Source organism: Lissotriton vulgaris, chromosome 8, assembly GCF_964263255.1.
Source record: "Lissotriton vulgaris chromosome 8, aLisVul1.2, whole genome shotgun sequence".
Lineage (NCBI taxonomy): Eukaryota > Metazoa > Chordata > Amphibia > Caudata > Salamandridae > Lissotriton > Lissotriton vulgaris.
In genome coordinates, this window is record NC_141696.1 from 228333144 (window position 1) to 228621501 (window position 288358).

The 288358-nt window shown below is 44.3% G+C and overlaps 1 protein-coding gene and 1 long non-coding RNA gene across 2 annotated transcripts; both read right to left on the minus strand.

Moving 5' to 3' along the window:
• Positions 1-9609: 9609 nt before the first annotated feature.
• LOC147696912 (uncharacterized) lies at positions 9610-241851 on the minus strand. The gene is made up of 7 exons (XM_086936089.1): positions 241417-241851; positions 237461-237676; positions 35377-35814; positions 33389-33604; positions 12586-13023; positions 10448-10663; positions 9610-9630 (listed from the first exon to the last, which is right to left on the minus strand). Exons 1-7 carry the CDS (start codon positions 241849-241851, stop codon positions 9610-9612), a joined length of 1980 nt encoding a protein of 659 aa, XP_086792215.1.
• On the minus strand, positions 88518-89581 carry LOC147696913 (uncharacterized). Its single transcript, XR_015299125.1, has 3 exons — positions 89240-89581; positions 88825-88913; positions 88518-88721 (listed from the first exon to the last, which is right to left on the minus strand). It is a non-coding gene; the product is annotated as an uncharacterized LOC147696913 (long non-coding RNA).
• Positions 241852-288358: the final 46507 nt, after the last annotated feature.

Sequence of the window (288358 nt, forward strand, 5' to 3'; positions counted from 1 at the left end):
TGTGGCTGAGATGATCACACACATACGTGTAGGATTTAGTAGTCAATGTGAGTGATGGAAAATAGGGAATAATTGCTACAAAATGAGTGGGATTTACAGAAATTTAAAAGGGTTTAGGGAGGGAAGTGCTGATATAGAACACACAGCCATAAAAGAGTAAGCCATTCGCTAATTCACAAAATACACTTCAAATTCTACTACAGCCCCAAGAGTGACAAAATAGGGTTAAATGTCTGTAATGTTCTCCAACCCAGACATGGTGTAAGTCAAGCACCACACGTGGCCTGCCTCTGGAATGGAAACACTTCCACTGGAAGCATTAGAGGTAGGCTATAACACTATCACCCCATAAGGGCTAATTCTACATTTTATTATTTTGAATATATTAGTCATACATTTTGAATAAAGTCAATTACATTTTAACTTAGTTTAAAAAGTCTAATAAACAAAATCAAATTAATTAAAACCATAACTTATAACCAAGTGTTACAAATTAAATAAAAATGCAGGCGAGGGTAGGTAATACTTTTAAAATAATATTTTAAAAATGAATTAATATATTTAAATTAACTTACAATTGAATACCAAGGTAATTTTAGGAGGTAGTGGCTTATATCTTTTTCCATTAAGTAGTCATAGGTTAATAATATTTGTTTAAAAGTATGTTCTATTTTTGTTTTTCATTAATTTGATTTGCTTAAATTAAGATTAATAAACATCCCTGTGTTTTGCTATAGGGAGATCTCAATACAGGTGGAGGAGTTCTCCACAAACAGGACAAACGTTACTAACAGTAACTTTCATATATAAATTCAGTCGTAGGAGTCTTCCTCACCCCTTATAAGAGGTCGGAAGCTGTTAAGTCTAAGTCTACACCTGGGATAAATCTACACTTGGAAATGGTAAACATAAAAGGTGTAGAGATTTACACCCATATGTAATTGTAGAGCTACACATGAGTGGATCTACACATATAAACTTATTTTTGTGAATTTGGCCTACAGTGTGCATTTCGAGGTGTAAAAGAAAAATGAAATACCACCACTTTAAAGGGGTGCAGAATTTCTCTGTGGAGATATGGTTTTAAAAAGTACAATGCAGATTTTCATGATACATAATCATGGTAATTGTTCATCTGCGGTCAATCTCCCTGAGTAAGTATGATGCAGCAGGTGCACTTATAATAATAACATAATTTTAGGTCTCATCCAAGACAGCACATTTGTTGTCTCTTGTCTGACCTTTTGTCTTCTAATAGTGGGCTCAGAAACTTTATCTCTTACCATTTGTTGGCTTTATTGTCACTCTCGTGTGCTTCTTTTTCTTGGTCAACTGCCATAGGCTTTCTTCCTCTTTGTGTATTTTTCCCTCCCCTGAGGCATGATCGCGTTACTTGTGTCCTTTAAACGCTCATTTTTATAAGGTGCTACTTTTTTCCTTGTGGTTAAGCACTCTACATCGCCCGCCTGTACTATTCACCTTGGTGTTCCTCCAGCCAATTCTCTGCTGTACATCTGATTATCCCCAGCATCTTCCTGCCACCCTCTGTTGCCTGTCTGCTAGCCCTGAGCACCTCCCTTCTACCCTTCTTTGTCTGTGTGCTTGCTCCCAGTCCTTCTCTACAGCCCACCATTTGTCCGTCTGCTTGCCCCACCCCTCCCCATCATCCTCTGTTGTCCATGTTGATCCCCATCCACTCTCCTGCCATTGTCTGTGTTGCCCCCCACATGCCTCTTTCCGCTGTCTACGCTGCTGTACAACATGGTTAAATAAACATTAACGTCAATACCTCTTGTAGGAGACACCTATTGGCTTTGCTATTGCTTGTTTACTCTAGTGCTGCTTCTTAACACATTTCTGCCACTTGTAAGCACTGTAAATAAGAGGTTTTCTATCACTCAGTTTAACGGCACTCAATCTACCGACCTTCAAAAAAAATGAGGGCTGGGGTAACTACCTTCCGGCATAATTGAAATATACAGATTTCTTGCAATTCCATAACTACTCTATGGTGCATCCGTTGTCGCAAAACATATTGTACAACCAAATGTCTGTACTTATTGTGTCATCGCAATGCAGAGTGTGAGTAGCTACACAATAATAATCCATGCAGAAGAGTAGAGCACACAAAAGTACACCAAGCATCTTCTCACACTAAAGACCAATCGGGAAAAGCTTAGCAATAGGTTGCAAGGATGCTACATGTATTAAGTCTATTGAAAAACTGCTGTACACACACAAAGGCACATAGTCTTGAAAATACAATGGCAAATCGGATCCCACTTGGAAGTCCGAGACAGCCGCAGGAATCCATAGTTTTTTTCCATCTAAACCTACAAGTGAGATGCAGAGGTAACAATGAGTAGCTCACCTACAGGTTGTGGAGGCAGTTTGGGGAGTTACTGGAGAGGCTGTGTTCAGGAGTTCACTTTTGGCAGCTGCTTGATTCTGATGAATTTTGCACTCTCCGTAAAAGGGCACAGCAGGGTTACGCAGGGTGGCTGGCTGGATCTTGCTGCAGTGGTGACCTGAGACTCCTGTGAGCAGAGTCCTGCTGGTCACTACTGGTTCAAAAGCACTCATGTCCCAATGCCTGGTGTAGGGACGTTGTTGCTGCGTCATAGAAAAAAAGGGAAATCCAGAGAGAAAATGTCTCTCTTTAAAGGATTTCCCTTACAGGTACAACGATCACCTATGCGACCTCATGCTGTAACGTTTCCAGCAGTGAAAACATGCGCACATCTATTTTACAGCAGTGCGTATACTCAAACCTGACACTACAGAAAAATAAGCATTTGTAATGCAATAGGTCTCGCATTTGTGAAATTTTAAGCTATTGGTAATGTCAATGCCTTTTATTTATGTTTAAAAATAAAAACATAGATAAAAGGTTTGTCGTTTACAATGCCAGTAGCTCAAAATCTCGCAAATGTGAGACGTATTGCATTACAAATGCTGGTTTGCATAGCCTTGAACAAAATGAAATACAAAGTGTGTGGATTAGCTAGCTAGGTAGTTTGACCTGTAACTCTTGTAAATGTGTGTATACGCAAACACAATGTCTACATAGCCTTAGCAATTGCAGGACCTCCACCTTTTGCCCCTGTCCCCCTCCTCCCGACTCCGTCTCTCTAGTGGGAGCAGACAGCGACCTACTCCTGGGCATGACTGGTAGTACAAATAAATTATGGCAAACTTCAGAGGCGTCTGAAAGGTGAGCATATCCATAAATGCTGGCAGCCCTTTGAGAGGGGGTGGGGGGTGGCAGTACGAAGGGGGCTCCATGTCCGCGCATATCTTTGTGTTGTACAGTTTAACTAAAACCAGCTCTAATCTTACCTCATGCCCTGCCCACCCCTTTTCTTTTTCTCTCACGCCCCCTCGGAGGCATAGCCCATCACCTTAGAGGCCCCTGGACCCCAGGATCGGGTCTCAAGAGAACCCGGCTCCCCCCCCTGCCCCTCCCCCTTACACCCCGAGAGTCCCTACCTATCAGACACCTGGTGTTCCATCGGAGGTGGCGGGGCGGCATGCACGCCAAGGTTTCCAGCATTTCTAGAAATTCAAACTGGAGAGGGAAAGTAGGAAGGAGTACAGGCTGCAGATGAAGAGGGGGATACAGGCTGCGGAGAAAGGGTCGAGAGGGTTGCAGGGTGCAAAAAAGAGGGCGCGGGTGGCACAGGAAGTGTGTACAACCTGCAGAAACAGGAGTGGAGAGAGAGTGGTGCAGGCTGCTGAAAAAGGGGTGGGGAACAGTCAGCAGGGAAAGAAGGCACAGGCTGCAAACAGGGGTGAAGTGGAGCGCAGGACCCAGAAAGGGAAGAGAAGTGGGCAGGCTGGAGGCGTGTGGGACAGGTCACAGTAAAAATTGGAAATACGGGGTGCAGGGGAACTTAAAAGAATTAAGAAGGGTGCAGACTAGGAGGGAAGGAAAGGGGGCTTAAAACAACGAAGAGAGGACAGGAGAGAGGATCGGAGCGAGAGAAAACGGGCAGCGAAAAGGCGAGGGAGGAAGTACATGAAGCAACAGAGAAGAGAGTAGACAAGAGACGCTGGGATGGGTTTACCATTCCCAACAAACAGGGCGGTGGAGACCGACGGAGGAAGAATGATGTGGTAACAAGCATTTACAATGCAATGGTTTTGCCTTTGTTAAAGTTTGAGCTGTTGGCAAAGCTCTTTACCATTTTTTTTAACATAAATAAATGGCATTGTTATTTGCAATGACACCCACAAACACCTACAGAGAGTCCCCAACACACACCCACACAGAACCCCCCCCACACACTGCGAGCCCCCCCCACACACACTGTGAGCTCCCTCCACACATTGTGAGCCTCCCCTATACACTGCGAGCCACCCCCTACACCGAGAGCCTCCTCCACACACCGAGAGCCTCCTCCACACACTGAAAGCCCCTCCCCTACACACTGAAAGCCCCCCCCCCCACACAGAGCCCCCCGCCCACACACAGAGAGCCCTCCCCTTGTTTGGCAATGTACACTAAGCCCTTAAAGTTTTATAAAGCTTTGGAGAGAGTTATTTGCAACTGTTCATTATAAAGAATATATCCGTTTCCAACTATACAATGGTGGACAATATATCTTATTCAAGCCACTCTCAGATGGACGCAGGCAGCTGCTTAGAAACCTTTTTAAACAGCATACACAATGAGGTCAAAGTCTTAGAATGCGAGTGCACGTACTGTTGTAAAACATGAATAAGGCACATGAGGATGACACACAGAACCATGCATAGGCACAATATTGCACAGTGACTTTACTAGTTTAAATAACCATATAACTTCTGAAGAATATGAAGATTGATGTATAAAAGGTTGCATGGATGAATGGATGTGTGAAAATGTGGGTGGATGATTGATGGGTGGATGGATAGAAATGTGGATGTCTAAAGGATGGATGTATGGATGGAAGGATGAAAGGGTGGATGGATGCAGGATGGATTGTTGAAAGTGTGGATGAATGGATGGAAGGATGCGTGGAAGGATGAAAGGGTGGATGGAAGGACGGATGGAAGAAAAGGTGGATGTATGGATGGATAAAATGTTGCATGGATGAATGATGTATGGATGTGTGAAAATGTGGTAGGATGAATGCTGTATCTCATTCACATTGTTTAGCTTGTTGTGAGTATTATCACTGGAGTAGCAGTTCTAATGAACGTGGGATGTTTTTTTTTTTACCATTCTTTCTGAAGGTATGACAGATGAATTTGCTACAGAACATAGAATGAGTGCATGTGGTATAGCTTCTTTCAAATTTTTTTTGCACAGTAACATATTTTAGGCATTTTGCTCAATTTGCTATAGAACATAGAATGAGTGCATTTGTTGTAGTCTCTTTAAACTAAATTTGCACAGTAACATATCTTATGTAGTTTGTAAATAATAATGCAAAGACAAGATAAGGTTTCAAAATTTTATTTAAGTAAATATATTTACTATTATTGTATGAAAGCAAATTAAACTTTAATGAAAATACAGTTTTTTTTGCATTGTTTATGAAACACAATTTGAATATTTTCTCTTTTTACTTCCATTTACAGTAAAGTATTGTGTCCTTTTTTTCAACTCATGAATTTTTAGTATGTATCCGTTTTGAAAAATGACTAACATTTTTTGGCAAGTTATGCATTAGAGCTTCTTGAATGTTGTCAATGTCAGCTGGTATATTGAAGAAGTCCATTAGAATAGTGTTATTTATTTCCACAGATTGTACATTTTCGGCGTTCTCAATATGTACATTTAGTGTACAGTTTTCCTGATTTGCAGTTTCTAGCCCCTATATAGTAAGATTTATTTCTTGTGGTGGTTGTATTTTCTGTGAAGGAAAAAGAAAAGAGTTAGTTGATAAACATTTTTGAAGTTATTTTGTTTCTTTTTTTTGTTGTTGTGTTGACCTAAGGAAAAAATTATTGTTATATGCAGGCTTAAATCATGTTAATAAGTTGTGAAGATATTTGAAGAAAGGATAGACGTGAGTAAAGATAGTGCAAATGTATAATATAGTGTGTATAATAGAGGATTAGAGACTGTTTTGTAATGTTATAGCTATTTTAGTAAAAGTACGTATTAATAGTGAGTAGTAGGTACTAGTATTGTGTTTTAGGTAGTATTGTAAATAGTGATTATAGTTAATAGTGCAGTGTGAGTAGAGTTTGTGAGTTATTAGTATGTAGCATTTACAATGCAATCTTTTTGCCTTTGTTAAAGTTTGAGCTATTGGCAAAGCTCTTGACCTTTTTTTTTTTTAAACATAAATAAATGGCATTGTTATTTGCAACGCCACTAGCTTTATTTTTCGCAAATGACACTCACAAACACCTACAGAAAGCCCCCCAATACAAGCCCCCCAATACACACCCACACAGAGCCCCCACACACACTGCGAGCTCCCTCCACACACTGTGAGCCTCCCCCACACACAGAGCCCCCCGCCCACACACAGAGAGCTCTCCCCTTGTTTGGCAATGTACACTAAGCCCGTAGAGTTTTATAAAGGTTTGGAGAGAGTTATTCTGCTACTGTTCATTATAAAGAATATATTCGTTCCTAACTATACAATGGTGGACAATATATCTTATACAAGCTACTCTCAGATGGACACAGGCAGCAGCTTAGAAACTTCTATAAACAACATACACAATGAGGTCAAGGTCTTAGAATGCGAGTGCACGTATTGTTGTAAAACATTAAGGCACTTGAGGATGACACACAGAACCATGCATAGGCACAATATTGCACAGTTAAAGTTTGAGCTATTGGCAAAGCTCTTGACATTTTTTTTAACATAAATAAATGGCATTGTTATTTGCAATGCCACTAGCTTTATTTTTCGCAAATGACACTCACAAACACCTACAGAGAGCCCCCCACACACTGCGAGCACCCCCACACACACTGCAAGCTCCCCCCACACACTGTGAGCCTCCCCCACACACAGAGCCCCCCGCCCACACACAGAGCCCCCTGCCCACACACAGAGAGCCCTCCCCTTGTTTGGCAATGTACTCTAAGCCCTTAGAGTTTTATAAAGGTTTGGAGAGAGTTATTCTGCTACTGTTCATTATAAAGAATATATTCGTTCCTAACTATACAATGGTTGACAATATATCTTATACAAGCCACTCTCAGATGGACGCAGGCAGCTGCTTAGAAACTTCTTTAAACAACATACACAATGAGGTCAAGGTCTTAGAATGCGAGTGCACGTATTGTTGTAAAACATCAATAAGGCACTTGAGGATGACACACAGAACCATGCATAGGCACAATATTGCACAGTGACTTTACTAGTTTGAAAAACACCATAACTTCTGAAGAATCTGAAGATTGATGTATAAAATGTTGCATGGATTTATGATGGATGTGTGAAAAGGTGTGTGGATGTGTAAAGGATGGATGTATGGATGGAAGGATGAAAGTGTGGATGGATGCAGGATGGATTGTTGAAAGTGTGGATGAATGGATGAAAGGATGCGTGGAAGGATGAAAGCGTGGATGGAAGAAGGACGGATGGAAGAAAAGGTGGATGTATGGATGGATAAAACATTGCATGGATGAATGATGTATGGATGTGTGAAAAGGTGGTGGGATGAAAGGGTGGGCGTATGGATGTATAGATGATAGGGTGGATGGATGAAGGATGGATGTATGGATGGGAGGATGAAAAGATGGATGGATAGATAAAACGTTGCATGGATGGATGTGTGAACAGGTAAGTGGATGAATGATGGATGAAAGGGTGTGTGGATGGATGTATAGATGGGAGAATGAAATGTTAGATGGATGTATGGATGGAGAAAATGTTGCATGGATGAATGATGGATGGATGTATAGAAGGGTGGATGGGTGAAAGCTAGATGTATGGATGGAAAGATGAAAGGGTGGGTGGATGGATGTATAGATAGGAGAATGAAATGGTAGATCGATAGATAAAAGGTTGCATGGATGAATTATGGATGGATGTGTGAAAAGGTGGGTGGCTGTATGATGGGTGCATGGATAGAAGGGTGGATGTGTAAAGGATGGATGTATGGCTGGAAAGAAGAAAAGGTGGATGAAGGATAGATGGATGGAAGGAAGGATGAAAGAATGGATGGATGTGTGAAAGTTTGAGTGGATGAATGATGGTTGGATGTGATGAGGTCTAACAGGCGCATTTATTGTTGTCCAAAGTTGAGGAGTACCAGTTTCTAGAAACTTTTGTTGGAAGGGGTCCTTATGCCTAAAAATCTTTTACAAGTGTGTCTCGCTATCAAAAATTTTGAAGACCTCTGCCCTACACACACTTACACAGAGCTCCTCACACACCCACCCAGAGCTCTTTTCACACTGCAAGCTTTTTCCATACACTGTGAGGCACACACACTGCGAGCTCTTCTCACAAACGGGGAGTTTCCACACACATTGCGAGCTCTACAGACTGCAAGCCCTACACTCTGCAAGTATACACTGCAAGCTCAACACACTGTTTGGCATTGTACATGAGGCCCTCAGTCTATACTGCTTTGGAGAGTTATTTTGCAACTGTTTATTATAAAGAATAGATTCTTTCTTAATTTTCCAAAAAACTGATATTGAAAGACACTTGCAGGTGTAAGTCTTTTTGAAGTAACTTGTTTTTTGACTATTTTCTTTCGAAGCTCACAATGCTTATTGTTGACTTGAATTGCCCATATTACAAATGTAATGTGGGACAATATATTTTAGAGGAGTTCCAATGAACTTGTGATTTGTAAATTTTTTTACTATTCACTCAGAAGTTAGAAGACAGATGAACTTGCTATAGGATATACAATGAGTGCATTTGTTATAGCTTAAAAAAAATGTTTGCACAGTAACATATGTTATGCACTTTGTAAATAGATATGGACTGTAAGTGCCTATCTAATTCACATTGTTTAGCTTGTTGTAAGTAATATCAGTGGAGTAGCAGTTCTAATTAAGGTGGGATATGTTTTTTTAACCATTTTTTCTGAAGGTATAAGACAGATGAATTTGCTCCAAAACATAGAATGAGTGCATGTGGTATAGCTTCTGTAAACAAAAATTTTGCACAGTAACATATGTTAGGCATTTTGCTCAATTTGCTATGGAACATAGAATGAGTGCATTTGTTGTAGTCTCTTTAAACTAAATTTGCTCAGTAACATATCTTATGTACTTTGTAAATAATAATGCAAAGACAAGATAAGGTGTACAAATTTTATTTAAGTAAATATATTTACTATTATTGTATGAAAGCAAATTAAACTTTAATTAAAATACTGTTTTTTTTGCATTTTTTATGAAACATAATTTGAATATTTTCTTTTTTTACTTATATTTACAGTAAAGTATTGTCCTTTTTTACAACTCATGTATTTTTAGTATGTATCCGTTTTGAAAAATGACATTAACATTTTTTGGCAAGTTAGGCATTAGAGCTTCTTGAATGTCGTCAATGTCGGCTGGTATATTGAAGAAGTCCATTAGAATAGTGTTATTTATTTCCACAGATGTAAATTTTCGGCGTTCTCAATATGTACATTTAGTGTACAGTGTTCCTGATTTGCAGTTTCTAGCCCATATATAGTCAGATTTATTTCTTATTCTGGTGGTTGTATTTTCTGTGAAGGAAAAAGAAAAGAGTTAGTTGATTACATATGTTTGAACTTCTTTTCTTTTTTTTATTCTTTTTTCTTGTGTTGACCTAAGGAAAAATTTCTTGTTACATGCAGGCTTAAATCATGCTAATTAGTGAAGATATTTTAAGAAAGGATAGATGTGAGTAAAGATAGTGAAAAGGTATAATATAGTGTGTATAATAGAGGATTAGAGACTGTTTTGTAATGTTATAGCTACTTTAGTAAAAATACGTATTAATAAATAGTGACTAGTAGGTACTAGTTTTGTGTTTTAGAGTAGTATTGTAAATAGTGATTATAGTTAATAGTGCATTGTGAGTAGAGTTTTTGAGTTATTAGTAGAGTGTGTATGAGTTCTTTAGTGCATTGTCAAATTTTTTTGGGAGTATTTAAGTTATTGGCGTACTAGTATAAAGAGAATTAGAAAGGGACAAAGAATTGTGTACTAAAGTGTTAGTATTAAAGTCATATCTGTAAGTGATAGTTGGGCATTATTAGTAAGTTATTCTGAAATAGTGAATGTTATTTTTCCGTAATAATGTGTTTTTTTATGGTGTGGGTAATAAAGAGAGAGTAGTAAAGATTGAGTAGTAGATTTATTAGGGGAGAGTATTAGTGAGTTTTATATAGTGATTAGTAGAATATGTAGTATAGCTTAACCGATTTAGATAGTGAGTATTAGAAGAGAGTTCGAGGGAATTGTAATTAGTGAATATAGAGTTCGATAGTGTTTTAAAAAGTAAATAGCATAGATTGAGTAGTAGAGCAAGGTATTAATAGTTTAATAATTTGTACTTACTTGAAATTGTGTATTTCTTGTTGTGTTCAACATTTTATTGCTGTTAAATTCATGCACTGTAAGGTGCGTCATCTTTATGTAGGATCCAATTTCTATCGGGAAGTCTGTGGCATCTCTCCAAAGAGTTATTTTCACTGAGTCCGTTGTATCTTTCACAGTTATTGATTTAAGTTTTGTATCTTGGCCAGCGATAATAATTGTTTTTGTTTCTTCTTCCTGTAAGACAAAAAATTGGTAATAGAAATTTGTTTATTATGTTAGTGTTGGTGTGTAAGAGTGTGGGTGTTAAAGAGTGGGTGTGAGTGTGTTGTAGTAGAATGTGTGTGTTAAAGAGTGTGTGTGAAAGTGTGATTTTTTATGAAAGTGTGTGCGAAAGAGTGTGTGCGAAAGAGTGTGTGCGAAAGAGTGTGTGTGAAAGAGTGTGTGCGAAAGAGTGTGTGCGAAAGAGTGTGTGCGAAAGAGTGTGTGCGAAAGAGTGTGTGCGAAAGAGTGTGTGCGAAAGAGTGTGTGCGAAAGAGTGTGTGCGAAAGAGTGTGTGCGAAAGAGTGTGTGCGAAAGAGTGTGTGCGAAAGAGTGTGTGCGAAAGAGTGTGTGCGAAAGAGTGTGTGCGAAAGAGTGTGTGCGAAAGAGTGTGTGCGAAAGAGTGTGTGCGTCAAAGAGTGTGTGCGTCAAAGAGTGTGTGCGTCAAAGAGTGTGTGCGTCAAAGAGTGTGTGCGTCAAAGAGCGAGTCTGTCAAAGAGCGAGTTCGAAAGAGTGCATTTGCGGAAGAGTGCATTTGCGGAAGAGTGCATTTGCGGAAGAGTGCATTTGCGGAAGAGTGCATTTGCGGAAGAGTGCATTTGCGGAAGAGTGCATTTGCGGAAGAGTGCATTTGCGGAAGAGTGCATTTGCGGAAGAGTGCATTTGCGGAAGAGTGCATTTGCGGAAGAGTGCATTTGCGGAAGAGTGCATTTGCGGAAGAGTGCATTTGCGGAAGAGTGCTTTGATGAAGAGTGCTTTGATGAAGAGTGCTTTGATGAAGAGTGCTTTGATGAAGAGTGCTTTGATGAAGAGTGCTTTGATGAAGAGTGCTTTGATGAAGAGTGCTTTGATGAAGAGTGCTTTGATGAAGAGTGTTTTGATGAAGAGTGTTTTGATGAAGAGTGTTTTGATGAAGAGTGTTTTGATGAAGAGTGTTTTGATGAAGAGTGTTTTGATGAAGAGTGTTTTGATGAAGAGTGTTTTGATGAAGAGTGTTTTGATGAAGAGTGTTTTGATGAAGAGCGTTTTGATGAAGAGCGTTTTGATGAAGAGCGTTTTGATGAAGAGCGTTTTGATGAAGAGCGTTTTGATGAATAGCGTTTTGATGAATAGCGTTTTGATGAATAGCGTTTTGATGAATAGCGTTTTGATGAATAGCGTTTTGATGAATAGCGTTTTGATGAATAGCGTTTTGATGAATAGCGTTTTGATGAATAGCGTTTTGATGAATAGCGTTTTGATGAATAGCGTTTTGATGAATAGCGTTTTGAAAGTGTGTGTTTGTATTAGTGTGTTTGTGAAAGAGTATGGCTGTGAAGTGATGGAGATAGTAAATAGTGGTTGTGAAAGTGTGTTTGTGAATAGTTGTTGTGATAGTGTGTTTGTGAATAGTTGTTGTGATAGTGTGTTTGTGAACAGTTGTTGTGATAGTGTGTTTGTGAACAGTTGTTGTGATAGTGTGTTGGCGTGTAATAGTGTTTGGGTGTAAGAGTGTTGATGTGTAAGAGTGTTGTTGCGAAAGTGTTTGTGCGTATGATTTTTTGTAATAGTATTTGTTAAAGACTGTGTAAGTGTTTTGTAAAGGGTGTTGTATCTTGTGTGGGTGCAATAGTGTGCTAGTGGTAAAGAGTGTGTGTCTTTAATATTGTTCTAGTTAAAGACTGTGTTGTAGAAAGTAGTGTGTGTAAGAAGGGTGTATGTGTAATAGTGTGTGTGTGAAATAGTATGTAATAGAGTGTTGTTTTGGAACTGTGTGTATGTGAAACAATGTTTGCTAGTTTTTGTTTGAAAGATTGTGCGGTAAGTATTGTGTGCAAGAGTGTGTGTGAAAGAGTGTGTGGTATATAATGTGTGTGAAAGGGTGTGTGTGATAATTTTGTTTATTTTTATAAGCTTACCTCTGCAATTGTCCCAGAAATGCTCATTAATGAGCGTAGTGAAGCTGTTTTAACTGTTTTTATAGGTGATATTGGTGGAGCAGGGGGTTGTAGGATATATTCTGCCTCTTGTATAATTTCTTGAGGTATAGTTAAGGGGATCATGCGGGATATTTTCGTTTGTTTCGTGATGATAATCACATTGTTTTTGGATAAGAAATTTCGAATCATAATAGCTTGTCCTTCTTTAGTTTGCTGGTAAAATGGCTCATTGTAGCATGTTGCTTTAATGAAACTACTTTCATCAGCTAGAGCTAGATGATACATGACTTTGTTCTCTTGTTTAGCATTTGTATAGTTTGTTTTTGTTGAACATTTTACAATGTTGGCTCTGATTGTTTTTTGGTACGGTTTGTTGTCTTCATGTTTAGATTTTTTGAGGTCTTGTAAGGAAATCATCTGAAACGAGAGTAAATGTTAGTACACATTCTGAACATATATGTTTCCCCTTTTGCTATTACCTGTAATAAAATGTTATGTTATGTTATGTTAGCAGTTTTGTAAAGCGCAACAGCTGCCCTGGCAACGGGGCGTCCCGGCGCTAGAACCATCATAACCAACTGGGAGAAAAAAAGGAGAGAGAACCTACATGGGGGGGAAGAGAAGAGTTTTGATAGCTTTGCGGAAAGCCAGTAGGTTGTCAATGCAGCGGATGTGGAGGGGGAGGAAGTTCCATAGTTTGGACCCTAGCAATCTGAAGGAGCGTCCTCCTATGCGACAGTACTTCGTGTGGGGGACCAGTACTAGGTGTTGCCCTTTGGAGCGGAGGTTGCGTTGGGGATTGTAGGGCGTTAGCAACTGGCGAAGGAGCTCTGGTCCCTCAGCACTCAGAATTTTATTGGCAAAGATGAGGGCCTTGAATTGGATACGGGCTTCTACCGGTAGCCAGTGTAGTCTTTGGATGGTGGCTCTCGCGGAGCACCTTCTCGGCAGACCTACTATAGCCCTGGCGGCGGAATTCTGAATTCGTTGGAATCTCTTGATCTCCGCTTTGTTAGCTCCTAGTAGCAGGACACTCGCGTAGTCCAGCCTAGACAAGATGGTCGATTGTACGATGAGTTGTCTCGTTTTGGAATCGAAGAAGCCTAAGATGGGATGAAGGCTTCTCAGCAGTCCAATGCAGGTCACGGCAACTTTTTTAGTGTGAGCCTGGAAGCTGAGTGTCGAGTCCAGCCAGACTCCCAGGTTTTTTGCCAGATTTTTAGGCGGGGGGGCTGGGCCCAATGAGTGGGGCCACCAAAGGTTGCTCCAGCTGTTGGAATTTTTGCCCATGAGCAACACCTCAGTTTTACCTCCATTAAGTTGAAGGCAATTGGCTGTCATCCAGTTGGCGACGGCGGTCAGTCCATCCCTGAATCTAGTGGCATTGGGAGAGGGAGCCTCATTAAGGCTGATGACCAGCTGAGTGTCGTCGGCGTATGATACCATTATGAGGTCCCATTTTTTAGCAACTTCCGCCAGAGGTTGCATGTAAAGATTAAAAAGGGATGGGCTGAGGGCAGAGCCCTGCGGGACTCCTTGGCCTATATCTTGGGGTTGGGAAATGAAGGGGGGGGGGCGATACCTGGAAGGATCTGTTCGTGAGAAATAGCATGTTAATGAAGTGTTGGCATTTTAAATTGCCACCCATAATGCTTTGTGATCACTATAATATGATTCTAATGCACCTAATGATGTGATCTAGTGTTGAATTGTAGTCTGCTGTGTATTGTTGTATTTTTTGCTGGCATTGAAATTGCTGCAGCATATATTCTAATAGCAAAGTTCTGTTTGGTGACATTTGTGTTAAATCTATATTGAAGTCTCCCATGATGACATATTTCAAATTTGGATACAAGTTAATTATTCTACTTAAAACTTGTAATAATGTCTGCAAAGGTACATGTGGTGGTTTGTACAGTATAATAAATAAGTATTCAGAATCATTAAGCTGCTGAGTGAAAAATAAAAAGTCAATTTCGTGTTGTGTTTCATATATTGGCGATAAAAGCATGTTTTTCTTGTAATATATGGCAATACCATGCTTTGTTTGCTGGTTGTGAAATATATCAAATACTAGGTGATATTGTTCTATTAAGAACGTATTCTTATCTGTTTTTCTAGTTGTGTTTATTTCAGTGAGGCATATAATATCACTGTTCATGATATTTTTGTCTGATTTAATAGCAGTGTAATTTCTTTGCAAGGACCGTATGTTATGGACAATTATATTACACTGTTGTTTATAGCTATCTAATTGTGGTACTGATATTTGTAATTGCATGTGTGTTCTTAAACGTGTCATTTCTTCATGTACTTTTGGATGTACAGCTATTTTGTCTTGTTGAAAGTTTCTAATGTATATGTTGGCTAAAGATTTAGCTCTGCTTAAAGCTACATAATGCATATGATGGTGGCGGGGCGGTATGCACGCCCAGGTTTCCAGCATTTCTAGAAATTCAAACTGGAGAGGGAAAGTAGAAAGGAGTACAGGCTGCAGATGAAGAGGGGGATACAGGCTGCGGAGAAAGGGTCGAGACGGTTGCAGGGTGCAAAAAAGAGGGCGCGGGTGGCACAGGAAGGGTGTACAACCTGCAGAAACAGGAGTGGAGAGAGAGTGGTGCAGGCTGCTGAAAAGGGGGTGGTGAACAGTCAGCTGAGAAAGAAGGCACAGGCTGCAAACAGGGGTGAAGTGGAGCGCAGGACCCAGAAAGGGAAGAGAAGTGGGCAGGCTGGAGGCGTGTGGGACAGGTCACAGTAAAAATTGGAAATACGGGGTGCAGGTGAACTTAAAAGAATTGAGAAGGGTGCAGACTAGGAGGGAAGGAAAGGGGGCTTAAAACAATGAAGAGAGGACAGGAGAGAGGATCGGAGCGAGAGAAAACGGGCAGCGAAAAGGCGAGGGAGGAAGTACATGAAGCAACAGAGAAGAGAGTAGACAAGAGACGCTGGGATGGGTTTACCAATACCAACAAACAGGGCGGTGGAGACCAACGGAGGAAGAATGATGTGGTAAAAAGGAGATGAAAAGATAAAAACATATGGATTGGGAATTGGCGAGATAGGAGGAGCGGCAGTTTAAACAAAGTGGGAAAGGCAGAAGAGGCAAGGCCACTGCTGAGTGCCAGGGTGCTTTTTACGAGTGAGCTGAGTTTTCTCATATAGCGCTCCCTGTGACTTGTGGCACTAGGTAGAGGTGGGACTCTCAGCAGCCCAAATGTTTGCACAGGGTGATCCTCCGAGCTCAGTTTTGTCCTCGCGTCCTCTAGCCATGACCTACCAGCCCCACTCAAGGCGCTACAGGCACGGGTCAATGGGCATTGGGGAGATGCAGAAACATGGGACACGGATGCATGTTGGCATGACGGGCACAGAGACACACTCATGTGACTCTGTTATGCACCAGTGTTCGGACAGCCTGTACTCTTGTGTGACCCTGTTGTTCACTAGGTATCAACACATGGTGTGCTCTTGTACAAGGATTTAAGTGTGCCACGTCTCCGGCATACTTTTGAAAACCGACTTTGAGACGGTTCCACTCCAGGTTCTATTTCCACGTCCTCCACTTTACAGGCAAAAAACGATCGACTTCTGAATAGCACCATAACAAGCGCCCGCCATTGCCTCGATAAGACTCACTCACCTGAGGGCTGAGGCCTGGCCTGCCACCTGAAGCTTCTCAAGTCCGACATGCGCACTTTTAATTGGGCTTCACAATGCGCATGACAATAGACCAATCCCACCCTGAAGAGTGCGCAGACGCAGAGAGTGGAGGAAACAACTGCGCGCTGCGCACCTACCACCATTTCCTCTTTAATTAATGAAGGGCCTTAGACTGAGGGCCCGCCGGGGCCAGCTCTTGAGCAGTTAAACCTGTGCACTATTTAATAAATGAAGAGCTGCCTCTGAGGCCCGGCCGTGCATAGCATTTAATTTTTTAAGAGGCCAATCGTGCGGAGCAAAGGGGCCCCCTGGAGCGCGAGGCCCACCTTCAACGCGTGGGCTGCGGGGGCCTGTGTTACGCCCCTGCCCCGAAGATGTAGAGGTGAGACCAGGAGAGCGTTAAATAGGTTAGTGCGATGATCGTCTTCCGGGTGGGCGCGGTCGGGCTACGTGTGTAGACCAATCGGGGAGTCATGCCGTCATCTGACGATTATTGGCACGTGATCTCGTAGTTGTTGGACCAATGTAGACTGTTGTCATAGTGACAGCAGACTCAAAGATCAACGCCTTAAGTGAAGCAGTTTGACTTGCTCCTGATAGTGGTTGTCTACACCATTGGACACTCTTTTCTTGTTTATTTGAATTACTTTGGGGCCCTTTATGGAACTCCTTCTGTTTACCCTTGTCCCCCACCTCTCTTCTTGCGGACCCTGCCCACCTTTGGCGGAGTCTCCCACATGACACTTGTGGACCCGTGTGCTCATCCAGCGGTCCGCCTCTTCAGCAAGCTTTCTAGGGTTAGTCAGCCTACTATCAATCAGGTGCTGGTGCAGCTCTGGAAAACAATTACTGGACAAGTGCTCCCATGCAATCAAATCGAAGAGCTCCTAAAAATCATTAACTTTGCTGCCCTTCACCCACCCATTTAATGCTCTTCAAAAGAAAGTGACATATTCCACCCAGGTACTGTCCATACTCTCAGGGCCCACCATGCTAACTCATGGGGAACCCTTCTCCTCACTGACTACAAGAAGGGAACTGGTCTGTGTGGTGTGATAGATAGACCGACAGTGTAAGAGCAACTGCAGTTCACCAATAATACATAACTCACACAATCTCAGGCTTGAGTGTGGTTTCCATCAGCCCACCCATTTGGCGGAACTTTGTCATCTGGAAAACCATGAGAGCTGGGTCACCTACAGCCAAAGATGGTACGTGGGCGTAGATACTGGGCCTCCTGCTCTCAAAACAATCTCAGCCTTTTTATTTGTTCAAGGTACGTGAGGACTGATGGAGTGCAGTGCAAGTGAAAAGAACGTGTGTGTAATAAAAATGACTAAGGGCCATATGTATGAAGCCAAAAATCAGTCGCAAACGCTGCGATTCATTAAAATAGAGTTTGCGACAATAAAAATAGCTAATCCCAATGTATCAAGGCAAAAATAAGGAATCGCAAATTAGCGATTCCGAAACGTTGCGCTTGGTGAAATGGAGGCTTGGTCAGGTGCTCCAATCGAGAGCCCGTTGTTAAGGGGCCCGAGAGTTTGATGACACTAACAACCAGTTAAATTGGCAAAAAATCTGAAAGGGAGGGATATTGGATTATCCCTAAGTTATGAGGACGTAAGAACAACAGAGGGCCCCTGATAATCATTTTATCACAGAGTTCCAAGGGATGTCGTCATTTAATCCGAGGATGTGGGTTCCAAGTCTGTAGACCCAGCGCTGTTCTTTTTCGAAGAGGAGGTGGTTGATGTTGTTACCATTACTGATATGTTCAATGACTGTCCGTTGCATATCGTTTGTTGTGTGGTTGAGTTCTAAGAAGTGTTTGCTCATCTTGGTTGTCGATTTTGTACATCTGATATTTGATCGATGCTCACAGATTCTCTATTTGACCCTTCTGCTGGTCATGCCTACGTAGCGTAGTTCACAAGGACACGTAATGAGATATATTACGTTCTGCGTGTTGCAATTGGTATGGTCTCTCTGTATCCACGTCTTGCCAGGCTTGAGTTGTAATGTTTTTGAGTGCGTTGTCAAGTGGCAAACACTGCAGTTATAGCACGGGAAGTGGCCGACCACTCTCGGAAGGCCCCAGGTGTCAGTCACCGATCTTACTGTTTCTGCAGTCTTTGGTTTCGGTCGTGTATGGACCAATGCATCCTTTAGGCTGCAACCTTTCTTAAAGGAGAAGAGAGGTTTTTCCCAAGTTTTATGAGTACTCAAAAGTATTCTCCAGTTCTTGTTGATTTGATTTTTTTTTTATCAAGTTTGACAGTGAACTATGTGTCGTTACACATGTCAATGGGATTTCTTTTGTGTTATCGACCCTGTCCTCAAGTAGCGCTTCCCTTGGCTGGTTACGTGCTCGTTTGTAGCCTTTGTTCAGGATTGTTTTAGGGTAGCCTCTGGCTTTGAGTTTCGTTGTGAGATCAGTAGATTGAGTTTTGAAATAATGTAGTTCAGAGCAATTCCTCCTAAGCCGTAGGTACTGGCCGTAGGGCAGATTTTCTTTTAAAGGTCAAGGGTGAAAACTAGTATACTCCAGTAGGTTGTTTTTAGCCGTTGGCTTGCGATACGTCTTGGTGGTAAACCTTGTTCCCGAAACTCGGATTGTTACATCCAAGTAGGTAGCCTCAGTTTTGCTGGTGGTATATGTACATTTAAGATTGGAGTCAAGAGTGTTGACCCAAGTAAGGAAGGCCTGTAGCTGTTCATTGTCACTGGTCCATACAACCAGGACATCGTCTATGTAGCGCCGCCAGATTCTGATGGACGCAGAAAAGGGGCTATCTGGTTGCAAGATGTATTTTGCTTCAAAATCTGCTACATAGAGGCCTGCCACACTGGGGGCAAATGTGCTGCCCATAGAAGTTCCAGTGCATTGGAGGAAGAGGTTGCCTTTGTAGGAAAAGAAGTTCTCTTTAAGTGCCAAAGTAGCACAATCCAGGATGAATTTCTTAGAAGCTTGGTAGTTCCAAGTGACAGAGTCTAGTGCTGCTCCCAGGACCCTGATGGTATTGTCCTGGGGAATGCTCGTGTATAAGCTCTCAATGTCAAGCGTGACTAGTGTCACAGTATTTTCGATGAAACTCACGTCCTGGAGTAACTGGAGGAGGCTCTTAGTGTCCTTAAGATAGGTTGGGGTACTTTGGACTATCGGCTTCATATAATGGTCGCAGAAGCGCGATAATGGCCAATCCCTGAGACGATCGGGCGTCGGGGTGTTGGCATCCGATTTTTATGCGTCTTTGGAAGTGTATAGAAATAGGGGGTAATATTCTCATTGGTGCTGAGAAAATACGCCTCATTTTTTGAGATTTGTCCATCTTCTTCTACTCTTCTTACTAGTGCCGAGATCCGTGTTCTCAGGTCCTCTGTGGGATCTGTCATCAATGGTTTGTAGTTTTTCCTTTCGTCAAGAAGTAGTCGACATACCTTATCATAGTCAACAGCGTTCTGTATGACAAGGCCACCGCCCTTATCTGCTGGCTTAATTGTGATGCTTTGGTCGTTTTGCAGATCTTGTAGTGCACGGTATTTTGCAGTGGTAAAATTATTGAAAATGGTTGGATCTTGGCAAGTTTCAAGGTCCAGAAAAACTGCCTGTTCAAATGCAGTGATAGCTGCCGGCACTGTGTGTGGCGGGGGTTGAAAGTTGAACTCAGTCTGAGTCCAGTGTCACCATTCCGAAGGGCTTCATTAGGGTCTTCCTTGCCCTCAAAGAAAGCCTTGAGTTTTAGCTTCCTAAAGAAAGCGGCAAGCTCGCAATGGAGTCTGAACTTGTCCGGTCGGGATGTGGGGATGAAGCCTAGTCCTCTTTCTAAGACCTTGGTTTCAACCGGTGATAGGATTTTGTCGGAGAGGTTGGTTATCAAGCTCAGATGCTGCTCGTTCCCGGCTGTTGGTCCTTGTTGCGGGTGTGGTTGCTCACCGTGTCCTTGTCTTCCCAAGACACTTGGTTCGTCCCTCTTCTCTTCCCTCTTATTCTCTCCTGCCCAAGTCTAAAAAAGGCTGGCCATATTGGGGAGCGAAATTGGTTGGTGGCATGAAGCCTGGGTTCCATCCCATCATTGGATAAGGCGGTTGGTGGAAGGGGAATTGTTGTCCCATACCCACCATTTGTGGGGGTATCGGCCATCTCTGTGATTTGTTGTGATATGCAGGCTGCCCTCTGGTGTTGTGGTTTCCTTTTTTACCTCTCTATCTCCCTTGTTTATAGGAACCAGTACTTGAGCCACTGCTATTTGATGAATCATCATCCGATTGGTCAGTGTTACTTGGGTTCCTAGTGGGTGGTGTAAAAGAAGCCGCTGAGTAAGGGCAGACCTTCTCAAATTCGATTTTTGCTAAATCTTTTTGAAACTTGGTGACTTTGGCTTGCATTAAGTTTTCTTTGTACTCATTTAGATCTTTGTTGATTTCGTCCAGCTTTTTCTTGAAACCTGTAATTGTTGTTTTAAAACTGGCCTCAGTCTCTTGAATTTCAACCAGTAGGGTCTCGGAAAGTCTCAGAGCTGTTTTAATTATAAGGACGAGCCAGTTGCGGGTACAGTGCCACGCGATCATGGCCCATTCTTTCCTGAAGGTGGCATCATTAAGGAAAATCCTAGGGGCGTTGGTGACTAATAGCCCTCTAGGACTGTGTTCTTAAGGAGGTACTGTTTTAGTGTGGTACCATGGAGAATGGTACGTATTCTGTCGCGTTTGACTTCAGTGAGCTTTTCCCATTCAGAGGTATGGGCTATTGCCTGCGAGATTGCAGGGTCAGCAAATAGGTTCGAGTCAGACAAGATGTCAGCTATCTCTGACTCGGAGTACGTTAAACCCAGGTTCGACATAGTGACCACACGGTAATGAGAAATAGTTTTAAAATTGGGAAAAAAGCCAACCAAGGTAGGCTTGGGTAAGAACAGCTCTCACAGCTCTGCGCTGCTAAGTACGTCCAAACAAAAAGAGAGGCAGGGAGAGAAGTGTGACACTCTTATTCCCCGGTATTAATCAAATAAACAAGAAAAGAGTGCCCAATGGTGTAGACAACCACTATCAGGAGCAAGTCAAACGGCTTCACTTAAGGCGTTCAGGAAAGCCCTCACTCACCACCTAGTGATGACATGCTTTATCATCGGGCCCCACAAAAGAGACAGAGTGTCTCTTTTGTGTGCTACGACGCCAGATTTTACTGCGGAGCGGGTTGGTGAGTTCAGGCAGTGTTGTGTAAAGAGAAATAGTGAGTGATGGATGGTTAAAAGTAGTCCGTAGTGTATCAAAAATTAACTTTATTCTGGAGATCACTAGGGACAGGATAATTAAAAGTTATGTGTAGGAAATGCGTCCACACTTAATTAAGTGGTAGTTTCCTAGTAATCAGTCGACATGTTTCAGCCACGAAACTGTATGAATTTACCTGCCATTCATCAGGACTTCAGCGTGTACTAAACCCTGGTGGAATGGACTCTCTAAGGCCCACCCTAACCTAGGGACATGAAAGTGAAAATTAAACGAAAAAGGGGTGTAAAAGTGCAAAAAATTAAAAAAAAATGTTTTCTTCCTAATGACTCCTGGTTTAGGATTCGTCTTTTCGGTTTCTGCATCCGTGGAAAAAAAAGACAGGGACAGACATGTAGGACAAAACATACATAGAATATCGATGTTGATCGCTCATGTCAATCCAAAGTGCTCCAGTGTGTGGTTTACGAGACAAATTGTGGTAAAGTAACAATATAGTTATCACCACCTTGGTCTCAGACTTTGAACGCTAAAGGTGGGTAGTGCTGTGTTAAATACGTGCTATTAAAGGTAGTTAAAAAGGAAGGGTATTTCCTTGATCGCTATCAAAGTAAAATGCAGGCGCAATCGCGCTAACAGGTTAAAATTTCTCACTTATGTGGTGTTCAGGATTCACACCATGGGTCACAGGAGGGGGGTGGAAACGTAATTGGCACACCCTGCAATTTGTCGAAACAAAGGGAGTAAACGTACAGTCAGTCGTATAACATTGGGTAGGTACTTAGCTCAGTGGAGTAATCAGTAGACGTTTTTCGCTTCTACTCACGTTCTCGACGCTCGGCACCCGCTGTGTACCTGCATCTACCCTCGACTGGACCCCGAAGCAGTGGCGTAACGAAACTGACGGGGGCCCCCCTGAAAAGTGCATGGAAGGGGCCCCCAACACTTCTGACCCAGTCAAGAGCTCTCATGCCCACCTGTGTACAGTGCCAGAGGGGTCCCCATTGAGCTCGGGAGGCCCACCCGCACCGCGGGGGCTGTTTTTACGCCATTAGTGTGCACCACGCTTGACAGTGACCAGCACTATTTCATTGAGGCACTGATATACCCGCTGCTCTGCAAGCAGGTGCGGCCTGCTACCTGACAGCTAAAGTTGTAAGGATCTCCGTGGAAAAGGAGTTTAATCATTCTAAACACACTGCTTGTATATGCCCATCTCTTTGATTACTGCTTAACCTTTTTGCCTTGTAGGGTAATGTAAACGCACATTCACAAAAGACATTGTGGAATACGTAAAGCAGTACTCCAGTAGTACTACTTCACATACTACAAAATGCAATTCACAAACCCAAGGCCAGAGATTTCGAACCCTGCTTATCCAGTCTTTTCCGCACATATGTCTGCGCCCTGTGGCTGAGATGATCACACACATACGTGTAGGATTTAGTAGTCAATGTGAGTGATGGAAAATAGGGAATAATTGCTACAAAATGAGTGGGATTTACAGAAATTTAAAAGGGTTTAGGGAGGGAAGTGCTGATATAGAACACACAGCCATAAAAGAGTAAGCCATTCGCTAATTCACAAAATACACTTCAAATTCTACTACAGCCCCAAGAGTGACAAAATAGGGTTAAATGTCTGTAATGTTCTCGAACCCAGACATGGTGTAAGTCAAGCACCACACGTGGCCTGCCTCTGGAATGGAAACACTTCCACTGGAAGCATTAGAGGTAGGCTATAACACTATCACCCCATAAGGGCTAATTCTACATTTTATTATTTTGAATATATTAGTCATACATTTTGAATAAAGTCAATTACATTTTAACTTAGTTTAAAAAGTCTAATAAACAAAATCAAATTAATTAAAACCATAACTTATAACCAAGTGTTACAAATTGAATAAAAATGCAGGCGAGGGTAGGTAATACTTTTAAAATAATATTTTAAAAATGAATTAATATATTTAAATTAACTTACAATTGAATACCAGGGTAATTTTAGGAGGTAGTGGCTTATATCTTTTTCCATTAAGTAGTCATAGGTTAATATTATTTGTTTAAAAGTATGTTCTATTTTTGTTTTTCATTAATTTGATTTGCTTAAATTAAGATTAATAAACATCCCTGTGTTTTGCTATAGGGAGATCTCAATACAGGTGGAGGAGTTCTCCACAAACAGGACAAACGTTACTAACAGTAACTTTCATATATAAATTCAGTCGTAGGAGTCTTCCTCACCCCTTATAAGAGGTCGGAAGCTGTTAAGTCTAAGTCTACACCTGGGATAAATCTACACTTGGAAATGGTAAACATAAAAGGTGTAGAGATTTACACCCATATGTAATTGTAGAGCTACACATGAGTGGATCTACACATATAAACTTATTTTTGTGAATTTGGCCTATAGTGTGCATTTCGAGGTGTAAAAGAAAAATGAAATACCACCACTTTAAAGGGGTGCAGAATTTCTCTGTGGAGATATGGTTTTAAAAAGTACAATGCAGATTTTCATGATACATAATCATGGTAATTGTTCATCTGCGGTCAATCTCCCTGAGTAAGTATGATGCAGCAGGTGCACTTATAATAATAACATAATTTTAGGTCTCATCCAAGACAGCACATTTGTTGTCTCTTGTCTGACCTTTTGTCTTCTAATAGTGGGCTCAGAAACTTTATCTCTTACCATTTGTTGGCTTTATTGTCACTCTCGTGTGCTTCTTTTTCTTGGTCAACTGCCATAGGCTTTCTTCCTCTTTGTGTATTTTTCCCTCCCCTGAGGCATGATCGCGTTACTTGTGTCCTTTAAACACTCATTTTTATAAGGTGCTACTTTTTTCCTTGTGGTTAAGCACTCTACATCGCCCGCCTGTACTATTCACCTCGGTGTTCCTCCAGCCAATTCTCTGCTGTACATCTGATTATCCCCAGCATCTTCCTGCCACCCGCTGTTGCCTGTCTGCTAGCCCTGAGCACCTCCCTTCTACCCTTCTTTGTCTGTGTGCTTGCTCCCAGTCCTTCTCTACAGCCCACCATTTGTCCGTCTGCTTGCCCCACCCCTCCCCATCATCCTCTGTTGTCCATGTTGATCCCCATCCACTCTCCTGCCATTGTCTGTGTTGCCCCCCACATGCCTCTTTCCGCTGTCTACGCTGCTGTACAACATGGTTAAATAAACATTAACGTCAATACCTCTTGTAGGAGACACCTATTGGCTTTGCTATTGCTTGTTTACTCTAGTGCTGCTTCTTAACACATTTCTGCCACTTGTAAGCACTGTAAATAAGAGGTTTTCTATCACTCAGTTTAACGGCACTCAATCTACCGACCTTCAAAAAAAATGAGGGCTGGGGTAACTACCTTCCGGCATAATTGAAATATACAGATTTCTTGCAATTCCATAACTACTCTATGGTGCATCCGTTGTCGCAAAACATATTGTACAAACAAATGTCTGTACTTATTGTGTCATCGCAATGCAGAGTGTGAGTAGCTACACAATAATAATCCATGCAGAAGAGTAGAGCACACAAAAGTACACCAAGCATCTTCTCACACTAAAGACCAATCGGGAAAAGCTTAGCAATAGGTTGCAAGGATGCTACATGTATTAAGTCTATTGAAAAACTGCTGTACACACACAAAGGCACATAGTCTTGAAAATACAATGGCAAATCGGATCCCACTTGGAAGTCCGAGACAGCCGCAGGAATTCATAGTTTTTTTCCATCTAAACCTACAAGTGAGATGCAGAGGTAACAATAATGAGTAGCTCACCTACAGGTTGTGGAGGCAGTTTGGGGAGTTACTGGAGAGGCTGTGTTCAGGAGTTCACTTTTGGCAGCTGCTTGATTCTGATGAATTTTGCACTCTCCGTAAAAGGGCACAGCAGGGTTACGCAGGGTGGCTGGCTGGATCTTGCTGCAGTGGTGACCTGAGACTCCTGTGAGCAGAGTCCTGCTGGTCACTACTGGTTCAAAAGCGCTCATGTCCCAATGCCTGGTGTAGGGACGTTGTTGCTGCGTCATAGAAAAAAAGGGAAATCCAGAGAGAAAATGTCTCTCTTTAAAGGATTTCCCTTACAGGTACAACGATCACCTATGCGACCTCATGCTGTAACGTTTCCAGCAGTGAAAACATGCGCACATCTATTTTACACCAGTGCGTATACTCAAACCTGACACTACAGAAAAATAAGCATTTGTAATGCAATAGGTCTCGCATTTGTGAAATTTTAAGCTATTGGTAATGTCAATGCCTTTTATTTATGTTTAAAAAAAAAAACATAGATAAAAGGTTTGTCGTTTACAATGCCAGTAGCTCAAAATCTCGCAAATGTGAGACGTATTGCATTACAAATGCTGGTTTGCATAGCCTTGAACAAAAGGAAATACAAAGTGTGTGGATTAGCTAGCTAGGTAGTTTGACCTGTAACTCTTGTAAATGTGTGTATACGCAAACACAATGTCTACATAGCCTTAGCAATTGCAGGACCTCCACCTTTTGCCCCTGTCCCCCTCCTCCCGACTCCGTCTCTCTAGTGGGAGCAGACAGCGACCTACTCCTGGGCATGACTGGTAGTACAAATAAATTATGTCAAACTTCAGAGGCGTCTGAAAGGTGAGCATATCCATAAATGCTGGCAGCCCTTTGAGAGGGGGTGGGGGGTGGCAGTACGAAGGGGGCTCCATGTCCGCGCATATCTTTGTGTTGTACAGTTTAACTAAAACCAGCTCTAATCTTACCTCATGCCCTGCCCACCCCTTTTCTTTTTCTCTCACGCCCCCTCGGAGGCATAGCCCATCACCTTAGAGGCCCCTGGACCCCAGGAGCGGGTCTCAAGAGAACCCGGCTCCCCCCCCTGCCCCTCCCCCTTACACCCCGAGAGTCCCTACCTATCAGACACCTGGTGTTCCATCGGAGGTGGCGGGGCGGCATGCACGCCAAGGTTTCCAGCATTTCTAGAAATTCAAACTGGAGAGGGAAAGTAGGAAGGAGTACAGGCTGCAGATGAAGAGGGGGATACAGGCTGCGGAGAAAGGGTCGAGAGGGTTGCAGGGTGCAAAAAAGAGGGCGCGGGTGGCACAGGAAGTGTGTACAACCTGCAGAAACAGGAGTGGAGAGAGAGTGGTGCAGGCTGCTGAAAAAGGGGTGGGGAACAGTCAGCAGGGAAAGAAGGCACAGGCTGCAAACAGGGGTGAAGTGGAGCGCAGGACCCAGAAAGGGAAGAGAAGTGGGCAGGCTGGAGACGTGTGGGACAGGTCACAGTAAAAATTGGAAATACGGGGTGCAGGGGAACTTAAAAGAATTAAGAAGGGTGCAGACTAGGAGGGAAGGAAAGGGGGCTTAAAACAACGAAGAGAGGACAGGAGAGAGGATCGGAGCGAGAGAAAACGGGCAGCGAAAAGGCGAGGGAGGAAGTACATGAAGCAACAGAGAAGAGAGTAGACAAGAGACGCTGGGATGGGTTTACCATTCCCAACAAACAGGGCGGTGGAGACCGACGGAGGAAGAATGATGTGGTAACAAGCATTTACAATGCAATGGTTTTGCCTTTGTTAAAGTTTGAGCTGTTGGCAAAGCTCTTTACCATTTTTTTTTAACATAAATAAATGGCATTGTTATTTGCAATGCCACTAGCTTTATCTTTCGCAAATGACACCCACAAACACCTACAGAGAGTCCCCAACACACACCCACACAGAACCCCCCCACACACTGCGAGCCCCCCCACACACACTGTGAGCTCCCTCCACACATTGTGAGCCTCCCCTATACACTGCGAGCCACCCCCTACATAGAGAGCCCGCACACACCGAGAGCCTCCTCCACACACTGAAAGCCCCTCCCCTACACACTGAAAGCCCCCCCCCCACACACAGAGCCCCCCGCCCACACACAGAGAGCCCTCCCCTTGTTTGGCAATGTACACTAAGCCCTTAAAGTTTTATAAAGCTTTGGAGAGAGTTATTTGCAACTGTTCATTATAAAGAATATATCCGTTTCCAACTATACAATGGTGGACAATATATCTTATTCAAGCCACTCTCAGATGGACGCAGGCAGCTGCTTAGAAACCTTTTTAAACAGCATACACAATGATGTCAAGGTCTTAGAATGCGAGTGCACGTACTGTTGTAAAACATGAATAAGGCACATGAGGATGACACACAGAACCATGCATAGGCACAATATTGCACAGTGACTTTACTAGTTTAAATAACCATATAACTTCTGAAGAATATGAAGATTGATGTATAAAAGGTTGCATGGATGAATGGATGTGTGAAAATGTGGGTGGATGATTGATGGGTGGATGGATAGAAATGTGGATGTCTAAAGGATGGATGTATGGATGGAAGGATGAAAGGGTGGATGGATGCAGGATGGATTGTTGACAGTGTGGATGAATGGATGGAAGGATGCGTGGAAGGATGAAAGGGTGGATGGAAGGACGGATGGAAGAAAAGGTGGATGTATGGATGGATAAAATGTTGCATGGATGAATGATGTATGGATGTGTGAAAATGTGGTAGGATGAATGCTGTATCTCATTCACATTGTTTAGCTTGTTGTGAGTATTATCACTGGAGTAGCAGTTCTAATGAATGTGGGATGTTTTTTTTTTTACCATTCTTTCTGAAGGTATGACAGATGAATTTGCTACAGAACATAGAATGAGTGCATGTGGTATAGCTTCTTTCAAAAAATTTTTTGCACAGTAACATATTTTAGGCATTTTGCTCAATTTGCTATAGAACATAGAATGAGTGCATTTGTTGTAGTCTCTTTAAACTAAATTTGCACAGTAACATATCTTATGTAGTTTGTAAATAATAATGCAAAGACAAGATAAGGTTTCAAAATTTTATTTAAGTAAATATATTTACTATTATTGTATGAAAGCAAATTAAACTTTAATGAAAATACAGTTTTTTGCATTGTTTATGAAACACAATTTGAATATTTTCTCTTTTTACTTCCATTTACAGTAAAGTATTGTGTCCTTTTTTTCAACTCATGAATTTTTAGTATGTATCCGTTTTGAAAAATGACTAACATTTTTTGGCAAGTTATGCATTAGAGCTTCTTGAATGTTGTCAATGTCAGCTGGTATATTGAAGAAGTCCATTAGAATAGTGTTATTTATTTCCACAGATTGTACATTTTCGGCGTTCTCAATATGTACATTTAGTGTACAGTTTTCCTGATTTGCAGTTTCTAGCCCCTATATAGTAAGATTTATTTCTTGTGGTGGTTGTATTTTCTGTGAAGGAAAAAGAAAAGAGTTAGTTGATAAACATTTTTGAAGTTATTTTGTTTCTTTTTTTTTTTGTTGTGTTGACCTAAGGAAAAAATTATTGTTATATGCAGGCTTAAATCATGTTAATAAGTTGTGAAGATATTTGAAGAAAGGATAGACGTGAGTAAAGATAGTGCAAATGTATAATATAGTGTGTATAATATAGGATTAGAGACTGTTTTGTAATGTTATAGCTATTTTAGTAAAAGTACGTATTAATAGTGAGTAGTAGGTACTAGTATTGTGTTTTAGGTAGTATTCTAAATAGTGATTATAGTTAATAGTGCAGTGTGAGTAGAGTTTGTGAGTTATTAGTATGTAGCATTTACAATGCAATCTTTTTGCCTTTGTTAAAGTTTGAGCTATTGGCAAAGCTCTTGACCTTTTTTTTTTAAACATAAATAAATGGCATTGTTATTTGCAACGCCACTAGCTTTATTTTTCACAAATGACACTCACAAACACCTACAGAGAGCCCCCCAATACACACCCACACAGAGCCCCCACACACACTGCGAGCTCCCTCCACACACTGTGAGCCTCCCCCACACACAGAGCCCCCCGCCCACACACAGAGAGCTCTCCCCTTGTTTGGCAATGTACACTAAGCCCGTAGAGTTTTATAAAGGTTTGGAGAGAGTTATTCTGCTACTGTTCATTATAAAGAATATATTCGTTCCTAACTATACAATGGTGGACCATATATCTTATACAAGCTACTCTCAGATGGACACAGGCAGCAGCTTAGAAACTTCTATAAACAACATACACAATGAGGTCAAGGTCTTAGAATGCGAGTGCACGTATTGTTGTAAAACATTAAGGCACTTGAGGATGACACACAGAACCATGCATAGGCACAATATTGCACAGTTAAAGTTTGAGCTATTGGCAAAGCTCTTGACATTTTTTTTAACATAAATAAATGGCATTGTTATTTGCAATGCCACTAGCTTTATTTTTCGCAAATGACACTCACAAACACCTACAGAGAGCCCCCCAAACACACCCACACAGAGCCCCCCACACACTGCGAGCACCCCCACACACACTGCGAGCTCCCCCACACACTGTGAGCCTCCCCCACACACAGAGCCCCCCGCCCACACACAGAGCCCCCTGCCCACACACAGAGAGCCCTCCCCTTGTTTGGCAATGTACACTAAGCCCTTAGAGTTTTATAAAGGTTTGGAGAGAGTTATTCTGCTACTGTTCATTATAAAGAATATATTCGTTCCTAACTATACAATGGTTGACAATATATCTTATACAAGCCACTCTCAGATGGACGCAGGCAGCTGCTTAGAAACTTCTTTAAACAACATACACAATGAGGTCAAGGTCTTAGAATGCGAGTGCACGTATTGTTGTAAAACATCAATAAGGCACTTGAGGATGACACACAGAACCATGCATAGGCACAATATTGCACAGTGACTTTACTAGTTTGAAAAACACCATAACTTCTGAAGAATCTGAAGATTGATGTATAAAATGTTGCATGGATTTATGATGGATGTGTGAAAAGGTGTGTGGATGTGTAAAGGATGGATGTATGGATGGAAGGATGAAAGTGTGGATGGATGCAGGATGGATTGTTGAAAGTGTGGATGAATGGATGAAAGGATGCGTGGAAGGATGAAAGCGTGGATGGAAGAAGGACGGATGGAAGAAAAGGTGGATGTATGGATGGATAAAACATTGCATGGATGAATGATGTATGGATGTGTGAAAAGGTGGTGGGATGAAAGGGTGGGCGTATGGATGAATAGATGATAGGGTGGATGGATGAAGGATGGATGTATGGATGGGAGGATGAAAAGATGGATGGATAGATAAAACGTTGCATGGATGGATGTGTGAACAGGTAAGTGGATGAATGATGGATGAAAGGGTGTGTGGATGGATGTATAGATGGGAGAATGAAATGTTAGATGGATGTATGGATGGAGAAAATGTTGCATGGATGAATGATGGATGGATGTATAGAAGGGTGGATGGGTGAAAGATAGATGTATGGATGGAAAGATGAAAGGGTGGGTGGATGGATGTATAGATAGGAGAATGAAATGGTAGATCGATAGATAAAAGGTTGCATGGATGAATTATGGATGGATGTGTGAAAAGGTGGGTGGCTGTATGATGGGTGCATGGATAGAAGGGTGGATGTGTAAAGGATGGATGTATGGCTGGAAAGAAGAAAAGGTGGATGAAGGATAGATGGATGGAAGGAAGGATGAAAGAATGGATGGATGTGTGAAGGTTTGAGTGGATGAATGATGGTTGGATGTGATGAGGTCTAACAGGCGCATTTATTGTTGTCCAAAGTTGAGGAGTACCAGTTTCTAGAAACTTTTGTTGGAAGGGGTCCTTATGCCTAAAAATCTTTTACAAGTGTGTCTCGCTATCAAAAATTTTGAAGACCTCTGCCCTACATACACTTACACAGAGCTCCTCACACACCCACCCAGAGCTCTTTTCACACTGCAAGCTTTTTCCATACACTGTGAGGCACACACACTGCGAGCTCTTCTCACAAACGGGGAGTTTCCACACACATTGCGAGCTCTACAGACTGCAAGCCCTACACCCTGCAAGTATACACTGCAAGCTCAACACACTGTTTGGCATTGTACATGAGGCCCTCAGTCTATACTGCTTTGGAGAGGTATTTTGCAACTGTTTATTATAAAGAATAGATTCTTTCTTAATTTTCCAAAAAACTGATATTGAAAGACACTTACAGGTGTAAGTCTTTTTGAAGTAACTTGTTTTTTGACTATTTTCTTTCGAAGCTCACAATGCTTATTGTTGACTTGAATTGCCCATATTACAAATGTAATGTGGGACAATATATTTTAGAGGAGTTCCAATGAACTTGTGATTTGTAAATTTTTTTACTATTCACTCAGAAGTTAGAAGACAGATGAACTTGCTATAGGATATACAATGAGTGCATTTGTTATAGCTTAAAAAAAATGTTTGCACAGTAACATATGTTATGCACTTTGTAAATAGATATGGACTGTAAGTGCCTATCTAATTCACATTGTTTAGCTTGTTGTAAGTAATATCAGTGGAGTAGCAGTTCTAATGAAGGTGGGATATGTTTTTTTAACCATTTTTTCTGAAGGTATAAGACAGATGAATTTGCTCCAGAACATAGAATGAGTGCATGTGGTATAGCTTCTGTAAACAAAAATTTTGCACAGTAACATATGTTAGGCATTTTGCTCAATTTGCTATAGAACATAGAATGAGTGCATTTGTTGTAGTCTCTTTAAACTAAATTTGCTCAGTAACATATCTTATGTACTTTGTAAATAATAATGCAAAGACAAGATAAGGTGTACAAATTTTATTTAAGTAAATATATTTACTATTATTGTATGAAAGCAAATTAAACTTTAATTAAAGTACTGGTTTTTTTGCATTTTTTATGAAACATAATTTGAATATTTTCTTTTTTTACTTATATTTACAGTAAAGTATTGTCCTTTTTTACAACTCATGTATTTTTAGTATGTATCCGTTTTGAAAAATGACATTAACATTTTTTGGCAAGTTAGGCATTAGAGCTTCTTGAATGTCGTCAATGTCAACTGGTATATTGAAGAAGTCCATTAGAATAGTGTTATTTATTTCCACAGATGTAAATTTTCGGCGTTCTCAATATGTACATTTAGTGTACAGTGTTCCTGATTTGCAGTTTCTAGCCCATATATAGTCAGATTTATTTCTTCTTGTGGTGGTTGTATTTTCTGTGAAGGAAAAAGAAAAGAGTTAGTTGATTACATATGTTTGAACTTCTTTTCTTTTTTTTTTTTCTTTTTTCTTGTGTTGACCTAAGGAAAAATTTCTTGTTACATGCAGGCTTAAATCATGCTAATTAGTGAAGATATTTTAAGAAAGGATAGATGTGAGTAAAGATAGTGAAAAGGTATAATATAGTGTGTATAATAGAGGATTAGAGACTGTTTTGTAATGTTATAGCTACTTTAGTAAAAATACGTATTAATAAATAGTGACTAGTAGGTACTAGTTTTGTGTTTTAGAGTAGTATTGTAAATAGTGATTATAGTTAATAGTGCATTGTGAGTAGAGTTTTTGAGTTATTAGTAGAGTGTGTATGAGTTCTTTAGTGCATTGTCAAATTTTTTTGGGAGTATTTAAGTTATTGGCGTACTAGTATAAAGAGAATTAGAAAGGGACAAAAAATTGTGTACTAAAGTGTTAGTATTAAAGTCATATCTGTAAGTGATAGTTGGGCATTATTAGTAAGTTATTTTGAAATAGTGAATGTTATTTTTCCGTAATAATGTGTTTTTTTATGGTGTGGGTAATAAAGAGAGAGTAGTAAAGATTGAGTAGTAGATTTATTAGGGGAGAGTATTAGTGAGTTTTATAGTAGTGATTAGTAGAATATGTAGTATAGCTTAACCGATTTAGATAGTGAGTATTAGAAGAGAGAGTTCGAGGGAATTGTAATTAGTGAATATAGAGTTCGATAGTGTTTTAAAAAGTAAATAGTATAGATTGAGTAGTAGAGCAAGGTATTAATAGTTTAATAATTTGTACTTACTTGAAATTTTGTATTTCTTGTTGTGTTCAACATTTTATTGCTGTTAAATTCATGCACTGTCAGGTGCGTCATCTTTATGTAGGATCCAATTTCTATCGGGAAGTCTGTGGCATCTCTCCAAAGAGTTATTTTCACTGAGTCCGTTGTATCTTTCACAGTTATTGATTTAAGTTTTGTATCTTGGCCAGCGATAATAATTGTTTTTGTTTCTTCTTCCTGTAAGACAAAAAATTGGTAATAGAAATTTGTTTATTATGTTAGTGTTGGTGTGTAAGAGTGTGGGTGGGTGTGAGTGTGTTGTAGTAGAATGTGTGTGTTAAAGAGTGTGTGTGAAAGTGTGTTTTTTTATGAAAGTGTGTGCGAAAGAGTGTGTGCGAAAGAGTGTGTGCGAAAGAGTGTGTGCGAAAGAGTGTGTGCGAAAGAGTGTGTGCGAAAGAGTGTGTGCGAAAGAGTGTGTGCGAAAGAGTGTGTGCGAAAGAGTGTGTGCGAAAGAGTGTGCGCGAAAGAGTGTGCGCGAAAGAGTGTGTGCGAAAGAGTGTGTGCGAAAGAGTGTGTGCGAAAGAGTGTGTGCGAAAGAGCGTGTGCGAAAGAGCGTGTGCGAAAGAGCGTGTGCGAAAGAGCGTGTGCGAAAGAGCGTGTGCGAAAGAGCGTGTGCGAAAGAGTGTGTGCGAAAGAGTGTGTGCGAAAGAGTGTGTGCGAAAGAGTGTGTGCGAATAATGAAGATGAAGATGAAGAGTGCTTTGATGAAGAGTGCTTTGATGAAGAGTGCTTTGATGAAGAGTGCTTTGATGAAGAGTGCTTTGATGAAGAGTGCTTTGATGAAGAGTGCTTTGATGAAGAGTGCTTTGATGAAGAGTGCTTTGATGAAGAGTGCTTTGATGAAGAGTGCTTTGATGAAGAGTGCTTTGATGAAGAGTGCTTTGATGAAGAGTGCTTTGATGAAGAGTGCTTTGATGAAGAGTGCTTTGATGAAGAGTGTTTTGATGAAGAGTGCTTTGATGAAGAGTGCTTTGATGAAGAGTGTTTTGATGAAGAGTGTTTTGATGAAGAGTGTTTTGATGAAGAGTGTTTTGATGAAGAGTGTTTTGATGAAGAGTGTTTTGATGAAGAGTGTTTTGATGAAGAGTGTTTTGATGAAGAGTGTTTTGATGAAGAGTGTTTTGATGAAGAGTGTTTTGATGAAGAGTGTTTTGATGAAGAGTGTTTTGATGAAGAGTGTTTTGATGAAGAGTGTTTTGATGAAGAGTGTTTTGATGAAGAGTGTTTTGATGAAGAGTGTTTTGATGAAGAGTGTTTTGATGAAGAGTGTTTTGATGAAGAGTGTTTTGATGAAGAGTGTTTTGATGAAGAGTGTTTTGATGAAGAGTGTTTTGATGAATAGTGTTGTTGTGAAAGTGTGTTTGTGAATAGTTGTTGTGATAGTGTGTTTGTGAATAGTTGTTGTGATAGTGTGTTTGTGAACAGTTGTTGTGATAGTGTGTTTGTGAACAGTTGTTGTGATAGTGTGTTTGTGTGTAATAGTGTTGATGTGTAAGAGTGTTGATGTGTAAGAGTGTTGATGTGTAAGAGTGTTGATGTGTAAGAGTGTTGATGTGTAAGAGTGTTGTTGCGAAAGTGTTTGTGCGTATGATTTTTTGTAATAGTATTTGTTAAAGACTGTGTAAGTGTTTTGTAAAGGGTGTTGTATCTTGTGTGGGTGCAATAGTGTGCTAGTGGTAAAGAGTGTGTGTCTTTAATATTGTTCTAGTTAAAGACTGTGTTGTAGAAAGTAGTGTGTGTAAGAAGGGTGTATGTGTAATAGTGTGTGTGTGAAATAGTATGTAATAGAGTGTTTTGGAACTGTGTGTATGTGAAACAATGTTTGCTAGTTTTTGTTTGAAAGATTGTGCGGTAAGTATTGTGTGCAAGAGTGTGTGTGAAAGAGTGTGTGGTATATAATGTGTGTGAAAGGGTGTGTGTGATAATTTTGTTTATTTTTATAAGCTTACCTCTGCAATTGTCCCAGAAATGCTCATTAATGAGCGTAGTGAAGCTGTTTTAACTGTTTTTATAGGTGATATTGGTGGAGCAGGGGGTTGTAGGATATATTCTGCCTCTTGTATAATTTCTTGAGGTATAGTTAAGGGGATCATGCGGGATATTTTTGTTTGTTTCGTGATGATAATCACATTGTTTTTGGATAAGAAATTTCGAATCATAATAGCTTGTCCTTCTTTAGTTTGCTGGTAAAATGGCTCATTGTAGCATGTTGCTTTAATGAAACTACTTTCATCAGCTAGAGCTAGATGATACATGACTTTGTTCTCTTGTTTAGCATTTGTATAGTTTGTTTTTGTTGAACATTTTACAATGTTGGCTCTGATTGTTTTTTGGTACGGTTTGTTGTCTTCATGTTTAGATTTTTTGAGGTCTTGTAAGGAAATCATCTGAAACGAGAGTAAATGTTAGTACACATTCTGAACATAAATGTTTCCCCTTTTGCTATTACCTGTAATAAAATGTTATGTTATGTTATGTTAGCAGTTTTGTAAAGCGCAACAGCTGCCCTGGCAACGGGGCGTCCCGGCGCTAGAACCATCATAACCAACTGGGAGAAAAAAAGGAGAGAGAACCTACATGGGGGGGAAGAGAAGAGTTTTGATAGCTTTGCGGAAAGCCAGTAGGTTGTCAATGCAGCGGATGTGGAGGGGGAGGAAGTTCCATAGTTTGGACCCTAGCAATCTGAAGGAGCGTCCTCCTATGCGACAGTACTTCGTGTGGGGGACCAGTACTAGGTGTTGCCCTTTGGAGCGGAGGTTGCGTTGGGGATTGTAGGGCGTTAGCAACTGGCGAAGGAGCTCTGGTCCCTCAGCACTCAGAATTTTATAGGCAAAGATGAGGGCCTTGAATTGGATACGGGCTTCTACCGGTAGCCAGTGTAGTCTTTGGATGGTGGCTCTCGCGGAGCACCTTCTCGGCAGACCTACTATAGCCCTGGCGGCGGAATTCTGAATTCGTTGGAATCTCTTGATCTCCGCTTTGTTAGCTCCTAGTAGCAGGACACTCGCGTAGTCCAGCCTAGACAAGATGGTCGATTGTACGATGAGTTGTCTCGTTTTGGAATCGAAGAAGCCTAAGATGGGATGAAGGCTTCTCAGCAGTCCAATGCAGGTCGCGGCAACTTTTTTAGTGTGAGCCTGGAAGCTGAGTGTCGAGTCCAGCCAGACTCCCAGGTTTTTTGCCAGATTTTTAGGCGGGGGGCTAGGCCTAATGAGTGGGGCCACCAAAGGTTGCTCCAGCTGTTGGAATTTTTGCCCATGAGCAACACCTCAGTTTTACCTCCATTAAGTTGAAGGCAATTGGCTGTCATCCAGTTGGCGACGGCGGTCAGTCCATCCCTGAATCTAGTGGCATCGGGAGAGGGAGCCTCATTAAGGCTGATGACCAGCTGAGTGTCGTCGGCGTACGATACCATTATGAGGTCCCATTTTTTAGCAACTTCCGCCAGAGGTTGCATGTAAAGATTAAAAAGGGATGGGCTGAGGGCAGAGCCCTGCGGGACTCCTTGGCCTATATCTTGGGGTTGGGAAATGAAGGGGGGGGCCGATACCTGGAAGGATCTGTTCGTGAGAAATAGCATGTTAATGAAGTGTTGGCATTTTAAATTGCGACCCATAATGCTTTGTGATCACTATAATATGATTCTAATGCACCTAATGATGTGATCTAGTGTTGAATTGTAGTCTGCTGTGTATTGTTGTATTTTTTGCTGGCATTGAAATTGCTGCAGCATATATTCTAATAGCAAAGTTCTGTTTGGTGACATTTGTGTTAAATCTATATTGAAGTCTCCCATGATGACATATTTCGAATTCTGATACAAGTTAATTATTCTACTTAAGACTTGTAATAATGTCTGCAAAGGTACATGTGGTGGTTTGTACAGTATAATAAATAAGTATTCAGAATCATTAAGATGCTGAGTGAAAAATAAAAAGTCAATTTCGTGTTGTGTTTCATATATTGGCGATAAAAGCATGTTTTTCTTGTAATATATGGCAATACCATGCTTTGTTTGCTGGTTGTGAAATATATCAAATACTAGGTGATATTGTTCTATTAAGAACGTATTCTTATCTGCTTTTCTAGTTGTGTTTATTTCAGTGAGGCATATAATATCACTGTTCATGATATTTTTGTCTGATTTAATAGCAGTGTAATTTCTTTGCAAGGACCGTATGTTATGGACAATTATATTACCCTGTTGTTTATAGCTATCTAATTGTGGTACTGATATTTGTAATTGCATGTGTGTTCTTAAACGTGTCATTTCTTCTGGACTTTTGGATGTACAGCTATTTTGTCTTGTTGAAAGTTTCTAATGTATATGTTGGCTAAAGATTTAGCTCTGCTTAAAGCTACATAATGCATATGATGGTGGCGGGGCGGTATGCACGCCTAGGTTTCCAGCATTTCTAGAAATTCAAACTGGAGAGGGAAAGTAGAAAGGAGTACAGGCTGCAGATGAAGAGGGGGATACAGGCTGCGGAGAAAGGGTCGAGACGGTTGCAGGGTGCAAAAAAGAGGGCGCGGGTGGCACAGGAAGGGTGTACAACCTGCAGAAACAGGAGTGGAGAGAGAGTGGTGCAGGCTGCTGAAAAGGGGGTGGGGAACAGTCAGCTGAGAAAGAAGGCACAGGCTGCAAACAGGGGTGAAGTGGAGCGCAGGACCCAGAAAGGGAAGAGAAGTGGGCAGGCTGGAGGCGTGTGGGACAGGTCACAGTAAAAATTGGAAATACGGGGTGCAGGTGAACTTAAAAGAATTGAGAAGGGTGCAGACTAGGAGGGAAGGAAAGGGGGCTTAAAACAATGAAGAGAGGACAGGAGAGAGGATCGGAGCGAGAGAAAACGGGCAGCGAAAAGGCGAGGGAGGAAGTACATGAAGCAACAGAGAAGAGAGTAGACAAGAGACGCTGGGATGGGTTTACCATTACCAACAAACAGGGCGGTGGAGACCGACGGAGGAAGAATGATGTGGTAAAAAGGAGATGAAAAGATAAAAACATATGGATTGGGAATTGGCGAGATAGGAGGAGCGGCAGTTTAAACAAAGTGGGAAAGGCAGAAGAGGCAAGGCCACTGCTGAGTGCCAGGGTGCTTTTTACGAGTGAGCTGAGTTTTCTCATATAGCGCTCCCTGCGACTTGTGGCACTAGGTAGAGGTGGGACTCTCAGCAGCCCAAATGTTTGCACAGGGTGATCCTCCGAGCTCAGTTTTGTCCTCGCGTCCTCTAGCCATGACCTACCAGCCCCACTCAAGGCGCTACAGGCACGGGTCAATGGGCATTGGGGAGATGCAGAAACATGGGACACGGATGCATGTTGGCATGACGGGCACAGAGACACACTCATGTGACTCTGTTATGCACCAGTGTTCGGACAGCCTGTACTCTTGTGTGACCCTGTTGTTCACTAGGTATCAACACATGGTGTGCTCTTGTACAAGGATTTAAGTGTGCCTCGTCTCAGGCATACTTTTGAAAACCGACTTTGAGACGGTTCCACTCCAGGTTCTACTTCCACGTCCTCCACTTTACAGGCAAAAAACGGATCGACTTCTGAATAGCACCATAACAAGCGCCCGCCATTGCCTTGATAAGACTCACTCACCTGAGGGCTGAGGCCTGGCCTGCCACCTGAAGCTTCTCAAGTCCGACATGCGCACTTTTAATTGGGCTTCACAATGCGCATGACAATAGACCAATCCCACCCTGAAGAGTGCGCAGACGCAGAGAGTGGAGGAAACAACTGCGCGCCGCGCACCTACCACCATTTCCTCTTTAATTAATGAAGGGCCTTAGACTGAGGGCCCGCCGGGGCCAGCTCTTGAGCAGTTAAACCTGTGCACTATTTAATAAATGAAGAGCTGCCTCTGAGGCCCGGCCGTGCATAGCATTTAATTTTTTAAGAGGCCGATCGTGCGGAGCAAAGGGGCCCCCTGGAGCGCGAGGCCCCCCTCAACGCGTGGGCTGCGGGGGCCTGTGTTACGCCCCTGCCCCGAAGATGTAGAGGTGAGACCAGGAGAGCGTTAAATAGGTTAGTGCGATGATCGTCTTCCGGGTGGGCGCGGTCGGGCTACGTGTGTAGACCAATCGGGGAGTCATGCCGTCATCTGACGATTATTGGCACGTGATCTCGTAGTTATATGGACCAATGTAGACTGTTGTCATAGTGACAGCAGACTCAAAGATCAACGCCTTAAGTGAAGCAGTTTGACTTGCTCCTGATAGTGGTTGTCTACACCATTGGACACTCTTTTCTTGTTTATTTGAATTACTTTGGGGCCCTTTATGGAACTCCTTCTGTTTACCCTTGTCCCCCACCTCTCTTCTGCTGCGGACCCTGCCCACCTTTGGCGGAGTCTCCCACATGACACTTGTGGACACGTGTGCTCATCCAGCGGTCCGCCTCTTCAGCAAGCTTTCTAGGGTTAGTCAGCCTACTATCAATCAGGTGCTGGTGCAGCTCTGGAAAACAATTACTGGACAAGTGCTCCCATGCAATCAAATCGAAGAGCTCCTAAAAATCATTAACTTTGCTGCCCTTCACCCACCCATTTAATGCTCTGCAAAAGAAAGTGACATATTCCACCCAGGTACTGTCCATACTCTCAGGGCCCACCATGCTAACTCATGGGGAACCCTTCTCCTCACTGACTACAAGAAGGGAACTGGTCTGTGTGGTGTGATAGATAGACCGACAGTGTAAGAGCAACTGCAGTTCACCAATAATACATAACTCACACAATCTCAGGCTTGAGTGTGGTTTCCATCAGCCCACCCATTTGGCGGAACTTTGTCATCTGGAAAACCATGAGAGCTGGGTCACCTACAGCCAAAGATGGTACTTGGGCGTAGATACTGGGCCTCCTGCTCTCAAAACAATCTCAGCCTTTTTATTTGTTCAAGGTACGTGAGGACTGATGGAGTGCAGTGCAAGTGAAAAGAACGTGTGTGTAATAAAAATGACTAAGGGCCATATGTATGAAGCCAAAAATCAGTCGCAAACGCTGCGATTCATTAAAATAGAGTTTGCGACAATAAAAATAGCTAATCCCAATGTATCAAGGCAAAAATAAGGAATCGCAAATTAGCGATTCCGAAACGTTGCGCTTGGTGAAATGGAGGCTTGGTCAGGTGCTCCAATCGAGAGCCCGTTGTTAAGGGGCCCGAGAGTTTGATGACACTAACAACCAGTTAAATTGGCAAAAAATCTGAAAGGGAGGGATATTGGATTATCCCTAAGTTATGAGGACGTAAGAACAACAGAGGGCCCCTGATAATCATTTTATCACAGAGTTCCAAGGGATGTCGTCATTTAATCCGAGGATGTGGGTTCCAAGTCTGTAGACCCAGCGCTGTTCTTTTTCGAAGAGGAGGTGGTTGATGTTGTTACCACTACTGATATGTTCAATGACTGTCCATTGCATATCGTTTGTTGTGTGGTTGAGTTCTAAGAAGTGTTTCCTCATCATGGTTGTCGATTTTTTACATCTGAAATTTGATCGGTGCTCACAGATTCTCTATTTGACCCTTCTGCTGGTCATGCCTAAGTAGCGTAGTTCACAAGGACACTTAATGAGATATATTACGTTCTGCGTGTTGCAATTGGTATGGTCTCTCTGTATCCACGTCTTGCCAGGCTCGAGTTGTAATGTTTTTGAGTGCGTTGTCAAGTGGCAAACGCTGCAGTTAGAGCACGGGAAGTGGCCGACCACTCTCGGAAGGCCCCAGGTGTCAGTCACCGATCTTACTGTTTCTGCAGTCTTTGGTTTCGGTCGTGTATGGACCAATGCATCCTTTAGGCTGCGACCTTTCTTAAAGGAGAAGAGAGGTTTTTCCCAAGTTTTATGAGTACTCGAAAGTATTCTCCAGTTCTTGTTGATGTGATTTTTTTTTAATCAAGTTTGACAGTGAACTATGTGTCGTTACACATGTCAATGGGATTTCTTTTGTGTTATCGACCCTGTCCTCAAGTAGCGCTTCCCTTGTCTGGTTACGTGCTCGTTTGTAGCCTTTGTTCAGGATTGTTTTAGGGTAGCCTCTGGCTTTGAGTTTCGTTGTGAGATCAGTAGATTGAGTTTTGAAATAATGTAGTTCAGAGCAATTCCTCCTAAGCCGTAGGGCAGATTGTCTTTTAAAGGTCGAGGGTGAAAACTAGTATACTCCAGTAGGTTGTTTTTAGCCGTTGGCTTGTGATACGTCTTGGTGGTAAACCTTGTTCCCGAAACTCGGATTGTTACATCCAAGTAGGTAGCCTCAGTTTTGCTGGTGGTATATGTACATTTCAGATTGGAGTCAAGAGTGTTGACCCAATTAAGGAAGGCCCTTAGCTGTTCATTGTCACCGGTCCATACAACCAGGACATCGTCAATGTAGCGCCGCCAGATTCTGATGGACGCAGAAAAGGGGCTATCTGGTTGCAAGATGTATTTTGCTTCAAAATCTGATACATAGAGGCCTACCACACTGGGAGCAAATATGCTGCCCATAGAAGTTCCAGTGCATTGGAGGAAGAGGTTGCCTTCGTAGGAAAAGAAGTTCTCTTTAAGTACCAAAGTAGCACAATCCAGGATGAATTTCTTAGAAGCTTGGTAGTTCCAAGTGACAGAGTCTAGTGCTGCTCCCAGGACCCTGATGGTATTGTCCTGGGGAATGCTCGTGCATAAGCTCTCAATGTCAAGCGTGACTAGTGTCACAGTATTTTCGATGAAACTCACGTCCTGGAGTAACTGGAGGAGGCTCTTAGTGTCCTTAAGATAGGTTGGGGTACTTTGGACTATCGGCTTCATATAATGGTCACAGAAGCGGGATAATGGCTCCAAAAGGGAGCCAATCCCTGACAAGATTGGGCGTCCGGGTGGTGGCATCCGATTTCTATGCGTCTTTGGAAGTGTATAGAAATAGGGGGTAATATTCTCATTGGTGCTGAGAAAATCCGCCTCATTTTTTGAGATTTGTCCATCTTCTTCTGCTCTTCTTACTAGTGCCGAGATCCGTTTTCTCAGGTCCTCTGTGGGATCTGTCATCAATGGTTTGTAGTTTTTCCTTTCGTCAAGAAGTAGTCGTCATGCCTTATCATAGTCAACAGTGTTCTGTATGACAAGGCCACCGCCCTTATCTGCTGGCTTAATTGTGATGCTTTGGTCGTTTTGCACGTCTTGTAGTGCACGGTATTCTGCAGTGGTAAAATTATTGAAAATGGTTGGATCTTGGCAAGTTTCAAGGTCCAGAAAAACTGCCTGTTCAAATGCAGTGATAGCTGCCGGCACTGTGTGTGGCGGGGGGTTGAAAGTTGAACTCAGTCTGAGTCCAGTGTCACTATTCTAAAGGGCTTCATTAGGGTCTTCCTTGCCCTCGAAGAAAGCCTTGAGTTTTAGCTTCCTAAAGAAAGCGGCAAGCTCGCAATGGAGTCTGAACTTGTCCGGTCGGGATGTGGGGATGAAGCCTAGTCCTCTTTCTAAGACCTTGGTTTCAACCGGTGATAGGATTTTGTCGGAGAGGTTGGTTATCAAGCTCAGATGCTGCTCGTTCCCGGCTGTTGGTCCTTGTTGCAGGTGTGGTTGCTCACCGTGTCCTTGTCTTCCCAAGACACTTGGTTCGTCCCTCTTCTCTTCCCTCTTATTCTCTCCTGCCCAAGTCTAAGAAAGGCTGGCGATATTGGGGAGCAAAATTGGTTGGTGGCATTAAGCCTGGGTTCCATCCCATCATTGGATAAGGCGGTTGGTGGAAGGGGAATTGTTTCCCATACCCACCATTTGTGGGGGTATAGGCCATCTCTGTGATTTGTTGTGATATGCAGGCTGCCCTCTGTTGCGGTTTCCTCTGTTACCTTTCTTTCTCCCTTGTTTATAGGAACCAGTACTTGAGCCACTGCTATTTGATGAATCATCATCCGATTGATCAGTGTTACTTGGGTTCCTAGTGGGTGGTGTAAAAGAAGCAGCTGAGTAAGGGTAGACCTTCTCAAATTCGAATTTTGCTAAATCTTTTTGAAACTTGGTGACTTTGGCTTGCATTAAGTTTTCTTTGTACTCATTTAGATCTTTGTTGATTTCGTCCAGCTTTTTTTTTAAACCTGTAATTGTTGTTTTAAAACTGGCCTCAGTCTCTTGAATTTCAACCAGCAGGGTCTCGGAAAGTCTCAGAGCTGTTTTAATTATAAGGACGAGCCAGTCGCGGGTACAGTGCCAAGCGATCATGGCCCATTCTTTCCTGAAGGTGGCAACATTAAGGAAAATCCTAGGGGCGTTGGTGACTAATAGCCCTCTAGGAGCCGTGTTCCTAAGGAGGTACTGTTTTAATATGGTACCATGGAGAATGGTACGTATTCTTGCGCATTTGACTTCAGTGAGCTTTTCCCATTCAGTGGTATGGGCTATTGCCTGCGAGATTGCAGGGTCAGCAAATAGGTTCGAGTCAGACAAGATGGCAGCTATCTCTGACTCGGAGTACGTTAAACCCAGGTTCGACATAGTGACCACACGGTAGTGAGAAATAGTTTTAAAATTGGGAAAAAAGCCAACCAAGGTAGGCTTGGGTAAGAACAGCTCTCACAGTTCTGCTCTGCTAAGTACGTCCAAACAAAAAGAGAGGCAGGAAGAGAAGTGTGACACTCTTATTCCCCGGTATTAATCAAATAAACAAGAAAAGGGTGTCCAATGGTGTAGACAACCACTATCAGGAGCAAGTCAAACGGCTTCACTTAAGGCGTTCAGGAAAGCCCTCACTCACCACCTAGTGATGACATGCTTCATCATCGGGCCCCACAAAAGAGACAGAGTGTCTCTTTTGTGTGCTACGACGCCAGATTTTACTGCGGAGCGGGTTGGTTGAGATCATGCAGTGTAAAGAGAAATAGTGAGTGATGGATGGTTAAAAGTAGTCCATAGTGTATCAAAAATTAACTTTATTCTGGAGATCACTAGGGACAGGATAATTAAAAGTTATGTGTAGGAAATGCGTCCACACTTAATTAAGTGGTAGTTTCCAAGTAATCAGTCGACATGTTTCAGCCACGAAATGGTATGAATTTACCTGGCATTCATCAGGACTTCAGCGTGTACTAAACCCTGGTGGAATGGACTCTCTAAGGCCCACCCTAACCTAGGGACGTGAAAGTGAAAATTAAACAAAAAAAGGGTGTAAAAGTGCAAAAAATTTTACAAAAATGTTTTCTTCCTAATGACTCCTGGTTTAGGATTCGTCTTTTCGGTTTCTGCACCTGTGGAAAAAAAGACAAGGACAGACATGTAGGACAAAACATACATAGAATATCGATGTTGAACGCTCATGTCAATTCAAAGTGCTCCAGTGTGTGGTTTACGAGACAAATTGTGGTAAAGTAACAATATAGTTATCACCACCTTGGTCTCAGACTTTGAACGCTAAAGGTGGGTAGTGCTGTGTTAAATATGTGCTTTGAAAGGTAGTTAAAAAGGAAGGGTCTTTCCTTGATCGCTATCAAAGTAAAATGCAGGCGCGATCGCGCTAACAGGTTAAAATTTCTCACTTATGTGGTGTTCAGGATTCACACCATGGGTTACAGGAGGGGGGTGGGAATGTAATTGGCACACCCTGCAATTAGTCGAAACAAAGGGAGTAAACGTACAGTCAGTCGTATAGCATTGGGTAGGTACTTAGCTCAGTGGAGTAATCAGTAGACGGTTTTCGCTTCTACTCATGCCCTCGACGCTCGGCACCCGGTGTGTACCTGCATCTACCCTCGACTGGACCCCGAAGCAGTGGCGTAACAAAACTGACGTGGGCCCCCCTGCAAAGTGCATGGAAGGGGCCCCCAACACTTCTGACCCAGTCAAGAGCTCTCATGCCCACCTGTGTACAGTGCCAGAGGGGCCCCCATGGAGCTCGGGAGGCCCACCCGCACCGCGGGGGCTCTTTTTACGCCATTAGTGTGCACCACGCTTGACAGTGACCAGAACTATTTCATTGAGGCACTGATATACCTGCTGCTCTGCAAGCCGGTGCGGCCTGCTACCTGACAGCTAAAGTTGTAAGGATCTCCGTGAAAAAGGAGTTTTATCATTCTAAACACACTGCTTGTATATGCCCATCTCTTTGATTACTGCTTAACCTTTTTGCCTTCTAGGGTAATGTAAACACACATTCACAAAAGACATTGTGGAATACGTAAAGCAGTACTCCAGTAGTACTACTTCACATACTACGAAATGCAATTGACAAACCCAAGGCCAGAGATTTCGAACCCTGCTTATCCAGTCTTTTCTGTACATATGTCGGCGCCCTGTGACTGAGATGATCACACACATACGTGTAGGATTTAGTAGTCAATGTGAGTGATGGGAAAATAGGGAATAATTGCTACAAAATGAGTGGGATTTACAGAAATTTAAAAGGGTTTAGGGAGGGAAGTGCTGATATAGAACACACAGCCATATAAGAGTAAGCCATTCGCTAATTCACAAAATAGACTTCAAATTCTACTACAGCCCCAATAGTGACAAAATAGGGTTAAATGTCTGTAATGTTCTCCAACCCAGACATGGTGTAAGTCAAGCACCACACGTGGCCTGCCTCCTTAATGGAAACACTTCCACTGGAAGCCTTAGAGGTAGGCTATAACACTATCACCCCATAAGGGCTAATTCTACATTTTATTATTTTGAATATATTAGTCATACATTTTGAATAAAGTCAATTACATTTTAACTTAGTTTAAAAAGTCTAATAAACAAAATCAAATTAATTAAAACCATAACTTATAACCAAGTGTGTTACAAATTAAATAAAAATGCAGGCAAGGGTAGGTAATACTTTTAAAATAATATTTTAAAAATGAATTAATATATTTAAATTAACTTACAATTGAATACCAAGTTAATTTTAGGAGGTAGTGGCTTATATCTTTTTCCATTAAGTAGTCATAGGTTAATATTATTTGTTTAAAAGTATGTTCTATTTTTGTTTTTCATTAATTTGATTTGCTTAAATTAAGATTAATAAACATCCCTGTGTTTTGCTATAGGGAGATCTCAATCCAGGTAGAGGAGTTCTCCACAAACAGGACAAACGTTACTAACAGTAACTTTCATATATAAATTCAGTCGTAGGAGTCTTCCCCACCCCTTATAAGAGGTCGGAAGCTGTTAAGTCTAAGTCTACACCTGGGATAAATCTACACTTGGAAATGGAAAACATAAAAGGTGCAGAGATTTACACCCATATATAATTGTAGAGCTACACATGAGTTGATTTACACATATATACTTATTTTTGTAAATTTGGCCTATAGTGTGCATTTCGAGGTGGAAAAGAAAAATGAAATACCACCACTTTAAAGGGGTGCAGAATTTCTCTGTGGAGATATGGTTTTAAAAAGTACAATGCAGATTTTCATGATACATAATCATGGTAATTGTTCATCTGCGGTCAATCTCCCTGAGTAAGTATGATGCAGCAGGTGCACTCATAATAATAACATAATTTTAGGTCTCATCCAAGACAGCACATTTGTTGTCTCTTGTCTGACCTTTTGTCTTCTAATAGTGGGCTCAGAAACTCTATCGCTTACCATTTGTTGGCTTTATTGTCACTCTCGTGTGCTTCTTTTTCTTGGTCAACTGCCGTAGTCTTTCTTCCTCTTTGTGTATTTTTCCCTCCCCTGAGGCATGATCGCGTTACTTGTGTCCTTTAACCGCTCATTTTTATAAGGTGCTACTTTTTTCCTTGTGGTTAAGCACTCTACATCGCCCTCCTGTACTATTCACCTCAGTGTTCCTCCAGCCAATTCTCTGCTGTACATCTGATTATCCCCAGCATCTTCCTGCCACCCTCTGTTGTCTGTCTGCTAGCCCTGAGCACCTCCCTTCTACCCTTCTTTGTCTGTGTGCTTGCTCCCAGTCCTTCTCTACAGCCCACCATTTGTCCATCTGCTTGCCCCACCCCTCCCCATCATCCTCTGTTGTACATGTTGACCCCCATCCACTCTCCTGCCATTGTCTGTGTTGCCCCCCACATGCCTCTCTCCGCTGTCCACGCTGCTGTACAACATGGTTAAATAAACAGTAACGTCAATACCTCTTGTAGGAGACACCTATTGGCTTTGCTATTGCTTGTTTACTATAGTGCTGCTTCTTAACACATTTCTGCCACTTGTAAGCACTGTAAATAAGAGGTTTTCTATCACTCAGTTTAACGGCACTCAATCTACCGACCTTCAAAAAAAATGAGGGCTGGGGTAACTACCTTCCGGCATAATTGAAATATACAGATTTCTTGCAATTCCATAACTACTCTATGATAACTACTCTATGGTGCATCCGTTGTCGCAAAACATATTGTACAACCAAATGTCTGTACTTATTGTGTCATCGCAATGCAGAGTGTGAGTAGCTACACAATAATAATCCATGCAGAAGAGTAGAGCACACAAAAGTACACCAAGCATCTTCTCACACTAAAGACAAATCGGGAAAAGCTTAGCAATATGTTGCAAGGATGCTACATGTATTAAGTCTATTGAAAAACTGCTGTACACACACAAAGGCACATAGTATTGAAAATACAATGGCAAATCGGATCCCACTTGGAAGTCCGAGACAGCCGCAGGAATCCATAGTTTTTTTCCATCTAAACCTACAAGTGAGATGCAGAGGTAACAATAATGAGTAGCTCACCTACAGGTTGTGGAGGCAGTTTGGGGAGTTACTGGAGAGGCTGTGTTCAGGAGGTCACTTTTGGCAGCTGCTTGATTCTGATGAATTTTGCACTCTCCGTAAAAGGGCACAGCAGGGTTATGCAGGGTGGCTGGCTGGATCTTGCTGCAGTGGTGACCTGAGACTCCTGTGAGCAGAGTCCTGCTGGTCACTACTGGTTCAAAAGCACTCATGTCCCAATGCCTGGTGCAGGGACGTTGTTGCTGTGGCATAGATAGAAAGGGAATTCCAGAGAGAAAATCTCTCTCTTTAAAGGATTTCCCTTACAGGTACAACGATCACCTATGCGACCTCATGCTGTAACTTTTCCAGCAGTGAAAACATGCGCACATCTATTTTACACCAGAGCGTATACTCAAACCTGACACTACAGAAAAATAAGCATTTGTAATGCAATAGGTCTCGCATTTGTGAAATTTTAAGCTATTGGTAATGTAATGTCAATGCTTTTTATTTATATGTTTTAAAAAAACAAAACATAGATAAAAGGTTTGTCATTTACAATGCCAGTAGCTCAAAATCTCGCAAATGTGAGACGTATTGCATTACAAATGCTGGTTTGCATAGCCTTGAACAAAAGGAAATACAAAGTGTGTGGATTAGCTAGCTAGGTAGTTTGACCTGTAAATCTTGTAAATGTGTGTATACGCAAACACAATGTCTACATAGCCTTAGCAATTGCAGGACCTCCACCTTTTGCCCCTGTCCCCCTCCTCCCGACTCCGTCTCTCTAGTGGGAGCAGACAGCGACCTACTCCTGGGCATGACTGGTAGTACAAATAAATTATGTCAAACTTCAGAGGCGTCTGAAAGGTGAGCATATCCATCAATGTTGCCAGCCCCCTAAGGAGAGGGGGTGGGGGGTGGCGGTACGAAGAGGGGGCTCCCTGTCCGCGCATATCTTTGTGTTGTACAGTTTAACTAAAACCAGCTCTAATCTTACCTCATGCCCTCCCCACCCCTTTTCTTTTTCTCTCACACCCCCTCGGAGGCATAGCCCATCACCTTAGAGGCCCCTGGAGCCAGGAGCGGGTCTCAAGAGAACCCGGCCCCCCTGCCCCTCCCCCTTTCACCCCGAGAGTCCCTACCTATCAGACACCTGGTGTTCCATCGGAGGTGGCGGGGGGCATGCACGCCCAGGTTTCCAGCATTTCTAGAAATTCAAACTGGAGAGGGAAAGTAGAAAGGAGTACAGGCTGCCATGAAGAGAGGGATACAGGCTGCGGAGAAAGGGTCGAGAGGGTTGCAGGGTGCAAAAAAGGGGGCGCGGGTGGCACAGGAAGGGTAAAACGGGTGTACAACCTGCAGAAACAGGAGTGGAGAGAGAGTGGTGCAGGCTGCTGAAAAGGGGGTGGGGAACAGTCGGCAGAGAAAGAAGGCACAGGCTGCAAACAGGGGTGAAGTAGAGCGCAGGACCCAGAAAGGGAAGAGAAGTGGGCAGGCTGGAGGCGTGTGGGACAGGTCACAGTAAACCTTGGAAATACGGGGTGCAGGTGAACTTAAAAGAATTAAGAAGGGTGCAGACAAGGAGGTAAGGAAAGGGGGCTTAAAACAACGAAGAGAGGACAGGAGAGAGGATCGGAGCGAGAGAAAACGGGCAGCGAAAAGGCGAGGGAGGAAGTACATGAAGCAACAGAGAATAGTGCCCACACCGCCAGCGCTTGCTCCGCACTGCGCACGTTACACTTATATACCAAGGAAACTCATGAGACATATTTGTGGGAAAGCAGTGATGCAGGTTTATTTCGTACAAAAGGTAGCTGATAAGGTGGGTCATCTTACAGGTGATCCAATGCGGCAGCCCCTCGCTGACCCGCATGCCTAAGTCGCCATCTTGCACGGCGAGTCGATGCTCTGACGGTGCAGTAAATTATCACTTTATTTCGTTATACTCCCGCCCCCCCTGTCAGGGCGGAGCGATGAGGCACACCCCCGGTCGGTTCAGGTCCCCAGACCGCCCGAAGGACTAACGGGGCGCCGACGCTGTTTCCTGGAACCCCCTCCGCTCCAGGTTCTTGGCTCAGGCACCCTTACTGTGCCAGGCAGAGGTATTTAGACTGTATCCTTCTGCCGCAGAGGTACCCCTACTGTCCATCTGCTTCCAGATCGCCCTGTGACTCCGCCTGCAACATAAAACATGACCATTAAAAGATTCACAATATTCACCCGCCGCTCTGCAGCTGGGTCAGGGTTCAGGGTGGGAACAGCGCAGAGCAGCCTAGGGAACCAGACGCGGGAAGGAGAGGCCGAGCAAAGTTGCTGGGCCTGCTATATACCCCCGGGAACACCCCCGTCCCCAGGAGAGCCCTCCCTATTGGCTGTTGGCGAGGAGGGCGGCTCAGGGGGGTTGGCGCGCTGCAGGCTCCGCTCGCCCGTCGTTTGGGACTAAGGTGCTGTCCCGCCCATGCCCCCCTCCGTGTCGCGCGGCCAGCGGCATAGTGCCCACACCGCCAGGACTAACGGGGCGCCGACGCTGTTTCCTGGAACCCCCTCGGCTCCAGGTTCTTGGCTCAGGCGCCCTTACTGTGCCAGGCAGAGGTATTTAGACTGTATCCTTCTGCCGCAGAGGTACCCCTACTGTCCATCTGCTTCCAGATCACCCTGTACTCCGCCACAGCTCTGGAGGAGGCCCACGTCAATGACAGAGCCCCCCACCTACCCGGTTACTGACACCCTGCCGCTGACAGGGCTTCATGCAAGTCTAGGAGGAAGACATCCATACCCAGCCCAGACAAGTACACCCCGTCGCTTTCATAATATCCCTCGGTCCTTTCCTGTATCAGCGCATGCCTAATGAACCCCAGGCCCCTCCTCTCCATGAATTTCTGCATGGACCTGTTGACCCTCTTCCGGCCTTGCTCTATTGCAACTACAGACCGTGCTCCCCTCCAGGCCCTGCGGGGGACAATCTCTGACCATATTACCTCCGTGGCTCCCAGTTGGTTAGTTATAACTGTCACATCCCTCTGCATGGCTTCTATTAAGGCTCTCCTCCCCACTGTGACCAGATCATTCCCCCCAGATGGATAATGAGGATGTTGGGAAGACCGCCCCGTGCTGCTAGACATTGCTCAAGCCTGCGCCTCAGCTGACCCCATCTCATTTCCGGGAAACCCAGCCATAGAATTCGTGTCCTTGCTAAGGCCAGATCCCATCTCCTGCGTATCACCCACTGCTCCAGCCTGGTAACGTAAGAATGGCACATCACCCACACGCAACAATCATCAGCTGCAAGAAAGGACACAGTTGACATTAATGTTTTATTTATAAGTGAACACTGCACTACAACGAAAAATTGGCTTTTCATCACATCTACACATAAATTTCTGCACTGCAAACAAAAAATTCGCTTTGTATAACTACATAACAACACACAACAATCTCTACTTCTGACATGCTCATGGGAACCATGGCCTGCCGCTCAAATGGCTACTCTTCCCAATTTCACGTGAATAAGCATGGCCCTCTGCGGCCAGAAGTATTCAAGGGCGGACGTACCGCTGATAGCAAGAGGACGACCACCTCCCCACCCTCTTGACACCTTCCTCGCCCAGCCCGGCCCTGTATGCGGCGGTAGCCGCCCCAATCCTAAATGAATGGCTGGAGAATTTCCGACCTGTATCGGTGGCTGACAAGCCTGCCCTAGCCATCACCGTGGCCATTACTCGCTCCAACTGGAATTTGGTCAATGGTGTGCCGTCAGCATGAATTAAGAAGGTGCCTGCCAGCAGAGGTCTGATCTTCAGGTACTCCCTGACCAAGGTGACCGGGCAATACCTGGGATCCTCAAATGCATGTAACGTGATGGACACGCCCTTCCCCACCTGATCTGTTTTGGATTTGCGTAGCCACAGTACTAATGAATCCCTAGCGCAGACGTCCATCATGTCTAAAGCTCTCCCTGATCTGTCAGATTTGGATTTGGCCCTAGCTCCCTGGCCCTAAAGGCACCAAAGAACGCTAAGCAGAAGGCTGTCGAGAAGAGCTGCGCCTCCAATGCCGAATTCGTAACAGATGGCACCGTGTCCAACATGCGCTGGAGAGCGGGGAACTCAATTCCTGCCCTTTTGTCGGGGACGCTGACTTCATCCCTGGCCCACCTTTTCAGTGCTGCCCTAATCTTGAATGCACACGTTGGATCCTGTTCTCCATTTAACTGGGTCTCATGTTTAAGTGCTGCCAGGTGGCCGCACACCCAGGAGTGTGACTTGCCAGTCTCCCTTGCCCAAACTACAAAAGCCTCCACTTGTTCCATTGTACTTAGGGCCGATGCTCCCAGGGACAGGATCACTGCACGGAAAGTGGTCAGTTGGGCCGCATATCTTCTCCTGGTTGTCTGGGCCAGGGAACGTTGTCCCATCCTCTTCAACCGTTCCCCCACTGAAGGAGTCGCCTTAGAGTTGCCGGGAATGGTGTCATTTCCTCCCCCGCCTGCGGCCAGGCCTCTCGGAATCGTGACAGCTGAAAGCGAGAGAGAGCGTCAGCTGCCACATTCTTGACACCTTTGACATGCCTAGCCCTGAACTCGATGTTATTCTGTAACCCAGCCCTGACTAATTCCCTCAGCAGACTTAAGACCAACGGGCAGTTGGCACTCAGCCCATTGATGGCTTGGACCACGGCTAGGTTGTCCGACCAGAACACCACCTTCTTGTTGCTCAATCCTTCTGGCCATAAATGCAGTGCCACCACAATGGGGAATAGTTCCAGGACCGTTATATTTGCAGTCACTCCTTTCTTGCGCCACGCATCCGGCGACTTCATGGCACACCACTTTTCTCCAAAGATCACCCCAAATCCTACCCTACCGGATGAGTCTGAAAATAGACATAAGCCTTGGCTGCTTTCCCAGGGAGCCCTCCATATCACTGTGCCATTGAAACTCTTCAGAAACTCGTCTCACATTTGTAGGTCTGCTTTCAACCCCGGTCCCAGCCGTACTAAGTGATGCTTCTTCTTCACGCTGGCCGTAGCCTTTGCCAACCTGCGGGAAAACACCTTACCTGCCGGTATGACCCTCGCTGCGAAGTTCAATTTGCCCAACAGACTCTGGACCTCCTCAAGTGTTGCCCTACCCTTTCCAGTCATTGCACCAATGTCCTTCCTCAGGTCACACACCTTGTCCGCTGGGAGTCTGGATTCTCCTCTAATGGTATAAAGTTCTATGCCCAGGAATGTCAGTATCTGTGCAGGCCCTTCAATTTTCCCAGGTGCTAAGGGAACACCTAAATGATCCGACAGGACTTCAAAGGCTTGCAGGGCCTCTGCGCATTCCTGGGAACCGTCCCTGCCAAAAAAGAGGAAATCGTCTAGGTAGTGGGTGACTTGGGAAATACCATGCCTGGCCGTGAGGGCCTACTGAAGGAAGGAACTGAATGCTTCGAAGAAGGCGCATGAGACGCGCAACCCATGGGCATGCAGCGATCGAAAAAGAATGCCCCCTCCCACTTGAAACCCAGCAAGTGTTGACTGTCTGGGTGAACCGGTAGGAGGCGGAACGCTGACTCGATGTCTTCCTTGGCTAACCACGCTCCCTTGCCTGTCCTCCTAATCAAGTCAATGGCCATGTCCAGCGAGCAATAGGAGACCGAACACGCCCCTTCCTCTAACCAATGATTGACTGAATTGCCCTCCGGGTAGGATAGATGGTGGATCAACCTGTATGCCCCGTGCTGCTTTTTTGGAACCACACCTAGTGGAGAAACTAAAAAATTTTGTAACGGGGGTGAAGGAAATGGCCCTGCCACCCTCCCCAGGTCAACCTCCTTCCTGATCTTGTCACTGACCACCTGTGGTAAGTCCATGGCCGATTTCAGATTCAAGGCGTCCCTGGGTCAAAGGGGGCCTTTGTAAGGAATTCTAAAGCTGTCAACAAAACCATCAACTAATAGCATTCGCTCTTTTACAAATGGATACACCCTGAGTAATGGCAAGATGTTCTGCAACACTATGGGAGATGGACCTTTGGTATGCTCCGTCCCCTTTCCCGGCTGAGGAAACGCGTCATTGGCAGTCTCATTGCTGAGCTCAGTTCGTCCCCTGCCCTGTGACACTATGAAAGGTGGGCCTTTGGTGTGCTCTGCCCGTTCTCTATGCTGTGAAGGGAAATTGTAGCCTGTCTCGTTGGTATGCTCAGTCCGTCCATTCTGCTGTTCAGGTAACCTATTGTCGTGCGCCATCCGCTCCCTGTGTCGTAGCGGGGGGGGGGAGTTTTGGCCGCTGGTGCAGGCGATTGCTGCATGTTGGGCACCGCATTTGCTGCATTCATGGGCAAACTTACACGCCCTTCCCCAGGTACATATCCCATTATTGAACATTCTGCATGTTCCTGAGTTAAACGTCTTGGACCGGCTCCATGTCCCCTCCCCCGCCCCCCCGAAAGGGCTGTTGGAAAGACCGCCTTGGAAATTGCTCCCACTTTTGCTCATGTTCCCACTTTTTTGTGTCACCCTCGCTTTGTGTTCTATGAAAAGTGTCCCTCTTGCTATTCCCAGTCCTGCACATATGTTTAAACCAGAGCTGAATGTCCGTATGGTCCCACCCTATGTCTGGGCAGCTGGCCATGGTCTTCCTAAATTCTTGATTGTACGAGAACCAGCCCATCCCCTTGGACTCTCTTGCCCCTTGCTGGATGGAGTTGGCATACTCCATCAGGGCCTCACTCTGAGCTGGGTCCGTCTGTACTATGATAGCTGCTAATATGTTGAACGCCTCGGTCCAGTTCTCAATAGTTTTTTCGGGCCAACGCTGAAATCTAACCTTGTCCTCCTCTTTCTTCCCCATCCTCCTTGTGTCTGCACCTGCGTTGTCATGCAGAGTCAAAATGTCGATATATTCCCTCCTCCATATACCTTCTTTAGCAGCCTGGGGTACCTGTCTGGCCAGGGAAAGGCCACCTTTTGACTTTGACACGCCCCCCCTGGAGCCGAGGAAGCCCCGCCTGATGTAGGTTGAGCCAGCCCCCCCCGAACCAACCCCGCCACTTGTACCATTCGCCGTGCTTGATGCTGCCCCTTCTGTGGCAGGTGCTTGACCGGCAGCCTGTGGCATGATGGGGGTGGCACCCTGCGGGATAATGGGGGTGGCACCCTGCGGGATAATGGGGGTGGCACCCTGCGGGATAATGGGGGTGGCACCCTGCGGGATAATGGGGGTGGCACCCTGCGGGATAATGGGGGTGGCACCCTGCGGGATAATGGGGGTGGCACCCTGCGGGATAATGGGGGTGGCACCCTGAGGGATAATGGGGGTGGCACCCTGAGGGATAATGGGGGCGGCACCCTGAGGGATAATGGGGGCGACACTTTGAGGCACAACGGGGGCGACACTTTGAGGCACAACGGGGGCGACACTTTGCTGGGCGACTGCTGACACACCCTGAGGGTTAGAGGCGGTGACAATCTGAGGGGTGACCGTGAGAATAGGGGTGACACTTTGAGGAACAATGGTGGCTGCACTCTGTTGGGTGACTGGTGAGACACTCTGAGTGTTAAAGGCGTTGACGACCGGGGTGGCAGGCGGCAGCACTGGTGGTCCGGCCAGCAATGGTGACCCTGCTAGTAGTGGCGGCCCTGTTGGCAATGACTGAGCCCATACTTGACTCACTGGATCCGCCGATGTCAGCCCAGGAAGTGGGGCCAACCTTTCTTGTGCTGCTGCCATGGCGTCTAAACGTTTTTGAAACATTGCCATTAAACCCATCATATCGTCCATTGTCTTACCCATTTGGGCCAAGTCCGTTATTCCTGCCGCTGACTCGTGTACCACAGTAGGTACCATGGGCATCTCCACTGGCAACACAGCGGGGGGGGGGGGGGGGGGGGGTGGCGACGCCGGCTGATTGTTACGTGCTGGCACGGCTGGGAATTCCTTAGGGTGATCTTCCGCTTGCGAGTGGACCGACGCATCCCCTCTCCCGAGGTGCCCGGGGCGTCCTCGGGGGCCCCAGGTTGGCCAGCCTACGCGCCTCAATGAAACCTTGTGCCCATGCTGGCCCTTCAGTCTGCGCGACCGCCAAGAATTCCGCTTACCGCCCATCCTGTGGCAACGCGGCCCCACGGGTGCTCATTGAGAAGACTTCTACCCTTCCGGGTTCATACGGATGAGAAAGTACATGATGTTGAGCCACACATTCCCGCGTCCACTACCCCCACCTGTGGCACCGTGCCTTCCTAGCAGGATCTGCTGCCTGCGTCCGTTCCGCTGGCAGCCACCTGTCCTTGTTTCAGAAAACCCACCGTCGCACGCAACCCATGCATTACCTGCTGCTCTTTCAATCCTAGCTGCTGCCAATCCTTGACCGCGATAAAATCCGAGGTCTTCCCTGGCTTTAAAAAAAAAAATTGGCAATATCACCGCTGTTGACCATGAAGTATGTTGACCAACCCTTACTGCTGCATTAAACACTCCAGTTGAAATTCTCACCCATACACCTGCATTTGACTTTTAAAGGTCCACCGGTATCCCATCAGGGCCGGGAGCTTTCCTGGCGGACATACCCTCAATGGCTTTCTGGACCTCTTTTATAGCCACAATCGAGTCTAGAGGCAAAGGGCTCGGTACCCAGGAGGGACCTATATGTTCAGCAACAACCTCTGAGTAAATTTGTTCAAATTGGCCAACCCACCTATCATCTGGGATTACACACTCTACTTTTGTAGTTCTGTTGTCTTTAAAAAATGAGCTGTTAACCACTTTCCAGAATTTTGCACTATCAGCTTGTGAACACGCCTGTGTTAGATCGTACCAAGCCTGATATCTTAGCGTAGCCGCCCTTAATTTTAGAGCTAGATGATAGGATTTTCTACAGGATTTAATCAATTCTGGGTCTTTGGGTATGCTTTTTAGGGCAACCATGAGAGCTTTGCGTTTTGGAACCGTCGGCGTCAAACCACTTTACCTCATTTGTCCCTTCCTTGGACTTTTTGCTTATTAGCGTACTACCAATTAGCTTACTTTGTCTATCATAAGCCTCTAATACTTCAGTTGGCTCACTGTGTGTATTTAGACAGCACTCAATTTCCTCTTTGCCCTCAGTATATAGCTGAAGAAAAAAAAGTTCCAGGACAATTTTCTTCCATCTTATCTTTCGGTCCTGGGTCATGGGCTGAAAAACCCCATTAGTCAGAGCTTTTGGCTCCGCCACCCCTGAAGACCAAGTAGCCTTTAGTTTCCACAATAATAGGATTGTGGTCACTAAAACTGGTTTGAGCCACCCTAACCTCCCGAATATGTTTGTATATGGGAGCTGAGATTACAAAATAGTCTACAGTGGAAATGCAACCTCTACCAAAGAAAGATGGAATCACCTCTTTTTCTTCCCCAGGCTCTAACAGTACAGATTATTGTTTGCTAATAAACTATCCAGCCGGGTGCCTTGCCTTGAGTGTTCAAAATGGGCCAGTGGTGGTAAATCTTCATTGGGCTCCCTCTCGATCACACAGTTTAATTTACAACAATGAATTTTAAAATCCCCCATTATAACCAGATTGTAGGGAGTATGTCTCCCCTGTGCAAGTTCCTCTAAGAAGACATCGAGACCAGTCAGATGTTCACTCTCAAAATAGAGTTATAACATTTTACAATCACCAGAGTTGCCCCACTTAAAAAGGTCAGTTCTACTGCCAGAATGTGTGGGGATGGACTGGGGAGACCCTTGATGGTACAGGATAGTTTAAGAGAAAGTATGGTAAGTAAACCACCCTTCGCTCTACCAGCGATTGAGGGTGAGGCAGCTTTGAAAAAAGGGGCAAAACCATCCATTACAAAAGAATCAGAAGTATCCAGGTCTCTTGGGGTGCAATGATGTGGGACACCCTTATTACCATTGACCACTGTTAGTCATCTTTTTTGCCTTCAAACCAGCAATATTCCATGTCATAAGCGTGCATGCCATGGGATCTGTCATTTTGTCACCTAGGGATTCTAGCGGACCAATTGGTTGTACTCTTACTAAATCTATCCAAATGAACCCTTTTTACAACATTAGGATAATCAAAGACTGGGGGGAAACAAAACATAATACTCAAATTTATACCTTGCAGTTTGCATGCAGCTCTTAGATGACAGTTTATTTCCCGGTTCTATGTTAGGATTTTAACTTATAAACTGCAAGTAACTAAAGGATCTCTCTGACAAAAACAGTAAACCCCTGACCTATTTACATTATGTGCACTTTGTGATCTGTATGGTACATGTTCTTCACAGCAGGCACATTAACCCTCTGCACTACCTTTCCATGAGTCCAAACTTCCTCTAGATTAAACTCTGATCACTCTATCTAGAAAGAACATTCATCACCAGAGTTATCAGGATATTTTTGTTTTGTAAAATTGCTGGAGGCCAGACAGGAGGCAGCAGGTGCTTTTAAATCCATGATATACTTGCAAACATGAAGCACCCGCCAAGGTCAGCACCCGGTGTGGTCACAACGATCACACTGCCTTACAGCTGGCCCTTCTCAGAAGTCCTGTCCTGTGACCTCAGTGATAGTCACGGTTGGTCTATGGTGTGCTGCTTCATAGGCCTACCCGCAAGACTTGAGGTGAACCCTTAGTATGGATTGTGGTGGACAGGCCATCACTATTAACCCACACTTGCCTCTGCTAGTGTCCACCTACTGGTGCTAAGACACCAAGGCTTCTAAGGTCTAGCGGGGCCTTCTAAGGTCTAGCATGGGAATGTGCTCCCTCAAGAGAGTGGTCTGGGGGACTGGTCATGAAGGGTGAACGGGGTCTCCCAGTTCCAAATTCAGTAGCTCTTACCATAGTGCCACTTCCTCTCCCCCACTAAACCTCACACTGTCCCACTGTCAAAACTTTGGAAGATTGCAGCGCATTAGGTTAAAGTGTCAATCAGCAGGTAAGGACCATATTTAAAATGTAAAAGCGTCGGAATGGGGTATATACTTTGGGGAGCACAAGGCCATGTTTAAGTTGAAAACATGGAACTTTTCAGAATAATAATATAGATTGTTTAGCAACACCGTTAGTGTGGTGTACGTAGCACCTTAGATTGCAAACGTCAATGCCTGTTCAGAGTAAGAAACAGGTTGTCAGGCAATTGGCAAACAAAGCCTTAACAGGTAAGATATAATGTAAAATTCGGGGGTGCATAATGTATTAAGCAGGGATTGATAAATTTGGGGACCAATATGTGAGGGTACAAAAGTTAGTCCCAAATGTACTGTGAGGGTATCATGGGCGATAGGAATGACATGAAAACAGGGACAAGTGGGATGACTCGGACGGTCACAAGTGCAGAATAGAGTTTCCAGCTGCAATTTATCATCCGATAGTAGGGGCGGTCGTTTAGTGTGAAGGAGTATGGGGAGTGATGAAGAGCTAACTCATAGGGAACCAGAAGTTAAGTTTTAGTTTTAAAGTCAAACCGGATATAGGTTGCAGATTGATCAGCTACACTCAAAGAAGGCCTCCAAAGGTGTGGAGTGAAGAACGTCCTTTTTAGATCTCGCCTACGCAGTGCGGATTCACTGATTAGGCAAAATGACCTATTGCTGTCGCCTAAGTTTTTGAGCCAAACACGTGCACGCGTTCCATTACCTTCAAAGGCAGCGTCTGCACGTGAGGCGATTCACTTGCAGGAGCGAGCACCACCATATGGTAGCAGTATCTCTCCCTCAAGTGAATCGCACAGGCCCCCCCTGCTGCCACGCAAGGCGCAAGCTTGGGCTTCTTTTTCTGCGCGTGCGCACACTCCTGGTCGAACTTCTGCAGTGCGCACCTCTGAAAGCTATATGCGTAGAACACATTGCCTGGTCAGGTCATCATTAACAAATACTGTCCACATTTTCACGGGTTTTTGATGCCCTGTCGTGAACCCAGCAAAAGCTGCCAAACTGTCTGCTGTTTACATTGACCGTGCGTTACTTCAGGCGAATGCCTTTTTTTGTATTTTTCCCAGCCATAGACTCGACGCTCTCTCACGAGCAGCTGGGGTCGCTGCATAACTGCAGCACCATAGGTTGGGTAACTGTACTGTGGGTGGCTGGTTTTTCTTTGCACTGTGATACTGTTAGTTGTTAATGAATCCGTTCTAGTTGCAGGACTGCAGTTACAGAAATTGTACATCTCCCGAGTGTGATTAGTTAAGCCAGTCCAGTCGTGTGCTTTAGTTTAGTCCTGAATTTGTAGTGCTACCCTGCCTGCGCATTTCCTAATGCAAATGAAAAACATGAAAGGGATGAGTTACTCACATGGGACCTGTGATACGTCTAAGCTGTGTCAGAGTAAAATGAAGTAAAATCCGAATTTAAATTATGATTTGACAACTCTTCAAACTTTAGTTCAGATCCGTTGAGATGTCAAACGACCCTGTAATTTGCAACACGATCAGAAAGGTGTATTACAATTTTTTTAATCCGGCAGAGCTTTCCACTCGGGCACATATATAGATTCAATCTGTAGTTGCCCGAGTGAGAAAAACTGTAGGATTGTATATTCGCCTTATACGTCACGAATATGAATGTAGTGGGTGGAGACTCCACAAGGCACGTGGTGTCATGCAAAAAGTATGGCGAAATGTCACGCAACAATCCAAGATCGCTGCTCGACAGCTAGAAGTCTGTAACTACAGTGGCAAGGGTCAGAACGACAAAGCTTAGCAATGACGGGGTTGGTAACTTGCAGTAATTGCTGGTGCATTTGCATTATGTCGCAAACACAGGGAGAGCAGAAAATCAGCTGCAGTCAAAAAGTGAATATGGACATTTCAGCACCCTCCCACCCCCTCCATTTTATATAGCCCATTAGCCAGTCCCACACATTTAATATGGCTCTTTTGCCACTCCCTCAATATTTTGAGCTTTTTGGTGCAACTCTCTAGATAGCGAACCCCAAGAGCTCCTAGAATCGAATGGACCCAGGTGAGGGGATGCTGGCAGGGCCAGTTTAGGTGGAGACAGCGAGAGGGGAGAATTTAAAGGCGTAATACTCCCCGCTGAAGAGACAGGAGAAAACAAACTAGTGCAGTGGTTTGTATTCTTGTTGTAAAGTTCCCTTATACATTCTGCTATCCCAAAATGCCTGCTATTCCTGAATTTACATGTTCTAAAGTGAACTGTCGGGAGCTCCTGTGCGGGCCGTGACTGAGCACTACCCTCCCTCCGAGAACCCACGCTGCACTTCCTGAAACCAATTTATACAGATAAGCCCTTTTTCTCTCCACACCTCCCTGAACTGTATATTTAACAATTCACCTCTTTGCAATACAATATCCTCTTTTCACTTCCTCCTTAAAGCACTTCCTTGTGTCTCCTTCACTTCACCCACTCAAACACAGAGTGCCCCCACTCGCCTCTAAGCACCGCATTTTCTTAAAGAAGTGTAGTGGGCTACACGTGAATAAGCTATAAGAGATAGCCGTGATTAAAAGGGGAACATGTGTTCCGATTCAGGATCAATGGACCATGTGGTCGGTGATCCTGCATTGAATGCAGAAATGATTAAAATACATTAAGATTTGTCTCGCTTGTAAGTTACATGTGGTCGGCACCATGGGTCATGGGAGGGGAGTGGTAGCGTAATTGGCACATCCTTCAGGATGGAAAGAATGACATATTCATGATTGGGAAAATAGCCAGAATTTTACTTGGCTTAGGCGTGATGCTGAAAGTAAGTATTCGGTCTAGCGTTTCTGAATTACTCACCCTCTCGGAACCTGCTGCTCCCTCGACCGGACCCCGACAATGAGGAGCGGGGACGGCGAGGGAGTGTAAATGTCATGAAAGTATCGCGGCTCACTTCCTGGATGGGCGTGGCCGCGGGTATCTGGGAAACGGTGTCTGAACGGTTAATCGTCTAATCCGCCGGACGGTGACGCGCCATGTGACGAAGGCGGGAGAGTTTTTAGACTAGAGCGCTTCCTTCGTGTAGTTTAAGATTTAATTAACTTTATTGCTCGTGTCCTGATTAACAGTTGACACGGAGAGGAGTTGATCAGACTACCGTGTAAGGCTACAGCAAAAAGGGGTGTTGCTTTATTCTACTGGATCATTTGCGATCCATGCAAAAGGAGAGCTATTAATCGTGTAACTGTATATATACACACCGCGCATCAGTAGGGACATGCCCCAAATAGGGGAATTCTTACCTAAAGATTCGCACTGGGCCAAGATGGGATGTAATATAAGCCCAGAGTGCACATTCACGGTTGGTTATTTATTTATGTATGGGAAATTACTTATGCTCTTATCTGTGTAAAAAAACGCTCTTAGCAGAGAAACTCAGAATTATTGGTAGAGGGGATTCTTATTCTTCCAGTGGGATAGACTTCATTTTAGCACAGAGTTCAACGGAATCTCATCATTAAGACCAGTGAGATGGGTCCCCAAATGATAGACCCACCTTTGTTCTTTTTCAAAGAGTCTGTTTGTGATGTTATTGCCGACAGTAATCTGCTCTATCACAGTCCACTGTAGGTCGTTGGTGGTATGATTACTGTCCAGAAAATAACGGCTCATTTTGGTAGTGTTTTTTTACATCTGATGTTACTCCAATGTTCTCAGATTCTCTGCTTGATCTTGCGAGTAGTCATCCGAACAGAGCGCAGATTGCAAGGGCAGGTAATGAGATAAATGACATTGAGGGAGTTGCAGTTGGTGTGTGCCCTTTGTGTCCACACTGTTCCCTCCTCTAATGTCAGTGATTTGGAAGGAGTTGTGAGATGACAGACGCTGCAGTCTGAGCATGGAAAATGCCCTGTTATTTTAGGTAAACCCCATAAGTCCGTGATTGAATGTATCTTAGGTAATGCGTTTGCTTTTGGATGTGTGTGGACAAGTGCGTCTTTGAGACTGCGTCCCTTTTAAAATGAGAACAATGGTTTCTCCCAGGTCTTCCCGATACTTGTTATTATCTTCCAGTTTTTGTTTATAGATTTCTTCATGATGTTGGAGAGGCTACTATATGTGGTCAAACATGTTAGTGGAACTTTCTCCGACTGGTCGGTCTTGTCCTCCAAGAGGGCCTCACGTGGCTGGTTCCGTGCTCTCTTATAGGCCTTGCTAAGAGTCGATACAGGGTACCCTCGGAATTGTAGTTTCTCAGTTAAGTTAGCTAACTGTTCCTTAAAATCATTAAGGTCACTGCAAATGCGCCTGATTCTCAGGTACTGCCCAAAGGGCAAATTCTCTTTTAGTGGGCGTGGGTGGAAGCTCGTAAAGTCCAGCAAATAATTTTTGGCGGTGGGCTTGTAATGGGTCTTAGTTGAGAGACTGGAGCCCATGATAGTAATAGTAACATCCAAAAAGACAATTTCTGTCTTACTGGTAGTATGTGTAAACTTCAAATTGTAATCCAGGGTGTTAATCCAGATGAGAAAGTCATCCAGCTGTTGGTCAGTGCCCCTCCATAACATTAACACATCATCGATGTATCTCTTCCACAATTGTTTGGAAGGGATAAAGGGTCCATTGGATGGTAAGATGTATTTAGCTTCAAAGTCCGCGACGTACAGTCCCGCTACACTTGGAGCGAATGTACTCCCCATGGAAGTACCCGTGCTTTGAAGAAAAAGCTGTCCTTTATATGAGAAAAAAATCTCCTTCAGGGCTATGGTGGCACACTCAAGGATGAATGCCTTAGGTGTCTGGTAATTCCAGACAATGGAATCCAAAGCCGCCCCCAGGACTTTGATGGTATCATCCTGGGGGATGCTAGTGTATAGACTTTCGATATCTAAAGTCACCAGTGTTACTGTATTTTCGGTGAAAGTGATCTCTTGTAAAAGCTGTAATAAGCTTTTCGTATCTTTTAGATACGTCGGAGTATTCTGTACAATTGGTTTAAGGTATTGGTCACAGAAGCTTGACAGCGGTTCTAATAGAGAGCCCATACCCGAGACGATTGGTCTTCCAGGGGGTGGCAGTCTATTTTTGTGTGTCTTAGGCAGCGTGTAGAAGTATGGGATCACATTGTTGCTTGTACTTAGAAAATCCGCCTCATTTTTAGACAGTTGTCCGTTTTTCTCTGCTCTTTTTTCAAGATTGGAGATCCTTGTATTTAGGTCTGGTGTTGGGTCTCTGTTAAGGGGGATGTAGTTTTTCTTAACATCTAAAAGATCCCTGCAGGCTTTGTCAAAGTCCGTGGTGTTCTGTATTACTATTCCACCGCCTTTATCGCTGGTTTTATGGTGATCTCCTGATCATTTTGAAGATTCTGAAGTGCTTGGTACTCAGCAGTGCTGAAATTGCCAAATCTTGTAGGTTCGTGGCATGTTTCCAAATCATGGAATACAGCCTGCTCAAAGGCAGTGATAGCTGCCGGGACAGTATGTGGAGGAGGCGTAAACGTGGAGTTTGGCCTTAGGCCTGTATCTCATTTACGGACCGCTTCATTGGAGTCTTCCTTTCCTTCGAAAAAGGATTTTAACTTGAGTTTGTGAAAGAAGCTTGCAAGCTCACAATGGAGCTTGAATTTGTTCGGGCGTGCAGTGGGGACGAAGCCAAGGCCTTTCTCGAGGACCTTTGTTTCCATTGGTGTCAAGGTTTTGTTAGATAGGTTGGTTATGAGGCTCATTGTCGGCTTGTCCCTGGTTGTGGAGTCTTGCTGCGTGTATGGTTGCCCACAGGATTGTCTTCTTCCCATGAAACCTGGTTGGTTCCTCTCCTCTTTCCTCTTCCTCTCCGGCCCCTCTCTAAAAAATGGGGCTGGTATTGGTTCTGAAAATTCGGGGGTGGCATAAAGGCCGGGTTCCAGCCCATAAATGGGAAGGGTTGTTGGTAAGTGAATTGGTGATTTCCTCCACCCATCTGGGGGGTAGTGGCCATCCTTGCTGTTGATTGAAATAGCCAGATCTTCTTCTGTTCCCTCGAGTGCCTCTATTGCCTCTTCTTTTTTTTCCTTGTTTAAAGGACTGCTGGAGCCGCTACTATTCGATGAATCTTCATCTGAATGGTCAAGGTTACTCTGGTTCCTTGTGGGTGCTGTATAATTGGCAGCTGAGTAGGGGTAGACTTTTTTCAAATTCAAACTTCAGGTCTTTCTGAAATTGGTAACCTTTGATTGCATAAGGTTCTCCTTATATTCGTTTAGTTCTTTATTAATTTCTTCTAGCTTTTTCTTGCAGCCAGTGATTGTGGCTTTAAAGTGGGATTCTGTCTTGTATTTCAATCATCAGGGCTTCAGAAAGTCTCAATGCTGTTTTTATTATTAGTGCTACCCAATCGCGGGTACAATGCCACGCGATCATGGCCCATTCCTTGCGGAAGGTAGCATAGTTCAAAAAGATGCGCGGGGCATTAGTAACAAGGAGGCCTCTAGGGGCCGTATTCGTAAGTAGGTACTGTTTTAAAATTGTACCGTGGAGGATAGTTCGGATTCGATCACGTTTTAACTCTGTGAGTTTCTCCCATTCGGAAGTGTGGGCTATCACTTGCGAGATAGCAGGATCCGCAAATAATGAGGAGTCTGACAAGATTTCTGCTATTTCCGACTCTGAATATGTCAACCCCAGATTAGCCATGGTGTGCACGAATAAGTAGAGACAAAAAGTGGTAAAAAAGCTGGGATGTAGGAGAATCGTCACCAAGCTTAGTAAAAACAGCTCACAGCTATACGCTGCTAAGTACAGAACAACAAGAAGAGAGGTAGGGAGAATACGGAACCACTATTAGTCCCCGGTCAAATGTTAACAAACAAAAAAAGAGTGTTCAATGGTATATCGAGAACCACACTTGGAGCAAAGAAAAATATTTCACTGGCCTTGCTATTAGTCAGTTAGGAAAGCCCTCACTCACCGACCTGGTCGATGACATGCTTCATCATCGGGCCCCACTGAAGAGGCCGAGTGCCTCTTCAGTGTGCTGCGACGCCAGATCTGCTGCGGAGCGGGTTTTTTATGAGTTCAGGCGTGATGTGAAATTAATTAGTGATAGTGTGAAATAAAAAATGTCTTAGGTGTATAAAACAATTATTTATTATATGATCACTCGGACATTGATAAAAGTTAATGTTGGAAGATGAACCCAAATTAATTGGCAGGTTAATTCCAATAAATGATTACATCAGTCAACATGTTTCTGCCTTTGAAACTGTAATTTTACCAGGCATTCGTCAGGACAACAACATGGACTAAACCATGGTGGTATGAGCACCCTAAGGCTCTCACCCGACCACGGGACGTGAAAGTGAAAGGTGAAAAAAGTGCAAAAGGAAAGAGCATGTTCCTTGCCGTTAACTCCTGGTTTAGGAGGCTTACTAACTTTAAAGATACTGCACCTGTGGAAAGAGGGACGTAAACAAACACACAAGACAGGACACACAGTTAATAGCTGGTCTGTTTTAGAGTATGCTTGCAGTGCTCCAATTGTGATACAGCTGTAGGTGGCAGGTAGACGCTATAGTTATCACTAACCTCTGCCCATGGGAAGGCTAACACTGGCTTAAAGGAGTGTAGTGGGCTACACGTGAATAAGCTATAAGAGATAGCCGTGATTAAAAGGGGAACATGTGTTCCGATTCAGGATCAATGGACCATGTGGCTGGTGATCCTGTATTGAATGCAGAAATGATTAAAATACATTAAGATTTGTCTCACTTGTAAGTTACATGTGGTTGGCACCATGGGCCACGGGAGGGGGGTGGTAGCGTAATTGGCACACCCTTCGGGATGGAAAGAATGACATATTCATGATTAGGAAAATAGCCAGAATTTTACTTAGCTTAGGCGTGATGCTGAAAGTAAGTTTTCGTTCTAGCGTTGCTGAATTACTCACGCCCTCAACGCTAGGCACCCTCTCGGAACCTACTGCTCACTCGACCGGACCCAGACGATGAGGAGCGGGGACGGCGAGGGAGTATAAATGTCATGAAAGTATCGCGGCTCACTTCCTGGATGGGCGTGGCCGCGGGTAGCTGGGAAACAGTGTCTGAACGGTTAGCCAATCGTCTAATCTGCCGGACGGTGACGCGCCATGTGACGAAGGCGAAAGTGTTTTTAGACTAGAGCGCTTTCTTCGTATCGTTTAAGATTTAATTAACTTTATTGCTCGTGTCCAGATTAACAGTTGACATGGAGAGAAGTTGATCAGACTACCGTGTAAGGCTACAACAAAAAAGGGGTGTTGCTTTATTCTACCGGATCATTTGCGATCCATGCAAAAAAGAGAGCTATTAATTGTGTAACGGTATATATACACTCTGCGCATCAGTAGGGACATGCCCCAAATAGGGGAATTCTTACCTAAAGATTCGCACTGGACCAAGATGGGATGTAATATAAGCCCAGTGTACATTCACGGTTGGTTATTTATTTTTGTATGGGAAATTACTTATGCTCTTATCTGTGTAAAAAAACGCTCTTAGCAGAGAAACTCAGAATTATTGGTAGAGGGGATTCTTATTCTTCCAGTGGGATAGACTTCATTTTAGCACAGAGTTCCACGAAATCTCATCATTAAGACCAGTGAGATGGGTCCCCAAACGATAGACCCACCTTTGTTCTTTTTTTCGAAGAGTCTGTTTGTGATGTTGTTGCCAACAGTAACCTGCTCTATCACAGTCCACCGTAGGTCGTTGGTGGTATGATTACTGTCCAGAAAATGACGGCTCATTTTGGTAGTGTTTTTTTTACATCTGATGTTACTCCTATGTTCGCAGATTCTCTGCTTGATCTTGCGAGTAGTCATCCCAACATAGTGCAGATTGCAAGGGCAGGTAATGAGATAAATGACATTGAGGGAGTTGCAGTTGGTGTGTGCCCTTTGTGTCCACACTCCTCCCTCCTCTAATGTCAGTGACTTGGAAGGAGTTGTGAGATGACAGACGCTGCAGTCCGAGCATGGAAAATGCCCTGTTATTTTAAGTAAACCCCATAAGTCCGTGATTGAAAGTATCTCAGGTAATGAGTTTGCTTTTGGACGTGTGTGGACAAGTGCGTCTTTGAGACTGCGTCCCTTTTAAAATGAGAACAATGGTTTCTCCCAGGTCTTCCCGATACTTGTTATTATCTTCCAGTTTTTGTTTATAGATTTCTTCATGATGTTGGAGAGGATACTATATGTGGTCACACATGTTAGTGGAACTTTCTCCGACTGGTCGGTCTTGTCCTCCAAGAGGGCCTCACATGGCTGGTTCCGTGCTCTCTTATAGCCCTTGCTAAGTCGATACAGGGTACCCTCGGAATTGTAGTTTCTCAGTTAAGTTAGCTAACTGTTCCTTAAAATCATTAAGGTCACCTCAATTGCGCCTGATTCTCAGGTACTGCCCATAGGGCAAATTCTCTTTTAGTGGGTGTGGGTGGAAGCTCGTAAAGTCCAGCAAATTATTTTTGGCGGTGGGCTTGTAATGGGTCTTAGTTGAGAGACTGGAGCCCATGATAGTAATAGTAACATCCAAAAAGACAATTTCTGTCTTACTGGTAGTATGTGTAAACTTCAAATTGTAATCCAGGGTGTTAATCCAGATGAGAAAGTCATCCAGCTGTTGGTCAGTGCCCCTCCATAACATTAACACATCATCGATGTATCTCTTCCACAATTGTTTGGAAGGGATAAAGGGTCCATTGGATGCTAAGATGTATTTTGCTTCAAAGTCCGTGACGTGCAGTCCCGCTACACTTGGAGCGAAGGTACTCCCCATGGAAGTACCCGTGCTTTGAAGAAAAAAGTGTCCTTTATATGAGAAAAAATTCTCCTTCAGGGCTATGGTGGCACACTAGGATGAATGCCCTAGGTGTCTGGTAATTCCAGACAATGGAATCCTAACCGCCACCAGGACTTTGATGGTATCATCCTGGGGGATGCTAGTGTATAGACTTTCGATATCTAAAGTCACCAGTGTTACTGTATTTTCGGTGAAAGTGATCTCTTGTAAAAGCTGTAATAAGCTTTTCGTATCTTTTAGATACGTCGGAGTATTCGGTACAATTGGTTTAAGGTATTGGTCACAGAAGCGTGACAGCGGTTCTAATAGAGAGCCTATAGCGGAGACGATTGGTCTACCGGGGTGGGGGCAGTCTGTTTTTGTGTGTCTTGGGCAGCGTGTAGAAGTATGGGATCACATTGTTGCTCGTACTTAGAAAATCCGCCTCATTTTTAGACAGTTGTCAGTTTTTCTCCGCTCTTTTTACAAGATTGGAGATCCTTTTCTTTAGGTCCGGTGTTTGGTCTCTGTTAAGGGGATGTAGTTTTTCTTCACATCTAAAAGATCCCTGCAGGCTTTGTCATAGTCCGTTGTGTTCTGTATTACTATTCCACCGCCTTTATCCGCTGGTTTTATGGTGATCTCCTGATCATTTTGAAGATTCTGAAGCGCTTGGTACTCACCAGTGCTGAACTTGCCAAATCTTGTAGGTTCCTGGCATGTTTCCAAATCATGGAATACAGCCTGCTCAAAGGCAGTGATAGCTGCTGGGACAGTATGTGGAGGAGGCGTAAAAGTGGAGTTTGGCCTTAGGCGTGTATCTCCTTTACGGACCGCTTCATTGGGGTCTTCCTTTCCTTCGAAAGAGGACTTTAACTTGAGTTTGCGAAAGAAGCTTGCAAGCTCACAATGGAGCTTGAATTTGTCTGGGCGTGCAGTGGGGACGAAGCCAAGGCCTTTCTCGAGGACCTTTGTTTCTATCGGTGTCAAGGTTTTGTTAGATAGGTTGGTTATGAGGCTAATTGTCGGCTTGTCCCTGGTTGTGGAGTCTTGCTGTGTGTGGTTGCCCACAGGATCGTCTTCTTCCCATGAAACCTGGTTGGTTCCTCTCCTCCTCCCTCTTCCTCTCCGGCCCCTCTCTAAAAAAGGGGGCTGGTATTGGTTCTGAAAATTGGGGGGTGGCATAAAGGCCGGGTTCCAGCCCATAAATGGGAAGGGTTGTTGGTAAGGGAATTGGTGATTGCCTCCACCCATCTGGGGGGGGTGGTAGTGGCCATCCTTGCTGTTGATTGAAATAGCCAGGTCTTCCTCTGTTCCCTCGAGTGCCTCTATTGCCTCTTCTTTTTCCTTGTTTAAAGGACTGCTGGAGCCGCTACTATTCGATGAATCTTCATCTGAATGGTCAAGGTTACTCGGGTTCCTTGTGGGTGCTGTATAATTGGCATCTGAGTAGGGGTAGACTTTTTCAAATTCAAACTTCTTCAGGTCTTTCTGAAATTGGTAACCTTTGATTGCATAAGGTTCTCCTTATATTCGTTTAGTTATTTATTAATTTCTTCTAGCATTTTCTTGCAGCCAGGGATTGTGGCTTTGAAGTGGGATTCTGTCTCTTGAATTTCAATCATCAGGGCATCAGAAAGTCTCAATGCTGTTTATATTATTAGTGCTAGCCAATCGTGGGTACAATGCCACGCGATCATGGCCCATTCCTTGCGGAAGTTGGCATCGTGCAAAAAGATGCACGGGGCATTAGTAACAAAGAGGCCTCTAGGGGCCGTATTCGTAAGTAGGAACTGTTTTAAAATTGTACCGTGGAGGATAGTTCGGATTCGATAATGTTTTAACTCTGTGAGTTTCTCCCATTCGGAAGTGTGGGCTATTACTTGCGAGATAGCAGGATCCGCAAATAATGAGGAGTCTGACAAGATTTCTGCTATTTCCGACTCTGAATATGTCACCCCCAGATTAGCCATGGTGTGCACGAATAAGTAGAGACAAAAAGTGGTAATAAAGCAGGGATTTAGGAGAATCCTCACCAAGCTTAGTAAAAACAGCTCTCACAGCTGCACGCTGCTAAGTACAGTACAACAAGAAGAGAGGTAGGGAGAATACGGAACCACTCTTAGGGCCCCATTAGGATGGCGGGCAGGCTTTGCCCGCCCGCCATCCTATCGGAAATCGGGACCGCCCGCCCTAAGGGCGGGGTTCCCGCACGCACCATTAGGATGTGCCCGCCACTGTGGCGGGCACATCCTGTATTTTTAGTATTGTGGCGGGCGGAGCTCTGTGCTCCGCCCCCCACAATACTAAAAATGCTTTGTAGCATTTACATAATCAAAGCGGCAGGCACCGCGCGGTGCCTACCGCTTTGATTATGTAAATGCAGGGGGGTACCACAGGTACCCCCCGTGTGCCACCCCCCTTTGGCCTTGAAAAATGCCCATTGTAATATTGCGGGCGGTGTCTGACAGACACCGCCTGCATGTTACTCGTTTTCCGCCCCGGCCGTAAGGCGACCGGGGCGGAAAAGTGGCGGGCGGTGTTTTGCTCCGCCGTGGTCCCCCCCGCCATTCTAATATGGCGGGGGGAATACAGGGAAGGATGGCGGGTGGATTTCCCCCACCAGGCTGGCGGTGGCTAGCGCCAGCCTGGCGGGGCAATCCGCCCGCCATCCTAATGGAGCCCTTAGTCCCCGGTCAAATGTTAACAAACAAAAAAAGAGTGTTCAATGGTATATCGAGAACCACACTTGGAGCAAAGAAAAATAATTCACTGGCCTTGCTATTAGTCAGTTAGGAAAGCCCTCACTCACCGACCTGGTCGATGACATGCTTCATCATCGGCCCCACTGAATAGGCCGAGTGCCTCTTCAGTGTGCTGCGACGTCAGATCTACTGCGGAGTGGGTTTTTTTGTGAGTTCAGGCGTGATGTGAAATTAATTAGTGATAGTGTGAAATAAAATGTCTTGGGTGTATCAAAAAATATTTATTATATGATCACTCCGACATTGATAAAAGTTAATGTTGGAAGATGAACCCAAATTAATTGTCAGGTTAATTCCAATAAATAATTACATCAGTCAACATGTTTCTGCTTTTGAAACGGTGTAATTTTACCAGGCATTCATCAGGTCAACAAAATGGACTAATCCCTGGCGGTATGAGCACCCTAAGGCTCACCCTACCACTGGATGTGAAAATGAAAGGTGAAAAAAGTAAAAAAGTGCAAAAGGAAAGAGCATGCTTCTTCCCGGTAACTCCTGCTTTAGGAGGCTTACTAACTTTAAAGATACTGCACCTGTGGAAAGAGGGATGTAAACAAACACACAAGACAGAACACACAGTTAATAGCCGGTATATATGCTGGTAATATGCCCAAGTCTGGCTGAGGGGCTGCTAAGTACTAAACTCTGGTCTTTTTCACCACTCTGAATCCCTGATAAAACACTGCACAGCATGTCCTGTAGGTACAACTGGTATACACCGAAAGTCTGACTGACTTCAGCCACCTGGTTAGCTGGGTCGCCATAACATGCACCACTTATTTGGGTGCACAGTACTGTCTTTCCTGGTCCTAGTGACTCAAGGTCTCCTTGCACTGAGGTGCTTGGTACATTTCTATTCTCAGAAATATACGAATGGAATTGATCATCTTTCATAAGTTACACATAATGAAGCAGCTCAGTAATGAGTCTTGTCAGTGTCTATGTGAGCGTAGGCCGACGATACCCAAATTGTCCTCTCCGTTGCTGCCAATCAACAGGAATCAGCTGCCAATATCCGCAAATGCATGCCACAAGTTAACAACTGGATGCCGTGCAGCTGCTTAAAACTAAATTCTGACAAAATGAAAATAATACTACTGTGAAACAAGGTCCCCTTCTGGTCCCTTGATTGGTGGGCAGTCAATCTTGGAACGGTTCCGACCCCTTCTGACTCCATTCCTATTACCTTGCATTCCAACTCCACTTCTTCTGTGGTCTTTGCAGGGTGCTCTCTGTGTTCTTTGGACCAACAGGTCGCACACATCATCGCACAGTCGACTTCACAAATAAAATTGAGGTTGTCCCCATGTTGTTTGCACAGACTTGCTGCTGGTACATTGAGTATCTTTAGATAATGTGAAAGGTCTGCTATTCTCAGACATTTCCATATCTGGACCAAATAGTTCATGGCACTCTGGGTACCATTCGTCTCCGCTGTCCTTGTAGCTGCTTAAACAGGACAGGCAGAAACGGTGTCCGCATTTCAAGGTCACAGGGACTGTTAACAGCTTCCTGCAGATGGTGCAGGTGGCCTCCTCAAGGAGGGCAACCCCGGGGTTTGTGTCCTCGATTTCTGGTCTGAGCTGTGCTGGTTTCTCCTTCTGACAGGATTGTTGTTCTCCCGAGGCCTTACTGTGGGAGGAGCTGCCAGGCGGTGATGTGGGGAGGGGGAGGGGCAGGGTGGGGGTAGTAATCTATGGATTACGGAGGATTACAGGTAAGTAAACATTTAAATAAATAAAACTAATTTTGTTGCGTGCACTGCATCCCCAAATGCGATGCTGTGCACGCAATGAAATTCTTTTTATTTGTGTTTACTTACCTGTAAAGCTCCATAATCATAAATTACTACCTCCCACTATGCCCCTCCCCACGTCACCGCCCGGCAGCACTCCCAATGGGAGTGTAGCATGGCATCGGCGAAAGCTCCGTCTCCCTCTGCCGGCCCTGCTTGGTATTCTAAAGGTGTGTTGTGTGAGAGGAGGGGGGGTCAATGGGAGGTGTTGGTATAGTTGGGCGGGGTGGGGGGGAGGCATGCAGCTCCGGTTCAGTGTCACCTCAGGGCCTGGATCGGCTCCCTCTATCACCGGAGCGGGGAGGGTTGCTGGCAGTCCTCTAGCAATCACGGGCATGGGGACCAGCATGCGTACGGAGGAGGTGCGTGAGTGAATGTAATTCCCATGTTTACCGTTGGAAGCAGGGTCGCCCAGGACACTGTTGTAGGGAGTCCAAATGCTGTGCACGCACTGACCGTTTACAGGACTTGTTAGTGCTGTACTCTCCCAGTTAATATTTTCGAGAAGGGCGGGCACTTTCCGTATACAGGCCTTGTTTGGTCCTATGAAGTGCTCGTACTTTCCCAGGGCGGCAGCAGAGGTGTAACTAGCGGTGCGTCTTAGAAACTGTAGGGCAGATTTACAATAACTGGCGCATTTCTGCATATCAGAAGGGATGCGCCAGTTATGGTGCGCCGCAGCTCCGCCACCATGTATGCGCCGCATTTACAATGCGGTGCACCATGTGGCAAAACTGGTGCCCCATGGTGAAGCATCTGTGCCGTAAAGGCAGCAAATTGCTGGAGTTGCGCCGCAGGCACAACGCGGCTCCAGCAATGCTTTGGGGGCCCCCATCTGATAAATGTTGCGTCAATCCTTACGCCTGCTTCAAGCAGGCGGAGGGTTTTGACGCAGCATGGGCTCAAAAGTGACTGAGTGAAATCTTGTAGATTTCACTTAGGCACTTTTAGGAGGCGTTCCTGCACCGTAACACCCCCCCCCCCCCCGTGCAGGAATGCCTCCTTCTGGCGCGGGGCTTTACAACGTGACGCATCTCCCAGATGTCAATCAGCTTTTCATTCACTTTGAGGAAGTCTTCTTTTGCCTTTTCAAAAATCAGTAAGCTGTGCCCAGGGGTGATCTTTTCTTCTGTAAACTTTGTATTTCCAATCAATATTAGGAAAGACATAATGAATAACAGGATTCGGCCATTCAATAGTAAAGAAACATAATAAATTCATGATGTTTTAATTGGGAACGTGCAATGAGAAGAAATGTTACTGTTTACAATCATCTAATGACTATTTTACTTTTCATTCAATCGATGGTGTCAGGATTGTTGAAGGAAAGGAATCTTTCTACATTTTCCAGCTTAAATTAAATAAATATAAATACAGATAACATTTATCATATACTTTACTGAATATAATACTTATTAGTAGTAATACGAGTAGTCATGGTAGTGAAAGCTTTTTTGCATTACCTCTTGCTTGCAGTTGGAGACTGGGATTTTAGATAGTTTCTGAAAGCAACTAACAGTTTGCAGTCCAGGGAATGTTTCTTATGTCACACGTTGTTCACCATATTCCGAATAGTAGTCAGCCACTTCTGTTGGATTGAATAGTGAAATGTTTTTAAAACAAACAGATGAAATCAAACCGATAAAGAAGGGTCTAGGGCAAATTTCTAGACCTAGCATGTGTGTCCATGGGTCTATAACAAATAAACCTTAATAAGACATGAACCAACAAAATCCACACAATCGGAGTGTGAAAGAGTACCTCAGAGGTACACCTAATGGAGAAGGATACCCATCATTCACTGTCCGATACCGCCCTAGTCATCATCTGGGCTTCCTTACACCCCTGTCATCGTGAATCATAAAAGAAGTAAATAGGGACTAGATGTATACGTCCAGCATCTAATTATGAAGCACAGAGTACATTTGGAGATGTTGAGTGAAGGTATCAAGTGAAGAATGAAAGGATTGCAGTGCATAAAAAAGTGTGAAATAATCAGTGAGTTAAAATTGGGTAAATGAGAGAAGCATGAGTTTATTACCGCTCAGTTGCCCAAAGAAACTAACTAATATTGGGCTTATTGAAGCCATGTACTTTACTATTCTAGATTCGGCTACTGTTATTCTGGCTGGCATCTTAGTGTACAACCCCCCCCCCCCCCCCCCCCCAACGCTTTAGCCTCATCATTAGCAACACTATTACACATGATAGCGGATCTCTCCCTTAGACATTCGCACTTTATAGTACTAGGAGATTTTAACCTTCATGCTGAAAACCCCTCATGCTCACAAGCATCTCATTTACTGGAGACCTTGCAGGGCCTGACCTTGACCCAATTAGTTCAGGGCCCGACCCACATAGCGGGACACACTCTTGATTTGATATTCACGAATCACTCTGGGATCACAACTCTTCCCTCACTTCCCCGGATCATTACCTCCTTCCTTTTGATCTAACTCCTCCCCTATTACCCATCCCGTCAACTCTTGATAGGGAATTTGGGAGAAAATGGCATAAAGTAACACGTGCTGCTGTTGATCCTCTTTGCTTATCAGTTTGATCCTCTCTCAAAGGACCTTAACGAAGAAGTGGCTAAATTCAACTCCCCCCTTTTACTTGCCATTGATGCCATTACCCTGTTAAAACCTATCACCTCCGCCAGATCTAGTCCATCTGCACCTTGGTTCTCCCCCACTTTGCGAGAGGAAAAGAGCCGTTGTAAACAGTTGGAACGCAAATGGCGGCAGACATATGTTCTTGAGTCTAAAACGATTTATAAGACTGCCCTAAAAAAAATGCAAAAATTAAAACGGTCCACAATGAGAGATTTTTCCACCCAACAAATTAAGAATGCAGAAAACTCTAATTACTCTAAATACTTTTTAATATTGTCAATGACTTTGTTAACCCTCCCGCCATGATGTTTCAGAGTTCCCCTAGCCAGGTCCTATGCAATGGGCTATTGGACTACTTTCAGGACAAAATTATTAATTTACCATCCTCATTCACTCCTGTTGTGGCCCCCCTCTTCCCAGTGACCCTGATTCTCAGAAAGTTTCGCTGAAGTCTTTTAAGGAGCTTACTACTGAGACTGCTTTGAGTCTGCTTGTCCAGTGCAAATCGGGGTCTCCTTTAGATCCTGTCCCTGCTAAGGTGATGGGCAATCTGGCCCTTCTACTGATCAGCCCACTCCTCTCTATTTGGAACTCTTCGTTATGCACTGGTCAATTCCCGACTGCATGGAAACAGGCAATGTTCAGTCCCGATTTTGAAGAAAGCAGATGCGAATCCCACGCAATTCTGTAATTACCGACCAATTTCTCTCCTTCCTAATCCGGGAAAAATCCTGGAAAAGGCTGTCCAGAAACAATTGCCGGACTATCTAGAAGCCAACCAATTGTTACATGACTCGCAGTCTGGATTTAGAACAGGTTTTAGTACCGAGACTGCTATTTTAGAGGTGTCTGAGACGATTCGTGAGTGTGTGGATAGGGGCGAGGAGGCCATGCTGGTCCTCCTCGACCTATCCGCCACTTTCGACACAGTATCTCACGAGATACTGTTGGATCGGCTAGGCCAGACTGGAATTGGAGGCTCTGTGTTGACTTGGATCAGATCTTTCCTTACAGGTCGGACCCAGAAGGTCTCTCTTCGACCTTTTGAATCAGAGGGTAAACCTCTACTTTGCGGAGTGCCTCAGGGTTCTGCTTTGAGCCCTTTGTTTTTCAATGTCTATCTCGCACCTCTGGCGAAGGTGGTGGAATCTTGGGGGGTCAGAGTGATCTCCTACGCTGATGATATTCAGCTTGTGTTTTCATTTAGAGATCACTCTGACATCAATTTTACCAATTTTCGCCACTGCCTCAGCAATATCTGCTCCTGGATGACCTCTAATCATCTTAGACTTAATACCGATAAGACAGAGGTTTTATTTTTTAATCAGAAAACCGCGCTGCCTGCCATTCAGTGGTGGCCGACTGTACTTAATCCTCCTCCGGTCCCAGTCCAGACAGCTCGAAATCTGGGCTTTCAATTTGATAATGCACTATCGTGAAAATCACAAATTAACAAGGTCACAGCAGCTTGCTTTGGCAAACTGCGCATGATCAGGAAGATCTTTCCATACCTCCCACTTAATTCCCGCAAAACTATTATTCATGCCCTGATTACCTGATTACATCGCACCTAGATTATGCCAACAGTCTCTATGCTGGCGCCCCTTGTATCAAATTGAACGCTTACAAATAGTACAAAATGCTGCGGCTAGACTGATTGGCAATATTCCTTTTCGCCACTCGGTTGCATCATATCGGAGGAAGCTGCACTGGCTTCCCATTGCCCGTCGCATTCAGTTCAAGGCTTTGATTTTTGCTTTTCGTGCCCTCAATGGGTTGGGCCCGGGATATTTGAGAAAGGGGCTTAAACTGTCCCAGTCTGTCAGGTCTCTGAGATCGAATAGCCTACGCCTCCTGGTGGTGCCCAGTTTTCGTCATGCTAGAAGTGGCGGCAGAGCGTTTGGCGTAATAACCGCTAAACTCTGGAACAGCCTCCCACTGGATCTTAGGTTTATCTCCTTTGAATCACTGTTCCGAAGCAAACTGAAAACCTGGTTGTTCACTATCTCTTAAGTAGCATCGTTTCTTTCTAGCTTGCAGTCTACAGCGCTGGGACACTCCCGTTGGGGGTAGCCGTGCGCTTTATAAGCTTCATAATAAATAAATAAATAAATAAATAAAGCTAAAAACAGTGCAAAGGGATGGCAGTTTTAACAAATATCTGCCAATATCGTTTGTGTGGTCAACATGTTTCAGCAGAAAAATAGGACACTATTGTCCTCTGCCTTCGTCAGGACCTTAATCAATAAGTGCTATTGCAATAAGTAAATATAAAGGAAAATGATGAAATCAATGATCCATTTCACCTGGATTCCTAGGTATCTGGTCACACCTCCTGTATGTGGATTTCTCAACCACTGTTGAAAAAATATGTTAGTTCCATGTCAGAGAAAGGGAAAACAAAAACAGAAAACATTAGTGTGTATGTAACGAAATCCTAATTTGGCACCATTCTGCACGTGTTACCCCGAAGTTAACAGACAACACAGCTGTATGGAATATACAACTGTTCCTGCTAACCTAGTTAACAGGAGAGTACGGCCTCACCTCACCTGGCTACAAGTCAGTGAGATGAAGCACCGCTCTATTAAAAACAAAAATAAGGCATAGACATGACCAATGTCACATGACCCACGTCACATGACCCACTCCATGCGGTAAGTATGTGCATGTCAGGACAATATATACCATCCCTGTCAGTAGCGATAACTTGGCAAAATGAGTCATAATGATCCTCATATAGTCAAACAAATGCAATATTTCATCATTGCTAGTAGTCGTTGTGCCTGCAGAGACTTTTCCTTGTATGACAAATGGGAATTCCATGGACACTATCATAGCATCTTGTCGCATATGGAGTGCTTGTTTTCAATTCAGCACACTATCTATATTCAAAGAATAGCAAAATTGTCATGTCTGTCAGCATTCTTTTAGCAAGATAAGCCGCGTTCTACTCTGTTCAGGTAATACTCCACACCTAGCCCCAGTGCACTCTTATCAAAGAATTATAAGTAAAGGCCAAACACGTAGGACCCTTCAGTTAACCGTGCCTTATTTAGTCCGTACTCCGATAAAAGGACCGTCGGACCCTTCAGTTGCCCATAATCTGCTAGAACCAGATCGTTATGTTTGCAGAACGCTTTAAAGTATGACCGAGAATGTTTTTGTAAAATAAGACCTCATGCTCCCTCTACAGTGGCTAATACTAACACATACACATCACACGCCAGCTCCTACTCTAATAATAGACACACACACTGCCAGCTCACCTCTCCGTCAGTACTCCAGACGGTCTACCGAGCCGTCTCAGGGAGGTGACCGGCAGTGTGCAAACGCCATCTTTATTCGTCAATAGATCATGTGACGCGGAATGGCAGTCACGTGATCGTGACCATGCGTGCAAAGGACTGTGGGAGATGGAGTTTTGTGGTTCACAATGCATGCCAATCATAACAGCAAAAACAATGTTATTTCGAGTAATTTTTCAGCTTATCTGTTGTCTAGTGAATGAATATCACAACCATTATTTATAAAGTGTTATTTAAGTATTAGAAAAACACACATAAAAACCTTGTTCGTGTTCCATCTGTCAATAAAACTTTATTGACAGTGTTGTAATGAACATAACTTCTATATGGTAGCTATATTTGAATCTACACGTCCACTGTAGTGATCCACAACCATTTGTCTTATCCATACATAGAAAGTAATTCAGTATCGATACAACCAAGAATTTTAGGGAAGAACGAGCCCTGACAAGATTAGTGCAGCAATATCGAGAAAAGGGCTTTAGTAATAAGCAGAGTCAAACTTTCCTGTATATGCTCCCTTCCATTACAGTTTTAGTCATTGAATTTAAGAGGAGAGAAATGAGAAATATATGGCATTGGATTATGTAACTCCATACATTTTATATGAGAACAACCACAAACCTGTTCCTCTAAGGTGTCAGTGCCAATTGAGAATTAATGTATTGCCTTACAGTGACATCCAAGGGATTTCAACGTTCAAACCCTCTTTATCAGTCCGTAGCCTGAACACCCATTTCTGTTCCTTGATCAGCAGATATTTATAAATATCTGTCACATGGTCTTGGATGAACGGCTGTTCTAAAACCGTCCACTGGATTTCAGTCGGACTGTGTTTAGCTTCCAGAAAATGGCTTGTCAATCTTGTAGCTTGTTTTTTACAGCGTACTGTGCTTTTGTGTTCAGAGATACAAAATTTGATTTTACGTGTCATCACGCCTATGTATCTTAGCTGGCATGGGCAAGTAATCATATATATTAACTTCTCACTATTACAATTAGTGAACTTCTTTTGTTGCCACGGCGACAAGTACCTATGTCTATGGTAACTGATTTGCATGTCTGCAGGCAAGCTGCGCATGTCCCACATGGATGGGGCCCCTCGACAGCTGGTAGATCCCACAACGTGCCAACAGCACGTTGTGTTTTGTTTTCAGGTCGTGGGTGCACCAGTTGTCTTTAAAATAAGGACCACGTTTAAAAGCGAAGAGAGGGGGATGTGTGGACTCTTGTCCCGTGTTTTTAAAATCGACCAATGTTTCCTGACGACTTTCTGTATGTCATTTGACATTGTGCTATAGGTGATAACAAAAGTCAGTCTTTAAGTGTTCTCTTTTGGCATTGCCGGTTCCAACAGTGCTTCTCTGTTATTATTAGGAGCACGTTTCAGGGATTGGCGCACCAGCTTTTTCGGTCGAGTGAAACTCGGACCTATTGTTGTCAACCCAAAAGCTGACTTTTTACGAGCGGATTTTCGAAAGTTCACGTGAAATCACGTGACCACAAGCTCCTTCGTGCAAGAGCTTGCATTTCACCCACAGGCTTCCCCTGCCAGCAGCATTTGCCATCACGGCCACAGGCCGTGACTTCAAAGGGTTCCGCTGCCCCGCCCCCTGCTTCACGGCCATCTGTTCTCCAGTACCTCAGGACTCACCACAGGCCTGTTAATTAACATCAAAGGCTTCCCCAGCGTGCGCTCAGCGGGCCTCTTCTCTCCCTACCACTTAACCCTGCCCCCACCACCTCTCGATATTGCTGCTTGAGCTTTTGCTATTTAAACTTGTGACCCTTCTGGCTAACTGCACAGTCAAGCCGATAACATTTTCCCCATGCCTCCCCACTTGTTTAGGACTTGTTGTCTCATCTCTCTCCCTTCCTACCGGATCCTTCCCTACCCCCTCTCCCCCCTGCTACTGGAACAATTTGTATTTCAGGGTTAACTATTGCTCATGCAACACTATCTGTCATCCAGGTGCTTCATACTGTATGGAAATAGCTGCATTTCTCTTTTTGCTTCAGTGGACACCATCTCATATCTGAGGCCTTTAACCAATGTCGAGCCGGCACCCTATGAATTCCACAATAAGCAGTTTTAATGTTCCCTTAATTGGTATGGGCTTACAATTCTGAATGTGCAAAATGCATTTAGTAAAGCTCACGTCACATCTGGCTGAAGATTCCAGACGTGACAAGCTTGAAGGTAATGCACCCTTTAAGCCTGTCCACCTCTAGCCTCAGGCCTTCGGCCTCCTGAACGTGCATCACCCTTTGCCCCCCCCCTTTACCTCCCCCCTTTACCTCTTGCCGCCCCCCACCCACCCTCCCCCATCCTTTGCCATCCTATTCTTCCTATAGTCTCCGGCGATTTCAAGAGGCCCCGTTAGGTGTGCTGACCGTTTCCAGAATATATTTTCTCTTTGCAATCTGCTGCTTGTAGTTCAACTTCTGTTATGGAGAAAGACAAAAACAAGTGCCAGAATGAAAAGCAACTGCCACGAATAGGTGTCAACTCACACCTCCCCTGGGTCACTTTCCGACCTTTTGGGTTTTGTTACTTTTCTATCATTTGCAAAATATCCCTCACAGTCATACGTCACTGAATGTCGTTTCTCCAAGCAACCGAGCACCCTTCACATTACATTACTTATCTCATGGTTTGTTTTGCTACATCAGCTTTTTGTCAATGCCAACAAACATGTGCCCTAATTTCTGGGCAGCGACTAAATCCCAAAGCCCTCTCTCGCGGCCTTTCTCTAAACATGCAGCCTGAGGTTACACCTCTGAGGACTGCATAAACCCTTATTATGGTAATCCCATAATCACCTGCGCTAAATCTACCTTCTCAAGGCACGGGCCGGAAACACACAGGCACGTCCTGTCAGCACGTGCTGTGACCAGGCTACAAGGAACAATAATCTCACCCTGTCACAGACCAAGGCACAGAGGGCTCACGGGTGCATCCCAGCTTGATTGTCTTGCCATGTACCCAAAACTGCGCACTCCATGACAGTTCTATTGCACATAGAAGGTAGCAGGCAGATGTGGGGGGACTGCGTCAAAATACAAATCTAAAAGGCATGAGACAGACACATTTAGAACAAAGAGAGGCATGTGGCTGTATTACTGAATATGCTTTCAGGGCGCAACTGTGGTAGTTTTTTTACAGGAACCTTCCCTACCCCCTCTCCCCCCTGCTACTGGAACAATTTGTATTTCAGGGTTAACTATTGCTCATGCAACACTATCTGTCATCCAGGTGCTTCATATTGTATGGAAATAGCTGCATTTCTCTTTTTGCTTCAGTGGACACCATCTCATATCTGAGGCCTTTAACCAATGTCGAGCCGTGGTTATTTGTAATATCAATACATCTAAGTCAAGTAAATACAAAACATGGTGCATTACAAATGCTATAGGTGTCACATTTGCGAAAGTTATAACTATTGGCATTGTAAATGACAAAGCTATTAATTTAGCTTCTTTCGAAACCAACACATAAATAAAAAAATTGTCATTTACAAGACCAATAGCTCAAACTTTCATAATGCGAGACCTATTGCATTGCAAATGCTTGTTCTGGTATTTCCTTGATTTCAACTGTTCGGCCAAGGAGGAAGAGTGTTCTCTAAAACCTTCTTTCATAGAGCAATTTCTTTGAATTCTCAGGAACTGTCCATACGGAAGGTTATTTCTTAGTGACCTGGGATGACGGCTATCATAACATAGCAGTGAGTTGCGTGCCATAGGTTTTCTGTACAGTTCTGATGTATGACCCGAAGAGGTAGCTGATATCAACAGATCCAAAAAGGCCAGCTGATTTTTGTCATGCTCCACTGTGAATCGCAACAAAACATTCCTGCGGATAAGCCATTTTAGAAACAGATAAAGATATTCAATGTTTCCTCTCCATATGACGAAGTTATCGTCAATATAACGTTTCCAAACTCGTATTGAGTCACAATAAGGATTTGTAGATGTTAAAATATGTTTCTGCTCAAAGTGATGGACATGAAGATTTGCTAGACTTAGAGCGAAGGATTTGTAGATGTTAAAATATGTTTCTGCTCAAAGCTATGGACATGAAGATTTGCTAGACTTGGAGCAAAAACGCTTCCCATACTTGTGCTCGAAGTCTGCAAATAAATTGTGTTCTCAAAATGAAAAAAAGTTCTCCTTTATAGCAAGACTGGCGCATGCCATGATGAACTGGACAGGAGTGATGGAATCAAAATTCCTCTCTGTCAGTAGAGTGGTAATCACCTCCAAGGTGTCGTCCTGAGGGATAGAGGTATATAATGATTCTACGTCAAATGACACCATATGATCTGTCATGATGTCAAACTTAAGCTCAGGTAATAGACGAAGAACATCTTTGGTGTCTTGTTGGAAGATGGGCATCTCCTTGACCATTGGGCACAGAAAATGGTCTACAAAAGTAGACATGGGTTCTAAAATGGAACCTATTCCTGAAATAAATAGGACACCCAGGTGGAGGTCTCTGTGCCTTATGAACCTTGGGCAGGGCGTAGAAGTATGGCATATTAGGATGTACAGTACGCATGAAGCCTGCCTCTTGTGGTGTAATCCAACCTTCTGCCATGGCTTCTTCTACCACGTGAGTGATGGTGGTGGTTCCAATTCTTTCTGTTGGATCTACAGTGAGAGGAAGGTACGCTCTTCTGTCTTGTAATTGTTTGAGACACTCTGCCCGATAAGTGGTGGTATCTAATAGGACAATCGCACCGCCTTTGTCGGCTGGTTTGATTGTCAATTCTTCATCAGACCTAAGGCTGTGAAGGGCTTGTTCAATTTTAGGTAAATTAACAAAGGAATGATTTTCCTTTTGGTACAGTGTGGTCTTTCTCCACTGCTTGCTCAAACGCTAAAACTTTAGCAGGCATGCCTTGTATTGGTGGATTAAAGGTGGATTGTTTTTTGAGGACAGTATTGGTATCCGTTTTCTCCATCTCATCTCTACTATGTTTAGCAAAGAAAAAATGTAGTCTGATTTTTCGAAAGAATTTTGCCTTCTCAATAAGAGTTTGAAAGCGATCACCTACATGTGTGACTACAAATCCTAGTCCTCTGTTCAAGACTGCATCTTCTCTCTCTGTTAGTGGTCTCAAGCTCAAATTCATCACGAGGCTGTTCCAGCACTGGTCTCCGGTTGATCTTGGGGTTTCTTCTTGCCACTCCAGAGCCATCAATGGTGTTGGGGGGCTCCAGTGGACTTGTGCTTGTTGTCCCCGTTTCCTGCCTCTGGATCGACCCCGGCCAAAGCATAAAAAAGGCTGAGTATTAAACTTTACTGGAAATTGTTGCGGGGCAAAAGCCCTGGCCTCCATAACTCCACTGATTGGGTTGCCACCATTGAGGGAATTGGTTCTGATTGCCACCTCTCCATTTCTGTTGATTTCCTCTGCCTCAACCCCTTGTGGATGCATTACTTTTAATGGAGGAGTCTAAGTCACTGGAGATATCATCAGAACTAGAAGTACCATATGTCGACCCTCCTCTACGTCTGTTTCTGTGAACTCTTGTCGTACATATGAGTCGCTTATGTATGGGTAAATTTTCTCTGCAGAAAATCTCACCAGGTCTTTTTTGAACTTCTCTATTTTAGTGACTAAAATGGAGTCTATAAATTCTTTGTTATTCTTGTTTGTCTCCTCTTGGCTTTTTTTGAACAAGGTACTGGTTATGGTAGTCTTTATTTGTGATTCTAGAACTTTAATTTCAACAAGGATGGTGTCAGCCACTTTCTCGGCAGTTTTTATTATAGGATAAGCCAATCTCTTGTGCACCTCCAGGCTATTAAAGACCAGGCCTTGAGAAATTCCTCATCATTCAGAAAAAGCCTGGGAGCATTAGTCACTATCAGCCCTGTGGGGGCACAATTGCCCCGTAGATATTCGCCCATAATAGCCCCATGTATTGCTGTATATGAGTGGGATTTTTTGAGGCCAAGAACTTTTGCCCACTCGTCCTCATTGCTGCAAATCACTAGAGGTATGGTATTCAATATGCTGGGTTTATCCAACAGTATAGATTGTACCTCATTGTCATCAAAGGCTAACCCTCAATTCTCAGCCATTGCACCAAGATAATTATATTTTATTATGACTATGAATAACTGGTAGGAAAGGTATAATTTCACGACAAAATGCACAATACACAAAAAGAGCTAAACATTATGATTCATAAGGTATAAAACCTAACTATTTCTGAGAGGTTGCTAAAATTTGGGACCCGCAGCCTTGGCTGCACAAGAACATGAAAAACTGATAAAGAGGGGTCCTAGGGCATATTTCTAGACCTAGCATGGACACAGGCCCCAACAGTTTATAAATTACTATCTGAGATGCATGTGGTGCAAATAGATTTTGGTCATTTGAACTTACGGTTGATATCATTCAACAGCTTCTTCCTCTTTTCTCAGGTGTACAGTTTCCTTGTCTTCATCTGGTGTTTTAGGGAGTCTAAAAGTAAGGCATATAATTGAGCAATAAAGCATGAAGTGAGCAGCTGCAACAGTTAATAACATACAGGTTTCTTCAGATGACAATGTAACTTGCACGGATGGAATAGTGATCCTCTTAAATCCTAAGTCATGTGCTAGTAAAATAGAGAACCTAAATTAATTTTAAAGGTTTCAGGGTTCAAAATTATGTATGATTTCACATAATGCAGTAGAAATGCAAATAGTTTGGCGATTCTAATGGTAGCAAACTAGTAATAATGATCAATGATTTGAAAGCAAAAAAAAATATGTAACTTGCATAAGAACTTGATCAACAGGCTTTCCAACAACAAAACACCCATTTGTTTTCAGCATATTGATGACGTTTTTTCTGGTGTCTTCATTGAAAAGAAGCTCGAGATAATCATCGGTGTACATTCTTCCATTTAGTAGATGACCAATCATTGATTCCCTTACCTCATTTACAACTGTTGCAATTTCTTCAGGAGTGCTTTTCTTCATGGAAACTCTGGCCAAGTGAACTGACAACTGTTCACAATTTTTAAAGCACTTTTTGCAAACCAACAAAATGCGATTTGCTTTGCTGAAAAGCAAATAGAAAGGGCATGTAATGAGTAACAGATTGTAGGGCAAAACAAATTCAGTATCCTTGTTATATGCTGCAAAAACATGAATTCAATGCATTAAAATATCAAACATTGCAAAGACCGCACATTACTTTAGAGGGAAATATATTCGAAAGGTTTTAAGGAAAAAAGGAATCTGGGTAGCACTAAATGATCCAGACCACCTGTATCTGCCTGTAGTCAAGTACAGGATTTTATGGGGGGGGCTGCTAGTTATATAGATATTCAGGGGGGAGAACATTATCTGCAAGGATTGCTTTGGCTAATGTAAAGTAGGGTTACACCTCCGTAGTGTGAGCTCCTCCCACCAGCTCCCACCTCATGTTGTGCATCTGGGAACAACGTCACACCTCATTAGGGCCAGCTCCTCCCACCAGCTGCCAGTTTCCAGCTCAGGCTCAGTATTTCACACCTCCCCAGTATCAATTCCTCTCACCTGCTGGCAGTTCCTGTTGTGCTTGGTGCAATGCCACAACTCACTAGTGTCCACTCCTTCCACCAGCTCCCAGCTCAGGTTACTCAAATGGAAGAAGTTTCACACCAACCTGAAGGAAAAGCACACACATTCATCGCAAGAGCAGAGATGTGCTAAAAACATCCCTTGCAGTTGAAAAACTGCAAGTTTAAAAAAAATGTGTAGGTGTGCAACATGTGAATAAATCAGAATTTTACTGTCACAATTTTAAGACGAAAACATTTTCCCTATTTCTTTATTTCTTTATTTCTTTTATTATTTTAGCTATTTTTTATATGCTATGGACATGCACATTAACACACTGGAGTGGACAGATCTTCACATTCCAAAAGTTTCTAGCATATGTGGTTCTTGAGATATAAATGTATAAATATATTTGTACGTTAAAGACTTTGCAGCAAAAACTGAAAATATCCAAACATTTTTCTAATTCCCCCCCCCAACCCCCAGTTATTTCCCTACATGCTGCTGGCATGAAAAATTAACACTAGTTTAGGAAGGAGGGGCCCCTGCCTAATGGGATGAACCCTAGCAAGGAAACAATGTTTAGGAAAAGGAAGAATAAAATTGCACCAGGTTTTGTGCCTGTTGTACTTGAGTGAAGAAGACCATAATGCTAATGACTGAACTCGCACTATGTTTTGTCTTGATATTTTCGATATTTTTATTAATTATATTATCTTCATTTTTTTGTAGAAAAATATTTTTGTATTGTTATAAATTAATTAATACATACACATTTTCTGGTTCATGTGACATAGATGTTGTGAATGAAATAGCAACAGTGATAACAAACAATATAAATAATTTACAAAATACAGAAGTGCATTCCCATTTCAACGCGTTTCGGCGTCAGCCTTCTTCAGGAAGTCTGTATTCATTTACAATTACGTTGACTATGGAACAAAAGATAAATGTCATTAGCAAACTAGCAAAGTCTTCATTATTCACATGATGTAAATTTCATTTCTCTTGATACTTTATTCGGCTCAATCAATCTCTCTTAACATCCGGTAAAAGTAGTCTAACTAAGCCAAAAATGTCATTTATATACATGAAAAATATAAACATATTAATACATTGCTTTGCCTATGTACAGTGCAAGGTTATATCTCACCAAAAGCCTGTTATAATCTATACAATATATACATATTTACATCTAGTTGATATGCTTGTCTGACAAATGGTGGAGAACACAGGAAATAACAATGTATGCCTATAGATGAGACACTAAACCAATTTATATTAAACCTCGGGGGTTAATGTGAAAATATTAATACATTGCTTTGCCTATGCACAGTGCAGGGTTATATCTCACCAAAAGCCTGTTATAATCTATACAATATATGCATATTTACATCTAGTTGATAAGCTTGTCTGACAAATGGTAGAGAGCACAGGAAATAACAATGCATGCCTATAGATGAGACACTAAACCAATTCATATTTAACCTGGGGGGTTGACAGCGAATAACTCCTGTGAAGGGATAGGGTCTGGAGAAGGAAACTGACTGTTAAAAAGCTGATTATCTATTGAGAAGCAATGCATAGTTACAGATGGGACTGTCTCTAAATGGAAAGTAGGCTAATGTACATTGCAATTACAATGGCCTAAAGAAAATAGCCGAGGGTATTATAAATGTGACGATACCTGAATAGTCGAGAATACAGAATAGATGACTGGAATCTTTAGTTATAACGGGTAAAAATATCACCAACACTGTAGGGTACGTAGACTTAATCTAACATGACCAGCAGAGAAATTGTAACAAAACAAGGGTACAGTTAGTATTGGTATATGCAGAATGTCTACTTAGTTGCTATGAAATATCACTGAATATGTACCTTGTGAGAAGAATATCCTCATCGTGTAGATAAAACAGTGAGTAGTTGCAAGGGTATGATGAAGAGGAGCAACGTAGCCCGTTCAAAGTCACTGAAGAGCAAGATTAATAAAGAGATACAAACATAATGTAAGTGGCCGATCTATTATGGTTGGAAATTAATAACAAGACCAAAGGTTACCAAGCTCTTCCTACCTGAATGAGATAATTGGTCCCAACCTCATATGGGGTTCTGATTTATTTGGGATATATGAATTCCGTAATAATTCTTGCATAGGCAACATCTAGGGGAGATGATAGAGTATTTATTTACAATTACTGGTTAACGTTACAGTTCGACAAAGCAGCAAACTATTCCCAAGGCCTGAATGTGGGGTGGAGACACCAATTCTGATTGTGGCCGGTAGGGGTCTACTGCTTGTGTTATTACCTATAACAGTCCGAAAACACCCCGCAACACAGCCAGGTAGGTGCTGCTAACACGCAGATAAAAGGAGGGAAGAAAGTTATATAAGCTACCAAATAAAGACCCTTCTCACTATAGTGGCGACTATCTGAACAATCTAAGCAAATAACGGGAAAAACCCCAACGGCATGCTGCAACACTTACTTGGAAATAGAAGCCTGGGTACATGGAGCGGTCGTCTTACATCAGGTCCCTTGCACAACATGACGTGATTAAATGGTCCATTTTAAGCGTAGGGGCTTGGCGCAAAATCGATTTAAGTCTCGCGATATTACGGACATAAATATTCGAATAAATTGTAGCCCGACGGCAATACCAAGCGTAAGGAAAATATAAGCGCCAAATTATAAGGGTTGACTCTGACTATAGAGATGAAAGAGGTGGTCAGATACTTCTATACATGTCACCGATCCCACTAGTGGTAGCAGTGAATTGAAACTGAAGGAATGACTGATTAGCAGTAACTGACAAATGCCCAATTAGTGTGATGTCGTACTACTTGTGAAGGGCTATGATACGCGGACATCTTGCCGGTAATGTGGAAAAAATGGGCGCCATCTTGCAAAGGTTAGATCTGTGTCTGTAGCGGTGGCAAGACGGTAAAGAAAAATTTGTTTTGAGTGTCAGAGATCCCACTTATGGTGGTAATAAGCTGAAACTAAAGGAAATTGTTAAGTCGCAAATCCTAGTACCTGTCTGAATGTTGCGGAATCGTACTATGTATGAGTAACGGTGGCACTATAACATGTAACCGGTGGTTCGTCAGGCTTTAACCTCATTGTTATCCGAGTAAATGGCAGGAATAAAAGTTTGTGGTTGCTTCCGTGCCACAACCTATTAACCAGGTATCTGTATGGGATAGAACAAAGAAGACGGACTGCCATATAGTAATGGAAGGGGTAGTGGAACTAGCACTGAGAATGATGCCGACTGAAAATACTGGAGTTGTCTAGATGTTGTCTCGATAAGGACCTTTCGTTCTAAAACTCCGATCTAAAATTCGACAGGCACTGCTGAATGGGTAGTCTCTGGCATTATGAACAAAGGGATGAGCAAAGAAAAGTCATGCTAGAAACAAAAATAGGAGTGATAGAAAAGGAGGCAATTGTCTCAAAAGAGAAGACAATAAAGAAACAAACTTATTGTGTAACCTCAGTGAATGGATAATAAATTATTATAATAAAGTGTAAAAATATGAAGTTCACCTGGATAATTATACATATAAAGTAAATATGTCTTGGATGTGTCATCTATAGGCACAATTCAATTACAGCACATGGAACAGATCTATATATCAGAAGTTATAGAAACACATTAATTGTAGTCAGTTGCCATCTTTGAATTCATGTTATGGCCTGTTCCCATGGTATTTCTGCATTCAATCCTGTTACTGCTGTCCCCAATAAAAAGATCCAGTACACCTCACATAGTTTCCTTATCTTATCTAGATCTAGGCCTATCCTCGGGCGTTTCCTCTCCAGGATATACCAGGACATATTATCAGGTTCATGGTTCTGCTCTAGGTAATTAGTGACCATGGGGGCTATTAATTTGCGAGTCCCGATTGCAGACCAATGTTCTGTCAGTCTAACATTCAGAGCTCGGCCTGTCTGTCCCACATAGCCTTTTTTGCAGGGACAAATGATCAAGTAGATCACGTTGGAGCTCTTACAGTTGTTAAGGTCTAAGGGTCTAATGAGCTGTTTGTTAAAAAGCAAAGTGGGACCTTGGATCGCTGAAGCACATTTACAGTTTGAACAATTGAGAGTGCCTGTGACTGGTTGTATATTGGTCAGTGATTGTTGCCCACTTGTGGTGCTTGTTGCAATACGTGATCGTACAATGTGATCTTTTAAAGATTTATTTCTTTTATAAGCAAACATGGGTTTAGGTAACTGTTTCTCTTTGGGTCTGTTCACATTTAATATGTGCCAGTGGGCACAAACAGTTTGTCGAATTCGTTCGTTGAGAACTGAGTGTTTGGTGATAAACTCTAGGTTGGGGGTTGTTTTGTCTTTACTTGGTGACAACAGATGCTGTCGGTCATAAAAGCGAGGCCGCTTATATGAGTCCCGAATGATTTTTTTCGGATATCCTCTGGACAGAAATTTTGACTTCATCATGAGGGATTTATCATCATAGTCCGATAAATTCGTGCAGTTACGTCGTAACCGAAGAAATTCACCAAATGGAACACTGTTTTTCTGTATGGTCGGATGGTAACTGTCATAATGAAGTAATGTGTTTCTAGCTGTGGGCTTAACGTATAAGTCCACAGCAAGGGCTCCATCCTGATGTTTAATGATGACATCTAGATACTCTACTTGTGTCCTGTCTGCATGATGAGTAAACCTGATGTTATTGTCGCACAGATTTATCCATTGAAGGAATAGATCTAAGTTATCCTCATTATCAATCCAAATACAAAATACATCATCTATGTATCTCGACCAATTGGTCACAGATTCATAGAATGGTGCGATTTCATTAAAGATGACCTGGCTTTCAAATAGGGACATATAAATATTGGCAATCGTGGGAGCGCATGAAGCACCCATGCTGATTCCTTGCTGTTGCTTTCAGAGATTGCCATTAAATTCAAAGATGTTGTCCATGAGCACAATCTTCAGACATTCTAGAACAAATAAAGTTGGACAAATGATGTTGTATGTTTGTTTGTAAAAACCAGTGGGTTGCTTCCAAAGCTCCCATGATGGGGATATTACTGTATAGTGCTTCTATATCCATAGTGACTAACAGTTGGGAGGTGTTGCAGAATCTTACATTTTCCACTTGGTTAATGATATGTCTGGTGTCCTGTACATATCCCGGGATACGGGAGATGTGTCGGCATAAAATAGCGTCCACATATTTAGCTAAAGGCTCTGTTACTGAGCCAATAGTAGTTACTATGGGCCTTAAAGGAGGGTCAAGACTGTTTTTATGAACCTTCGGAATTCCGTAAATGCTAGCTAGTTTTGGATTAGTTACATTTAGATATTCCCATTCATTTTTACATATCTCTCCATCCCTCAGGGCTTTGTCTGTGATTTTTTAAATTTTGTTCTTCGTCTGAGTTGGGGGGTCTCTGATAATTGGTGCATAAAATCGGGTATCGCTCAACATTTCTTCCATTTTGGAAACGTAGCTAGAAGTATCATAGAATACGATCCCCCCTCCCTTATCGCACGCTTTTACTGTGAGGTTCTTATCTGCTTTGATGTCTTTTAAAGCTTTGTACTCTACTGCAGTAAGGTTAAAAGGTGTTTTAGGGATGTGGTTGGTGATATTCGTGAATTTTTCAAAAATGATTTGCTCAAATATAGTAACCGGAGGAGGTAATTGATCTACTGTTGGGGTGAAAGATGATTTAGGTCGTAGCCCTGACCGATTAAATACATCTGATGTTTCATCTTGTCCTAGAAAAAAGAATTTGAGCCTAATCTTGTGTAGAAAGGACTGCAAGTCTCTAAATAGATCAAATATATTCAGTCCACAATGTGGAGCGAAAGTGAGTCCTTTGGATAGAACAGAGATAGTGGACAATTAACACACCAGGGTGGGCTGATTTCCTCTAGATTCTGAAAGTTAAATTAAGTTTGTAGCATTCCACCAGGATGGGTCCAGTACTCAAAAGGAAAGCTCCAAAGTCCTGCTGCTTTTGTAATTCAACCCCCAGCCACTGCTGCTAGCAGCAGATAGCAGCCTCTGGTTTATACCTCCATTTTGGGCTGGAAAACCAGCAGGAATAACTGGAAGACTGAGATGTTCCCACCTCTGCCAACTCCACCCCTAAGTTAGCGGAGGTGAGGTAAAGCACATCTTTCTGTCCCTTCCATCTTGAAGATGTGGAGGCCCCTCCAATTAGAGCTTAGACTGCGCCCCTTCCCACAGGAATGTGGCATAATTGAGGGTGTAGTCACCCATGTAAGGTGCCCATTGACCATACCAGCTACTCCCCTAAAAGTAGTATTTAGGTGGTCCCCCCGTCTGGGAACTAGTTACTGCTGACAAAAGAAGAAAAAGGACAAAGAAGACCCATGCTGAAGAATACTGAAGATGCCCACTGACTTGTCCCCGGCTGGTCTGCAGCCCTTGAGCATTTTGAAAATAAACTTCACCTGTCTGGCAGTCAGTGACCTCCACAAACCCTGGGAGGACCTCCAACCTCTGAGCATAGCTGTTCTGTCCACAAAGCAAACAAAACCAAGGTCTATGATGAACTCTGGATCCACAATCCTCGACCACTCTGCACCCAACGCCTTTGCGCTGTGTCCAGGTTGCTCACAAATCCAGAATGGTTTCCCCAGTGATCTTGACCTCAAGTCCAGCATTGGCTGAGCCATCCTGGACCCCACGACGACGCCTGCTGACTAAATCCAGAGGATCCCCCCCACTGAAACTGGTTTCAAAGGACACCCCTGCATCCAAAGCCCCTGGCCTGGGCCTTGGTGAAAACAGGGTGTGCGTCTACGACCCTCAACACCTCAACTTACCTCTGCTGTTGCTGGTTTCCTCTGTGCAATCTTCTGTTCGACACCTGTAGCCTGTTTGTCAAACTGAGAACAACGAAAAAAATCCATGTTGCGCTGGTTGGGGAGCATTCACGATACTGCTATCGCAGTTGGAAAATCTTACAACAAACATTGAGAAAGGAAGAAGGCAGAGTAAGTGCTTGTGACTTTTAAAGAAATCTTATAATAAGGGTTTAAAATTATATAATGTTATATAACCCTCAAGTACTGCCAGTATCTGCAGAACACTTTACAAGACGAATGCCGACAGAACATCAAATCAACCATTTCTACCAAAAAATGGAATGCAGAAGATATCATTGAAGGTTGAATTCCTACAGAAACCAGAAAATAGGACATAAGCAATGAAACAATAGCATCTTTAGTTGAGCATCAGCCTTGGAGAGGGCTTGATATCACAACTGGTTGGTTAGAAACAGGAGTCAAGTGATGAAGCATGTCATGATGGAAATGTGGGTGAGGATTCCTTATAAGCCTAAAGGGCTGTCCCATGCAGGTTAGTCATGTTTTGTGACCAATTACTATCTTATCTAGTTCTGCTCACATTTGGGCTACCTCATCTCAGAAAATATTGTCTGCCTATATGACAGTTAGTGATCCTGGGGTTTGCCTTGCCTGGAGGTAAGAAAAACGCCTTTCAGTACAAAGGGTACATAAAAACCATTTAAGTATCAGATATGAGCTTTCTAATAAATAGATTTAGATATTGTTTTGTACAGGGAACTGGGGTGTATGCTAGACAGTATTTCTAACTTTACTTTATAATTTTTCGACAGCTTTTGTAAATTTTTGTTATCAACTCTCATTACAGTTTTTTGTTCCTATGGACATCAGGAACCCATATTATACTTCGGGTGATACATCAGCAGTGCCTGGAACTCAATTCTAGCATCCAGCCACCTGTTTTAGTAATATTTGTATAATTTATATGATGTTCAGGGGAAAGAGTCGCTTCTTCTACACAAGAGTATGGAGCTCTGAGTCGGGTAAGATGTCAGGTTTTTCTCCTTGGCCAGGGGTGAAAAATATCTTCTTATGATAGAAAATGTGCATACACCCTTCAAAGCATCAAAGCTGACCTTTCTAACAAGTGTATTAATGTTCTATGTACCCACCAAGTGACTCTGATATGCAGGCCGAGCAATTTGCAAAATAAGCAAAACTTGTCAAACATATTTTTGGGCAGCTTTTGCTAATTTTTGGTATTAACTCTCATGTCAGTTTGTGGGTCCCTGTGGATATCAGGAACCCATATTTTACCTCAGGTGATCTAGCAGGAGGTCTGGCTCCCAATATTAACATTTTAAACTATTTTAAATATTACCTGAAGCAAAAAAATGCCAAGGTCCCACTACAACATTGGTGCATCAAAGTGTGCAAAAATACAAAAAAATTGATTAAAATGAAAACAATGTTGCAGAGGTTCAATAACATCCTAAACACATACTGAATGAAAAGTTTTATAAATAAAGTTGAAAGCCTTCATTTTTATTTTCAGGGGGACAAGGTCACTTTTGTGAAGGAAGTCGTGGAACTCTGAGCGGGGAAAAAGTTCCGCTTGACCACCAGAGGTCAAACATTTTCATAATACAAAATAATTTTATAAGTATATAGGTGCAATTGCAGTGTCTCGTGTACCTCCAAAATGAAGTTCTAACACTTTTGAAGTCTTCTGAAGCAAAAAATGACTGTATCCCAAAACATCATTGGTGCATCAAAGTGTAAAAAAGACACTCAAGAATGGATTAAAATGAAAAAAAAACTGTTACAGTGACTTAAATACTTCCTTGACACTTAATGAATATATCAGAACGAATAGTTTTATAAGAAGTTGAAAATTGGCCTTTTTGATTTTCAGGGGGACAAGGCCATTTTTGCCTGGACTTCAGTCCAATAGTGGGAAATCCCCGGACAATCCAGAAACATATGGAGATCATCTGCGGCCGGGTACTTGCACCTATGGCAGTGGTATTCTAATCCTGTCATCTTAAGTTAGTTTTCCAGGTGTCCAATATACCCTATATGCGGAATATGCGGTATAAAGCTGATTTCTTTTAAGAGCGGTGGATTTGACCACTGCCTGCAACATAGTGAAAGAATCGCCCCAGATGTCCCCAATATTATTAGTAAATGTAATGTATGTAATGCTTATTAAGCGCAGCTGTCACCCGAAAGGGTATCCTGGCGCTGAGACCATGTCTAACCGTCATGCGAGGTGAAGTTTACATTGCTCTTGGGAACAGGTAGGTCTTACGGTCCCTTTTAAAGGAGGGCAGATCTTGTTTGCTTCTTAGTGCCAAAGGTAAGGTATTGCATAGCATGGCGGCTGTGAAACTAAAGGCACGGCCGCCCATCCTCACTCTATTGATTCTGGGAGTTCTTACCAGGAACGCCGAAGATGATCTCAAGGGTCTGGCAGCTTGGTACCATGAGAAAAGGTTTTGAATTGGTATTGGTCCTAGTCCATGGAGCGCCCTGTATACAAGGCATAAAGCCTTGAAGGCAATCCTCTGCTGGACCAGCAGCCAATGTAGATCAGCTAGTGCTGCAGACGATGAGGCTGATCGTGGCAAAGACAGAGCCAATATAGCAGCTATGTTTTGGATCCTCTGCAACTTTAAGATCAGGGTCTTAGGGGCTCCCAGAAGTAGTGCGTTGCAGTAGTCTAACCTACTGAGAATGGAACTCCGCACTACCTCTGCTCTGGTATCCCGGGGAAGTATTTGTAGGATCTTCCGAAGGGCACGCAACAGGCCCATGCAAGTCGCTGCAGTCTTGTTTACAGAAGCATCAAGCTGTAAGTTGGGTTCAAACTGAACTCCTAAATTACGAGCTGCTTTTGCAGCTTCCACCGAACCCGGGATAGAAGTGGGCCAAAAATTGTCTGGTAAACCGCGAGGGAGGCGGTCTAGGGAACAGTGGAGTACTTCCGTTTTCGATCCATTGAATTGGAGTGAGTTAGCTCGTAGCCAGTCAGCTGTCGCCGACATACAGCGGTGAAAGGTATCCCTCGAAACTGTCTCAGTGCCCTCAAGTGAGAAAATCAATTGAGTGTCATCGGCATAATTGATGACTGATATGCCGAATGACTTGATTAGTTCTACCAGGGGTCGGAGATATAGATTAAAAAGAATCGGGCTAATCGCCGACCCTTGGGGGACACCTTGGTTCAGCTGGCGGGTGGCTGATCTAAATGGTGGTAATGCCACAGCTTGCTGTCTGTTGCTAAGGTACGATGTTATCCACTTAAGGGCCAGACCGTTTACTCCCACGTTTTGAAGACTCGCCAAGAGGACGTCATGGCTCACCGTGTCGAACGCGGCCGACATGTCAAGCAGCACTAGAAATGCTGACTTGCCCCTGTCGACACGCGTTCGTAGATCGTCCAACACTGTGACCAATGCGGTCTCGGTGCCATGGGCCGGTCAGAAGCCAAATTGGGCTGCATCCAGACAGAAGTTAGTTTCCAGAAAGTTGGACAAGGCTCTCGTTACCCATTTCTCAAGAATTTTTATCGCGAATGGTAGGAGCGATATAGGCCTGTAGTTGGCCGGGCATAATGGGTCAAGAGAAGCCTTCTTTAGCAGTGGGGTCACTATTGCCAGCTTCCAACTGTCTGGAACTAACGCTGTAGTCAGTGACTGTCAGCAGATGGAGTGGAGGAAACAACTCATCTTGAAAGGCCTTCCAGATCTTATGGGGCATTGGATCAAGTGGTGAGCCTGAAGATACGCCGTTGGCCAGGGCACAAAATTCCTCTAGCGAGGGAATAGGAAAGGAAGATAACCGGGAGGGACCTGCCTTGTCTTTTCCCCATACCGTTACCGAATGACAAGGATGTTCTAAGGGAGGGGGTGGAAGTGGCGCAGACTGTCCGGTCACTGAGAGTCCGTTCAGGATAATCCTGATTTTTTCCTCAAACGTGGTGGCCAAGGAATCACAGAGTTCCTGTGAGGCCGGGATGGCTGACACTGTGCAGGGTGGATTAGATAAGTTGTTAACCATCTTAAATAGGGTCCGCGATTTATTAGTGGCCTTCGCCAAAGTGTCTTCTAGGAATTTGGCTTTAGCATTTCTTAGTTGGGTCTTATATGCCTGCAGAGCCGTTTTATAAGCTGCTCTATCCAGTTCCTTATACCCTCTCCTCCAGGTGCGCTCTGCCTGTTTACAGCGGAGTTTATGCTGTCCAAGATCCGCAGTGAACCAGGCATTAGCTCCTCTTGGTCTATTCTTTACCTTGCGCATAGGGGCCAGTTTATCTAAGGAGACCAAGATTTGTTGGCAGAGAGCATCGTAACTCTTATTCATGCTACCCTCCACCTGGAAGGTCATAGGTAGTAAGGTTGGTCGGGTCGAATCCCTCAGCAGACGAGACCATTGTCGAGAAAACTTAGTGCCATTCAAAGTACTTGATTTCAGCAGAATGGGCAAGACAAAGGACATATTGATCAATGCATGGTCAGTCCAGCATTGAGCCACGATCTCAATTACCACAACCAGTTCCTTGTCAGCAAAAACCAAGTCTAAGGTATGCCCCTTATGTGTAGATGATGAAACCAGCTGAGCGAGTTGTATATTACCGCAAACTTGGCAAAGTTCCCTATAAGCCAGATCATGAGGGCCAGAGGGCCAAAGGTTGAAATCGCCCAGAACTAAGAACTTGGCATGAGAATTAGAAAGATCATAGATTAGATCGATCAGTGACTGCAGGGCTGTTGTGGTCGACGAGGGGGTCTATAGTATTGACACCACAGACACTACCCCATAGTTTTTGAAGTTCGGATTCCATGACTCCACCCACTTCCAAAAGGGCCCAATACCAAAAGGAAATCTCCTGTTTCCAACCTCCCCTCCTTGAAACAGAATCAAATTTGGAGCTTAATTTTTCGTGATCCCATGAGTTCATTGCCCACCATCCCGACAGCTGGTAATACTTAAATCTAGTGAGCGTGCCACCTGTTATACCAGAAAGGCACTCCCCAGAGTAGAATGCCTTCCAATTTCAGTGGCCGAGAAAGTTGATCTCTAAGACAATCAGGGGTGCCCCAGGAGTCCCAAATTGGGGCCTGGCATACATAATAAGAAATATTAAAGCTTTTCCTGATGTAAAGCCAATTTTTTAAAGCAGCATCCAGAATCTTGAGCCTGACTTTCTTACAAAACTTGGGATCCCCAAATTTGAAAAGGAAAACTCTTGCCCCTGGGGGATGTTGTGTAGTAAAGCCCGAAACAATAAACCTAATGAGGATGAATCCATCTTGTTGGCCAGAATTCTAAAGTTTTTAAAATGAAAAGCGTGACAGTATGTGAGTAAATCCGGTAAAGCCAGACCGCCCGTGTTTAGACTTCTCCTAAGCTTTTTCCAAGCAATACTAGGGGACTTAGTGTTCCAAATGAAAGAACCAATTTTTCCCTGTAATTTCGCAATATCTGAAACCATAAAGGATAGCGGAATGGAATTTAATAGAATGGTTATTTTTGGCAAGATGATCATTTTTATAAGATTTACTCTCTCGAAGATGTTTAAGGGGAGACTTGACCACCGCAGGAGCAAGCTACAGACATCTTTAGAAACCCTAGTCCAGTTGATCTTAGATATATCTTCAATTTTCTGTGCTAAGTGGATCCCAAGATACCTAATTCGGGGCTTAATTCACTGTGTTTCAGCCTCTTGGTTCCATTCCATAATCTCGGTTTGGTCTTTGTTTATTCTATAACCCGAGATTCCCCCGAAAAGTTTGGCTTGATCTACTAATCTAGGAATAGCTTCTGCGGGGTTGATTGTGTACATAAGCAGATCATCGGCGTATAAAGCGAATTTTAGCTCCAGATCCGCAATTTTAAAAGGTTTAATCTGAGTGTCGGTCCTAAACCGACAGACAAAAGGTTCGATATAAAGATTGAACAACAGAGTTGACAGAGGGCACCCCTGTCTAGTGCCTCTAGAAATAGTAACCAAGTCCGTCAAAGCTCAGTTGACTAAGATTTTTGCCTGAGGGGCAGAATAGAGAGATCTGACTGCTGAAACAAAATTACAGGGGGAATCCAAAACTAAGCAGGGATTCCCATAGGTATGACCAGTTCACCTGGTCAAAAGCCTTAGCGGCGTCAATAGCAACTAGCATCAAAGTGAGCTTCTTATCAGTCGCCACATCTATTGCCCCAATAACTTGGAAAGTTAGTTTGTTCAACTGTCTGCTGGGGATAAAACCCCTTTGATCCTGGTGTATTATTGTTTTAATAATTCTTGCTATCCTTGATGCCAAACCCTCAGCAAGAAAATAATCACATCTTTCCCCATAGGAGAAGTTTTGGAGCTTGCTAGCATCCCACCTCTCTTTTAGAATCTTGTACAGGCTAGCTTTAAATTCTGCCCCAAGTCCATCTAGCTCGTTTTGTAGACGTGGTACTATATTCTGGGAGACTACTGAGGCCCTCTGCAATTCTTGTTCTTTTTCCTTAATCTTACAGAGGTGCTCCTCCTCCAGCCTTCACGTAGATTTATTTTTCCTAATCATCAATGAACTTAGTAATCCTCTTAAAACAACCTTAAAGGCCTCCCAAACAACCTGGTCGTTTGCAGTGCCACAATTATGCCTAAAATATTCTTCTGAATGGGGCGCTAGGTCTAACTTAACCTCATCCTTCAGTAGCAAAGATCTGTCCAGAGTCCACCTTCTCTGGCATTCTTTTTGTTTGAGGTTAACAATCAATTCCAATGCAGAATGATCAGAGAGTATAGCTGGAATGTAAGAAATTGAAAAATCCCTTTTACGCCCATTTATTACTCTCCATATATCTAACAAGTTAAATTGTTTAATGATAGTTCCATGTATGATTTGCGAGGAGGAGTGTATTTAGCCTTTGAGGTGTGATCTAATAACTCATCAAATATCAAATTAAAATCTCCCCCTAAGATAATGGGTGCTGCTGTACCAAAAAGGCTTTTTTTTTTTAAACAAGACAGGAGTGTAACCCTTAGACCAAGTCAGGACTGGGTAGATAAGGTGCAATTAGAAGACAATGTCCTGAAAGGTAAATGTCAATAGGCAATTAATCATAGCATGCACATAGCATTACTTAGGTGGACAAGAAGGAGAAACTCATAGTTTTGTCAAAAAGAACTTATTCAGTTTTATGTGGAAAACATTCATTTCATGGTCTGATACAGTGCACTATTTATTCACGTTTGTTGCACCAAGGCCCATGTGGTTGTCATTACATTCTATGCAGTGCTGTTTTTCTAACTGTATCCGACCATGAAATGTTTTCCACATAAAACTGAATAAGTTCTTTTTGACAAAACTATGAGTTATCTCCTTCTTGTCCACCTAAGTAATGCTATGTGCATGCTATGATTAATTGCCTATTGACTTTTACCTTTCAGGACATTGTCTTCTAATTGTACCAAAAAGGCTGGCTTTTAATTTCAGGAGAGCCCCTGAAATATCTTGATTCCGCCCATAGTAGACTGCACACACCAGTGGGGTACCCCCTATTGATAGCGTGGCCACCAACCACCTCCCAGATTGGTCTGTATCGAGCTTCTCCACTTTGATCCATGCATTGCTTCTAATTATTATTGCAACTCCCCGGGTGCTGCCCCTTTCTATCGAATAGAGAACATCTTGGACCCATCTGAGCTTGCCAAACCCCAACTTGCACTCATGTGCTTCTAAGTGAGTTTCTTCTAAAAAGCAAATATGAGCTTTACAGATGTTGAGGAATTCACTCACTGCGGACATCTTTCTCCGATTTCTTAACCCATTCACATTCCAGCTGATTAGCTTGATTTTATTAATGGTGCTACCCATCTTGGGAGTTCCTTAAATCAACCGAATTCTGTTCCCACACAAACGTTATACTTTCCTTTCTACACACTTGTATGAGGATTAATTTTTATATTTTTTCCCTATTGCACCCCCGTGTCTCCCCCCATGAGGAACCCACCCTTTTCTCCTTTTGCGATCCTAGTCACCTATTTGGGATCACGCTTGACCCAACACCAAGACAAAACCTTCTTATGTGAACAGCATTAGACATGATGCCTAATATGCTATGACTCTCTTATAATTATGTACAAACTTTCTCTCCCCCTTTTTTTAAAATTTATTATTTTATTTAGCTCTACTCTATTAAATTTTAATTGCTCCCAATAATTTACCATATAGGAAGGGAGGACACCAGGTAATATACCGCAAAAATCGCAATTCAAGTTCTACCCTCCATCTAGATAACCCCTTAATGGGAGTTTTCTTTTATTAAGATCAGAAAGGTATCGACTTCTTGGGGGGTAGTAAAATTGTGGAGTTTTTTTCTCTACATCACCTTCAATAATGCGGGGAACTTCATCCTGACATGCGCACCCAGACTCCTTAACTCGGGCATTCTAGACCCCAGCTCCCATTGCCTATGTGCAGTTATTTTACCCACATCGGAGCAGATGAGGTATTTCACTGAGTCAAGTTGGAGTATCGTGTCGGTTAGCGCTCTTCCTAGTATCAGCTCCTTGATTAAATAGGTATGGAAATTAACTAAAATTTTCCAGGGGGCTTTCCTGTCGGGGTGCTGCCTAAAGGGATCTCTTTGAACTCTTTAAATTTCTTTCTCGAGGTCTATATCTGGTCTGTCCTTTGTACTCCCTCTCTGAGAAGTTTACAAATGAATGTTTTAACGTCCCTACTCTCCGCCCCTTCCGGGATCTTCAGAAATTTTAAGTTGTTCCTTCTAGCGTGAATCTCAAGTCTCTCTATATCCATTTGGAGTGATTTGGTCTGCGCTTTTAACCCCACTATATCTTTTGTATGCCCTTGAACTACATCTGAAAGCGTGGCCACTTCTGTTTCCAAGACTCCAGTGCGTTTGCAAATTTCGGCGATTTTGGTTTCCAGTGTTTCACATTTCTCGTGGATTCCTCTCTGGTTCGCCTCAGAGATCTCAAATTTAGAAAATAAGTCCCCTCTAAGGGACTGTAGCAGCAACTCCAGCTGTAATTGCCCACTATTCGAATTCTCAGACCCTGCACCGAGAGCGCCTTGGTTTGTTTTTTCTACGTCGGTGCCAGGCATTAGACATAGGGCTGATGGAGAGCCTACTACCATACTGGTGTTGATATTGGTACTAATAATAGAAGTAGGATCTGGATCTGGGTCTAAGTCTGGGTGCTGAGTCCGGGTAATAGGTGCAGATATAGCCGGGAAATCAGTTAATTCCAGTGTGGGGGAGATCTCTCCAATGTCAGGGTCACAGGTTAAGAGAGAGTACCAATTTTTCGGTGGAGATATCAGGGGGAGTGTTTATAGGAAGGTATGGAGGTACTCTTCAGCCCCTTAGAGATAGCCACTTGCTCCATTATCTTAAAATATGATTTAAGCAAGGGCGTAGTTTTTAGGGGGGGGCAAGGTCTTTAAAAGTCTGTGTTTTAAGCTCCCCCACCTTCGTATTTTTTTTCTTCTTCAAAGGGGTCAATGGGACTACAACTCCCACCTCCCCTGAGTTTCATCCCTGGTCTACCTGTAAATTTTTATTCTGCAACTCTAACTGGGAACGCAGCTGGTACCTGTTAGCCAAAAATGTTCATTCCCCCCCCCCCCCCCCGTCTTCAGTAGCCGTGGTCCTAGCCTTAACTCTGCTACTCGTGGCTGGTCCTTGTCTCACAATCGTATCAACACTACCAAACCCTGGGGCAGGAGAGTCGTTTTCCATAGGCAGGACCTGAAAAGTGCCCAGCTCCCTTCGCGATGAAAGGCTGATGCCCTCTTGAATAAATCGCTGCATGCAGTCCCTCCCTACCCCCACTGACCGTGTTGCAGCAGCTCCTCGCCCCTCAGGGGGACGGAAATCAATTTACATAGCTGCTGCCCTGATCCTCCTCCACAGCCTTGCCCGATATCCTCTGTGGCCTCCGTATAGCTCGAACGCCTCTGGCTCCACTTCCACCTCCATCTTCGTCCCCATGCGAGTCTCGCCTCCCAGGTCTCAAAGCCCGGCTCCACCGACGCAGACCCGGCTCAAAAACCAAAACCAAACCAAAGCAACGAGGGAAAAACAAAAGAAAATTCAGCTGCATGTCACCCACTACGGTTGCAAAAGTTGGAATCGTATCCATCTGCATCAATGAAAGTCAGTTGGCTCGAGGTATTCTCCTGGTCGGACCTAGGGCTCCCGCGACCGGCCTCAGCCCGCCACCATGTTGTTCCTCCCTCGCATCAAAATGTGCACAAATGCTAAAAAATTGATTAAAATGAAAACAGTGTTGCAGTGGTTCAATACCATCCTAAACACATACTGAATGAAATACATCCAAACCTTTAAAAAACTATATAGGTGCAATTGCAGTGTCCTGAATACCCCCAAATGCATTTCAGGCACTTTTGAATCATCCCTCATCACAAAAATCATCAATTAACCAACCAACCGCCAGTGCTTCAAAGTGCTATAAAATTGCCTAAAATGGAAAAAAAGCATATCACAGTAGACAAACGTCCTAAACAAAATATATATCTCCATTTTTAAATCCTTTAATAAAAGTTACTTTTTCATGCATCACTAGTAATGCACACCAAATCTGCGATACAGCACTGGTGATGCATTTGTGAAGCTCATTTGTATCACCTGTGCGCAACCCTGGGTAGCTGTGGCTTCAAGCAGCGAGCCTTTACAAAGGAACACAGTGTAAAGCATTTAACAGCACCAAACCACTCAAATCAAATCAGCATAATTTGTATAGCGCGCTACTCACCCATAAGGGTCTCAAGGCCCTGAGAGGGGGGGGGGGGGGGGGGTGCGGGTCGCTACTGCTCGAACAGCCAGGTCTTGAGTTGTTTCCTGAAGGAGAGATGGTCCCGGGTCAGACGTAGGTGAGTGGGGAGGGAGTTCCATGTCTTCTCTGCCAGGTAGGAGAAGGATCTTCCTCCGGTGGTTTTCCGAAAGCGTGGGACGGAGGCGAGGGCGAGGCTGGCGGATCGGAGCTGGCGGATTGGAGCTGGCGGGTGGGTGTGTAGAATGTGAGGAGGTTGTTGTAGTATTTCGGGCCCATGTCGTGGAGAGCCTTGTGTGCGTGGGTGAGGAGTCTGAACGTGATACTCTTGTTGACGTGGAGCCAGTGAAGGTCTTTCAGGTGGGCAGAGATGTGGCTGCGGCGAGGGATGTCCAGGATGAGTCGTGCTGAGGCGTTCTGGATGCGCTGGAGCATTTCTGTAGTTTGGCTGTGGTTCCAGCGTAGAGGGTGTTCCCGTAGTCCAGATGGCTGGTGACGAGGGCCTGGGTGACCGTCTTCCTGGTTTCGGTGGGGATCCATCGGGAGTTCTTTCGGAGCATGCGCAGGGTGTTGAAACAGGATGATGAGACGGCGTTGACTTGCTTGGTCATCGTGAGGGAGGAGTCCAGGAAGAAGCCCACGTTGCGTGTGTGGTCCGTTGGCTTGGGTGCGCTGCCCAGTGCAGGGGGCCACCAGGAGTCGTCCCAGGTGGAGGGAGATGTTCCGAGGATGAGGACTTCTGTCTTGTCTGAGTTCAGTTTCAGACGGCTGATCTTCATCCATTCTGCGACGTCTTTCATTCCTTCCTGGAGGTTGGCTCTGGCGGTGGCCGGGTCGTTGGTGAGGGAGAGGATCAGTTGGGTGTCGTCGGCGTAGGAGATGATGTTGAGGTTGTGTTGGCGGGCGGGCGAACCAAATAAGTCACACAACATGAAAAAAAATCTGACACCAATTTATAATGGCTATACATGGGGCGTTTGTGGCATTTGTGCAGTATAGACTCTCCCAACTCTTTGTGATAAGCATTTCATATTTTTTGCAGTTATTTAATCTTATACAGTCCTTCCTCCACAGATCTGATCTCACCATTAGTCACACACAATCTCTTCTGTTTGAACTATGCGATTTGCAGTGACATTCCTTCATCAATAACAGACTCCACTCCACCATTAACTCTGTGTATATCATTTAATGTGTTTATCATCTGTGGTTACTTTGAAAGGCTTCCAACTCTGGATTATATCCTGTACAGCTGTGGAATTCCTTATCTATTTGCTCTAATTTATAAATCTTATTAACCTCTCTTCTGTTGCTTGCCTTTGTGGGAAATATTCTGAGATTTAAGGAAACACAATTCTTTTCATTTCTAAAATGAAAACTTAGCAATCCATTTCAGTAAAAGTTCACTTACTCATTGTTCCTAATTTTGTATTAATTGCTGTTTCATTCGCCATTTGTCATATGCTTTGCTATCATGAACCCCAACCACTGTAGTTTGTTCTTCTGTGCTCAGAGGGTTCCCAGTCGAATATAATGGAAATTCTTTTTCAATACTCGTGAGCAAACAATCCACATTTTTGCTTGACACTTTTGATTCAGGCTGATCGTTTTGCTATGCCATTTAAATGTTAAATAATATTGAAATGATGGCACAAATGTATTAGCATACTGTTTATTTAATGTGAAATGATTTTCAAAAAGGATTCACATGTCTTGTTGTTTTAAGTATGCTACATGCTTGAACATCTATAGGTGTCAGTAGCCTACTTCTAAAGCAGTAGCTTTAAAAATGTATATGTATATGTAAAGTAAACTCTATAAATAATTAAACATTTGATCTTTAGTTGCTCATAAATGTAAGACAGATTGTGTTTTGAAGTTGTCGAGACAGGTATTAGATAGCATAACTTTAACATCTCTTTAGATGATGCTGCAATATGCATTGGAGGCTCTTGCTTCAAGCATCTGCAATTGAACATAAGAATAATAATAATAATGGTTCGTGATTGTTTGAAATAACTCTCTGCATACAATAATTACTTGTCCCACCGGACTCGGCGCATGTTCTGCTAAGGTTGTTTCAAGAGGTACCTTCAGGATACTCTCCAGACACAACCTTTGTGTAGAGTGATGGTTTTCACAACAGGTAGCACTGGGGCTGTCTCGATCCTGTAGCATCCACAACAGAGCCATTAAGAGGAGTGAGGTCTCTGCACCTAGATCAGTTTGGGATCATGCAGCACATTGGGCTAAAACATCAAGTTGCAGTTCTGCATAAACTCCAGATTAACTAATAACCGGTTGAGAAACATTTGGGATACAAAGCATCTAAATGAGGAAAAAACAATGTGCGGCGCATGTAGTACATAAGTTAAAAAATACCAATAACTAAGCAGTAGGCAGCGAAAACATTAGAAATAGAAGTATCAAAGTGAGGTAGATCAGTTTAGAAGCACATAGTGCATAAGGTTAAAAACATTTGGTAGAGCATAGCACCTTAGGATAAAGTAACTACTAACAGTTCGGAGGGAAAAAAATAACAGTTTGTCAAGCAGCAGGTAGGGAAAAACATTTAAAATGTAAAAAGCGTCGAAAAGAGGTAGATCAATTTGGAAGCACGTAGAGCATTAGGTCAAAACGTTTGGAAGCACGCAGCGCATTAGGTTAAAGTGTCAATCAGCAGGTAAGGACCATATTTAAAATGTAAAAGCATAGGAATGGGGTATTAAGGGCCCGATTCACAGAATGAACTTAAGACTAAATCCTAAACTTACTACAATTTGGTATTCATAGAATGCACTTACTACTTTCGGGATTCACAGAATGAACTTACTACTTTCGGGATTCACAGAATGAACTTACTACTTTTGGAATTCACAGAATAGACTTACGTCTACTAACTTTACGTCCGCCGCCGGGCCGTAACTTCCGCCACCGGGCCGGATTTTACGGCACTTTGGCGGAATTGACGGCACATCATCGCAAAATCCGATTACGGGCCGTAATTTACGATTACGGGCCGTAATTTACGATTACGGGCCGTAAATTACGATTACGGGCCGTAAATTACGATTACGGGCCGTAAATTACGATTACGGGCCGTAAATTACGATTACGGGCCGTAAATTACGATTACGGGCCGTAATTTACGATTACGGGCCGTAATTTACGATTGTTGGCAGTTGGTCATGTTAGGCAAGGGTAAACACCTGGCCAAGGTCCACCCATCCCCCAACATGGATCAGGTGACACACAGCAGCCAATTACAGCCCTGCAGCATGTATGAATGCAGAGCAGACACAAACAATCCCTTTTCAGGATGTCACTGAACGTGTTTGTAGCACTACCCCTTGCAATGTGGCTAAACTACTTGAGGAGGAGGAGGAGGAGGAGGAGGAGGAGGAGGAGGAGGAGAGCAGAGAGGATCTTCAGGCAGGGGATCAACCTATATGGAATGTCCAGCCAGGATGTAAGGGCCAGGTACCGTTTCCCTCCTGAAGTCATCCTGGATATGGTATGCGAGTGGGAGCAGGAACTTGACTCTGTGACCTGCTGCTCACATGCAATACCAGCATACCTCAAGATCCTTTCTGCCCTCCACTTCTTTGCTACTGGGTCCTTCCAAAGGGTCACCAGTGACCATGTGGGCATTTCCCAGGCGAGCCAGTCGCGGTGCCTGCATCAGGTACTGAGATGCATCACTGATAGAGCCCCCAACTACATCCAAATGCCACATACACTGGCCATGAGACAAAGGGCAGCAAGAGATTTTTATCTCCTTGCATAATTCCCACGTGTGCTGGGTGCAATTGATTGCACCCATGTGGCCCTTCAGCCACCCCGCCACATTGCACACATCTTCTGCAACAGACACAGATGGTATTCCATCAATGTTCAAGCAGTCTGTGATGCCAATGGAAGGTTCATCAATGTGCATGCAGTGTTCCCAGGCAGTACACATGACAGCTTCATATTCCACATGTCACCTCTTGCTCGGCGAATGGCTGCTGGAGAATTTGGTAACATGTGGCTGCTGGAGAATTTGGTAACATGTGGCTACTGTAAGTACCAAGCAGTGAAAATGAGTGATATGCATCATTGAAATGTCTGAATGCCCCCCAATAGTAACGATTGTACAATAAGAAACATGTCCCAACAGACACTGCATGTACGAACGTATAGATCATGTTCTGTGAAAGTCAAAGAGTGAAATGTTAACAACTGCCCTTTCTTCCCTCCTCAGGCGACGCTGGGTATGCACTCTCTCCACAGCTCCTCACCCCTTACAGGCGTGCTAACACTGTACCTCAGCGTAGGTACAATAGGGCACTCATACGTACTCGAGCCATCATCGAGCGCACTTTTGGTCTGTTGAAGTCGCGATTCAGATGTCTCGACCGTACAGGGGGTGTGCTTCTGTACTCCCCAGTAGTCGTGTGCAAGATCATACTAGCCTGTTGTGTTTTGCACAACATTGCTCTAATGCATGGCTTACACATGTCTCTCGAACCTCCACTAGCTCTGAATGTGGGAGCCCGGGCTATTGCACATGACCGACGTCAGGGCATGCAAGTCCGTGATCAGCTCGTTGCCACGTATTTCGCATGAGCAACCTGTAGTGTCACGGACAACATGTGGTTTGCTGTCTGTTGTCAATGAAGAAATGTGGACAGACACAACAGTGTCCATAAACCCCACCCTGAGACGACTTTGCAAACCACATTAACTGCATGCAAATCACAGCTGCTGACAGAAGTCAAAAGGTGGATTGTGCCTCAGGTCATGTGCCCATGTCAGCGAGCAGCGTAGTGGACATCTCTTAAACAAACTATTCACGCTGATGACAAACAATACATGTCCTGAGAGACATACCTGGACCTCCTAAGGATGGGTCACCAAATCACAAAAGGTTGCATACTCAGGCCTATGATCACAACAGAATTGACTCCCCCACAAATGATGGGCCCAGAATGTGAGTGATGAAGTCATGGGAGAATCATGCACCATGGGTCAGATTTACAATAAGAGTTGCATCTCTGCATATCAGCAGGGATGCCCCAGTAATTGTGCCTCACAGCAGACATCCCTTGTGCCATCATGGATGTGCCGCATTTACAAAGCTGTGGGACAAGTATAGACAGAAGTGTAAAGCATATGCTGTCATAAAGGTGAAGAACCACTGGAGTTGGGTCGCAAGCGCAACGCAGCTCCAGCAAGGCAAGCGGCGAGCCGATGCCTAACGTGCTGCATCAATCCTTAGGCCTCCTACAAGCAGGCGCAGGGTTGTGATGCAGCATGGCCATGAAAATGACGGAGTTAAATCTTGTACATTTCACGCTGCCACTGTTCGGAGGCGTTTGTGTGCAGGAACGCACAACTGCGGTGCAGGGCCTTACAATATGACATATATTAACAGATGCGTCACGTTGAAGATACCCCACAGCATGCAGGTGGCGTAGCGCTGCTGCGCCACAAAAGTGACGCTACTGTGGCGCAATTGGGGCACACATGGCTCGTATAGCTGCCCCATATGTATCTGACATTGGACCGTTTTTTTCTGACCTCTGTCCGTCGGAACGTGTTTACTCTTAGGACAGGGTGCATTCTTTTTCCAAGAATAAGTAGCCCATTCCAAACTGCAGATTTGTAAACTAAAAGTCTCTAAGTGGAATACTCTGAATATGTAAAACGAAGCTCCAGATATCAACATATCGATGTTTGTGGAAGACTATTTTCTGCGTTCCGGAAGTTTTTAAATATCCTTATGAATGAGAGGTTTGCATCGTCTGGCTTGCCCCTTCAAAACAGCTCGCGGCCCCCGCTTCGCGGGCGCCGCTCGCAGCTGTGTGCAGAGTCCGTGACTTTCATCTCTACACCCTGTTCGTTTGCCTTCCACAGTGATTGAGTGGAACTTTGGAAATATCACCGTCGCCGAGGAGAGTGTGAGGCGCTTTCGACAGGGGCTGGGACTGCGAGACCCAGGGTTCCGCGCAGGACTAACGCAGCGCACCTGGAGTCTCTTCCCGCCCCTGCTCCTCCCTGTTTGCATCGTCTGGCTTGCCCCTTCAAAACAGCTCGCGGCCCCCGCTTCGCGGGAGCCGCTCGCAGCTGTGTGCAGAGTCCGTGACTTTCATCTCTACACCCTGTTCGTTTGCCTTCCACAGTGATTGAGTGGAACTTTGGAAATATCACCGTCGCCGAGGAGAGTGTGAGGCGCTTTCGACAGGGGCTGGGACTGCGAGACCCAGGGTTCCGCGCAGGACTAACGCAGCGCACCTGGAGTCTCTTCCCGCCCCTGCTCCTCCCTGTTTGCATCGTCTGGCTTGCCCCTTCAAAACAGCTCGCGGCCCCCGCTTCGCGGGAGCCGCTCGCAGCTGTGTGCAGAGTCCGTGACTTTCATCTCTACACCCTGTTCGTTTGCCTTCCACAGTGATTGAGTGGAACTTTGGAAATATCATCGTCGCCGAGGAGAGTGTGAGGCGCTTTCGACAGGGGCTGGGACTGCGAGACCCAGGGTTCCGCGCAGGACTAACGCAGCGCACCTGGAGTCTCTTCCCGCCCCTGCTCCTCCCTGTTTGCATCGTCTGGCTTGCCCCTTCAAAACAGCTCGCGGCCCCCGCTTCGCGGGAGCCGCTCGCAGCTGTGTGCAGAGTCCGTGACTTTCATCTCTACACCCTGTTCGTTTGCCTTCCACAGTGATTGAGTGGAACTTTGGAAATATCACCGTCGCCGAGGAGAGTGTGAGGCGCTTTCGACAGGGGCTGGGACTGCGAGACCCAGGGTTCCGCGCAGGACTAACGCAGCGCACCTGGAGTCTCTTCCCGCCCCTGCTCCTCCCTGTTTGCATCGTCTGGCTTGCCCCTTCAAAACAGCTCGCGGCCCCCGCTTCGCGGGAGCCGCTCGCAGCTGTGTGCAGAGTCCGTGACTTTCATCTCTACACCCTGTTCGTTTGCCTTCCACAGTGATTGAGTGGAACTTTGGAAATATCACCGTCGCCGAGGAGAGTGTGAGGCGCTTTCGACAGGGGCTGGGACTGCGAGACCCAGGGTTCCGCGCAGGACTAACGCAGCGCACCTGGAGTCTCTTCCCGCCCCCTGCTCCTCCTATTAAACCGTGCCCCTGACGCATAGCGGGACGCGTGTGCGGGACGCCGGACGAAGCCCGGACAAAGGGCGGACAGTCTTAGACAGTCCGAGACAGGCTGAGACTGGACTGGACACGCTACTCTGCCCGTACTGTCTTCGTTCAGTGTGGTTCTGCAGTAAGACTATTTATACTTATATTTATTTCCTGGATATACCATCATCCACTATAACATTCTTGTTACTTGGTTACTATTACTCACTTAAGAAGAATGCCTAAAAAGAATTTAGCGGTGGGAGGTAACTCAATAGAAAACTATATGATACAAGTAGTCTCTAAGATTAACAACGAGAGGCGCGAATCGTTAGGTCTTAGCCTGTCCCCTAACTTATCTCCCCTAAGTTCTTTACCTGATTCACCCTGGATTGATATACCTTCCCAGGTTGAGGGAAGTGCAGTTTTAGACTCTGACACCCTAGAACATGGCATTTCAAACCTGAGTACTCACACAACACAAGGTCAAGATATAGCTCGGGCTAATGATTTGGATTGTCAGGTAGTTGACACTGATCTAGACCAAGATCAAATTGTGCAGGAGAGTGAGCAGCCAAATAATGAAGCCGATCCCCCAGTTCTAGATCATGCGCCACGTGCCATCAGAAAATGTAGAAAAACTCAATTATACCGTGGTGGAGCTCTTCTAGGGAAGAAGAGGGCTGTGTCACCTGTGAGAAATAGGGATAAAAGCAGGGGGAAAGTAGATGAATCTGAGAAGCATAATATGGATGAGGAGTTATTATCAAGGTTAGCTGATCTAATTGACACTAAACTTAAAATCTTAATTAAACCAGTAGTGACCAAATTGGACAAGCTAACTGCTGATATAAAGAAACTAGGTGCTGATCAAAAAACGTTAGCAGAAGCTGTGTCTAATATATCAGACACAGTTACCAGTCTTGCTTTTCCTGTAAAAGAGGCTCTTCTTCCTTCATCTGAGGGAGGTACTACTTCAAACATTATACACGCAAATTTACAGGAACAGCCTTCAACTACAGTGACACATCACCTACTGCCAGGAGTTACAATACCCCCAATTCCGCCTGTAATACCTACACCTATTACAGAAGAAGTCACGGTACAGTTTCTGGAAGACGCGGCTCCACTAGTACTGGTACTGGCTAACGTCCCCCCACTAGCCCCAGATCAAATAGAATCCCCCTCGGCAGTAACAAGTAAGGCCCTGCACTGGTTATCAGGTAATATGCAGCTGGCCCCGTGGGGGAAGCAACAGCTAGCTGGAGACATTAAGTCAGCCAGAAGAGTCCCTTGGATAGGTCAAAACCCTAAAAAATTCAAGGGCGACTGCATTATTATAAACTTTACCAATTCTGCAGTTTTACCAAACATCCTGCCAAATATTTTGCCGCCGCAGCGCAGAAGAGGTACTATCATTCCTCTCACCCTAGAATTTTTCGGCAAAAAACAGCGGAGCATGTCCTATCCTAAGCCTACTCATAATTTTACTAGGCCTATATGGCCAGCGACACCAAAAGGCTGGGGTTTTGAGGTTCCAACTAACAACTGGGGGTATAGTCAGGATAGAAGGGAACGTCCAACACGGCCACCCCTCCCAGATCAATATTACCCTACTCATTTTTTTAATAATCACTTTAACATCCCCACCTCTAATAGGTATGGCATCTTCTCAGACGAGGGGGGATTGGATGGGGTGGAATGACTACCTGACACACCAACTAACCTCTTCCCCACCGACCGAACGCCAGAAGTTATAGACCTCGTAGATATCCCTCAAGGGTTAGATGGGGGCTTGGATGGCAGGAATCAATCAGATATACCAGGTTTTTCCACTGATATAAACCCAGCCTGCCCTCAAGCTTGTTCTTCGGCTAACCCCGGAACAGACCGGGTTCGCTGCTGTATAGGCCTAACACCTATTACTCAAACTGCACGTGGAAATGTGGCTATATCACAACACGAACCAATTAAATACAAAGAGGGGCTATTATCCTGGAATATAGCTGGTCTGCAGGATAAACTGTCTAATGTAGAATGGATATCTTTTGTTAAAGACTACCCCGTTATTTGTCTCCAAGAAACCTGGGTAGTGGGGGAAAATATATACATTGACGGTTATGAGAGCTTTATAATCTCGGCAGTTCCTTCATCTAGTGGTAGAGCTAAAGGGGGTTTGGCAATCTTTGTTAATTTGTCACTTATATGCCTTAAAACTGTACATCACTCTGGCAATAATAATATCCAGGTTGTTGAATTTAAGAGGGGCAGTACAAGTTTTGCTTTGGTCAACTTTTACAATGCAGTGAGTCAGTCTGGTGATTGCAATATTGAGTCATTGCGTGAATTCCTAAGGGCCAAAGATGATTCCCTTCCCCGCCTTAAGATAATAGCGGGTGATTTTAACACTCATGTATGTGGGAATCCTAACCTGAGTCCTGCCGGTCATTTGGGCTGTAACCAACTGGAAGGAATACACTTTGATCACTCGCGAAGGGGTTCATGCTTAAATGACTTAGTGAATGAATATAACCTTTTTACTGCTATGTCAATAGTTGAGGAACAGACTGTATTTTCAACCCCTACTTTTAAAGGTCACGCCACAGGGTCATATATAGACCATATTCTTTTATCGGCAGAATTTGTTAATTTTGTTGGGGTTTTTTTGATTATTCCAAGCATATTTAGCGATCATAATCCTTTATGTATAACTATGGGTGTGAATTTATTTGAAAAACATATCACTCGAAAGGACTGTGGTACTACTAAATGTATTAATGGCAAGCGACGTTTAAAGTGGTCAAAGGTGGACTGTAAGCAATTTTATTCTTCTATTAATAATGTATGCCACCATGATCTGATAACGTGTACATCTACTGCTTCAGCACCATTACAAATTCTGATGTCCTTCAATGAGATTACTAAAAAGGTGGAGTCACTTTTAACGTTACCTACTAAGAGGATAGCTAATTTATCCAATAATCCAAAATGGTTTGACAGTAACTGTTCGAAGGCCAGTCGTGAGCTTAAGAAAGCATTAAAAACAAAGCCGAGAGATCCCTCAACCATTAGGGTGTTGCGGGTTGAGTATAAAAAGTCTCTTGCCATTCGCAAACGTGCTGTCAAGAAAAACGTTTGGGAGTCTTTGTTAGATCCAGAGATACTAAAAAACAGTTCTAAGTTCTGGGAGATCATTAACAAGCCCTTATTTGATCATTCCAGCATTTCAAGTATAGGCACTAATATCCCAGAAGAAGTTTGGATTAACCACTTCAGCTCCATTTTTAAAGGTAACGGCTTCCAGGTACAATGTAGTCCAAAAGAAATTAGTGAAAAATCCTTGTTCTTCACAATTGATGAGGTAATAAAGGGCATAGAAGGCCTATCGAACAACAAGGCCCCAGGACCTGACGGTCTCCCCCCTGATCTTTTCAAATCTTGTAAAACACTCTGGGCACCGGTCCTTACAGCTGTTCTTAATGCTGCTGTGCTCTGTGGATGCCCAAAATCATGGGGGGTATCCACTATCGTACCTATTTTTAAAAAAGGAGACCGCAGTAGCCCTGCCTGCTATCGACCAATATCTTTAATAAACTCCGTGGTTAAAGTTGTGGGAGGAGTAATATTGAATAGATTGGTCAGATGGTCAGAAGAAAATAATATAATATCTTCAATCCAGTATGGATTCAGGCCTGGTCATTCTACGATCTCACAATGTTTAAACTTATATCTCATCATTGCGAAGTATACTAAGGCCCGAAGAGGAACGATCCATATGGCGTTCATGGATCTTTCCTCGGCTTTCGATTGTGTGAGCCGGGGAAAACTCTGGGACGCCATGCTAAAAATGGGTGTGGACCCAAACCTGGTCGATTTGTTAGATGATATGCACTCGGACACCAATGCAAATGTCAGATTCACTCAAGACCTGAATGTGACCAAAGACTTTGGGGTGCATCGTGGTGTCCGTCAAGGCTGCATCCTGGCCCCATTTCTTTTTAACTTGTATATAAATGATCTGGAAGAGCATCTTTTAAGCACCAATACGGACTTCCCGTATATAGGACGTAGGGGGCTGCCAGTCCTTTTATATGCGGACGACGCAGTTCTCCTATCAAGAACAGCAAACGGACTTCAAATCCTATTAGATTCCTTCCATTCTTTTATGGCCTCAAGAGAGTTAAGCATTAACAACTCTAAATCATACATAATGAAGGTCGGACAGGGAAATAAAAAAGTAAACTGCTTAAATGTAAATGGTGTACGTATTCCTACCACACGTACATTTTCCTATCTCGGGGTCCTCTTTGACAGTCAACTAAACTGGGGTCCCGTGATTGAAAAAAAGAAGGGAGAAGTCACTAGGGTAAACGCGGCAATAATGGACTTTTCTAAGAAAGTGGGCAATAGTCCAGTTGCCGCCCTACTCCAACTTTATCAAGCCAAGAGTATCTCCACAGCGTGCTATGGTAGTGAAATTTGGGGTTATGTTCCTCCGGATCCCCTACAGACTGTTGAGAATAATTTCTTGAAATCAGTATTAAGGGTTCCTAGGGGCACGGCCAATTTTTCCGTGCACGAGGAACTGGGGGTTTCTTTCGTAAGTGACAAGATTGCTGTTAACCCCATGTTATGCTGGATGAATTGTTGGTTAAATGATAACATTCCACTAACCCAGCTTATTTTAAGAGAGTCACTCACATGGGACAACAGGATGAAGGTCCCCTGGTTAAAGTATCTTTTTAAGTGCTTTGCAGATCTAGGTCGCCCTGATCTCTTTTTATCTCCTGAATCGATCACTAAACAGGATGTTATAACGGTCAAGAAAGCCTTTATTGATCGCAGAATTCAAGATAGGGAATCACGTGAGCTCAAAAAAGAAAGTGTTCGTAATCATGTATTAGTAAAGAGCACCTTGCTCATGGAACCCTATTTATCCTGGCAATTGTCCAGCTATGACCGTTTCTTACTGATCAGGTTCAGGTTTAATTTGTTTCATTTCTTGCTGGCTGTACCTAGGGGATCTCACCGTGGACAAGTGTTGCCGGCTTGCGGCTGCGACGACATGTCTCCGCAAGACCTGGCACACTTTCTTTTCTTTTGTCCCTTTTATACTGTACCGAGGAATTTATATTTAAAACCCTGTTTGAAAAAACTAAATTTTACACAATATCGTCCTGCACTGCACTTTCTACAGTTATTAAGTTGTGAATATTCCTTGTATTTATGTAGTTTTTTAAAATTGGCAGTAAAATTTAGAAATAGTATGGAAGGATAAAAATAATATATGAATTGCTATTACCTCTTTTTTACAATGGACTCCGCCAAATATTCTGAATGCTTGTTGTATATTTGTCTTCACCTGCTTATTTTACAACTGTATTTTATTTCTATGTATTAACGTGTTATTTTTACATGTAGTATAAATGCTTTTATGGTTGTCAATTCGCACAACCGAATAAAGTTTATTGACTTGACTTGACTTGTATCTGACATATCCACACTTCTCCACACCAATGTTACATAACACTTCATTCAACTCTGATACTGAGTACTCAATATGAACTACATGTCCCATAATGCAAAGTATGAGAATAGGAAAGTGGGATGGATGTTGTGTCAGCCCCCTACCCCCTGTCAGTGCAGAAATGACATGAAATGATCTGTTCCCCCTTTTGATACATATTCATGAATCACACCTGCATTGTCATTTCACTTTCCCCTACATCAGAACAACAGGATGGCAGTGGATTTGTTTACTGAATTTGGATGGCCCAGGATGAATACAAAATGGCTGCAAAATACTTCCTGTGATGTATTTCCTGTCTCCCTCTACCTGTATAACATTTCCTGTATGATTATAATGTGTTCCGGGTCATTTTCGAAAGTTACGGCGCAAAATCGTAATTTCCGGTGTCGCATCGTAATGCGTGTGCGCATAAACGACGCCCCGGAACCGGAAACTACGATTTCGGGCCGTAAATTATTAAATAAACTAGAACACATCATTTCATATTGGCAAGGTAATACATGTAGTGGGAGACATGAAATACATCACAGGAAGTAGTTGGCAGCCATTTTGTGGTCATTCTGAGTCATCCTCTATCACTGCTCAGATCCTCAGGCATCCTGCTGCTCTCATCTGACCTATTTCCCCATAATGGCTGAGGACTATGAGGAGAGAGCCCCCCCTTTCTCATACAGGGAATTGGACATCTTGGTGGAGGGGGTTCTGGAGAAATTCCCTCAGCTATATGGGGACCCTGAGCACCAGCTGAGCACTGCAGCCCGGGGCAGGCTATGGACCAACATCGCCGAGCGCTGCAGTGCAGTGGGAGTCTTCACCAGGAGGGGTAGGGCGTGCTGCAAGCGCTGGGAGGACCTGAAGCGGTGGGCCTGTCACAAGGCTACGGAGCTGGCTGGCCTGTCCTCCCAGCACCATGTACATCGTCCTCGCCTCTCACCACTGTATAGGAGGGTCCTGCGAGCAGCTTGGCCGACCCTCCATGCTCAGCTGGAGGAGCACGAGCAGCATGGACCTAGTAAGTGCATCATATGCAATATGAGTCTGGGAGCATGATGTGAGTGAAACAGTGCTGTACCATTGTGTGTCCCATGCCTCCATTAGCCAATTCCATGTCCAAGCAGCAGTCACCAAGTTTCAAGAGGCACACTGTGGCATATGGAATATGCAGGCCAGAGTGCATTTTGGGAGTTGTAGTTTTCTCATGCCAACTGGGTAAATGAGCCACACTCATGCATTCATATTGAATTCTGCTCTACCAGCACCACTACAATTGAACCAAGTCAATCATAACGGATTTGTGCATTGGATGAGCGATGGTACAGAGACTGTCCAGTCTGCACATGGCCGGCCATTGGGGATTGAATGTTGTGATTAGCATTGCACATGTAGAGTTGTGTTCCAATTGAGACAGATCATCCTGTGCCTTGGAGTCAAGACAGATTCTGAGATCCTTGCATCACTCACAAGTTTTCATAGGTTTGCAAGGCGTGTCCACTGACAGACGTCTCCCCCCTCAGTGGCCTGTATGACATTTTACATGTACAGGTAGCTGTCACAACCGGCCACCACTGTTCAGTGGTGTACTGCACTACCTTTTAAGTCAAGTAAGCCACTATGTGGCACTGGATTGTCCGTAGATGTGTGGGGACATCAAAAGGCTAGACACACAATGTAGCTAGAGGAGTACTCCAGACCCCACGTGGATGAGTGACCCACATTTGTCTTGTCCCATACAATGCTCCAAAGCAGATGACACTTGTCCAGACGTTAAATAACTGCAAATGCATATCAATGGCCAATATCTATTATATCTGGACTCTTCATGTTCTCCTCTGGTGGACTTGTAGTAGAACTGGCATATGTAGCAGTGACATGACAAACAGATCACAACAATGCCAAGGTTGAGGTTTGGATAATGCAGTTGCGCAAGCCACAATAATACGCATGAGATGTCCATGCCAAGGACATGTGAGGAGGAGGAGGAGGAGGAGGAGGAGGAGGAGGAGGAGGAGGAGGAGGAGGAGGAGGAGGAGGAGGAGGAGGAGGAGGAGGAGGAGGAGGAGGAGGAGGAGGAGGAGGAGGAGGAGGAGGAGGAGGAGGAGGAGGAGGAGGAGGAGGAGGAGGAGGAGGAGTCAACATCTGCACGCCAGGGGGTTTCACCCACCCGGGATGAAGAAGAACACGACACTGGTACTATGTCCCGGGTGGAGGCTGTGGATATTGAAGGGGGGGTGAAGGACCGGACACCTCGGACCATGATGTGGGGATAGCCACTCACCCACACATACATCACCAGTGGGTCATGAAGAGGTGTCCCCGGGGCAGACCAACGTTCAATCTGGGCCTGCCATCTGGCCCTCCCTACCTCTAGAGTCCCCCATGCCATTGGGGGCTCCAGCTCCATCCCCTGATACCTGTCCCCCTCCTCGTAGCCGCCAAGCCGAACGTGAGGCACTACATCCCTTCTGTCGCCCCCCGTGCTGGTGCTGTTCCTCCTGTGGCTGTGCCAGGGGACTTGAGTTGGATGGTCGAGGGTCAACCTGACATGTCCGCTCACATTTTGATACAGGTGTGTCTGGAGATACGCTCGATGCGAGCGGACATAGTCCGATCTATGGACAACCTCGGCACCCAAGTCAGTCCCTCAAAGCGGACCATGTCCAATCTATGGACAACCTCGGCACCCAAGTCCAGTCCCTGAACACAGCCATTACGTCTTTCATCTCCCAAGTGCCTTCCCATACCACCGTCAATGTGTCCCCCTGTCCATTGCCCCACACTGTTTCCCCCCCATAGTCCTCGTGTGTCACGTTCCCATGTGGTGCCTGTTGCAGCATCAGCCAGCCGTGTGGATGTGTCCGACCCTGAGGATCTAGACATTGTGGTCCTGGAGGATGACCAGAAAGACACTTTACTGTTGGACTGAGACATTGTTTTGGACGAAGATTTCTTTTTCCCCTTGTGAATAGACTGGTTCCCATGACGCTACCTGACGTATTATATTTGTTTTGCCCCACCCAAATCCAAGTTCCCTTCTCCTTCTGCATTAAGATCATCATTTGTTTTCCTTTCTCCCTTCCAAACGGACAGTTTGTTTGTGTTCCTACATAAATAACTTTGCAGAATTAGACTTTGTCTGACTAGTTTGACTTCATTTTGAATGTCTGTTCCCAAATATAGACACATATGCTATGCACATTACAACGTGTTGCTATGATGTGTTAAATTTGTACCTGTCTCACACACACACACACACACATGCCTACATTGTCAGTAGGAACATGGTACACAACAGGATATTACTTTAGTAGATTTTTATTGTCAGAATACTCCTAAGGAGCCCAAAACAAATTGGCCATGTCAATGGCGATCTAGTCTGCGTTTCCGCAATAGTGGGGGGGAGGAACGCGGTGAGGGCTGAGGTTGAGGTTGTCGCCTTCGTGTCTGTGGGTGTTGTCCAGGCTGATCAAGAGGTGCAGGTGCCGATGGTGTCTGCACATTAGGTGTCTGTGGCTGTACAAGTGCTGGTTGTTCAGGTGGTTGGAGTGACTGTGCAGAGGTTGGTGGTGTTTGGGCAGGTAGTGGGGGTGGTGGGAGTGACAGTCCAGTGGTTGGTAGTGGTTGGGCAGGTAGTGAGGGTGGTGGGAGTGACAATTCAGAGGTTTGTGGTGTTTGGGCAGGTAGTGGGGGTGAGGGGACTGACAATTCAGAGGTTTGTGGTGTTTGGGCAGGTAGTGGGGGTGGTGGGCGTGCCTGTTCAGGGTACGGGTGTGTTTGTGTACCTTGGCTGTGGTGCTGTGCAGTTGGTGTTACAGGTATGGGGATGTTCTGTCCTACAGGCCGCCATGATTGTTCCCCTCCCTGCGTTGGCCGTGAAGGTAGACTTTGGATCACTCTCACCAAGCCCTCCATCATCTTCATGGCCAAGGCATGGCATCTTGTACTCTCTTCCCTTTGGATGGATATCAGGGCTGTCATATTTCTAGACATTTCCTGCCAAGTGCTATCCATCCTATCCAAAGCCTGGCCCACCCTGTCCACCACCTGAGGGAATTGGGCCATGTCCTGCAGGGACCCAGAAATGTCTGACGGGGTAGCCCCTATGGCCCAAATGTCCTGCCTCACATCTGCCTGCTGTCAGAAGTCCTGCTCCCACTGGCCACCATCGTCACATGCAGGCCCCCCTCTGCTGGTGTCTGCCAGGGATGAGATGAGCAGGTCCAACAACAGGGGGGGGGGGTGGCAGGTAGAAGTCTGTGGGCAGGAGAAGGGTGCCCAGGGGATACCTTGTCCACAACAGGGCTGGTACTTCCCACAGATGATGGAGAGGGTAGCAGGGATACACTGCGTAGGGAAGAGTAGATAGGGGAACCACCATGTCAGTCCCGGACGTGAGGGCTGTGAGTGAGTGATGTCTGTGAGTGGATGTGTGGGAGCCGTGGCTGGTTTGATTTATGCCGTGGTATTGATGGTTTGAGAGGAGGCAGACGCACGTTGCTTGTCAGAGGATGTGAGGCCGTGATGTCAGTATCATCATCCCCGGAGTACATTGATATGTACTCATCATCCTCCTCATAGTCAACTTCCTCTTGACCTTCATCCTCCTTCTCTTGGGCATGAGTTGCAGCCGACATTGCTGCCTGGAGGATCAGGGGATTCTCCCCTCGGATTGCCCGTCAGCCAGCACTGGTTGTCGGTCTGTCAGCCTTTCCCTCAGCATCATCTGAAACACAGAGGTTGCGACTGTATTGGTGATTGACAAGGTATTACATGTGCAGCAACACCAGGGTTGTATTTACTGCACTTTGCATCAGCAGATGAGGATCATGTGATCAGGTTAGGGTACCACCACAAATGGCCGCTCACACCATAGCACTGAGGTGTAACACAGAGATCTACATGATACTAGCAAACTCACCAGCTCCAGCCACAACTCTCTGTCCCTTTGCGTTCCCTCCTGGTGTATCCTGCTGCACCTGTCTCATCATAGTTGTTGTAGACATAGCTGTAGAGGGTAGAAACAACATTCTCAACGATCTGCCTCACCAAATGACAGACATGCATATGTGTCACTCCTGGTCTGTATTTCACTTTGTAATCAACAACTGTTGATTCCATGTAGAAGGGGATCTCGATCTCTGTCATGGCTTTGTAATCTAAGCTGTTGACACTCCTCATGCCCGATTTACCTGAGGGACAGGTGCGCAACGGTTTCACATCTGCAGCAAGGATGTCATGCATCCCCTGGGATGGTGTCCGCTGCAGTGGTCTCATCCTGTCAGCACCTGTGATGAGAAATACATGTCCATATTTTTGTACAACAGATTGTAGCTATGAGATCAAGGGCCATATGTATGAACACATTTTCCCATAGACACAGAATGGGTAAAACCCTTTGATACATATGGCCCTAAATTACATTCTCATTAGCCATTTGTGGATAATCAAGGACGATGTGCAGCATGTGTATCTCATTGACTTAACATGTGGGCACCTGCTCACAAGCAGCCTTTGCAAGCTTACAGCCATGCAGCACTGACATCAATAGGATGACACATCAACTGACGAACTTGTATGAGAAGGTTACTGATTTCACCCTTACCATTGTGACTGATTTTTTTCATGGGTGTAATGTTGTCTGTTGAAAAGTCAAAAAGGAGTTCATGCGTGAGATGTGCAGTTGTCAGGAGCCTGATGTTGCCCATTTGTTCTTCCCTACCCATGAGGTCACACAGCTCATTTTTGAATGAGAGAACACAGATTACTAATGTCCATCCTTTGAGTGTTCTCTGTTCTCATGCTCCATTTCCAACATCATGGTACTACTTACGTGACAACAGATAGTGTCTTGTGCAGCTGACATCCAAACCTCAAATTTCATACACTCACCTATACATGTGATTATGGTAGAAGGGAGGCAAGCAGAAGACAACATTTGGTTTAGATCACACATTGCAGATGAGGTGAGAAGCTTTGAATCTTCCCACCTGCACTGGATTATCCTGTTGCTCTTCAGCCAAATTATTTTGCTGGTGTAACAGCATGAAGATTCACCTTAGCAGCCCCTACACCCATCTCACAGGTACACAACTGGCACCAGTGTGTGCCTCAGCCATACGAATTGCATATTGGTTTGACCATGCTAATTTTGCTAGGGATTTAGCATATCATTGAATTGCAAGCCTGTTGTGTTGTGGACGTTTCTTATGACACATTGTTCTATTATATGTCCATTGTGCACACACTTGGCATACATTTTGTGTCAGCATCTCATTTGCCACCAGGGTCTGATCGGCCGTGTGTTCAAATGCCCTATGTGAGCATATTGTGATGCAGGATAACAGTGTTGTACAACACATACGGTGGAGGTGAAAGGCACAATTAATAAGCATTCAGCAAGCTTGACTTACCGTGGCCCAGCACCGGAGCAGTATGTGGTCCCTGGACAGATGTCAAGTCCAACCTAGTAGCAGAAGTCAGTGGCGTCTTGGGTTCTGGGAGGACAGCATTGTACCTACAATGATAAGTTTGTTTCGCAACTTTACATTCCTGCTGCCACATGTGATGCATTCAATTTCTGGCACAGGACGGGCACAAGCAGTCATGGTCACCACTGTTGCAGAAGTGTGTCATACATTATGTAATGAGTGATCCCACATATAACTTAGATTGGGCCCACTACCTTGATGCTACCTATATCACAATTACATGCCTATGAATCCAGAGGTAAAGTCCACTATCGTGTTTTGTTGGTGTCCTGAAATTATCCATCCAATGTACGCAGCACATGATTGTAGGAAGGTACATCCTGACTATGGTTGCCCCCAACTTTTTGCCCTGTGTTTTAGCTGGTTTTGGACATAGTCGACCTGGGACCCTGCCAATCAGGACCCCAGGCCTACTGCTCTCTCTTTAAAATGGATTCCATGTACCCTAGGTACATTTCCAATTGGTACTGGGCCACCCTATCAGACCCTGTAACTCAGGGCATGGGTGTACCCAGGGCTGCCAGGGGCTGAAGCATGTATTATGCCACCCCTGGCTAGCCTCCTAAATTTGACACAACTGGCTGCATGACAGCTGGGGCAAAGTCGTGTAATCACCCTTTGCTGTAGGTGTAGTATACCTATACCTAACCCTAAAATGGACACACAGATTCCTATCAGTCACTCCTATGGCAGGCCTTAACAATCCTGAAGGCAGAGTGCTTGGAATCGTGTGAGATGGTGCTCTGGCATGAGCTGAGCCTGTCTGCAGCTTGCGGAATCAAGTCCTAATAGCTGTTCCATGATATCGCATACCATATACTCTTAAGTGCATTATAATCCTCGCGGTTAAATGCTATCTTTGGTATTGCTTAATCAAAACATGTCGAGTAAGGTGTCATACGAATTGGAATACTAACCCCTCGCCAATTCTGGCGACCGGGTTAGCATTCCACCCTTCTAGAGGGACACGACATGTATGTAACTGTGAACCCCGGTTAAAGTTAACTGAAGCCTCAGCTCCACAAAATGGATGCTGCCACCACAGACACGAGTCTGACCCCCTGCAGCTGGGAGTCCTTCCAGCGAGGGGAGCCTGGACAAAGGGTTTCCTGTCAGGGGCGGTGCTAGCACCGTCCCAGACATGGTTTTGTGTATCCTGGGTAGGCAGGGCTTTTCAGGAAGGTGACTGCTGAGTGGCACCCCGGTGCTCACTACGCATAGGCCAGTCAGAACCAGTTCCAGGGGCACACCAGCCCCTGGCCTGGGGAAGTCCGGCAGGGGAGAGGGGTGTAACCACCCCCCTCCTGGTCCCACCCATAGGCAGGACCTAGTCACCGGGTCAGCCCCCTTTTTTAGTATAAAGATAGGAGCGGGCCCCCTGTTCAAATTAGATCATCTTTGGAATCAAGACACGACTTTCTACGAAAGGACATCAAGATTTCTTCCTCAAGATTCTCCCTTGTGGCTAAGGAGTAGTCACCCTGCATCAAGCGGGCACCATCCTAAAGAACCACTGCGGTCTGCTGCAAGTCCTTCATCACGAATCCGACGACCCAGCTCGACGAGACCCGGCTTCCCTGGCACCTCTGACCTCTACTCACCTCTACAGCAAAGCTGAGAACCGTGAGTGCGACGAGACCTCGAGGGACCGACGATCGCCAAGACTGCACGACATCTTTACTGCAAGCCCACCGTGTCCTCCACTGGTGAGTGCTTTGGGGTCCGAGAAGCCCCGACCCTGCGCAGCTCCAGCACCCAAGGTCAGCCTCCCTGCATCTCCACGATCTGCGTGGGGCCCTTCTGCTGTTTGCTGTGCACCGCGCTGTTTGGCTACTAGCCGGCTGGCTTGTGGCCTTCTGAACGACGCCCGACGACATCTCTGCTGCTGGTCTGGTTGCTCCAGGCTGGCCCTTGCTTCCTTCTTCAAGAGAGGCACCCCGGACCCTCCTGGTCCACTCCAGACGCCATTTTAGGTCCACCGCGTGGGCTTGAATTTGCCAAGGCTTTGTTGCCCAATCCTGGGTCCAGCGACGCCGACAGCTTCTATCTTCGTGGGACAGCTCGATCCTCCATCCTGGACGCCGACAACGCCTCCTGGTCCGTGAGATCTCCGAGCACAGCGTCACCCACTCACCTTGTCGAGGTGGCTACCATCCGGTGCCCTCCTGGTGCCCACTGACTACTGGCTAGTAGTCTCGAACTTGGTCCCCTCTGCTTTCAGGTGTCATCTATCTTCAAGATCCAGGCTTGGATCCAACTGAACTTTCTTCACTGGTCACCGGCCAGCATCTTTTCTTCCGGCTCCTGGTCCGTCTACGAGGATTCCCGACGTCTTTTCAGACCTATGCAGCTGCAGCCCCTGGGCTAGGTAACTTCGGCATTTCGGTGCCCCAGCATAGCCTCACTATCTAAGGGTCAGGATCCACTGTCGTTTTCTCCCTACCAGGTCGGGTTCGCCCGAGAACACTAACTTTGCAATTTCTAGCTACCATAGACTTTTCTCGCGTGAGAGTGCACACACTGCACCCGAGTCCCCTAGGCCTCCTAGAAGTAATCTAACGATTCCCTAGTCAAGTCCTAGCGATTCCAAAAGCTATTAGTACTGTACTTACCTGCTAGTAATTTCGCATTCCACTTTCAGAGTATATGGTTTTCCGTGCCCCTCGGGCATTTGTATATACTGTGCTAACTTAAGTATTTTTGTAAGAGTTTTGGTTTGTGCTTAGTACCCTGTCCTCATAAAGAGTACAGGGCTGTTGTGATCTTTAATAAATAACTGTTTATTTTCATAACACTTGTGTGGTGTCCTTTCACTTGGTGTTCAAGGGGTATATGTGGTATAACAGCTGGCTTAACACGCCCTCTCGAGTCTTTAGCCTTAGACTGCTCGTATCCATGCTACTAGGATAGCTGGTCTATAAGGTTGACTTACAACCAATCATCAATAAGGGTTGCTGGACTGATACATAGTGTTCACTAGAATAGTGACCACTGCATATCAGGCCACCTTCTCACAATGATCAGCTGTGTGGACTGTGCTGAATAAAGTATGTATGAAAGATTAGAAGCTGGACAGTGTATGCATAGTCAATACTACAGAGACTGGTATCTCACTGTTTGGTCTTCATTTCTGTATTGGTGCAAATGCTATTTCTTGATTAGGTCTACAAACACTATTACAATATGGTGTGTACACCCTTTTGACTTTTTGTGGCCCTCGATTACAGGATTGCTTTCCCCGTTCTGGGTCTGTTGGTGTAATACATGTTGTGTACCACATTTACAAAGGTATGATGAGGCAAGACATTTTATAATTTGTCTTTCGCTGTTCACAAATGTCATATGTTAAAGGTGAATGTCTATTGACAACTCCAATTGTAATGACGATGTATGCATTTTGACCATCTCCTGTCCACTTTGACTTACCAGTTAATGTGGTTGACATGCCTTCCTCGGTACGTTGGCGATTCCTCCTATGCGATGCGGTGACCTCTGCTACTGCAGTTGTCTGTACTCTGGTTGGATGTGTCAATGGGTGAGAAGAGAGAAAAGTAGACAAATCTGAAAAGTGCTTGTGTAACGTTTAGGGGATTTGCCCATATCTTCTGTGTGATAACAGTATTGCGCGGAATTGCAGCAGACGGGGCAGGTGGGAGCAGTGGTGTGTTGGGGATGTAATGGCGTGGCAGAGTGGAAATTAGACAACAGGATATGTGTTGGACATATTTACAGCAGAGGATACTCTCACCATCTGCTTTGTGATTTAGGCTGGCACAGGGTGATGTACTTTTTGGAGTTTTTGTGGCAGGTTTACAACCCCCTAGAAAATGAATTTACACTATTGTTGCATCACTTCTGTGACACAACGGTGGTGTACAACAGACAACACATTTAGGATTAGTCGCAACGTGACGCTACTATGGTGAATCGTCATGTTGTTTGGCCCTGCGCAACGTCAGCTTGGAGGTAGGCAGGGTGTGCACTCCTTTGGGATATGCCGTGTCCAAGTGAGTCAGTGTAATCTACATGATATCACAGTATCACTTATCAGAGGCCGCTGCGACGCAACCTTACGCCTGCTTGAAGCAGACGTAAGGAGTGGCGCAGCACGTTACGTATGGGCAGTGCAAGGACATTGTTGGAGTTGCAACGCTCTTGCGACACAACTTCAGCAAAGCCCCCCCTGGACACCATCAGATTCAACACACATCTGTCTATCCCTGCACCACCATATGTACACGACACATCCGTGTTTGCGCAAGGGTTGAATTGCATGTCACATTGGTATTGGCGCTTCCCTGCTAATGTTTGTCTTTAGCTAATTTATTTATGTAACTTATATTTAAATTTCTATTTGTCATTGCACATTTTCAGTCAATATGTACAGTTATTGAATTAGCTGGGTTGTGTATGTATGGCATCAGTACTGTGCACATGTTTTTAATAGGGTGGGGGGTATTAGCCTTTTCTGATGTGACGTAAATAATTAATTTACTCTCTTAATTTCTATGCAGGTAAGTACTTAATCAATAATAACTCAATCAGAAGGAAAGAAAACAGAGTCCGTGGTGTTAGAGTTTCTAAGGGTTTTATTCCTCATAAAGGAATCAGGATATCGTGTTCTGACCACCACAGGGGTGTCAGAAGGGATAGATGAGCGCGCTCTCGTTTATTGACAATACATAGCTTATATACTTGATTTACATCATAATGTTCAATGTAAGAGGCGTAACAGCTGAGAGAAGACAAGATAACAGTATACACGTGGTACTAGTACATCATCAAGAGGCGTAAACTAGGCGTAAACTAGGCGTGAACTAGAGGTGTGTGCTAGAAACGTCACTGATAGGTGACGCAAGTGGGTGGCACCAAGGGGTGGTGCTAACAGAATGTTGCAATGTCAGCAGAAATCGGAAGCTTGGGTGCGCGCGCAGCTGCATGACGTGTGATTGACGGGGTGCAGGGGGCTTGACATTTACACTGACGGAAAGAGACAGAAGTCTGGCATGTCAGATCAACTTGTACTTTTATCATATCTGATATCTGATGTTTAGGAACTATACTATCTGGGCGGAAAGGTCTCTAGGGTAGAAGCTGTTCTATGCTAACTGTGGATGCGTGTATGAGCGCCTAAGTGTCTACGTGTGAAGCGTGGGGGCACGGGGCCTTCCATGGAAGCATGGCAACGGAGGCTATGAATTACTTGCATTAAGACAGATCGGCCTTTTGGCTCTGCAGCTGGAGAGGATGTTTACAGGATCTAGTAGGCAGGAATGTATTCTCGGGGGGCGGAACAGATAACTCGAAGGTTATAGTCAGTCTTGGCAGAAAGCAGGCTTGAGCTGAGCGCGAGGGGCCGCGCTGAATGTAGGACAGAGTTCACGAGTACAGAGGTAGCCTGGGCAGAGCCGGGAGCCACAAAAGAGGTTCAGATGGCAGGAATTCAGGGCCTACTCTGGCTAGAGCAGGAAAAAGTGAAAAGTGTATTACAAAAAGACGGTGGCATAGCATACTTAGGAACGGGCTATATAATCCATTCATGGTGCATCTGAAAGAGGACAAGTTGACGGTGGACGCAAATGTATTTGCGTCTTCATAGCTGGCACAGGAGGGAAGTTACATGCACTTTAACTCGTACATGGAGTCGGTGGGGTACGCGCTAGGGAACACAACATGGCCAAAATTTAATTTTCCTCATTCCCTCCTTGTTCCCTACGGACCCTTCATGAAATATCGATCCTCATAAATCGATCAGTTTGTTCTTGTAACATTATATGTTCATCTCTCTTTCTTTGACTGTTTGAGAGACAACTGGAATGCTCAATGCAGGATGTGGCACACAGTCCACAGATCGCTGGCCCACACTGCAGGCATAGGCAGCAACTGAATACTAGGACTAGGCCAATGCCTAGGAAGGATAGGATCTTCCATCCCCAAGCTGTTAACGTTGTCCAGAACCAACCGGACCAAGTCCAGGTGCCTGGATTCTGATGTATCTGATTTGCAATTTTATGGAGACGGGTGATAGCTTGATATACAGATGGTGCATTCTGTGGAATGAAAACACAGCAGCTTGACCCGATGACCTTACAGGCTCCACCTCTATCTGCCAAGATGACGTAAATTACAAGACGATTCTGAAGAACAACAACCCGCATAGCGGACTGCTCTTCTGTTAGGTTACCTAAGGCGGAAGTAGTTTCATTTACTACGGCTTCAAGTGTTCTAGTCAATCTGCGAATTAATTTACTATTCTGGACAGGGCCTAAAAAGAAAAAGAATCCTTTATTAAAGTCAGTGTACTGTTCCCATGCCGTTTCTGTGTAGTCGACAAGGGGGGCATCTCTTCTGGGTCTATTCTTTACTAGATTGCTATTTCTATGGTAATCAGAAGGAGCTAGAAAGACAGGTGGCAGGAGGAATGCAATGTAACAGGTACCATCCCAATCTGGAGGTAGGCGAATGTATGCGGTATGACCACAAACAAAGTAAGAATGACTGATAGCTTTGAAAGATGATTTTCCATCATCACTGAATTCAACCACAGTAGTGCATTTACTATGACCTAAGCGTACTGAACCTTTCTTCTTGATACATAATTCACCAGTGACTGGCAGTACTGACATAATAGGTAGAACTGGTGTGGCTTCGGATTCGACAGTAAGAATCATAAGGCTAATTGTATAATTACCTAATCCATATACTTCATTTTCTAGATCAGTTCCTATTCTAATGGGGAGTCCCTCCTTATCCGGGTAACAGACGTCTAGTAGGACCAAGTTCAGGTTTCCCCAAACCCAACCCCCATCGAAAACAGCAATGTCGGGATCTAGAGAATTAATTATCTTAAACCATGCTCCACAGGAGCCATTGTGAGTGAACGGATACGGAAAGAGGGGCAGAGCTCCCTTGTAATTCTGGTAGGGAGGGAGTCGGCCACATATCCAGCAATTTGTAGCATTGTTAGTTTGATGAGAATGATGTAACATACTAATGAATGTATTGTTGCGCAGCGCAAGTCTGTAAGAAAGCTCATGAGGAGGTAACTCACTAAAAGTGTGTTCAGCAGAGACATTGTAAGCAGATTGTTCACGCTTGAAAATAGGATAGTATATAGGTAATAAGATGCTAGCAATAATGATTAGTATACTGAGAATAAACATTATTATTAGTGTCACTATGCAGTGACTACGAAGTGATTTGCAATATGTTCTTTTCTTTTCCTCTCTCTCTCTAACTCGATCTAGGGGATACATGTCAGAAACTACTTAACCGATTCACCTAGGGGAGGACTTAAACAATTAAACTGTCTGACTTGCTAGATCGTAATTTCATACGGTATTGTTCTTGAGTAGTCTTTTCTCTTTTAACTTCGGTAAAGTCTTTGGGATCACAGTCTCTGGTGGGGGTGGGTGTGTCTTGTTCCGGTTTCAGTCCTGGGAATGTTTTGATATGGCTTAGGTGGACCCACCCCTTTCTGCCCTCCAACTTGACTGCGGTCTTCGTTGTTAGGAGAACGATCTTTGGAGATTTCCAGCGGGGCTCCAACGGACTTTTCCTGTCGAAGTTTCGGACTAAAACAACGTCTCCGGGGCGGACATCATGCTCCTTCACATCGGTGTTGTCAGGGAAGGCTGCGGCAACCTGTGAACGACATGATTGGAGTGCAGACATCAAGGAGGCAAGGTAATCTGTCAACATATTAGAATCAACATCGGTTATCTTTTTAGGAATGGGCGTCCCCCACATATTCGGTGGTCTGCCAAAGACCACTTCGTACGGAGATAGCCCTGATCTCGAATGGGCGACCATCCTCATATAGAATAGTGCCACCGGCAGGGCGACTATCCAGTCAACCCCTTTGTCCTGACATATTTTGGCAAGGCGAATCTTTAATGTCTGATTATGCCTTTCTACAAGGCCTGCTGCTTCTGGATGTCGGACACAATGGAACTTCCACTGATATCCCAGTAACAAGGAAACTTCTTTCATTAGGGCAGACGAGAATGGCTGACCGTTATCTGAGTACACGACACGGGGCAAGCCGTACCGTGGGAAAAATTCACGAACCAACTGTTTGGCAGTGGTCGGAGCAGTGTAATCTGGGACTGGGTATGCTTCGGTCCAGCGGGACAGAGCACAGACAACTACGAGAACATATTTAAATCCTCGACAACGGTCCATCTGGATATAATCCATCTGGAGGACTTCAAAAGGGTGATCGGGAGGATGAAATCCACCTTGCTCTACAGGGACGCTTTTACCTGGATTGAACTGACAACAGATCATGCAAGTACGCACTTTCTGTTTTGCGGCTGCTCGTAAGTGTTTATTGTACCAGAGATTTTGCAAACTGTCTAGCATTGCTTTCTCTCCCAGGTGGGCAGGACTATGTGCTGTATTTATCATGACTTGAACCATAGAGTCAGGGAGAAACCATGTAGATTTTCCCTTCGTCATCCAACCTTGATCTGTCTGGACCCCTCCTAGTTCGATCCATTTCTTTATTTCGTCTGTAGTAGCATGTGTCTGAATGTCAATAACATCTAGTGTGGGATCCCTGACTGTCATACAGTTTGTCGGATCTGTTGTCTTTGTCGTGTCAGTTGTCTGAGTGTGAGTCAGTGCGGTATGTTTTGCTGTCTGATCTGCCAGGTCATTACCCTGGGAAACAGAATCTGTGACTTTAGTATGTGCCTTACACTTCATGACTGAAATGGCTGAAGGCAGATGTATTGCTTCTAGTAGTGCTTGAATGAGAGGACCATGCTGTATCTTTGTACCATGAGAGGTCAGAAAACCTCGTTCTTGCCAGAGCATGCCGAAGTCGTGTACGACTCCGAACGCATAACGGGAATCTGTGTATATGTTAACATTTCTGTTTTTCGCTAGAATACAGGCTTGGGTCAGAGCGATGAGCTCTGCTGCTTGGGCAGACAGTGTATCAATACGATGTGTTTCTTTAACTTCAGTTTCAGTGGTCACGGCGTACGCGGCCACTAACTCTCCTGTACCTGTTCTCATGCATGAACCATCCACATAAAGTGTCAGGTCTGGATTTGTCAATGGAACATCTGTTAAATCTCGTCTGGGCTTTGTTACTGCATTAATAATCTCTATACAATCATGTGGAGCTGGATCTGTCATAGCTGTAGGTAACAATGTTGCTGGATTCAAGATACTGCAGCGTCTGATTTCTATGTGTGGCTGTAATAATGTCAATTCGTAACCTGTCAGTCGTGCTATAGTCAAGTGTTGAGTCTGGGTTCTGTTTAACAGAACCTCTACAGAATGTGGAACTTGTACTGTTAACTGATGACCTAAAACAATTGAATCGCTTTGTCTGATTGCTAATGCTGTTGCTGCTACTGACTTTAAGCATGCAGGGAGTGCCTGTGCTACTGAATCCAATGTGCTTGAAAAATAAGCGCAAGGCTTATGTGAACCTGCTTGGTCTTGAGTGAGGACAGACAATGCTGTACCGTCACGTTCTGTAACAAAAAGTGTAAACGGTTTGCTGTAACATGGTGTCGCTAAAACGGGTGCTTGGCATAAAGCTTTCTTTAATTCCTCAAAGGCTTGTGTGTGTTCCTGAGTCCAAGAGAGGACAGTCGAAGTCGCTGCCTCCTGTGTCGTTAACTGGATGAGTGGTTTAGCTAGAAATGCATATTGAGGAATCCATTGTCTGCAGTACGAAGTGAGGCCTATGAAGGCCCGTACTTCCTTTTGTGACTGGGGTCGGGACATGTTTACAATTAACTGAATGCGATCGGGAGTGAGCTGTCTCCCCACTTTGGACAGCAAGTGACCCAAGTACACAACTTGCTGAACACAGAATTGTAGCTTCGAAGGAGACACCTTGTGTCCCTTGTCGGCCAGAAAATGCAAAACTATCAGAGATGCTTGTTCACATTCGCGTTCACTTCGTGCCGTGATCAGCAGATCATCGACGTACTGTAGTAAGGCTGTATTAACTGGCATTTGGATACTATCTAGTTGTCTTTTCAGTGCTTGACTATAGATGCTGGGGCTTTCTGTAAATCCTTGAGGTGCGCGGGAAAATTTGAAACTTCGTCCATTTAAACTGAATCCGAAGAGATATTGGCTCTCCGGGTCAATGGGTACACTGAAGAAGGCGTTCTTGAGATCTATTACAGTAAAGAACGTCGCTTCTGAATCAATAGCAGTTAACAGGGTGGAGATATCGGGGACCACAGGATACTGTGGTACAATGCATTTGTTCAGTTCTCGAAGATCAATCACCAACCGGTATACTGGTGGTGCATTGGGGTCTGTACGCTTAAGAATTGGAATGATGGGTGAATTACAGATATTGGAGTCGGTCTCTACAACCACTCCCTGGGCGATAAGTTCTTCAATGATTTTCAGTAAGGCCACTACAGCATCGGGTGGTAGTTTGTATTGTCTGATTCTGGGTAGAACAATTCCTGACTTGAGTGTAACACGGTATGGTGTGATATGCATACAACCTACATCAGCTGGGCCCTTTGCCCATAAATGATCTGGTACATTTTTCAGTCTGACATCAAAGTCACGTACAACATAATGACCCTTGAAATCCCTTAGAAAGAGTCTGACTCCCTCCGGGGAACAGCAAATTATGGCTCCTAGAGCCTTCAGTGTTTTGATTCCTAACAGGTTTTCGGGACATGATTTCGTAAGTAACAAATCTGTAACTCGAGATAATGGACCCACAGCTAGTGGTACTGGTTCTGATACTTCATTTACAATAGGCTGTCCTGAAAAACCAAGGGAAACATTCTGTGAGCCTGAGAGGGGTGCCCCTGGAACTTCATTATGACTTATAGTAGTGCGACTTGCCCCTGTGTCAATTAAAAACTTTCTGTCTTTTCCTAATACGTGACTATGTACATAAGGACCTTCTTGATCTACAGGAATTTCAATAAGAGGCAAATCACTTTCCCTCCCTAGGCTGTTTCATGTATAACGCTGATAATCCGGATATGCCGACTGGGCATACTGGTACATTTGTTGTGAGACTTCTCTAGTTGCGGCAGTGGGCTGTGTCTGGACATGCTGTTGCTGTGGTACTGCTACTGTCTGTACTGTATGGGACTGATCATGCATAGGCTGTGTATTCTGCATTGGCTGTTCGTTCTGTGAGGTCTGTTGATGACCCTGTTCATGTCTAGGCGGACGCGGTCTTTCTTTAGTTTTACCTGTCTCGATGTTATGTCTCAGGACTGGGCATTCATGTACGTAGTGACCTGGCTGCTTGCAATAATTACATGTCCCTTTAACGGGAGCGGCAGAATGATTGGTCTGAGCCCCACCTTTCCTATGACCCTCGGCTGGAATTGTCTGAGCTACTAACATTTTCATTTTCGTGTCTTTCATACGTTTCTGTTCCTGATCTTGTTCTTCCCTAATTCTATTCTGGTGATATTGTAACATTTGTAACATCTGTGATGGCGTATTTGCCTGCCAAGTGCTTTCAACCTTGTACACTCTATTTTTGACTAGTGGTAGGGCGTTCTCTACTAATTTTGTTACGAAAAGGTTTGGATATGACTCGCTACTAGTTTTTAGACCACTATTGATAATGAAACATTTCTCGAATCTTTAATAAAAATCGCTAGTATCTTCATCTTGTTTCTGTTTACAGGACGAGATTGCGTCCCAATCTTCCTTTCTAGTTGTCAATAATCTTGGCAGAACCTGTACTATTAAACCTGGTAATGCTTTTGTCAGATCCCCAAGGCCTAACCCTGGGACCCGTTTCTTTTCTTCGTCTTCTATCTCCGCCCATGCTATCTTTGACTCTCCCACTTCCCAATCCTTCTCCTTTAATTTCTCGTAAATGCCCGTGGGCAACAGTACTTTTAACATCTTCATAATATCATCATACGTGTAATCTCCCATCAGTAACATGTCTTTAAGCTCTCTGTGGAAACCTGCAGGGTCTTTATCATGGCACGGAACTAATTTCTTCATCTCTAACAGTTCTAACTTAGTCAGTGGTGTGTGAACATACACACGTTTCAGGGTATGATCCTCACCCATAACTGGATGTACTTCTCGTAAGGGATTCTGGCTTTCAATGCCACCACCGCATTGCATGTGGTACATTTTTCTTTCTGGAGGCGGGGCGGGAACATATTCAGGGCTCAGAAAAGTGTTATACTTACGTCGTTGTTCTAGAATTATTTGTATTAATTTGGTGCTAAAACCTCTCCATCTATCCATGAGTAGTGCTTCTAATGTTTCGTGTAAGGGACCTGGATCAGAATGATTGTTTCTGAACTTGATGAGGAGGTGCTGAATCATGTATATACCTGCTATTTTCTGCTCTTCCGGGGAAAGGTTCAAGAATGTCTGTACTAACGTGTCGTCATTATATATGTCTGGGTTTTCGGCCCACAACACGGCTGACCGGGCTAGTTCCTGTTCATCCATAGAATTGAGTACATGGTACCCTACTCGATCTCGAAGTCTTTTATCAGTTTCCTGGAACTGATGTTCCGAAGAATTCGGATTTGTTAAAGCGGAGAAAAGAACTCTCTTGCTCTCCGGACGGACACCTTTCCTAAGGTAGTTTCCCCTACCTACATATGCTATAATGTCTGTAGACTTTCCTGATGTCTCATCTTCATTTTCCTCCTCGGAGGAAGTTTTATCAGTTTCTTCCTGGTGTGCAGCTAATACTGCCTTTCTAATTTTCTGGGACATAGCGGCTATGCAAGTCCCCTTGTCATGTTTTGCTTCTGCTATATTTTGGCCCCACTTGTTCAATACGTCTAACTCACTTTGATCTGTCCCGGGCCTATCTCGTTCTCTTATTACACAATTAATGAAGAATCGTAATATCTGTTTTTGAATGTCAACTTTCTGTTTATACATGGCAGCTTGGACACTGTCGGGGTCTTTCCCTGTCTGTATGAATTTGTATAGTCTGTCGAGGGCTTCCTGCATTCCCACACAGCATAGCAAGCTATCGGTGGCAGATCTTAAGCGCAGTGATGCTAATACCATTAGATCGTCTGTTCCGGGTACTGGATCATATCTGCAGAATGACATCCTATCTTTCAATGCCTCAAGCCGGGATGAGTAGTGGGGAGACTGGAAAGGATTCTGTGTGTCCTTTAAATGCAATCTGTGTGTCGGTGGCGGGGTCTGTAGACCCGCTGTCGCACCTCCTGAGGCGGATGCTTGGGCATTATCTCTCCGCGGAGTCTGTATCTGGACTGGAATCTGTCTTTTAGTAAGATCAGGTAGTACTGGTTTCGGTAGATCCGTCTTGAGTGGAGGAAGTGGCGGAGGTGGCGGAGCGGGGGAGGTCTGTCGGGGTACCGGCGGAACATTATCTGGGGGCGGAGTGCCACCCCCATCCCTGTCAGTAGGCAGGGCGCGAACAGGCAGATTGGTGTAAGCTGGTGCTACATCCTCTAGATACGAATTCAGGAATATGTCTTTAGTAGTTTTATGCATTACTTTAGTTGGAACTAATGGTGTCGGTAAATTTTTCGGTATCTCTGATTCAGTATCGGATGGGCCATCTGCTGCAAGATACATACCGTTTACAAGATTATTTCGGGCACGGTCTACTTGTTCTGTTTTTACTCTGATCCCTTCAGTAACTAATTCGTTTTCTCGTTCTTTATCTGATTCTTTAAGTCTGTCTTCTCTACGGAGTGCTTTGTCGGCACGCTTACGTGATTCCTTACGCCAAAACTCTATGGCGTCCTTCTGAGATTGTCTAGCTTTCTTTTTCCATAATGCTTCTTCTACCCTCATGATGCACTCGGCATCCCACGTTCCGGTAACAGGCCATCTGTGTCTCTCATCTAGGTGCTTGGTGTAATCGGCCCATAAATCTAGATATAATATGGCATCTATGCCGTGTTTTTGATACATGAAATTGCCTGGAGTGTCCCTAGGGGGGATAGGAATTTCTTCCTCTAGTAACCCTTTCCTAGTTCCGATCTGTTTTAACTTGCTGAGGAACGGCATTCTTATTACTGAACGCTAGATCTTTATTCCTTGATACTTTTTGACAGCTGTTATTATATGAACAACACAATAATACACGTTTAAACAGTCACATTCATACCACGACATTAATCACATGAAAACATTGAGGACATAGCTAACTGAATGTACTGCTCAACAGTACGGATACACTGCTGTAACAGTGCAAAAATTCGGAAGACTCGATATACTGCTAAACAGTACAGATACACTGCCTAAAAACAGTGCAGACCGGACTTGCGTACCCAAACCCGTCTAGATACGACCCAGCAATGGTACTCACCGGGAAGCACGGAAACAGAAGGCCTCGGAAAACTCGACTGGACTCGACTCGGGACTTCGGAAAACCTCGGAAAACTTCGGAAAACTTCGGAAAACTGGTGGGCCTCTTCACACCTCGGACCTTGCTTCTTTCGGCTGGGCTCTGGTCGGGATCCTCCGCACTCCTCACCGCCTCGTCTGGGCACTGATCGCAGTCCTCGTCACCTCCGTGGGTCAGAGGGGGATGCAGGAAATCCTGCCAGTACACGTGTAGTCCGTCTAACTGATGGCAGGGGACACGGATTGCAACGCACCTTCCGGCGCGTGAGGTGGGGGAGGGGTCCCTATTCGGGCGCCAAAATGACGTAAATAATTAATTTACTCTCTTAATTTCTATGCAGGTAAGTACTTAATCAATAATAACTCAATCAGAAGGAAAGAAAACAGAGTCCGTGGTGTTAGAGTTTCTAAGGGTTTTATTCCTCATAAAGGAATCAGGATATCGTGTTCTGACCACCACAGGGGTGTCAGAAGGGATAGATGAGCGCGCTCTCGTTTATTGACAATACATAGCTTATATACTTGATTTACATCATAATGTTCAATGTAAGAGGCGTAACAGCTGAGAGAAGACAAGATAACAGTATACACGTGGTACTAGTACATCATCAAGAGGCGTAAACTAGGCGTAAACTAGGCGTGAACTAGAGGTGTGTGCTAGAAACGTCACTGATAGGTGACGCAAGTGGGTGGCACCAAGGGGTGGTGCTAACAGAATGTTGCAATGTCAGCAGAAATCGGAAGCTTGGGTGCGCGCGCAGCTGCATGACGTGTGATTGACGGGGTGCAGGGGGCTTGACATTTACACTGACGGAAAGAGACAGAAGTCTGGCATGTCAGATCAACTTGTACTTTTATCATATCTGATATCTGATGTTTAGGAACTATACTATCTGGGCGGAAAGGTCTCTAGGGTAGAAGCTGTTCTATGCTAACTGTGGATGCGTGTATGAGCGCCTAAGTGTCTACGTGTGAAGCGTGGGGGCACGGGGCCTTCCATGGAAGCATGGCAACGGAGGCTATGAATTACTTGCATTAAGACAGATCGGCCTTTTGGCTCTGCAGCTGGAGAGGATGTTTACAGGATCTAGTAGGCAGGAATGTATTCTCGGGGGGCGGAACAGATAACTCGAAGGTTATAGTCAGTCTTGGCAGAAAGCAGGCTTGAGCTGAGCGCGAGGGGCCGCGCTGAATGTAGGACAGAGTTCACGAGTACAGAGGTAGCCTGGGCAGAGCCGGGAGCCACAAAAGAGGTTCAGATGGCAGGAATTCAGGGTCTACAAACACTATTACAATATGGTGTGTACACCCTTTTGACTTTTTGTGGCCCTCGATTACAGGATTGCTTTCCCCGTTCTGGGTCTGTTGGTGTAATACATGTTGTGTACCACATTTACAAAGGTATGATGAGGCAAGACATTTTATAATTTGTCTTTCGCTGTTCACAAATGTCATATGTTAAAGGTGAATGTCTATTGACAACTCCAATTGTAATGACGATGTATGCATTTTGACCATCTCCTGTCCACTTTGACTTACCAGTTAATGTGGTTGACATGCCTTCCTCGGTACGTTGGCGATTCCTCCTATGCGATGCGGTGACCTCTGCTACTGCAGTTGTCTGTACTCTGGTTGGATGTGTCAATGGGTGAGAAGAGAGAAAAGTAGACAAATCTGAAAAGTGCTTGTGTAACGTTTAGGGGATTTGCCCATATCTTCTGTGTGATAACAGTATTGCGCGGAATTGCAGCAGACGGGGCAGGTGGGAGCAGTGGTGTGTTGGGGATGTAATGGCGTGGCAGAGTGGAAATTAGACAACAGGATATGTGTTGGACATATTTACAGCAGAGGATACTCTCACCATCTGCTTTGTGATTTAGGCTGGCACAGGGTGATGTACTTTTTGGAGTTTTTGTGGCAGGTTTACAACCCCCTAGAAAATGAATTTACACTATTGTTGCATCACTTCTGTGACACAACGGTGGTGTACAACAGACAACACATTTAGGATTAGTCGCAACGTGACGCTACTATGGTGAATCGTCATGTTGTTTGGCCCTGCGCAACGTCAGCTTGGAGGTAGGCAGGGTGTGCACTCCTTTGGGATATGCCGTGTCCAAGTGAGTCAGTGTAATCTACATGATATCACAGTATCACTTATCAGAGGCCGCTGCGACGCAACCTTACGCCTGCTTGAAGCAGACGTAAGGAGTGGCGCAGCACGTTACGTATGGGCAGTGCAAGGACATTGTTGGAGTTGCAACGCTCTTGCGACACAACTTCAGCAAAGCCCCCCCTGGACACCATCAGATTCAACACACATCTGTCTATCCCTGCACCACCATATGTACACGACACATCCGTGTTTGCGCAAGGGTTGAATTGCATGTCACATTGGTATTGGCGCTTCCCTGCTAATGTTTGTCTTTAGCTAATTTATTTATGTAACTTATATTTAAATTTCTATTTGTCATTGCACATTTTCAGTCAATATGTACAGTTATTGAATTAGCTGGGTTGTGTATGTATGGCATCAGTACTGTGCACATGTTTTTAATAGGGTGGGGGGTATTAGCCTTTTCTGATGTGACGTAAATAATTAATTTACTCTCTTAATTTCTATGCAGGTAAGTACTTAATCAATAATAACTCAATCAGAAGGAAAGAAAACAGAGTCCGTGGTGTTAGAGTTTCTAAGGGTTTTATTCCTCATAAAGGAATCAGGATATCGTGTTCTGACCACCACAGGGGTGTCAGAAGGGATAGATGAGCGCGCTCTCGTTTATTGACAATACATAGCTTATATACTTGATTTACATCATAATGTTCAATGTAAGAGGCGTAACAGCTGAGAGAAGACAAGATAACAGTATACACGTGGTACTAGTACATCATCAAGAGGCGTAAACTAGGCGTAAACTAGGCGTGAACTAGAGGTGTGTGCTAGAAACGTCACTGATAGGTGACGCAAGTGGGTGGCACCAAGGGGTGGTGCTAACAGAATGTTGCAATGTCAGCAGAAATCGGAAGCTTGGGTGCGCGCGCAGCTGCATGACGTGTGATTGACGGGGTGCAGGGGGGCTTGACATTTACACTGACGGAAAGAGACAGAAGTCTGGCATGTCAGATCAACTTGTACTTTTATCATATCTGATATCTGATGTTTAGGAACTATACTATCTGGGCGGAAAGGTCTCTAGGGTAGAAGCTGTTCTATGCTAACTGTGGATGCGTGTATGAGCGCCTAAGTGTCTACGTGTGAAGCGTGGGGGCACGGGGCCTTCCATGGAAGCATGGCAACGGAGGCTATGAATTACTTGCATTAAGACAGATCGGCCTTTTGGCTCTGCAGCTGGAGAGGATGTTTACAGGATCTAGTAGGCAGGAATGTATTCTCGGGGGGCGGAACAGATAACTCGAAGGTTATAGTCAGTCTTGGCAGAAAGCAGGCTTGAGCTGAGCGCGAGGGGCCGCGCTGAATGTAGGACAGAGTTCACGAGTACAGAGGTAGCCTGGGCAGAGCCGGGAGCCACAAAAGAGGTTCAGATGGCAGGAATTCAGGGCCTACTCTGGCTAGAGCAGGAAAAAGTGAAAAGTGTATTACAAAAAGACGGTGGCATAGCATACTTAGGAACGGGCTATATAATCCATTCATGGTGCATCTGAAAGAGGACAAGTTGACGGTGGACGCAAATGTATTTGCGTCTTCATAGCTGGCACAGGAGGGAAGTTACATGCACTTTAACTCGTACATGGAGTCGGTGGGGTACGCGCTAGGGAACACAACATGGCCAAAATTTAATTTTCCTCAGATGCAAAGGTTTCTGGGACTTGTGGTGCTACGTAGTGGGTGACACATGAGTCTATGACTAACCAACTGGGCACTAGCTTATGCCGATGATGTAGCCGTGCTCTTCCCAAGACCGGCTTCGGCAATGCCTGAGATCGAACATTTGTCAGTGGTATATGGCTCAGTATCCGGGTATAAATTAAATGCTGCTAAGACCCGGGTTCTAACAGATGTTACATATTTAGGGGTACAGATCAAGGCCTCGCCTGCGGCTACGGTAGAATCTAATTTCCAGAAATTACTTAGCGGGATTCGTAAACAACTGGATCAATTCGAATGTCTTCATTTAATGCTTGTAGGCAGGTGTAACACCTTGAAAATGATGGTATTACCTAAGATTTTATATTTCTATTGATGTATGCCATTAGAGATCCCCCTGGCATATATTGCACAACTCCAGGCGATCTGTATGAAATTTTTATGGGCTCGGGGAAAGGAGCGACGCGCAAAATAAATAAATAAAAATGGTGTTGCCAAGGGCTGTTGGAGGTTGGTCGGTACCTGATTTTCTTTAATATTATTATGCCTGCATGCTCTCCCGTATGAATATTCTGCTTACAGGGGTAGGACCTATGGAGCGAGCATTGCAACCATCAATATATGGTTTGTTAATGGGCTCGGAAGCCAGGAATCGTCTTTTTCTTAATACGGAATGGAACTATTACAAACGTACCAGATTTAAGGTGGTGGCTCCTGCCTTTAAAGTCTGGAAGGTAATTAAAAATTACTATAAAATTGAAAAGACCTCTTTATATACCCCATTGATTGTCCCGATTTTCCACCCCAGTATATGCTGGGATAGGATAGTGGTGAGTTGGCGAACAAGAGGCTTAATCATAGTCTGGGATTTGTATACAAGGGATGGTTTAACGTCATTCAGCCAGTTAAAGGAGCAATACCAACTCCCAACTACACTTTTTTTTTTAATATTTGCAAATCCGTGAGTACCTAATGAAAATTGATATAAGCACGACACCTAACCCACTTATTGAGGCTAATAAGAAAGGTGCTCGGATTGGAGTACTTTATAATCTAATGATAAAGGCTAAGCCTAACGACTTGGAAGCACAAGTGTGTAAATGGGAAAGTAGGTTAGGAAGTCAAGTAATTCCGCTTGAGAGGTCAATAGAAATATCTGGACGAATACTTATGTCTGCTAACCTAGTAACGCAACATTGTAAAACCTTGTTTTATCTGTATCGTACTCCAGACAAAATCTCAAAGTGGGGGAGGGGGGACGGCAGAGACCCAGAAGGAAAATGTTTCAGATGCGGTGCCCATCAGGCGGATGTAATGCATATATTTGGCACATGTGTAAAATTAGGGGAGTTGTTTGGACATGTAAATAAGTTCTTATCTGAGATTTTGAGTACTCTTCTTCAGTTATCTTTAATGCAAATTTTGTTGGGTACTGACACTGGGGGTGTCCGAATCGACCCCATGGATAACACCGATTTATCTGATTTTTTTGGCAACAGCGGTTCTAAGACTCTGTATTGCTTCTTGTTGGTTACAAACTGACTCCCCCCTCATTTGAAGCCTGGCGAACTCGGTTTTTATTTACTTATAATATGGAATAATAATTGTATGCTATTAAGGGAAGGCGGAAAAAGGCTCTGGGGCAGCAAATATGGGGACCGGTCAGAGCATATATGCAGGCAGAAGATTGATTAATCCTGACAGTTTTTGTCCCTTGTTTAATATTCACAATTGTATTTCTTTTCCATTTTATAATGTACAAAACACTTGATTTATTGAGTTTGTTATGCTGTTGATTGATGGCCAGACCAGGTTTTTGTACATGCCTATTCTCTTTTCTGCCTTACTGTTCCTTTTTGTATTTTCTTTTATGAAAAGAATATCTACACTGCTCTTGTAACCCCACAACAGCGTGATGATAAGTTATATGCTGTATTTTGTATTCGTGATCTATACCTTAATCCAAAAATAAAAAAAATAAAAAAAAGAATAAAAGAAAACCATATATTTATATACACTTTGAATAATTTCCATGATCACTTTGACAGTGTAACACAGACAATCTCTTCATGCACTTTTTCTTTTCATTCCACTTACCTGGTACCACGTAGCGGACATCACTGACAGGCAGCCCATGGACCAAGTGGGGGTGTATAGTTGTGAGGATATCCTCCGCCAGTGGTGTGAGCTGCAGGCGGGGTCCAGGGCATGCAGCAGGGAGGATTCTGCTCAGTTCTATCCTGGAGTATTTCTCCTTGACCCTCTGCCTTTCGTCCTGCCACTTTTTTTTAATGTCCTGCACTGTGCGCCTGTCCTCCCCCAGGGCTGAGACAGCAGTGGCTATCTGCTGCCATAGTTCTTGCTTCTGTGCCCACTGGTGCAGTATGGTGGTAGCCCATATAGGCGCTTGTGGTGCCTGACTATGTATTCCACAAGCATGGTGGTCTCCTCTACTGTGAAGTTTTTTTTTCCTTCTCATCTCCATGTTCTGTGGCACTGGAAGCATTGTGGTAACAGTCTCTCTGTGGCCAAACCTGTTCCTTCACTGTGTGCTGCTTTTATGTGTTTTGTGGTACTGGTCAATTAGTGTAAATTGGCTTCAGCTGGAGCGTGGTGGGGGATGGTAGGCAGTGGCAGCATACACCATAGCAAAATGGAGCTGTTGGCTGGGATTGGCTGCTGTGTGTCAGCTGATCCATGTTGGGGGATGGGTGGACCATGGCCAGGTGTTTACCCTTGACTAACATGACTAACTGCCCGTAATCGTAAATTACGGCCCGTAATCGGATTCTAAGATGATTCGCCGTAAAGTCCGCCAGAGTGCCATAAAATCCGGCCCGGTGGCGGAAATTTCGGCCCGGCGGCGGACGTAAAGTTAGTAGTCGTAAATTGATTCTGTGAATCCCGAAAGTAGTAAGTGCATTCTGTGAATCCCGAAAGTAGTAAGTTCATTCTGTGGATCCCGAAAGTAGTAAGTGCATTCTGTGAATACCAAATAGTAGTAAGTGCATTCTGTGAATACCAAATTGTAGTAAGTTTAGGATTTAGTCTTAAGTTCATTCTGTGAATCAGGCCCATAGTTTGGGGCGCACAAGGCATGTTTAAGTTGAAAACAACATGGAACTTTTCCAAATAAAAATACAGATTGTTTAGCAACACGGTTAGTTTGGTGTGCGTAGCACCTTAGATTGCAAATGTCAATGCCTGTTCAGAGTAAGAAACAGGTTGTCAGGAAATTGGCAAACAAAGCCTTAACAGGTAAGATAGAATCTAAAATTCAGGTGTGCATAATGTATTAAGTGGTGATTGATACATTTGGGAACCGATATGGGAGGGTACAAAAGTTAGTCCCAAATGTACTGTGAGGGTGTCATGGGCGATAGGAATGACATGAAAACAGGGAGAGGTGGGATGACTCGGATGGTCACAAGTGCAGATTAGAGTTTCCAGCTGCAGTTCATCCTCAGATAGTTGGGGCGGTCGTTTAGGGTGAAGGAGAATGGGGAGTGATGCAGAGGTAACTCATGGGAAACCAGACATTTCAGTTTTATGGTTTAAATCTTTTATTGAAGTTTTAAAACAGAAAAAACATACAGACCACATTTCCCCCTCGAAATGGAGCAGTCAAGCTCTTCTTGCGGGACCTGGTCAGAGATGCATAACAGTGAGAGTGACATCAAGTCCAGACATGTAGGGTCTTTGCAAAGGGTAAAAAAGTCCAACCCCCGCACCCCCCTCCTTGTCCACAAAGCAAAAGAAAAAGAAAAGGGGAATCACCACTCCACTAAGGGAGAGTAGCAGCCAGACCTCAGCCCCGTGTTTTGCGCCCATGCACTGGGCCCTCGGCTCTTCGATCGTAGTGTCAGCTAGGCACAATAAGCGCAAGTAGCGAGGGCAGCTCAGTTCCCTAAACTCCCCCGTGAGCAGAGTCAAGAATGGTCGCCAAAGTTCCGCAAACTCCTTTCTTCTCCCTGCCCTTGCTAAGGACAACTTCTCCATCCCCAGAACCATCCACAGCCGGTGCAGCCAGCCGTTATGTGGGGGAGGTTGTGTGGTCCTCCAGTGTGCCACGATGTTCTGCACGGCGGCCCCCAGCGCAATCGCTATAAGCCTCCCTCTCCTAGATTTCAATGGGTACATCAGGGTGTTGGGGAGTCCTAACAGAATGTAAGCGGGGAATCTAGGGAGCTGAGTATCCAGATGGGAATCTGTCATCTAAGATCGAACTCCAGTAGGGTTGCAGGCGGTCGCAGCTCCAAAGTAAATGTTCCAAGGTGCCAAGCCCCCCACACCCCCTCCAGTAGCGGTCACTAATGCGGGGATCCCATTGATGTAAGCGTTCAGGTGTATGGTACCAATAGGTGGCCACTTTAGTCAAGGTTTCGGTGGGGCCCATGTGGTAGGCCGAGCGCCGGGCCCTGTGATAGATGCCCTCCCATTCTTTGTGCATGAGTGATCCCCCCAGGTCCCATTCCCACCTGTTCCTCCCTGCGTTATGTGAGTAAATGTTTGTGAGGAGGACCTGCTGGTATAAGTCGGAAATCAGCTTCTTATCAGAGGTTCGTGTAACCAGCCATTTTTCATACGGGGTGAGGGGGCGTTGCGCGACCGGTCTGAACTCTGGCTGCAAAGCCCAGTGTCGGACCTGAAGAAACGGTAGGCGGTCAAACTCCGGTATTCCATAGTCCTCCTTCACCTGCTGAAAGGAGAGGATACTGTTTAAGTCGAACATATTTCCCAGAGCCCTGCAGGATGAGTGTCTCCAGGCTACAAATGCCTTGGGGTCCTGCCCCGGGGAAAACTCGGGATTATCGAACAGCTGGGTCATCGGGGAGGGAAACGAGGTGAGCTTGTGCCGGGTCGCCACCCAATCCCATACATTCAAGACAGTGCTAGTAATCTGTGATGTGTATAAGTTGGGAGGGCGGTGGCATCTGAGTATAAACGGAACCCCTTGTAAGGGCCTGCCCGCCACAGTTCACCAAGGCTCTACACTTCCTTCCTCAGTTCCCTGACTTCCCCGGCCACTTCCTGCTTTAGGGACTTGAAGTCGTCTCTGAGAGAGTTAAACAAGGATTCCAGAAAGGACTTAGTGATGGGTACATGGTCCTCGGAATGCGCCGGTTGAGTTTTGTGACCTCAGGTGAGGATGGCCCTTTATCAGACTTGGGTTGGGTCTTTGCTAGCATTTCGGGGAGTATCTGATTCCCTTTCTTCCTGAGTCCCACCATGTCATGTTTAGCCCCTTGTCCAGTCCCACCCGGTGGCGATCAGGGAGTTTGGGGAGAACCTTGAAAGTCTGTGGTTCAAGAGCGCGTCCCCTATCCGCACCGCTGCGAGTGCTAACACAGCCAAGAGGCCGAGGCCCCGCAACTGCGGCCCTGGCGTTATCAAGGGGTAGCAAGTCCGTGGGTTGCCTCTTCAGGGATCCCCCGCATCTCACCTCCGGCCTCTGATGATCACCAGCCAGCGGGCGGTAGCAGGCAAGCAGGCTCGTGCACCGGGGTAGGCCGTCCCCGCTCCACCAGCCAAATATCAACTCGTGCCCTCAGATGTCCCCCGGGTGCCTAAATGTGCGCAGGGCAAGCAGTGGACGGGGCCTCAGTCTCCGATGGCGCCACAGAAAAGCGTGTGGCCCCACTACCACCTCACCGGTGCAGCGCGGTCCCTGGGCCCAGCTGGTCCCAACACCGGGAGCTCGATTATGCCTCCCGAGCCTCCTCCTCATCAACCCTCCGTCGCTCTCCTCTCCTCTGTCCGCCGGTGTGCTGCAACCCGTCTTTCTCGAGGGTGCCAAGGCCACTGGCAGTCCAGGCTCCAGCCCCCCAGTTACTGAGGAAGGTCGGGCCCAGGGCTACGCCTGCTGCTCTGCCTGGCTGGCTCCGCCGCACGCCGCTGGGGGGTCACGGCAGCCGGCTCCTGCTACAGCCTCCTCAAGAGCCACCCTGGACTCCGCGCTGCTTTCCTTCCTGTCCCTCCAGTCGCCCAGGCCCGAAGCCCGGGCCTACAGTTTCGCGACTCCCGGCCGGCTCCACCTCAAGTCGCCAGGAGTGTCGCGATGTAAATGGTGTGCTCCGGGCACCGCTTCCGCACACTGGGGACGATCAGGCCAGGCTGTGATATGGGCTTCGGCTGCGTCACCTGGACAGGCCCGGGACCGGGGCCTCAATTTTCGCGACTCCCGGCCGACTCCTCCTCACACCGCCGGCCGAGTCGTGATGGCAGCGATCAGTGCTCTGCGTCGGCCCTGGACCCAGGGCCGCGATCAGTAGGGCCTCCGCGCAGGATACACCGGTGGCAGAAAGGCCCTGTCGATGATCGGAGGCCGGTGCAAGGCAGGTCACAGCTCCGGACCGGCCGCCATTTCAGAAGTCGCGGCCGAGCAGCCCCTCGCCTCCAAAGCAGTCCCGGGGGCCGCGCCGACCCAGCGACAACACTCCGGGGGCAACAGTCGACTGTAGTCACTGGGCAGCCGAGGTAAGTGGTGCTTGGGGGGCTCAGGCTGCACTGTAAGGGGCTCCAGGGGAGATCGGGGCAGGGAACCACTGAGACCTGCGTCCGATCGGTTCGCCATTTTGGCCACACCCTGACATTTAAGTTTTAAAGTCAAACAGGATATAGGTTGTAGAGTGAGCAGCTACACTCCAAGATGGCATCCAAAGGTGTGGAGTGAAGAATGTCCATTTTAGGTCTCTCCTACGTAGCGCGCATGCGCTGCTTAGGCAAAATGACCTATTGCGGTTGCCATGGCTTTTCAGCCAAACACATGCACACGTTCCATTGCCTTCAGTGGCAGCGCCTGCACGTGAGGCGTTTTACTTGTAGGAGCGGGCGCCACCATATGCTAGCAATTACCGCTCCCGCAAGTGAATCGCACAGCCCTTCCCCCCCCCCCCCCCCCCCCCGCTGCCACGCGAGGTGCGCACGCTTTTGCTTATTTTTCTGAACGCGCACACTCCGGATCGCGGCCGAACTTCTGCAATGCTCACCTCTGAAAGCCATATGCGTAGCACACATTGCCTGGTCAGGTCATCATTAACAAATACTGTCCACATTTTCACGGGTTTTTGATGCCCTGTGTTAAACCCAGCAAAAGCTGCCCAACTGTCTGCTGTTTTCATCGACCGTGCGTTACTTCAGGCGAATGCCCTTTTTTGTAGTTTACCCAGCCATAGACTCGACGCTCTCTGAGGAGCAGCTGGGGAAGGTGCATAACCGCAGCACCATAGGTTGGGTAACTGAACTGCGGGTGCCCGGTTTTTCTTTGCACTGTGATATTGTTAGGTTCGATGAATACGTACTGGTTACAGGACTGTAGTTACAGAAATCCGACGTCTCACGAGTGTGATTAGTTAAACCAGTCCAGTTGTGTGCTTTAGTTTAGTCCTGAATTTGTAGTGCTACCTTGCCTGTGCATTTCATAATGCAAATGGAGAACATGAACGGGATGAGTTACTCACATGGGACCTGGAAAACGTCTAAGCTGTGTCAGAGTAAAATCCGAATTTAAATTATGATGTGAGAACTCTTCAAACTTTAGTTCAAATCCATTGAGATGTCCAGGTGGAGAAGTGTGGCTCAGGGGTTAGAGGCAGCAGACCCGGAAGCTGAGATTGGTCCTGGACCAGGGTTCAATTCCCCACCTCGGCGGATCTTGGGCTCAAAAATTCCACGGACTTGATAATTCTCGTTCCAGTGCCTACTCGACTCACGGGTTCACACTCTGCGACTCTGGGCAATAGCTTGCTTAATCTCCACTACAGCCCCTCGCGGCGGGATGCCTGGCTTTCACCTTGTGGATACCCTGCTGGGGTTATCTCACAGGGGAATACCAGGACGGGTTCCCAAGGCAAGCGCCTTGATGCCTTCGGGTGATACGTGCGCTATATAAATCGCAATACATTTACATTTACATTTAAATTTACATCTGCGACACCATCAGAAAGGTGCATTAATATTTTTTTCTTTATCCAGCAGAGCTGTCCACTCGGACAGATATATAGATTCAATCTGTAGTTGCCAGAGTGAAAAAATCTGTAGGATTTTAGATTTGCCTTATACGTCATGAATATGAATATAGAGGGTGGAGACTCCACAAGGCACGTCGTCTAATGTAAAAAGCATGGTGAAATGTCACGCAACAATACATGTTCTCTTCTCGACAGCTAGAAGGCTGTAACTACACTGGCAAGGGTCAGAACGACAAAGCTTAGCAATGACGGGGTTGGTAACTTGCAGTAATTGCTGATGCATTTGCATTATGTTGCAAACACAGGGAGAGCAGAAAATTTGCTGCCGTCAAAGTGAATATGGGCGTTTCAGCACCCTCGCACCCCCCCATTTTATATAGCCCATTTAGCCTCCCAGTCCCACACATTTAATATGGCTGTTTTGCCCCTCCCCAAATATTTGGATTGATTGAAACACTACTCAATTGCCACAGGCCACGCACACTCAGCTTTATGGTGCAACTCTCTCGATAGCGAACCCCTCAAATTAACCTTGGTGAGGGGGCACTGCCAGGGCCAGTTTAGGTGGAGACAGCGAGAGGGGTGCGTTCAGAGGCGTAATACTCCCCACCGAAGAGACAGGAGGAAACAAACTGGTGCAGTGATGTTTGTATTCTTGTTGTGAAGTTCCCTTACACATTCTGCTATCCCAAAATGCCTTCTATTCCTGAATTTATATGTTCTAAAGTGAAATGTCGGGAGATCATGTGCGGGCCGAGACTGAGCACCACCCTTTCTCCGAGAGCACACGCTGCACTTCCTGAAACCAGTTTATACAAATAAGCCCTCTTTCTCTCCACACCTCCCTGAACTGTATATTTAACAACTCACCTCTTTGCTCTTCAATATCCTCTTTTCACTTGCTCCTTAAAGCACTTCCTTGTGTCTCCTCCACACAGTGCACCCCCTCGCCTCTAAGCACCGCATTTGCTTTCACTTTTACCTTGGCCATAAATTAACAAATCTTAAACTCCTCCACACACATTTAAATAGAATCACAAATGCAAGTAGAATACATGACCTTTGATCTGTGCGCTCAGCAGGGGGGCCAAGGATTGGATGACCATGTATTCTGGACAAAATACAAATAATAGTGGAGGGTCAAAGGACTGAATTTTCTGGAGAAAACGACTATGTGTGAGAATCAGTGGCAATAGTCCACTAGACAGGGTACATCATTCGTGGTTATTGAAAAATACCCATCAGTAGCTCTTCCTTGGCGCCCTTTTCATCATATGGGTTCCTTCTAACCATGAAGGATAGTATTTTGGTATGGTCAATTGGGACAGCATAAGGACCAGTGATGGTATAACCGGGTCACCGGGAGCTTCTGAAAAGCAGTGCGAGGGTGTGTGTAAAAGTGCAAAAAGTGCAGGATAGTGATATTAAAATTAGATAACTATGAGGAAAAATTATTTATTAAAGACCTCAGTGTTTCTAAGAATTTAAAACGAGCGAAATTGGTAGTTTCACCTAATAGCTACCAACAGGTTGGTCGACATGACATGTTTCAGCAGATTTTTGGATCACAGAGGTATCCACTGCATTCCTCAGGACCTGTATCGCTACTGCTAGTGGTGTGTTAGAAAATTATATAGAAAAAGGAAATCTTTCACCTGGGTACTAATGAAGGATCATTCTCCCAGCATATTGTGCAGGAGAGTACTGCCTCACCCCACCTGGCTCACAGCTCAGGTAATTGAAGCACCGCTCTGTCCGTCGGTACTTCCAGCGTTCCTCTGGCTGTAAGGGGAGGTTACCAACTGGATTCTGTGCAGCTGCTTAAAACTAAATTCTAACAAAACAAAAATACTACCACTGTGAAACAAGGTCCTCTTGTGGTCCCTTGATTGGTGGGCAGTCAATCCTTGAACGGTACCGACCCCTTCTGACTCCAGTACTCTTACCTTGCATTCCAGCTCCGCTTCTTCTGTGGTCTTTGCAAGGTGCTCTGTGTTCTGTGGACCCACAGGTCGCACACATCACTGCACAGTCGAATTAACAAATACAATTGAGCTTGTCCCTATGCTTTCTGCACAGATTTGCCGCTGGTATATTGAGTATCTTTAGATAATGTGAAAGGTCTGTTAGTCTGCTGTTCTCAGACATTTCTATATCTTGATCAAATAGTTCATGGCATCTCTGGGCACCATCGTCTCCACTGTCCTTGTAGATGCTGGAACAGGACAGGCAGAAACTGTGTCCGCATTTCAAGGTCAAAGGGGCCGTTAACAGCTTCCTGTAGATGGTGCAGGTGGCCTCCTCAAGGAGCGCCGCTCCGGGGTTTGTGTCCTTCTTTTCTGGTCTGAGCTGTGCTGGTCTCTCCTTCTGACAGGATCCTTGTACTCCGAGGCCTTACTGTGGGAGGAGCTGCCAGATGGTGATCTGGGGAGGGGCAGGGTGGGGGTAGTAATCTATGGATTACAGAGGATTACAGGTAAGTAAACATTTAAATAAATAAAATGACTTTTGTTGCACCCGCACTGCATCCCCAAATGCCATGCAGTGCACACAATGACATTTGTTTAATTTATGTATGTGTTTACTTACCTGTAAAGCTCCATAATCCATACATTACTACCCCCCCACCCTGCCACTCCCCCTCCCCAAATCACCGCCCGGCAGCCACTCCAAATAGGAGTGTGTTGTAATGTGCTTATGGCCATTTCAGTCTCTTCATTGTGGTTCTCTCTCTGCCTGCTCAGCCTGCGATGATGTCACGTAGAATGTTGGGGTTGCTTTGTATGTGGTGAGATTCAGTTGGTGTGATGGGCTGAGCAGAGTGGAACTTGCTCCTGGTGGGGCATTACCAGAGACTACCTGATTTGCTATAGATCTTCTTGCAACTGAAAGGCTGTAATTTACTACAAGAATAAATCTACTCTTTACATCAACAAGACATGTCTCCACCTCCTACCTCGTTTTAACACTGGCGACGATTCAAAGAACCCATTGAGCTACCTGACTTGTCTTTTTAAACTGAAGTAAGTGAAGCTGATTAACTAGATGAAGAGGCGATTTTAAAAAGGATTTAAAGTTTTGGTACTCAAAGACTTAAAGACTTAAAGATTTCAAGTATGTAAAATGGATGACACTAAGCACCCCATATGCCCCACCAGTGACCCTATCAACGGTCGCCCTCAACACTTTGTGTCAGTTTCTTCCCATTTTAACCAAGTGAGACACTGTCTACTGTGAAGCCTCAAGCATTTGAAGTGTCAGGATCGGAGAAATATAGCAGCAGTGTTGGAGGTTTTAGCTGTTTTCTTTTAAAAAAAAAGGGGCAAAGTTGCCTCCTTGTGATCTGCTGTGCTGCTGGAGTAGTACGATATGTCATAGAGCGGCTGTGAGGAGTGTGGCGCACAGTGCGGCCCATTAACTCAGTTTTCGTTCATGGTTTAATGCCATGAAGAGTGAGCTGGGCTGTGCTGGACTTAGAATCTGTTTCTTTAAGGAGTAACTGTATTTAATGCTTGCTGTCAGTTTCTTCCGTCAGCGTGAAGTTATCTAAATTGCCTGTTACTTGGTTTGTCTTTGTCCGGAGGCATAAATCGAGCCTCAGAGATAGTAGTACTTGATTCCAGCCACTGAGTGGTGCTGATGTCATATCTACTTTAATTTTGGGAGAAATTTTCGCTGAACTATGGCAAAAATGAAGTCTTACCTGCTTCTTTCCATTAAATGACGGTTGATAGTTGCCGAGTGGATTCGTCTTTCTCCTACCGCCTCAGTTAGTAACTAATGACGTCACAGAATCTTCTGAGGGTATTGGTGAGCCTAAGCGCAATAGAACCTTCTCAACAAGATATTACAGAAGCGTTTCTTACGCTGCTCCGTTTTCACTACGCTTACAGTTGGCCATTCTGGACTCTCTGGTTCGCTGTGAGTCATGCGTGTGATGTCATGGGCTTTAATGACATCGTGCACACAAGCCACCATTTTGAGTATCCTTAGTTACCGGCACAACGTTAGCAGTGATCTTATTTTTGACAGGAAGCAGCTAAGTTTTTTTTTTTTATTGACAGCTATGTTCCAGCATCTGAATTAGTATACTGCAGCATATGTTATGGATATGGATATAGTCAACTGTAACACGTCAGGAGAAGGACTTCACGTTAAAATATCCGAAATACTATTTATCTTACAAATGCTTTGTGCGTATCTCTCCATCTATAGTAAAATGGCTCGAGAGCATAGATCGAGTTCTGGCTTTCACTACAAAATGACAAGGATTTTCCATGACCTCCAGTGAGACAGTTCGTATATCAGACAAGGTGTACTTTGCCGCCACATTTTGGATTTTGACAATGTGTTTTGCTTGGAGAGACCTCGGTGAACAACAGCAGTGAATTCTGTGAACAACTCCCTCCATACCCGTATAACGGCGTTGACTACCTTATTTATTTCAGTTTATTTTGTTGTAGTTCTTAATTGAAAGTGGATGAGAACTGATGTTTACCGTATGCTTCTTGGGTTGTATCTTTTGTGGGTGGTGTGTCCATTGCTTTATGTTTTCGTAATTTTGGAAGGTCACTTTTTGCTTTGTTTCTTTCGCGTTTTGCTTTTGGGTGACTGTTTGGTTTGCATGAATGTTTCTTTGTTGTCTGTTTGGGATGCCAGAGCAGTCTGTCTTTGGTGTGTCATGGGTTAAAGGACACCCTGCAGTTATTTTGGGTCTAAGGTTATTCCAGGTTTTTGATTTCCTTGGTGTTATGTACACTTGCTATATAGACTGTGTGTGATGTGAGTATTGCACTTGTGGGGTTAAAGGATACCCTAAGTTATGTGGGGTTAAAGGATACCCTGACTTTTTGGTTTTTTGACTTGCTTTATGTTAGGTGTCCATGCTACACACGTGGGGTTAAGGGATACCCTAGGTTTTGGTTGTTTGGTGTTATGTTTATACGTTACTCAGACTGTGTGTGACGGGTACACATGTGGAGAGTTACCTCAAGTGTAGTCTAACTCCTCTTATCACTCTTGTTACCCTTGGTTTTTGGGATTTGTGCAGTTAGGGTTGTAGATCCCTGTCTTGCCCCAGTTCATGCTGGTTTAGTATTGTGCTTGATTTGTTTTACTGCAGTTTTTCTACTGATTTTGTGTATGGCACATTAGATATTGTGTGCGGTTTTGGATTTATTGGTTTTTAAGAAGGTATTTCCTTGTTTTGCATTTCTTTTGTTTATGATCATTTTCAGGGAGAAGAGGTATTATATTGTGTTGATACTGTGTCTTCTTTCTGTCGTAAGTGCGTTTCCATCTATGCATTTTTTTTGTGCTTATGATCATCAAAGGGGAGGGATGTGTTGGTTGTATTTATTAATGCATTCTCATCTTCTCCTTTTTTCTTTTGAATGTTTAGGGGATGTTTTGGTTTTATATATTATACATTCTCTTTTTCTTCCATTCCTTTGATTGTTTGATTATTAAGAAGGGGGATGTGTTGTAATGTGCTTATTGCCATTTCAGTCTCTCCATTGTGGTTCTCTCTCTGCCTGCTCAGCCTGCGATGTCACGTGGAATGTTGGGGTTGCTTTGTATGTGGTGAGATTCAGTTGGTGTGATGGGCTGAGCAGAGTGGACCTTGCTCCTGGTGGGGCATTACCAGAGACTACCTGATTTGCTATAGATCTTCTTGTAACTGAAAGGCTGTAATTTACTACAAGAATAAATCTACTCTTTACATCAACAAGACATGTCTGCGCCTCCTACCTTGTTTTAACAGAGTGCAGCCTGGCATCAGTGAAAGCTCCGTCCCCCTCTTCGGCCCCTACTTGGTATTTCACAGGTGGTGGTATGGGAGAGGAGGTGGGGGCAATGGGAGGTGTTGTTACAGTTGGGCAGGGAGGCATGCAGCTCCGGTTCAGTGTCCCCTCAGGGCCCGGATCGGACCCCTCAATCACCAGAGCGGAGAGGGGTGTTGGCAGTCCTCTAGCAATCAGGGGCAGGGGGACCAGCATGCGTACGGAGGAGGTGCATGAGTGTGTGTAATTCCCATGTTCACCGTTGGAAGCAGGGTGGCCCAGGACACGGTTCTAGGCGCTACACCTCCCTGGGAGTCCAAAGGCTGTGCACGCACTGATCGTTTACAGGACTTGTTAGTGCTGTACTCTCCCAGTCAATATTTTGGAGAAGGGCGGGCACTTTCCGTATAACAGGACTTCTTTGGTCCTATGAAGTACTGGTACTTTCCCAGGGCGGCAGCAGAGGTGCAACTAGCGGTGCGTCTTAGAAACTGTGGGGCAGATTTACAATAACTGGCGCTTCCCTGCATATCAGCAGGGATGCGCCAGTTACTGTGCGTCGCAACTCTGCCACCATCGATGCGCCGCATTTACAATGCGGCGCACCATGGGGCAAAAATGGCACAGATGCGTGATGCATCTGTGCCGTAAAGGCAGCGCATTGCTGGAGTTGCGTCACAAGCGTGACGAGGATCCAGCAATTCTTTGAGGGGCCCTATCTGGTCAATGCTGCGTCAATCCTTACACCTGCTTCAAGCAGGCGCAGGATTTTGACGCAGCATGGGCTAAATAGTGACTAAGTGAAATCTTTCAGATTTCACACAGACACTTTTAGGAGGCGTTCCTGTGCCGAAACGGCCCCCCTGCGCAGGAACCCCTCCTTCTGGTGCAGGGCTTTACAACGTGACGCAACTTCCAGATGCATCACGTTGTAAATATCCCGCACCATCGCACATCTTTTGCGCCGCTGCTGCATCACAAAAGTGACGCAACAGGGGCGTAAAAGAGGAGCAAGGGGCTTGTAAATCTGCCCCCCGGGTGGTGACCTCGGAGGTTTCCAGAGTAATTGCCATTAGATTGTTTCCTTCTTTAAAGGGCACAATTTCAAGAGGAGGACGCGGCATGCAGGTGCGTTGTTTGTTGTCTGAAATTCAACTTAGAGGATGCAAATTTTGTTCAAACCACTGCAAGAAAAATGGTAATGAGGTCACAGACCGGCATGAAGATGCACAGTGATCACATTCTGTAGTATTTACACAAGCGGATTACTGCTCAAATAAGCAGACTTTAAAGCAACATCAGGATGTGATGGCATTATCTAAATTGGTAGTATTGGGTGAGTAAACATTCAATCATGCTGGAACGTGCTGCGACGGTGCCTGTCTGAGGCTTACGTGTGAACCTTTAGACTGGCACTGCCGTGACTCTTCTGCAGCACCACCTGCCTACCAAGAATTACAATTGTAATCTGGTGGGCGATGTGGGTATGGATTTGGCAGTCTCCTATGAGGCGCTGCCATGGAGGCCTGTGGGAGGACCACCAATGTCGTAATCTGGCACTTTAATATTCTACATTTATGCAGAGTGACCATGTAGGCTTCAATGCAGATGCATTGTCTGATTCCATTTAGTGTCTTTGTTTACATACATGAAATACTCCACAACACACACTCTGTACATGCTTTAAGAGCAATAGTGCCTCTAAATAATACAATACCACCAGTGTATCCTGAAAGGAGAATCCCTGATTGGCATTTAGCTATTCATTCACTTTGAGGAAGTCTTCTTGTGCCTTTTCGAAAATCAGTAAGCTGTGCCCAGGGGTGATCTTTTCTTCTGTTAACTCTGTATTTCTAATCAATATTAGGAAAGACATCATGAATAACAGGAGTTGGCCATTCAATAGTAAAGAAACATAATAAATTCATGATTTTTGAATAGGGAACGTGCAATGAGAAGAAATGTTACTGTTTACAATCATCTAATGGCTATGTTATTTCGCATTAAATCGATGGTGTCAGGATTGTAGAAGGAAAGGAATCTTGCTACATTTTCCAGCTTAAATTAAATAAATATAAATACAGATAACATTTATCATATACTTTACTGAATATAATACTTATTAGTAGTAATACGTGTAGTCATGGTAGTAAAAGCTTTTTTGCATTACCTCTTGCTTGCAGTTGGAGACTGAGATTTTAGATAGTTGCTTTCAGAAACTAACAGTATGCAGTCCAGGGAATGTTTCTTATAAGTCACACGTTGTTCATCTTCCTCCGTATAGTAGTCAGCCACTTCTGATGGATTGAATAGTGAAATGTTTATAAAACAAACGGTTCATGAATGACTATCTGAGATGCATGTGGTGCAAATAGATTTTGGTCATTTGAACTTACAGTTGATATCATTCCGCAGCTTCTTCCTCTTTTCTCAGGTGTCCAATTTCCTTGTCTTCACCTGGTGTTTTAGGAAGTCTAAAAGTAAGGCATATAAGTGAGCAATAAAGCATGAAGTGAGCAGCTGCAACAGTTAGTAACATACATACAACGTAACATGCACGGATGGAATAGAGATCCTATTAAATCGTAAGTCATGTGCTAGTAAAATAGAGAACATATATTAATTTGAAAGGTTTCAGGGTTCAACATTTTGTATGATTTCACATAATGCAGTAGAAATGAAAATTGCTTGGCGATTCTAATGGTAGCAAACTAATAATAATGATTAATGATTTGAAAGCAAAAAAAAAATATTTAACTTGCATAAGAACTTGATCAACAGGCTTTCCAACAACAAAACGCCCATTTGTTACCATCATATTGATGACGTTTTTTCGGATGTCATCATTGAAAAGGAGCTTGAGATAATCATCAGTGTCAATTCTTCCATTTAGTAGATGACCAATCATCGATTCCCATACATCCTTTACAACTGTTGCAATTTCTTCAGGAGTGCTTTTCTTCATGGAAACTCGGGCCTAGTGAATTGACAACTGTTCACAATTTTTAACGCACTTAGTGCAAACCAACAAAATGCGATTTGCTTTGCTGGAAAGCAAATAGAAAGGGCATGAGTAACACATTGTAGGGCAACAGGTTGTCAGGAAATTGGCAAACAAAGCCTTAACAGGTAAGATAGAATGTAAAATTCGGGGGTGCATAATGTATTCAGTGGAGATTGTCATGGACAATAGGAATGACATGAAAACAGGGAGAGGTGGGATGACTAGGATGGTCACAAGTGCAGATTAGAGTTTCCAGCTGCAGTTCATCCTCAGATAGTCGGGCGGTAGTTTAGGGTGAAGGAGAATGGGGATTGATGCAGAGGTAACTCATGGGAAACCAGACATTTAAGTTTTAAAGTCAAACAGGATGTAGGTTGCAGAGTGAGCTGATACACTCCAAGATGGCCTCCAAAGGTGTGAAGTGAAGAATGTCCATTTTAGGTCTCGCCTACGCAGCGAGCTTGCGCTGCTAAGGCAAAATGACCTGTTGCTGTCGCCATGGCTTTTCAGCCAAACACGTGCACGCGTTCCATTGCCTTCAATTGCAGCACCTGCACATGAGGCGATTTACTTGCGGGAGCGAGCGCCACCATATGGTAGCAATTATCGCTCCCGCAAGTGAATCGCACAGCCCCCCCGCCACTGCCACGCGAGGAGCGCGCGCGCGAGCTTGTGCTTATTTTTCTGCGCGCGCGAACACTCCCGGTCGAGGCCGAACTTCTGCAATGCTCACCTCTGAAAGCCATATGCGTAGCACACATTGCCTGGTCAGGTCATCATTAACAAATATTGTCCACATTTTCACAGGTTTTTGATGCCCTGTGTTGAACCCAGCAAAACCTGCCCAACTGTCTGCTGTTTACATCGACTGTGCGTTACTTCAGGCGAATGCCCTTTTTTGTATTTTACCCAGCCATAGACTCTATGCTCTCTGAGGAGCAGCTGGGGAAGGTGCATAACCGCAGCACCATAGGTTGGGTAACTGAACTGCGGGTGCCTGGATTTTCTTTGCACTGTGATATTGTTAGTTTCGATGAATCTGTTCTCGTTGCAGAACTGCAGTTACAGAAATACGACGTCTCACGAGTGTGATTAGTTAAGCCAGTCCAGTTGTGTGCTTTAGTGTAGTCCTGAATTTGTAGTACTACCCTGCCTGTGCACTTCATAATGCAAATGGAGAACATGAACGGGATGAGTTACTCACATGGGACCTGGGAAACGTCTAAGCTGTGTCAGAGTAAAATCCGAATTTAAATTACGATGTGAGAACTCTTCAAACTTTAGTTCAGATCCATTGAGATGTCAAGCAACCCTGTCATCTGCGACACCATCAGAAAGGTGCATTATTATTTTTTTTTTATCCAGCAGAGCTTTCCACTCGGACACATATATAGATTCAATCTGTAGTTGCCCGAGTGAAAACATCTTTAGGATTGTAGATTTGCCTTATACGTCATGAATATGAATATAGAGGGTGGAGACTCCACAAGGCACGTCGTGTAATGTGAAAAGTGCGGAGAAGTATCACTCAACAATACAAGATCTCTTCTCGACAGCTAGAAGGCTATAACTACACTGGCAACGGTCAGAACGACAAAGCTTAGCAATGACGGGGTTGGTAACTTGCAGTAATTGCTGATGCATTTGCATTATGTTGCAAACACAGGGAGAGCAGAAAATTTGCTGCCGTCAAAGTGAATATGGGCATTTCAGCACCCTCCCACCCCCTCCATTTTATATATCCCATTTAGCCTCCCCAGTCCCACACATTTAATATGGCTGTTTTGCCCCTCCCCCAATATTTTGATTGATTGAAACACTACTCAATTGCCACAGGCCACGCACACTGAGCTTTATGGTGCAACTCTCTCGATAGCGAACCCCAAGAACACCCAGAATCAAATTCAAATTTACTCTAACCCTATTTACCCAGGTAAGGGGGGCACTGCCAGGGCCAGTTTAGGTGGAGACAGCGAGAGGGGTGCGTTCAGAGGCATAATACTCCCCGCCGAAGAGACAGGAGGAAACAAACTGGTGCAGTGATGTTTGTATTCTTGTTGTGAAGTTCCCTTATACATTCTGCTATCCCAAAATGCCTTCTATTCCTTAATTTGTATGTTCTAAATTGAAATGTTGGGAGCACCTGTGCGGACCGGGACTGAGCACCACCTCCCTCCGAGAGAACGCGCTGCACTTCCTGAAACCAGTTTATACAAATAAGCCCTTTTTGTCTCCACACCTCCCTGAACGGTGTATTTAACAACTCACCTCTTTGCTCTACAATATCCTCTTATCACTTCCTCCTTAAAGCACTTCCTTGTGTCTCCTCCACACAGTGCACCCTCTTGCCTCTAAGCACCGCATTTTCTTTCACTTTTGCCTTGGCCATAAATTAACAAATCTCAACCTCCTACACACACATTTAAATAGAATCACAAATTCAATTAGAATACATGACCTTTGATCTGTGCGTTCAGCAGGGGGGCCAAGGATTGGATGACCATATATTCTGGACACCTTTTTGACCCCCTGACAGGCACAGTGCAAAAGTCGTATCTCCTTCAGCCTCAACCCCTGAGAGCCCTCATTCATGTTATCAGTTATAAAGACCTGAAGGCGACTCAGTCGAGGGTATGTACTAAACATGTGTAATGATTGTCCTTTTCTTTAACAAAACAATGCACTGTCATTTAACACAGTGCATTGAGGGAGTTGTAGCTATTGGTTGTTTTTCAACTGCGTCATTGGGCCAATTAGCAACTGAATACAATGAGGTGTGAAAGGAAAGACCAGGACTGGGCCCGGTGCAGGGTGCCCTCGAAGGCACAGATTCTCTTTGTAGAATTACGTAGTGTCAGTGGCTCTTAGTACTGAAGTGTTTCTGATAACACGAGAGGTGCCCTTTTGAGCTATGGAACACTGGGTACTGGTTCCAGTTACTGCATAGTAATCCCCTGTCCCCATACAAGCAGTGCTTAATTTGAGCCGGTGGTTTCAGTGTTTGGCACGGGCACATATTTGTCAAAAACGGTACTTATGACAGCTGCTGCATTCCAAAACTGTCTGGCTAATTTAGAGATTAGCAGTACCATAGGTTATTTTTATAAAGTAAATACAAAATGGCTAACAGCTGCCAGACAAGCCATTCTTATAGCTTTGGGGGCCTGGAATAGCGCGAATGTTAGCAGCGCTAGCAGGGGCAAAGGGTGAGGCAAGGAGCAGTGGCCTGCTGACGAGGGGCTCAGGCACTTTTTTTAAATTTTACAAATTAAACACTGCATACCAGGCATGGACCTAAACAAGTGGTCACTGGTATGTATAGTCTATAAAGTGAGGCATGCAATGGAGATTGAGCAAGAAGGAATGCATAGACACAAAAAATAGATCAATAGATTGCACTTTCAATCTGCTTTGCTGTGGCTGTTCTTCTGTGTGGAAATCTATTTTCCCCTTTCTCTCCAACCAGTTTATTTTGTTCTGGCATCTGGCATTTTACCACTGCAATAACTGAGGGACCCGGATTAGGACCTAGCTGCATGAGGTCAGTTCTGAAACAGGAGCCCATTTTTCACTGTAGAGCTACTGTAATTGACACTCTACCTGGCCTATATATGGGCATAACATTGCCATTTCCCCACCAGGCATGTGTTTCTAGAAGAGCAGCCAAACATGTGTGTATGGTGGCAAATATGCCAAAGTCTGGCTGAGGGGCTGCTAAGTGCTAAACTCTGGTCTTTATCACTACTCTGAATCCTTGACACAGCACTGCACAGCATTTCCTGTAGGTACAACTGGTATACATCTTAAGTCTGACTGACTTCAGCCACCTGGTTACCTGGGTCACCACAACATGCACCACTTATTTTGGCGCACAGTACTGTCTTTCCTGGTCCGAGTGACTCAAGGTCTCCTTGCACTGAGGTGCTTGGTACATCTCTATTCTCCAGAAATATACAAATGGAATTGATCATCTTTCATAAGTTACACATAATGAAGCAGCTCAGTAATTAGTCTTGTCATTGTCTATGTGAGTGTAGGCCGACAATACCCAAATTGTACTCAGTTGCTGCCAATCAACAGGAATCAGCTGCAAATATCCGCAAATGCATGCCACAAGTTAACAACTGGATGCTGTGCAGCTGCTTAAAACTAAATTCTAACAAAACAAAAATACTACCACTGTGAAACAAGGTCCTCTTGTGGTCCCTTGATTGGTGGGCAGTCAATCCTTGAACGGTACCGACTCCTTCTGACTCCAGTACTCTTACCTTGCATTCCATCTCCGATCTTCTGTGGTCTTTGCAAGGTGCTCTGTGTTCTGTGGACCCACAGGTCGCACACATCACTGCACAGTCGAATTAACAAATAAAATTGAGCTTGTCCCTATGCTTTTTGCACAGATTTGCCGCTGGTATATTGAGTATCTTTAGATAATGTGAAAGGTCTGTTAGTCTGCTGTTCTCAGACATTTCTATATCTTGATCAAATAGTTCATGGCATCTCTGGGCACCATCGTCTCCACTGTCCTTGTAGATGCTGAAACAGGACAGGCAGAAACTGTGTCCGCATTTCAAGGTCAAAGGGGCCGTTAACAGCTTCCTGTAGATGGTGCAGGTGGCCTCCTCAAGGAGCGCCGCCCCGGGGTTTGTGTCCTTCTTTTCTGGTCTGAGCTGTGCTGGTCTCTCCTTCTGACGGGATCCTTGTACTCCGAGGCCTTACTGTGGGAGGAGCTGCCAGATGGTGATCTGGGGAGGGGCAGGGTGGGGGTAGTAATCTATGGATTACAGAGGATTACAGGTAAGTAAACATTTAAATAAATAAAATGACTTTTGTTGCACGCGCACTGCATCCCCAAATGCCATGCAGTGCACACAATGACATTTGTTTAATTTATGTATGTGTTTACTTACCTGTAAAGCTCCATAATCCATACATTACTACCCCCCCCACCCTGCCACTCCCCCTCCCCAAATCACCGCCCGGCAGCCACTCCAAATAGGAGTGTGTTGTAATGTGCTTATTGCCATTTCAGTCTCTCCATTGTGGTTCTCTCTCTGCCTGCTCAGCCTGCGATGATGTCACGTAGAATGTTGGGGTTGCTTTGTATGTGGTGAGATTCAGTTGGTGTGATGGGCTGAGCAGAGTGGACCTTGCTCCTGGTGGGGCATTACCAGAGACTACCTGATTTGCTATAAATCTTCTTGCAACTGAAAGGCTGTAATTTACTACAAGAATAAATCTACTCTTTACATCAACAAGACATGTCTCCACCTCCTACCTCGTTTTAACACTGGCGACGATTCAAAGAACCCATTGAGCTACCTGACTTGTCTTTTTAAACTGAAGTAAGTGAAGCTGATTAACTAGATGAAGAGGCGATTTTAAAAAGGATTTAAAGTTTTGGTACTCAAAGACTTAAAGACTTAAAGATTTCAAGTATGTAAAATGGATGACACTAAGCACCCCATATGCCCCACCAGTGACCCTATCAACGGTCGCCCTCAACACTTTGTGTCAGTGTCTTCCCATTTTAACCAAGTGAGACACTGTCTACTGTGAAGCCTCAAGCATTTGAAGTGTCAGGATCGGAGAAATATAGCAGCAGTGTTGGAGGTTTTAGCTGTTTTCTTTAAAAAAAAGGGGCAAAGTTGCCTGCTTGTGATCTGCTGTGCTGCTGGAGTAGTACGATATGTCATAGAGCGGCTGTGAGGAGTGTGGCGCACAGTGCGGCCCATTAATTTAGTTTTCGTTCATGGTTTAATGCCATGAAGAGTGAGCTGGGCTGTGCTGGACTTAGAATCCGTTTCTTTAAGGAGTAACTGTATTTAATGTTTGCTGTCAGTTTCTTCCTTGAGCGTGAAGTTATCTAAATTGCCTGTTACTTGGTTTGTCTTTGTCCAGAGGCATAAATCGAGCCTCAGAGATAGTAGTACTTGATTCCAGCCACTGAGTGGTGCTGATGTCATGTCTACTTTAATTTTGGGAGAAATTTTCGCTGAACTATGGCAAAAATTAAGTCTTACCTGCTTCTTTCCATTAAATGACGGTTGATAGTTGCCGAGTGGATTCGTCTTTCTCCTACCGCCTCAGTTAGTGACTAATGACGTCACAGAATCTTCTGAGGGTATTGGTGAGCCTAAGCGCAATAGAACCTTCTCAAGAAGATATTACAGAAGCGTTTCTTACGCTGCTCCGTTTTCACTACGCTTACAGTTGGCCATTCTGGACTCTCTGGTTTGCTGTGAGTCATGCGTGTGATGTCATGGGCTTTAATGACATCGTGCACACAAGCCACCATTTTGAGTATCCTTAGTTACCGGCACAACGTTAGCAGTGATCTTATTTTTGACAGGAAGCAGCTAAGTTTTTTTTTTTTATTGACAGCTATGTTCCATCATCTGAATTAGTATACTGCAGCATATTTTATGGATATGGATATAGTCAACTGTAACACGTCAGGAGAAGCACTTCACGTTAAAATATCCAAAATACTATTTATCTTACACATGCTTTGTGCGTATCTCTCCATCTATAGTAAAATGGCTCAAGAGCATAGATCGAGTTCTGGCTTTCACTACAAAATGACAAGGATTTTCCATGACCTCCAGTGAGACAGTTCGTATATCAGACAAGGTGTACTTTGCCGCCACATTTTGGATTTTGACAATGTGTTTTGCTTGGAGAGACCTCGGTGAACAACAGCAGTGAATTCTGTGAACAACTCCCTCCATACCCGTATGATCGGCGGTGACTACCTTATTTATTTCAGTTTATTTTGTTGTAGTTCTTAATTGAAAGTGGATGAGAACTATGTTTATCGTATGCTTCTTGGGTTGTATCTTTTGTGGGTGGTGTGTCCATTGCTTTATGTTTTCGTAATTTTGGAAGGTCACTTTTTGCTTTGTTTCTTTCGCGTTTTGCTTTTGGGTGACTGTTTGGTTTCCATGAATGTTTCTTTGTTGTCTGTTTGGGATGCCAGAGCAGTCTGTCTTTGGTGTGTCATGGGTTAAAGGACAACCTGCAGTTATTTTGGGTCTAAGGTTATTCCAGGTTTTTGATTTCCTTGGTGTTATGTACACTTGCTATATAGACTGTGTGTGATGTGAGTATTGCACTTGTGGGGTTAAAGGATACCCTAAGTTATGTGGGGTTAAAGGATACCCTGAGTTTTCGGTTTTTTGACTTGCTTTATGTTAGGTGTCCATGCTACACACGTGGGGTTAAGGGATACCCTAGGTTTTGGTTGTTGGTGTTATGTTTATACGCTACTCAGACTGTGTGTGACGGGTACACATGTGGAGAGTTACCTCAAGTGTAGTCTAACTCCTCTTATCACTCTTGTTACCCTTGGTTTTTGGGATTTGTGCAGTTAGGGTTGTAGATCCCTGTCTTGCCCCAGTTTATGCTGGTTTAGTATTGTGCTTGATTTATTTTACTGCAGTTTTTCTACTGATTTTGTGTATGGCACATTAGATATTGTGTGCGGTTTTGGATTTATTGGTTTTTAAGAAGGTATTTTCTTGTTTTGCATTTCTTTTGTTTATGATCATTTTCAGGGAGAAGAGGTATTATATTGTGTTGATACTGTGTCTTCTTTCTGTCGTAAGTGCGTTTCCATCTATGCATTTTTTTGTGCTTATGATTATCAAAGGGGAGGGATGTGTTGGTTGTATTTATTAATGAATTCTCATCTTCTCCTTTTTTCTTTTGAATGTTTAGGGGATGTTTTGGTTTTATATATTATACATTCTCTTTTTCTTCCATTCCTTTGATTGTTTGATTATTAAGAAGGGGGATGTGTTGTAATGTGCTTATTGCCATTTCAGTCTCTCCATTGTGGTTCTCTCTCTGCCTGCTCAGCCTGCGATGTCACGTGGAATGTTGGGGTTGCTTTGTATGTGATGAGATTCAGTTGGTGTGATGGGCTGAGCAGAGTGGACCTTGCTCCTGGTGGGGCATTACCAGAGACTACCTGATTTGCTATAGATCTTCTTGTAACTGAAAGGCTGTAATTTACTACAAGAATAAATCTACTCTTTACATCAACAAGACATGTCTGCGCCTCCTACCTCGTTTTAACAGAGTGCAGCCTGGCATCAGTGAAAGCTCCGGCCCCCTCTTCGGGCCCTACTTGGTATTTCACAGGTGGTGGTATGGGAGAGGAGGTGGGGGCAACGGGAGGTATTACAGTTGGGCAGGGAGGTATGCAGCTCCGGTTCAGTGTCCCCTCAGGGCCTGGATCGGACCCCTCAATCACCGGAGCGGAGAGGGGTGTTGGCAGTCCTCTAGCAATCAGGGGCAGGGGGACCAGCGTGCGTACGGAGGAGGTGCATGAGTGTGTGTAATTCCCATGTTCACTGTTGGAAGCAGGGTGGCCCAGGACACGGTTCTAGGCGCTACACCTCCCTGGGAGTCCAAAGGCTGTGCACGCACTGACCGTTTACAGGACTTGTTAGTGCTGTACTCTCCCAGTCAATATTTTTGAGAAGGGCGGGCACTTTCCGTATAACAGGACTTCTTTGGTCCTATGAAGTACTGGTACTTTCCCAGGGCGGCAGCAGAGGTGCAACTAGCGGTGCGTCTTAGAAACCGTGGGGCAGATTTACAATAACTGGCGCTTCCCTGCATATCAGCAGGGATGCGCCAGTTACTTTGCTTCGCAACTCTGCCACCATAGATGCGCCGCATTTACAATGCGGCGCACCATGGGGCAAAAATGGCACAGATGCGTGATGCATCTGTGCCGTAAAGGCAGCACATTGCTGGAGTTGCGTCGCAAGCGTGACGAGGCTCCAGCAATTCTTTGGGGGGCCCTATCTGGTCAATGCTGCGTCAATCCTTACACCTGCTTCAAGCAGGCACAGGGTTTTGATGCAGCATGGGCTAAAAAGTGACTGAGTGAAATCTTGCAGATTTCACTCAGACACTTTTAGGAGGCGTTCCTGTGCCGAAACGGCCCCCCTGCGCAGGAACCCCTCCTTCTGGTGCAGGGCTTTACAACGTGACGCAACTTCCAGATGCATTACGTTGTAAATATCCCGCACCATCGCACATCTTTTGCGCCGCTGCTGCATCACAAAAGTGACGCAACAGCGGCGTAAATGAGGCGCAAGGGGCTTGTACATCTGCCCCCCGGGTGGTGACCTCGAATGTTTCCAGAGTAATTGCCATTAGATTGTTTCCTTCTTTAAAGGGCACAATTTCAAGAGGAGGACGCGGCATGCAGGTGCGGTGTTTGTTGTCTGAAATTCAACGCAGAGGATGCAAATTTTGTTCAAACCACTGCAAGAAAAATGGTAATGAGGTCACAGACCGGCATGAAGATGCACAGTGATCACATTCTGTAGTATTTACACAAGCGGAATACTGCTCAAATAAGCAGACTTTAAAGCAACATCAGGATGTGATGGCATTATCTAAATTGGTAGTATTGGGTGAGTAAACATTCAATCCTGCTGGAACGTGCTGCGACGGTGCCTGTCTGAGGCTTACGTGTGAACCTTTAGACTGGCACTGCCGTGACTCTTCTGCAGCACCACCTGCCTACCAAGAATTACAATTGTAATCTGGCGGGCGATGTGGGTATGGATTTGGCAGTCTCCTATGAGGCGCTGCCATGGAGGCCTGTGGGAGGACCACCAATGTCGTAATCTGGCCCTTTAATATTCTACATTTATGCAGAGTGACCATGTAGGCTTCAATGCAGATGCATTGTCTGATTCCATTTAGTGTCTTTGTTTACATACATGAAATACTCCACAACAAACACTCTGCACATGCTTTAAGAGCAATAGTGCCTCTAAATAATACAATTTCTTAGTCCTTGTTGCCGCCCGGACAGGCTGAATTGTTAAGGCTCCCGACTTTGTAGACGGACCAGAGCAGGCGACAGACTCCGCAGTCCTGGGACCTGCGAGGAGCAGTGAAAGAGCACAGGGTGGAAACACTGTCATCCGCTCTTTCTTTGAGCTGTACTTGTGGCGGTGCCAGGCTGCCAGGCGGTGAATGGGAATGGGAAGGGGGTTGACGTATGCTCCAGACAGCCCGGACTTATAGGGAATCCCTATTTTGTAAGCAGAAACAGGCTTTATTTTGTCCTTCTCCTGCCTGAAATTGCCTCTGCTTCAATAGAAATCAACGGGGGACAAAACATGACCCCAATCCGACTGACAAATTGGGGACCTATCACAGTAACTGTCCTCTCGAAATCCCAGCCAGATAATTGAGGCTTCGTGTCTAAAACACTGATCTCTGTATAACCTGCAGGTTTGCACATGCCAATTATGTTAGATAAGGTCTTAATTAAGGACCTTGTCTGTAATATCTTGTGCTATATAAGTAGTTGCTAGTTATCAGAGCCTAAAACTAATTGACCATGTATCATTTTCAAATGTGGCTGTTTTGCACGAAGGGATTCTCACCTGCTTCTCTTATCCATTGTGTTTGTGTTATAAATTACTGGGTGAATTCAGGGATAACAAAGTGTCCCATATCACGCTCATGCTATCTGTGCCTTGTTTGAGTTGGATGTATTACATGATCTGAGTCTTCTATTCAGTTGGGTATTGTTTTTCGTATACTAGGAGCTTGGGAAAAGGGATGTATAATGTTAAAGACAACTACGGCAGACTACAGCGGTGGGCAGGCTACTTGCGCGCTCTTACGCTGAATGCACTTCTTTTAAAAATTTGCACAACCCAGCTGATTGATAGCTGTGTTGCGCACTCTTTGTATTTTAAAACTGTTCTTTGCTGATTAAAAGCATCGCGCACTTTGCGTGTTTTAAAACTGTTGTATGACGATTAAAACCCCCGCGCACTTCGTGTGTTATTAAATTGTTCCATGCTGACTGATAGCATTGCGCCTGCACTTTGATCTAGTATACTGGTAACCCACCTCCATCTTCTTCGCTCTTGATCCCGGTCCGCCCCGGCTGTGTGCCGTTTGAGCGGAGGGTCAGCCCACGAGCGACACTTCCTACCTGGTCCTGCACCACTTCCGCCCTGCCTCTCCACCGTGCAGGTCAGCGGTCTAGTGGCTCACGGCAACTAGACATAAAATGGCGACCTGGAGCAAGCGCAGCGGACGAGCACAGCGGGAGCGCCGACTTCGCGCCGAAGTCGCGCATAAGTCAAGCCCGTCTGCGCCCGTCCGCGGCCGGCCGGGGCTAGGGGCACGTCACTCTGCCCACGGTATCATCTACTCCCCCGCAGAACTTCTCTGTCTCCAGGGCCCATGGCCGTTAGCCTCCACCACCTGTACCCGTATCTCCTCCCTTGGTTTGTCTCCTGCTCTCGCCATTCCTCCTCCTCATCACACTCCCCCTAACCCTTCTGAGGGTGATGTTATTCCTGGACCCCCTAAAACCCTTTCAGCCTATTATCTGAACACCCAATCCGCTGTAGCCCACTCGCATGAATTGTCGGTGCTGCTGGACCTCCACGCACCAGACATTCTGTTTCTCACTGAAACTTGGTTTTGCGAAGACTCTCTCCCCGTCTTATTGGCAACTTTACCAGCGCCATACTATGCTTTACGCTCAGATCGCCCTAATGGCAGGTCCGGGGGCGGCATAGCGGTCATCGCCCGAGCCGACATCCCCTTTCAAACCCTCTCTCTGCCAGAGATTGCTACCACAGAGTACCTGGCTATCCGTACCACTTCCACTACCCCCCCTCTCACCTGTTTACTTATCTATCGCCCCCCCCCCCCCCCAATCGCCCTTATTGTTTCTCCCCAGCTTTTTGGAAGTACTTGCTACGATCACGGTAAATAACTCCTCCATTCTGCTCCTGGGTGATTTCAATTTCTGGCCCACAGACCCCACAGAATGTCCTTCCTCTAAGGAATTTTCAGACACTCTTCAATCTCTCAATTTCACATCCCATATCCACTCCCCCACCCATGTTAAAGGACATATCCTAGACCAGATATGGTCCTTGAATTGCCCCGTAAAGTTTTTATCCATCTCACCTTGCACATGGTCGGACCATCACCTGATCTCATTTGCCCTGCCCATCCACCCCCCGGTCAAGCCCCCACTTCCTAAAAATGTCTGGGTCCGGGCTTGGGGGCGAGTAGACCCCGACAATCTATCTGCCTTACTCACCGCTTCTTACCCCCTCCTACAAGGTCTATCCACTCTCTCCCAAGTCACGTCCATTGATCAGTGGCTCACCTCTGGTTGTGACTCCATCGCCCCCCTGAAGCGGGTTACCTCAAAGCGAGAGAAGGATGCAAACCTGTGGTTTAATGAGGACCTCAAGACCATCAAATTAGCGGTACGCAGAGCGGAGCGCGCCTGGAGGAGAAACTATTGCCCCTTACTTCGATTGGAGTTCACTAACATCCTGACCCAATATAAACAGGCCATCTTGGTGGCGAAAACAGCCTATTTTTCCTCCAAAGTCCTCGCCGTGGAGAACCAATCGAGGGAAATCTTCTCGATTGTGCACAACCTGGCATTCTCTGACAGAACTACTCTGAAACCCACCCCCTCTCCGGAACTCTGTCACTCCCTTAACAACTTTTTCATCCAAAAAATTATCACCATCAAAGCTAATATTCCTTCCCCTTCTCCTACTTTTGTGGATCCTCAGTGTCCTCCCCCCAAGGGACAACTTGATGCCCTTCCTCTCCTGACCAAGGAAGCCCAGACTTCGATAATCCCTTTAGTCAAATCTGGTTCCCCCCTAGACCCTTGCCCCTCCCACATTCTTCGTCACATTTTTTCCTCCTGTTCCGACCCCCCCCTTCACCTCCTCAACAGTTCACTTTCTCAGGGCGTTGTACCCGCCCCACTGAAAACAGCAATCATCGTCCCTATTCTAAAGAAACCGGGCGCGGACCCCTCAGTCCCCGCCAACTATCGCCCCATCTCCCTCTTGCCATTTTTGGCAAAAGTGCTCGAGCGCCATGCCACCTGCACTCTGAGCTCTTTTGTGGAGACGCATGAGGTCTTAGCCCCCCGCCAGGCCGGTTTCCGCCCCGCACACTCTACGGAGTCCGTAGTACTTTCGGTCCTTGATAACCTCAGGGAGGGAATGGATACCAACCAGACCCAGGCCCTGGTCCTCCTCGATCTCTCAGCCGCCTTTGACAAGGTTGATCATACCATCTTACTTTCCCGTGTCAAGGCGGCAGGGATCGGAGGTACCGCCCTGGTATGGTTATCCTCCTTCCTGAGGGATCGCGCCCAGGCAGTTCGCCTGGGTGACTTTACTGCGGACCTCCGGAAAGTTCAGTGCGGGGTTCCCCAAGGCTCTTCAATCTCACCCCTTTCGTTTAACCTTTACATCTTATTTTCTCACTGCAGCAGATGGAGGTCACCGTATATAATTATGCGGATGACCTCCAACTTGTCTTTAATCTGTCTTCTTCCCCGTCTTCTGTCTCTAATTTTAAATCTACTATGATTCACATCCGAGACTGGATGAACCACAACCATCTGAAACTCAACCCAGACAAGACTGAGCTGGTGTTGACGGGTGGTTCATCCAGTCCCTGGTCTCCTTTGTTTTGGTCCCCTTCCCTAGGCTCTCCACCTGTCCCCTCTACCTCAGTAAAAACATTAGGCATCAAGCTCAATCCCCAGCTCACCCTTCACTCCCAGGTTAGTTCTGTGGTGTCCTCTTCCTTTCTTTCACTGCGCACTATACGCAAGGTGTCCCGCTTCTTTTCTTTTCACGCTTTGAAATTGATTACCCTAGCAGTGGTCATCTCCCGCCTGGATTACGGCAACGCCCTATATGCCAGTATACCTGCATATAGCCTACAGCGGCTGCAGCAGATTCAGAACCAGGCGGCGCGCCTGGTGTTTAAATTACCAAAGTCCCACCATGTCACCCCCCTTCTCAAATCTCTGCATTGGCTCCCAGTCCGTAAACGTGTCCAGTTCAAGCTGGCCTCTATCCCCTTCCAAGCTCGACTGGGCACGGCACCGGCTTTTATCTCTTCTGAGATTATCCCCTATGTCCCTACCAGGGAACTACGTTCATCCACCCAATCCCTTCTCACAGTCCCGCGATTCCGGAGGAAGAAATGGGGAGGATCGAAATTTGCGACCCTTGCTCCACTCTTTTGGAACTCCCTGCCTCCTGAGCTCAGAGCCTTAACTCTTTATCCGCAATTCAGGAAACCGCTCAAAGCTCACTTGTTCACCAAAGTCTTCAATTAGCCGCCCTCTTGCAGCTCGAATTCCTTTATTTTAGCTTCTGCCATTTCCGCCTTGTTATCTGCAAGTTGTAGCGCCATGAAACCGCTGGGAACGTGCGCTTTATAAATAATTTTAAATTCAAATACCACCAGTGTATCCTGAAAGGAGAATCCCTGATTGGCATTTAGCTTTTCATTCACTTTGAGGAAGTCTTCTTGTGCCTTTTCGAAAATCAGTAAGCTGTGCCCAGGGGTGATCTTTTCTTCTGTAAACTCTGTATTTCTAATCAATATTAGGAAAGAAATCATGAATAACAGGAGTTGGCCATTCAATAGTAAAGAAACCTAATAAATTCATGATTTTTGAATAGGGAACGTGCAATGAGAAGAAATGTTACTGTTTACAATCATCTAATGGCTATGTTATTTCGCATTAAATCGATGGTGTCAGGATTGGAGAAGGAAAGGAATCTTGCTACATTTTCCAGCTTAAATTAAATAAATATAAATACAGATAACATTTATCATATACTTTACTGAATATAATACTTATTAGTAGTAATACGTGTAGTCATGGAAGTAAAAGCTTTTTTGCATTACCTCTTGCTTGCATTTGGAGACTGAGATTTTAGATAGTTGCTTTCAGAAACTAACAGTTTGCAGTCCAGGGAATGTTTCTTATTAGTCACACGTTGTTCATCTTCCTCCGTATAGTAGTCAGCCACTTCTGATGGATTGAATAGTGAAATGTTTATAAAACAAACGGTTCATGAATGGCTATCTGAGATGCATGTGGTGCAAATAGATTTTGGTAATTTGAACTTACAGTTGATATCATTCCGCAGCTTCTTCCTCTTTCCTCAGGTGTCCAATTTCCTTGTCTTCACCTGGTGTTTTAGGAAGTCTAAAAGTAAGGCATATAAGTGAGCAATAAAGCATGAAGTGAGCAGCTGCAACAGTTAGTAACATACATACAATGTAACATGCACGGATGGAATAGAGATCCTATCAAATCGTAAGTCATGTGCGAGTAAAATAGAGAACATATATTAATTTGAAAGGTTTCAGGGTTCAACATTTTGTATGATTTCACATAATGCAGTAGAAATGAAAATTGCTTGGCGATTCTAATGGTAGCAAACTAATAATAATGATTAATGATTTAAAAGCAAAAAAAAAAATATTTAACTTGCATAAGAACTTGATCAACAGGCTTTCCAACAACAAAACGCCCATTTGTTACCGTCATATTGATGACGTTTTTTCTGATGTCATCATTGAAAAGGAGCCTGAGATAATCATCAGTGTAAATTCTTCCATTTAGTAGATAACTAATCATCGATTCCCTTACATCCTTTACAACTGTTGCAATTTCTTCAGGAGTGCTTTTCTTCATGGAAACTCGGGCCAAGTGAATTGACAACTGTTCACAATTTTTAAAGCACTTGGTGCAAACCAACAAAATGCGATTTGCTTTGCTGGAAAGCAAATAGAAAGGGCATGAGTAACACATTGTAGGGCAACAGGTTGTCAGGAAATTGGCAAACAAAGCCTTAACAGGTAAGATAGAATGTAAAATTCGGGGGTGCATAATGTATTCAGTGGAGATTGATAAATTTGGGAACCGATATGGGAGTGTACAAAAGTTAGTCCCAATTGTACTGTGAGGGTGTCATGGGCAATAGGAATGACATGAAAACAGGGAGAGGTGGGATGACTAGGATGGTCACAAGTGCAGGTTAGAGTTTCCAGCTGTAGTTCATCCTCAGATAGTCGGGCGGTAGTTTAGGGTGAAGGAGAATGGGGATTGATGCAGAGGTAACTCATGGGAAACCAGACATTTAAGTTTTAAAGTCAAACAGGATGTAGGTTGCAGAGTGAGCTGATACACTCCAAGATGGCCTCCAAAGGTGTGAAGTGAAGAATGTCCATTTTAGGTCTCGCCTACGCAGCGAGCTTTCGCTGTGAAGGCAAAATGACCTATTGCTGTCGCCATGGCTTTACAGCCAAACACGTGCACACGTTCCATTGCCTTCAATTGCAGCACCTGCACATGAGGCGATTTACTTGCGGGAGCGAGCGCCACCATATGGTAGCAATTATCGCTCCCGCAAGTGAATCGCACAGCCCCCCCGCCGCTACCACGCGAGGAGCGCGCGTGCGCGCGCGTTTGTGCTTATTTTTCTGCGCGCGCGAACACTCCCGGTCGAGGCCGAACTTCTGCAATGCTCACCTCTGAAAGCCATATGCGTAGCACACATTGCCTGGTCAGGTCATCATTAACAAATACTGTCCACATTTTCACGGGTTTTTAATGCCCTGTGTTAAACCCAGCAAAAGCTGCCCAACTGTCTGCTGTTTACATCGACTGTGCGTTACTTCAGGCGAATGCCCTTTTTTGTATTTTACCCAGCCATAGACTCTATGCTCTCTGAGGAGCAGCTGGGGAAGGTGCATAACCGCAGCACCATAGGTTGGGTAACTGAACTGCGGGTGCCTGGATTTTCTTTGCACTGTGATATTGTTAGTTTTGATGAATCTGTTCTCGTTGCAGAACTGCAGTTACAGAAATACGACGTCTCACGAGTGTGATTAGTTAAGCCAGTCCAGTTGTGCGCTTTAGTGTAGTCCTGAATTTGTAGTACTACCCTGCCTGTGAACTTCATAATGCAAATGGAGAACATGAACGGGATGAGTTACTCACATGGGCCCTGGGAAACGTCTAAGCTGTGTCAGAGTAAAATCCGAATTTAAATTACGATGTGAGAACTCTTCAAACTTTAGTTCAGATCCATTGAGATGTCAAGCAACCCTGTCATCTGCGACACCATCAGAAAGGTGCATTATTATTTTTTTTTATCCAGCAGAGCTTTCCACTCGGACACATATATAAATTCAATCTGTAGTTGCCCCAGTGAAAAAATCTGTAGGATTGTATATTTGCCTTATACGTCATGAATATGAATATAGAGGGTGGAGACTCCACAAGGCACGTCGTGTAATGTGAAAAGTGCTGAGAAGTATCACTCAACAATACAAGATCTTTTCTCGACAGCTAGATGGCTATAACTACACTGGCAAGGGTCAGAACGACAAAGCTTAGCAATGACGGGGTTGGTAACTTGCAGTAATTGATGATGCATTTGCATTATGTGCAAACACAGGGAGAGCAGAAAATGTGCTGCCGTCAAAGTGAATATGTGCGTTTCAGCACCCTCAAACCCCCTCCATTTTAAATAGCCCATTTAGCCTCCCCAGTCCCACTCATTTAATATGGCTGTTTTGCCCCTCCCCCAATATTTTGATTGATTGAAACACTGCTCAATTGCCACAGGCCACGCACACTGAGCTTTATGGTACATGTCTCTCGATAGCGAACCCCAAGAACACCCAGAATCAAATGGACCCAAGTGAGGGGGCACTGCCAGGGCCAGTTTAGGTGGAGACAGCGAGAGGGGTGCCTTCAGAGGCGTAATACTCCTCGCCGAAGAGACCGGAGGAAACAAACTGGCGCAGTGATGTTTGTATTCTTGTTGTGAAGTTCCCTTATACATTCTGCTATCCCAAAATGCCTTCTATTCCTGAATTTATATGTTCTAAAGTGAAATGTTGGGAGCACCTGTGCGGACCGGGACTGAGCACCACCCTCCCTCCGAGAGCACGCGCTGCACTTCCTGAATCCAGTTTATACAAATAAGCCCTTTTTCTCTCCACACCTCCCTGAACTGTATATTTAACAACTCACTTCTTTGCTCTTTTCACTTCCTACTTAAAGCACTTCCTTGTGTCTCCTCCACACAGTGCACCCTCTTGCCTCTAAGCACCGCATTTTCTTTCACTTTTGCCTTGGCCATAAATTAACAAATGTCAACCTCCTCCACACACATTTGCATAGAATTACAAATGCAACTGGAGTACATGACCTTTGTGCGCTCAGCAGGGGGGCAAGGATTGGATGACCATGTATTTTTGACCCCCTGACTGGCACAGTGCAAAAGTCCTATCTCCTTCTGCCTCAACCCCTGAGAGCCCTCATTCATGTTATCAGTTATAAAGACCTGAAGGCGACTCAGTCGAGGGTATGTACTAAACATGTGTAATGACTGTCCTTTTCTTTAACAAAACAATGCACTGTCCTTTAACACAGTGCATTGAGGGAGTTGTAGCGTTGGTTGTTTTTCAACTGCTTCATTGGGCCAATTAGCAACTGAATACAATGATGTGTGAAAGGAAAGACCAGGACTGGGCCCGGTGCAGGGTGCCCTCGAAGGCACAGATTCTCTTGGTTGAATTAAGTATTGTCAGTGGCTCTCAGTACTGAAGTGTTTCTGATAACACGAGAGGTGCACCTTTTGAGCTATGGAACACTGGGTACTGGATCCAGTTACTGCATAGTTATCCCCTGTCCCCATACAAGCAGTGCTTAATTTGAGCCGGTGGTTTCAGTGTTTGGCACGGGCACATATTTGTCAAAACCGGTACTTATGACAGCTGCCGCATTGCAGTGCTGTCTGGCTAATTTAGAGATTAGCAGTACCATAGTTTATTTTTATAATGTAAATACAAAATGGCTAACAGCTGCCAGACAAGCCATGCTTATATCTTTGGGGGCCTGGAATAGTGTGAATGTTGACAGCGCTAGCAGGGGCAAAGGGTGATGCAAGGAGTAGTGGCCTGCTGACGAGGGGCTCAGGCACTTTTTTAAATTTTACAAATTAAACACTGCATACCAGGCAACGACCTAAACAAGTGGTCACTGGTATGTATAGTCTATTAAGTGAGGCATGCAATGGAGATTCAGCAAGAAGGAATGCATAGACACAAAAATGAGATAAATAGATTGCAGTTTCAATCTCTGCTGTAGCTGTTCTTCTGTGAGGAAATCTATTGTCCCCTTTCTCTCCAGCCAGTTTATTTTGTTCTGGCATTTTACCACTGCAAAAACTGAGGGATCCGGAACAGGACCTAGCTGCATGAGGTCTGTTCTGAAATAGGAGCCCATTTATGGCTGTAGAGATACTGTAATTGACACTCTGTCTGGCCTATATATGGGCATAACATTCCCATTTCCCCACCAGGCATGTGTTTCTAGAGGAGCAGCCAAACCTGTGTGTATGGTGGCAAATATGCCCAAGTCTGGCTGAGGGGCTGCTAAGTGCTAAACTCTGGTCTTTATCACTACTCTGAATCCCTGGTACAGAACTGCACAGCATGTCCTGTAGGTACAACTGGTATACATTGAAAGTCCGACTGACTTCAGCCACCTGGTTAGCTGGGTCACCACAACATGCACCACTCATTTGGGCGCACAGTACTGTCTTTCCTGGTCCGAGTGACTCATGGTCTCCTTGCACTGAGGTGCTTGGTACATTTCTATTCTCCAGAAATATACAAATGTAATTGATCATCTTTCATAAGTTACACATAATGAAGCGGCTCAGTAATGAGTCTTGTTAGTGTCTATGTGAGTGTAGGCCGACGATACCCAAATTGTCCTCTCAGTTGCTGCCAATCAGAAGGAATCAGCTCCAAATATCCGCAAATGCATGCCACAAGTTAACAACTGGATGCTGTGCAGCTGCTTAAAACTAAATTCTGACAAAATGAAAATACTACTACTGTGAAACAAGGCCCTCTTCTGGTCCCTTGATTGGTGGGCAGTCAATCCTGGAATGGTTCCGACCCCTTCTGACTCCAGTACTCTTACCTTGCATTCTAGCTCCGCTTATTCTGTGGTCTTTGCAGGGTGCTCTCTGCAACAGGTGGCACACATAACCGCACAGTCGAATTAACAAATAAAATTGAGCTTGTCCCTATGCTTTTTGCACACATTTGCTGCTGGTATATTGAGTATCTTTAGATAATGTGAAAGGTCTTTTAGTCTGCTGTTCTCAGACATTTCTATATCTTGATAAAATAGTTCATGGCACCATTCATCTCCGCTGTCCTTGTAGCTGCTGAAACAGGACAGGCAGAAACTGTGTCCGCATTTCAAGGTCAAAGGGACCGTTAACAGCTTCCTGCAGATGGTGCAGGTGGCCTCTTCAAGGAGCACAGCCCCGGGGTTTGTGTCCTCCATTTCTGGTCTGAGCTGTGCTGGTCTCTCCTTATGACGGAATCCTTGTACTCCGAGGCCTTACTGTGGGAGGAGCTGCCACACGGTGATGTGGGGAGGGAGAGGGGCAGGGTGGGCGTAGTAATCTATGGATTATAGAGGATTTACAGGTAAGTAAACATTTAAATAAAGAAAACGAATTTCGTTGCACGCGCACTGCATCCCTAAATGCCATGCAGTGCACACAATTAAATTTGTTTAATTTATGTATGTGTTTACTTACCTGTAAAGCTCCATAATCCATACACTACTACCCCCCCCACCCTGCCCCTCCTCCTCCCCACATCACCGCCCGACAGCCACTCCCAATAGGAGTGCAGCCTGGCATCCGCGAAAGCTCCGGCCCCCTCTGCGGGCCCTACTTGGTATTCCACAGGTGGTGGTGTGGGAGAGGAGGTGGGGTCAATGGGAGGTGTTACAGTTGGGCGCGGAGGCATGCAGCTCCGGTTCAGTGTCCCCTCAGGGCCCGGATCGGACCCCTCAATCACCGGAGCAGAGAGGGGTGTCGGCAGTCCTCTAGCAATCACTGGCAGGGGGACGGAGGAGGTGCGTGTGTGTGTGTAATTCCCATGTTCACCGTTGGAAGCAGGGTGGCCCAGGACACTGTTCTAGGCGCTACACCTCCCTGGGAGTCCAAAGGCTGTGCACGCACTGACCGTTTACAGGACTTGTTAGTGCTGTACTCTCCCAGTCAATATTTTTGAGAAGGGCGGGCACTTTCCGTATACAGGACTTGTTTGGTCCTATGAAGTACTGGTACTTTCCCAGGGCGGCAGCAGAGGCGCAACTAGCGGTGCGTCTTAGAAACGGTGCAGCAGATTTACAATAACTGGCACTTCCCTGCATATCAGCATGGATGCGCCAGTTACTGTGCGCCGCAACTCCGCCACCATCGATGTGCCGCACCATGGGACAAAAAAGGCACAGATGCGTGATGGATCTGTGCCGTAAAGACAGCGCTTTGCTGGAGTTGCGTCGCAAGCGTGACGCAGCTCCAGCAATTCTTTGGGGGGCCCCATCTGGTCAATGCTGCGTCAATCCTTACACCTGCTTCAAGCAGGCGCAGGGTTTTGACGCAGCATGGGCTAAATAGGGACTGAGTGAAATCTTGCGGATTTCACTCAGACACTTTTAGGAGGCGTTCTTGTGCCGAAACGGCCCCCCTGCGCAGGAACCCCTCCTTCTGGTGCAGGGCTTTACAACGTGACACAACTTCCAGATGCGTCACGTTGTAAATATCCCGCACCATCGCGCATCTTTTGCGCCGCTGCTGCATCACAAAAGTGACGCAACAGCGCGTAAAAGAGGCGCAAGGGGCTTGTAAATCTGCCCCCCCGGTTAGTGACCTTGGATATCTCCAGAGTAATTGCCATTAGATTGTTTCCTTCTTTAAAGGGCACAATTTCAAGAGGAGGACGCGGCATGCAGGTGCGGTGTTGGTTGTCTGAAATTCAACGCAGAGGATGCAAATTTTGGTCAAACCACTGCAAGAAAAATGGTAATGAGGTCAGACCAGCATGAAGATGCACAGTGATCACATTCTGTAGGATTTACACAAGAGGAATACTGCTCAAATAAGTAGACTTTAAAGCAACATCAGGATGTGATGGCATTATCTAAATTGGTAGTATTGGGTGAGTAAACATTCAACCATGCTGGAACGTGCTGCGACGGTGCCTGTCTGAGGCTCACGTATGAACCTTTAGACTGGCACTGCCGTGACTCTTCTGCAGCACCACCTGCCTGCCAAGAATTACAATTGTAATCTGGCGGGTGATGTGGGTATGGATTTGGCAGTCTCCTATGAGGCGCTGCCATGGAGGCCTGTGGGAGGACCACCAATGTCGTAATCTGGCCCTTTAATATTCTACATTTATGCAGAGTGACCATGTAGGCTTCAATGCAGATGCATTGTCTGATTCCATTTAGTGTCTTTGTTTACATACATGAAAATACTCCACAACACACACTCTGCACATGCTTTAAGAGCAATAGTGCCTCTAAATAATACAATACCACCAGTGTATCCTGAAAGGAGAATCCCCGATTGGCATTTAGCTTTTCATTCACTTTGAGGAAGTCTTCTTGTGCCTTTTCGAAAATCAGTAAGCTGTGCCCAGGGGTGATCTTTTCTTCTGTAAACTCTGTATTTCTAATCAATATTAGGAAAGACATCATGAATAACAGGATTTGGCCATTCAATAGTAAAGAAACATAATAAATTCATGATTTTTTTTGAATTGGGAACGTGCAATGAGAAGAAATGTTACTGTTTACAATCATCTAATGGCTATTTTACTTCGCATTAAATCGATGGTGTCAGGATTGGAGAAGGAAAGGAATCTTGCTACATTTTCCAGCTTAAATTAATATAAATACAGATAACATTTATCATATACTTTACTGAATATAATACTTATTAGTAGTAATACTTGTAGTCATGGAAGTAAAAGCTTTTTTGCATTACCTCTTTCTTGCAGTTGGAGACTGAGATTTTAGATAGTTGCTTTCAGAAACTAACAGTTTGCAGTCCAGGGAATGTTTCTTATAAGTCACACGTTGTTCATCTTCTTCCGTATAGTAGTCAGCCACTTCTGATGATTGAATAGTGAAATGTTTATAAAACAAACGGTTCATGAATGGCTATCTGAGATGCATGTGGTGCAAATAGATTTTGGTCATTTGAACTTACAGTTGATATCATTCCGCAGCTTCTTCCTCTTTCCTCAGGTGTCCAATTTCCTTGTCTTCACCTGGTGTTTTAGGAAGTCTAAAGGTAAAGCATATAATTGAGCAATAAAGCATGAGGTGAGCAGCTGCATCTGTTAATAACATACATACAATGTAACATGCACGGATGGAATAGAGATTTTCTTAAATCCTAAGTCATGTGCTAGTAAAATAGAGAACATCTATTAATTTGAAAGGTTTCAGGGTTCAACATTTTGTATGATTTCACATAATGCAGTAGAAATGAAAATTGTTTGGCGATTCTAATGGTAGCAAACTAATAATAATGATTAATGATTTAAAAGCAAAAAAATATATTTAACTTGCATAAGAACTTGATCAATAGGCTTTCCAACAACAAAACGCCCATTTGTTGCCATCATATTGATGACGTTATTTTGGTGTCATCATTGAAAAGGAGCTTGAAATATTTATCAGCGTAAATTCTTCCATTTAGTAGATGACCAATCATCGATTCCCTTACCTTCTTTACACCTGTTGCAATTTCTTCAGGAGGTGCTTTTCTTCATGAAAACCCGGGCCAAGTGAATTGACAACTGTTCACAATTTTTAAAGCACTTTGTGCAAACCAACAAAATGCGATTTGCTTTGCTTGAAAGCAAATAGAAAGGGCATGAGTAACACATTGTAGGGCAACAGGTTGTCAGGAAATTTGCAAGCAAAGCCTTAACAGGTAAGATAGAATGTAAAATTCGGGGGTGCATAATGTATTAAGTAGGGATTGATACATTTGGGAACCGATATGGGAGGGTACAAAAGTTAGTCCCAAATGTACTGTGAGGGTGTCATGGGCGATAGGAATGACATGAAAACAGGGAGAGGTGGGATGACTAGGATAGTCACAAGTGCAGATTAGAGTTTCCAGCTGCAGTTCATCCTCAGATAGTCGTGCGGTCGTTTAGGGTGAAGGAGAATGGGGAGTGATGCAGAGGTAACTCGTGGGATATTTAAGTTTTAAAGTCAAACAGGATATAGATTGCAGAGTGAGCAGCTACACTCCAAGATGGCTTCCAAAAAGGTGTGGAGTGAAGAATGTCCATTTTAGGTCTCGCCTACGCAGCGCGCATGCGCTGCATAGGCAAAATGACCTATCGCTGTCACCATGGCTTTTCAGCCAAACACGTGCATGCGTTCAATTGCCTTCAATGGCAGCGCATGCACGTAAGGCGATTTACTTGCAGGAGCGGGCGCCACCATATGGTAGCAATTATCGCTCCCGCAAGTGAATCGCACAGCCCCCCCCCTGCTGCCACGCAAGGCGCGGGTGCGCTTATGCTTTTTTTTCTGGGCGCCCGCACACTCCCGGTCGCGGCCAGACTCCTGCAATGCTCACCTCTGAAAGCCATATGCGTAGCACACATTGCCTGGTCAGGTCATCATTAACAAATACTGTCCACATTTTCACGGGTTTTTGATGCCCTGTGTTAAACCCGTGCGTTAATTCAGGCGAATGCCCTTTTTTGTATTTTACCCAGCCATAGACTCGACACTCTCTGAGGAGCAGCTGGGGAAGGTGCATAACCGCAGCACCATAGTTGCGTAACTGAACTGCAGGTTCCTGGTTTTTCTTTGCACTGTGTTATTGTCAGTTTCGATGAATCCGTTCTGGTTGCAGGACTGCAGTTACAGAAATCCGACGTCTCACGAGTGTGATTAGTTAAGCCAGTCCAGTTGTGTGCTTTAGTTTAGTCCTGAATTTGTAGTGATACCCTGCCTGTGCATTTCATAATGCAAATGGAGAACATGAATGGGATGAGTTACTCACATGGAACCTGGGAAACGTCTAAGATGTGTCAGAGTAAAATCCGAATTTAAATTACGATGTAAGAATTCTTCAAACTTTAGTTCAGATCCATTGAGATGTCAAACAACCCTGTCATCTGCGACACCATCAGAAAGGTGCATTATTATTTTTTTGTTTTATCCCAGCAGAGCTTTCCACTCGGACACATATATAGATTCAATCTGTAGTTGCCCGAGTGCAAAAATCTGTAGGATTGTAGATTTGCCTTATGCGTTATGAATAAGAATATAGAGGGTGAAGACTCCACAAGGCACGTCGTGTAATGTAAAAAGCGTGGCGAAATGTCACGCAACAATACAAGATCTCTTCTAGACAGCTAGAAGGCTATAACTACACTGGCAAGGGTCAGAATGACAAAACTTAGCAACGACGGGGTTGGTAACTTGCAGTAATTGCTGATGCAGTTGCATTATGTTGCAAACACAGGGAGATCAGAAAATTTGCTGCCGTCAAAGTGAATATGGGCGTTTCAGCACCCTTCCACCCCCTCCATTTTATATAGCCCATTTAGCCTCCCCAGTCCCACACATTTAATATGGCTGTTTTGCCCCTCCCCCAATATTTTGATTGATTAAAACACTACTCAATTGCCACAGGCCACGCACACTGAGCTTTATGGTGCAACTCTCTCGATAGTGAACCCCAAGAACACCCAGAATCAAATGGACCCAGGTGAGGGGGCACTGCCAGGGCCAGTTTAGGTGGAGACAGCGTGAGGGGTGCGTTCAGAGGCGTAATACTCCCCGCCGAAAAGACAGGAGAAAACAAACTGGTGCAGTGATGTTTGTATTCTTGTTGTGAAGTTCCCTTACACATTCTGCTATCCCAAAATGCCTTCTATTCCTGAATTTATATGTTCTAAAGTGAAATGTTGGGAGCACCTGTGCAGACCGGGACTGAGCACCACCCTCCCTCCGAGAGCACTCGCTGCACTTCCTGAAACCAGTTTATACAAATACGCCCTTTTTCTTTCCACACATCCCTGAACTGTATATTTAACAACTCACCTTTTTGCTCTACAATATCCTCTTTTCACTTCCTCCTTAAAGCACTTCCTTGTGTCTCCTCCACACAGTGCACCCTCTTGCTTCTAAGCACTACATTTTCTTTCACTTTTGCCTTGGTCATAAATTAACAAATCTCAACCTCCTCCACACACATTTGCATAGAATCACAAATGCAACTGGAATACATGACCTTTGATCTGTGCGCTCTGCAGGGGGGCCAAGGATTGGATGACCATGTATTCTAGACACCTTTTTGACCCCCTGACAGGCACAGTGCAAATGCTGTATCTCCTTCAGCCTCAACTCCTGAGAGCCCTCATTCATGTTATCAGTTATAAAGACCTGAAGGCGACTCAGTCGAGGGTATGTACTAAACATGTGTAATGACTGTCCTTCTCTTTAACAAAACAATGCACTGTCCTTTAACACCTTGAATGCTACAGCTAATCCTCCTGGATGCTGACCTCTCTTGATTCCCATTGTTCATGACGAGCTCAGCTCGTCATGAGCACACGACCAGTGTACTGCATGACTAGCTGAGCTCGTCATGAGCAGGGAAGGGGTTAACACAGTGCATTGAGGGAGTTGTATCATTGATTGTTTTTAAACTGCGTCATTGGGCCAATTAGCAACCTAATACTATGATGTGTGAAAGGAAAGACCAGGACTGGGCCCGGTGCAGGGTGCCCTCAAAGGCAGAGACTCTCTTCGTAGCATTACGTAGTGTCAGTGGCTCTCAGTACTGAAGTGTTTCTGATAACATGAGATGGGCACATTTTGAGCCATGGAACACTGCGTACTTGTTCCAGTTACTGCATAGTTATCCCCTGTCCCCATACAAGCAGTGCTTAATTTGAGCCGGTGGTTCCAGTGTTTGGCACGGCCACATATTTGTCAAAACCGGTACTTATGACAGCTGCCGCATTGCAGCGCTATCTGGCTAATTTAGAGATTAGCAGTACCATAGTTTATTTTTATAATGTAAATACAAAATGGTTAACAGCTGCCAGACAAGCCATTCTTATAGCTTTGGGGGCCTGGAATAGCGTGAATGTTGGGAGCGCTAGCAGGGGCAAAGGGTGATGCAAGGAGCAGTGGCCTGCTGACGAGTGGCTCAGGCCCTTTTTTTTAATTTGACTAATTAAACACTGCATACCAGGCATGGACCTAAACAAGTGGTCACTGGTATGTATAGTCTATAAAGTGAGGCATGCAATGGAGATTGAGCAAGAAGGAATGCATAGACAAAAAAATGAGATCAATAGATTGTACTTTCAATCTGCTTTGCTGTAGCTGTTCTTCTGTGAGGAAATCTATTGTCCCCTTTCTCTCCCGCCAGTTTATTTTGTTCTGGCATCTGGCATTTTACCACTGCAATAACTGAGGGATCCGGTTCAGGACCTAGCTGCATGAGGTCAGTTCTGAAACAGGAGTCCATTTTTCGCTGTAGAGATACTGTAATTGACACTATATCTGGCTTTTATATGGGCATAACATTGCCATTTCCCCATCAGGCATGTGTTTCTAGAAGAGCAGCCAAACCTGTGTGTATGGTGGCAAATATGCCCAAGTCTGGCTGAGGGGCTGCTAAGTGCTAAACTCTGGTCTTTATCACTACTCTGAATCCCTGATAAAACACTGCACAGCATGTCCTGTAGGTACAACTGGTATACACCGAAAGTCTGACTGACTTCAGCCACCTGGTTAGCTGGGTCGCCATAACATGCACCACTTATTTGGGCGCACAGTACTGTCTTTCCTGGTCCGAGTGACTCATGGTCTCCTTGCACTGAGGTGCTTGGTACATTTCTATTCTCCAGAAATATACAAATGGAATTGATCATATTTCATAAGTTACACATAATGAAGCAGCTCAGTAATGAGTCTTGTCGGTGTCTATGTGAGTGTAGGCCGACGATACCCAAATTGTCCTCTCAGTTGCTGCCAATCAACAGGAATCAGCTCCAAATATCTGCAAATGCATGCCACAAGTTAACAACTGGATTCTGTGCAGCTGCTTAAAACTAAATTCTGACAAAATGAAAATACTACCACTGTGAAACAAGGTCATCTTCTGGTCCCTTGATTGATGGGCAGTCAATCCTGGAATGGTTCCGACCCCTTCTGACTCCAGTACTCTTACCTTGCATTCCAGCTCCGCTTCTTCTGTGGTCTTTGCAGAGTGCTCTCTGCAACAGGTGGCACACATAGCCGCACAGTCGAATTAACAAATAAAATTGAGCTTGTCCCTATGCTTTTTGCACAGATTTGCTGCTGGTATATTGAGTATCTTTAGATAATGTGAAAGGTCTTTTGGTCTGCTGTTCTCAGACATTTCTATATCTTGATAAAATAGTTCATGGCACCATTCGTCTCCCCTGTCCTTGTAGCTGCTGAAACAGGACAGGCAGAAACTGTGTCCGCATTTCAAGGTCAAAGGGACCGTTCACAGCTTCCTGCAGATGGTGCAGGTGGCCTCCTCAAGGAGCGCATCCCCGGGGTTTGTGTCCTCCATTTCTGGTCTGAGCTGTGCTGGTCTCTCCTTATGACGGAATCCTTGTACTCCGAGGCCTTACTATGGGAGGAGCTGCCAGACGGTGATGTGGGGAGGGAGAGGGGCTGGGTGGGCGTAGTAATCTATGGATTATAGAGGATTACAGGTAAGTAAACATTTAAATAAATAAAACGAATTTCGTTGCACACGCACTGCATCCCCAAATGCCATGCAGTGCACACAAATAAATTTGTTTAATTTATGTATGTGTTTACTTACCTGTAAAGCTCCATAATCCATACATTACTACCCCCCACCCTGCCCCACCTCCTCCCCACATCACCGCCCGGCAGCCACTCCCAATAGGAGTGCAGCCTGGCATCAGCGAAAGCTCCGGCCCACTCTGCGGGCCCTACTTGGTATTCCACAGGTGGTGGTGTGGGAGAGGAGGTGGGATCAAGCGTGATGCAGCTCCAGCAATTCTTTGGGGAGCCCTATCTGGTCAATGCTGCGTCAATCCTTGATTGATTGATTGATTGATAAAAATTTATATTGCGCAAGACAATGACCCGAAGGTATCAAGGCGCCTAACAATAACATCAAAAGTCTGGATCAATCCTTACACCTGCTTCAAGCAGGCGCAGGGTTTTGACGCAGCATGGGCTAAAAAGGGACTGAGTGAAATCTTGCAGATTTCACTCAGACACTTTTAGGAGGCGTTCCTGTGCCTAAACGGCCCCCCTGCGCAGGAACCCCTCCTTCTGGTGCAGGGCTTTACAACGTGACACAACTTCCAGATGTGTCACGTTGTAAATATCCCGCACCATCGCGCATCTTTTGCGCCGCTGCTGCATCACAAAAGTGACGCAACAGCGGCGTAAAAGAGGCGCAAGGGGCTTGTAAATCTGCCCCCCGGTTGGTGACCTCGGATGTTTCCAGAGTAATTGCCATGAGATTGTTTCCTTCTTTAAAGGGCACAATTTCAAGAGTAGGACGCAGCATGCAGGTGCGGTGTTTGTTGTCTGAAATTCAACGCAGAGGATGCAAATTTTGGTCAAACCACTGCAAGAAAAATGGTAATGTGGTCACAGACCGGCATGAAGATGCACAGTGATCACATTCTGTAGTATTTACACAAGAGGAATACTGCACAAATAAGTAGACTTTAAAGCAACATCAGGATGTGATGGCATTATCTAAATTGGTAGTATTGGGTGAGTAAACATTCAACCATGCTGGAACGTGCTGCGACGGTGGCTGTCTGAGGCTCGCGTATGAACCTTTAGACTGGCACTGCCGTGACTCTTCTGCAGCACCACCTGCCTACCAAGAATTACAATTGTAATCTGGCGGGCGGTGTGGGTATGGATTTGGCAGTCTCCTATGAGGCGCTGCCATGGAGGCCTGTGGGAGGACCACCAATGTCTTAATCTGGCCCTTTAATATTCTACATTTATGCAGAGTGACCATGTAGGCTTCAATGCAGATGCATTGTCTGATTCCATTTAGTGTCTTAGTTTACATACATGAAAATACTCCACAACACACACTCTGCACATGCTTTAAGAGCAATAGTGCCTCTAAATAGTACGATACCACCAGTGTATCCTGAAAGGAGAATCCCTGATTGGCATTTAGCTTTTCATTCACTTTGAGGAAGTCTTCTTGTGCCTTTTCGAAAATCAGTAAGCTGTGCCCAGGGGTGATCTTTTCTTCTGTAAACTCTGTATTTCTAATCAATATTAGGAAAGACATCATGAATAACAGGAGTTGGCCATTCAATAGTAAAGAAACATAATAAATTCATGATTTCTGAATTGGGAACGTGCAATGAGAAGAAATGTTACTGTTTACAATCATCTAATGGCTATTTTATTTCGCATTAAATCGATGGTGTCAGGATTGTAGAAGGAAAGGAATCTTGCTACATTTTCCAGCTTAAATTAAATAAATATAAATACAGACAACATTTATCATATACTTTACTGAATATAATACTTATTAGTAGTAATACGTGTAGTCATGGTAGTAAAAGCTTTTTTGCATTACCTCTTGCTTACAGTTGGAGACTGAGATTTTAGATAGTTGCTTTCAGAAACTAACAGTTTGCAGTCCAGGGAATGTTTCTTATAAGTCACACGTTGTTCATCTTCTTCTGTATAGTAGCCAGCCACTTCTGATGATTGAATAGTGAAATGTTTATAAAACAAACGGTTCATGAATGACTGTCTGAGATGCATGTGGTGCAAATAGATTTTGGTCATTTGAACTTACGGTTGATATCATTCCGCAGCTTCTTCCTCTTTCCTCAGGTGTCCAATTTCCTTGTCTTCACCTGGTGTTTTAGGAAGTCTAAAAGTAAAGCATATAATTGAGCAATAAAGCATGAGGTGAGCAGCTGCAACTGTTAATAACATACATACAATGTAACATGCACGGATGGAATAGAGATCCTCTTAAATCCTAAGTCATGTGCTAGTAAAATAGAGAACATCTATTAATTTGAAAGGTTTCAGGGTTCCACATTTTGTATGATTTCACATAATGCAGTAGAAATGAAAATTGTTTGGCGATTCTAATGGTCGCAAACTAATAATAATGATTTAATGATTTGAAAGCAAAAAAAAAATATTTAACTTGCATAAGAACTTGATCAATAGGCTTTCCAACAACAAAACGCCCATTTGTTACCATCATATTGATGACGTTTTTTTGGTGTCATCATTGAAAAGGAGCTTGAAATATTTATCAGCGTAAATTCTTCCATTTAGTAGATGAAAAATCATCGATTCCCTTACCTCCTTTACACCTGTTGAAATTTCTTCAGGAGTGCTTTTCTTCATGGAAACTCGGGCCAAGTGAATTGACAACTGTTCACAATTTTTAAAGCACTTTGTGCAAACAAACAAAATGCAATTTGCTTTGCTTGAAAGCAAATAGAAAGGGCATGAGTAACACATTGTAGGGCAACAGGTTGTCAGGAAATTTGCAAGCAAAGCCTTAACAGGTAAGATAGAATGTAAAATTCGGGGGTGCATAATGTATTAAGTAGGGATTGATACATTTGGAAACCGATATGGGAGGGTACAAAAGTTAGTCCCAAATGTACTGTGAGGGTGTCATGGGCGATAGGAATGACATGAAAACAGAGAGAGGTGGGATGACTAGGATAGTCACAAGTGCATATTAGAGTTTCTAGCTGCAGTTCATCCTCAGATGCTCGGGCGGTCGTTTAGGGTGAAGGAGAATGGGGAGTGATGCAGAGGTAACTCGTGGGATATTTAAGTTTTAAAGTCAAACAGGATATAGGTTGCAGAGTGAGCAGCTACACTCCAAGATGGCTTCCAAAGGTGTGGAGTGAAGAATGTCCATTTTAGGTCTCGCCAACGCAGCCCGCATGCGCTGCATAGGAAAAATGACCTATTGCTGTCACCATGGCTTTTCAGCCAAACACGTGCACGTGTTCAGTTGCCTTCAATGGCAGCGCATGCACGTAAGGCGATTTACTTGCAGGAGCGAGCGCCACCATATGGTAGCAATTATCGCTCCCGCAAGTGAATCGCACAGCCCCCCCCTCCCCCCTCCCGCCACGCGAGGCGCTGGTGCGCTTGTGCTTATTTTTCTGGGCGCGCGGAAACTCCCGGTCGCGGCCAGACTTCTGCAATGCTCACCTCTGAAAGCCATATGCGTAGCACACATTGCCTGGTCATGTCATCATTAACAAATACTGTCCACATTTTCACGGGTTTTTGATGCCCTGTTTAAACCCGTGCGTTAATTCAGGCGAATGCCCTTTTTTGTATTTTACCCAGCCATAGGCTCGACACTCTGAGGAGCAGCTGGGAAAGGTGCATAACCGCAGCACCATAGTTGCGTAACTGAACTGCGGGTGCCTGGTTTTTCTTTGCACTGTGTTATTGTCAGTTTCGATGAATCCGTTCTGGTTGCAGGACTGCAGTTACAGAAATCCGACGTCTCAGAAGTGTGATTAGTTATGCCAGTCCAGTTGTGTGCTTTAGTTTAGTCCTGAATTTGTAGTGATACCCTGCCTGTGCATTTCATAATGCAAATGGAGAGAATGAATGGGATGAGTTACTCACATGGAACCTGGGAAACGTCTAAGCTGTGTCAGAGTAAAATCCGAATTTAAATTACGATGTAAGAATTCTTCAAACTTTAGTTCAGATCCATTGAGATGTCAAACAACCCTGTCATCTGCGACACCATCAGAAAGGTGCATTATTATTTTTTTGTTTTATCCCAGCAGAGCTTTCCACTCGGACACATATATAGATTCAATCTGTAGTTGCCCGAGTGCAAAAATCTGTAGGATTGTAGATTTGCCTTATGCGTTATGAATATAGATTGTGGAGACTCCACAAGGCACGTCGTGTAATGTAAAAGGCGTGGCGAAATGTCACGCAACAATACAAGATCTCTTCTAGACAGCTAGAAGGCTATAACTACACTGGCAAGGGTCAGAACGACAAAACTTAGCAATGACGGGGTTGGTAACTTGCAGTAATTGCTGATGCAGTTGCATTATGTTGCAAACACAGGGAGATCAGAAAATTTGCTGCCGTCAAAGTGAATATGGGCGTTTCAGCACCCTTCCACCCCCTCCATTTTATATAGCCCATTTAGCCTCCCCAGTCCCACACATTTAATATGGCTGTTTTGCCCCTCCCCCAATATTTTGATTGATTAAAACACTACTCAATTGCCACAGGCCACGCACACTGAGTTTTATGGTGCAACTCTCTCGATAGTGAAACCCAAGAACACCCAGAATCAAATGGACCCAGGTGAGGGGGCACTGCCAGGGCCAGTTTAGGTGGAGACAGCGTGAGGGGTGCGTTCAGAGGCGTAATACTCCCCGCCGAAAAGACAGGAGGAAACAAACTGGTGCAGTGATGTTTGTATTCTTGTTGTGAAGTTCCCTTACACATTCTGCTATCCCAAAATGCCTTCTATTCCAGAATTTATATGTTCTAAAGTGAAATGTTGGGAGCACCTGTGCGGACCGGGACTGAGCACCACCCTCCCTCCGAGAGCACTCGCTGCACTTCCTGAAACCAGTTTATACAAATAAGGCCTTTTTCTCTCCACACCTCCCTGAACTGTATATTTAACAACTCACCTTTTTGCTCTACAAAATCCTCTCTTCACTTCCTCCTTAAAGCACTTCCTTGTGTCTCCTCCACACAGTGCACCCTCTTGCTTCTAAGCACTGCATTTCTTTTCACTTTTGCCTTGGCCATAAATTAACAAATGTCAACCTCCTCCACACACATTTGCATAGAATCACAAATGCAACTGGAGTACATGACCTTTGATCTGTGCGCTCTGCAGGGGGGCCAAGGATTGGATGACCTTGTATTCTGGACACCTTTTTCACCCCCTGACAGGCACAGTGCAAAAGTCGTATCTCCTTCAGCCTCAACTACTGAGAGCCCTCATTCATGTTATCAGTTATAACGACCTGAAGGCGACTCAGTCGAGGGTATGTACTAAACATGTGTAATGACTGTCCTTTTCTTTAACAAAACAATGCACTGTCCTTTAACACCTTGAATGCTACAGCTAATCATCCTGGATGCTGACCTCTCTTGATTCCCATTGTTCATGACGAGCTCAGCTCGTCATGAGCACACGACCAGTTTACTGCATGACGAGCTGAGCTCGTCATGAGCAGGGAAGGGGTTAACACAGTGCATTGAGGGAGTTGTAGCATTGGTTGTTTTTAAACTGCGTCATTGGGCCAATTAGCAACCTAATACAATGATGTGTGAAAGGAAAGACCAGGACTGGGCCCGGTGCAGGGTGCCCTCAAAGGCAGAGACTCTCTTCGTAGCATTACGTAGTGTCAGTGGCTCTCAGTACTGAAGTGTTTCTGATAACACGAGATGGGCTCATTTTGAGCTATGGAACACTGCGTACTGGTTCCAGTTACTGCATAGTTATCCCCTGTCCCCATACAAGCAGTGCTTAATTTGAGCCGGTGGTTTCAGTGTTTGGCACGGGCACATATTTGTCAAAACCGGTAGTTATAACAGCTGCCGCATTGCAGCGCTATCTGGCTAATTTAAAGATTAGCAGTACCATAGTTTATTTTTATAATGTAAATACAAAATGGCTAACAGCTGCCAGACAAGCCATTCTTATAGCTTTGGGGGCCTGGAATAGCGTGAATGTTGGTAGCGCTAGCAGGGGCAAAGGGTAATGCAAGGAGCAGTGGCCTGCTGACGAGTGGCTCAGGCCCTTTTTTTTAATTTGACTAATTAAACACTGCATACCAGGCATGGACCTAAACAAGTGGGCACTGGTATGTATAGTCTATAAAGTGAGGCATGCAATGGAGATTGAGCAAGAAGGAATGCATAGACAAAAAAATGAGAAAAAATGAGCTCAATATATTGTACTTTCAATCTGCTTTGCTGTAGCTGTTCTTCTGTGAGGAAATCTATTGTCCCCTTTCTCTCCAGCCAGTTTATTTTGTTCTGGCATCTGGCATTTTACCACTGCAATAACTGAGGGATCCGGATCAGGACCTAGCTGCATGAGGTCAGTTCTGAAACAGGAGCCCATGTTTCGCTGTAGAGATACTGTAATTGACAGTCTATCTGGCCTACATATGGGCATAACATTGCCATTTCCGCACCAGGCATGTGTTTCTAGAAGAGCAGCCAAACCTGTGTGTATGGTGGCAAATATGCCCAAGTCTGGCTGAGGGGCTGCTAAATGCTAAACTCTGGTATTTATCACTACTCTGAATCCCTGATACTGAACTGCACAGCATGTCCTGTAGGTACAACTGGTATACATTGAAAGTCCGACTGACTTCAGCCACCTGGTTAGCTGGGTCACCACAACATGCACCACTCATTTGGGCGCACAGTACTGTCTTTCCTGGTCCGAGTGACTCACGGTCTCCTTGCACTGAATTGCTTGGTACATTTCTATTCTCCAGAAATATACAAATGTAATTGATCATCTTTCATAAGTTACACATAATGAAGCAGCTCAGTAATGAGTCTTGTCAGTGTCTATGTGAGTGTAGGCCGACGATACCCAAATTGTCCTCTCAGTTGCTGCCAATCAACAGGAATCAGCTCCAAATATCCGCAAATGCATGCCACAAGTTAACAACTGGATGCTGTGCAGCTGCTTAAAACTAAATTCTAACAAAACAAAAATACTACCACTGTGAAACAAGGTCATCTTCTGGTCCCTTGATTGATGGGCAGTCAATCCTGGAACGGTTCCGACCCCTTCTGACTCCAGTATTCTTACCTTGCATTCCAGCTCCGCTTCTTCTGTAGTCTTTGCAGGGTGCTCTCTGCAAACGGTGGCACACATAACCGCACAGTCGAATTAACAAATAAAATTGAGCTTGTCCCTATGCTTTTTGCACAAATTTGCTGCTGGTATATTGAGTATCTTTAGATAACGTGAAAGGTCTTTTAGTCTGCTGTTCTCAGACATTTCTATATCTTGATCAAATAGTTCATCGCACCATTCATCTCCGCTGTCCTTGTAGGTGCTGAAACAGGACAGGCAGAAACTGTGTCCGCATTTCACGGTCAAAGGGACCGTTAACAGCTTCCTGCAGATAGTGCAGGTGGCTAACAGCTTCCTGCAGATGGTGCAGGTGGCCTCCTCAAGGAGCGCAGGCCCGGGGTTTGTGTCCTCCATTTCTGGTCTGAGCTGTGCTGGTCTCTCCTTCTGACGGAATCCTTGTACTCCGAGGCCTTACTGTGGGAGGAGATGCCAGACGGTGATGTGGGGAGGGTGAGGGGCAGGGTGGGTGTAGTAATCTATGGATTACAGAGGATTACAGGTAAGTAAACATTTAAATAAATAAAACGAATTTTGTTGCACGCGCACTTAATCCCCAAATGCCATGCAGTGCACACAATGAAATTTGTTTAATTTATTTATGTGATTACTTACCTGTAAAGCTCCATAATCCATACATTACTACCCCCCCACCCTGCCCCTCCCCCTCCCCACATCACCGCCGGGCAGCCACTCCCAATAGGAGTGCAGCCTGGCATCAGCGAAAGCTCCGGCCCCCTCTGCGGGCCCTACTTGGTATTCCATTGGTGGAGGTGTGGGAGAGGAGGTGGGGTCAACGGGAGGTGTTGTTACAGTTGGGCGGGGAGGCATGCAGCTTCGGTTCAGTGTCCCCTCAGGGCCCGGATCCGACCCCTCAATCACCGGAGCAGAGAGGGGTGTCCGCAGTCCTCTAGCAATCACGGGCAGGGGGACCAGCGTGCGTACGGAGGAGGTGCGTGAGTGTGTGTAATTCCCATGTTCACCATTGGAAGCAGGGTGGCCCAGGACTCTGTTCTAGGCGCTACACCTCCCTGGGAGTCCAAAGGCTGTGCACTCACTGACTGTTTACAGGACTTGTTCGTGCTGTACTCTCCCAGTCAATATTTTTGAGAAGGGCGGGCACTTTCCGTATACAGGACTTGTTTGGTCCTATGAAGTACTGGTACTTTCCCATGGCGGCAGCAGAGGAGCGACTAGCGGTGCGTCTTAGGAACTGTTCGGCAGATTTACAATAACTGGCGCTTCCCTGAATATCAGCAGGGATGCGCCAGTTACTGTGCGCCACGACTCCGCCACCATCGATGCGCCGCATTTACAATGCGGCGCACCATGGGGCAAAAACGGCACAGATGCGTGATGTATCTGTGCCGTAAAGGCAGCGCATTGCTGGAGTTGCGTCGCAAGCGGGACGCAGCTCCAGCAATTCTTTGGGGGGCCCTATCTGGTCAATGCTGCGTCAATCCTTACACCTGCTTCAAGCAGGCGCAGGGTTCTGACGCAGCATGGGCTAAAAAGTGACTGAGGAAAATCTTGCAGATTTCACTCAGCCACTTTTAGGAGGTGTTCCTGCGCCAAAACGGCCCCCCTGCGCAGGAACGCCTCCTTCTGGTGCAGGGCTTTACAACGTGACACATCTTCCAGATGCGTCACGTTTTAAATATCGCGCACCATGGTGCATCTTTTGCACCGCTGCTGCATCAAAAAAGTGACTCAACAGCGGCATAAAAGAGGCTCAAGGGGCTTGTAAATCCGCCCCCGGTTGGTGACCTCGGATGTTTCCAGAGTAATTGCCATTAGATTGTTTCCTTCTTGAAAGGGCACAATTTCAAGAGGACGACGCGGCATGCAGGCACGGTGTGCGGTGGTTGTTGTCTGGAATTCAACGCAGAGGATGCACATTTTGTTCAAACTACTGCAAGAAAAATGGTAATGTGGTCAGACCGGCATGAAGATACACAGTGATCACATTCTGTAGTATTTACACAAGCGGAATACTGCTCAAATGAGCAGACTGGGGAGCGACCACTGCGCCTCTGGCCTGGTCGCCCCCTCGCTCCTCCACGCTCCTGCTCCAGAGCCCCCTGCTGACTGTATTCTTCACCGCCGCCGATAGCAGCACCCCAGCCGCCGCAGGGCCACCCGCTCAGCCTGATCCCGTTTTTCCCGCCGCTTCCTGCCTGCGGCCCCGCCCCCTCACCAGACGATTGGCGAACGCGACCCCGCCTCCCAGCTGACCCGCCCTCCCAATTCCTTCTTATGTCGCCCCCTCAGCGACCGCGCAGCCCGAGCACCGAAGGCGCGCCAAAGGTAAGCCCGTCTGCACCCGTCCACGTCTGGACCGCGCCCAGTGCCAGGACCCCTGGCCCCCGCAGACCCCAGCCCACCTGCCGGACCTACGACGCCACCGAACTCTACGCACTCAGCCGGAAGAATCCCGGGGTGCTACCGAGCCACCCCGAGACGCACCCACGGACCCTTCTGCTGCAACGCCTGCAAGTTCACCTGCCTACGGACCTGCACCACTCCAGCAGTGCTCAAGACCTCGACGAGCAACAGCAGCAGCCACCTAAAGTGCATCCTGCTCAACACCCGCTCCGTCCACAGACACGCCGTCGAGCTCTGGAACCTGCTCGACACTACTTCTCCAGACGTCGCCTTCCTCACGGAAACCTGGATGAACGCCTCCTCAGCGCCCGACATCGCCATCGCCATCCCAGACGGCTACAAGATCATCCGAAAGGACCGCATCAACCACACCGGAGGAGGCATCGCCATCGTCCACAGGAACACCATCCGCATCACGACCAACACCGACGACACCCTCGCAACCGCCGAGCACCTGCACTTTCAGGTCCACATCAACCCCAAGACCACCCTCAGAGGCACCCCCGGGACAACGCACACAATTCAGCGAAGACATCGCCGACTTCATCAGCCCGCACGCCCTCTGCTCCGCTGACTACATCCTCCTAGGGGACCTCAACTTCCACCTGGAGAACAACAACGACCGTAACACCACCACCCTGCTGGACAACCTCGCCAACCTCGGACTCAAGCAGCTGGTGACCACCCCCACCCACTACGCCGGACACACACTCGACCCAGTCTTCTCATCCAGCAAGGACATCGCCTTCAGCCACGCCACCGGACTCCACTGGACGGACCACAGCTGCGTCCACTTCAGCTTCGGAAGGACCACGATCCACCACCACCAGCAACAGGTTGCACGCAGGAGCTGGAACAAGATCACAGCCGACCAGCTCGCGACCTCCCTGAACATGAACCCTCCCACCAGCACAAAGAACCCTAGCCAGGCGGCCACCAACCTCACGAAGTGGATCAGCGACTGCGCTGACGAGCTTGCCCCCCTGAGGACCCTGCCCAGCAGACCCGGAAGCAAGAAAGCCCCATGGTTCACCGACTAACTCAAGAGCTCCAAGAAGAACTGCCGAGCCCTCGAGAGAACCTGGCGCAGAGACCCAACACCGGACAACATGACTGCCCTCAAGCTCGCCACCCGAAAACACCACCAACTCATCCACGCCACCAAGAAAACTGCATTCAAGGAACGACTGGACAACAACGCACACAACAGCAAGGAACTCTTCAACATCGTCAAAGAGCTCTCCAACGCCAACGCCGGAAACGACATCGCCCCTTCGCAAGACCTCTGCAACTCCCTCGCCTCCTACTTCCACAACAAGATCGCGGACATACACAACAGCTTCAGCACTCAACCAACGAACACCACGACCGAACCACCGCCCCCCACCACCACTCTCCGCGCCTGGACTCCGATCAGCACCGAAGACATCGTCCGCACGATGAACTCCATCCACTCCGGATCTCCGACCGACCCCTGCCCTCACCACGTCTTCAACAAGGCCGACGCTGTCATCGCACCCCACCTGCGGGACATCATCAACACCTCCTTTGACACCGCTACCTTCCCGGAGAGCTGGAAGCACGCCGAACTCAGCGCCCTACTCAAGAAGCCATCAGCCGACCCCACCGACCTCAAGAACTACCGCCCCATCTCGCTGCTCCCGTTTCCTGCAAAAGTCATCGAGAAGACCGTCAACAAGCAGCTGGCCGCCTTCCTCAAGACGAACGGATCCCTCGACCCCTCGCAGTCTGGATTCCAGGCCAACCACAGCACCGAGACCGCCCTGATCGCAGCCACCGATGACATCCGAGCGCTGCTCGACAACGGAGAAACAGCGGCCCTCATCCTCCTCGACCTCTCCGCGCCCTTCGACACTGTCTGCCACCGTACCCTAGTACAACGCCTCAGCAACGTCGGAGTCCAGGAGAAGGGACTGGAGTGGATCATCTCCTTCCTCGCCGGAAGGACACAGAGAGTCCGTCTCCCTCCGTTCAGATCTGAAGCCACCGAAGTCATCTGCGGCGTCCCTCAGGGCTCCTCGCTCAGTCCAACCCTCTTCAACGTCTACATGAGCCCCCTCGCAGACATCGCACGCCAGCACAACCTCAACATCATCTCCTACGCCGACGACACCCAGCTGATCCTCTCCCGTACCAACGACCCCGCCACCGCCAGAGCCAACCTTCATGAAGGGATGAAAGAGGTAGCCGAATGGATGAAGAACAGCCGCCTGAAACTGAACTCGGACAAGATGGAAGTCCTCATCCTGGGATCCTCACCCGCCGCTTGGGATGACTCCTGGTGGCCCCCCGCCCTAGGCAGCGCACCCAAACCATCAGACCACGCACGCAACCTGGGCTTCATCCTGGACTCCTCCCTCTCCATGACCAGAAAAGTCAACGCCGTCTCCTCGTCGTGCTTCAACATCCTGCGCATGCTACGTAAGATCTTCCGGTGGATCCCCACCGAGACCAGGAAGACGGTCACCCAGGCCCTCGTCACCAGCCGTCTGGACTACGGCAACTCCCTCTACGCCGGAACCACCTCCAAACTCCAGAAGAGACTCCAGCGGATCCAGAACGCCTCAGCACGACTCATCCTGGACATCTCCGTCGCAGCCACATCTCCGGACACCTGAGAGACCTGCACTGGCTCCCGGTCAACAAGAGAATCACCTTCCGTCTCCTCACCCACGCACACAAAGCCCTACACAACCAAGGCCCAGGATATCTCAACAGCCGCCTCAAGTTCTACGCTCCCAATCACCAGCTTCGATCGACCAGCCACCCCCTCGCCCCCGTCCCCCGCATCCGAAGAGCCACCACAGGGGGAAGGTCCTTCTCCTACCTCGCTGCCAAGATATGGAACTCCCTCCCCACCCACCTCCGCCTGACCCAGGACCACCTCGCCTTCAGGAAGCAACTCAAGACCTGGCTGTTCGAACAGTAGCGGACCCCCCTCCCCCAGCGCCTTGAGACCCTCTGGGTGAGTAGCGCGCTATATAAATGCGATGATTGATTGATTGAGACTTTAAAGCAACATCAGGATGTGATGGCATTATCTACATTGGTAGTATTGGGTGAGTAAACATTCAACCATGCTGGAATGTGCTGCGACGGTGCCTGTCTGAGGCTTACGTATGAACCTTTAGACTGGCACTGCCGTGACTCTTCTGATGCACCACCTGCCTGCCAAGAATTACAATTGTAATCTGGCGGGCGGTGTGGGTATGGATTTGGCAGTCTCCTATGAGGCGCTGCCATGGAGGCCTGTGGGAGGACCACCAATGTCGTAATCTGGCCCTTTAATATTCTACATTTATGCAGAGTGACCATGTAGGCTTCAATGCAGATGCATTGTCTGATTCCATTTAGTGTCTTTGTTTACATACATGAAAATACTCCACAACACACACTCTGCACATGCTTTAAGAGCAATAGTGCCTCTAAATAATACAAAACCACCAGTGTATCCGAATAAGAGTAATCATGGTAGTAAAAGCTTTTTTGCCTTCCCTCTTGCTCGCAGTTGGAGACTGAGATTTTAGATAGTTTCTGAAAGCAACTAACCGTTTGCAGTCCAGGGAATGTTTCTTATAAGTCGCACGTTCATCTTCTTCCATATAGTAGTCAGCCACTTCTGTTGGATTGAATAGTGAAAGTTTATAAAACAAACTGTTCATAAATGACTATCTGAGATGCATGTGGTGCAAATAGATTTTGGTCATTTGAACTTACGGTTGATATCATTCCGCAGCTTCTTCCTCTTTTCTCAGGTGTCCAGTTTCCTTGTCTTCACCTGGTGTTTTAGGAAGTCTAAAAGTAAGGCATATAATTGAGCAATAAAGCATGAAGTGAGCAGCTGCAACAGTTAATAACATACATACAATGTAACATTCACGGATGGAATAGAGATCCTCTTAAATCCTAAGTCATGTGCTAGTAAAATAGAGAACATATATTAATTTGAAAGGTTTCAGGGTTCAACATTTTGTATGATTTCACATAATGCAGTAGAAATTAAAATTGTTTGGCGATTCTAATGGTAGCAAACTAATAATAATGATTTAAAGATTTGAAAGCAACGAAAAAAATATTTAACTTGCATAAGAACTTGATCAACAGACTTTCTAACAACAAAACGCCCATTTGTTTTCAGCATATTGATGACGTTTTTTCTGGTATATTCATTGAGAAGGAGCTTGAGATAATCATAAGTGTAAATTCTTCCATTTAGTAGATGACCAATCATCGATTCCCTTACATCCTTTACAACTGTTGCAATTTCTTCAGGAGTGCTTTTCTTCATGGAAACTCGGGCCAAGTGAACTGACAACTGTTCACAATTTTTAAAGCACTTTGTGCAAGCCAACAAAATACGATTTGCTTTGCTGGAAAGCAAATAGAAAGGGCATGTAATGAGTAACACATTGTAGGGCAAAAAAATTATAGTTATATGCTGCAAAAACATTAATTCAATGCATTAAAATATCAAACATTTCAAAGACCGCACATTACCTCAGCGGGAAATATATTTGAAAGGTTTTAACCGCATCGCTGCTGCAGCGATTTTTGCGCTGTGCGGCTTTTTTTCAAAAGCTGCGTTACATGACGAGCTCAGCTCGTCATCAGCACACGCCACCCGTGGGTGATGACGAGCTGAGCTCGTCATCAGCATCGAAAGGGTTAAGGAAAAAAGGAATCTGGGTAGCACTAAATGAACGAGACCACCTGCATCTGCCTGTACTCAAGTACAGGATTTTGGTGGGGGGAAGGCCTGCTAGTTATACAGATATTCAGGGGGGAGAACATTATCTGCAACAATTGCTTTGGCTAATGTAAAGTTGATTTATACCTCCCTAGTGTGAGCTCCTCCCTCCAGCTCCCACCCCAGGTTGTGCATCTGCGAACAACGTCACACATCATTAGGGCCAGCTCCTCCCACCAGCTGCCAGTTCCCAGCTCAGAGTATAAGAAATGATGCTAAGAGGGAAGGGGACCCAGTTGAAGGAAAATGATTGTAGCTCAGGCTGGGAAAATGGGAAGTATTTCACACCTCCCCAGTATGCACTCCTCTCACCTGCTTGCAGCTCCTGTTGTGCTTGGTGCAATGTCACAGCTCACTAGTGTCCACTCCTTCCAGCTCAGGTTACACAAATGGAAGAAATTTCACACCTGCCTGAAGGAAAAGCACACACATTCATCGCAAGAGCAGAGATGTGCTTAAAACATCCCTTGCAGTTTAAAAAAAAAATTGAAGGTGTGCAACATGTAAATACATCAGAATTTTACTGTCACAATTTTAAGACGTAAACATTTTCCCTATTTCTTTTTTTTTCAGCTATTTTTGTATATGCTATGGACATGCACATTAACACACTGGAGTGGACTGATCTTCACATTCCAAAAGTTTCTAGCATATGTGGTTCTTGACATATAAATATATTTGTATATTGTACTTTGAAGACTTTGTAGCAAAAACTGAAAATATCCAAACATTTTTCTAATTTTCTCCACCCTTCCCCTCTCACCCCCAGTTATTTCTCTATATGCTGATGGCATGAAAATTAACACACCAGGGTGGGCTGATCTCTACATTCTGAAAGTTAAATTAAGTTTGTAGCATTACCCCAGGATGGGTCCAGTGCTCAAAAGGAAAGCTTCAAAGGCCTGCTGCTTTTGTAAATCAACCCTCAGCGACTGCTTCTAGAAGTAGATGGCAGCCCCTGGTTTATACCCCCACTTTGGGCTAGAAAACCAGCTGGAAATGCTACAAGACTCTGTGGTGTTCCCACCTCTGCCAGCTCCACCCCTCAGTTAGGGGAGGTGATGTAAAACACATCTTTCCAGCTTGAAGATGGGGAGGCCCCTCCAATCAGAGCTGGGACTGTGCCCCTTCCCACAGGAGTGTGGCATAATTGAGGGTGTAGTCACCCCATGTAAGGTGCCCATTGAGCATACCAGCTACTCCCCTAAAAGTAGTATTTAGGTGGATCCCCCCACCTGGGAACTAGTTACTGCTGACTAAAGAGGAAAAAGGACAAAGAAGACCCATGCAGAAGAATACTGAAGATGCCCACTGACTTGGCCCCGAACGGTCTGCAGCCCTTGAGAATCCTGATAATACCTTTCACCTGTCTGGCAGTCGGTGACCTCCACAAACCCTGGGAGGACTGCCAACCTCTGACGACAAGAACTCCTGAGCATAGCTGTTCTATCCACAAAGCAAACAAAACCAAGGACTATGGTGAACTCTGGATCCGCAATCCTTGACCACTCTGCACCCAACGCCTTTGTGCTGTGTCCAGGTTGCCCACCAATCCAGAATGGTTTCCCCAGCGATCTTGACCTCAAGTCCAGCATTGGCTGAGCCCTCCTGGACTCCACGACGACGCTTGCTGACTAAATCCAGAGGATCCCCCCACTAAAACTGGTTTCAAAGGACACCCCTGCATCCAAAGCCCCTGGTCTGGGCCTTGGTGCGAACAGGGTGCCCTCTACGACCCTCAACACCTCAACTTACCTCTGCTGTTTATGGTTTCCTCTGTGCAGTCTTCTGTTCGACACCTGTAGCCTGTTTGTCAAACTGAGAACAACAAAATAAAATCCATGATGCGCTGGTTGGGGAGCATTCACGATACTGCTATCGCAGTTGGAGAATCTTACAACAAACTTTGAGAAAGGAAGAAGTGAGGAGTAAGTGCTTGTGACTTTTAAAGAAATCTTATAATAAGGATGTAGAATTATATAATGTTACATAACCCTCAAGTACTGCCTGTATCTGCAGAACACTTCACAAGACGAATGCCGACAACATCAAATCAGCCATTTCTACCAAAAAATGGAATGCAGAAGATATCATTGAAGGTTGAATTCCTACAGTAACCAGAAAATGGGACATAAGCGATGAAACAATAGCATCTTTGGTTGAGTATCAGCCTTGGAGAGGGCTTGATATCACAACTGGTTGGTTAGATACAGGAGTCAAGTGATGAAGCATGCCATGATGGAAATGTGGGTGAGGGTTCCTTATAAGCCTAAAGGGCTGTCCCATGCAGGTTAGGCATGTTTTGTGTCCAAATACCATCTTATCTAGTTCTGCTCATATTTGGGCTACCTCATCTCAGAAAATATTGTCTGCCTGTATGACAATTAGAGGTCCTGTGGTTCAGGGGTTTGCCTTGCCTGAAGGTAAGCAAAACGCCTTTTAGTACAAAGGGTACATAAACACTATTTAAGTATCTGATATGAGCTTTCTAATAGGTATATTTAGATATTGTTTATACAGGGAACTGGGGTGTATGCTAGACAGTATTTCTAACTTCCCTTTATAATTTTTTGACAGCTTTTGCAAATTTTTGTTATCAACTCTCATGACAGTTTTTGTTTTCCTATGGACATCAGGAACGCATATTGTACCTCTGGTGATAAAACAGCAGTGCTTGGAACTCAGTTCTAGCATCCAGACACCTGTTTTAGTAATATTTGTATCATTTATAGGTGTTCAGGGGAAAGAGTTGCTTCTTCTACACCAGAGTATGGCGCTCTGAGTCGCGTAAGATTTCAGGTCTTTCTCCTTGGCCAGAGGTGAAAAATATCTACATATGATACAAAAGGTGCATACACCCTTCAAAGCATCAGAGCTGAGCTATCTAACAAGTATTTTAATGTCCTATGTACCCACAAAGTGACTCTGATATCCTGGCTGAGCTATTTGCAAAATAAGCAAAACATATCAAACATATTTTTCAGCAGCTTTTGCTAATTTTTGGTATTAACTCTCATGTCAGTTTGTGGGTCCCTGTGGATATCAGGAACCCATATTTTACCTCAGGTGATCTAGCAGAAGGGTCTGGCTCCCAATATTAACATTGTAAACAATTTTAAATATTACCTGAAGCAAAAAAATGGCTAGGTCCCACTACAACATTGGCGCATCAAAGTGTGCACAAATGCTAAAAAATTTATTAAAATGAAAACAGTGTTGCAGTGGTTAAATAATATCCTAAACACATACTGAATGAAAGTATTATAAATAAAGTTGAAAACCTTCATTTTTTATTTCAGGGGGACAAGGTCACTTTTGTGAAGTAAGTCGTGGAACTCTGAGCGGGGAAAAAGTTCAGCTTGACCACCAGAGGTCAAACATTTTCATAATACAAAATATTTTTTAAAGTATATAGGTGCAATTGCAGTGTCCCGTGTACCTCCAAAATGAAGTTATAACACTTTTGAAGCCTTCTGAAGCAAAAATGACTGTATCCCAAAACATAATTGGTGAATCAAAGTGTAAAATAAACACTCCAAAATGGATTAAAATGAAACAAAACGGTGTTACAGTTGCCTACTTATGTCCTAGACACTTAATGAATATATCAGAACAAATAGTTTTATAAGAAGTTGAAAATTGACCTTTTTTATTTTCAGGGGGACAAAGTCACTTTTGTGTCCGAAGTCATGGAACTCTGAGCAGTGTAAAAGTTCAGCTTGCCCCCCCTTATGGAGGACGGACAAATAAAATACATCAAAATCATTTAAAAACTATATAGGTGCAATCTCAGTGTCCTGAATACCCCCAATTACATTTCAGGCACTTTTGAATAATCCCTCATGACAAAAAATATCAATTAACTAATCCATCACCAGTACTTCAAAGTGCTATAAAATTGCCTAAAATGGAAAAAAAGCATATCACAGTAGACAAACGTCCTAAACAAAATATATATCTCCATTTTTAAATCCTTTAATAAAAGTTACTTTTTCATGCATCACTAGTGATGCACACCAAATCTGCGATACAGCACTGGTGATGCATTTGTGAAGCTCATTTTTATCACCTTTGCGCAACCCTGGGTAGCTGTGTCTTCAAGCAGCAAGCCTTTGCAAAGGAACACAGTGTAAAGCATTTAACAGCACCAAACAACCAAATAAGTCACACAACATGAAAAAAATCTGACACCAATTTAAAATGAGTATACATGGGACGTTTGTGGCATCTGTGCAGTATAGACTCTCCAAACTCTTTGTGAAAAGCATTTCATCTTTTTTGCAGTTCTTTAATTATATACAGTCCTTCCTCCACATATCTGATCTCACCATTAAAATCACACACAATCTCTTCTGTTTGAACTATGCGATTTGCAGTGACATTCCTTCATCAATACCAGACTCCACTCCACCATTAACTCTGTGTATATCATTTAATGTGTTTATCAGCTGTGGTTTCTTTGTCAGGCTTCCAACTCTGGATTATATCCTGTACATCTGCAGAATTCCTTATCTATTTGCTCTAATTTAAAAATCTTAGTAACTTCTCTTCTGTTGCTTGCCTTTGTGGGAAATATTCTGAGATTTAAGGAAATAAAATGCTTTTCATTTCTAAAATGAAAACTTTCAATCCATTTCAGTAAAAGTTCACTTATTCATTGTTTCCTAATTTTGTATTGATTGCTGTTTCATTCGCCATTTGTCATATGCTTTGCAATCATGAACCCCAACCACTGTAGTTTGTTCTTCTGTGCTCAGAGGGTTCCCAGTCAAATATAATATAGTGCACCTCGAAGACTATCTTGGCGCCTCTAGAGTGTATGCGTGTGATGGCTTCTAACATAGGTTAAGAGCAGGGCACAAGTCATAAACAAGCATTTACAATGCAATAGGTCTTGCATTAATAAAGTTTGAGCTATTGGTGTTGCATTATTTAGCAATGCCAATAGCTCAAACTTAAATAATGCAAGACCTATTGCATTGCAAATGCTTGTTGAAGTAGATATAGGTGCTTGTTGTGTTGCTGTCGCAGTGTGTGTGTGGAAGCGGGCGTGCACACAGGGCAAGCACCACGCGCCAGTTTTGCATCAAATAATAGGCATAGAGCGCTCACCCCTGTGTCTCTCACAGCATCCAGGGGGCGGGCAGGGGTCACTATTGCAGAAGTAGAATCACACAATGGCTGCAAACTGTGGCGCGCCCAGGCCACAACGCCAGCAAGGGATGTGTGCCTTCAAGCCCTTATTGAGTAATAAAAGACACACAGTACTGGGGTGCAGCTGCCCTGTTACACTCCTGGGCTCTGGCACCACTGCACCTGTGGCAGGCACTTTCGTTGGCTACGACTCTGGTGACTAATGTTCAAACTGAGCACTCCAAACTATCATCACAAACACCACGTTTGGCAGCGTTGTGTCTGTTCTCCCAAAGAACCCCCTCCCCCGCCCCTGCAGCGCGGGGGCCGTGTTACGCCCCTGCCTGCTACATGCTTCACAAAGGCTGGACTGGCACCGGGCCACTCTGTGGAATCTCATAGGGCGCAGAGTAGGGCAAATGCAGCCCCTCCTACCAGAGGTGAAGCAAATGTTTCCAGGTTCCTCAATTTTCAGTGTAAAAGAGTCAGAATGCCCCATCATCTGCCCATTGGTCACTCTTTAGTCCATGGGGTCAAGTGCAGAGACGGCTTTATTTATTTTTTAGGTCTGGTATCAGCCAATACTTTAGATTTCTCTAAACTTCTATGTAACATGTGCATCCTATGAGACAGCCGCGGCATTCGGACATTTTACAGGAGCACATCCGCACACAAAGTAGTTCCCTTCAGTAACAGGGACTACTGTGGCAATATGTGCTTTTTGGGACTAAAAATAGAGTTTTGGTTTTGGCTATTGTATTTTTATATCGAGGAGCGTGCAACAGCTTCTCCTTCAAAATGTATTTCTCTTTAGAAAAATACCTGAAAAAACAACACATCAGACCTATTGGTTTTGTCACTGCTTTTCTTTTGTTTTGCACTCTAGGCTTCAGTTTTTTCCGTTTCAATAAGCTTTATTCGATTTTCACAATGTTAAAAATCATAAAAGCAAATTCATACAAAAATATATCTATACAATCCAACAAGCATAAATAACAATTAGATTAAAAGAGTATTAAATCAGTGTCAGTGAATCAATCGAATAATTAGTAATTCATAATGAATTTGGTCGTTTTAGAACACTTTTTAAAAACATTGTCATAGTCATTATACATAGTGGGTTTCCCAGTTGCTGCAAGTTCAAATACGCTGGCCTACATTGCCGCCAGGCCCCACATCTCAAATATTGTTTTATCCATCTGGAGCGTTCTTTATTATACAATTTGCAAAACAAGACCAGGTGGAAGGTAGTCTGGGAAGATACGTTGTCACATGGGCATACGGCCAAAGTTCTATTCCAGTCGTTTTTAACTGGAAATGTCACTAAACGATGGAATACGTTAAACCTAAATCTGGTCAAGACAAAGCGATCAAACCCCAAAGTCACAAGGTTTAGGTATGGTTGCATTCTATGGGTTGTCAACAGCAGCAGATGTTCGGGCACAGTTTTTTTGGTGACCTCTCCTTCAAGCCTTAATATGTTAAAGTGCTCCATGCATAATTTTTTCAGGACTTTCTTTGGGATTTCCCCAATTTGTTTGGGGTTACTGTACCATTCTGGCCTGTCGATGTCGGTTAGGACCCTCCTAACATACTCAAGCCATTTAATGCATTTTACATTGTCGAGGGCCATAACATCGCTCATTATTCCCTGATTTAGGCCTAGTTCTTGTATCGCCCAAACTCTGCGACAGAGCAGAATTGATTGGATTCTAATCAGGTCTGTTAGATGGTCCATGCCTAATTCAGCGTGACAGTTATAAACAGATGTGCCCTTCGGGAGGGCCAGAAGGTATCTAAAAAAGTTATTTTCAACAATTTGGAGCGATGTTACGTCCTGATACCCCCATATCCCTGCTCCATAGAGAGCAATACTTCTGCATTTTGCCACGTATATGTTGAGCATGATTTCAGGTTGTTTTTTACCCAATTTGCTTGCGAAGTTTGTTACAGCCGCAATCGATCGTTTAAAAGCTAGGGTCCTATTTTTCACCTCAGGGCCCCAAGCCCCAGATACATCAATTGTAACCCCCAAGTATGGAAATGTTTTAGTAGATTGTACTTGGAGACCTGCCACTTTAAGTTGATTACATCTGGCGCCACCTTTACCACAGCACATCACAAAGGACTTCTTAGCATTAAGTTTAAGGCCTCTTGCCTCCATAAATTCTACGAACTTGGTTAAGGCCTTTTGGGCACCCACCTTCGTTCTAGCCATTAACACGGCATCGTCCGCATACAGGAGGGAGAAGATCTGCCTATTGCCATACTTCGGTGAATCAATATTACTGGCCCCCAATTCCTTCTCTAAGCTATTAGTATATAATGAGAAAAGGAATGGGGCCAGCACGCAGCCTTGTCTCACCCCCTTCTGTATGCGGAAAGACCCGGTGCATTCCCCACCCAGACCATACCTTACTTTGGCCGTTGCGTTTGAGTATAATTGTCTCAAGAAGAGAACAATAGCTGGGTCTACATTCAACTCCTCTAGTGTTTCCCAGAGTTTTGTGTGTATTACACAATCAAATGCGGAGGAGAGATCGACAAATATTGAGTAGAGACAACCATCTTTGGCTCTAGTGTACTTCCCTTGTAGCAATACGAAGTTTAAAACCTGTTCGACCGTACCCATCCCTGCCCGAAACCCATATTGTACGGGTGTTAAAATGTCCTTTTCCTCAGCCCATATCTGTAATTTAGTCAAGACCACTCTCCCTGCGATTTTCATTAATGAGTCTAGGAGAGATATGGGTCTGTAGTTTGATGGGCTTTCCCTGTCACCCTTTTTATATATAGGATTTATTACTGATTCTGCCCATGTTTTAATAAAACTTTTGTCACAACAGGCACCTAGGACCCGCAAACAAAGTGGGGCCCATAGGTCGGTATTCATCTTGTAAAGATCACTAGGGATCCCGTCTGGGCCCGGGTCTTTATTATTCTGAGTAGGATTTATGGCCATTAGTACCTCGTCTAGGGTAAACTCGATTGGAATGGGACAATGGTAATTCGCTAATTGTGGTTCCTCTTGGGTATTGCAATAAACATTTGAGAAAAATTCTACCCATGAATTTTCACCGATGGCTATTTCCATCCTAGCTGCCTCTTTGTTATTGAGGAACGGTATATTAACAACCTGCCAAAATAGTTTCACGTCTCTACTCTCTGCAGCCTTCACTAGATCTTGCCATGCTTTTTCTTTAATTGTTTTCTTTCGTTGGTGCCTAGCTGAATTATATGCCTTTCTGAGTAACCTTATTGCCTCATGGTCCCTTGTCGTTTCACTCAAAGCTAGTTTGAGGGCCCTATGTGTCTTGGTGCATTGAGAATCGAACCAACCCTTAGCATTATTGCTTTTTTTGGGGCCGGTCCTAGTTAGCACACCCTGGGTGATAGTAGAAATATTGCTAAATGCCTTCAAAATTTCTTCGTATGTAGACTTTTCCTCTAAACATACCAAGATTGAAGGTAAGGCACCTCTCACTATTTTCTGAAGGGTTTTTACAGGGTCTGCCATGCTCCATTTCAGAGCGAGGCCGTTTTGCCGTGCTACAGCGAGATCTTGCGACCATGCCAGGGTCTCAGTTATTGTGGTGATCTTAGTTCCTGGGGCACTAACAAGCATTTTCAGCGGCAAATGGTCACTCAATCCGATGATGGGGGTCTCATACTTAACCACCCGGCCGCCAAACCTATTCGGCATAATGATAAAATCAATGATTGAGTGATGTCCCCTTGCTAAAAAGATGGAGGTGAACTCTACCTTGGGGGAGCAGAGCCTATTTGCAAAGCCAAGACCGAAATTGGCCATAATGCCATTCAATATTTCCCCTTTTTCATTATGTTGAAAGTGGCTCCTGCCCGCATAATCCCCCTCCCCATATTCCTGGAACCCACATGTTTCACTATCCCATAGGTTTACGTTGAAATCACCTACCCAAACCCATATTAAATCTTGCCCTTTCACACTTTTTATCTCCCTTATTGCTCGTGTCAGGTTTGTTAATTCTTCCGTGAAGTCGGAGTTCTTTTTTTTTTTTTTGTTTTTTTTTTGTTGTTTTTGGAACCTTTATTTGTAGCACATGTAGTTACAGGTATGGGCCTACAACCATCCCGGCCAGCCGCTAAGCATAGCTGGAGTAAAGCCAGCACTATACGTAATTATAGCAGTTCGAAAATTGGGATAAGAAAATAACAGTACGGAGCTTGCAATCATACACAACAGTTGAAAATCAGGATTCGAGAGCTTCATTTTTCCAAATAGGAAACTAAAGAAGCGTCGCACAATCGTACTCAGTCCCCCAATAATGCGCAAAACAGGATATCTGCAAACAGTAGTGATATGAAGGAGTCATCGGGGGGCAAGATATACAAAACAGGAGAAAGGTAAATGCAGCCCCATCGGGCAACAAGTCTAACCCCAACCCCTCCACACCAAACAGATCACAAAGAGCATGAGTGACGACGACACTAAAAAGGAAAAAAGACTAAAGGGCCATAGAAACAAATATCGACCGAGACCCCACCCCACAACCCCCACCCTGCACACCCGCAGAAGGCCATGTTCTACCCCCCCAGCAGCGTGCCTGTCGCCCTAATAGAGACCCGAAATATAGAAAGATAGGGAAAGAAAGCAAGAAAGTAAGAGGAGGAGGGCCCTCATCATGCGGCTCAGCCCCGCCCCTCACCCCTACACAATGGAAATCACAGAATGGAAATAATACTGTACTGGAGAGTAACAAACCCCAAGCATAAGCACGATGAGATATCGATCGAACCGATCCACTGCGCCGTCTGTCAATAATATTACCAAATGACCCTTAACACATAGACTCGGTTGCCGATGCACTCAATATGGTACACATTGTTCAGTAACAATCCACAACAAAAAGTAACAAATGACAGAAGTGTTTTGAACAAAAACTCTCATGAGGGGTAAGTCTTGGAGTCTTTAATGCAGTATGCAGCCAGCCGACACGTGTTTCATCGCATTCGCGATTCCTCAGGGCTGAAATGAACAGAAAGTTGACAATGGAGCATGTATCTCGTATGAGTATGAATACAAAAAAGACCTGGTTCTCTGGTCTTTACATACTTAGTTTGTGCCTCTACTTCAGTGAGTGTACAACGATACATCTATAATTCCTGAGTGCCACCCCAACACATCCGTGTCGCAAGTGTGAGAATTATCATTCTTATCACTAATCGTGTGGGTGAACAGTGAAAATTGTGTTGACACACCAATAAACTCGGATAATTCTCAAAAGAGACAGAGTCTCTGACTAAAGAGTGGTCTATCTGTGTGCGACCCAATCATACAACATGCTAAGTGATGTGAAGCTCTGACTCTCAGCGTAGAAACATAACATACCTAGATGGCTGTGTCCAGGTCAAATAAGGTCTAATTAATCACCAAGGAGAAATAACAAAACGAAAACAGGGAAAATCTCATCACTAACGGTAAAACTTCATGTATAAAGGCAAAACAGTTACTGTGATGGGGCTGTGAGAAAAAACGAGAGATTGTAGCTCACCGCTCAGCTGGTGATAATTCCGACCCAGCCGGGCCCTTGACCGTGAAGATACTCGGTATGAGTATATATGCAGATAGGTACGATTCTTTAACCAGATTAGGTAATCCGAGTTATTGCAGGCAAATTGGCATTTCATAGTATCATGAATACAGCCATATCATAGAGCTAGTCCTTCTATGTAGCGTCAAAACAAGCGACTCGAAATATCTATATACAAACAGCGCATTTGAGCCTATCACATGGTCGACATAGTTATCATGAGGATGATCCCTACTATTCTCCCTCCTAAATCAGTATGGCATTAATCGTATCCACCTCCAGTATGGTTCTACATGGAACAAAAAGAGTTCAATATAAACTTACATTGGTCGACCTTGACTTCTTATCAATCTCGGAGGTCACAGTAATTGTAATTTTAGAGTTGATTACCGCCCACGTCGAACAGGGTATTGTTCTGCAAAATTGGGGGCCATAATAAATCATTTGTCCCATTCACTATTTATCTATATCAAGGTTACTTAGGTGCCACAGTATGTGTGCTTACCTATATGGCAGGGAAAGTCTCGTGTGTGCCGTTTACGGTTGTAGCCTCAATATACGCCCCAAGCTGAAAGTGAACAAAAATAGAATTGGAGTCATGCTCCGCGTGTTTAAATGATTGGTATCCGATAACGAGTGTATTTGCAGTGATGTCTGGCCTGCTTACCTGTGTAAAGCAGAGGAGCGGCGTGTAGCGTGTCTGGACCCCCGAGCCGTGTTCCTGTTTGGACACGTGATCGGGTCCTAGGAGACGTTAAATGCGTCTCCCCGTAACGTAATCGGAAGACTAGACCGATTGTAGTCTTTCGGAAAGCCTCCATGTTGGAATCCATATCGATCCCCGGAGTTTGTTAATTATGAAAATAACCCATATTGAGCGATTGAAAAAGTAGGAGTATACTGGTCCTACGATCAAGTAACGATATGCACCAGTAATATGAGGGGAGGATAGAATTATGAAAGTAGCACAGCGTATATTTAAAATGCCGATTTTGTAATCGGTCAAGCGCTGATTGTGATAGTGAGGAAAACAGCGGATTCACTTAAAATATCATAGGTCGACGCAAAATTGGCGGCGTAAGGAAAGGGGGAAATAAATAAATCGATCCCCCAGGTGAGCTACATCGTGAGCACCGTGAATGAACATAAACAAACTACAGGTGCTTGTCCCAGTCACACGTGGATGTCTACATTACGATACAATTATGCATCATCGTGTTAAAAATCTCTTTTGTATATACATGAGTAGAACACAGGTTACCACGTGTGAAACAATCCAAAAACACATATTAATGTCAAACAAAGTACAGGAGAGTTTTTCTAGCATGATGGAATGGTAACAGTATGTTGACAATATCACAATTCATACAAAACTTAGGGTACTACTGATTTTCATCAATTGTCACGTGTCACAGTACCATTTCAACGTTGGACATCATGTAGTTCAATTCCCCAGGAAATATTGCATCTCCTGATCATAATTAAGACCCCGTTCTACAGATTTAAGACGCATAATCCAGGTTGCCTCTGTGCGTCTAAGTCTCAATTCGCGGTTGCCACCTCTGACGTCTTGAGGGACTGTGTCTATGCCAAAGAATTTGGCCACTTTATTGGTCCTATCTCTTTGGCAGGAGGCTATATGCAAGGCCACCGGATATTTCGGATCACAGTTCACTATTGCCCTTATATGTTCCATCATTCTCTCTTTCAGTGGTCTGATGGTGCTTCCTACGTAAAACTTTCCACATTCACATTCTATGACATAAATTACAAATTTAGTGGTACAATTGATGTTACTCTTAATGACGAAGGAAACACCATCTGGACCCATGAAACTAGTTATGCCATGTTTAGCCCATTTACACATGCTGCAAAATACGCATTTATAAAATCCTAGGCTATGTTGTGTCATCCATGTTGTTTGTTTGGTATCTCTAGGTACCGTGGGACTCAATTTATTTCTTAGTGTATTGCCTCTTCTGAATGAGATTTGAGGTCTATCTGTAATACAATTAGTAAGGGCTCTTTCTGATCTTAATAGGCCCCAATGTTTGGTCAAACTTTTCCGTAAGGCGTCGTGAAGTGAGTTGAAGTCAGTTACCATCCTGATTTGTTCCCTTCCAGACGTGGTAGGTTTATGTGTACTGGTAAGAGTATGTATTCTCTTAACTTTTTTAGCTCTTTTTTCAGCTTTCAAAATAGTCTTTTTGCTATAACCCCTGTTATAAAATCTTTCCTTCATGCTAGTCAAACATCTCCCGAACTCACAGTCCTCACTACAGTTCCTTTTTGCCCTGAGAAACTCGCCATAGGGTATGGCGTTTATTTGATGTGAGGGATGAGAGCTTGAGGCATGCAAGACTGCATTGCATGCAGTGGATTTCCTGAAGAGTCTACTATGCAGACAGTTGGATGATACATAGAACTCTATATCCAAAAATTCAATATTAGTTCTGCTCCAATTCATCGTGAATTGGATTTTCCAAGTATTATCATTCAGATGTCTGAAGAAGTCATTCAGTAGCTCCTCAGAGCCAGACCAGATTAGGATGCAATCATCAATATATCGACCCCAAAAAATTATGGAGTCGATATATTGAGCACCCTTTTTGCTCCAAATAAGATCGGATTCAAGTGCGCCCATGAATAGGTTGGCAAACGAGGGTGATATGTTTGAGCCCATGGCCACTCCCTTCTTCTGACAGTACCAGTTTCTGTCAAACATAAAAAAGTTGTTTTTGAGTGTTAGTTCAATCATTGTAGATAACATTACCGTATGTTGCCACAGTGTGGCCGGTCGGTTGTGAAGAAATTTGTTCACTGCCTGTATGCCTAGATCCAAATCTATACTGGTATACAGTGAGACTACATCTAATGTGACAAGTAGAGATCCCTCTTGCCATTGGATGTCTGCTAAGGTGCTCAAAATATGTTTACTGTCCTGTATGTAGGAAGGCAGGTTTCTGACAAGGGGACCTAAAAAAAGATCCACATATCCGCTATCCTTTCGGTAGGACCCCCAATGCCAAAAACAATTGGTCTCCCTGGTGGAAAAGGGAGTTTTTTGTGAACTTTGGGAAGAGTATATAGCCATGGATAGGTTGGTCTAAACACTTTGAGATACAGAAACTCTTCCTCGTTTAGTAACCCAGACTGTTTCCATTTTAAGAGTTGTGAATTAATCTCTATTCTTAGGGGACCCATGGGGTTATACGTAAGGCGTTCGTAGCAGGATTCATCTTGTAGTTGTTGTGAGATTTCATGTTGATAATCTACACGATCCATTATCACTACGTTGCCCCCTTTGTCCGCTTCCCTGATTGTTATGGTATTATCATTCATCAGTGTAGTGAGTGCATGTCTTTCCCCATAGGTAAGGTTATCTTTGTATTTGAACATCCTGTCCTTTCGATGACAATTCAGGTTATCCAGATCCTCTACCACACGTTTATGGAAGTTGTCTATGGCATTGCCACCAGGTAGTGTGGGAATCCACTTGGATTTAGATTTTAACCCACTGACAATGCTGTAATCTGATTCTATATCCAATTCCTCCAATAACCGATCCATATCCAGAGGAGAATCCTCCATATCAGTTAATGACAACAGAAGGGTTGTATGCACATCTTTTATTGACAGGGAATCAGAAGTACTTGGTACAGGTGTAATTCTCATTTCTCTCTCCCTTTTCTCTGATCCAAAGAAATGTTTCTTTAATTTTAGGTTCCGAATAAACTTAAAGAGATCTATCTTAAGCTTACAAATGTCTCCAGTGGCATATGGGTTGAAGTTTAGTCCCTTACGCAAGAGAGAGATCATATCAGGAGTGAGATGTAGTTTCGAGAGATTGATGACTTGTACACCCTGATTCTCTACATTTACTGATTTTTGTTGGCTCCTGATCTCAATTTCCTGCGATAGTCTTCTGAGCTTGCTGCCCCTCCCTCTCCTTGTTTTGGCTCTGACTGGTTTCTTGGGGGCACGTTTCTGTTGCCCTTTCGTATGCGTAAAACCTCCTGAAAAAAAGCTGGCATGTTCTGTCTATCTTGATTATCTGAGTCCCCCCCCGTAGTGTTAACGGAATTAAGAGAGGTATTACTAGAAGACAAGGAGGCAGGTTCTGAATTAGTTTTATTCCTATTATCAGTTCTAGAACTACTCGGGATCAGGGAGACATACTTCTTATCAAAGGTAAAAATTCTGCCACGTGTGTAGTCCAACTCGTCCCTTCTTAGTTGCCTAGCTTTTCTATTTTTAATATCCGATTGGTGTTTTAAGAGGATTTCATCCAAAATTGTATAATTCTTAATTGTTGGTTCGGGCAAATTCAGATCTTTAATCTCTTGTTCCAGATTAGCTATCTCTGCTTGGGCGGTAATCAACTCTAAAATTACAATTACTGTGACCTCCAAGATTGATGATAAGAAGTCAAGGTCGACCAATGTAAGTTTATATTGAACTCTTTTTGTTCCATGTAGAACCATACTGGAGGTGGATACGATTAATGCCATACTGATTTAGGAGGGAGAATAGTAGGGATCATCCTCATGATAACTATGTCGACCATGTGATAGGCTCAAATGCGCTGTTTGTATATAGATATTTCGAGTCGCTTGTTTTGACGCTACATAGAAGGACTAGCTCTATGATATGGCTGTATTCATGATACTATGAAATGCCAATTTGCCTGCAATAACTCGGATTACCTAATCTGGTTACAGAATCGTACCTATCTGCATATATACTCATACCGAGTATCTTCACGGTCAAGGGCCCGGCTGGGTCGGAATTATCGAGAGAACAAAATGTGATGTAGAGATCACTGCAAGGCGCGCATTTCTACATGAAACTGTGCAGTTTCTTCCAAAACTTCAAATCAAAATTCCAAAACAAGTTGATTTGAATGCTTCATATAGAATTTATTTCATTCCAATTGCAAAAAATTTTCAAATTGATTATTCATATGTTGTGTTCCACATACATCCTCGCATTACTTGATGCTTGCCCAATGCATTTCGGGTTAACGAGTGGTAACCCTTCATCAGGGGCCTATAAATGAAAAACATACAAGACCATCACTGTCAGGAAAACAGAGCCATGGGGTCATCACGACCAAACATATATAACATAGTATAGCACAATACCAAACGCTCATTGCAACATAATAAAGCATGAACACTGTTTGAAAAAGCCAAAGGCGCGCAACATAACATAACATACTTCACAGGACACTGTTGGCAAAGAAAAGACAAAATGAAAAGATGCATAGTCTCGTGATGAGATTGGCGATTGGAGTACTGAGTGCCAGAACGGAGAGATGCGAGTTTAAGCAGAGAGACAGACTGTAGGCAGAGAGAGAAAGCTTACCGCAACCAACGCGAGTAATCGTCTCAATGTTCCGAGCGCGGAACCGGTCCGATACTGAAAGGACCAATGGGAAGGGGTTTTATAGAGATATCGGGAGGTCACGTGGTCTGGTTACAAAGAGATACGGCGCGAAACGGAAATAAAGAGATACGGAAGGCAATGTAAAAAATAAAAATCGTGTGGTGCACCACAAAGGATGTTAAACCAGAACGGAAAAAAGCGAATAGTGTGAAAAGCGGCGAACCGCAATCTTACAGCGCGCGGAAATGCCTCGCGGTATTCAAAGGGGTGATTGGTCAATAGGGGTCACGTGATCTGGCTGAAAGGAAAAGTAAACAAAGATCGATGCGGGTCGGAATTATCACCAGCTGAGCGGTGAGCTACAATCTCTCGTTTTTTCTCACAGCCCCATCACAGTAACTTTTTTGCCTTTATACATGAAGTTTTACCGTTAGTGATGAGATTTTCCCTGTTTTCGTTTTGTTATTTCTCCTTGGTGATTAATTAGACCTTATTTGACCTGGACACAGCCATCTAGGTATGTTATGTTTCTACGCTGAGAGTCAGAGCTTCACATCACTTAGCATGTTGTATGATTGGGTCGCACACAGATAGACCACTCTTTAGTCAGAGACTCTGTCTCTTTTGAGAATTATCCGAGTTTATTGGTGTGTCAACACAATTTTCACTGTTCACCCACACGATTAGTGATAAGAATGATAATTCTCACACTTGCGACACGGATGTGTTGGGGTGGCACTCAGGAATTATAGATGTATCGTTGTACACTCACTGAAGTAGAGGCACAAACTAAGTATGTAAAGACCAGAGAACCAGGTCTTTTTTGTATTCATACTCATACGAGATACATGCTCCATTGTCAACTTTCTGTTCATTTCAGCCCTGAGGAATCGCGAATGCGATGAAACACGTGTCGGCTGGCTGCATACTGCATTAAAGACTCCAAGACTTACCCCTCATGAGAGTTTTTGTTCAAAACACTTCTGTCATTTGTTACTTTTTTGTTGTGGATTGTTACTGAACAATGTGTACCATATTGAGTGCATCGGCAACCGAGTCTGTTGAATAAGGGGTAGTTTCCTCTACTCTAATTGAGTGGTTTTAGGGTTCTCCACTCGCCGATTTTGCACCTGAAGAATAGTGAATCTGTATTGTGTGCGTATATACGGGCAGTGCACCTGGAGCGCAACTGATCCAAAAACCTTCAGAATCCATAGACCCTTAACACATCATCCCTGTCCCTGTCTGGCAGTGGCCCCGCCAGAAATCCTCTCGGTAATCAATTTAGAGCACAATCGTGAGGGTCCAAACAGTATGAGCGAGTCCGGCAGGGGTGCAGCCATGGAAGAGTACAACAATCCAAGCCCATCAAGGTATAAACAGCAAAGATCCGACACTATCAACGCTGGTCCCGGGAGCCTCCCGAAGCTCACAAATAACCACACCATCAAGGAGAGGAAAGTCACACAGTCCAGCCACCGCTGCGACACGACCAAGCCAGTCCAAGAGGAGAAACAGCACTCCGCTGCCAGCTGGACAAATGTCCCAAGGAGACATCCAGACGAGCAATCAAGTCGGCCCGCTCGGGCACGGGAGCCCGATCCTCAAGCGGCCCCCGGTGCCCCCGCGGAACCGAAACTTCCTCCATGGGCTCAGCAGTAAGTTCACCGGCAGTCCCGTGGAATCGGGGCGTGGCCGCCAAGGACAGTGAAACAACAATGGCGCCCATTCTTCCGCCCAAGTCTCGAGCAAGGCAAAGCATAGTCTCGTGCAAAACTGTTAAGGCAGCCATCACGTCTCGGGAAATGACCTCCTTTGCGTGTGGCGAGCCTCCCGGCCCCATCCGTACATCAGCCGTCCGACTTGGGCTCAGGTCGTAATGGAGGGCACCAGCCGCCATCTTGATCCAGCAGGTCCCGTCCCTCTTCCACACTCAGGGACCAGGCCTCACCACGGGGGCGCCACGGGATGCATCTCCAGGGCAAACAAACTGTGGGGCAGGCCCCTGAAAGGAGAGCCACCAAAAGGCTAAAGTCCCGGTCGGGCCGCGGGAGTCGCCCGCCAATATCGGGGGCAGACCTTGGTTATGCCCGGTCAACAAAGTTTGGGGAGGGGGGCAGAAGTCAAGCGCCCCCTCCGACACAGTGCCACCCCACTGCTCCACAAGGTCGCCGCAAGCGGACCGGGTCTTCGCCACCAGAAGCGGTCTTTTACGTCAATGGCACCCACCGGCAGGCCCCTTATCGACAGCAACGGCCGTTGATGCTAGCGCCGCGGCCGGAGGCCCCGCCGAGGCAACGCCCCAGTCCCATCACCGCATAGGCCGTGGAGCAGACGGGGACAGTTCTCAGGATCCGCTGCACACCAGAACTCCGGGAACAAACGATAGGTGTTCGTTTTCCTTCTCCTAGCAAAGTATGCCTTCACGGCTCAGGATAGACTTCAGGATAGACTTGTGGGGCGAAAGGGCTCACGGAGCTGAGCGACTATGCGGCCATCTCGAATGCCTGCTGGGCTCCTTCCCGGAGTTCTTAATATTGTTATAAAAATTAACCACAATCAGTACATCAATGGGGTTTAATGAAATAGTGACCAATTGGAAGTAAGATGAGCTTATTCTTCCAGGGGTGATACTGGAGTTTAAGCAGTTGGATACATACACACATAACCCCCCCTTATGCCTACCATTGCTAGAGGGTACAGCGGGGACATGGAAGGTCCTAAATCCATCTAGGTGTAATTCAGTTAGCACCCAGGTTTCCTGGACACATAGGATGTCGATGTTACTCACTAACTCCCCCCACGCTATGTCTTGGACTTTATTTACTAGCCCACACACATTCCAGGACACTACGCTTACTTGGCGTTCATGTGTGCTTATACATTTGGGTTTGGGTATATTTTTTACCTTTATCTATTTTACACGGTATCTTCTTTCCTGTGTTACCTTTCAACTTAGCCTCGTCGATTAGGTTTTCCTTGGCTAGAGCATCATTTCCAATCTTACTATTGCGCTTAGTCCTAGTTTCCATATCTCTGATTATATTTACCTTGGTTTTCGGAAGCGACTGACCGTGACCAGTTCTAGGATACTCAGGTGCACCCTCTTTTCTGCCCCCATATTTGCTTCCCAATTTAGAGACTGGTGGACAGAGTTATTCATTCACGTCCAGGCCTGAAAGGGGTTCAAATAGGGTGTGTATCGGAATATTCCAATATTCATTTGGATTTGTGGGATAGTGATCATAATCAAAGGGAAGAAAAGATCTGTTTTGGCGTTGAGGTGGAAAGAAAGGCGGGAAATTGTTTGTGTGGTGTCTTATGGTAGTGGGATACTGTTTACGATTGAAAAATTGCTGGGGATCGGGGCGACCCCGTTCTGGGGGACAAGTGCGGGACATCAAAGCTTCAGGGTAGAAGTAACTCAGGTTTCGAGAAGATACACTGCCCTCCTTTCTACCAGGGAACCAATCACTAATATGGGTGACAACTCTGTGGTCCCTAAAGTTTATTATTATCACGCCCCCCTCTATGTCTTTAGGTCTCACACCTACCCAGCCACACCGTCTGACGGACCCTATAATCCCCGTTTAAATGTGGTGGGAGAGGTCTATTATTCCGCAGCCAGTGTATAACTTTATTTTTAAGGCTGGTGTTGGGCTCTATGCTACCCACTAATACCGCAGGGACACCGGTCAGAATGATAACGTAATTAGATGATTCTGGTGGTAAATCAACGTTTTTCCTAAAGTTTGATTTTACAGAGTTCTGTATTGGTGCATTTGCTTGCATGTGGTCTATGGGGACAGGGGCTTTCAGGGGACCTGGCTTAGCCTTTGCTTAATGCGAAGCTTGTGTGGCCACTAGTCTAGGGGTGTTATTATATACAGAGTTTTTTTTAGATATAGAGTTATCCTCTCGTGGAATCGAAGTATTCTGTGTTGGTTGTTTAGTTGATGGACGGATTTTCCTTGAGATGGTTTCTTTAGGGGCTTCCCTTGGATTTGAAGCTGCTAGAATACGATCTATGTTTTCCCCTAGCCTTTTAACTCTCTCTAAGAGTGGCAACATTAGAGATTTAAAAAGGCGTTCGATGTCCTCCATTAGCCCTTTAGTCGTCAGTGCTTCTGGGAACATACTCATGTTATTTTTTGTTTTTGGCCCACTTGATACGTCTTTCTCTGTTTCCTTGGCAGTCTTATTTGATGTGTTCGTTGTTGGTAAAGGTGGATTTAAGTTTTTAGACCCTTTTCTAACCCCTATATTCCTCCTTCTTTTCCTTGGTGGCGAGTGATACACTTCCTGACATCTCTTATTTTGTGTCTTTTCTTTGGGTGCACTAACTATTTGCAGTGATTGTGTCACCATTGGTGCCGCCTCCTCCGAAGGTGGGTTTGATACAGGGAGTGAGGCACTTATGTTGGACTGGGAGGCTTGATCCAGCACTATGGGGGAGTTCAGGTCAATTAAAGAGTGCGATATAGATGGTGACCCATTTATAGCATTGATTGATTCATTAATAGTTAAAGGGAGTGACCCATCCTGGAAGTTCAAGGGGATATCATTGGTGTTAAATAAATCTACGTCTGAATCCCCCACAGGTAAACGGTTATCTAATTGAGGGTTTAGCGCCTCTTTTTGAACCAAGGTTGGGGGCTTATTTTTGAGAAGTTCGATAGAGAAGCGGCGCTCAGCTCGTTTCTCGGCCAGCGCTATCTCTCTATCTATTTCTCTAGTTGCCCGTGCAAAGTACTTATCTAAAGGCCCGAGTATAGAAACCCCTACGGTTGAGGGCAAAGGGTTCAATACATCTGTAGACATCCTAGTGCCTCAGTTCAATGTCAATGTGGATGAAAAGGTATGGCAGTTAGATCAAAGTACAAAATGGCACAAAAACCCCTATATAAGGTTTTCCCTTTGATGGAAATAAGGCCAAACTGATATCAGCTTACAGTTGCGATGACCGGGAGGCAAGGTAGAAGCGTGGATCAGATGTTAGGGGGTGGGCCCAGCCCAGCCTCCTTCGGCCCCTGACGGCCACAGACGGCCCGCCCTTTGCCCGGGCTTCGCCGTCTTTATGGCCCCTCCTGGCGCTCTAGTCGCGCCAGGACAACGCACCGCCGCAAAGGCTGCCTGGATACGTAGTCCCAGAGCGGCGGCGCGGTTGGTGGTGGTGACCTGCGGCGCTCCTGCGCTCAACCGGTGTTTTCTGGTGCTCGTGGTGGGTACAGGTCGCTGTGTTTCCTCGTGTCCAAATAATTGTTTTAGTCTCCCTCTAGGCTTTTCAAACCTAGGTTGATAATGGGATTTAGAAAACTACACATACCAGAATGCATATGTAAACAGATCTGCCTACATCAGAAGTAGCCATTAAGGATAATGGGGTAGCCCTTAAAGTCAAGGCAGACCTGGGCGCAATACGGGAATGAAAACTATAGCCCGTGACAAAAAATTAAACAAGATTTACAAATTGGGGTTGTGTGGGAGCACTACATCCTAGTTATTAAATAACAAAACAATGATCCTATGTGTTCATACCAATTTATGTATGCACAGGGATTAGTGGACCACACAATTAGGGCGCCAAAATACTGTAATCAATAAACAGATATTTATTTTGCATAAATCAAAAGTCACTTTTCAATGAACGAAGGTTGAGCACAGAAAAGAAAAGGGGAGGGTAGTGGAAGTGGGAGGTGAAAGTAAAAATCAAAGAATGAAGGAGATAATTTCATATTTTACACGTTCTTGTAATAAAGACCAGTCATTGCAAGCCTGTCCATCATATATTTACAAGTAATCTGTAAATTTCAATTGTGCACACAAGGCAGTTTCCAGTGAAATGACAAAGAGAATATAGGTACAGGTCTTGGTTAATATGTGAGCGTCGACTGGGGCATACGGTCATCCTAGTATATGTAGAAACACGGCGCCTGCGTGACGTGCACGCTGCCGTCCGCAGGGAAAATCAAACACAGAGGCACTGATCGGGCCCAGATGCGAGGAGCAGAGCAAGTGAGGAAACAAGGATGCATCCTTGCATGGCATTTTGAGCGGTTAATGTCCACCATAACAACGGCAGCTAGCGGCCAAGCTCGAACCCACCATGGTGTGTCATGCATTATGTACAAAAGGTTAAAGTGGCAATAAAATTATTTCTATTTACATACACATGTGATCAATATTTACACCGGTACATGAACAGTAAAGATATTTACAAAATTACATATCCCATCTTGTCAAGTAAACAACGGCACATGGGAAATAAATAAATACATAATTACATAAAACAAACATGTCATATCCTGGAGCCCCAGGTAAAAGCACATTAGCCAATGTGTAGTGTGTATTTCACAGTGTGTGTAATGCGTCAGAAACGTCTAAACTGGAGATCAATTGTGCAAGCTCGCGGCTTGACGAGCAATTTCCTCATACTCGTTCAATACTTTCAAAATAGTATTGAAAAGGTGCATCCACTTACATTCCCGGAAATTGAGGTTATATCTAGGGCAACCTCCCCTATGGTTTGCATGTACTTTTTCGATCACCCACCATCTAATGCTTTTCGCAGTGTGGCCAAACTGCGTAAAATGCTCTACTAGAGGGGCTCCTTGTGTAGAGCATCTTATTTTGCTACAATGTTGCAAAATACAACATTTTACCTTTTGAGTTGTCTGGCCTATGTATAGAAAATCACAAGGGCATTGGATAGCATAAATGACCCCCAATGAGTTGCAGTTACTATGTACTTTATGGGTGTAGGTGCAATCATTATGTGTGAAAGATTGAATTTCTTTCGTCATTGGGCAAGCCTTACAGCTCCCGCACTTACAATGGCCCACAACGGGAGGAATGCGCCATAAATGGGTCTGTACACTCAATTTTTTAGATGGATGTAGAGATTTCACTAGAGTGTTCCTAAAGCGTTTCCCTTTCTGGAATGCATGCAAGGGTGGCTCTACCATGTTTAGTTCATACGCAATCATGTGCCAATGCTTGTTGATGGTCTTTTTTATTTGAGTACTTTTGGTGCAGAAGGTGGTAACACAAGTCAGTCTATTCTCAACGGTGTTAGGCTTAGTTCTAGGTGTTAGTAGAAATTCTCTATGATTGTACCATGCTCTTTTTTGCGCCTTTTTGAGTAATCTCAGGATATCCCCTTGCTCGTAATCTTTTTAGTAAGTCACAGGATTCAGAGAAATAATCTTCCTTTTTAGAGCAATTACGCCTCACCCTTAAAAATTGGCTGTATGGCAATTTGTCCCTCAAGTTGCGGGGATGATGGCTGGAGTATCTTAGTAGGGTGTTGCGTTCCCTTGCTTTGGATAGAGTGTGGTGTGGAGTGTCCCTTCCTCCGCTTTAATGGTAATATCAGGAAGGTGTATTTCACTGGGGCTATGCTCATTGGAGAATTGCATATCTTTAGATTGATTATTGAGCCAGGCAGGGAAAGCTTTAAGTTCTATTTCTGTCCCATGCCACACCATTAGCACATCGTCGATGTATCTGCGCCACATTGAAACATTGTCTCAATAGGGGTTGTCGGCATTCAGGATGTATTTTTGCTCATAGGCGTCCATAAATATGATGGCCAGATTGGTTGCAAAACTTGCCCCCATAGCCACGCCTTTAGTCTGGTAATAACAGTTGTCTTGAAACATGAAAACATTCCTGCTCATTGCAATGTCCAGTAGTGTAATGATGAAATCATTAGGGATTCTGGTGGGTTTAGGTAATCTATCCAGAGCTAGTCTAATCACTTCAAGAGCCTCCTCCTGAGGAATGCTCGTATATAATGATGAGATATCCATTGTGATCAATAATTAATTGTCCCTATTAAAGGGACGGTTGTCAACTAAGTGAATGGCTTCCATGGTATCTCTAATGTAAGTGGGTGTGTTAATGGCAATCGGCTTCAGGAAGTGGTTAACGAATTTGCACAGTGGTTCTAATAGTGAACCACACCCTGATATAATAGTTCTTCCCGGGGGGTTCTCCATTCGTTTGTGAATCTTAGGCAGTGTATAGATGGTTGGCATACGTGGGTGTTTGTTATTGAGGAAGTCATGTTCATGCTTGCTTATGTATCCTTCTTGTAGGCCTGTCCTAGTAGCTGCCATGATTACCTGCCTTACTTTGTTACTGGGGTCTCTCGTCCGTATTGTATAATTCTCATCGACTCCTAGTTGGCTCATGATTTCCTGTCTGTAGTCAGTGGTGTTTTGAACTACTATGGCTCCACGTTTTATGACAATTTCTGTGTTATTCTTAAGTGAGGAAATAGCCGAGCATTCGTTCTTTGAAATGTTAAATTAAACATATTCCCTTTGTCCTGCCAAGAGCATGACATCTCGCATCACTATTTGTTCGAAAGCCATAATTTTGTTAGACATCATCTGTGCTGGGTGATTGAAGTGGGCGGGGGTCTGAGACCGGTGCTAGTCGATGCTGGATTGTAAGGTGTCTTCATGAAGTGGTATTTAAGTCTTACTTTTCTGAAAAATTTATGTAGTTCCAGTTTAAGATTGAAACGGTCACGTAAGTTTGTCGGTACAAATGATAAACCCTTCTGAAGGATGGTTTCTTCATCCTCATTCAGTGTGTATCCTTAGAGGTTAACAATGTGTTTTTTTTAATGTTGGTACAGTTATTCTTTTACAGACTAGCAGGTCGTTTATGTGTTTCCATCCAATTATGACTCTCCATATGGACCATTTTCTTTATTAATGAAACACAATATGCATTTATATGTCTAGGTTCCTGTTATGCTAATGATACATTTCTGTATAAATCTTGGAGTGAGGCTGATGATTTTTTCTGTCAATTTTTGTGCAAACGTTTTGATCTATTGATCAAAATTTGTCATGTACATAGTAGTTAAATGTATATATATTAGATATGTGGCTTTGTAAATATAATGTACATAGTTGTGTATCCGTTCTTCCAATCTTCATTGAATAAGACTGTAATTCCAAAGGTGTAAGGTTTTAGTAGACATTGTTGCCTTATGATGCCCACTGTAGATATTTGACTTTCACCTATATATTTTTTAATTGTAGTGCAATAGACGGTCACCTAATGAAGGCTGCCAAGCCGAAACGCGGTAGTGTTTACCGCATTGCCTCCATCGTCTTTTATGAATTTCTGTAATGCTGCTACATGAATAATGGATCATGCTTGGAACGCATAATAGTATAAAATATGATAAATAATTGCAAAATCTTTTTTGAAAAATAAAATAGAAAAATCTTTTCACTAAGTTGGTGATGAGTCATTTTCCTGTGGGTAGCAAATTATATTTTCAATCAGTTGTTGATTGTTTCATAGTGTGTCCTTACTTGGCTATAGACCTTTTCCAAAGTTAACAATCGGGTTAGGGGCATTTTGTTCTATCACTGGTAATGTTATCGTCGTGTTCTGATGTCCCCGTGTATCTCTGAGGGGTAGTGCACCTGTTTCTTCCCTCTCCCCTTGCCCCTGTTCCATGTTCGTTCATTCCTCTCGGATGGGCCCAAGACCGGCCCCTCCCCCTGTATTCTGTCCATTGTGCCCCGTCTAAAAAAGAAGAGGACTGCTGTTCGTGTTGTCCCTGGGCGTATGATTTATTGTTTGTCCCTCCTCTCTCATTTACGCTATCTGAGCTATTGCTAAAAGTGGAGTTGGAAAAGGTGTTATATCTTCTATATCCTCCCCTCCCTCTACTGGTATACCTTCCTTGTGTGTCTTGCTTGTGGTACCCTTCCTGGAGGTATGGGTTAGTGTTCTTTTTATCGTATTGTTGGATATCACATGCTTGTTTGTTAGCATAACACTAGCATTACTCAGCAACATATATAGCATCACTCACGGCCACCAGAGCAATTTTCCTCAACACAGTCGCATCACTCACTAACACCATAGGATCACCTAGCATCACCACAGCATCATTCAGCACCACAACAGGAACACTTTGCACCACAACACCATCACTGAACATCACTACAGCATCATGTAGCACCAGAGCAGCATCACTCAGCAGCACAACTGCACATTCTATTGTAGTGGTGCTGTTTGACGATGTTGTGCTGTTTGTTACAGTGATAGTTGAATTATATATTGTGTTGGTGTATAGTGTTAATGTGTTGGTGCTGAGTGATAATGTGTTGGTGTAGAGTAATGTTGTTGTGTTGTGTGGTGGTGCTTGTTGATGCTGGTGTTGTGTTGAGTGATGCTGGTGTGTCAAATTGTTGGTGTGGTAGTGCTGTGGTTGTACTTATTGGTGTTGTGTTGGTGCAGAGTGTTTGTGGTGTTGCAGAGTGATGTTGTGGTGTTGCGTGATACTGGAATGTTTCAGAGTGATGGTGTGTCGGTTCTTAGTGATAATGTGGTGTTGTTTAGTGATAATGTTGTGCTGATGAGTGGTGCTGTGTTGGTGCTGAGTGCTGCTGTTGTGGTGCTGAGTGGTGCTATGGTGATGCTGTGCTGTTGAACCCTGGTACTGTGGTGGTGTACTTAGCGCCACCACAGCACCATTGCAACACTAGCATTACTGAGCACAACACTAGCATTACTCAGCAACATATATACCACCACTCACCTCCACCAACGCAACTTTACTCAACACAGTTGCATCACTCACTAACACCATAGGATCACCTAGCATCACCACAGCATCATTCAGCACCACAACAGGAACAGGTACTGAGTAGTATTGTATTGGTGCAGAGTGTTTGGTTTGTGGTGTTGCAGAGTGATGTTGTTTGGTTGTTCAGTGATACTGGAATGGTGCAGAGTGATGGTGTGTTGGTGCTTAGTGTAATGTGGTGTTTCGAGATAATGTTGTGCTGATGAGTTGTGTGACTACATTTTTTTTGTTCAGATTTGTTGTACTAGTATTTTTCCTCACCCAAAACCAAGTCACCATACAAGTTTAATTTTTTTATTTCACACATTTATTATTTTGTACACACATTTGTTTTTTAAATTTACTCTGTTAAAAATGTATTAGCATGTGAACACTAAAGTCTTTGTCAGAACATATTTCTTCCTCTTTTACAATTTTAATTATTTGTCTATTACAAAAAACAACTTCACAAGTTTGAGGCACAAAATGTAGAAGTGCATCTCCAATGTTGTCCACCTCTTCATCCAACATAAACCATTGAATGAGTATGTTATTTTTTATGCCCATCGACTGATAAATGTCTGTGTTTGTAACTCTTATTGTTATTATACTTGTGTCTCCTTTGGTCCTTTCTACTCCATAAATTTCAATGTCGATTGTTTCCTCTGGTGGTGCTGTTACCTGTTTTAAGAAAAAACAAAATCAAATCATTAGTAAATTGAATTGTCGTTTTGTTATTTTTGTGTATCTACAGTGTGATGTTGTGAGTTAGAGTACGTTAGAGTGTGTTTGAAAGGTAGTGTGTTTGTGTGTGAGAGAATTTGTGTTGAATTGTGTGTGGAAGAGTGTGTGTGTGTGAAAGAGAGTATGTGTATGTATGTGTGAGTAAGAGAGTGTGAGTAAGAGAGTGTGAGTAAGAGAGTGTGAGTAAGAGAGTGTGAGTAAGAGTGTGAAGGTAAGAGTGTGGGTAAGAGTGTGGGTAAGAGTGTGGGTAAGAGTGTGGGTAAGAGTGTGGGTAAGAGTGTGGGTAAGAGTGTGTGGTTAAGAGTGTGTGGTTAAGAGTGTGTGGTTAAGAGTGTGTGGTTAAGAGAGTGTGGTTAAGAGAGTGTGGTTAAGAGAGTGTGGTTAAGAGAGTGTGGTTAAGAGAGTGTGGTTAAGAGTAATTTTTTCCTTACTTGTAGTTTGCTGTGCCTTGTTGTATTCAATGTTTTCTGTGAATTAAATTCATGGACCGTCACATGAGTCAATGTCACTAATCTCCAATATTTATGTGGAATCGTGTGGCTTCTCTCCACAATGTTACTTTGATGTCATCCGTAGCATCTTTTAAAGTTATGGATTTTAGTGCAGTATCCTGTCCATTGATAAATACAGTTTTTACGTCCTCTTCCTAAAAGACAACATTATAGTATTTATTTTAACGTTTAAAAGTTAGAAATCGAGTGAGTGATTTATTGCTTTGCCCATAGTAACATACTGTTTACTCAGTAAAAGAGTGTGAGTAAGAGAGTGTGAGTAAGAGAGTGTCATTAATAGAGTGAGAGTGTGAGTAAGAGAGTGAACACTAAAGTCTTAGTCAGAACATATTTCTTCCTCAGCTTTCTCTTTTACAATTTTAATTATTTGTCCATTACAAAAAACAACTTCACAAGTTTGAGGCAAATAATGTAGAAGTGCATCTCCAATGTTGTCCACCTCTTCATCCAACATAAACCATTGAATGAGTATGTTATTTTTTAAGCCCATCGACTGATAAATGTCTGTGTTTGTAACTCTTATTGTTATTATACTTGTGTCTCCTTGGGTCCTTTCTACTCAATACATTTCAATGTTGATTGTTTCCTCTGGTGGTGCTGTTACCTGTTTTAAGAAAAAACAAAATCAAATCATTAGTAAATTGAATTGTCGTTTTGTTATTTTTATATATGTACAGTGTGATGTTGTGAGTTAGAGTACGTTAGAGTGTGTTTGAAAGGTCGTGTGTTTGTGTGTGAGAGTATTTGTGTTGAATAGTGTGTGTGTGGAAGAGAGTATGTGTATGTATGTGTGAGAGAGAGAGTGTGAGTAAGTGTGTGTGAGTAAGATAGTAAGAGAGTGTGGGTAAGAGAGTGTGGGTAAGAGAGTGTGAGTAAGAGGGTGTGAGTAAGAGGGTGTGAGTAAGAGGGTGTGAGTAAGAGAGTGTGAGGAAGAGAGTGTGAGGAAGAGAGTGTGAGGAAGAGAGTGTGAGGAAGAGAGTGTGAGGAAGAGAGTGTGAGGAAGAGAGTGTGAGGAAGAGAGTGTGAGCAAGAGAGTGTGAGCAAGAGAGTGTGAGCAAGAAAGTATTTTTTTCCTTACTTGTAGTTTGCTGTGCCTTGTTGTATTCAATGTTTTCTGTGAATTAAATTCATGGAGCGTCACATGAGTCAATGTCAAATCTCCAATATTTATGCAGAATCGTGTGGCTTCTCTCCACAATGTTACTTTGATGTCATCCATAGCATCTTTTAAAGTTATGGATTTTAGTGCAGTATCCTGTCCATTGATAAATACAGTTTTTACGTCCTCTTCCTAAAAAACATTATAGTATTTATTTTAACATTTAAAAGTTAGAAATCGAGTGGAGGATTTATTGCTTTGCCCATGGTAACATACTGTTTACTTTGTAAGAGAGTGTGAGTAAGAGAGTGTCATTAATAGAGTGAGAGTGTGAGTAAGAGATGAACACTAAAGTCTTAGTCAGAACATATTTCTTCCTCGGCTTTCTCTTTTACAATTTTAATTATTTGTCCATTACAAAAAACAACTTCACAAGTTTGAGGCAAATAATGTAGAAGTGCATCTCCAATGTTGTCCACCTCTTCATCCAACATAAACCATTGAATGAGTAGGTTATTTTTTATGCCCATCGACTGATAAATGTCTGTCTTTGTAACTCTTATTGTTATTATACTTGTGTCTCCTTTGGTCCTTTCTACTCCATAAATTTCAATGTGGATTTTTTCCTCTGGTGGTGCTGTTACCTGTTTTAAGAAAAAACAAAATCAAATCATTAGTAAATTGAATTGTCGTTTTGTTATTTTTATATATGTACAGTGTGATGTTGTGAGTTAGAGTACGTTAGAGTGTGTTTGAAAGGTCGTGTGTTTGTGTGTGAGAGTATTTGTGTTGAATTGTGTGTGGAAGAGAGTGTGTGTGTGTGAAAGAGAGTATGTGTATGTATGTGTGAGTAAGAGTGTGAGTAAGAGAGTGTGAGTAAGAGAGTGTGAGAGTAAGGCAGTAAGAGATTGTGGGTAAGAAAGTGTGAGTAAGACAGTAAGAGAGTGTGGGTAAGAGAGTGTGGGTAAGAGAGTGTGATTAAAAGAGTGTGAGTAAGAGTGTGAGTAAGAGTGTGAGTAAGATAGTAAGAGTGTGGGTAAGAGAGTGTGGGTAAGAGAGTGTGGGTAAGAGAGTGTGGGTAAGAGAGTGTGGGTAAGAGAGTATGGGTAAGAGAGTGTGGGTAGGACAGTAAGAGTGTGGTTAGGAGAGTGTGGGTAAGAGAGTGTGGGTAAGAGAGTGTGGGTAAGAGAGTGTGGGTAAGAGAGTGTGGGTAAGAGAGTGTGGTTAAGAGAGTGTGGGTAAGAGAGTGTGGGTAAGAGTGTGGGGGTAAGAGTGTGGGTAAGAGTGTGGGTCAGAGAGTGTGGGTCAGAGAGTGTGGGTCAGAGAGTGTGGGTCAGAGAGTGTGGGTCAGAGAGTGTGGGTAAGAGAGTGTGGGTAAGAGAGTGTGGGTAGGAGAGTGTGGGTAAGAGAGTGTGAGTATGAGAGTGTGAGTATGAGAGTGTGAGTATGAGAGTGTGAGTATGAGAGTGTGAGTATGAGAGTAAGAGTGCGTGAGTAAGAGTGCGTGAGTAAGAGTGCGTGAGTAAGAGTGCGTGAGTAAGAGTGCGTGAGTAAGAGTGCGTGAGTAAGAGTGCGTGAGTAAGAGTGCGTGAGTAAGAGTGCGTGAGTAAGAGTGCGTGAGTAAGAGTGTGTGAGTAAGAGTGTGTGAGAGTAAGACAGTAAGAGAGTGTGGGTATGAGAGTGTGAGTATGAGAGTGTGAGTATGAGAGTGTGAGTATGAGAGTAAGAGTATGAGAGTAAGAGTGCGTGAGTAAGAGTGCGTGAGTAAGAGTGCGTGAGTAAGAGTGTGTGAGTAAGAGTGCGTGAGTAAGAGTGCGTGAGTAAGAGTGCGTGAGTAAGAGTGCGTGAGTAAGAGTGTGTGAGTAAGAGTGTGTGAGTAAGAGTGTGTGAGAGTAAGACAGTAAGAGAGTGTGGGTATGAGAGTGTGATTAAAAGAGTGTGAGTAAGAGTGTAAGAGTGTGGGTAAGAGAGTGTGGGTAAGAGAGTGTGGGTAAGAGAGTGTGGGTAAGAGAGTGTGGGTAAGAGAGTGTGGGTAAGAGAGTGAGTAAAAGTGTGAGTAAGAGAGTGTGAGTAAGACAGTAAGAGAGTGTGGGTAAGTGTGTGAGTATGAGAGTGTGAGTATGAGAGTGTGAGTATGAGAGTGTGAGTATGAGAGTGTGAGTATGAGAGTGTGAGTATGAGAGTGTGAGTATGAGAGTGTTAGCAAGAGAGTAATTTTTTCCTTACTTGTAGTTTGCTGTGCCTTGTTGTATTCAATGTTTTCTGTGAATTAAATTCATGGACCGTCACATGAGTCAATGTCACTTAATCTCCAATATTTATGTGGAATCGTGTGGCTTCTCTCCACAATGTTACTTTGATGTCATCTGTAGCATCTTTTAAAGTTATGGATTTTAGTGCAGTATCCTGTCCATTGATAAATACAGTTTTTACGTCCTCTTCCTAAAAAACATTATAGTAATTATTTTAACGTTTAAAAGTTAGAAATCGAGTGAGTGATTTATTGCGTTGCCCATGGTCACATACTGTTTTCTTAGTAAGACAGTGTGAGTTAGAGAGTGTGAGTAAGAGAGTGTCATTAATAGAGTGAGAGTGTGAGTAAGAGAGTGAACACTAAAGTCTTAGTCAGAACATTTTCCTTCCTCAGCTTTCACTTTTACAATTTTAAATATTTGTCCATTACAAAAAACAACTTCACAAGTTTGAGGCAAATAATGTAAAAGTGCATCTCCAATGTTGTGCACCTCTTCATCCAATATAAACCATTGAATGAGTGTTATTTTTTATGCCCATCGACCGATAAATGTCTGTCTTTGTAACTCTTATTGTTATTATACTTGTGTCTCCTTTTGTCCTTTCTACTCCATAAATTTCAATGTCGATTGTTTCCTCTGGTGGTGCTGTTACCTGTGTTAAGAAAAAACAAAATCAAATCATTAGTAAATTGAATTGTCGTTTTGTTATTTTTGTGTATGTGCAGTTTGATGTTGTGAGTTAGAGTACGTTAGAGTGTGTTTGGAAGGTAGTGTGTTTGTGTGTGAGAGTATTTGTGTTGAATTGTGTGTGGAAGAGAGCGTGTGTGTGTGAAAGAGAGTATGTGTATGTATGTGTGAGAGAGAGAGTGTGTGTAAGAGAGAGAGTGTGTGTAAGAGAGAGAGTGTGTGTAAGAGAGAGAGTGTGTGTAAGAGAGTGTGTGTAAGAGAGAGAGTGTGTAAGAGTGTGAGTAAGAGAGTGTGAGTAAGGCAGTAAGAGTGTGGGTAAGAGAGTGTGGGTAAGAGAGTGTGGGTAAGAGAGTGTGGGTAAGAGAGTGTGGGTAAGAGAGTGTGGGTAAGAGAGTGTGGGTAAGAGAGTGTGGGTAAGAGTGTGGGTAACAGTGTGTGGGTAAGAGTGTGTGGGTAAGAGTGTGTGGGCAAGAGTGTGTGGGCAAGAGTGTGTGGGCAAGAGTGTGTGGGCAAGAGTGTGTGGGTAAGAGTGTGTGTGGGTAAGAGTGTGTGTGGGTAAGAGTGTGTGTGGGTAAGAGTGTGTGTGGGTAAGAGTGTGTGTGGGTAAGAGTGTGTGTGGGTAAGAGTGTGTGTGGGTAAGAGTGTGTGGGTAAGAGAGTGTGAGGGTGTGAGTGTGAGTAAGAGAGTGTGAGTAAGACAGAAAGAGTGTGGTTACGAGAGTGTAAGACAGTAAGAGAGTGTGGGTAAGAGAGTGTGAGTATGAGAGTGAACACTAAAGTCTTAGTCAGAACATATTTCTTCCTCAGCTTTCTCTTTTACAATTTTAATTATTTGTCCATTACAAAAAACAACTTCACAAGTTTGAGGCAAATAATGTAGAAGTGCATCTCCAATGTTGTCCACCTCTTCATCCAACATAAACCATTGAATGAGTATGTTATTTTTTATGCCCATCGACTGATAAATGTCTGTGTTTGTAACTCTTATTGTTATTATACATGTGTCTCCTTTGGTCCTTTCTACTCCATAAGAGTGTGGGTAAGAGAGTGTGGGTAAGAGAGTGTGGGTAAGAGAGTGTGGGTAAGAGAGTGTGGGTAAGAGTGTGTGGGTAAGAGTGTGTGGGTAAGAGTGTGTGGGTAAGAGTGTGTGAGTAAGAGAGTGTGAGGAAGAGAGTGTGAGGAAGAGAGTGTGAGGAAGAGAGTGTGAGGAAGAGAGTGTGAGGAAGAGAGTGTGAGGAAGAGAGTGTGAGGAAGAGAGTGTGAGCAAGAGAGTGTTAGCAAGAGAGTATTTTTTCCTTACTTGTAGTTTGCTGTGCCTTGTTGTATTCAATGTTTTCTGTGAATTAAATTCATGGAGCGTCACATGAGTCAATGTCAAATCTCCAATATTTATGCAGAATCGTGTGGCTTCTCTCCACAATGTTACTTTGATGTCATCCATAGCATCTTTTAAAGTTATGGATTTTAGTGCAGTATCCTGTCCATTGATAAATACAGTTTTCACGTCCTCTTCCTAAAAAACATTATAGTAATTATTTTAACATTTAAAAGTTAGAAATCGAGTGAAGGATTTATTGCTTTGCCCATGGTAACATACTGTTTACTTTGTAAGAGAGTGTGAGTAAGAGAGTGTGAGTAAGAGAGTGAACACCAAAGTCTTAGTCAGAACTTATATCATCCTCGGCTTTCTCTTTTACAATTTTAATTATTTGTCCATTACAAAAAACAACTTCACAAGTTTGAGGCAAATAATGAAAAAGTGCATCTCCAATGTTGTCCACCTCTTCATCCAACATAAACCATTGAATGAGTATGTTATTTTTTATGCCCATCGACTGATAAATGTCTGTGTTTATAACTCTTATTGTTATTATACTTGTGTCTCCTTTGGTCCTTTCGACTTCATAAATTTCAATGTTGATTGTTTCCTCTGGTGGTGCTGTTACCTGTTTTCAGAAAAAAACAAAATCAAATCATTAGTAAATTGAATTGTTTTGTTATTTTTGTGTATGTACAGTGTGATGTTGTGAGTTAGAGTACATTAGAGTGTGTTTGGAAGGTAGTGTGTTTGTGTGTGAGAGTATTTGTGTTGAATAGTGTGTGTGGAAGAGAGTATGTGTATGTATGTGTGAGAGAGAGTGTGAGTAAGAGAGAGTGTGAGTAAGAGAGTGAGTAGGAGAGTGTGAGTAAGAGAGTGTGAGTAAGATTGTGAGCAAGAGAGTGTAAGAGTGTGAGTAAGAGAGTGTGAGTAAGAGAGTGTGAGTAAGGCAGTAAGAGAGTGTGGGTAAGAGAGTGCGAGTAAGAGAGTGTGATTAAGAGTAAGTAGGAGAATGTGAGTAAGATAGTAAGAGAGTGTGGGCAAGAGAGTGTGGGCAAGAGAGTGTGGGCAAGAGAGTGTGGGCAAGAGAGTGTGGGCAAGAGAGTGAGGGTAAGAGAGTGAGGGTAAGAGAGTGAGGGTAAGAGAATGAGGGTAAGAGAGTGAGGGTAAGAGAGTGAGGGTAAGAGAGTGAGGGTAAGAGAGTGAGGGTAAGAGAGTGAGGGTAAGAGTGTGAGGGTAAGAGTGTGAGTAAGAGAGTGTGAGTAAGACAGTAAGAGAGTGTAAGACAGTAAGAGAGTGTAAGTAAGAGAGTGTAAGTAAGTGTGTGAGTAAGACAGTAAGACAGTGTGGATAAGAAAGTGTGAGTAAGACAGTAAGAGAGTGTGAGTATGAGACTGTGAGTAAGATAGTAAGAGAGTGAGGGTAAGAGAGTGAGTAAGACAGTAAGAGAGTGTGAGCAAGAGAGTGTGAGCAAGAGAGTGTGAGCAAGAGAGTGTGAGCAAGAGAGTATTTTTTTCCTTACTTGTAGTTTGCTGTGCCTTGTTGTATTCAATGTTTTCTGTGAATTAAATTCATGGACCGTCAATGAGTCAATATCAAATCTCCAATATTTATGCGGAATCGTGTGGCTTCTCTCCACAATGTTACTTTGATGTCATCCATAGCATCTTTTAAAGTTATGGATTTTAGTACAGTATCCTGTCCATTGATAAATACAGTTTTTACGTCCTCTTCCAAAAAAACATTACAGTAATTATTTTAACGTTTAAAAGTTAGAAATCGAGTGAGTGATTTATTGCTTTGCCCATGGTAAGATACTGTTTACTTCGTAAGAGAGTGTGAGTAAGAGAGTGTGAGTAAGAGAGTGTCATTAATAGAGTGAGAGTGTGAGTAAGAGATGAACACTAAAGTCTTAGTCAGAACATATTTCTTCCTCGGCTTTCTCTTTTACAATTTTAATTATTTGTCCATTACAAAAAATAACTTCACAAGTTTGAGGCAAATAATGTAGAAGTGCATCTCCAATGTTGTCCACCTCTTCATCCAACATAAACCATTGAATTAGTATGTTATTTTTTATGCCCATCGACTGATAAATGTCTGTCTTTGTAACTCTTATTGTTATTATACTTGTGTCTCTTTTGGTCCTTTCTACTCCATAAATTTCAATGTCGATTGTTTCCTCTGGTGGTGCTGTTACCTGTTTTCAGAAAAAACAAAATCAAATCATTCGTAAATTGAATTGTCGTTTTGTTATTTTTGTGTATCTACAGTGTGATGTTGTGAGTTAGAGTACGTTAGAGTGTGTTTGGAAGGTAGTGTGTTTGTGCGTGAGAGTATTTGTGTTGAATTGTGTGTGGAAGAGAGTGTGTGTGTGAAAGATAGTATGTGTATGTATGTATGTGTGAGAGAGAGAGAGTGTGTGAGAGAGAGTGTGTGAGAGAGAGAGTGTGTGAGAGAGAGAGTGTGTGAGAGAGAGAGTGTGTGAGAGAGAGAGTGTGTGAGAGAGAGAGTGTGTGAGAGAGAGTGTGTGAGAGAGAGTGTGTGAGAGAGAGTGGGTAAGAGAGAGTGGGTAAGAGAGTGTGTGGGTAAGAGAGTGTGGGTAAGAGAGTGTGGGTAAGAGAGTGTGTGGGTAAGAGAGTGTGGGGGTAAGAGAGTGTGGGGGTAAGAGAGTGTGAGTAAGGCAGTAAGAGAGTGTGAGTAAGACAGTGGGAGAGTGTGGTTAAGAGAGTGTGAGTAAGACAGTGGGAGAGTGTGGTTAAGGGAGTGTGAGTAAGACAGTAAGAGAGTGTGGGTAAGAGAGTGTGAGTAAGACAGTAAGAGAGTGTGGGTAAGAGAGTGTGAGCAAGAGAGTGTGAGCAAGAGAGTGTTAGCAAGAGAATAATTTTTTTCTTACTTGTAGTTTGCTGGGCCTTGTTGTATTCAATGTTTTCTGTGAATTAAATTCATGGACCGTCACATGAGTCAATGTCACATAATCTCCAATATTTATGTGGAATCGTGTGGCTTCTCTCCACAATGCTACTTTGATGTCATCCATAGCATCTCTTAATGTTATGGATTTTAGTGCAGTATCCTGTCCATTGATGAATACAGTTTTAACGTCCTCTTCCTAAAAAACAACATTATGGTAATTATTTTAACGTTTAAAAGTTAGAAATTGAGTGAGTGATTTATTGCTTTGCCCATGGTAACATACTGTTTACTTAATAAGAGAGTGTGAGTAAGAGTGTGTGAGTAAGAGAGTGTAAGTAAGAGAGTGTGAGTAAGAGAGTGAACACTAAAGTCTTAGTCAGAACATATTTCTTCCTCGGCTTTCTCTTTTACAATTTTAATTATTTGTCCATTACAAAAAACAACTTCACAAGTTTGAGGCAAATAATGTAGAAGTGCATCTCCAATGTTGTCCACCTCTTCATCCAACATAAACCACTGAATGAGTATGTTATTTTTTATGCCCATCGACTGATAAATGTCTGTCTTTGTAACTCTTATTGTTATTATACTTGTGTCTCCTTTGGTCCTTTCTACTCCATAAATTTCATTGTCGATTGTTTCCTCTGGTGGTGCTGTTACCTGTTTTAAGAAAAAACAAAATCAAATCATTAGTAAATTGAATTGTCGTTTTGTTATTTTTGTGTATCTACAGTGTGATGTTGTGAGTTAGAGTACGTTAGAGTGTGTTTGAAAGGTAGTGTGTTTGTGTGTGAGAGTATTTGTGTTGAATTGTGTGTGGAAGAGAGTGTGTGTGTGTGAAAGAGAGAATGTGTATGTATGTGTGAGAGAGTGTGTGTGTAAGTGTGTGAGTAAGAGTATAAGAGAGTGTGAGTAAGAGTGTGAGTAAGGCAGTAAGAGAGTAAGAGAGTGTGGGTAAGAAAGTATGAGTAAGACAGTAAGAGAGTGTGGGTAAGAGTGTGGGTAAGAGAGTGTGATTAAAAGAGTGTGAGTAAGAGAGTGTGAGTAAGATAGTAAGAGAGTGTGGGTAAGAGAGTGAGGGTGAGAGAATGAGGGTAAGAGAGTGTGAGTAAGAGTGTAAGCAAGAGAGTGTTAGGAAGAGAGTGTTAGCAAGAGAATATTTTTTTTCTTACTTGTAGTTTGCTGTGCCTTGTTGTATTTAATGTTTTCTGTGAATTAAATTCATGGACCGTCACATGAGTCAATGTCACATAATCTCCAATATTTATGTGGAATCGTGTGGCTTCTCTCCACAATGTTACTCTGATGTCATCCATAGCATCTTTTAAAGTTATGGATTTTAGTGCAGTATCCTGTCCATTGATAAATACAGTTTTTACGTCCTCTTCCAAAAAAACATTATAGTAATTATTTTAACGTTTAAAAGTTAGAAATCGAGTGAGTGATTTATTGCTTTGCCCATGGACATACTATTTACTTAGTAAGAGAGTGTGAGTAAGAGAGTGTGAGTAAGAGAGTGTCATTAATAGAGTGAGAGTGTGAGTAAGAGAGTGTGAATAAGAGTGTGAGTTCGAGGGTTTGACTAAGAGAGTGTGAGCAAGAGAGTGTCATTAATAGAGTGTGAGTGATTGTGAGTAAGAGTTTGAGAGAGTGTGAGAGTGTGATTAAGAGTGAGTAAGCGAGTGTGAGTAAGAGAGTGCCATTAATAGAGTGAGTGTGAGTAAGAGAGTGTGAATAAGAGTGTGAATAAGAGAGTGAATAAGAGAGTGTGAGTAAGAGTGTGTGAGTAAGAGTGTGTGAGTAAGAGTGTGTGAGTAAGAGTGTGTGAGTAAGAGTGTGTGAGTAAGAGTGTGTGAGTAAGAGTGTGGGTAAGAGTGTGGGTAAGAGAGTAAGAGAGTGTGGGTAAGAAAGTGTGAGTAAGACAGTAAGAGAGTGTGGGTAAGAGAGTGTGGGTAAGAGAGTGTGAGTATGAGAGTGTGAGTATGAGAGTGTGAGTATGAGAGTGTGGGTATGAGAGTGTGAGTATGAGAGTGTGAGTAAGAGAGTGTGGGTAAGAGTGTGGGTATGAGTGTGGGTATGAGTGTGAGGGTGTGAGTGTGAGTAAGACAGTAAGAGAGTGTGGTTACGAGAGTGTGAGTAAGACAGTAAGAGAGTGTGGGTAAGAGAGTGTGGGTAAGAGAGTGTGAGTAAGAGAGTGTGATTAAGCGAGTGTAAGAGTGTGAGTAAGAGAGTGAACACTAAAGTCTTAGTCAGAACATATTTCTTCCTCAGCTTTCTCTTTTACAATTTTAATTATTTGTCCATTACAAAAAACTTCACAGGTTTGAGGCAAATAATGTAGAAGTGCATCTCCAATGTTGTCCACCTCTTCATCCAACATAAACCATTGAATGAGTATGTTATTTTTTATGCCCATCGACTGATAAATGTCTGTGTTTGTAACTCTTATCGTTATTATACTTGTCTCTCCTTTGGTCCTTTCTACTCCATAAATGTCAATGTCGATTGTTTCCTCTGGTGGTGCTGTTACCTGTTTTAAGAAAAAACAAAATCAAATCATTAGTAAATTGAATTGTCGTTTTGTTATTTTTGTGGATGTACAGTGTGATGTTGTGAGTTAGAGTACGTTAGAGTGTGTTTGGAAGGTAGTGTGTTTGTGTGTGAGAGTATTTGTGTTGAATTGTGTGTGGAAGAGAGTGTGTGTGTGTGAAAGAGAGAATGTGTATGTATGTGTGAGAGAGTGTGTGTGTAAGTGTGCGAGTAAGAGTGTAAGAGAGTGTGAGTAAGAGTGTAAGTAAGGCAGTAAGAGAGTGTGGGTAAGAAAGTATGAGTAAGACAGTAATAGAGTGTGGGTAAGAGAGTGTGAGTCTGAGAGTGTGATTAAAAGAGTGTGAGTAAGAGAGTGTGAGTAAGATAGTAAGAGAGTGTGGGTAAGAGAGTGAGGGTAAGAGAGTGATGGTAAGAGAGTGTGAGCAAGAGAGTGTTAGGAAGAGAGTGTTAGCAAGAGAATAATTTTTTTCTTACTTGTAGTTTGCTGTGCCTTGTTGTATTTAATGTTTTCTGTGAATTAAATTCATGGACCGTCACATGAGTCAATGTCACATAATCTCCAATATTTATGTGGAATCGTGTGGCTTCTCTCCACAATGTTACTTTGATGTCATCCATAGCATCTTTTAAAGTTATGGATTTTACTGCAGTATCCTGTCCATTGATAAATACAGTTTTTACGTCCTCTTCCAAAAAAACATTATAGTAATTATTTTAACGTTTAAAAGTTAGAAATCGAGTGAGTGATTTATTGCTTTGCCCATGGTAACATACTGTTTACTTAGTAAGAGAGTGTGAGTAAGAGAGTGTGATTAAGAGAGTGTGAGTAAGAGAGTATCATTAATAGAGTGAGAGTATGAGTAAGAGAGTGTGAATAAGAGAGTGTGAGTTCGAGGGTGTGACTAAGAGAGTGTGAGTAAGAGAGTGTCATTAATAGAGTGTGAGTGATTGTGAGTAAGAGAGTGTGAGTAAGAGTTTGAGAGAGTGTGATTAAGAGAGTGTGAGTAAGCGAGTAGGAGTAAGAGAGTGTCATTAATAGAGGGAGTGTGAGTAAGAGAGTGTGAATAGGAGTGTGAATAGGAGTGTGTGAGTAAGAGTGTGTGAGTAAGAGTGTGTGAGTAAGAGTGTGTGAGTAAGAGTGTGTGAGTAAGAGTGTGTGAGTAAGAGAGTAAGAGTGTGTGTGTAAGAGTAAGAGTGTGTGAGTAAGAGAGTAAGAGTGTGTGAGTAAGAGAGTAAGAGAGTGTGAGTAAGAGTAAGAGAATGTGAGGGAGAGAGTGTGAGGGAGAGTTTTTAGTTTTAGAGTTATTAAGAAAGAGGATATGATTTAGAAAACTAAGTAGACATGTTATTTTTGCGAGATTACTAGATACCCGCCTTTATACTTACTTCTGAAATTGTTCCAGAAACAGTCATAAGACTTTTTAAAGTTGCACGTTTGATATCCTTAATGGGAGAAGCAGATGGTGCTGGCGGTTGTAAAATGTTTTCTGCTTGTTGGATAATTTTGTCTTTTAGGTTCATTGCTGGGAATTTGGTGACTTTGCTTAGATTTGTAATAAGATTTGTTTTGTTTTTGATGATGAAGTTGCGTATCAGTAGTCCAAAATTATATTTTGTCTGCTCATATAATTCTTCTTGATAACAAATACCTTTGATTGTTCCAGTTTTATCAGCTAGAGCCAAATGAAAGAGAACTTTATGTTCTTGTTTTGCATTTTTGTATGTTGTTTTTTCTGAACACTTGATTACATTGACTCGTAGGGTTTTCTGATAACGCTTGTTGTCATCGGTATTAATGTTAATGATCTCCTCAATAGACATCATCTGAAAAATAAAGTATGTTAAAATCATTCTCAAATACAAACCCATATTGCTTTATGATCACTGTAATAGCATTCTAATGTTCCATAATTGTGTAGTAGGTCCTTAGTATAGATATGATCTAAAATGGATTGGTAGTTAGTTGTTAATTGTCTGAGTTGTTTACATTGTAACTTTTCTTCAAAGAATCCAATGACTTTGTTAGTGTATGAATTTTGTATAGATACATCCACATTGAAATCTCCCGTAATGATAAATGTGTGCGTGGGGTAAAAATTTGTAATTAAATCCAAAAGAGAAGTAATATGTGTATGGGGTGGTTTGTATATTATAATAATAAGGTAATCTGTGCTATTAATATGTACTGTAAAATGTAAAATGTCTATCCCTTCGTGTGTTTCATAAATAGGCAATATAAATAAAAAAATGTTGTAGTACATTATCATTCCATGGTTTGTGTTATATGTATGAAATTTATCAAATATAATGTGATGATATTGTGCTATTGTAAAATCGCTAACTGTTGCCTTCCTTATAGTGTTGATCTCAGTTAAGCAAATAATGTCAGCTTGCAATATGTTGCTATCAGCTATCATTGATGTAAAATGTTTCTGAAGTGATCTTATATTGTGTGTGATGATATTAAAATGTGCAGTGTATGTATGTAACTGTGTGATAATTATTTCAAGTGGCATTCCTTTCCTTAATCTGTGCATTTCTTCATCAACTTTTGGGTGTACTATAATTTTCACCTCATCAAAGTTTTGGACATATACATTCTGTATTGATTTCGCTCTGCTAATAGCGACATAATGCAAATGATGAATTTTGCTGTTATTAAAGTGAATATAAAGTGGTTCTATAGTTTCACCTTGTGTGCGATGTATAGTCCGTGCTGATGCTTGGCATAAAGGAAATTGCTTCCGTATAATTGTAATACATTTCTTTGTGTATTGGAAATGTCTAGCTATAGCATGTATTGGTGTCCATGTCTTTTGAATGTGTGCATGATATAAGTGCTTATATTGTTGCCTGGCTGTTTGTCCTATACTCTGATTGTCAAATGCCACCCAAATAATACTAGGAGTATTGTTAATTAATTCAACTAATTGCACCACACCAGTTGCGCCATTAGTTAACCCATCATTTACATCCTCCTTGCAACTTAAATCATAACGTAGTTGTAAAGCTATGTGTAATGTATGTGCAAACCCCATAGTTTTTTGTGGATCATTGGGCAATTGCTTAAGTATCGTTTTTTTTAAATTTTTTGACAAATCTGAACTTACGGTATCGCTAGCTACTGTTATGTAGACTGGATAATGATTGCTATGTTTCTCCAAAACTCTCCTGTTCATTTCATTGACTTCCATATTAGTAGACATGATATATGGTATTGTTTCCAAGAGACCCTCATCAGGTGGTATTTCCCTTTGCTTAATTTGTAAAATATCTTCCTTAGTATGCTTCCCCTCCCTTAATCCGTTTAGCAGTTCAGCAAATTGAAGATCCTCTTTTTGCCGCATAATTTTTGTTAATTCAAATACTTTGAAATGTTCTTTCCATAAGTTAGTACTTAAAGGGCCACACAACAGTGTAGAATCCTGAAGAATTTATCTGTCAAATACAGGTATCAATTGGTAAAAATCACCTATGGCTAAAATAGAAATTCCTCCAAATGGTTCATTAGATGATTTTATTTCTTGTAGCCTGTTATGTATAAAATGTAACATACTTTGACCCACCATTGATATTTCATCTATAATAACAACTTTAACATGCATCATTTCAATTTGTAGAGCAGTTCTATGTTCATGAGTTAGTTGTTTATAATTCAAACTTTGTGACACAGGTATTTTAAAAGTACTATGCAGTGTTTTTCCATTAATATTATGGGCTGCTTTTCCAGTTGGAGCAGTAAGTAAGATATAAACATTATCAGGATTTTCACCTGCCTTTGTGTTATAGTAGCGTAGTAATGTTTGATATAGTGCAAAAAGTATAGCATGGAGTGCTTTTAGTTTTAAACCAATGCAAATGATGGTAAACAAAATTTAGTTTTTCCCCAGTTAAGTTTTGCATGATTTCTTTGTATTTATCATCAGGTAAAATAAAGTTATTTGAGCTTTGTTCTTCTGTGACAGTTCTACTTCCCAAATCTAATGCCAAATCATAGACATGTTGCTTTTCATGATTTGCCCCTTCTGTGTCTATATTTCCTGTTGGTGTCAGAGGAGTTGATATTAGATTTTCATTACACTCGTCATTAATAATGTTTGTACCCGCCCCATGATGATGGTTATAGATTTTAAGTTGTGCGTCGACAATGTTTTTAACTTCTAGATACCTCTCATAGTAAGTATCCTTGTTTTTTTGTATTTTATGTTCATCCCTCCATGGATAGTGCAACATTAATATTTCTCTGATACTCCTCTGGTTAATTTTTTTTGTTAAATCTGCAAAAAATTATTATTTTCCCTCTTGCTCGCTTATGTAAAGCATATTTAATATTTATATTTTTATTTTCTCTTTTCTCTTCACTACATTCTATTTCTAATTCTTCCTCATCTGAGCTGTAAAAGTTTCTTTCTGCAAGTAAATCTTCACAATCATTGATTTCTCTGGCATAATGTTTTTTTTTTACATAGTTAAAATTTGCAGCATAATCGGCTAGCTTTCACATCTCTAATGATTTTGGCCTCTTGCAGTACTTAACAATAATATTTTCACATTGGATGTCAGTGGAATTTTCTGGCAACTTATTAATAGTTTCTATATCACGCATTAAATAAGTCCTTTTTTCTGAACGGCTAGTATTAATAAATACAAATGATCGTGAGCTTATCCTTAATGGTATTTGAAGAATTAGATATGCTGCTTCATGTGCACTAATTTCTGTACAGTTGAGGAATTTGCTTCCTATATGTTTAAGTTGATCTCTGATATTACTATTGCTTTTAACCACTTTTGCAGCTTGTGCAATAAGTTTGCCAATTCATCTTTGAGATTTACTGATATATGAAATAATGTAGACAGCACAAGCATCAGGATCAAGTATAAACTGCAAGTCTGTTTGCTCGCCAAGCTTTTAAAATAGTACTATTGTAGTTATTGATGAAGCATTCGCCTGGTGTTCTTTTAAAAAAAATAGTTGTTTTTTGTAAGGTAGTTTGTATAGAAGTAACATAATCTTTATCATCCATCTTATTTAGATCTAAAAATTCTTCAAAAGAAAGTTTATTCAAAGTAGTAGTATTCATTGCTTCATGGATAATTCTTATATTATCTTTCCATTGCTTATCTGTCCCCTCAAGTGTTAATGGTTCTAATATGAGAGTTCTTGACATTGGATATCTTGGATATTGATATTTGCATGTCCTTTTCTCTTTACGTCTGCAATTTTTAGTGTGACCATGCCTTTGTAGATTTATTAAAGGTTGTAAAACAGGATCATCGGAATTATTACATATGATATACTGGTCAATGAAGCTATTGACTTCCACCATTGGTGAAACACCATATAGTGGTGCATTTTTTATCCAGAGTAATGCATGTATATGTGGAGAACCTCTTTGTTGGAATTCGACTCTGTAAAAGTAGTCCACTATTTCCCCAATTGGATTTGCCCCGTTCATCAAAACACAATTAAACAATTGCCTCACTTGATAGCCAAACTGTCTTGCACATGTTATTGGATCTTGTTGTATTAATTAAAATTTTGTTTCCCAAGACATGTTTGTGAATTCTTCCTCTGTGCATTCCTTTAAGTTGTTAAGCCTCAATAGTATATTTATTAAATGTTGCCATTTTGTTTCAGCAGCAGATAAAGTAAAAAAAAAAGGTGGGTATGCCAAGTTGTCTTATCATAGCAAAAATATCTTTTCTGCAACCTTCCCAATATGGAGGTGAACTGTGTATAGTTTTTAAAACTTTGTAACCTTCATTAAACTGCAAAACATCTTCAATATTATATTTTATATATTTTGCAGTAATTGTTTTCCCATCTGTAAAATATATTCCTTATAGAAATGTTGATTTTACCTTGAATTTGCTTAATATGTAATTTTTTAAGTTTAAAGAAGAGATTACTAATAGATTTTGCTACTCTCCTATCATAACTTCGTAATTGATTGACAAATAGTACTATAATGTACTGGCATGTGTCTTTCCTTATTGTTTGGCCTCCATTCACCACAAAAAATAGTAGGGAAAGACAAAAATTCGGAATCTTTTTCCTCATATAAACCTCTTGGCGTGTTATGTTCAGCTGGAGCTAAACTTAACACATTCACAGAATTATTAGTAATAGTTTCATTTGTTAACATAGTATCTTAATGTCCTGCTTCCATGTTGTCTGAACTATCAGATGAATTGTTTGTCTCTGAAGTATCATTCTGATTGTCTTTTTCTGGAGGTATATATCCCAGTCTGGGTTAATAGTAACACCATATTCAATAAACATTTTACTATTTGTTGCTAGCCATGTAGTTGCCTTTTTGACAGTATTTTGCCTAATAATTTCATAATGAGTGTATGATTTATACACTAATTTCCTTTTTAATTTAACAGGGATTGTCATGGCGTCATTAATTTGCCTTGGTAAAATGGTAACAGTTGTCATAACATCTGCAGGTACATTAACTACAGCACCTGATAATGATTTTTGAAATCCGCGTGGCAATGTTCTAATTTGTAGGAATGGTATCCTAGGCGAAACTAATCTTTCTTCTAACTCATACAATTCTAATTCAGTTGGTACTTTTCGGAACCCCATACCATTTAGAATTGGGCATGGTGGTATTTTATCTTTCTTGATATAATAATAGCAAGTCATACAAATGAAATTTGTTTTCTGGTTACTAATGTCACACTTTTTAAACATTTCTGTTTGGCAAACAGTGCATGTATTTTTCACTGTTGGTTTATGCCACAACTGATTGCAAACCATACAAACGTACTCTGGGCCATGCAATATTTCTCTGTGAAATTTGCGAATGATTGTATGGATTTCTTTACGCGGTTTACGGATTTAGTCCTGCTTTAAGCTAGCTATATTTTGTTGAAGATATTTTTTTTTAGTGTTGCTAATGTCTTCCTGTGTAGCATTTGAAGGTTTCCTTTTTACTACTCTTTCTTGACCTATGCTGAAGTTATCTGTGTTTTCTCTAGATATATTATTTGTTTCCTGTATAGAATTACTAGTTCCTGCTAACTGAGAATCATGAATAGTATTGCTATTCTTGTCCTTACCTTGAATCATTAAATTGCCTGAAAAAATTGTTTTTGACTTTAGAGTATTTTTTGAAGTATCTTTAGTAGTATGCACAAATAAATGTTTTACTTGAGGTAAATGACTATTTTTCATGTGAAGTGTAACTGCTTTGCCAAAAGACTTTTTCTTAATAATTTTTATATCTATTGGTGTTAATTCAAATTCTACACATTTCTGAGACAGATTGTTAAAGCTATATGCTAATTTAACAACATATTGAATAAGGCCTTCAAAAGAATAAAATTCAAGCGCAACACATGTTCCATTTGAATGAGGCATGCCTTCATTGTCCCTGCTATGTGAATCAAATACAAAGTATGTTTGCATATGTTTAAAAATCGAAATGAAATATGCACTCATACAAGGTAGCACCCCACAGTGCTTACTAGGAGTTACATTTAATGCTGTGCTAATATCTGGGTAGTCTTTATCAAAGCGTTTAAGGACATCACCATAGTAAGGGTTCCGTAGCGTAAGGGAATATATCTGTTGATTGTGCTCAATATATTTTGGCAATTCATCAGGATGCATAAGTGTTTCTTTGGTAATACAATGGATTTGTAAATATAATGCGTCCCCAAGGTCCATAATATAATGCAGATCATTGGAGTTCCATGTATTTACTGGTTTGCATAAATTATGCAAAACAGCAAAAGTACAATTTGGTAAGCATTGCTTCCCTTGTGATTTGCTATTAAACCTTGTATTCCCTTGATGGTAATTTGCTTTCAAGCATCTATGCATATTATAACTTTAAATAAAAGGTTATTGTCAATGAATACAAATGTTTTCCTTGTTAGAAAAACGAATCTATTTTTTGTGTGTAAGGAAATTACATTTAACAATTTTTAGCCTAAGACAAATTTCTTATACCTTAACGTGTGGTTGATTGCAGGCCGCTCGAAGAATCTGAATGGAGAATACAGAAAAAGTGTTATAATGTAATTAAGTAAAAATATTTTTATAAGCTAAAGTAATTTGTGTGAAAACAATTTTTAGAAACTGAAAGGATCGTTGGCAGAGTGTGTGATTGAAAGAGCGGGTGTTGATGAGAGAGGGAGAAAGTGTTTTGACAGGGGGGAATAGAAAGATAGTTCTAGAGGGTTGTTTATTGAGAGAGTGTTTTAGAGTCTGTTGGTTGGTTGAATCTATGGAGGGATTGAAAGATGGATGAATGGATAGATGCAGTGTGATGGATGGATGTATTGTGATTGTTGGATGTAGTGGTATGGATGGATGTAGTGTAATAGATATGTGGAGTTGTATGGATGTTTGGATTGATGTTGTGGGATGTATGATTGGATGAATAGAGCGGGCTGAAATGATTGGATGGATGTTTTTTGGAGCGTTGGTGGATAGATGTTTGTAATGGGGGGATGGATAGATGGATGGATGTAGTGGTGGGATGAATGGATGGAGAGGGGAAATTAATGGATGGTTGGATGGATGGATGGATGGATGGATTGATGGATGGAGTGTGGTTGGATGGATGGATTTGGGGTGATGGATGGATGGAGTGGGAGGTTGGATGGATGAATGGAGTGGGGAGATGGATGGAGTGTGTGGATGTAAGGATGTATGGCCGGGATGCCCGCCACCCCCTCTCAACACAATCCCCAAGGATGGGAGAAGTCGGACACAGGTTTGAACTTTTGGAAGGCGGGAGGGAGTCACCCTCCCGGCCGTATTTATTAAAATATGAAACAAAATTTAAAACATTAAATAAAAGTTTCATAATCATGTACAATTTTACATTTATTACATTTCGTTGAAGACCTGTTCTTTGGCTAACCTTAACAGATCTCTAATACAAAGGTTTCCTAGCCGAGTCTAACATCCTGAAAATGCATACATTCTAAATTAAAATTGTACATCCTAGCATTAAGGGCCAACGGCAAGGTCTTAACCGGTGTCAGATCCCTACTACCAAAACTCTCGCCGTCACGGTGTGAGTGGCGCATGCGCAGAGGACTCTACCCTCGTTGCCAACTGTAACTTCCCTTGTCGTGGTGGGGGCCCCCTTTCCACTCGACGCCATCTTAAAGGTCGTCCGAGTTCCCGTGTGAGGTATCTGTAGGAAGGACAGCGTGGACTCCCCCCCCATCCCCACACTCTCTATCCGCCGTCGCGGATATCCGGCCCCCGGGAAATTAGTAGGAGGGGCATCTAGCCGCCTCCTCCCTGGGAGCGGCCTATGGCTGTCTCCCCCTAGGCGACCCATCCTTAGTGGGTGCCGCCTCCCCGTGGGAGGGGCCAATGGTCACCTCCCCCCGAGCGCTCCCATCCATTCTGGGTGGCGCCCCCCTCTAGGGACCTTGAAATTACTGCTCACCGATCATGACCTTACCGCCCGACCAAAATAAATACGACAGTTGTTTACCTACTAAAGAAGGAAAAAATTCTGACATTTCCTCGATGTGTCATCGACTGCTCACTCCTACCAAGAAAAACATTATCCTACAGGCAGAAGTCACATCCTTATCTTAAACATTCCTTTACTTTTCTACAAAGGAAAAAAGGCCTATCTCAGCAAAACTTTATTTAAAACAAACATTGCCATAAGGGGCTGGTGGGTGGGTCAAAATTGCTGCTTGTTCCGTCGAGGGCTCACGAGCAACGAGTGGGTGCAGCCTTCAGAGCACAGGAACAAGAGGACGCTTCTTCGGATTCCCGCTCTATTTATTCTTCTGCGGGAGGGCGTGTACCCTCCTCCGGTACGCCTACTGGGCGTGGTCTTCGGTGTAGGTGTCTAGGACAACCCCTCTTGGGCGGGTAAAGGTGCGCCCCGGCTGCGCCGCTTCGGGCATACCAGCCGAGCCACGCCCCCCACCCAAAATGGCTTCCCGGGGGGATCGGGGCACCCAACCATACGTTCGGGGGGACCGAGTGGTCGCCCCTTTCCATATGGCCGGGATGCCCGCCACCCCCTCTCAACACAATCCCCAAGGATGGGAGAAGTCGGACACAGGTTTGAACTTTTGGAAGGCGGGAGGGAGTCACCCTCCCGGCCGTATTTATTAAAATATGAAACAAAATTTAAAACATTAAATAAAAGTTTCATAATCATGTACAATTTTACATTTATTACATTTCGATGAAGACATGTTCCTTGGCTAACCTTAACAGATCTCTAATACAAAGGTTTCCTAGCCGAGTCTAACATCCTGCAAATGCATACATTCTAAATTAAAATTGTACATCCTAGCATTAAGGGCCAACGGCAAGGTCTTAACCGGTGTCAGATCCCTACTACCAAAACTCTTGCCGTCACAGTGTGAGTGGCGCACGCGCAGAGGACTCTACCCTCGTTGCCAACTGTAACTTCCCTTGTCGTGGTGGGGGCCCCCTTTCCACTCGACGCCATCTCAAAGGTCGTCCGAGTTCCCGTGTGAGGTATCTGTAGGAAGGACAGCGTGGACTCCCCCCCCCCCTTCCCCACACTCTCTATCCGCCATGGGAAATTAGTAGGAGGGGCATCTAGCCGCCTCCCCCCCTGAGAGGGGCCTATGGCCATCTCCCCCGAGGCGACCCATCCTTAGTGGGTGCCGCCTCCCCATGGGAGGGGCCAATGGCCGCCTCCCCCAGGCGCTCCCATCCATTCTGGGTGGCGCCCCCCTCCAGGGACCTTGAAATTACTGCTCACCGATCATGACCTTACCCCCACAGGCCAGATAGTTGACCGACTATCCGGCCCCCCCTACTCCTCCTAAAGGTCATGCTTCCTCAAACCCCTTAGCCATGCTATGAAGTCTCCTATGAGTAAATCATTACCCTCCCTGGACAGGTGAACCCCGTCATTCAGATACATGTGATCACCCCGAATACACCCGTGAGGAATGCTATGCAACTGCGAAGAGCGAAACAATTTACCAATTTTATTGTTAACACTTTTCACCGAATGGTTCAGTGCTGACACCGAAAGGCCCCCCCGCCATACCTTCCTGGGAATCATGTGGGACCAGGCAATCGTGCACCCCGGGATTCTTTTAGCCAACCAGCTAACAGCAGACAAAATTTGTTCAAACAACACTTGTCTACCCAGTGTCACCAAGTCATTGCCCCCCAGGTGTACTATGACTACAGATGGCGGTGACCTTTGCCGCCCTAAGAGACCCTCAAAAAATGACTCAAATTGGTCAAAACAGAGCCCGCCCTTCCCATGGAAGGCCACTCTGTACCCGTATTCCCCAGCTGCGTGAGTCGTGTCACCTGCTTTGAATACGTACCCGGCGCGCCTCACATATGAGTGGCCCACGACCCATACCACTCTCTCTCCAGACGGTGGTCCTTGACCGCTGGTCTCCTGGTGCTGGGTCGACTGCAAATTCCGCCCCGCATGACAGGCTCGCGAAACTGTAATTCAAACAAAAGACAAGAAGCGTGAGTGCATGTCAATTGATCTTTACAACATGTGCAATCGCACATACCTTTTGAAGCAATTCGAGGACCATCTTCCCAACTGTTTCACTTCCTCCGCACTCTGACCCCTGGCTGTAGCCTCAGTAGCAGCCCCTATCCTAAAGGAGTGGGTCCCAAAATCGCCCGGGTCCATGCCCGCAGCAGCGATTGTCAGTGCTAGCACCCTCTGGAACTGAAACTTCGTCAGTGGGGTGCCATCCTTGTGCCTTAGCAAACTCCCCCCCCATGTAACCGCCCTTAGTGCCAAGTATTCCTCTATACACTTTATCGGGCACGTGGGGTACCCTCGCGCGCGCTGCACAACAACACTAGTTCCCATAGCCCCCTGGTCGGTCTTGGACCTGGCTATCGAGACCACCATCGAATCACCCCTAATTTGGACGTGATCCCTGCACAAGCCTCCCTCAACGTCTTTCTTATTCCTTGCGACCAGTTCGCCCACCTGCATAGCCCCATGGAATGCTAATGCAAAAGCTGCCCGGAACAGAACTGCTTCGAAATGGGAGGCGCATGTCTCGTCTTGCTTCGCTACCAGTAGAGACAACCTGTCCAAGCCAATCGGGCGCCTCGCATCTTGCTTGCGACCCTCGAGGCGCTGCCACCCGCGAAGGGCCTTCTTAACCAAAAAGGAACCCGTTGGGTCTTTTATGCCATGCACCTGCGCCATGAATGAAATGGCCGCCCTATGCCTATTGGCCGTTGCCGCTGATCGGCCTTCTCTGTGCAGCGCTACCAGGAACCCCAGGAAGGATTCCTCCTGACCCCAGCTCTGACTCCCTGTTGGACCCAAAAATGTGCAATAGGAACGAAATGCTCCTTCGTATGCCTTCCTTGTCCTGGGGGCTAAGCTTGCTGCCACGAGGTCTTGTAATCCGGGGAACCGATTAGCCATAGTGCTTCGGGGAATGGTGCCGCCACTCGGTCCGCTGTAGGCAGATAACCCCTGAACGCCTGCATATGTGAACGAGAGAGTGCATCAGCTGCATGATTCAGTACGCCTGGCACATGTTTCGCCCTGAACTGTACATTCAGTCTCCTGCAAAGCAGCACAACTTCTTTCAACAATCTCAAGATCCATTTGCAGCGTGCTGCTTGTTGGTTAATGCATTCGACAACAGTCATATTATCAGACCAAAACACCACTGAGCGGTCCCTGAAGTCGTCAAGCCATGCCATCAGAGCAACCCAAATGGGGAACAACTCCAAGAACCCAATGTTACCTGTGAGACTGCTGGAGTGCCACCACGCCGGCCATGTTTGCGCCGACCATTGATTACCTAAGATGGCGCCAAAACCCACGCTCCCCGCTGAGTCAGTCCACAGACCTAGTTTGTCTGAAGACGCTGGCGGCTTGTTCCACACTACTCGACCGTTGAAGTCCGCCAGAAATGCCAACCAAATGCGCATATCCTGGCGAACCTCTGCCGACAGTCTCGTTCGGTGGTGCCCCTCTTTGAGACCAACCATAGCTTGCGCAATAGAGCGTGAGAAGGGGCGGGCCATTGGTATCACCCTCAAAGCGAAGTTAAGCTGACCCACTGTTTGTTGTAACTGGTGCAGGGTCACTTTCTCCCTGCCCAGGCATTGCGTCAAGGAAGCCCTGAACTTGGCCACCTTTTCCATCGGTAAACGGAAACATTCCTCCACAGAATCGAGCTCAATTCCCAGAAACTCTAGTGAAGTAGATGGTCCAACCGTCTTACCTGGTGCCAATGGGACTCCAAACTCCCTCATGAGGATGCAGAAGTCGTGCAGCGCCTGCGCACATTTCGTATCGCCGGCTGCTCCCAAGAACAGGAAGTCATCAAGATAGTGCATAACATGCCTATGCCCTGTGGCCTCGGTGAATGCCCACTCTAAAAAACAACGGAACATTTCAAAATTGGCACAAGAAATGGAGCAACCCATAGGCATGCGTTTATCCATGTAATAACCCCTGAAATGCAAAGCCTAGCAAGCGCTGATCCTGTGGGTGTACCGGGAGCAACTGGAACGCCGATTCGATATCTGATTTCGCCATCAGCGCCCCGGGGCCCAGGCGATTTAACATGGTCACGGCATCATCGAACGATGCGTACCGCACTGAACAAACTTCTGGGTCAATGGCTTCGTTCACCGAGGAACCCCTTGGAGCAGACAGGTTATGAATAAGTCTAAACTCCCCTGGGTCCTTCTTCGGGACAACCCCCAACGGGGAACAGATGAACTCCGCCACCGGCGGGCGATGAAAAGGCCCTGCCACTCGCCCTAAGCTGACTTCTTTTACAATTTTCTTTTCTGCCACGCTTGGGTTGTGCTGTATCGATAACTGGTTTTTACAAAAGGAGTCCCCCCGAAAATCCCCCGCCGGGATGTGGAAGCCATGTAAGAATCCCTTCCTCACCACCCCGGCGGATACATGATCAGGGTATTTGTTCAACCAAGGAGTCATAGCCATGATATCAACGGGTGTAGGCAATCGGTCACAACGTTCCACCTCACTCCTGCTTAGACCCTCCTTTTCCTCCCGTCCAGCTATTTTTAGATCTACATGTACTCTCCGGGTGTGAGGAATTCCCACAGCCCGCACACACATGCTTGAACCTACATGTTCCCTGTGGTCTGTTACAGTTGCCGCGATTGAAGCCCCAACAAACCCCACGCTTGCCGCCATTCCCGCCGGTCTTAGGCTGGTAATCCCCACCGGCGCCCGCTCGAAAGGGCACCGCGGGCTTTTGGCGGACGACCCCTGACCCACTCCCACCTGGCGAGGACGTACCTGCCGCCCCTGGCAGGAGCTGTTTGTGCCATGACACCGAGTCCAGGCAATCCCAAGTCAAAGTAGCATTGTATTCTTTCGCTTTCCGGAATTTCATGTCATAACCTTTCCATTCCTCCCCCTCATACATTGAATAAAAATCCATAATACGATTTTGATAACATGTTAACTCAGTCATCAGCTCGGGTTTGCGTTCCCCCATAACTGCAGTAAATATAGAAAAGGCCTTAACCCAGTTCGTTACTGTCTCATCCACCCTGAATACCGCCATCTTGGCGCGCCAGACGCTCGGGTGCCACAAATCCTTCTGGGTTTTAGCATATTCCATCTCGCGATGGTCAGTTAATAATGAAAACATGTTAACATATTTGTCTCCCCATATTAACTCTTTCGTGGCCAAAGGGATGTGCTGTGCCACCTTCTCCCGCCTCGAGGGTAATGAACCCTCCCCCGCCATTGGCAATGCGAGCTTACCCGGTTCGGCCGTTGTTCCCGCCGTCTTCTCGTGACCAACTGCAGGTCCTACCGGTGCCACCTGTGGGGAAACAAGAGGAACATTCGCCTTGGCGACACCTCTCGACTGCCGCAATTGCTCGATTAGTAGTCTGGCCTCCTCGGCCGGGTCTCCAGGGGCCACTGATCCCCCTGCTTTTTTCTTGAGCCATGCCGCCAACTGGATGGCCAATTCGGGAGGCATCTCCTCATCATTATCGGGAGTAATCACAACCGGGATCGGCTGCCCCATATCTGGATTTGGTACCGGGTTGTCTACCGGCATGAGGGGGGCGACTGGGGGTACCTCTGGAACCGGGACCTCCCCCGAAACCACCCTCTTCTTTTTTTTTTTTTTTTTTTTTTTCTTTTCAATTTTTGAAAACCTTTATTGGTGCATCAAAGAAATACAAATAGTGGCCTACAACCCTCAGGCCGGCCACAAAACTGTTAAGCACAAGAGCATACAATATCGCGACTCAGTAGCATATCAATTTCAAGTAGCAAGCATTTAGCAGTTACACTGGGGGTAACGTGCTACCGCGCCTCAGGAGTGATGAAGGTTAATTTTTAAGGTTTTCGTAGCAAGCATCAATGGCCAACTATTCCATTACAATAAGAGAACAAAAGCGAAGAGAAATAGGAAAGAGATAAATGAAAAGGAAAAACAAGGCACCATAGGAACAAAAAGGAAACGAAAAACCCATCCCCCAACCCCCACCCTACACGCATGCGAAGGCTACGGCCTATACCCCCCCCTGCAGCGCGTCTGTCGCCCCATAAACCCGAAATATAGAATAGAGAAGAAGAGGAGGAAGAAAAAGTATAATATCACCTTAGATATAGGGAGCAAGAAAAGAATTTCTAATCTAAAACTCCCATAAAATAACTAACCCCGGAGGAGGGCCATATGGACTAAATCCCGTTCTCCACCACCCGCTCAAGATCTACACCACAATTACTATATCAGAGCGATTACAAGAGACCTTGCCACTAAAGAGGAGGGACTCCTAAGCAGCGCCCCTACAGACATCCAGACTACGTCCCAACCCGAGTCCCTCTCAGCTGATCAGAACAAATATAGTATCACCCTCAGTCACAGTTGTCTCCGGACTCCCAGCCACCAATTACATCCACATCGTGTGAAGAACCAGAACTCTGTTGCATCAGGTGAAGCCCGAAGTGAAAACAAACATGTTAAGCAATAGCAATCGCAGTCGAGAATAGAGGATTTCACAAATGTAGCAACACCAATGTGGCAGCAAGTGTTTCAGTCCGGGTCCCAGCCAGTCAATCAAGCAAAAGCAACGGGAGAGACCACTGCAGCCCCGGTCGAAGCGTTTGAAAAGGTCTAGGAGGGCGTCCATTAACAAGAAAAACAAGCTTTCCTAGCCCTGGCCCGATTTCAAGTGTCCCCCTGTACGTGGCTCCGGAGATGAGTCCGCCCCAGATAGAACAAAGGGGTAAGATGGCCGCCCTCGGCAAGAAGAAGGTCCCCTAACACAAAATGGACGCCACCAGCCAGATGCAAAGAAAGCGATACAGAAGAGTGCTGCTCCCAATGCCGCCCAACAGTGAATAAACCAGTTGAATAAAATCTCACCCCACTTGCGATATACAGTCAAGGCGAGTAGCAACAGAGCCAGAGGATCCACAAGCAGGAACAGCGATTTAGTATCCAAAAATGAAAGCTGAGGCAGGGTAGGAAACATTGTAGCAGTGGAGGTATGGACTGACCATAATCCGATAGAATAGTCGCTGTCAGGAAACTGTTCCAGTTCGCAAGTAGACGGCAACATTGTTATTATTATTATTATTATTGGGACATTTGTAGAGCGCTGCGATTACGCACACCGGCGTGTCCACGCGCTGAAAGTGGGAATAGGCAGATGACAGGGAACACAGGAAACTGCGCGGGCCATTATTTAGTGTAAAGATAAGTTTTTAGTTTTGCTCGGAATCTAGCCTCCTCTGGTTCCAGACGCAGGTCCGTTGGCAGTTTGTTCCAGTTGGTTGCCGCCAAGTATCTGAAAGACCTGCCTCCCATGCGGGCCTTCTTAATTCTTGGAATCCTCAGTAGGCCGCCCCCTGTAGATCTAAGCGCACGTGTTGGTATGTACGCTTCGATCAAATTCGTCAGAGGGTCAGGTGCCCTGCCATTCATGATGCGATGACAGGTGCAGAGGGCTTTATACTCCACTCTTCTCCTCACAGGGAGCCAGTGTAGCTGCTGGAGGGCCGCCTTGGAAGGCGCCCTTTTAGGCAATCTGAGAATCAGACGCGCTGCCGCATTCTGCAGCACTTGCAGGCGGGCCATGCTTTTTTCTGGGGCCCCCAGGTACAGCAGGTTCCCATAGTCCGATCTAGCTGTCACCAGGGCATGGACCAGGGTTTGACGGGCTTCAAGCGGGAGTAAGTCCAGGACCTTTCTCAGCTTCTTCAGAATCCCGAAACAGACTCCCACCACCCGATTAATCTGGGGGCCAAATGTGAGACCTACGTCAAACCACACCCCCAAATTGCGCGCCTCTAGGCAGGGGGTTGGGGTAGGTCCAAGGCAGGAAGGCCACCATGCCGGCGACCAGGCAGACTGGGCTCTCCCCACCACCTGCACCTCTGTCTTGCTGCCGTTCAGCTTCAAGCAATTGTTGGCCATCCATTCGGCTAGATCTTTCATGCACGAACGGAAGCCATCGGCAGCAAGACAGGGCGCATGCGATAGGGAGATTACCAGCTGCGTGTCGTCGGCATAGGAGACCAGTTGGAGGCCATAGCTCTCCACTATTGAGGCAACAGGTGCGACATACACATTAAAGAGGGTTGGGCTCAATGACGAGCCCTGCGGCACGCCTTGGCCCAAAGGCACCACCCTTGAATAGCAGTCTCCCTGCCTGACTCGAAAGCTTCTCCCATTGAGAAAGTCTTGGATCCATCTCAGCGCGGTGCCAGAGATGCCACCTCTGTTCAGACACTGTAGCAAGATGTTATGTGCTACAGTGTCGAACGCCGCGCTGAGGTCCAACAGGATCAAAGCCATAGTTTGGCCTGCATCCACGCCCTCTCTCAGATGTTCCGAAGCCATGAGAAGGGCGGACTCGGTGGAATGTCGTGGCCTAAAGCCAAAGTGCGTCGCATGGAGCAGTCCCCTTTCTTCCACGTGCTTCATAATTTGGGTATTGACCACCTTTTCCGCCACTTTTGACAGAAAAGGCAGGAGGGAGATGGGCCTCAGATTTTCTAATACCTCGAAGCCTAAGTGGGGTTTCTTCCGGAGCGGGAGCACCACCGCCTGTTTCCACCCGTCCGGCAGCTTTCCTGATCCGAAAGATACGTCGAGGATGTGCCTTATATAAGGCTCCAAGACTTCCAGACTGTCTGCCAAGCGTTTTGGCGACACCGGATCCCACGGGGACCCTGATGTAACAGAGCGGCACACCGCTAATAATTCCTCAAGAGGAGGGGTGCAAAAGTGTGTAATATGCCCTGCCGTCTCTGTGTCCCCCATTGCTACCTCCAGGTCAGACCCTGTCGACCGAGTAGGCCGAGTAGACCGAGATGGCAATGCAAGGGGGGGGAGCAGTCGGTGCAGCAAGGGGAGTCGGTCGACGTTGTACTCTGCAAACCGGGAGCGGCCGCATCCAGCTTCGCGCCGAGAGCGCGAGAACATTCAAGCCATTCCGCCCGTAAGTCAACAATCGCTTCGAGAATGGTGGCGGTGGTGAGCACAGGTGGCTGAATCAAGGCATCCACAGTCCGCAGCGCGCCCCAGCGATCCACATGCCTTCCGAGGCCATGCGGGGCGACCCAGTCAGGGGCCGAGATGAAATCCACCACTGTCACAGGGGGGACGGCCGCCATTTTCCAGATAAGTAGGGGAGCACCGGAGGCGTAGGCAAGTCGCGCAATAGACAATGGGGGGGGCCGAACTAACGGCACGGTCCGGGCACCGCACTACATCGTGACAACTGACCCGATCCACCTCGTGTAGGCTCAGCAAGAAAAAGCGCCAGGGCGAGTCACAGCGGCCAGTTCCTCGCCGACAATGAAGAAACCCCCAGCGCGGCTCACCTCGGCACCGCACAGAGAAGGGGTAGCGGAGCGGACCCTCAGTCGGTCAATTCACTCGTCCCAAGGGAGAAAACCCAGTGAGGGCGCAGCCACAGTCTGCAGAGCGGCAGGGGATGCCAGTGTCACCGCTCGTCGGTCAGCCGCAGGTCCTCCAGCTGCTCAGGCGGCACACAGCAACAAAGGGTCCGGTCCCCGGGTAGACAACGGACGGCGGGCAGGACGCCTGTATCTCCGTCTTGCAGGCAGGTGGGGAAACCGGGAAAACACCCCCGGCAGCAGCGCGCTTCCCCCGTGCTTCGACGGTAGCGCCGTGAAGGATAAGGATCAGGATATTAATGCCGGGAGTACAGGCTCGGGGAGCCGGGCGTCTACACGTCCGTCTCCGCCGCCATCTTGGCTCCTCCTCCAACCACCCTCTTCTTGACCCGTTTCCCTCTACCCTCAGGGACGACTCCCGGCAAGGCCGGGCCTATTACCTTCTTAGGGTGACCCGGGTTGCTCAGTGCAGCCAGCTGTTTTTTGACCTCCGTCAAACCTCTACCGATCGATTGGACTTGTCCGAGTTTTCGGTCCATGCAAGCCATTCGGTTCGACAATAGGCGTAACACCTTGTCCATCTCGGAACCCTTTCCCGCTTTCTTGCCAGCCATGATGTCGAGTATTCTGCTCCTAGCCGATCGACGAGGTTCCGGACTCTTCGAACTCCAAGTAACTGAAAGAGAAACAACAAGATTACAAGTTCTCAAAATTGCTGCTTGTTCCGTCGAGGGCTCACGAGCAACGAGTGGGTGCAGCCTTCAGAGCACAGGAACAAGAGGACGCTTCTTCGGATTCCCGCTCTATTTATTCTTCTGCGGGAGGGCGTGTACCCTCCTCCGGTATGCCTACTGGGCGTGGTCTTCGGTGTAGGTGTCTAGGACAACCCCTCTTGGGCGGGAAAAGGCGCGCCCCGGCTGTGCCGCTTCGGGCATACCAGCCGAGCCACGCCCCCCGCCCAAAATGGCTTCCCGGGGGGATCGGGGCACCCAACCATACGTTCGGGGTACCCGAGTGGCCGCCCCTTTCCATATTGGTTGGCCGAATGAATGAATGGTGATGTATTTGTAGTTGTGTGTTATTTAATTTTGAGTGTGTGTTGCGCATTGGAGATGTAGGCTGTGGTTTGATTAATCAGAAGAATGTGAGAGAGGCTGTGTGTTCCGTTTTTCAAAAATTATTCACTTTTTATGTATCTAAAAACAAAATTAACATAGAAATTGTATTTGTGGTTACAAAACTGTAAATATTTAAATTAAATTTTTTTTGTAAGTATGCTACGTATGTAAAAACGTTTTTTATTCTGAATGTAAATTATTTTGAATATACTTTTTTTTTATAAAAAAGTAAGTGAAAAATTTGAAAAAAATGTAAGGGTTGTGTGTTTATGTGACATCAATTTGTGACTGAGGCATGCGTGTTTGAGAGGGAAGGGGGGAGTTAGTATGCAGTTGAATGGTAGAGAGGATGTGTGATTTTTTGTCTTTTCAGTGGAAGCTGAGAGCGTGTGTTGCAAAGGCAGTTTATGCGTTGAAGTTGTGAGCGTAATTTTCATTGAGGTGTGGCATAGTTGTTTGAGCTATCAGTGTGTTTGAAGGTTTCGAATGTCTGTGGTATGTGTGTTGATAAAGGAATTGGAGAGCGAGGCGTGCGTGCTGAAGAGGGGTGGGGTTTAGTATGCAGCTGAGTGTGAGAGTGTCTGTGTGATTCCTGTTTTAAGTGTAAGCTGAGGCTGTAGGCACTGCGGAGCCGGCTCATCGTAATTACTGTTTTGGATCGAATCTGCAAATGAATGCGTTCTGCGTGAAATGTAGTATGTGGAGGCAGATGTGTTTGCGTTTAAAACTAATAGTTGAGTACGTACGAGAGGCTGTGTATATTAAAGCCAGTTTATGCATAGAAGTTGTGAATGAAATGTTAATATAGGTGTGGCGAAGTGGTATGATCTGAGTGTGAGTTAGAAGGGATCATCAGAGTTTAAAATCGAAACTGTGTAGCAGTGTGACAATGTATATTGATCTACAGTAAAGGGTGATGTGTGAGTGTGAGTTGTGTTTTACTCCTGTGTGTGTGTGTGTGTTAGGACGTACCAGGTTGTGGTGAAGTGCAGGTTGTGAAGCATTCCGAAAGTGAGCAAAAGTATGCAGTTGAATTGGAGAGAGTCTGTGTGATGTGATTAGTCTTTGAAGTGTAATCTGAAGCTGTATGTCGCAAAGTCAGTTTGTGCATAGAAGTTGTGAACGAAATGTTCACACTGGTGTGGCGTAGTGGTATGAGCTGAGTGTTATTTTGAAGTTATAAAAAGTCTGGGGCCTGTGTGTTTATGTTAAAGGAATTGTAGAGCGAGGCGCGCGTGCTGGAGAGGGGTGTGTGTTAGTATGCAGCCGAATGGGATAGTGTCTGTGTAAATAGTGTTTTAAGTATAAGCTGAGCCTGTTTGCATTCTGAAGCAGGCAAATCGTATTTACTGATCTCTACCGTAGCTGTGAATGAATGTGTTTTGCGTTAAATGTACTATGTGGAGGTAGATGTGTGTGCGTTAAAAAGTAATGAAAGAGGATGTACAAGAGGCTGTGTGTGTAAAACGCAGATTGAGAATAACATTTTTGAAAGAAATGGTGAGAGGTGTGGTGGAGTGGTATGATGTGAGTGTGCGTTAAAAGTGATCATCTGAGCCGAAAATCGAATCTGTGTATCTGCTTGAAAATGTGTAATGATCTCGAGTAACGGGTGATATGTGACGTTTTGTTAGCTGTGTGTGTGTGTGTGTTAGTTCGTAACAGCTTTGGGTGAACGAGAGGCAGTGTATTATTGGTAAATAGAGCGATAAATTGGCTGCAAAAGGGTCAGTGAAATGTTTGCAAGTGTTGCGAGCTGTGTGTGACTTTTTATTAAGCATTGGCTGAGTAACTAGAGGCTGTGTAGCAAGAGTCAAATGTATGTTGGCCCCCGCAAACTACTCTTTATATTACAAATTTTAAGTTGCGCCTTAGCATGTACTTACATGATATATTCTTGTGCGGTGATTAGGGTTTTTCCTTAATTTAAATACAGAATGTGTACGATGATCCTAAAAAAAAAAAAAGTAAAGGAAATAAAATACATTAAGTATCACGTGCTTATAACCAAGATATTTACACCGTCAGAACTAACGTTGTGCTTTTTAATGTCTTACAAGAGATTGCAAAAGAACAATTCACCCTTCAATTTTAAAAAGTCTTAATGTATATTGAATTAAGAATTAAATAATTCCTAAAAAGACTATGATGTAACTAAATCTTAAAGATAGAAAGTGACATGTAGCGTAGTCTTCCAGGATCTGGTTGTTGGTAGCAGTTAATACAGCGTCGTCCTGTAGGTCACTGTTGTCTCCCCGCACCAAAAAAGCACTAAGTCTTAAAGTGAGTGTTATCCCTGCTTAAATAGTGGCAAACGACGAAAAAGACCTGAAACAAAGGATGAAAAGTGAATCTCCTTCCCTTGCCCGAAGGAGAAGTCCCCCAAGAGAATGTGTCTGACTTCCAAGTGTGAAAATTTGAAGGTGTATGTAGATGGAGTTTCGGCAGTGGCGCGACTGTAGACTTTCCTGGCCAACTCCCTTAATCGCACCTAGGACCTCGCTTAAAAAAAAAAAAAAAAAAAGTAGAGCGCCTTTTTCAGTGTTAAAGTAGTTGTTTGAAATGTGTCTTCAAGTTTACACTGCAAAATCTTACCTTTAATGTAATAACAATGTTCAACTTTATTTTAGAACTGTTTTTCGATATCTTAAAAAAGTGTATTCCTTTCTGAAAACTGAACGCAGATGCGGATGCGTGCAATGAGGTACTTGTTGTGTGTGTGTCTAGTGTAAAAGCATGCCATGGGTGTTGCTGCTGTGTCTGTACGTGTTGGAGTTATGCAGTAAGTGCTGTTGGTGTGTGCCTTCTGGAAGCATGTAGGAACAGCTGGTGTTGTGTGTGCCTGGACTGTAAATGTGCCGGAACAGCATGTATTATGTGTGCAAAGCAAGTAATAACATTGAACGTGAATGTGTGAGGGCAAGTCATTAACAATGTAAATGAATCATTACTGTAAGCACGCAAACATTGTTTAAAAATGTAAATTTAATGTCTGAAGGCTGAATGTAAAATATCCACATTAAACGTCTGTGAGCTGGACAGTGAGGGGTCGGTGTGTGAGTAGACAGTTTACTGGACGATATTTTTTTTTTGGTGTCTGTAAAGTATACTTTTTATTATGTCATAAACGTAAGATGCACTAGTGTGGATGTATTTAGGCATTTTTTTGCGGATCTGGTGGCTGAGTGTTTGCAAATAAAAACATATGGAGAGCTATGCACGTGCTACATAGAGAGGGGGTGGTCTCATTAGCCAGCGGAATGTCATATAAGATGTGCCCTTCGCGCTTTTATAAAATAAAACGTATTCACCCTAACGAAAGCTAAGTAATAACATTTAATGTGAAGATCTGGGTGCAGAGTGTCAAGTTTTCCAAGCAATGTTTTAGTATTTGCTTTAAAAATGTAATAACATTTGCAGTGCATGTTATCTTGTGACAGTGGGATTTGTGTTTCCGGGCATTTCTTTTTGGGGGGGTTTGTAGAGATCACAAGAGCTTTGCATCCTGCTGTTCAAATGAGCATTTCACAGATGCTGCCCAACAACAGATTAGAATCTTTACGACGGTGCTTAAAGCTCTCCACTATTCTCTTGTAGTTTCGTTTTCCAAAGTCTGAAAGTCTGTGGCCTGAGTGTTTATGTTAATGAAATTGCAGAGCGGGGCGCGCGGTAGAGAAGGAGTGAGGGGATGAAGGAATTAGTCAGCTGGATGGTAGAGAGGCTGTGTGTTTTGTGTACTTTGAAATCAAAAGTTGTTTTATGTTCTCAATTCAAGTTATAACATTTAACGTGCAAGTTTGTTTGCAAAACGTAAAATATATAAAGAAACCGTTATTTTAATAACGTCGACATTTTTTTTTAAATTTACGTGCAAATCTGGAGTCTGCATGGTAAGTAATAGCATTGAGCAGCCGTACGCTGGGGAGGGAGTGTTTAAATAAGTAGTCAGCAAAATAAGAGAGAGTCTGTGTCTTTCGTCATATTGGATGGATGTAGCGTATAGTATTGTTGTGGGGCTATAAGTTATGCTGTGGTGATGCAATGGATAGTGAGGGTGATAGATAGATTGACTGATTGTGAAGGATAAATAGAGGTAGGGCAATAAAGAGACAGGGTATAGGTGGATGGATGAGTGGGGGGATGGACGGATACAGTGGGAGGATTAATGGCTGGATGGATGTATTTATGGATGGAGAGGGGGGATGGATGTAGTGAGGGGATGGGTGGAGGGGGTGAAGGATGGATTAAGTGGGTTGCTGGATGGATGTTTGGAGTGTATGGATGGATGGAGTAGGGGGATGAATGGATGGATGGATGGTTAGATGAATGAATGGATGGAGTGGGATGGATGGATGTCCTAGGATGGATTGATAAAAATGTGTGTGTTAAAGCAAAATTTGAGAATGGCTGCAAGCTTCATGTTGTCAGCGTGCACAAAGTAAACAGCCAATGAAAGGAGAGTCTGTGTGAGGGAGGGGGTAGTATGAGCGAGAGGCGCATGCAGGGAGAGTCTGCTGGACAGCTGAATGCAGCGTGCAGAAAGAGCCAATGGGAGAGAGGCTGCTAGAGAGAAGGGGGTGGGTGGCTGTGGGATGCCTGATAGCGTGCTAGAGAGCAAGAGGGGGATGATCAGCGCGAGGTGTGCGAGTCAGGTGAAATGAGCGTGGACTACGTGGAGAGCCAATGGGAGAGAGGCTGTGGAATAAGTGTGGTGGCTGGAGGATGCATGATGGCGTGATCAGCTTGAGGCGCGCGAGTCAGCTGAAAAGAGCGTGGACTAAGTGGAGAGCCAATGGGAAAGAGGCTGTGGACTGAGTGTGGTGGCTGTGGGATGCGTGATTGTGAAGTGAACAGCCAATGGGAGAGAGGCTGTGGACTGAGTGTGGTGGCTTTGGGATGCGTGATAGCGTTCTCGAGAGCAAGTGGGTGTGATCCGCTTGAGGCGCGAGATAGAGAGGGAGAGGGTGAGTGGACTTAAAGTGACAAGCCAATGAAAGAACGTTAAAAAAGTGCACGGGGGTGTGATCAAAGTGAAGCACGAGCTGGAGAGGGTGGGAGGACTTAAAGTGACGAGCCAATATAACAGCTTAAAAAAAAGCATTGGGCGAGAATGCTCGTACTTGTGTTCACGTGCACTGCATCAAATCGCCAGTTTGGTTAAACTCTGGATAAGCCACTATATCTCTCGCCAGCTTGAATGCGCAAGCGCATCGGCAGGCGAGACCTAAAAAGGGATTCAATTATATAGTGCTTGCTACCCCCAAATGAGGTGTTGAAGTGCTTTTTTCAGCGAGTAGCACACTACTCTTAACCATGTTAGGAGTGACTGATTCTGCTTTAGTCTCAGCCCCAGTCAAAATCCCGGGTCAACTACATTTCCCAACCATCATCCTATTGAGAAATAATCTCCTTTCACTTTTAATATTCAACATATGACCTCTAATAATCTAAAGTCAGCTCTTACCCAACAAGTCTTTCATTTTGCCTCTATCCTCTTTTGAGTTTTGAAAGCACGACTCTGAATAGGTAGCCCACATGATCTGTTCGCACAGTAGATTGCATGAGTACAGAGGGCTCGGACACAGTTCGCTGCATATGTTGTCATGTATGTTACCGGGGCATTTCACCTTGTATCTGTTCCTGTTTGTGCACCTGAGCATATTTCCAAACGCATGTTGACATTGGTGTATTGTCATGTTTCTGCATGTAGAGGCGTACCAAGAATGCTACGAAAATACATTTAAAACGACAAAAAAAGTTCCATTCTCTGGGTTGAGTTAAAAAAAAACTGCTGTAATTGGGGTGCGGCGCACCATTCATTCCTTTAGACCCCTGTGTCACTGTACTTGAGGAACCATTGTTTTACTACGCCTGTGTCACACCAATTCCTGTACATGGCTGTGTCCTCAGCAACGTTCTATACATGCATTCTGATATGTTTCCACACATGTAGTGGTCATTGCACCACATGTCTGTATACATGTGCATAGGTAGGATTTTTTGTTTCTATACATTTTTCCATGCATATGTTTTTATACAAGAACTAACACAAGCTTTCTAATGTGTTCCTGTGTATGAATCCATAATTTATGGATGTATGGCCCAAGAAATATTTGTCATGTTTATATGCAAATATTAAAGCATGTTTCCATACATTTGTTTCTATACTTGGATTTATAATGAGGCCAAACTCTGGTAGATAGGGGCCCTGGGCCTAAATCGGACAGGGGAGGGGGTCTGCATGCTTTCATCCCCTATGATTTAAGTAATGGGCCCCACTCAAGCTCCATATCTATACAACCTCTCACCGACCTATACCACCACTCACAAAGCCTCTCACAGACCCATACAGATACTCACACACCCATACAGCTACTCACCAACCAATGCATCCACTCATACACCCACTCACAGAATGATACAACCAAACACATAACCACTCACTCAACCACACACAGACACACACACAGACACACGCACACACAGATACTCACAAATCCACTCATAGACTAATGCACCCACACACACTCACAGATCCATGCACACGCTCACACACTTACATAACCACTCGCTCACCCACTCACATAGCCATATAACAACTCACACATCCACCTACAGATCCACACAGACCCTCACAGCTATTCACACACCCACAAAACCCCTCACACACATACTCACACACCCTTTTGCCCACACAGACATCCACTCACACATCCACTCACATACCCATACAGTCACTGACACACCCTCTCACACACCCATACAGTCACTGATGCATCCACTCACAAACCCAGAGAATTACTCACATATCCACAGAGCCATTCATACACACACTCCTTCATCCACCCATCACATCATTTAAGGTCAAACTAATGTTCTAGTACGCTGTGTTTTATTAATATATCTTTTTTTTAAAACAAAATGTACAAATATAGTAAAAAAAAGTCATTTTTTAAGTATATTTTACCCAAAGGGCGTATTATCACAAGAGCAAAGGGATGAGATAGTCATCAACTTACAAACAGCATACCAATTTAGTTCATCCCTGTCCTTATGCGAGGTTGAGGACGCCCTAGTAAAGGGTATTCCTCAAAAACCCCTGGACCAGATGGGGTGCCCCTGGATCTATTTAAAATTCTCAACTTTGGGGCCACCTGATGCTTAATGTTTTTAAAACAGTAATAGTGGGTCGTAGTCCATTAACATGGAGAAATGCAGTGGTAGTCCCAATTTTTAAGACCGTAATGACCCTGCATGCTATAAGCTGATCTCTCTAATTGACGCCACGTGCAAGGTTACGGGGAGGGTAATCCTTGCACGTCTGGAGTCATGGGCCAATGCCAAAGTACTCATATTGAGTAACCAATATGGCTTCAGGAGGGGGATAAGAATAAATGAACAGTGCGTCAACTTGTCCATGATTATGATCAAGTACATGAGGGCCGTGCCGGGTGGGGTCGATCCACCTGGCTTTCCAGGACTTGTCCAGTGCTTTCAATACAGTGAGCGGGGGAAGTTGTGAACACTGATGGAAAATATGGGGTTAGAAGAACCCCTCATTACGCTGTATGCAGGCTACAGCGTTTCCAATGTGGCTATTTATTTTGGTCCTGGAGGAGAGAAGACTAGACCCATTACTTCCACTGAATGGGTATGCCAGGGCTTTATTCTGGCCCCGTTTTTATTCCTAATATATACAAATGGTTTGGAATTATTCCTGTTAGAACAGCAATTGGACTTCCCAAGTATAGAAGGCAAAAGGGTCCCATTGCTGCCCTATGCGGACAATACAGTTCTAGTGACCCTAACGGCCAATAGCCTTCAAAAATGTCTGAATGCGTTTACTGAATTTATGATGGCATTGGACCTAAAGGTAAATTTTAGCAAATCATGTATTATGGTATGCCGACCGAATCAAACAAAAACAAGAACATTTATAGTTAAGGAAAAAAACTATTGATAAGGTACCAGATTTTACCTACCTGGGAAATGTTTTTAATAAATTAACTTTGGCCCATCTAATTGTGGCTAGAATTCAACATACCAGCAGAATAATTGAGGGGCTGTTTCGTTGTGTGTGCAAGCTTTGACATAGGCCGGTAGCAGAAATATATAATTATATAAATCAAAATGTCTGTCAGTAGCTACTTTTGGGGCAGGAGTATTGGGCTACCATAAAAGTTCCCAGAAAAATAAGTATTTTTGCACGATGGCAATGTGGGTGTTTAGGGTGGACGTCAAATAAAGGAGCTGCATACACACTCAGTCAGTTGTTGAGATATTTCCATAGTTTATACATATATAGACAGTGGGGATTATCAATACATAGTATCCAAAACATATACATACAGAGTATATCAAGTGACAGTGTGTCCCAAGTGAATAATTTGTGAGAACCTATACTCCTATAGTGAAACATAAAAAAAAGGTTTCTGTTTCGAATTTGATTTTTATCAGAAAGAGGCGACCAAGAATGAAATGTCTATAGTAAATGTACAATAGTTGGAAGTATAGGCAACTATTATGCGTTGTCTGTTTCTTTTTATCTGTCGACGAAGTTTCGACTCTTGGTGGATGTCGGGTCTCTTCAGGACTTGTCAGTATGGGGACACCAATGCTGTATAATATATCGAGATTGTCAGCTCGTGGACCAACGTTAGGATATTTTCTCATACGACAATTAAAACAAATGCGCTTTGATTAGGAACTGGGAGTACCTGAGGTAGGTTTGCGCTGCTTGATAATAGGTAGTTGGTAAAAGTGGCACCTTGTAGCGGAAGTGAATACTAAAAACTCACAGGGTTCCCGACCGGGAGCTGTGGAAACGTGACAGAATGAGAACTTGTATGAGGCTCATTCGAACAGTGAGAGAGGACACGTGGTATAGTAACAATGAATTGCGTATATAGAACTACTTACCCCTTGGAGGGGAGTGCAGGGCAGGCAAATATGTGTGAGAGCTCAGTCCGAAGGATCCGTAGTGGGGGAAGCAGGGGGCTGTGAAATGAATTGGGTACCAGGCGTGGGTCAATACAGAGAAAGTCTGTGTTTGTAATTAAAGGTGAATGAGGTGAAAAACAATTCTTACCGAAGTGCGCACTGTGGCACTATCTCTTTAGGAGTGGATGCTAGATTAGGATACGCGGTATTCTACGTCAATGGCGGTAATACAACCTTGACGATGTGGTCCCTGTAAAGAAGAGTCTACTGTTAGTCTCTTCATCTCTTGCGGTTACCAAAAGGGCCTGGGTTTTACCTTGCATTGTATAGTATTCAATAAGGGCCTCCGTGCACCATTGCTGCTCTCTCTGGTACGATGACAAGGAGCGGCCGCGCCGCGTTGTCTTTTATAAAAACAGTGCGAGGGCTAAGGTTTTGGCAGAGAGTGGGGGCTGGCATGTGGATGACCGAGCAGAGATCTGTTCTGTGAATCCGCGATCACACCAGCAGCTGAGGCATTGACATAGCCGACAGACTATGAATTCCACGATGCTTGTATATGATTATGAATTATGTGAAGCATATATAGGTGTTACGAGAATGCCAGGCATCTGGAGTGTGCTTATTGTATATGATCTTGGAATCTGCAACCGGTGGGTCATCATCCTCACAGTATGTGTGGCGGATGTGTTTAAAAATGCAAAGAACCAGGCAGTTTGTACATCAATGGCAGGAGACTGACCCTGTAATCCTGGTGGACAGCTGTTATAAAAACTAATGAATTATAATCTGGTATTTTAAGTCGTAACAATAACACAACGTGGTGTATTAAAATAGTGCAATCATAATAGATATACAAATTGATACCATTGATTATTCATGAATTGGTTAATAGCATTGCATGTATGACAGTTAGTTATATACAGAGACAGTAGGTTAGTGTAATGGACATTGTCATCCTTCTATTGGTATCGCTATTGTGTAATAAGTGCTGCAATCGTCATTTTAACATTTCTACTGCCTAACAAGACCAGATAGTGGCTTAGTGATTACATATGAGTTAGGTATTGACTTCGGGAATCTTTGCATGTCTGCCTATTAACCCGTTGTGTGCTCATGACGAGCTCAGCTCGTCATGGCATACACCTCTCGGGTGCTCATGACGAGCTGAGCTCGTCATGGCCCGTGGAACGCTCAGGTGCTGGGAGAATTCCCCTGCTCTGCTGAGCTTTCCACGGGAGCCAATGCACCTGTGACGAGCTCAGCTCGTCATGAGCACCCAAGAGGTGTATGCCATGACAAGCTGAGCTCGTCATGAGCATGCGGACGCTGTGCGCGCCCCCCTCCCCCCAGCACAGCAGGGAATAACCCAAGCAGTGAAGGGGTTAAGTGAAGCCGGCCAGGATATGTGTACAGCGTGGTGTCTATTAGTCATGGTATGTTTGCGGCAGGGCATCTTTTACAACAGATGTGTTGCGCAGATGTGTTCTGTGTGCTCACAATACTGTTCTAGCCTGCTGGGGGGTAGATGTACCATTCTATATGTGTGCGGTCATAAGTGGTCACTATGTAAGCACCCAGTACTATATACCGGCAGAGATATGACTAATCCTAGCCATTCCTCTGCAGAGTGGAGCCCCAGTGTGATTGAGTTAATGCGTTCTATCCAGCGGCATTCTAGGCTTTGAAGGATTTGTGACAAGTCTCCCCCTCTGGGTGACATCTGGACCTTATCAATGACTTGCCATTTGAGCTCATCCGCTGTGTGAGATTTCTCCAGATAATGGTTGACCAGTGGGGCATTGGGAACAGAGTTCTTGATTCTGATACGCTGCTGTCCAATGCGAGCTTTAATGGCCTGTTGGGTTTAGCCTACGTATGGGAGTCCGCACGGGCAGGTGATGCAGTAAACCACATTTTTTGGTATTGCAATTAGAAAAGAATTCTAGGTCTTGCCTTACTTTTCTATGCTCAAATGTTTTCGTATTGCAAGTAAGTGGACAAGCTACACAGTTGCCGCATTTGTAATTCTCTTTGACTTCTGGCAGGCCCCATGCGGTATGCAATGTTTTTACAGTTTGTGTGGGACCTTCTAGGGAGGATCTGATGAGATGGTCTTTTACGTTTCTGCCTCTCTTAAAGGCGAACATCGGGACTTCTATACTAGGCTCTATACTCTTGATAATATGCCAGTTCTTGGTAATTAGTTTGCGTAACTTGTTGGTGTGTATGCCAAACGTGGTGACGCCAATGAGTTTATTTATGGTGGACTTCTCTTTATGTGTGAGTAGTGTTTCCCTCGGGCAGAACCAGGCTCTTTTGAGCGAGTTTTTGACTAAATTTTTGGGGTAACCTCTACAGAGTAGTTTGTTTCTAAGTATGTTTGCCTCTTTCATATAGTCATCTTTCTTGGCACAATTGCACCAGAGTCGTAAAAATTGGCCATAGGGTAAAACCATCTTGCAGAGCCCTGGGATGGTGGCTATTGTACGTTAGTAGCATATTGTGCTCCGTGGGTTTCCTGTGCAGGGATGCATATAGTAGGCCTTCCTTGTGTTGTATATTCAAGTCTAGAAAGGCCACACTTTATCTGTGGATGTTTGACATAAAGGAGAGGTGGGTCAGCACTGTGTTCAGAGATATGACAAAGTCTAGAAATTCGGAGTGACTGCCCAACAAAATGAGGAAGATATCATCTATGTGTCTCTTCCAGCACAGAATGCTGGGGTGGTACATATTGTTACGGGTAAGTACATATCTGTGTTCTACATAGTCCATGTATATGTTTGCCAAATTTGGGGCAAAAATTGCCCCCATGCTGGTACCGGAGCACTGTTGATAAAAGGTGCCCTCTGAGACAAAATAGTTGTATGTCAGAGCTATGTGTAGTAGTCCAATGATGAAGGAAGTTTGCACTTGTGTAGGACGTGGTCTAGTATCTAACAGATCTTTAATTACTTGTATGCATTCTCTTTGTGGTATATTCGTGTACAAGGAGGTGATGTCCAGGGTGGCTAACCATTCATTCTCTATGTTGTACGGTCTCCCTTCCAGCAAGTTAATCATGTGCATCGAGTCACGGACATATGAGTTTTGCAGAGGAACAAAGTCTTTAATAAAAAGTCTATAAATCTGCCACTGGGCTCGAGGATGGAACCACACCCTGAAAGTATGGGCCGTCCTGGGGGATTCGTGGTGTTTTTATGTATGTTAGGGATTGTGTAAAGCACTGGAGTTCTTCGGTGTTTGGCATTGAGGAATTCATATTCTTTTTTGCTCACATAGCCTAGGTTGACTCCCTCAGTGGTGATGTCGAGGATTTTCTCCCTAATGGTTTCCAATGGGTTAGTATCTAATCTTTTGTAGTGTCTTTCTTGTCCAATCTGGCTTCTGATCTCAGTGTTGTAATCTTTTCTGCTCTGTATAACTATTCCTCCACCCTTGTCAGCTGGTTTCAAGGATTATAGAGTGATCATTTTTTAGATTAGTCAAGGCTTTGCGTTTGTCTAAGGTGATATTGTATGGAATGTATTTGTGATCATTCTTCATATCATCTTTATACCATTTAGCACCACTCTTTCAAACTCCAACAGCTCTGAGGGCATCATGCCATTTGTGGGATAGAATGTGGACGGAGGTCGTAGATTGGTGAGGGAATCATGTGTATATTCATCTTTACCCAAAAAGAATAGTTTCAATCTTATTTTCCTAAAAAATTGGTACATTTCTGTTTTAAGGTTGAAAAAGTAAGTAGATTCCGTGATAACAAAGGATAGTCCTTTACTGAGCAGAGATATCTCAGATGATGATAGCACATGTTGAGGCAAGTTGAAGATTGGAATGCTTTCTCGACCTAGTATGGCTGGGGGCCCCATTGGTAATGTTTGTTCCGAGTTTGACGTTCGCCTGGATGTTGGTACCAAGTCTTTGTTTTTCACTTGCCACCCGATATAAAAAAGGCTGCCCTGAGTGACTATCTTGTCGGCTGGGTCCGGGCTGGGCGTCAGAGTCACTACGCAGTTCATTGCCACATATAAGTTCTCATTCTGTCACGTTTCCACAGCTCCCGGCCGGGAACCCTGTGAGTTTTTTGTATTCACTTCCGCTACAAGGTGCCACTTTTACCAACTACCTATTATCAAGCAGCGCAAACCTACCTCAGGTACTCCCAGTTCCTAATCATAGCACATTTGTTTTAATTGTGGTATGAGAAAATATCCTAACGTTGGTCCACTAGCAGACAATCTCCATATATTATACATCATTGGTGTCCCCATACTGACAAGTCCTGAAGAGACCCGACATCCACCAAGGGTCGAAACGTCGTCGACAGATAAAAAGAGACAGACCATGCAGAATAGTTGCCTATACCTCCAACTATTGTACATTTACTATAGACATTTCATTCTTGGTCGCCTCTTTCTGAAGAAAATCTTATTCGAAACAGAAACCTTTTTTTATGTTTCACTATAGGAGTATAGGTTCTCACAAAATATTCACTTGGGTCACACTGTCACTTGATATACTGTGTATGCATATGTTTTGGATACTATGTATTGATAATTCCCACTGTCTATGTATGTATAAACTATGGAAATATCTCAACAACTGACTGAGTGTGTATGCAGCTCCTTTATTTGACGTCCACACTAAACACCCACATTGCCATTGTGCAAAAATACTTATTTTGTATGTGTTCCATATTTATCCACCGGAGCCATTGTTGTTTTGCCATAACCTTACACCTAGGCTCCCAGTGAGTAGGGTTCCCTTGTTCTCCCTCCCAATAAAAGTTCCCAGAGTCAGATTTTAGAGAACACAATTTTAAAAAGATTACTGATTATTCCTAGCAGTTCTTCAACACTTTATGGTCACTCTGAAGTGGGTCTGAATTATGTAAAGGATAGCATAAATATTGCCCCATTGATTTTATGGGGAAAAATCTGGACTAATGAGGACTTATTATTCTCAAGGAGTATCCCTAGAGATTGTATGAATCTTGATAACGCAATATCACTCCCCTGGCTTTGTTATGCCAAATGATACTTTTTATAAAATAGGCTTGGAAAATTATTATGACAATCCCGATGGTATCCAATCAAACATGAAACAGGTTATAAAAAATGCATATCGTACTGTTATGTTTGTTTAACCAGAATTATGGAATACCAGATCATGCGTTTCAAAGTCAACAGCAATTTTATTTCTATTTTACCTTGCATGTTCAATTGCTTTTCCTTATGACTAGATTTCGCCTTTGCACAATTCACTTTCTTGTGGCTTTCCCTAAACAGGCAGGTTGGCGTGAGAGTCTAACCCCCTGGCCCTTGTAATAATTTAGCCCATCAGAGCACAATGCGCTTTATGCTGTTTTGCACACTTTATAAAGACCCAAGGGTACGTTTCATCAAGCCCATTTTGAATGAATCTGTCCCTGTTTGTATAAGGAGGGTTTTAATCACTTGCTGTCATTGTCCGCTGCTGCCATCTGCAGCGCTGTGCTTAACTATATTAGAATCGCATTTCTAATCAGGAAATGCTATCAATATTAAAATTAATTCAAGTCTTTCATGATTTTAAGGGTTTTAATATTTAGTATGAATGTGCTGTAGAACGATAGGAGGTTTTAAAATTCTTTTTTGGAAAAGGGGGTGGTGATGGACAGAGTTTCTGAATGATGCAGAATACTCTTACCCAGTCAAGAGATCAGGGCTTAATCCATCACCGTTTTTTAGCTCACTGCACCATCCCAGCTCAGAACCTGGCTACATGCAAATTAGTCTGTTCCTGTCCCAGTGCATGATGGGAACAGGGCAAACCAAACTACCAAGCCAATTCTTATACTGGGAAGGAAACAAGCTTCCGGGGACCGGTTTCTGGCATTTCAGCCGTCGTCGGCCCGGCTTGCTTGAATCCTGATGGTGCAATGAGCAAGGGACTCACGTCTGAGTATACCCTCCCACACTTAGGGGCCGATTATGATGGCGGACGGACCTGAGTCCGTCCGCCACCATAGAGAAGGAGGGACCGTCCGCAGGGGCAGCGGCGGTCCCTCCATGCAGATTAGGATGTGACCGCCAGGGTGGCGGTCACATCCTCTATTTTTACCATTGCGGCGGGTGCAGCTTCAAGCTGCACCCGCCGCAATGTTAAAAATGCATGTATTACATTTACATGCACAAAGAGGCAGGCACCGCGCGGTGCCTGCCGCTTTGTGCATGTAAATGTTGGGGGGTACCATAGGTACCCCCCATGTGCACCCTCCACCCCCCCGACACCCTGGGGGCCCGCAACGGGCCCCCAAAAGCCAAAGTCCACATGCTTTTCCACGGCGGAAAAGCCGCCACGGAAAAGCATGTCTCCTAATTTGGCTGACGGTGTCTTGCAGACACCGTCACCAAATAGCCCTCCCCACCCCGCGGATCAGTGGCGGACGGACCTGCAGTCCGCCGCTGGTCCATCCGCAATCCCACCGCCATCCTAATCTGGCGGTGGGTGCTCTATGTGGCTGCAGCGGTGAATCCTCATACTCCGGGACGGCGGTGGCTTCCGCCGGCCCGGAGTATGCGGATTCACCGCAATCATAATGAGGCCCATAGTGTGGACAAAATTGATTTTGGAAAAGGGGGTGGTGATGGACAGAGTTTCTGAATGATGCCGAATACTCTTACCCAGTCAAGAGATCAGGGCTTAATCCATCACCGTTTTTTAGCTTACTGCACCATCCCAGCTCAGACCCTGGCTACATGCAAATTAGTCTGTTCTTGTCCCAGTGCATGATGGGAACAGGGCAAACCAAACTACCTAGCCAATTCTTATACTGGGAAGGAAACAAGCTTCCGGGGACCGGTTTCTGGCATTTCAGCCGTCGTCGGACCGGCTTGCTTGAATCCTGATGGTGCAATGAGCAAGGGACTCACGTCTGAGTATACCCTCCCACACTTAGTGTGGACAAAATCGATTTTGGAAAAGGGGGTGGTGATGGACAGAGTTTCTGAATGATGCAGAATACTCTTACCCAGTCAAGAGATCAGGGCTAATCCATCACTGTTTTTTTAGCTCACTGCACCATCCCAGCTCAGAACCTGGCTACATGCAAATTAGTCTGTTCCTGTCCCAAACGGTGATGGATCAAGCCCTGATCTCTTGACTGGGTAAGAGTATTCTGCATCATTCAGAAACTCTGTCCACCACCCCCTTTTCCAAAATCGGTTTTTAAATTCTTAGAATAAGCGCTGGGGTAATATGACTTAGGAAAATACTATGTGTACTGTATTTTTTAATCTCTGCACAAAAACTTTTTTATGTACATCTTTGTCTCATTATTTAATGTCTGTATGCAAACTTTTATGATTCAATCGAATAAAGTTATTTGAACTGAACTGATTCACACACCAACACAGCCATTCAAACACACACACTCACTCATTCATCCACCCATCACATCATTTAAGGTTAAACTAATGTTTCAGTTTGCTATGTTTTATTAATATATCTTTTTTTTTTAAAACAAAATGTACAAATTTATTTAAAAAAAGTGTTACAGACATATAATAAATTCAGGAAATATGATTAAAAAATAGTGCACATTCACCAAAGAAAAAAAAGTTATATGGTCGTTATAGTTAAAAATACCACTACAAAACCATAGAAATTCACAGAAAAAAACAAAAGGTTACAGGGACGATATAGTTAAGATATAAAATTAAAATAGCTGTAGAAATTCACTGTATAAACCAAAGGGTACAGGGACATTATAGTTAGGTTCAGATTTTACACACACAAACCCATAGAAATTCAGCAGTTACAGTTGATATGAGCTAACTATAACATACTTCCCCCACAATGCACTGCTTAAGACCTCACATATTACATCACTCATGACCTGCTCAGTGACGTTTTTGTGATGATCTGTCAAATGTTCTTTCACCTTATATGACCCACACTGTGTTGATGGGGGGATGATTTAAACTGTGTGGCGGACTCCATGCTCGATAGACCCCTACCCACCATTGCACAATTCCCGTTGTGGCACGCTGCACCAATGTGCAGGGAGTGGCAGGTGCATCTAGGGACTCATTGGCACCTGGAGGGTTGCATACCCCCTTAATAGGGATTATTCATTTAATTTGGGCCTCCATAAGCTACATGTCCATCTTGACACATTCCTGAGTACTTCTGATGTTCATGTATCATTTGTGAGTGTTAAATTCTTGTCCAGGACAGTGTAAGATCGCAATACCCTTTTGTTATCCATTGCTTGGACCTCCACTCGTACCTGTATACCAGTGGCAGCTGCTCGGGTTGGAAGCAGTGGGTGGGGGCAGAATACAAAAATAAGCACAGACAAAAACACCCAAAAACCTTACTTACCTACTGATGCAGTCGCCGCGTTACTCCTCTTCTGATCCTTGACTCCAGGGCTGGGTGCACACGGCACCGGCTCCCAGATGCCAATCCTGACGCTGCTCTCATGCTGGGAGTGGTTTTCCCAGCATGAGAAAAGCACTGGGATAGGTCCGAGCGGCCTGGTTTGCATCCCAGACAGTGCCTGGGAGCCTGTGGCTTTTCTCCACCCATCTTTACAACTCAGCCAGGTGGAGAAATGCTAAGCGTGCCTGACTGTTTGAGTGGCTTAAGATGGCAGGCCAATCCATCATGCTCACTTAGTAGTGCCCATCACCCTCCTCCCCACTGCAGTTGCACATAGACTGCATGGCGCGTCCACCCTATGACGTGCACGCTGACAGCATGTAGTTAACAAGCATTTCCAATGCAATAGGTCTCGCATTGAAGCGAGGTTAAGCTATTGGCATTGTAAATGAAAATGCCTTCTATTTATGTTTTAAAAACCAAAACAAATATAGCAGCCATAATAGGTACACAGTACCAGATTCAGTTGAATGACCAATTGATCATATACATTGTCCTTAATGAGGTCAGTAAAGTCAGAGCGGCTTGTACCTCCAGTTATCAAGTCCACATAATCAGTGTGTACCATAATTTAAAAATGCACGACTGTTTCAACATTATTAAAATTTCCTTCATTTGTTTCAAACCGTGCAAAATAAATAAATATTAAACAGCCTTAAAACGTCCCGAATTATACATCCAGGGCGACATGATATGAACTCCCATAAGTAAAATCATATCAGTAACATCCTGCCATATTCATAAAGATCTGAGTGCCTCAAATAATCAAACAATCCTCAATAAAAATCCTGCAATAGCATTCACTTTATCCAGACCATAATTAGAAATCAGATAATGCAGGGATTTCTCTGGCAACCTGGGACATAAACTTCTGTTGCCTGAACCAGACGCTCATCATAAACCTACTTACAGCAAAAACAATGGTTGTTGTGATACCGGATTTTAGTATCCTTAATATACCCCAATAGCGTCTGATTCCCAAGTTACAAGAAACAGGGCGAATGCATTTTCTGCGGAGGAGGTGATATTCAGTACAGAAAAATGAAATATGTTCAACAGTCTCCAGAGCATAACCACAGGCTGGGCATGTAGCTGAGTCTGTATTAGTAGCCCATGTATTAAATAACCTTAAGGGTAGACAACCAAGCCAAAATCTTACATAGAGACTTTTCGCCCCGAGGTGGCGTAGTCAGATCATAAAAGAGCTCGAACTTTGGAAAATACTTAAAGCTAAAAACTCGGTGGTTAGGCACCTCACAATTCTGGTTGTGACATACCGTTCCTCCAAAAAAGCCAGTACTGAGCTTTCACAAAGGCTGTATCTTGTTTAATAATGCACTCCGGGCAATCCAAGAGGTGAATCAACCCCAGTGATCTACACCAAAATTTGACAGGTTGTTTATGCAGGAACTGCTAATACATCCCCTAATGAGGCACTCCGGGGGTGATCAATTGTATTGATTCAAAATATAAATGAAAAGCTTAATTCATTGATCCTTAGAAAGTTTATTCAAAGTCTTTGCACTGATATTCACAGCATATCAGGAACAGTATGAATCCATAAGGTTAGTATGTGAACTGTCTCCAATGCATTTCGGGCAGAAATGCCCTTGGTCACGGAGTGCTGTGGAGGAAGGCAAAGGGAAATGGGTAAGGGAGAGGCTCAAGAGTTAAACTGTGGTAAGGGGTCAGGGCTTAACCGTGCGCTTAGTGAGGGGGTGTGGGTATTTAAGTCGCTGAAGTGTATTCATAAGTGCTCGGTAGTTATACGTGAGGAACAGGGTAGTGTGGGAGGATTTAGCCGCGTATAATTTAAAGTAGCCGAATAGTTGGCTTATAAAGTAAACCGCGCCTGTGGGAGACTTACTTCATCATAGCGCGTAGCGAGGCCCGCTATCCTTCTGGTTGTTCGATCGCTGTCGGGTGTGTTTGTGGGTGGAGGGTATTCATGCAGCGTGATCGACGAGAAATAAACAAAGGACTACAGTAGTAGAGTGAACGACGGTGGCCATATTGGAAGGGAGTGTGGGAGGGATAGAGGGGATGTGTGAAAAAGATTAACAATGCAGAGCAATGTAAACAGAGACTATATTACAACAGTATATCAAAGATCTCATCTATATTCAATTCGATCGTTGAGACCATAAGGTTTCAGGGTCTGCAAACGATAAATCCATTCCAGTTCTCGTTTCAAAAGTAGTTTATGGTTGTCGATTCCTTCTTTTTTGATGACGATTTCCAGTACAATAAATTTAAGTTGTGCGATGGTGTGGCGTGATTCAACATAATGCATGGCAACATTGGATTTTTCAAGTTTTAGTCGTATGTTGGACTTATGTTCGTTTAAACGTGTCTTGATTTTACGTTCAGTTTTGCCAACGTATAATTTCCCGCAAGGGCATTTTAGGGCGTAAATCAGGTTCGTGGAGTCACATGTGGCGTCGACTTGTAATTTTATATTGTGGCCTTTCATGGGATGTTGGATACTGTTGCCTCTGATAACACAATTGCAATGATTACAATTGAGACAAGGTTGGGTTCCACGATGTTGTGAGGGACTTTCTGTGGGGTTAGATAGAATCTCCTTAATGTTTCTGCTTCGGGTGTGAGCAAAGATTGGTGGGTCTTGAAAAATGCCCTGGAAATCAGGTTCCATCTGGAGTATGGGCCAGTGTTTGAGTATGATTTTTTTGTATGCAGGACTGGCTGTGGAGAATTTGGAGACTAGTACCATACGTTGTTCTGTCTCTTTGCTGGTTTTCAACAGACTGTCTTTCCTGGGGATTTTATTCACACGACTTTGTGCTTCACAAAGGATGCTTTCAGGGTATCCCCGATTGCGGAACCGGTCATGCATTTCTCTGATGCGTGTTTCAAATGTAGTTTCGTCAGATACGATGCGTTTGACTCGCAACATTTGGGAAACCGGCAGGTGTTTCTTCAGAGAGCCTTGGTGGAAACTCGTAAAATGCAGGGTGTTGTTGCGGTCTGTGCTTTTTCTATGGAGGTCAGTGACTAAACCTTGAGGTGTGACTTTAATATGAACATCTAGGAAGGCAATGTCCATGTCGCTGATTTGCCATGATAGGTTGATCCGTGGGTCCTTGGTGTTGATTTCAGTGAGTAGTTCATTAAGTGAGTCTTTGGTATCAGACCACATGATAAACAGGTCATCAATGTACCGCACGTACATTTTGGAATTTTTTTGAAAGATTGGGTTAGTGTATATGTGGTGGTTTTCGAAGTTCTCCATATATACATTCGCATACACAGGGGCGGCGCAGTTTCCCATCGCCATTCCGGATAGCTGTAAGTACCATTGGTTGTCTAGTTTGAAGTAGCTATGATAAAGAATAAAGATCATAAGTTCCATTAGAAAGGTTTGCATGGATATGTCAATATTGCTGTTAAGCAAAGCTTGTTCAATTGCTTCGATCCCCCCTTGGTGGGGAATTGAGGTGTAGAGTGAAGTTACATCGGCTGTACAGAGGATGATGGGTTCATTATCACGCAGTTGGATTTGTGACAATTTCACTAGGAAGTCAGTGGTATCCTTAATGTAACTGACTGATTTGGTGACAAGTGGTTGTAGGTACTTATCAATGAACTTGCCGGTAGTTTCATGTATCGATCCCTTTGTGGACACAATTGGTCTAAAAGGTGGGTCCATTCGATTTTTGTGTATCTTGGGACACATGTGCATAGTCGGGCTTTTAGGATGGTCACGTAGTAGGTAGTTTTTAGTACGTTCTTCGATAGTGCCTGATTGGTGAGCTTTGTTAATGATATCTTTGAGGATATTTTGGAATTCTTTGGTAGGATTGTTCTCAAGTGCCATGTAGGTCATGGTGTCCTCAATATGTTCATGTAGTTTTTTAGTGTACATGCTGGTATTCAGAATCACTAACGCTCCTCCCTTGTCGGCTTTCACACATTTAATTTGTGGGTTGTTGGCAATTGTTTTGAGGTTGTCACGATCTTTGTTAGTTAGATTCTGCAATTTCCTGGGTGTTTTGAAATTAATCTTTTGCAGATCTTTGCGGACCAAGGTTTCAAACAGGTCAATACACTTGTGACTGCTGGGTGCTTGATAAGTACTGGGTGGTCGTAAACCTTTGAGTTCATCCTCCTTCTTCGTAGTGATTGGTGGTATTACATTGTCAAAAAAATGGCGTAGTCTTAGTTTCCTGGTGAACTTGAAGGTACTCACTTCGAGTTCCAGGAGATTAGTTGGGGTTGTTGGGATGAAAGATGTTCCTCTTTCTAGTAGATTCATTTGATAAGTAGAAATGTTGGTATCAGAGATGTTGATAACTAGACAGTCTTTTTCGGTTTGAGGTCCTTCTTGGCGACCGTACTCCGCGTGGCAGGTGGGCTCTTTTCTTTTTCTTTTGGTCTTGCTCCGCCTGAGTCGTCGAGTTGATCTGGGCTTACCTCTAAAAAATGACTTGTGTTGGTTTGTGCTTGGCTGGTGGCTGATGTGCTGGCTTGTTCAGCGTTAGATGTTGATCTAAAAGTTGGAGCTTTTCTTGATGATCGACTTGTTGAATCTGTGTCTGATGACGATGTGTCCGTTTGGGTGTTGAACGGTCGGTTGCGCCGTCTTTGGGCGTACACATCGGCCCAAGAATAGACTTCATCAAGCTTGTAGTCAAGCCTGTCCCGGCGGAACTTTCTCACTTTGCGTTCATTGATTTGTTTTTGGTGTTTGTCAAGGATGTTTTTGATGTCATTTAAAGTGGACGTCAGTTCCTCGGGTGTTAATACGTTTTTTAATTCGTTGTCGATCTCTTTCATCTCTACTTCCAAGTCTTTAAGTATTCCAGCCAATTCCTCAACAATCAATAATATTAAATCGAGGCTGCATTTATTTAGAATTCCGTTCCATTTGTCAAGAAATGTCTTGGAATTTTTGCAAAGTGACGGCTTCAACGCTATTCGTAATCCACGTGGGATTCTGAGCGCCCGGTGGTATCGAAGTAATGTGCTCGCGTGGAGCTTCTGATTGACATGACGCTTGGACAAATATAGTAACTGCTTAATGCATTGCTCCTTGTTTCGGCTGGTGGTGGAGGGGCTGATGTCTTCCTTGATCAGCGAATAAATTCGATCTCTTTCAGATTCATCATATGCCAACGTGTGAGCTCTAGCTTCAGTACTTTTACAGATTTCTTCAAATTCCATTGTGAAGGTGTGCTACCCGCCTGGGGCGGAAGTTCAGATTGACACAAGGGAGAAGATAGGGGGTGCACTGCTGGGTTGAATAACGTTTTGGAAAACGTATGAGTTAAGTTCTGGGTGCTCTCAAGGGTGGTGTTATCCGTCCAAACACCAGAGAATAATTGACAGGTTGTGTATGCAGGAACTGCTAATACATCCCCTAATGAGGCACTCCGGGGGGATGTACGTTTAAACGAACATAAGTCCAACATACGACTGAAACTTGAAAAATCCAATGTTGCCATGCATTATGTTGAATCACGCCACACCATCGCACAACTTAAATTTATTGTACTGGAAATCGTCATCAAAAAAGAAGGAATCGACAACCATAAACTACTTTTGAAACGAGAACTGGAATGGATTTATCGTTTGCAGACCCTGAAACCTTATGGTCTCAACGATCGAATTGAATATAGTTGTTATCTTTGATATACTGTTGTAATATAGTCTCTGTTTACATTGCTCTGCATTGTTAATCTTTTTCACACATCCCCTCTATCCCTCCCACACTCCCTTCCAATATGGCCGCCGTCGTTCACTCTACTACTGTAGTCCTTTGTTTATTTCTCGTCGATCACGCTGCATGAATACCCTCCACCCACAAACACACCCGACAGCGATCGAACAACTAGAAGGATAGCGGGCCTCGCTACGCGCTATGATGAAGTAAGTCTCCCACAGGCACGGTTTACTTTATAAGCCTACTATTCGGCTACTTTAAATTACACGCGGCTAAATCCTCCCGCACTACCCTGTTCCTCACGTATAACTACCGAGCACTTATGAATACACTTCAGCGACTTAAATACCCACAACCCCTCACTAAGCGCACGGTTAAGCCCTGACCCCTTACCACGGTTTAACTCTTGAGCCTCTCCCTTACCCATTTCCCTTTGCCTTCCTCCACAGCACTCCGTGACCAAGGGCATTTCTGCCCGAAATGCATTGGAGACAGTTCACATACTAACCTTATGGATTCATACTATTCCTGATATGCTGTGAATATCAGTGCAAAGACTTTGAATAAACTTTCTAAGGATCAATGAATTAAGCTTTTCATTTATATTTTGAATCATTACAATTGATCACCCCCGGAGTGCCTCGTTAGGGGATGTATTAGCAGTTCCTGCATACACAACCTGTCAATTATTCTCTGGTGTTTGGACGGATAACACCACCCTTGAGAGCACCCAGAACTTAACTCATACGTTTTCCAAAACGTTATTCAACCCAGCAGTGCACCCCCCATCTTCTCCCTTGCTACACCAAAATTTAACATGGAGTAGCCAGGGAATCTGTTTGGCACCACTTAAATTTAAAGCTTCTCATAGTGATTCACAACATTCTTCTAAGTCCAGAGTGGGCCATAGTCGCAGCAAGTAAATCAATGGTTTTATTGCGGCCAACTCTCTTCAACCCTAGGTCAAAAAACAATGGAGTACTAGCTGGGACAGAGACAAAGGAATTTGGCAAAAATGTTTTCACTCTGTCTACATGACCCCAGAGCTCTTCACCATAGAGTGCTGCATTTTAAGATTTAGATCCGGTAAATTTCCAGAGCGGGAGTAGTCAGCCACTAGGAAGCCTGTTTATGGAATCAGAGTATGGGTTTGGGTTTGTGACATGAAGTTAGGTAATTTTTCTCAAGTTGGTGGTCCCAGCACAGAGTTTCTGTTAACCTAACTCCAAGGTAATCAAACTTGTTCTCCCTATCAAGGGCTTTTCCTGCTATCTTCACTGGTCTTGTTTTTACCCTTGTTCTTACCAAATATCATGTGCTTGGTTTTATCCACATTTAATTAATGGCACCTGTTCTCACAAAATGGCAAGAATTGATCGATTAGCTTCTGCAATCCCATTGGAGTCCTAGAAATAAGTTTTGAGTCCTCAGCGGACAGCAGCAATTGTGTTTTCTGACCCTTTAGCAATGGAGAATCGTTTTCATAATCCTGCAGTTTGTTGACTACCTCATTTATATAGAGGAAGAACAATGTAGGTGCGAGCATGCAACCTTGGCGTACCCTGCGCCAAATTGGGATCTTGTCAGTAATTTCACCTGATCTCCCCCACCTAACCTGTGCATAGTTACCCTTGTGCAGCCTCACAAGCAGATTTACCAGGTATGACTAGGCTCCTATCCCTAGCAGAACTTCTATGGCATTTCTTGGGGCATGGATCAATGCAGCTCAGAGGTCAACAAAAGCAATGTACAGTTTTTGCTTATTTAATAGTATGTACTTCCAAATAAGTAAGGTAAACCGAAACACCTTGGTCACATCTGCTGGTTTTAGTACAAAATCCTGCTTGGTAGGAAGACATGATCTCGTTGTCATTTATTCAAATTAACAATTTGTCCAAGACCTGTCTGGCAAAGATTGTTTGAATGTTGTCTAATAAACTGATCGGTCTATACTTCGATGGAATGGAAGCCTCTCCTTTCTTGTGTATAGTTATTAATTCTGCCCCTCTCCAGGTTTCTGGAACTACTATTTACTGATCTGATAATTTGGGGTCTTGATGAATAATAGTCAATCACCCATACTGGGAACTCCATGATTATCATATGTACGCCTTAAAGGATAATACTCATGGTAGGTGTTCTTGTCCCCTCCTCTAGTATATGGTATTTATACAGGTCTCTTACTTACGTTCCAAGGGTTAAATTTCACTGTTGTTACTTTTCTCTTTTCTTTCTCTTTACTTATCGCATAACTATAGACATACTATGCTCCTCCTAGTATCTTAATTTAAACATGTTCACTCTTTGGTTTCTGTAGCCTCACCAGGCCCCTTTCCCAAAAACGTATTGAAATTTTTGGAAATGTATTAAAATGTATTTTTAATAAAGTCCTTTTTGTATATACTATTTGATAACATATGAAAAGTTTTCAAATATTCTTAAGGTTATTTTTGTTATTGTCTTTGTATGTGTTGTTGAAGTTTTATTTTATTCCCTGTTTTTTCCATTTATTTTGTTAAAGTAGGTATATGTTGTTTTTAATTGTCTTGTGATACTGTGCTGTGTTTTTATACTATATGTATTTATATATTTTACAGTCCTGATGAAATTCACATGAGGTGAACAAAACGTGTTGGCTGTTCTGCTTGTTGTGCAAGAATAATAAAAAACATTCTGAACAATACAAGACGGAATTGGACTGATATTTGTGAATAATAACTGTGTGGTGCACCTCATATAAATTGGTAGCAAGCTTATTATGCCATCTTCCACCCCTATCAGCTTCAGAACACATTTTAAGAAGCCTACATTGGCTGCCAATAAAAAAGCGTGTACAATTTAAACTTCTCTGTTGACCCACAAGTCTCTATATGGCATTGGTCCTCAGTATCTACAGAATAAACTAAACTGGTATGCCACGAGGAGTCTCGGGTCCAGCGGGAAATACCTGCTACATCCCTATCGTATTCATACTGCCATAAGTAATTTTCATACTTAGCCCCCCAATACTGGAACCAGCTCCCATCACATCTCCGTGCTAACACAGAATTATAGAGGTTTCGAAAAAGCTCTTAAAGCATGGATGTTTAATCTGTCTTAGTTTATTTTAAATATCATTACCTTAGCTCCTGTCTAAATATTGGCTACAGCGCCTAGAGACCCTTTCCGGGTGATTTTCAGTGCTCAATAAATATCAAATAACAATAAGTACCTCAGAGAGTGAGGAAACTGTCAATGGAAGTTGTTTTCTACATGAGTTTGAGTAATAAGTCTCGCAATAAGGAGGGTGTGGCTTGGTAAGATGTGCCTCCACAGAGCTCCAGCTGGCAGAATATTAATCCGACTGATAATACTACTCAAAACTGCTTGCCTCAGGTCAGCGCTGACCCCCCGAACTGGCTTCCCCCATTTGCTTCCTGTTTTGTGACGTCCGTGTTCCCGAGAAGCAAAGACCCGGACTGCAGGGCAGAGCCTGCATGCTCAGAGCAAGGCCCAGAAATCATTGGAGCACTGGGAGCCCGTGAGACGAGGGCCCACGGGGTTGCCGCCACCCTGTTGCTCTGCTACCCGATTTCCAACACACCTGGAGTACCCTGGTGACGGCCTGGAGGCACAGACATGATTGGAGCCTGCCCGCCTGGCACCAGGAGCCTGGCCGTAATATTGCTAGCTCGATGTGTCATGTAGTTTCCAGGAATCCCCTGGACCCGCGGATTTTAGTTGACCTAAACCAAGGGCTTGGTGTGCAAACAGACTCCGGACACCCCCACATGTTATGTCAGCCGTAAGACCCGCTAGCTCTGCAGTGTCACCACCACCCCCCTGTACCTTACAGTGGTGTAGGTGGTTTTTGGCTACCACTGATTACTTGGCATTTTGTTTTTTGCCCTCTGGACCACATATAGGTGATTGACCAAACTTCAGCCTGCACCCAATACCCTTGCTGTTTAGGATAGCTTTCTGTCCCAGTTTTTCCTTTCCACCACCGAATTGGCCTCGGTATTGTAGGGGTAGGAGTATCGCAAGGCTAGGCCAATACTTCCTATGGCTTCCTTGGAAGCCTGTGAGCAGAACTCAGGGCCATGGTCTGAATGTAACATGCCAATTGCGTATGCCCCGATGAAGACTCACAAATCCTTTAAAAGGGTTCGGGCATCAGCCAAACGCTGAGGCCAAACCCATAGAGATCTAGAGCATGAATACACTGCCACCAATATATACTTGAAGGCCCCATCTGAATTTATGGGGCCGCAGTGGTCCAAATAGACACATGCGAGGGTTCTGTCTGAAATAAGTAGTGGTGTCTGCGGTGGCCGTGCAATGGTGGAATTCATCTGTTGACAGATGTCGCACTTCAGGATATAACCCTTGGTCTGTTTAGTGAAACCTGGCCACCAGTATCGCTGCTTTAACAATGAAATTGTTGCAGTGACTCCTGTGTGTGCAGAGCCCAGACCCTTGTGTGCATATGGACTTAAACCTAATCTGCGATCCATGTTTTGTATGACCCTATCCCCCAATCCTGGACATCTAATTTATAGGAGTATTTGACTTGGGCCCAGTCCCATTGCAGGAGACATTTACCTGGTATAAGCCCGAGAGGCAGCTTTGCTCCTCTAGTGCAAATCTGATAATTACTACCAGATTTAAGAAAAACAGGATGGGAGAAGAGCTTTTGGTGTGGCTGCTGCATGCCTCTGGAATAAGTTGCCCCAGAATATCAGGCAGGCCAATTCCCTGACCTGCTTTAGTAAGAGTCTGAAAACCTGGCTGTTTCCAAGGGTTGAACACTAGACCTTCCCACTAATAAATTGGTCTGTTCCTGTGGTGGCTATCTTCCAAGTCTAAGCACCAGGATACCCGTAGGGTGACAGTTCACACTATGTGAGTTTAAAATAAAAATTATATTAAACATATGACCTCTAAAAATCTAAAATCAGCTCTTACCCAACAAGTCTTTAATTTTGCGTCTCTCCTCTTTTGAGTTCGAAAGCACGACTCTGAAGAAGTATCCCGCGTAATCTGTTCGCACAATAGATTGCAAGAGTACAGAAGGCTCGGACACTGTTTATAACTGAATCATAGCTTTTGTCATGGACATTATAGTGCAACAAAGTATTACCTCCAGAAACGTAGCATTTACGATAATTATAGCTGGAGAGAAGAGCCAAGAGAAACAGCGAACACTTACAATTAGGGCCTGTATGACTGTTCTTTGAGTGGGCCTGGGCAATATCCACAGCATTTTTTTCAGCCACTTAAGGATGGTAAAGCAGGTCGAAGCGACC

Coding starts and splice junctions, on each gene's coding strand:
- LOC147696912 (XM_086936089.1), bottom strand. CDS start 241,851: ATGTCTATTGAGGAGATCATTAACATTAATACCGATGACAACAAGCGT. Junction 35,815..237,460: donor CAAGGCCCAGCAAACTACAA/GTAAGAAAAAAA, acceptor CTCTCGTTTCAG/ATGATTTCCTTACAAGACCT. Junction 13,024..33,388: donor CAAGAAATACAAAATTTCAA/GTAAGTACAAAT, acceptor CTCTCGTTTCAG/ATGATTTCCTTACAAGACCT.